The 288,358-nt window shown below is 38.0% G+C and overlaps 1 protein-coding gene across 1 annotated transcript; it reads left to right on the top strand.

Moving 5' to 3' along the window:
* The first annotated feature begins 166,919 nt into the window (after positions 1-166,919).
* Positions 166,920-286,109, top strand: LOC5571986 (transcription factor SOX-8). The gene is made up of 3 exons (XM_021855992.1): positions 166,920-167,584; positions 247,955-248,101; positions 284,052-286,109. Exons 1-3 carry the CDS (start codon positions 167,220-167,222, stop codon positions 285,391-285,393), a joined length of 1,854 nt encoding a protein of 617 aa, XP_021711684.1. The 5' UTR covers positions 166,920-167,219; the 3' UTR covers positions 285,394-286,109.
* The last annotated feature ends 2,249 nt before the right edge of the window (positions 286,110-288,358 follow it).

Here is a 288,358-nt window from a genome sequence, read left to right as displayed (position 1 = left end):
ATCTGTTTTATCCGATTCAAAGATTATGATCATTTCGAGCTGATTCATCTAAGTTATGAAGTGCGCATTTTGCTTTTATCAGGGACCTATTTTCTGTATAGGTTGAACGGAAAAAAGAATAACGTTAGGAACTGAACTATTTTTTTTGCAGAAGTCAATTGAACATATCCGTACAAAACGTGTATAAAAAATATCGTGTAATTAAGTATAATTTGTAAAATAATGTGATTTTGCAAAAGAGAAGTGAAGTGTTAAAGTTATTAGTTGTTTTCATGAACATTAATCAATTTGTATAACTTATCAATTAGTAATTTCAATCGAAAAAAAAACTCCCGTAACATTTATCAACTGTGCAAATTTCTATATAAATAATAATAAAACTTCGCTTTGGTTGTATGTGATCATTTCATCGTTTCTTCGGTGATGATACACACATTTCTACATCTTACCTCTCCTGCTTTCAAATAAAAACAAAATAATTTCAATAAAATAAAATAGAGTGAAAAATGAATGTAAGTGTGTGCAAATATTCCTAACCATGGGCGATTTTGAATTGGTGTTCCAAAAGTAGATTTTTCGTTCCAATTAATCGATTTTTTGATGTTGAAACAACATGAAATCCTAATACAAGGGATTTGATCTTATTTTGAGTCGTTGTTCTTGTAAATTTGCTTACTAGTGAAGAAATCGAATCGATTTGAATAAAATCGATACAAAGGACGAATCGAATTTTAATCGATTCAGTATTATCGATGTTTTGGTCAAATTTGACCTATCCAGCTTTTCACGCTCGCCATAAAAACAATATGCTATAAAATATTTGACAGATGCTGACTATCAGCATTGAACTGAAACTTGGAAATATATCCTCAGCATGCCTTGACGAACCGTCAAATTTCATTGTTTTTCTTTCTGTCAATCAAACGAAAATTTTGTTTGAATTTGCGGAAATAATCTTATTCATTATTGGCCCTGTCCTCTGGTTCAGAAAGGGGTATGGGCGCGTATGGCCAAATCGGTCGAGGCAGATTTTTTGTGTGAAGGATGTTCTAAAGTGCCAGAATGAAGTGTTGTGCTTGTGGGGAGCACTTGAAGATGGGATGGAAGGTCATTACTTTGCGTTCGTGCTTTACTTCTGCTTATTCAAAAAGTTATATACAATAACCAACCCTTAGCTTAACTATCTAAATTAACAGTTGCAAATACAATAATCATTCTGAGCTTACAAACATGTCTTCCTACTGGTTCCGGGGAGATAAGGGTCTGAGTCCAAGGGTCATGTCAATGCACTGTTCACCGCTTGAGCAATTCTAAAAGAATTGCTCAAGTACAGTCCATAGACTGGTTTTCTCGGGTCGTCGTTGATGCGTCATCCCCGCATTCCCTGAGTTGCCTTCTCAGGGAATCTGTTTGCAGACTTCCCCTTGTAAAAAACGAAAAAAATTGACTTTGCAATGAGTTCCGTGACGTCACGCTTCCGTTAAGTATCAAAACGACGATTAACGCTGACATTACCCACCACATTCAAACAAGAAGGCCGCCAACAGCCAGCAAGTGCCATCGGCTAGCACCGGACAAGCTGGAAGTCGCCAAGAAAAAGTTCCAGGTTATTAGCGAGTTAGGAATATGTCTCCGTTCCAGCAGCAGTTGGGCCAGCCCTCTACACTGTGTGCATAAGAAGAACGGTCAATGGAGATTCGTAGGAGATCATCGCTACCCGAACCAGGTGATTGTGCCAGTTTTCACCACACTTGATCTGGAGAGGGTGTACCATCAGATTCCGGTTGAAGAGGTGGATATTTCGAAGACGGCCGTTATAACTCCGTTCGGACTCTTCGAATTCACACGAATGCAGTCAATGCACCGTCACAATCTAAATGAATCCTACTAAAAACAAAAGAGAATGATTATTAAGCGATTAAAGCATTATCTATACAAATCGGAATTAGATTTTAGTTTGAGTGACAGAAAAGCAACGAAAATTATTTCAGTGAGATATGGGTTACTAAGGATTTATTTTCGAGTTTCAGTTCAGTGGTGATAGTCAGCTTCTGTCAAAGATTTTATAGCATGGCTAGCGTAAAAATCTGGATAATGCACATGATTGTTTTCTTTTCTATTTGCTTCAGTACATTGTGTATCCCGTAATGTTTAACGAACAAGTTAAGTGTGAAGCATACTGAATCGGTGAAATTTGTGAATTTTGTGTCGATAACCGGTGAGATCCAAACTATTCAAATCTACTTAATTCATTATTATTTCTAAATAAATGCCATGTTAAAAAAAAATAATAACATGTTTGAAAAAAAAAATATCCTTAACGCGACTGGTGGTTGCTATGAAAAAATGCCCTTAACACAATTGGTGTATGCAATGCAAAAAAAAAATGTCCTTAACGTGACTGGTGGTTGCAATTAAAAAAATATTATTGCCGCGATTGGTGGTTGCATTTGGTTTGGTATTTGGTTGTCTTTAACGCGACAGATGGTTGCAATGAATATGTTATTAACTCGACTGGTGGTCGCATACTTGTTCCTAGCAATCAATGTTATTGATATTGCTAGCGCGACTGGAGGTCGCATATTTGTTCTATGCAATGGTGGTGTATACTTACTACCGCGACTGGTGGTCGCATACTTGTTCATAGTAACTGCTATTGATGTTGTTAACTCGACTGGTGGTCGTATACTTGTTCCTAGCAAGTATTATTGATGTTGTAAGCTCGACTGGTGGTCGTATATTTGTTCTATGAAATGGTGGTGTACACTTGCTACCGCGACTGGTGGTCGGATACTTGTTCATAGTAACTGCTATTGATGTTGTTAACTCGACTGGTGGTCGTATATTTGCTCTAAGTAATGATGGTGTACACTTGCTATCGCGACTAGTGGTCACAAATTGGTTCCTAATAAAAGTGATGTTCACATGCATGCGCGACTGTATCTATAGAATAAGATATGTAAGCCCAATGATGGCTAGTAACTTAGTAGATATGTTATATCAAAACAAGTAACAACAGTCAAACAAGTCTTTGAGTGAGTATTTCCGTGATAGTACGGTGGATTGAATGTACAACAAGATGAAAGTCAAACACTGATGCTACTCTGTTGAACGCATATATGTCAGCTTATTAATAGTAATATTTTGTCCAAAATTCATCTTAGATATGTCATTTCATATAATTAGCTTGCCGTTTCTAATGTATGGAACGACATTCAACCGATCAATAATTTCAACGCCGTTCTGATTGCGTGGGTATCCTACAGCGGAAAAATGTTTCAAAGTCGCATGTACAAGTGAACAGTTGAAATATGAAACAGTATACATCGGTGAAGTTCTTAGCGATGGGAAATATACATCCTGAATTCCTGAAAGCTTTCGTGATGACGGAAACGATGTGAAAACTCATCACTTCAAACTTTTTTTTCCTGAGAAGAGGGAGGATGTGTGGTACTGAATGAACATTGTCATAGATCTTGTCTTCCAACCCTGTTATGATGGTTGACAATCAAAAGCCTGTTGAAAGAACTCCGAGAATGTAACATCGGATCGGACATCAAACGATCTAGTAGGCATGGCACAACTTCGACGCCTCACTCCTATACTAATGTCAGAATGGAATGCAAGGTTCTTCGTGGTGCTCCCGCTTGCCAACAACGATTCTGAGCTTCACAAAAAGTATTGTTATACTCATAAATTTTGAATTCTATGGCAAATTAAGCAAATTAATTTCCATACAAGCTGGAAAACTTGCATGCAAGTTGGCTGAAATAGTCAATTTTTGCATTTTCAACAGTCAATATCTCAAAAACTAGACGTGCAATGATATTTCTGAAAACGGCAATGGATTCAGCAACCCTTAATTAAGTGAATAGCGGTATTTTGGGCTGGAGACAAAAACGTGTTCCGCAGTGTAATCGACGACACGTTTGGTAGATCTTGATCTTCTTCTTCTTGGGGACAGGGAGAAAGCCTATTTCTCAGTTCTATGACACTTCCACAGTTATTGATCGAGAGTTTTCTTTGCTAAAGTTATCATTTTTTCAGTGATATATCATGTGCTCATACGTCTGGGAAAGTTTCATTACGAAAAGATTCAGGACCGACAGGGAGTCGTAAACAGACACCTGCAGCAGGGCTTTCCTTGTTTAGCCTAATGGCTCAGAACGTTACCCTTCGGCTACTTCACCTGGTCCTGACGGCGAATATTTGCTGGAGGATTTGCGGGAAATCACCACCTGGCGATCCGCTACCGGCCAATGAAATCCTGCGGTAATAATGGTAAATATAAGAAACAAAACCGATCAGAAATAAAATTATCATTAACATACTTCATTCGGACAGTTATGCCGAGAATATCGACGCCACCGAGCTAACAAGAAGGACGAAAATTTAGAGAGCAGTAACTTTGATAGATAGAGGACTGTGTAAAACGACTTTCAGCGAATCTATAGCCGCGATAAATAACAAAATTATGGTGGAATTTTCAGTGGCTCTTACGTCGACTAGGGGAACATGGGCACTATAATCAGGAATTGGTCTTCGAGGCACCAGCGAATCGGAAGTCCTCTATCTGCATCGCAGGACTGATTTCTGGAGGACAAAATTGACCAACGAGATTTTCAAAGCGAAAAAATGGTTTTAGCTCAGTTTCGATATTTCACATACCTAATATGGATTGAAAGCATGCATTTGACATGTTTGTAGTATAAATTCATTTTTCATTTATTTAGTTAACATCTAAACAGATAACACTGAATCAATAATTCCACGCCACAATACTCGGTTCCTGGCCGCATCTCTCCATCCTCGCTTCTGCCCCACGCTCGCCAAATCGATTCGCACTTGATCCGCCCACCTAGCTCGCTGCGCTCCACGCCTTCTTGTACCGACCGGATCCGAGGCGAACATCATCTTTGCTGGGTTGCTGTCCGGCATTCTTGCAACATGCCCTGCCCAGCGTATCCTTCCAACTTTGGCCACCTTCTAGATATTGGGTTCGCCGTAGAGTTGGGAGAGTTCGTGGTTCATCATTCTCCGCCACACACCGTTTTCCTGCACACCGTCGGAGATCGTCCTAAGCACCCGACGTTCTAAGACTCCAAGTGCTTGCGAGGAGGACCGAGCATCGTCCACGTTTCATGCCCGTAGAGGACTACTGGCCTTATGAGCGTTTTGTACATGGTACATTTGGTGCGGGCGTGAATCTTTTTTGACCGCAGCTTCTTCTGGAGGCCATAGTAGGCCCGACTTCCACTGATGATGAGCCTCCGTATTTCACGGCCGTCAGCAAGGATCCAAGGTAGACGAACTCGTCGACCACCTCAAACGTATCCTCCATTTTAGGAGGATTTGCCGTACAGTAAAGATCTAGTCCGTTGTCGATCGGCCGTCAACGAAGCCGGCTTGATAACTTCCAACGAACTCGTTTACTACAGATGACAGACGACGGAAGATGATCTGGGATAATACTTTGTAGGCCGCATTTAGAATGGCGATCGCTCGAAAGTTCTCACAATCTAACTTGTCGCCTTTCTTGTAGATGGGGCATATTACCCCTTCCTTCCACTCCTCCGGTAGCTGTTCTGCTTCCCAGATTGTGCGTATCAGCCGGTGCAGACAAATGGTTTCCATCCTCCGCAGTACTGACGAGGGCATTTCCTCCGTTGTCCCGTCCTTCATTGCCTGTGCTCTCAGCGCCATTCAGGTGCTCGTCAAAGTGTTGCTTCCACTTTCGATCACCTCACGCTCGTCCGTCAAAATGCTCCTATCCTTATCCCTGCACATCTCGGCTCGCGGCACGAAGCCGTTGCGGGGTGCGTTGAGCTTCTGATAGAACTTACGCGTTTCTTGAGACCGACACAGCTGTTCCATCTCCTCGCACTCCGTCTCCTCCAGGCGGCGTTTTTTTCTACCGAAAGAGGCGGGTCTGCTGTTGCCGTTTCCGTCAATAGCGTTCAACGTTCTGCCGGGTCCCTTGCTGCAGCATGACTGCCCGCACTGCATTCTTCTCATCTAAAATCTCCTGGCACTCCTCGAACCAATCGTTCCGTCGACTCCGTTCCACGTACCCGACGTTGCTCTCAGCTGCATCGTTGATGTCTGCTTTTACTGTTCTCCAGCAGTCCTCAAGAGGGGCTTCATCCAGCTCACCCTCTTCCGGTAATGCAGCCTCGAGGTGCTGCGCGTATTCCGCTGCGACATCCTGTTGCTTATGCCGCTCTAGGTCATACCGGGGCGGCCATCGGTACCGTACGTTGTTAACGACGAAGAGTTTTGGGCGCAGTTTGACCATCACCAGATAGTGGTCAGAGTCGAAGTTAGCGCCACGATAGGTCCTGACGTCGATAATGTCGGAGAAGAGCCGTCCATCAATCAGAACGTGGTCGATTTGCGATTCTGTCTGCTGTGGTGATCTCCAGGTGTATCGGTATGGAAGGCTGTGCTGCAAGTAGGTGCTACGAATAACCATATTCTTGGAGGCGGCGAAATCAATTAGTCGTAGGCCGTTTTCGTTCGTCAGCCGGTGGGCGCTGAACTTTCCAATCGTCGGTCTGAATTCCTCCTCCTCCCTCGAACTCGCGTTCGAGCTGCGCGTAAGAAGCATCTTTATCATCATCAGTGCTTCCGGAGTGAGGGCTGTGCACGTTTATTATGCTAAAGTTGAAGAACCGGCCTTTGAGCTTCAACTTGCACATTCTCTCATTGATCGGCCACGCGCCTCTGCATATCACCCATCACTAAAAAAGCTGTTCCCAGCTCATGTGTATTGCCGCAGCTCTGGTAGATGGTATGGTTACCTCTAGACGTACGCACCATTGATCCCTTCCAACACACTTCCTGCGACGCTACGATGCCGAATCCACGGTCCTTCAGCACGTCGACGAGTATGCGTGTGCTTCCGATGAAGTTGAGAGATTTACAGTTCCACGTATCGAGCTTCCAATCGCTAGTCCCTTTATGTCGCTGTGGTCTTCGCCGATTGTCCCGGTTTGTATTCTCTCGTTGATTATTCGTTGCTTGATTTTTTACGGCTGGCTTGCAGGGCCTGACACCAATCACCTAGATTTCCGGAGGACCATTCCCCCTAGATGTTCGAAGGACCATAGTGCGCAGTTTAGCCTAGAGTCCTTCTCTGGCACTCGGACGATGATCAGCCGCTCCTGACATGGGGAACAGACGCTGTTGTGAGCCGCTCCGAACATGGAGTACAGACCCTCAAGGTTTGCAGAAGCAAAAGCAAAAGCAAATTGTGGTATAAATACGGCTTCCCATATATTTTTTTCTTGACGTTCTCTCTTAGGCTGGCCAAAATCGGTGCTTTTACCCCAGCTGAATAGATTGCAAAGTAGCAAAGGTAAATTGGGACACGCACATGTGAACCATAATATACCCTCCAACAAAATCGCAAGACCGACCTCGGCATTTGTCAGGATAGGATCGGTTCAGGAAATTTTTCTCCTCCAGCGTACTCTTCGTAGAACTATGCCAAGTAGCATATACCGGAATCTGAACTCAAGGTGACAAACCTCAAATTTTCAAGAACTCAAATCTAGAGAACCAGACCGCGGTTTGAGCGCACACATTAATCGATCAAGTTTTCAGCTTTAACAGTTGTTTAATACTTCAGTTCTCTAGATTTGTGCATTACTACGAAGGCAAAGCATTCAGCACCAGAAGTTTTGCAAGACCATTGTGAGATAAGATGAAGTGAAAATGCGATCAACGAACTTACTAATAAAGAACAAAAATAATTGCATACATGAATATTCATCAGGTTGCAAGATCATAGAGATGGATATCGTGTAATGCCGTGACATCAGAGATTATTAGGACGGATTCGTTGCGCAAAGAATGAAAGAATATGGTAAGGTAAGGATAGAAGGATCGTTAGGCGGAATGGCATATAAGGTGAATCGAAGCCAAAGTTCAAATTTTCAAGAGTACGGATCTGGAGAACCAAACATTTGGTTGAGCTGAAAACCTAATCGATTGGTCACCACCAGCTAGTAAAACACAAATCATTAGACCTGGGGCCCAGATAGCCGTAGCGGTAAACGCGCAGCTATTCAGCAAGACTTAGCTGAGGGTCGTGGGTTCGAATCCCACCGTTCGAGGATCTTTTCGGGTTGGAAGTTCTCGACTTCCCAGGGTATAGAGTATCTTCGTACCTGCCGCACGATATACACATGCAAAAATGGTCATTGGCATAGTAAACTCTCAGTTAATAACTGTAGATGTGCTCATTAGAACACTAAGCTGAGAAGCAGGCTCTGTCCCAGTGGGGACGTTACGCCAGAAAGAAGAAGAAGAAGAAGAAGAAATCATTAGACCTGAAACCACTCGGTATAATATACAGTGCCAGGCCAGGACACAAGAGACTCTCCGGCAATCCCAGAGTCGGCTAGCTCCAGTACGTCTGCAAGTAATGTGGCTTTTGCACATAACGCTACAGCACGTGCACATCAACTCTATTCACAATCGTAAGTTGGAAATATTCGAGTACCGTTTTGACTCAAATTCCGAACAGACTCATATTCCGAGCACTCGGTTTTTTTGTATGGCGATTTGGTTGAAATGTTTCGTTGAAAAATGTCACCAAATAACAAGGAAATGGCAGTCAATTTCAATCCAATTTAACCGTCTCCAATATAATTAATACCACCGGAGTAGTGATGATTCTCTAGTTTGAGACCAGTAGAACTAGCTCAGATAAATATATTTGCGAAATTATTTATTTGAATACGATTTATTTGTGCTGTTTGGAATTTGAATCAAGGTGTTCGGAATATGAGACAGAATTAATACAGTGTTCGGCATTTGAATCAAAATGTTGTTCCATTCTTTTGCGTTAAAACAATACTAAAACTAATTAAACCAACTTTATTATCGGTACATCCAACAACTAACTGTTAGACTTTAGGAATATATTAAAATGAGCTCGTTTCATGCTTGTAATAACACATTTGTATCATAACATGTATTTTTTTAATGAATTTGTTGTACAAACTATGAATAGTTCGTCACTTTAAGTGTTGACATAAGCGCTTATTCATGTTTTATAAAATTTCGAGACTCAAACCTTTGAGTAGTTCGATGTTTAAGATGTCGACGCATTGATAGATAACTTTTTAAACAGAGGTTACATGAATCGCATCACTTACCAAGGTGAATCCTGATCATGTAGCTTTGAAACCCTCCCACTAACAAAACTCCTTCCCGTGGCAAACATGAAGATGCAGAAGTATACTCGGCCTTTAGTAACAATGGATGTCACACTAACATTCCTTCCCTTCCCCGATGACCGTAAGGACGTGGCCGGCGCCGTTATTGACATTACTTATTTCAGAGTCCTCGAAAATGTACATTGAAGATGATATGCTACTCCCAAGCTACATCTGTTGGTTCCCTGTACAATTTCAATGATTCTTGTCAATCACGGAGTAGCAACTACGAATTGTACGGTCATCAATGCTCATGCTCAAATTGTTTGCTAAATATGTGAGTATGTTCATGGGGGTAATGTATTTACAAATGCTTAAACACAATTGAAATTCGATTACAGTGATACCTTCATTATTCTACCCGATAACGACTCATGGAACCATACTGAAAATAATATTTCATGGTTACTATGATGGTCCCATCAAACAGCTTTCCAAATCATTTCTGTTTTATGACTCGATATTTCCTTGAGTCGATGGTCCCTTCAGATATTGACTCATGCAGGTTTGACTGTATTTTCCTTTGCATAGGAGATGTATGGAAATTGGCTCCATCTCACCCTTTCATTGGGGTCACATTGGGCCAAGCAAACTAGAATCGATACGCACTAAGAACAAATCAAGAAATCGTCTTCCACCCACGTTTTCTAGAGCTTTCCAAGAATAATTGATTTAATGGATATGAAGGTGAGATTTCAAAACAGTATTCATCCATCAGATTTTCCATGAAACCTTAGCAGAGACAATTTAAAATCGCCTTGTTGTCAATTTTTTTCATTGATTTATTAAAACCAAACTACTAGTTCCAAGAATCTTATATATTATGGTAGCTGTAGATAATTACTAGAAATACTTCACTAAAATTTGATAATAGTTTTCTCAATATTTGCCGAGATGTTTCAGATTATGCTGCGAAGATCTTTTTTATTTCTGTGAAGTTTGTGCCTTATTAAAGTCACTGTTTTTACTTTTACTTAAAAATCAACTTATTCTATTATTTATGAAAATCCATAAATTGTTGTGAAAGTTTTCAATAAAGAACAAATGAAAAATAACAAAATAAGTATGAATTTTTATCTGAATCAAGTGATATATTTTGAACATGTTTTAAGAAGTTCTAATCAGAAAGATGTACTATTTCAAACTGTTTCTTTGTAAGGTTCCAAACTGAATATAACCCAAGAAAGATTCTAAATCTAAAAGGATTCTGAGCTATATTCGGTGTGTTAGTTGGCTCAACAAAATCCTCTGCATTCAGACTTAATTCTAAGCAAAATCTTTGCAAAAATTGAAAACATATTCTGAACAAAATCATGAGAGGTTATTAACACTATAATGAGAAGATTCTGAAGAGGGCGATATTCAAAACTGAAAAGGCAATAGATGACTCTTTTTCAGTGGTGAGCAATTCCACCGAACATGACGATTTTTTTTAAATTTTATTTTCGTATTATTTGAATCGCCTGAAAATTTGCATACAGATTCTTTATGACCAAAAATGCCATTTTGCCTCTTCAGACCGCCATTTTGAACCTCGCCTTATTTTTGAGAAGGGCGTATCGGAAAATGCATAGCAAATCTTTAAAAAACTGTAACTCGAAAACGGTTTGTCCGATCGATTTGAGATCTTCTACAAAGTTGTAGGTATTGCTTAGGACTATATGGAGAAAAATATGCACGGTAAAAAAAGTTATAGATTATTTTTTATTTCAAAAACAAAATTTTAAAATCGATTTTCTCCAGAAACGCAATTTCGATTTTTTTTTTTATTTTTGGATATGTTTTAGGGGACAACTTATGTGATTTATTGCACAATGTTACAAAATGGAGGAATTATGGACAAAAAAGTTATGATTTTTTAAAAAATTACAGATTTTGAAAAAAAATCGAAGTAGAGGAAAACAATATTTTTTATGTGATTATTTGAAAGTACAGAAAAATTGCAATCGAAAAGTACTTAAGTAAATTTTTTCTAGGTTGCATCAATTTCGAGATATACTCATATTTATATAAAATTTTCAAATAAAAAAAGTAAAATCGGCCCTTTTCAAACATATTTCGTGTTTCTCCATTCCAGAAAAAAAATATTTTGATTGAGCAAATCATATCTAAATCGTTTATCGTTTGATCAAAACATTTATGCTTAAATACTGAAAAAAGAGTGCACGGTAAAAAATATAAACGATGTTTTCAAATGAAAATGTGAAGCTAATAGTTCTTAAAAACCGCAAAATTGATGTTTTTAATTTTTGGATATATTTTGCGGTTGTTGTAGGTATTGTTTAGGACTATTTGGAAAAAAATATGCACGGTAAAAAATAATGACAGATTTTTTAATAAAAAAAAATAAAATCGATTTTCTATGAAAATGCATCTGTGATTTTTATTATTTTTGGACATGTTTTAGGGGACAACTTATGTGATTTATTGCACAATGTTTCATAATGGAAGAATTTTGGACAAAAAAGTTATAATTTTATAAAATATTAGAAATTTTGAAAAAAAATATCGAAATAAAGGAAAACAATATTTTTTTATGTGTTTATTTGATAGTACAGAAAATGCATTGGAAGAGTACCTAAGTAAAATTTTTCTAGGTTGCATCAATTTCGAGATATACTCATACTTATATAAAATTTTCAAATAAAAAAAGAAAAATAGGCCTTTTTCAGACATATTTCGTGTTTCTCCATTCCGGAAAATTTTATTTTGATTTCAACAACACAAACCAAGTCAAGTCAAATACACAACACTGAAGACGGCTTTACAGTTGATGTTGAAATACGCGTATCTGTCGAAGGATACAATAGTAGAACTAAAAGGAACAGTACGTATGTACTATTCACGAAAATGTTAATTTGATAATCCATAGTTTAAAGAAATATAATTTACAGCATGATTTAAATTTTTTTACTGATAGTTTCTTATGTGAAACAAAAACAGTGGATTGCACCTTACGTTGTTGTGGTTGTTGTGAAAAATGTTCAGATTCTACTACCATTGAACGAAGCTTGTTATCAGAAATCGAAGAGAATGGCATTGACGAATTACAATTTGAACAGTGGGTCACAACCGACAGGTGTGCTATTGAAACTTTTTTAAAGCAGCCTGATGAATTTGTATCATATTTTACTCGTAAATTGGAGAAACTAATACCTCATGATTTCATCAAAAAAGAGCAGCTACATTTTTAAAAAACACAAAAAACAATTTGATAGAAGGTGAATTTGTGGTAATTTGTGATTTTTCGGAAAACTGCACATTTATTCTTCAAGATGAAGTTCAAAGCCATCATTGGAATGCTCAGCAAGCTACTTTGCATCCGTTTGTAATATATTATCGTCAAGATGGCAAAGTCAATCATTTAAGTTTTGTTGTAATTTCAGAAGATTTGCGCCACGATTCTGTATCTGTCAACTTATTCATATAAAAAATGATAGATTTTTTGCGATTGGATCACAAATTAACTGTCAACAAGATATATTTTATGTCTGACGGAGCTGCATCACAGTATAAAAATAGGAAGAACTTTTCAACTCTTTGGCAATTTCAAATCAAATATGATATAGAAGTTGAATGGCAGTTTTTTGCTACATCACATAGAAAAGGGCCATGCGATGCCATAGGAGGGACACTAAAACGTATGGCTACCAGAGCCTGTCTTGCCAAAGAACGTGAACATCCGATAAAAAATGCTAAGGAACTATCCCAGTGAACACAAACTCGTATACGATAGCGCATAAGAGTACAAATGTGGAGGCGATATACGTACATGCGCCATAAGGCTGCGTGCAAGATGTACGTATATCGCCTCCACATTTGTACTCTTATATCCCATCATAAACGATGGTGTGTTTACTGGGATATGATTGGGCTCAAAATCGGAAAGAAGAGCAGCTGACGCAAATCTTCTTTTGTTGTTCAACTACTGAGGAATATGATATCATTGCACAAGAACTTAACCAACTATTTTCAAATGCAAAAACAGTTCAAGGCACTCAGAAATATCACTCGTTTATCCCTATCTCTGAAACACAAATTGAAGTTAGACAATTATATATATATATATATATATATATATATATATATATATATATATATATATATATATATATATATATATATATATATATAAAAAGAACAAAAAAACAAAAAAAAAATACGAACTCCTTCTTCATGGTTGTACGATTTTGCCGCGATGAGAGGGCTTTATCCATTAGCCGGGCTCAGCCCTGGGGACCAAAGGTACACCGTTGTGATAGAATCACATTTTTAATGCCACGTTTAGATTTACCGTGTATATTTCGGAAGTGATGCATCTCAGCTAAATTTTACTTGAGTATTTTTCGATAGAAATTTTTCATACCGTCAAACGGGGCTTCTTTTGACATTATTTTCACACATCTCAACTTTGGGGATTTTTAGCTCTAAGAATTATGGATAGATTTCGATAGTTTTTGCATATATTTAAGTTGTATATGTATGTAACAAATGTGCAAAATATAAAGCAAATCCATCAAGGAATAAAAAAAAATGCTTGAATAGTGAAAAATATGTGTCCTTCAAAACAAAAAAGGGGCTACATTGGACACTTTTAAAAAGCAATACGATTTGACAATCAAATGATTGTTTTCGCATAAAATTTCAACTGGTTCTGTAGATTATCGTCTATCATGATGTTCTTAGGCGTTTTTCGTTGATAAACATAACTAAGAACATTATAAAGCACGACAAAATACACGTACCAATATAACACTTTCCAGCAGAACATGCTATTCATAGTTTTTGATTTCCAGTATGAAATTTCAAGTTTACTTACTGTTAAATGAAACTGTCAGCTACGAGTGCTTGATTGTTTAAGTGAATATAAAGAAATGCTGTAACTACCAAGTACTACGACGATTTTTAAGGTCTGATTAACAATAATTACCATTCGTTCTGTTTTTTAATGATATATGAATGATATGTAGAAGAATCTCTCTAATTCCTGTAACTTAAAGTAATTTTTATTTGAAGTGAAATGCATGAAGTACAAGGATCATCACATGAAAAATTATTGTTTTCCTCTATTTCGATTTTTTTTCAAAATCTGTAATTTTTTAAAAAATCATAACTTTTTTGTCCATAATTCCTCCATTTTGAAACATTGTGCAATAAATCACATAAGTTGTCCCCTAAAATATATCCAAAAATAAAAAAAAATCGAAACTGCGTTTCTGGAGAAAATCGATTTTAAAATTTTGTTTTTGAAATAAACAATAATCTATAACTTTTTTTACCGTGCATATTTTTCTCCATATAGTCCTAAGCAATACCTACAACTTTGTAGAAGATCTCATATCGATCGGACAAACCGTTTTCGAGTTACAATTTTTTTAAGATTTGCCATGCATTTTCCGATGCGCGCTTCTCAAAAATAAGGCGAGGTTCAAAATGGAGGTCTGAAAGTGCATAACGGCATTTTTGGTCATAAAGAATCTGTATGCAAATTTTCAAGCGATTCAAAAAATACAAAAATAATCGGGTTTGCGAAACGGCGTGGAACCGCTCATATACAATGAACGCCTCCTTCGTTTGAAAAAGGGGATCGAACGGAATGAAGACAAAGTTGTTCGTTGACGATTTTGGGTTGACGTTCGTCGTGCATTCTTTCGTCGATGACGAGACGACGACCTGCCAGAGTTATTATACTGGATGACGTTGTCTTTTTTATTTCGTCATCGCACTGTGACGAATCTGACGATTGCCTGCCCTTGTAACGAATTTATTTTGGATGATCAAGGCAAAAGTATGCAGTCAGAGTGGACCAAGAGCTTTTTAGCACAACAACGAAAATGATCAGCGTGCTAGATAATTCAAGAAAATGCAATACATCTCAAGTGATTTACTAGGTTTTTCGACATAGAATGATTCTTCTTCCATCCATCAATATAAATTCATGAATATAGCATAACTTGATGCATCCTATTTTGATTTGTAGCCATTTACTTTTTTTTCTGTGGTTAAATCTAAAATATATTTAAACGGTTCAAAATTGCGATTCTATGGTGGATATAATTTGGCAGTGATTATGACATATTTGACCATTAACGTCCTATTCTGGTCCACTGTGCTCAGAGATTTGAACATCACCGTTCGGTCTGGATCACCCGATTGCTTGGATTGGCAGTGGGCCAAGGAAGCGTCATGGCTTTTGTCAGCTTGGAAGTGCATTTCACAAATCCACTCAAAATTCACCCATTGCCTTGACGCGTAAAACTCGTCACCAGAACAAGCAACGAGAATGCAAGCCAATTATGCTATGTTGGTGCGGTGCGCGCCATCCTCAATAATGGCTAGCGAGGTCAGGAATGTCAATGTGAAATGCATTGCCAATCATAAGGTGGATCTCCGAGCGCGTTGACACTTCACGATATGAAGTGATTTAATCAGGTGGAGTTTTCGGCAAAAGATTCTTCAATTACTATGATATTAAAAGGAGGAACATACTACGCGACTACAATCCAAAACCATGATGAAGGTGTCTGGGTTCGATTCCTGGTTGGTCTAGGATCTTTTCGTAATGGAAATTTTCTCGACTTCCCTGGGCATAGAGTATCATCGTACCTGCCGCACGATATACGAATGCGAAATGGCTGCTTTGGCAAAGAAAGCTCTCAGTTAATAACTGTGGAAGTGCTCATAGGACACTGAGCTGAGAAGCAGGCTCTGTCCCAGTGGGAACGTAACGACAAGAAGGAGTTGAATAGGAAAAAAATACAGATTAAGAATGATTTAAGAGATTTTGCAACACTTTAAACTTGTAGGATGCCTATGAAATACACTCAACATGAAAAGAGGTTATACTGGTTTCCGTCGAAGGAAACAAGCACAATATCCGTTTCTAACGACCGTAGAAAAATGTGAAGAAGTTCGTAATAATGACTCCCATAAATATCAACAGTCTATTTTCATTCTTGCCATAAGTATCTCTTCGAATTTCTCTCCTACAGCGAACGCGTCCCCGTACCGACTACGACGACGAAGTCCCGCATTCTCTGTTCGCACAGTCAGAGTGTATGCTATAAGTGCTTTCCCAAGTCACCCGACCAGAGGCAGAGGCAAGCCAAGGCCGCAGATTGGACACTGCGGCAGATTAAGCCATCAAACAACGCGCGATATAATGCAGACAGGGATGGTAGCGACTGAGCCTGATAGGAGGAACCAAAAAAGACCAGATAGAAACCAAAATGGATGCGATCAATCATTTGAGACGCAAGTTTGATTCCTCAGAGAGCCTTTCATCGATATCTTTACGACTTTCTTCAAGATTCTTTTAAGAAATTTAATTTTTATAACCATTTTAAAATAGTGACTAAGTCTCTAGAAGGAGACCTGCTACCAGCCCTGGAAGAGTCGTTCGCGAACAGATAAGCAAAGTTTGCAAAGTGAAAAATTGAGAGTCTGCTTTACATCAACCTCCTCTAAGTAAGTACCGAGCCGAACCGAAGCAAAGTGCCGCGGGAGATCACCCGTGGTGAGAAACAATTTTCACTTGCCGCCACTCGACCACCCATTCACTCCCCCCCTCAATCCCTGTCTAATCAAGTGAGACCTCACGCGCGAAATGCTCATTCTCTCTCGCTCCTCTGTTTGAAAGCCGAGATTGCGATGGGTTTGTACCGACGACAAACAATGACAATAATGACAATGTTAATCCCCGGTTGTCGCGAAACGATTCGGTGTGGACGCCAAGTCGCTTAATTACCAACAACAGCAGAGACTGTGTTGTGCCAAACATGTTTCGATAAAGTGGCAATTTTTTTTTCTTTCAGTAACGGAAACAGAACGGAACGGAATAATCAACACGTGATTGATGGGATCGTAGCAAGCCGTAGGTGGGAGTCCCTGATGTGGTGGATACGTCGCCGGTAGACCTGTGCGCCGCCGCGCCACGCCGCCGCCGCCGCCGATTCATTTTACGTCTCGCCGACGCCGATTGACGTATCGGCGGCGCGCCATACGCCAGTCAGCGTCCCGCCGCCGAATTTGTATTTTCACGCCGATTATAATTTCAGCTCGAAAAATTTGATAGTATTTGAAAAATGGCCCAGGAAAAATTAAGGCCTTACCTTAGGAATTTTACAGGATATCGTACATATAATACGTCAAGGGATTTCTTCATGAAGGAATTGTAATACGGATAGCATCGAGAATCAGAAATTTTTCAAATAATTCCTCAATATATGTGAATTTGTTCAGAATTGTTTTCAGGATTTTTTGTACAGATTTTTTTCCAAAAATAAAGTTTAAGTAATTGTCCATAACTTTCTGTATAAGTTTCACTAGGAAGTCCTCCAAGAACATCTCCAAGGAACTTATTTCTTGAAATTAATTTTTATTGATTCTTCCAGTGACTTCTTCATAAATTGCTTCAAAAATATGTCTTCCAGGTTCTATCAGGAATTCGTAGATTTAGAAGGATTCTACCGTGTATTCTTTGAAGAACTCATCGTAGGATTGCTGCATAAGTATATTTCTGGAATACTTGAATTTTTTATTCGGATCGTCATCAAGGATTATTTTTATATTTTTTCATGAATGCTTTTAAAATCGTTCCAAAAAATATTCATGGAATTTGTCCATGCATTTCACAGAAAATATTTAAGAATACTTCCAAAAACTTTCCAAAACTTTGTTTAGATGTGAATTTGTTTATCGGCATATTGGTCCATTTTGCTCGAAGTGAGAGGGAGCATGGAGAAGAAAGCAATGAATACTAGATGGATAGGTACCGTAAGGGAACGGCGAGAGAAATTGGATTAGATGTTGAAGAGGGCATACCATATTAAACAGTATTACTTGAAACGTCACTTCCTTGTGGCTTTGTTCCCATAGGGGACGGCTTGGGTGTGTTTTGAGAATGACACTACCAAGACAGCCTTGTTTAGATGTATCTTTATAAATTTCTGTACGGAATTAACCAAAAATGCATGCATTTAACTCCTAGGTATTTCTGAAGATTGCTCCATACGTGCCTCCAGTGATACATCTAGAAATCAGTAAAAGGAATAATCAAAGGATCTCTTCAGTGATTCTGCCAAAAGTTTTCCATTATTATTTTTTTCTCAAAGAATTTTTGTGGAAAAAAGGCACCTCTTGGAATCTTCAGAAAATTGAAGAAATTCAGAAAAAAAGTTTTCTTCATTGTATTTTTACAAGGATTCTAACAAATAATTCTTTAGCGATTTCTACCAATTAAATGTTCAAGCATTCGTTAATAGTTATCTCCTCGAATACTATCTATAAATCCTTCCTCACCATTAGAGTATCCATCCCGGGACATCCTGGTTTGAGAAATTTCGGGATTTCCCGTTTCTCGGGATATAAATCATGTTATCCCGGGAATCCCGGGTTTCCCGAGATGAATGTAAAATCTGACGAAAACCATCAAATTTTACTGCAAATAAATGATTTTTTTCTCTTGCTCAAACTTTATTCGATAAAACAGAAAAACAACATGGAAGAAAAAAAATAAGTGGGTAATATAAAAAGTATTTAAGCCTTTTCACATTTCAATAAAAAATATTTGGATTGGTCTAGTTGCAAAACTCTATTAGTGCGTTTTTTACAACATGAGCAGTTTTCATAGGGTTAGACTGAGAAAGTTAATATGAAAATAAGCCTGAAGTCCTAATCTTCTATCTATATGAATAAAAACTAAGTGGTGTTTGTATGTCACGAAATGGCTTGAGAACTGGCCAATCGATTTACGTGATTCCTCCAGTTGCGTTTCTCAAGGGTTGCGACGTGAATGTGTGGAATAATAATTGCGAAAAACTCACCGGAAAAGTTGGAAAAACGAGAACATAAATTTGACATTTAGTTGCCATTGCCTACTCTAAAGCCTACTTAGCAGTTCGAACTATGCCGGGATAACTAGTTGTCAATAAATTATGATTTAAATGTTTGTCATACTTTCATTTAATTAGAGAGATTGTAAACTTCCTCAACATACCCGTTATTAGTTGAGATAAAAAAATTTGTTTAGTTACTTCATTAAAATAAGTTCATAGTAATTGATTTTTATTTCAACTATTTATCTTGAAAAATAAGAAGGTTACTTTTCAAGTAAATAAAATTTATAATTGAACCTAATGATAAAAATCATTTTAAAGTTGAAATTTCAACGAAAATACAAGTTTCATTGAAACTCCCGGGATCCCGGGAGTTTCAAAAAACTAACCGAATGCATTAAGAATATTACTATGAATTATTGTTAGAGTTCTTTTTAAAATTCCTTAGGAACTGTATTTAAGATTCCTGCAGAAATTACTTCAATGATCCGTCCAACCTACCAAATGCGTGAGAAAATATCGTTTGTGGGTACCGTGCACCCCCGCTAATTTGAACGGTATCTCATGCAAACAATCAGGGTTCATTTTTATTTTGAACATCTAGTCACCCTAGAGACGCGTTTCTGGTTACCTCTTTCACTGTTTTGTTTTGATTCTGCGTTCCGTTCCACAGCGTTCCATCTCACTTCACTCCGTTCCACGAGCTAAATGACGTTTGAACCATTTTTAATCTGAACGATGTGCAAATTAGCGGGGTACAGATTAAAAAGTGTTCAGATTAAATGTGGTCAAACCAACGGGGGTACCCGGTACCTGCATTATTCGCTTTGAACTTTGAGGGGTTTTTCTCGCACAAGTTAACTTAATGCAATAATATGCACTTCAATTCCACGCATGTTTAAGTGAAATGTGTACATAGGTTTGAAAATACCCCTTGCTAAAGTAAGTCAAAAGTGACAATATCCTGTAAAATTGCCCAAAAATGAACATTGAACCTGGAGGACTCCTAAATTACTAGGGGGAGATCCCCAGTACCGGACAGCATCCAATATCGGACACCGTCGAAAAATTGAGAAATCATGGTCATATCAAGATGGTGTTTTAGAAGAAAAGGAAGCAATTAAGGCTAAGTAGCCCGTCATTCGTTTTGGCAACAATGATGACTTTTCAGCATGCATTTCAAAGTGATAAAACTCAGTCTTGATTATTTATGTTGACTTGAAAAGGAATCATTGTACGCGCTAACATGCATAAAGTATGCTGATACCTTTTCAGCTATGTCAATGCAAAACCAACTGATTTTCTTTGATTCGAAATCGTGAGATGAATTAGCAACAATCATTAACGACGCGTACAAATTTCAATAACGGCCTACTTCGCCTTAAGTATAGAGCGGAATGGTTGCGAACAACACGTGAAATGTGTTATTTTCCATCATATATGAAACCACTTGCACACTAAGTAAAACTCAAATAAATCAAATTACTCTTCTGACTGTTGCAAAATCATTGAATTGGCAGTAAAATACTAATCCCAGAGTAAAAACATTCAATGACGTACAAATTTACAGCAAGGTATTTCCAGATCGTTTCCGGTATTGGTGCCGCCTTTTAATATTGGTCAATTTGATACTAAAATACATCATCAAAATGCTATGTCAAAATTCATATTTACATTTTCATATTTATTTCTGAACGCTACAGAAACGATAATATTTATCATAAATAGGCAACAAGGCCGTATAAAATAAATAGTTTAAAAATTAACGTAATCTGGGGTAACATTGATCAGTTTTTGGATGTTTCTTGAAAAAATAATTTGACAATGAAAATGTTGCATGTTAAATATTTTTAAAACCAGTACTGGTTTGCATCGCTCGTGACTACATACTGCATTTTGTTTTCTGCCAAAGATTCTGCCAAATTCCAGCCTCACTTCAGGAATTCCTCATTTAATTCCCCTATGCGTTTTTCGAAGGATATTTCAACACATTTATTTAATTTCTCAGGAATTTCTTCAGGGATTCCTCAGATGACTTCTGCACAAGTTCTTTCTTGGAAGTCTTTGGGTGATTTCTCCATATATACGGACTTGAATTTTTCGGGTTTTCTTGAATCAATTCGGGGATTCATCTTCTTGGCATTAACGTCCCCGCTGGGACAGAGCCGGCTACGCAGTTTAGTGTTCTTATGAGCACTTCCAAAGTCATTAACTGAGAGCTTTCTTTGCCTTATTCGCCATTTCCGCATTCGTATATCGTATGGCAGGTACGATGATACACTATACCCAGGGAAGTCAAGGAAATTTCCATTACGAAAAGATCCTGGACCGACCGGGAATCGTACCCAGACACCTTCAGCATGAATTTGTTTTGTAGCCGCGGATTCTAACCACTCGGCTAAGGGATACCATGTGGATTTTGTTTTTAAACATTCGTTTTCTTGTACCATTAGAGATTCCTAAAAAAATCAAATTGCCAATTACCCAATCCCAATGAAACCTCTCTAGTAAACAATTCATGGGTTCCTTAGAAGATTCCTTCTCACATTCCAGCGATAATTTCTCCAGGTTCTTCAATGTATCTTTTCTGAAAATATTTCTAGACATTATCTCAGTTTTTCTCCTAAGATTCATGCAAGAGTTTCTCAAACTAATATTCCTTCTCCGACAGATAATCGCCCAGACTTATCTTCAGGCATCCTCCCAGATTCCGAGTATTCTTTCAGAAATGGTTTTGAGATTATCTTAGGAAATCCATGTGAATTTTATCAGACATTGTTACAGTTAAACAAATGTAGGGCAACAATTATAATTGCTGCATTATTTGAAGAACACTCGCCCTACAGTTATAAATAGCCCACAAATATGGATCAATGTTTGATGAAATGCATATATATTCATCATTTATTTTGAGGACTGGGCAAGATACATAAATACTTACTCATTTATTTTTGTCTTAAATAACGTTGAAAAACAACTTTGCTATCAGTTATAATAGAAATTGATACATTTTTCCCGCCAAAGAAAATAAAACTTCGAAATTGTAATTTTGTATGTATAGCTTTTACCATCTAGTTCGTTCCCTACCGTGTGAGCACGCTGTTCCTAGGTTGTAATAAATTATTAGTTGAACCAAAAACATTCGTTTCTTGTTCCCATTATCCGGCCCAGTAAAGTCAATACAACGTAGGAGAAGACATCCTGGCCGCTCCAAACTGTGATTCATGACTGGCACTATGAATGAATCAAAGATATGGCGATTCTTAAAGAAACGCAAAATATAATGCAAACTCTAAAAAAAAATAATTTAAAATTCTTTCACAAAATCCTTTACAAAATTTGCACAATATAAAATTATTCATTCAGCAGCTCTACTTATAAAATATTGAGTATTAAGGTTTGGTAATAATAAAAATTTATATTTGAATATGGCCGAAGATTCATTATAAAGAAATCATGAATGCCACCTTTGATTTCTTACTAAAATGTCCAAACATTTTTAATAAACTTTTTCATAAAGAAATGGAAATCTAGTTTTTTGTTGTTTGATCCATATGAAAATTGTTTTGTTCAATTTTCCCCACGCCGATGTACGCCGCCGCCGCCGCCGAAAATGGTCAACGGCGTGACGTCGATGACGCCGCCGTCGCCGGTGCAAAAATGCCCTGACGCCACCGCCGATCGAAAATATTTCGGCGTACTGGTCTAGTCGCCGGTAGGGTAACCATGCGCCCAATGGAGACGCATGGCTGTTTGATTGAATGTGAATGTGATCGAGGCGAAATTTGATGAATGCAGTTTCAATTCATTGTTTTCAGAAACTAGGAGGCCGAATCAAAATTGGGATGAAGAAGTTGAAATGTTCCTTACCTCTTGTCCGACCGGGACCAGAGATGATGGCCCAAGTAAGAATTTCATTGCTTCCTGGATCCAGATGTTATCTTCACCTTCTTCTATGCCTTGGGAAGTTTAGAAAATTTCCAACCCGGAAAGATCATCGACCGGCGGGGTTCAAACCTACGACCCTCAGCTTTTGCTTGCTGAATAGCTGCGCGTTTACCGCTACGACTCTCTGGGTTCCCTCCATTGTTTAGATTTCTTTCAGGTGCTCCATTTGCAAAATTGGACACGCACATTCGATACAAATCCTAACAGGGCTTAAGATCGATCGGTCGCACGAGGCACTCAATCATCGATCAATAAAAAATCCAGCTGCCAAAAACCGCCATCAGATTGTCGATGATCGGATTGCAACAATTTTCCAATGGAGTAAACCTACATGTATTGGATGGTGATCCGCCCGGCGTCGTAAATTCCGGCGTCCAGATTCCATCGCCCCGATATTTATGAACCATTTTGTGTGTGGCGTTTTGGAAATAAATCTAGTCCCCCCGGTCGTATGCGTGGGAGCTCTCCCAAATGATTGAGCCGGTGATGAGAGACGGAGTTAATCTTCCCGGGGTCCATTAAATCTTTTCGATACATTCGACGACGCAAAATTTCGCAAATCTTCTGCGGGATCCATTAACTTTGTGTTTGCAAACGGTGGCCAATCAGAGCGTGAATTTAGCGAATTACGCATCTGCGAATGGAGGCAATTTAGAAGCGTTCGTTGACCAGATGATACCTACGACAGGAAAATGTGAAACTTCTATTCAGCAACTAAAGCCCAGACAAATGATGATGAACATTTATGCATTACATTAGGACTATTTTCTATTATGGCCATTCGTCCCAACTGGAACATGGCTTACTTCTCAGTCAAGTGCTCTTTTGAGCCCTTCTACAATTACAAACTGACAGCTTTCTTTGTCAATTAAGTTTTGAGTGGTGTTCAGATTTGTCGTTGAACATTGACTTCCAAAATCAGTTATTTATTAAAAAATGAGCCTTGGTAGTATTTAATATAAATGAAATTTTTTATGTTAAATGAATTCAATCTATAGATGTTACTCTTAAAGAGTCTAGATATATGACGATTTTCTCCATCGAAACGTTCCCTAAACAAAATCCCACGAATGTTTGTTTAGAAGCAATCCCCAACGAAAACAAACTCTCACGCCTCACTCAATCAATTTCCCGGCCAGAAACGATCTGCGAAACCATCACCTTGACATATTCACATCTCGCTCGAAGATTGTTTGTTTTTCTCTGGACCTCGCGCGAGTCGACGATGGCCGGAAAAGCAAACATTCTCCCCCATTCAGGGTAGGTAGCGACTGAGTGGCTTCAAAATAAGAGACCTCATGCCTGAACGAAGAGTCCAAACAGAAACAAAGAAAACAGAAAAAAGAAATGGGGTAGATGTTCCGATAGTGGCGGTACTAAGCACAGTTCAACTTCATTTAAACCCTCAAAATTCGAGAAGCACAAGTAATGTACATATTTATTGTTGTAACAGGAAGTAACGAGCATTCACTAAATGAGAAAATTGATTTTATCGCAGTTACCATCGGCATTTCAGTGAAAAATAATGGACCGATGCATGAGTTCACTATTTGACGTTTGAGCGGTGCCGTGTTATTTACGTGACCATGGCAACGAGTGAATTCGGCACCGCTCAAACGTCAAATTAGTGAACTGGTGCATCGATCCATTGGTACACTGTTCCTTTAGTTGAGGTAAATTTTTAATTTGTGTTCCTCTAGTTGCGGTATCCGTTGTTTTCTTATGGGATCCTCCATTATAGGAACACTTTACCGCAACTATTGGTACAAGTGAGCAAAGTTTAGGAATTTTTGTTGGTATTACATCAATTTTGAAGCAATTTGAACGATGTTTTCAGATCTTTCGTGTATCAAATAGCCAATACGTTGATTGGCGGTGTCGGATCAGTGGCTAATTCAATTAAAACAGTGTGAATGGCACTACACTACCGCAACTATAGAAACACCCACAACTAATGGATCACTTATCCTAGTGACGACTTCCTGCGGAAGAAAAGTAGAGCCGTTGCTCCCGAGATGAAGTAGCCCAGGGCTGAACATGTAGTTAATAAAGGTAGACATAAAGATGTTCCTGAAAGTATTCTAGAAGAAACAGTTTTGAAGCATTTCCTCTTAATAATACATTTCCTTTAAGAATACAGCGTAACAAAAAATACATTTTTGCGTGTCTCAAGGATTAAATTATGTGTCTCTGGTAGATTTGGGGTCGCCGAATCTGACGCCGTCCTCAGAAATGTTCCTGCACGTCACAATTTTTAGCTACAGGTCGCCAAAGCTGACAAACACTGATTTTATTGATATTCACATGAAATTTAAACTATGATTTATCAAACTTTTGTGTGATCTAATTCAGCAAGTATGCAGAATAGGACAAAAACTTTCATTTCAGGTATAATTTTGTTGGAATTGCAGGATAAAATTTAGATTAAATCGATTTTTTCAACATGCTTTGGTCTCCATACAACACTCTTCGTTTCTATTAAATGGGATTATGTTTATTTCCGTACAAAGTGGGCCGAAGGGTCCCAGATTTTCATGAAACTTTTTCCACAGGCAGGGCTCATCAATATATGAATAAAAAAAATTGAGAAGAATTCAGGGTCGCTTGTTTTCCCGGAAAACTCAGATTTTTTTTGTTTTCCTCTGACACTACTTACTTTGAAAAATCATAACTCAAGAAAGAAGCATCGTAGAAACAAAGTTTTTTTTTATGAAAATGAAAGCAAAATTTCTCAGTAAAAAAAATAACTGGAAACATTTTTCTACAAAATTTTCCACCGTCGAGAAAATTCGTAAAGGAAAGCCGGAAAAACTATGTTCCAATTAGTGGAAAACTTTCATAAATATATTTTTGAGAAGGTAATTTCATAAGCTTTAATCGCTTAATTTTTGAAATGTACTTTTTTTCGTTTTTGAGTTATGGCCATTTTGTGGAAAATGACCATATAAGCCTTTTCTTTGTAAACCCATATTTCAATCGAAGCATCGTAAAAACAAAGATGTTTTTATCAAAGCAATTGCAAATTTTCTAAAACATCTGAAAAAAAGATATGGGATTGGTTTTAATGAAGTATAAGTCGGAATGGATGATATTTTTCATGAGAAATTACACCGCTAAGAAAAACTGAAAAAAACTGTCTCTGCCTCAATGTTTCATTACACTGAAAAGGGATTCTTTCTTTTCTATGGAACAAATAAGATTATTTTATTTTTTTTAAATTTTATTTATTCAATTATTCAGTATATAACTTACATTTTCATCTTAATACTATCTATTTTTTCAACCGGGAAGATTTCTTTGGTTGCTAACACCAGAAGATTTTCGTTTCTTTGTATTATTAAGAACAAAGCATGCTGTATTTTCTTGATTTTCATGTGCATCTGAGAATTCACTAGCAAAAATGCTTCGTTCGTCTTTTGGTATAAATGAATGATATTTTTTTGTTCCAGGAATTGGAACAAGGTTAGAAAATCTTTCCTGAATAGTCATTTTCAGTAGCATAGATAAATTCCCAATCTATTTTAAATTGGTCTTTCACCTTTTGCGACACAGCCCAGTCGAAAAATTGTTTGGCGTTATTAATTTCTGCTGACTTTCGAATACTAGCATCTCAAGCCATTCGCTTAATGTCAAATTTCAAAAATGTATGCAACCATGAACATGATTTTAAAATTAAAGCAGAATGGCACTTTTTCCCAACCTCACATTGAAAAGGTCCTTGTGATGGTATCGGTGGCAACATTAAGCGAATGGCTAGAGATGCTAGTATTTGAAATTCCGCAGAAATTAATAAAGCCAAACAATTTTTCTGAAAAATTACTTCAGGAAAGATTTTCTAACCTTGTTCCATTTCCTGGAACAAAAAAATATCATTCATTCATACCAAAAGACGAACGAAGCATTTTTGCTAGTGAATACTCAGATGCACTTGAAAACCAAGAAAATACAGCATGCTTTGTTCTTAATAATACAAAGAAACGAAAATCTTCTGGTGTTAGCAACCAAAGACAATCTTCTCGGTTGAAAAAATAGATAGTATTAAGATGAAAATGTAAGTTGTATACTGAATAATTGAATAAATAAAATTAAAAAAAAAAAATAATGATCTTATTTGTTTCATAGAAAAGAAAGAATCCCTTTTCAGTGTAATGAAAAATTGAGGCAGAAACAGTTTTATTCAGTTTTTCTTAGCGGTGTAATTTTTAATGAAAAATATCATCCATTCCGACTTATACTTCATTAAAACCAATCCCATATCTTTTTTTCAGATGTTTTAGAAAATTTGCAATTGCTTTGATAAAAAAATCTTTGTTTTTCCGATGCTTCGATTGAAATATGGGTTTACAAAGAAAAGGCTTATATGGTCATTTTCCACAAAATTGCCCATAACTCAAAAACGAAAAAATAAGTACATTTCAAAAATTTCAGCGATTAAAGCTTATGAAATTACCTTCTCAAAAATATATTTTTGAAAGTTTTCCACTAATTGGAACATAGGTTTTCCGGCTTTTCTTTACGAATTTTCTCAACGTGGAAAATTTTGTAGAAAACTGTTTCCAGTTAATTTTTTTTTCATTTCTGAGAAATTTTGCTTTCATTTTCATAAAAAAAAACTTTGTTTCTATGATGCTTCTTTCTTGAGTTATGATTTTTCAAAGTATATGCTCAAAATGGCACATTTGCACATTTTTCACAAAATTGGCCATAACTCAAAAACGAAAAAATAATACATTTCAAAAATTTCAGCGATTAAAGCTTATTAAATTATCTTCTCAAATTGAAAATTTTCCACGAGTTGTTTTTCCGCATAGTTTTTCTGGCTTTTCTTTACGAATTTTCTCAACGGTGAAAAATTTTGTGGAAAACTTTTTCCAGTTAATTTTTTTTTTATTCCTGAGAAAATTTGCTTTCATTTTCATAAAAAAAAAACTTTGTTTCTATGATGCTTCATTCTTGAGTTATGTTTTTTTTTTCAAAATAAGTAGTGTCAGGGGAAAACAAAAAATTTCCAACTGAGTTTTCCGGAAAAATAGGCGACCCTGAATTTTTTTTCAATTTTTTTATTCATATATTGATGAGCCCTGCCTGTGGAAAAACTTTCATGAAAATCTGAGACCTTTCGGTCCAAACCCGTACGGAAATAAAAAAAAATCCCCATATGGCAAAATACAATACTTTTCTAAATTGCCATAAGCTCACTTTTGAGCTTCAAAAGTATTATGAACATTTCTGATAAGTATTGTTATACATATGAAGTTTGAATTATGTGGCAAATTAAGCAAATAAATCACCATACAAGCTGGCAAACTTACATGCAAACCCTGCGCGATGCATACACTGCAATGTGTAGAGGTCGCTGTTTTGCTTATTTTATTCCAGGCTTTCGTAACCGGTAGCCCACGGAACCACAGGGGTTGAAAAGACTCCCTAATGGGAACGCAGTGCCGTTTCACTTACAGTGTGGAACACGTTTTTCTCTAAAGCACCAAAATACTGCTACCTACTTACTTAATTAAGGGTTGCTGAATCCATTGCCGTTTTCAAAAATATCATGGCACGTCTAGTTTTGAGATATTGGCTGATGAAAACACAACATTTGAATATTTCATGCAACTTGCGGGCAAGTTTTCCAGCTTGTATGGCAATTTAGAGTAAAGTGGGGCAAAAGTTCGAGTGGGGTAAGAGTTTCTTTTTAAGATTTCTAGCTCAATTCAAAACAAATCTTATAAATGTCATGGTGGTTCGAATGCTATTCAAGTAAGAGACTTTCAATCCAAATATCATAAAAATCGATTGAGATTTGGAAAAGTTATGGCTATTTGTTGTTTTTCGACGTGAATATTGTAATTTTTGGTCAAACTTTCGTTGCATGGAATTAATTGAAGATAAAATATTTTTCAATATTTTATGTAAGGGCGTTTCTAGGCCTATCATAAGGTTGCTTTGAGGTGTATTAGTTTTTGCATAAATGCTTGAAAACAATTTTTGGCTCATAGTGGGGCAAAAGTTCGACCTATGTATAAAACCACGGACAAATTTGCAAATTGCCTAAAATCCATATATTATCTTCAAATTTAGTTAAATTAGTCTGATCGTGTGAAAACTGTCACCAAAATTTTACATTTCTACTTAGTTTTGCGAAAAAATGCTATTTTTGAGTATATTACAATTAACCCGGTTTTGGGTAATTCTTTGATGAAAATTTAGTGTGTATTTTTCGTCAAACTTAAGTTTACGGCTGGTGTAAAGTATGCCTGTCATAAAAGAATCGATATTTTGTGTTTTAGCCAGCGAACTTTTGCCCCACACTAGATTCGAACTCTTGCCCCACCGGTGGGGCAAAAGTTCGAATAAGACAATCAATTTTGAAACTGTTATAACTAAAAATGGGTAAATATTTTGACACAAGTTTGTTCAGCAAAATTATAGCCAATATGTTGAAGGTTCATTTAGCATCATTAACATATTATTGATATGCTGGGTTCTTAATCAGGCTAGAATGTATACAAGTTAAGGTCTTCCAAGAACTTTTTGGAGTTTGGACATATGATTCTACATGAGTTAAAGGAGATCAATTTATCATTTCTATGTAGAAGAACGTCTCACAATACTAGACCCTAGAAGATTGTTATATTTTGAAAAAGAGTTTGTATTCTCAGATCCGAGCTCGGTAACTATGTGAGTACAACAGGAGTTCTTGTTCGTCAAAAAACTTCCTGGAATATATACAGTCGACTTTCCATAACTCGATATTCAAGGGACCATCGACTTATAGAATTATCGAGTTATAGAATGTACTGAAACGAAAAATCACAAAATCGAAGGAACAAATTTCTGTATTTCTAATGCATAAATAATCACCTAAAGATCACCAGAAAATAATATTATTTTGTTGATTGTACTTTACAAACTATTATTTGAAAACTTTTGCTCGAAATGCTCGAATAATCACATTATTTTGACTGACAATATTATTTTTATTTTCATGTTTTTCAACTTTTATTTTAACTTGCAAGTATTTTTTCATCCCCAAACAAGAATTAGACCACGTTTCCCCAAAAAAAGAAAGATTTTAAAATAGATATCGAGTTGTGGAGAGAAATTTCCCTCTCACGTGACATCGACTAGTGGAGATATCGAGTTATAGAAATATCGACTTATGCACTTGAGCACCATGTATGGAAATTTGAAGGGATCGAAAAATCCATCGGGTTATAGAGTATATCGAGTAATAGATCATCGAGTTGTGGAGAGTCGACTGTACCTGATATGTACTGGCTAAATACGATCCTTTGATGTTTGTTTTTGTTGTGCAAAGTTGGATTTAAACTTTCATTAAAGATATAAATTGAATTAAATTGCACGATTAAATTTAGATTAAATTGTTTTTATTTTTTATCTGGCTTGCATTCTCCGTACAAAATTATGTGTTACTCTTATATGACAGCATACAATACTTTTCTAAATCATCAATAAATAACTTTTCACATGATGTTTGGATTCTGTTACTAATCGAACAAATAGAGTAAGGTGGGGCAAAAGTTCGACCTTAGTGGTATAATCAAAGTTTCCAGAAAAACAATAGCAGTTAAAACAAAACAAATACCATACATTGAACCTTTTTTTTTTTTTGGAATGAGGGAAAGCCTGTAGGAGTGAAAAAAAATCTCTTCTCCTATAGGCATAAAACCCTCAAACCTATCTTTATTTAGGCCCTTACCATTAAGTATTAGGGGCCGATTCAATAATGTTATATACAATGTTTGTATTAATTTTGTTTAGCTTCTACATCTTGTCATACTTTCACGACAAGTTAGAAGTTCTAAACTCGGGGCTTGGGATGCATCGTAGGACGGTACTCTTGTCACTCCATCTTCTCAATGGATTTGTGAAGTTGCTCAGATGAGATGGTGATGATCAGCTCAATGGTATTATTGGAGGCGTCGTGCAGTTCAAAATGGTGGCTTGAGGAAAATTTGAGGAAACGGAATCGGTATGATATGTGGCTTAAGACATCCGTCAATCACTCAAGTCGCAGGTAATAGTAGTTCACTGTTAAAGACAAAAATTAGATAGGAAAGTCAATAGCTTTTAGAAATTTATATATAGGATTTAGGAAATTGGGATTGCGAGAAAACAGAGCATCGCGGACTGTTGCGTTGGGTGGTTTCCATAAAACAGGAAGGGAATCAATCAATTCTTGTCTTTTTACTTCATATTTAGAACAAACCCAAACGACGTGTTCTATATCTTCAAATCCTTCACCACAGTCACAATGATTAGTATCACTTAAACCAATACGCTTAAGGTGAGCCTTAGATCTATAATGATTCGACATTAGTCTAGAAATAACCTTAATAAAGTCCCTAGTCAGATTATAATCTTTAAACCATGATTTTTTTGATACTTTTGGTGCAAGACCGTATAAGTAACGTCCCATAGATCCTTCATCCCAAGATCTTTGCCATTCAGCAATTGCTTTCCGACGACATGTTTGAAAAAACTCCCTAAAATCAATTTTTCTTTCAAAAATTTCACCTACTATGGCACCTTTTTTGGCTAAAATATCTGCCTTTTCATTACCATTGATGAGGCAATGTGATGGTATCCATATGAAAGTGATGCTGAAAGAGCGCATTGTTAATGTATTCAATAGTTTTCTTATTTCAATAATAAAATATGTTGCATTTTGTGGTTTTATTGATTTTAAAGCTTCAATAGAGCTAAGACTGTCGGAAAATATGTAATAGCTGCCAACCGATAAACTAAGGATGATAATTAAAGCATTATATATCGCTGCCAACTCCGCAACAAATACTGAACATGGATTCTTAAGCTGATGATATATAGAAACGTTTTCATTGAAAACACCGTAACCTACACTATTATCTATGCTAGAGCCATCAGTGTAAAAACATTTGTCAGAAGAAAGTCTTCCATATTTCGATGAAAATATTAAAGGTATTATTTTGGATCTCAAGTAATCTGGAATATTATTTATTTCTTGTTTCATAGAAATGTCATATGTAACTTTATCGTTGTTTAACTGAAGGAAATTCATATTAAGCTGTTCTGAATCTATTATAGCAGGTGAAATATCTTCAGACATGTGCCAATAATAAAGTGGCATTCGTCTGGACTGTACCATTAATTGCAGAAGTTTTTCAAAGTTTGCAATGATAATAGGATTCATGATTTCACTGCGAATTAGAAACCGACTCCCAAGCTCATAGAACCTAATCATTAAAGGAGGAACACCCGCTAGGACTTCCAAACTTTTAGTATGAGTAGAATTCATAGATCCCAATGCTAAACGAAGACATCGATACTGAATCCTTTCTAAAACAAGGATATGTGTACGTGCAGCTGGATAAAAGCAAAAACTTCCATACTCTATCACAGATCGTATCGTTGTCTTGTACAACCTAATTAAGTCTTCTGGATGAGCTCCCCACCAACTTCCAGTAATGGACCTGATAAAATTTATTCTTTGCTCACACTTAGATTTTATATATTGAACATGTTTTTTCCATGTACACTTGGAATCTAACCAAATACCCAAGTATTTGTAGGATAAAGATTGATTAATTTTTTTCCCTGATAGCTGTAGTTCAAATTTTGCTGGATGATGTTTTTTAGAAAAAACAACCATTTCAGTCTTTTCTGGTGAAAATTCGATTCCTAAATCAGTTGCCCATGAAGACAAACTATCTAATGTAGCTTGAAGCGGAGCTTGCATATCTTCTCTATCTTTACCTATTACAGAAATTACACAATCATCAGCTAATTGTCTGAGAGTACATCCTTCAGCCAAGCAATTATCAATCTCACTCACATATATGTTATACAGAAGTGGACTCAGGCAAGAGCCCTGAGGCAAACCCATATAACTTACTCGGTATTCTGAGATTGAGCCACTAGAAAAATACATGTGCTTTTCCCTTAATAAATTATTCACAAAATTATTGAGTTTTGGAGAAAGTCCTTTCCTATGCAATTTTTGAGTAAGAATGCCAAGGGAAACTGAATCAAAGGCCCCTTTTATATCTAGAAATACAGAGGTCATTTGTTGTTTACTACCAAACGCTATATCAATTTCAGTTGTCAGCAAACCAAGACAATCGGTAGTCCCTTTTCCTTTACGAAAACCAAATTGTGTTTCTGAAATCAACTTATTTGATTCAGCCCAATTGTCTAAACGGTTCAGAATCATTTTTTCCATTAATTTTCGTATACATGACAACATAGAAATGGGACGATAAGAGTTGTGATCAGAAGGTGGCTTACCCGGCTTTTGGACCGCAATTACCTTGACTTTTCTCCAATCATTTGGAATAACATTATGGTCTAGGAACCAATTAAATAAATTCAATAATCTTTTTTTAGCTACATCTGGAAGATGTTTTAATAGATCAAATTTTATACCATCTTTCCCTGGAGAATTGTTCCTTCCTGATAGAAGAGCTAATGAAAACTCAATCATTGTGAACATTGGTACACTATCCTCAGAAGTATCAAAACAAATTTGGTTTTCTGAAACAATATCCGGGCAAATTTTTTTAGCAAACTTTTTGATCCATTCATGTGAATACTCTTTATCCTCATTAACTGAAGATTTATTTCTCATATTTTTAGCAGCTTTCCAAAGAGCAGTCATAGAGGTCTCATGTGATAATTCTCCGACAAACTTTCTCCAATATGATTTTTTCTTTGCTCTCACTAAATTTTTAAACTTACGTTCAAGTGAAATATATTTCTCATAAGATTGTCTCGAACGCACTTTTCGATAAACTTTAAAAGCAGCAGATTTTTCTTTTACAACAGTATTGCATTCTTTATCCCACCATGGATTTGGTATGCGATTTACTATTTTTTTATTTGGAATCGGTTTATTTTGAGCTTTAATAGCACTATCTATAATCAAATTCACAATAAAATCATATTCATCCTCTAAACATAAATCTGCCAGATTCTCAAGAGCCTCTGAAATTATCGAACTATATTTTTTCCAATCAATGTTTTTAGTTAAATCATATTCAATGTTCACATATTCCCTCATTCTTTGATTATCATTATGAATTGAAATAACGATTGGTAGATGATCACTTCCATGCGGATTGTCAATTACTATCCATGAACAATCATAAACCATTGAAGATGAACAGAATGATAAATCTAAAACAACATCCTTTTTTTGTGGACCTGCAATTCTTGTTACATTTCCTGTATTCAGAATACATAAATTGTAACAATCTAACATGTCATGGATTGGCATCGCTCTTTTCTCATCGTGGTCAGAACCCCATGCAGTACTATGACAATTAAAATCACCAACGATTACCCAAGGCGCAGGAATGGTATCAAGTATTGTTTCAAGATCATTGTAGCTAAAAGTTACTTTTGGAGGTATATAAAAGGAAACTAGAGAAAATTCCTTACCTTTCATATTCACATGACATGCTATAACTTCTATTTTGGATTTATTAGAAACACCAATTCTATAAAATGAATGACATTTCTTAATACCAATTAAAACCCCTCCGTAGCCATCGCTTCGGTCCTGTCTAATAATATTGAAATCAATCAAATCAACCGTCAATTCAGGAATCAACCATGTTTCACATAACGCAAAAATGTCACAGTTAGTTTCTGATATTAATAAATTCAATGAGTTGATATTAGCCATAACACTCCTACAATTCCATTGTAATACAGAAACGTGATCAGTCAATTGATTTGCGTATCTAGCCATCGAAATCAATTAAAGATAAAATGGGCCACTGAACAGTCATCTGTTTACCAAAGTTAGCTATCATCGGTATACATCCAAACAATAAATCTTGAATAGGTTTTGGTGCTTTTAAAATATCCAAAACCCACTGAATAATAGTTGAAAGTTTCAAAAAACCAGTGAACATAGTATTTTCTTTCTGTGATTGAAATTTTGGTTCAGTTGAGGATGTATCACGATGAGCATTACCAGAAAGTAATGGGAAGCTTTTGTTGAATTCAACAGAATTTCGAGGAACAAGATTGTATTTTTCTGGAGTATGAACTTTCTCAATCCTAGCTACTTTTTGCTTGTTCTTTGACATAACAGAGGAGGGAATATGCTTTCTACCTCTTTTGCCCTTCTGCGATGGTAAGGAATCATATTCAGTATCTGAATCAGAGTCATCATCAGAATCTGATAGTTCCAAAAACATATTTGAAACTAAGGTTTTTTTTACCAATTCCGCATAGGATCGCTTAGAACGTTCCTTGACAGAGTACTTTAGCTTTGATGAGTAATTTTGAAATTTAGGGCAATCTTTTTTATCATGAGGATTTAGACCGCACAAAACACATTTCTCTACATTTTTCTGGCAAGCATCTTCTTCATGTTGGCCCTCACACTTGAGACATTTTGCTTTATTTGAACAAAAGCTTTTTGTATGTCCAAGCTGTTTACAATTTGTGCAACTCATAACCTTTGGAACATACAATCGAACACGTAAACGTAAGATTTTGTTCATGGTAACATAGTGTGGAAGCGCAGAACCTTCAAAAGTAATTCGAAATGATCCTGATGGTACATACTGTGAGTTAGATCCATTTTTAATTACCTTCTTCAGTTGTTGACAATCTATAATTTTTACTGCGGGTATATTTGGGTTTTTGAACACACCCACAGCTTCCTTAAAATCATTTGGAGACAGGTCACTGTCACTGGTAACTACACCATCGATTTCGACAACTCTTGCTGGAACATATACACGGTATTCTAGACGAAAGCGATCATCATTGACAACAGCATTGGCCTCTTTGTAGTTTGTGAAAACTACCCTAAGTTTATCACGATTTACTTCAGTAATAAAAATCACTGAAGGATAATGTTTGATCAGATCACTGGTAACTTGTTTTACTCTTATCTTTTTGTTAACACGCCGAATGAAAACCACCCAACGTTCGCGGTTCGGATCATCTACATATTGTCGTATTCTCGGTTGTTGTGAAAAATGAACGTTCTCATTCTCAACATCGCACTGTTTAGAATGAGAATGTTGAATGGATGTTTCCTTAGATGGTTGTGTAAGGCTTGATCCGTGTTTAGATATAGTTCCAGTATGAGAGGCCATATCAACATTACCGCAGGCAATTTCTTGCTGCGGAAATGTGTCAGTAGGGATGTTACCGTCTCTCGACGAAAACATCCCTTTTGACTTTATTGAAAAGAGTTAAAAAAAAACTTTGAATAAAACGAAATGGTAAAACAGAAACTAATGAAAGAAAAAATAAATAACAATATAATGGATAATACAAGCAGGGAGGAATTTAAGGCTTTTAGATACCGCTAATAATAAAAGGAACAATGAAAAACACTTATCTGCTATTGAACAACGAAAGATGTGCCAGCCAGCAAACCGACGACTTGAAAATTTCTACAATTCCAGCTGCCACCACTTTTTTTCCTGCACGACACGGCAATTTTCTTTACCACGAAAAAATCTGCTGTCAAATCACTGCCAGAGCGAGTAAGCGCACGTCCGATCGTTACGACTACTGCGATCCCATAATAATTTAAATAATATAAATTATCTTCATACAATTCATGATTCAAATCACGCGCCAACTCAATTTACACACCCCCGATCTAGTTCGTAAATTGAGGTTACAGTGTATTTAGATAATGAGACAGAACCTCACATTGCTCAAGTTGGGAAAGACAAGTGCAGTTCCCAGTTCGAGTTAGGTGTCTTTCATGAGCATATAAAACATGGTTGAAAACACTTCAATTTTTTGTAGAAATGTTTCCAATTTTTCTACAAAAATAACAAACTTTCCTAGAGCAAACATTCTAACAAATAGTACATTTTTGATTAATTTAATGCAGGTCTTCAAAATGGTTATTTATGCTGTAAGGTCTCTAAAGTCTCTATTATAATCAAAATGGTCTCCAAAGTCACTTTTTTGTCCTAATCTGTTAACAATGAATCCTGGTGCAAAATTCTAGTGACTCCAAAAAAAAAAGCCTTTAGAGCAGCACTTCCCAACCGGGGATCCGCAGACCCCAAGGGGGGCGTGGTGATCTCTCAAGGGGTCCGCGAAGCCAAGAAACAAAATAAGTTGATTTTGATGAAAATCCAATAATTTATAAATAATAGCCATCAACTATTCAAAATCATCGAATTTTGGAAATTGACACGTTTAAGCTAAATAAAATCAATATCAACTTTGTTCACATTGCCATCAAAGCAATTATTGACGAGAAATGCTCTTTTTCAATGAGAAATGCTCGTTGTATTTCTTCTTTCGGAGCTGTTTACGGCAATTGCAAATCTAAAACTTCACGAAATTATGTTAGGCTTTGAACGCTAATTATGTATAGATTTTTATATATATTCCCACCAATTGAGCGGAAATTTATATAACACTTTACTCAAATCTAGAAAACTACTAATTGTCGACAATATACTATCGAAAATTGGGAAAATGTCGACCCCTTTCTTACGCAACCACTCACGTTGAAGCAGTTTTCCACGCTTCTTTTGTGTCCGCTTTGCACTTTTAAAGCAAACTGAATCCTGCTTCTTCGCTCATTCTTCTTTTTGCTGTCAGACTGTGCACACGGTCGGGCGATTCACTCTCGTTTTTTTTAACACGCTTCTCCGCTCTGTTTGGGACCAGCTGTACGGTTCGCCAGCATGAACTATAACTTGCTTTTCGACTCAGTATTGGTTCACTTTCATTCATTGACAGCTCAGTCGAGATGGTGTGATTCATGCTGGCGAACTGGTTTCGCTTTGCGGTGCCGTTCCGCTATCATTGCGTTTGGGCTTTAAGGGGGCAGGATCCGTCATTGATTTCGGAATTTTCAAAAGCCGTTTTTTCGTTCAAAATCATGAAAATTTACAGGAAAATGTGTTCATTGTATTCTATTCTCCAACCGAAACACAGTGAACACATTTTCATCGAATAGTTTTTAGATTTAAACAGAAAAACTGCTTTTAAAGTTTTGATGATGACGATGATTACGATGACGGAGCGTTGATCGTTAACTGCAACAAAAACTGTTTTTGTTTATCCACATAGAGATAATTCTCTGGAAACTATGATGGGGTGAAAAATAAATCATCCCCTAAGTGGAATAATTTTCGGTTATCCTCCAACGTAACTCTTGGGAAAATAGGTGTGAGAGAAAAGAGATGTTCACGTGAGGAAGCGAAAAAGCATTTCCTTGCGTGCAAAAAATCGAAGATTTTGCATTAGAACCTTAGTTTGGCACGTAAGGCTCGTTTAGAGCGATTATTCTCAATTTTGCCATTCTTATATCGTAAAGGATATTTGTGGCTACGATGGCATATCATGCCTGAAAAGTCAAAATAATCTACATTGTGAAAAAAATTTGAATTGAAATCAGAAACTATCAACATGCAACAAATAAAATGGCGTTTTAACGTCAAGCGGTCGGTCGTGTCTTGCAAACACCTCCCTCTGATTTTTAAATCTTAAACAGACTTTTGACGATATTTTTTGCATTTTCCTTTTGTGGTTTTTAAATGTTACTACCGTGCTGCATCAATACCCGGACGCTTAAGACGACATCAATGTTCGAACTACGATTTAAGTATGTTTAGTAATTATTTTCTCAATGTTTTATTATGTAACACATTCTTAAACTTCAGATCTTCAACAAAGTCTTGGAACTTTTGCAATTATTAATGATTTTTGCAAGTATATCAATAAAATATTGGAATCCATCTTGTCTTTAAATCCGGACACCTAATGCAAATGATGTTTTTAAATCCGGACACTTTTGGATCGAAATCCGGACACGTACAATTTAATATGAAATATTTGTATATCCTTTCAAGAAAACCTCACGAACTTATTTAAATATCATTCTTATATCAATCCGAAGTATGTATTTTCCCTATAAGCATATAGCATAGCATAGCATAGACTGACTGTACATGTCAATGGTTGCTACTCCGTGATTGATCGGAAATGGTAAGAATTGCACTACGATCCAAATGAATAAGGGATGGGAGTTTCCGCTTACTCTCGAAGTGCAATTTTAGCAGATCTAATATTATTGATCAATAACGGCGCCGGCCAAGTCCTTACAGTCAGTTGGGATGGGGAAGGAATGTTAGGGTGTAATGATTGTTGCTTCTAGAGACCGAGAATACCTCTGCATCTCCACAATCACCACGGGAAGGGTGTTTATTAGTGAGGGAGGAAAAGATCTGGGAGTCACCTCTGGTCGATGATGCGATCCATGGACAAGGGGGAAATATACGACTTATATTTAAAGCTAATGTTGTATTTTTGTCTCGAGAAAATTTTGGTAGAAGCTTTAAAAAATACGTCAACATCTATAATGTCGAACAATTCAAAAGATGTTTTTATTATTGACGAAAACTGAAAATTACATGTATATATGTTAAATTATATGAAACAGGAATAATGCCGACACTTGTAGTGACGAACTATACATAGTTTGTTTGAAAATTACATATGAGTATTACTGTGCATTTTGTCTCGATATGATAGAAGTTATAAAAAATACGTCAACATTCACAATGTCGAACAATTCAAAAGATAATTTTTAATAATGTCAAAAAGAGACAAATATATGTATATTGAAATTGTATAAGAAAAAAGCGTAATGCCGACACTTATAGTGACGAACCATACAAAGTTTGTTTTAAAATTACTTAAAAGTTACGCTTTCAAAAAAATATGTGTTATCACAAGCATGAAACGAACTCACCAGTTGGTAATCCATCCTCGACCGAACACAAAACTGACACTGACAGCAAAACTTCTTGGCGTCTCGAAAACAAACCGTCTTGCTTGTGCCTTCCAAATATCTACCCAGCAAGACGCTCCAAAACAGAAAAAAAAATCTTTGGAGACGAAAACACGCGCGAAACCGTGAGCCAAATCTATCGGACGACGCAAAACCGAACTATCCTGCTTGGGCTTCACGAAGCACTCATATGTATTTTCCCTATAATGTCATAAAGAACCCTATAATGTATTTTCCCTATAATGTCATAAAGAACAAAACGTAACTATTATTACTGTTTTAATTACCTGAACCGAAGCGCGAGTAGCTCGAGCCTATTTACGTATGGTTTGATTCTAATAACGAAAGATATACACGATTAATCTTAAATTGGCCCATCTTCTGATAATTCACAATGCTATTTATGTATACTTTTCAAGTCTTCTCTTATTTTATATTCCAAGGAAAAACGTTTCCACTAGTGAAAAGCAGGTCTTCCAACCGCTGTCCGGATTTAGAATCACTGATTCGTAATTCCGGACAGTCTCTTTACACTCCGTTAAATACATATTTGCATCAATTTTCACACCACTGTGTTATCGAACATTAAAAGTATCACTCTGGACTTAATTTTGTTCAAAACACTCCATATAAATATACTTCACACATTTTTCATTTAACTAAACGTTGTTCGTGGCTTGGCTCGTGCGTTCAGAGATCGTTAAACTCGAATTAAATTGAACCGCGATGGAATGACGTCCGACAGAAACAGCTAACTTATTGTTATATTTTTATGATTATTTGGAAATGTTAACTAGATTGAAATGGTAGCAAATAATCTTCAGTGTTTAAAGTGAAGAGTAAGAATAAAATTCAAACATATTAACATTTAAATAAGGCTGAAATTAATGAATATTAACAGAATGTCCGGATATTGGTACCGTCCGGATTTTGATTCACCACGGTACTTGAATCATTGAACGATGATGAATCAATATCGGAGCTTTCAACAACTTTGATAGATTCTTGGAGAGATCCTGATCCATTTTTCAAGAAACATTTCTACGATGCACAACCAAAACATGTGGTGGGCTCCTCTTATGAAACTTTATTTTATTTTTTTAAGATCCTTGGATAGTTTCAGACGCAATCCTAAATATAATGCAGTGTACGACTTTCGAACACTCCTTGGTCTTTTTTCAATTCGAGAAAAATTATATGAATTTTCACTTATTTTTGATAAGAATACCCATCAATAAAATAGTTTACATTATTTTGATAACAACATGAACAGTTTACCCCAGCAACACACATGTTATAATTGTGTATTATCAACTGATATATGACCAAAATTAGTCATATATTAGTTGATAATACACAATTATAACATGTGTGTTACTCGGGTATGTTTGCCTTTGTGACCTATGAACTCGCACAGATTTTATTTTGATAAAATAACGATTTGAACTCTGAAGAGAAATATTTCAAGGCCACAGAATGTTTGTATGATCTCAAAGGGGACCGCAACTCTGAAAAGGTTGGGAGCCAATGCTTTAGAGACTATAACGCGACTATTCCACAAATTCTTAATAATACTTTTCTCATTGTCAAATGCCAAGCAATGAATTCTCGTCTTTTCGTCAGAGATTTCTTCTGAAATATTTTCGAATACTCCTTCAGAGATTTCTCAAGGGATTTTTAGAGGTATTTCTTCAGAATTAAGTCTAGAAATCATAGAGCACTGCCTCCAGTAATCTTAAACGCTACTGAATCCGGTAATTTTCCCCGAAATTACTCTGAAGAAATTCTAGGGATTATCTCGGGATTTCCTCCAGATGTTTTTTTCACTGGTTCTTACACCATTTTTTCCAGTTCCTAGAAGTGGGAGATTCCTAACAGTTCTTAAAGGAATTCTTCCATAAAAGATTATTTCAGAGTTAAGGAAAAATATCGTCTCGTCATTTTTACATTTATTCCAGGCATTTTCAAAGGATTATATTGAAAATTCATCTACGATTACTCTCAGGAATTGCTCCAAAACATCCTTCGGGCATTATTGGATGAAATCTAAGATAAACTTTTCCAAGAATTCCTCAATAAATTCGACCTGGTATCCTAATTAAGTTTCTCCGGAAATTTGTCTCTGTATTTCTCCAGCATTTCATCAAAATATATTTGCTGCGGTTTAAACATTCGTCGAATAAAAAAATAAACAAAATTTACAAAGCTCCCTGGATGTTTCACAGCCTCATTGAAGGTTCCACATGTCCCGTAGGACATTTTTAGATAGTCTGATGTTTTTTTAGTTATCTTAGCAATAAATTAAGGTAGAACATCTTGGAATCCTAAGATGGCCGTCACAATGGCTGCCTTATGCCCCTACTCACTTTTTCACACTAAACTGGAGAAAAAATGGCAAACGTTTCTGATCTTCCCATTTTAAGCTTTCAACTAGTGCTCAAATCTAATACAAAAAAATAACTCTAGTTGGATGCTTCCTTTGCGAGATCAATGACTTTGAAGTTCAAGTGTAGTATTAGAAGTTGCATTCCAAACTGTTCAAAAGTGAACTAAATAATATTCTTGAGAAAGCCCTTTCCGAAGAATGCCATATTGGATTCTCTTTTTCATAATGATTACTTGGACTGGGGAGAATCCAAATAAATCATTTATTCAATTTTTGATCTCTTCAAGTGACTCGTAGTTTCTTGGAAGACCTTTCAAGACGACTTTGAACGAAGTTCAGTTTTGTCGTCATAAGTTAAAAAACAATTTCAAGATGGCCTTCGTGTGTGGGTTCAAAGTGGGCTTCGTAGCCGTGGGGTTAGCGGCGTCAGTCGTTTAGGCGTATTGTAGTACGGAGTGTGGGTTCGATTCCCGCCCCAGTCGGAGAAAACTTTTCGTCAAACGAAAAATTCTTCACTGGTCCACTGGTTGTTCCGTGTGTCCGTGGTCTAATGTTTGTTATGTTCAGTCTGTGCAGCCCATGGCTGAAGACTTTCTTTGCGATTTGGAAGAAGACCTTGTTTCCCCTAATGGCGTTCAAGATCTCCTGCCTAAATCCCCCAAACTCGGAAAAACTGACCACAATAGGCGGCACTCTTTGCTTCCTCACTCGAATCAAAGAGCCTGGGCTAGAGAATGTTTCGATTTGGTGTTCGAAATTTTTTTCTAGAGCATCGAACTGATTGCTCATTTCGATACAATTATTCATTTCACCCTTGGAAGAAAGTTCGCATTCCGGGGAAACGTCCTTTCTTCCATTCTTGCCACGTTTAGTGACAGTTTTAAATCCCACTTTTTTTAATAGAAGTCCCTTCTTTTTGTTTGTAGTTGCAACTATGTTTAGTGAATAAACGAAAGATGACGAGACCTCCAAGAAGTATTTGCCCAAGATGGTGCTCAAGAAGGATTACCACCGCTAGCTTTCGCCAACGGGTCCCACGAAGAATCGAAGGCACGGGTCCAAACAAGGATCATAAAGGGATCAATAGTAGAAAAAATAGTACTGAAAAGTACTGTTTTATTGCATTGGGTAGTTTTTAAAAAACTTCAAAGAGCAGAGAGCCCAGACAATCATAATGTACATGTAACGAAATCACCTTTTGCGTTATGCGATGATTATATGTGCAAAGATTCCGTATAAGATGTCGTCAAAAGGCCTTATGCGTACAAAAGTCGAGGCGATATATGTGCATAATTTATATGATAAAAATTGACATACAGTTAACTGTCCCTTACTCGATATTCCGTATCTCGATATCGATTTAGAGAACCATAGTAAAAGTTGGTTTTCATGGCAAACTTGATAATCCCTTGGAACGCAGTTGCACTGCATTTGTGTTCTGTAACTCGATACCTCCCTAACTCGATGGTCCCTTCAATATCGAATAAGGGAGAGATGCGAGTGTACAGATTTTATCACGAATTAATCTATAACCTCATACGACTTAGATTGTGATAACAAAGTTGATTTGACAGCTGCTACGGATTGATTCGTTTATACGGAACGAAGCAAAATGTGCTGATAAACTCTGAAAATAGCGTTCCATGCGATGACATTAATCAATCAAACGATTTCATTCACCATGTTGTGCGGATGTGATGCAATTCGCACAATTAAACGACTTTTACGTAAATTGTTATGCGACTTCTGGTTGTCTGGGAGAATTCGTGTACGCACAGCACGGAGGAACGATGCGCACTGGAAAGGTCTCCATTATAGAGACGTTTTAGCATTGAAATAGTGGCCAAAACCTCTATCAAGAAACTTGTTACCAGGCCTGTCTACGGAATCAATACTTTAAGGTGAAGATTAAATGAAGCCAAATCTCAAGTTTTCAAGAGCACAAATCTGAGGATCCAAACATCTGTTCAAGCTGAAAACTTAATCGATTGGTTACTAGCTGGTGGTGACCAATCGATTAAGTTTTCGGCTCAAACGGGTGTTCGGTTCTCCAAATTTGTGCTTTTGAAAATTTGAAGTTTGGCTTCGTTTAATCTTCACCTTTAAAATCTGGCATCGCTGGTTGCTGCTAGGCAAGGCGAGCCGAGTGTTATTTCTGAGGGAAACCGGAGAGCAAGGAATGCCGCAGCAGAAACCCGGCACCTCGGATGATTTACATTAATTTCTATGTTTATTACCGGGCATTAGCAGTGTATCAAAATTGCGAGCCGTGGCGACCGCGTGGAGTTTGAGACGTTAGAAAAAGTGAGGGAAACGTGAAAAATTTGCGCACCAAGCTGAGCTCACTTCAGCTCATTCCTCCGGCGGGCGATTCGTGGCTGTGCGATCTCTCCTAATGAAGGAAGCTTGAAATTCCTGGACTCGCACTTCGGGGTATATTTTTTGATCTAAATATGCGCAAAACGTAGCAATCCAGCTCAAGTCTGGGGAAAATTTCAATTGCTTGCCACCGACTGGATTAGAATCGCAGCAACCGGCGGCGACATTTCGCAAAGTGACCTTTCGCTTGGAGTTGCGCGCGTCATCCGCTGTAGACACCGATGGCCTACTGTGATGCAAGAAAACATCATTAAAATCAGGGGAAAATCGTACTTAAGTAAATAAAAGCGGAAACCCCTACTGGTTTTGCTTAGTTGCAGTGCTGCTAAGACGCGACGGTGGTTTGCTTTGATTGGATTTTGAGGGCCCACCAGAGAGTTGTGAGTGAATAGAATAGTGGGCCGCACACTACAATATACACTTCAAATATACTGCGGATTCCTGCAAATTAAAAATTTGATTTAAAACATAGAGCCGAATGAATCTCGAAATACGAACAAAATTGTATTGACCGTTATTTATATAATTCTTCCAGACCTCCAATAAAGTTCCACTAAAGATCTTGAATACGTGATGTCACCAGATATTCAAAAAAATATAACAAGAATCCTGTTCAGAAGCAACCTGCCAGAGATCTAGGAAAGAATCAACTAATATCATTGTCAGTTACATGGAAAATCACTTATGCAATGTCATATTGGACATGTAATTACTCTGAAAAGTCAATCAAGAATCTCGGAAGAAGACGTTAGACTCCGTTGGACTTGTCAAAAGTTCAATCAAAATCTTCTTTGAAAACTTCTCAGAATCGGATATCTGCTGTTCTAGACTCATTGAATAGTTTCTATTTAGATTTTAAATCAAATGCTTTCCATAGATTTCCGTAGATGTGTAGATCGGCAGAAAGTCTACAATTCCATATACAGAATGAAAAATCCATGTAAACTTCAGCGTGAAATCAGGCATATAAACAGAATATTATATTTGTAGCAAATTCGTACTATGGGTCGTGTAAAACTACATTGATATCATGCTAATTTCCGCTTCAAATCGTGAAATCCAGCGTAGACTCTAACCGATTACGTGATAATTCGCATATATTTACATGGTGTTGATGTAGTTTTGTACGATATGTAATGTACTTTTTCGAAAGTTCTGACGTTCCCTGTATGTGCCTGATTTGAAACTGAAATTGACACGAAAGGTTTGGCAACGCTGTTGGCAGGCGTGCAGTCACCTCTTGCCTACTACGATTTTTCATTCGACGGAAATGGTGTTTCTTGCGCCACTCTAAAAAAAACTCCAGCATTTTTTTTTGCCAGCAAATTGGGAAATGTTTCCATTTTAACGGTTTTACAAGTGTAAACACATTCCCGTCCCGTTTTCTTTGGTCGGCTAATTATGCGCTGGTGGCATAGCAAAGTGGGATCACAGCCTTCATCGGCTTGTCAGTCGGTTGTCAACTGCACGAATGGCGGCGGCGGCGGGGTCTTTGAAAAGGTCATTACGCGTTGCTATGAGCAACATGTTAACAGCAGTGGTAACACCGCGTAACGTACGTAAAAATCGCAACGTGACGACCAGCAAGGGGTAGGTATCGGATATCAAATGTTCATTAGTGCGAGAAGTGTCTGTCTGATGCTTCTTGCAATGGTGACTGTTCTTCTACCCGAGGCTCGTCCTGCCGTGTTTTTGGTCAGCATGTCAATGACTAACCCTAGATTGACATAGACCGATGAGTAATGTGCAGAACAAAGCTCAGCTGGTGGCAAATGTAACGTCATTATTCAGAAAGATATCTTTTAAAAATTATGCATAGATAATGGATAGAATAAGGTAATTCAGATCAAATCCACAAATTTCCTTTTACTCATTTCCCGATTTCGACTCAACTTAGATTCGAAATGGATTTAATTTAGATTCGGAATGGAACTGGAATGGAAATGGGATGGGACTGGTAACTTAGCTTGATGATCAACTCTTCAGCTTGATCATAGAGATTGAGAGATGCGTGTTTTTAATTCTAATTAACCTTATAATCCAATTTCGAACGTTCCATCTATGCACCATTTGGCAAAAATTATACCGCTCGAACATCGAACCTAAACAGCAAACCGCACAGCAGCGAACTCAATCACCAGCAAATCACCGATGGGTAACAGAGCGTCCATAAAATTGATCATAAAACTGTTGCAACTGATTGCCTCCCTGTCACGTCTTCGTCTCTCATCTACCTACCAGTCAGTGTGGCGTGTGCAAATTTCCTACCATCGAAACCGAACCCCAAGCACACGAGAATCGCAATTGTGCTTCAATAAATATTCCGAAAATATTAATTTTATGTGAAATTGACTAACCCCCATCTGTCGATCGGGTCGATCGCCAACAAAGAACGATCAAGGTCCACGAATCCAAGTGAGCCATCAGCTACACTGGGGTAAATAGTTTCAATGGTTTCATTTCAATTCCTATTCAAACGAATTTAGCTGACTTTAGGGCGGACAGATCAGTTTAATCATCAAGAATAAAAACACGTTTAGGATTTTCGCAGAATATTTTGAAATTTTGCTTTGTAGTTTCATAGGAAAGTCATCTTCTAATCACTAGTCGTTTTTTCTGAGTGTAATCACGATGGCAGGAGAAAGCAGGTGGCACGAAATAACGTACATTTAAATGTTGCCATGGGAAATCAAAAACCTAGTGGCAACTCGGCAGTTCTATGATGGAAAATTGCGTGCCTTTCTCCCGAACGGCATTTTATGAAGCGGTCCATTAAAATTTGCCCGCTTCAAAGATCAAAGTGCACCGTGAAATGAAATTGTTATGACTACTGCTCTGTTTCTTGCCGGTCTCCTATGATGATCACTCGGTGGAAAATTAAAGTGGAGTTTCGCCCAAAGGAACGCGCAACGTGCTCAGAGCTTACTGCGTTGAGTCGGTCGCGCTGTTTCTGTATAGGAAATATATTCTTCAACTATTATGGCTTCGATATTATTTTGAAATAAACGGCAGTAAATTGAATTCGGTTTAATGGGAAGCAGGTTGCTTGGAAGCTGTCGGTGGTTTGTTTACAAACACGTTGGATGTGAAAATTTGCAAGATGTTGATGCTGTGGCATCCAAATTTTGTAAGGACGTGTCTTGAATATTCTCGCTCAAACAATCAGAAATTACAGCTGAGTTGTTGCAATTTATACTTCGAAACAAAAGAGCTGACGTTAGTCTTTTGTTATTGCAAACATCGAGTGCAGAGCTACTTGAGCACTTCAATGATTCACTTTGGCATGGGGCGGCATCCACAATTTACGTAATGCTCGAGGGGGTGGAGGAAAGAGGCTCAAACGTTACGACTCCTACAAATTTTTTAAAACTTCCATACAAAAAACGTTACGGAGGAGGGGGAGGGGTCGAAAATTTTAAATTTTAGCATTACGTAATAAATGGATGCCGCCTAGGGGTTTTTCTCTGCCAGATCGTCAGAAAATTTGCGATACGCAGCTCTCTAATACGACGCATAGGGTGATGTGCTAGTATCCATCGTTTTAAGCTTTGATCAGTGAGAACCTGCAATTTTTGTAGTATTGCAGTGAATGATGCTGATGCAAACCGATGCCAAACAATTCTTTTCCAAAACGTATTTCGCATAGTACAATAAGATTTTGATAAATCTTGATCGTCTTTTTGGAAATAATGCAATGCAATTGCATCTTGCCGTATTCTCAATTCGTCGTATTAGGGGTCATGTACAAATTACGTCACGCTCCGAGGGGGGGAGGGGGTCAAGCCAAGCGTGGAAAGCCTTACAAAAAATTCAGAGGACTCATACAAAAAACGTGACAAAGGGGGGGGGGGGGGGGTCAAAAAAGTTGAAATTTAGCGTGACATACTTTGTGTACCATCCCATTGTTTTCATTTCTGTCGCAATCAGTTTTCAGATTCGTCTCACAACTAACGGCTCACTGTGATGTAGTGAGTGGTAAAAATACAACATATCAACGCTGTTATATATTGTTTTACTAGAATATATAGATCTACGGGCATCTTCCTACATTCCTTCAGCATGATGAAATCGGTTGTGCTATTTTTACCCGAATGTCGGTTCCCCGAACGCCAGTTCCCCGAATGTCAGTTCCCCGACTATCCCGTTTCCCCGAATAATCCACTTCCCCGAAAAGTTTTTGGATCTCTATATTGTCACATGTTTATACATTTCAGGGTGTTGAACGAACTGGTCATCTGATATGCGCCCTTCTTTATTTTATTAGCGGTTCTTACGAGTTTTACTGTCCTCAGTATTTTTGGCAACATGTGTATAGCCAAGAATGACCAAATACCTCCTTTTGATTGTTTATCGTTCTTTCTAATTCACCATACTGCCACTGAAAACTATTATTGCGCCTATTCGAACTGTTTCACTTTTCGGGGAAATGGGTCATTCGAGGAACTGGCGTTTGGGGAACCGATATTCGGGGAAAAGTAGCACAATCGATGAAATCGTTTAATTTCCTTAAAAATTCATTGTTTGCCATCAAAATTCAGCTCAAGCATATAAACACAATTCCTTATGACCGAACATTCATGACATTTGTTCATAGTGCAGTGAAAACAACACAATTAAAGGTATCGTGTTTTTACGTTGAGCATCGCGCACACATTGATGCGCAAAAGTTTTTTTTCTTCTCAGTACAACGGATTGAACTTTGTTTATTGTGTACTTCTTTCACTACTGGACTGCGAAGTGCGAAAATGCGAATAAATGTGTGGAATTGCATCGAATCATATTGGTGTCTTCAGAGTACTTATTCTTTGGATTGTGAAGAAGAAGTCCGCTGAAGATACCGACTCGATTTGATGCAATTGCGCACTTGTTTTTAGCGTTTTCACACTTGTAAAAACTTCTGCGATAGTCCAGTGGTGAAAGAAATACGCAATACATTCTCAATTATACGCGGTCGTTGAGGAAATTTCATAAAATTTTGTGAATTATAGATCTTTTACGGCGTGAGATTGGAATGAAATCCTTCAGTGAAGGTTTTCCCTAGTGAAAATAAGTGCCCGGCGTAATGAGTCACTTGAGGGGGCGTAAAGAAACTTGTTTCATAAAGTGGTGTGACTGTTGTCGATCGCAGTTCTTTCAAATCGTGTTCGTCTATGCGATTTCGGTGAAAAAGTGCAAAGTGGATAATTGAACTGAAGTTATTTATCGTAATGCAGTAGTTTTATTACATTTTTGGTGTACAAGTGTACGAATCATAACAGCTTTCACAAAATTACACTTGGAAAATGAATCTATGTTACAGGTAAGTTTGAATATCCGCCGTAGTGGAAAATTTAAAGTTTCACACGACGAATAATAGCGCTTACGACGAAGTAGAACGAAAGCCCATTGTGGCCAAATGTTTGCTCAGTAGCTTTCACTGCCGAAATGAATCGATATTGCCAGGAATAGGATCCGACTCCCAATCTCGAGATGTATAGCAAGTTTCTTTTTCAAATTTCCTTTCCAATTTTCTATTTTCAATTCCCTTTTGGAGCGGAATGTAAGTGAAAAGGATACGAAATGGAAGCGGAAAGTAAGTGAAAAGGATGCAAAATTATAGCGAAATAAAAACGAGTTGATTTGAAATAGAAGCAAAGCAGACGAAATCTGGTAGTGTAAGATAAATAGAAATGAAGTTAAACGAAATTTTAGAAAAAAAGATGAGAAGTGGAAGCAAAATGATAGCGAAATGAAACCGAAATAGAAGAGATATATAAAAGAGAAGTGGAAGCGAAGCAAAAGCGAAACAATGACGTAATAGAAGTGAAATAGGAGCGAAGAAGAAGTGAAATAAAAACAGTTCGAAGTTTGATCGATTTTGATGAAATTTTCAGTGGAAATGACAAATGAGTTATTTTTAATTCATGCATGCAAAATTTCGAGTTCGGTGATGGCTTTAGACTTAGATCCAAATTTTTTTGGGTACCTAGGGCATTCAAAAACGGGAATGATGTGGAAAATCAAGAAACCTTAGTCATTATTTTATAAAAATAGTGTAAAATTGATCTGTTTAGCAGAATGTATCATCTGTTTGGAGTTTGGAGAATATTCCATACAAATACGATAAAAGGTGAATTTGCAAACATAGCTCTAGGGTCATTAATGTGAAACCGGTTGTTAAACACCAAAAATGAGAACAAGGCACTATTATGGTTGGTTCCTAAGGTCAAACAGTAAAGGAAGCATATGAGTAGTTCTATGTTCAATTCTGTGAGCAAAGTCATGTTATTTAAGCCGACGCACGACAACTGCACAAGTGACCATCCCTATCGGGACTCATGACATGGCACTTTTTCTTCTTTCTGGCCTGCTTCTCAGCTTAGTGTTCTTATGAGCACTTCCACAGTTATTAACTGAGAGCTTACTGTGCCAATGACCCGAAAAGATCCTCGACCGGTGGGATTCGAACCCACGACCCTCAGCTTGGTCTTGCTGAATAGCTGCGCGTTTACCGCTACGGCTATCTGGGCCCCTAATGACATGGCAGAAGGTCCTGAATTTTGAGCCGTCCAAAGGTATCCGTGCATGATATTTTGGAAATTTCCCCTTGGGATCCCTACTAAAACCGATATCCGATGACTTAAAATGTTCCCGGAATGAGCGCGATAGTCTCCAAATTGAAACCCATAATTTTTATTATGAAATAGCCTAGGTACCTCAATAAAATCAGACCTTAGTATAAGACCAACACCGAATTCAAAATTTTTAATGCCTGAATCAATAATATAAGTCATTAGTGGTGTTCCCTGAAAATTTCATAAATATCGATAGAAAGACTACGCAGTTACAGAATTTTGCAACTTTTATGTCGGCACCCAGTACTGTAAAGGTAAACTGAGAGCTTTCTATCAGTAGATCTAGTAGATATTATAAACCTTACCATCATAATAATTTAAAATTCAAAGTGCTACCAAAAAGCTTATAAACAATGTCTTATTGAAGATCAACAGAGTCTAGTGGGGCCTTCCTTAGCCGAGTGGTTAGAATCCTTCGCTACAGAGCAATGCCATGCTGAAGGTGTCTGAGTTCGATTCCTGGTCAGTCCAAAATATTATATAAAATATTCGTAATGGAAATTTCGTTGACTTCCCTGGGCATAGAGTATCGTCGTACCTGTCACACGATAAACGAATGCGAAAATGGCAACTTTGACAAAAAATTTTGGTTGAAAATGTTTGGTTGAATTTTTTTTTCAGCAAATATTGAAAGGAGATCATGCGCTTGCAAAAAAAAGTTTAATATTGGTAGGTTCTAAAGTAATTATCATTTTAACAGCACGTCTTGCAAGAATTGATAAAACAACAATATTTAAAAAGGGTAACATTTAGCTCTACTACATAATAAAATTTAAAACAGTATAAATATAAGGAACAACTTATTTTTAAAAGAGACAAAATTTATTATAAAACCAATAGAAGATTGGACCAGCCCTGTCGTCGTAAAATTTGAGCTTCTTAGTCGTCCCCTTTTGAGAGGGACGTTGCTATAGCCCAGAGGGCGCTTCTATTCCCAGGCGTTAATGATGTCGTCTCATAAGAAATATCACAAATATTTTAATATATAGGGATCAACTGTGATGGAGGTTATGTAGCTATGGGTTTTCGACTTTCAGTCTATATAGATCATAAACGGAAAATCAAAAACCATTAGCAACATTTTGATATTTAAAATTACAAACATAGCATAGCAAAGCATAGACTAACTGTACATGTCAATGGTTGCTACTCCGTGATTGATCGGAACTGGTAAGAATTTTGATATATCAAAATTACAAACATCACAAATACTTTAATATACATTCCTAACGAACGAAAACTAATATGCATTTGCACATATTTAGTCTGTGTTCTGTTTCTATTGAAATATGGAACGAAGGGATCAAGTACATGGGCTTCAACATTGTTTAGTTGAAAAATTTGCTGATGTAAAAAGTGAATGTTATTTTGTCCTAAGTATCAATTGAATCTACCTTAACAATACCTACTGTATATGCTATGTAACGGTTCGTAGTACTCCCTCAGCAGGTTATAGAGGTTTTGTCGCGGTAAATGTAGTTTTCGTGTCATTTAAATGTTGATAATTCAGAAAAGTGTTTGTGTTGTGTGTTTCTACTTCTTGTTTGGTCACCCGATAACCACGCAGCCAGCCAAATATCTTCCATAATTGACAACCAGATGGCGTGTGCGGCATACAATATTGGTAGCATACATTGGCAGCAAAAGGAGGCCATGGATTAGGAGTGGATCCTCAACAGTCCAAAGACTGAAATCGGGCATTTGCCTAAGTATTCCCACCAGTGATAGAGGTGGGACAGTGAGTGTGGTGTATAGGGGGCACAGAACCCCGTGGTTATACCACAAACCGTGGTTATTCCCAACATTGGGCAGATTCCGGCCAGCCCTACATCAGGCCGACGAGCAGGATGCTACCAGATGATGCCTTTTGTCCAATACGCTCATCCCGTGGTCCAGGTATGGCGGCAAAGGTCGCAGGAAAGCCATGGATCGAGCAGGAACAGTGAGGACATCGGCAAAGGGGCCCCAGACGAGAAAGAGATAAGGTCAGGCTAGCGTTACACGGTAAATAATCAGCACGTTCGATTGAATAGATTGATCACTTGACTCAATTCAAAACACAAATCACCATGATTTGAAGAGTTTCTACTTTGGATTTGCTCTACTGTCTCTAGAACTAGACTCTGAAGTGAAAAGTCGTTGATTTTGAACATCATGTTTTTTGTATGAGAGCAATCATTGACAGCTCGTTGTAGAAAGTGATTGAGATCAATTCAATCCGTTTCAACAGATGCGAGTTAGTGTCGAGGTAAGATACTGGACTTGCACTCCGAAGGTTGGTGGTTCAAATCTGGGTCATGCGGAAATGTTTATTTTAACTTTTTTTTTTATTTCAAATCAAAACATGCAACGTTGAATTCAAGTGCTGTTACCTTGATTTTGTGAAGATTCAACAGTAGTGCAAATCCAAGTGCAGAACTATTGATAGCATGGTGCCTATTTTTTACCGTGTAAGAAAGTGGGTGAAGAAGAGAGAAAGGTAGATAGCGAAGCTAGAAAGCTAGAGAAGAGAATAGTGAGAGAGAGAGAAGAAGTAGTAGAAGAAGAAGAAGAATAAACAGGAGTGTGAAATGGCAACCCAAGTGTTTTCCTGAATCCGCGAAACAGCAAAGGATAAGCGTGCCGACCCTAGAGATGAGGGAGGAATACAGAGTCTCGTTAGCCGCTGGGAAGGGTAACCTTCTGTGATCCCTCCTTAAGCTGACGGTAGCTGCCGGTGATGAGCCGTGAGTAACAGTTATGGGACTATTTCCTAGAGTCATACAACTAATACAATTACGATGTGCCCTTTAAATAGAAATCTTAATCCATGAAATAAATTCAGTCTTGTAGAACCTATCACTCAGAATGAAAGGAATCATCTAGTGCCAATCTATAAACCGTTTTTGTGTCTTGTCGTTTTGTGTCAGACAAGAAAAAATGTAGACTTGACTAGAATGCGAAGAAAAGTTTTAAAGTTTAACATATATAAATTAATAGCTTACTTAGAGAAATATATGATATATTTAAAAAAAAAGAATCCAAATCATCAGTTTTCCAGAGCCGAACATCTAGAACGTTTGAACTATTCTTTTACATAAAGAAGAGGTGTTCGATTTTCAGTCGAATATATGGCTTAAATTACAAATAAAACATTGCTGTTGAAGTGATAACAATGTAGAAAAAATCAACAATTTCTCTGGATTTCAATATATTTCGCATTGGTTTTATCTTTTATAGTTTGACGTTAGATATATAAGTGAATCTTGGAATTGCCAAGTATCAATTACAGATGGTTTTCAAACTTATTTCATCAAATTTAAAAACACAAAAATGCTGCTCTTGGTGCATACTTGATTATGAAATTTATTACTATCACATGAAAATTATTGGTATGAACTGACTGCCTTAAGAACATATAAGTCGAAGATTTTTTCATTTTTAAACTATACCATATTTCATCAAACTTCGAGAGTGGTCTTGGGCTTCTTAATGATCACGTGCTTTTATCAAAGAATCTCTCGAGATAATTTAACCAACAATTTTTTTAACAATACCGAATACTAGGAATCAAGCGCATACAACTCTGTAGGCAAATGCTTTTATATAGTAATATCTATTAAATTAAGGGATTGTGGTGCTTTGCCTTAAATATTGATTTCTCAAATGCCGCTTCCTCGAACGCCAGGCCCTTGAGTGTCTGTTCTCACATCCTCATCCCGTTTCACAACTTCCCACATTTCAGGGTAGTGAACGGACCAGACATCTGGTACGCACCCTAACACTGAAAACTATTCTTGCACCTTCATGAACTGCATCACTTCTCGAAGAGACAAATCATTCGAAGAAGAACGAAGAAAAGGGTTATTCTGGGAACTGTCATTAGCGGAAACGACACCTTTCAACTCTGACAATTTTGTGACATTTTTGGAAAATCAAGGGATAATGGTCATGAAAAGTCCACCGTACCATCCAGAAAGCAATGGACAAGCGGAAAGAACTGTAAGACTGGTCAAGGAAGTACTAAAGAAGTTTTTGCTTGATCCAGAAATAAGGGTTTTAGATGTTGATGAACAAATTGCTTATTTTTTGTCCAACTATCGCAATATTTGTTTAGATAACAAAGGCCAATTTCCTTCCGAAAGTTTACTCTCTTATAAGCCAAAAACTTTGATGGACTTAATTAATCCTAAAAATAATTTTAAACAACACTTGACTAATTCGCATGACGAACCTGAATTTGCTAATGCAAAAGGTGATAAAAAGCCTGACGCATTTAATCAACTCAAAAATGGACAACTGATTTACTACAAAAACATTAACCCTACAGACATCAGAAGATGGTTACCAGCCATATTTTTAAGACAGGTTTCTGATGCTACTTTCCAGATTTCTCTTGGGGGAAGGATAGTGTTGGCTCATAAGCGTCAACTTTAACTATCATCAAACTCTCATCCAAAGGGAACCCTAATTTTCCCTCAGAGTACAACGACTCAAATGCACGATCCAGCACTCATTTTATTACCAGAAAGAAATCCAGAAGCAGCACCAATTTCGTCATCTATAGAAGCACCACTTTTGTCATCAACATCATCGAATGTTTTGTCACCGAATATGAGAAGAAGAAGTGAATTACAAGCAGGATTCAAAAGAAGACGGGAAGAAGAAGAAGAACCCGAATTCGACGAACAATCTGTTCAAGATTTCGAATTTTACGGCTATCCGGCCGATTCTTTCATTTTCTCAAGCGTAGAATCTCAGGAAAATATACAGCATGAAGAAGAGTCAGATCCACTACCAGTGGTTCCGATTCGACGTTCTAGAAGAAGAAATAAGAAACGAAGGAAAAGTGATTTTGTCTATTATTCGTAGAATCGAACAAATAAGTGAATTTTAAATTGTAAAAATGTATATTTTTTCTTTCTATTAGTTAAGCCTAAATGTGCATTCGAATGTTGAAAATTACAAAATGAATTTTGTGATAAACAAATTTTGAATTAATTAGATTATTTTCAAACTTAAGGATGGAGGAGTTGTGGTAACGCTAACAAACGCTTGAGAACTCGCTCTGAGAAAGCGAGAAAGTAGGAAGAGAGAATAGAGAATAAAGGTGATATTCAGATCTGTACCGAATAGGAGAAATATACAATGATGAGAAGTTTAGTGACAACCAACCGAACTAGACGTGTTTCTTATAAAAACTCTTTAACCCTTGAAATCGAATTCCTCCCATTTTACTAGCTACTTCACTAAATAAAGAAGGGTGCATATTAGATGGTTAGTTCGTTTACCACCCTGAAATGTATAAATGTACGACTATTATAAATGCCAATAACTTGTCGATGAAGTGGGCTAATCGGGGAAACGGGATATTCAGGGAAACGACATTCGGGGAAAAGTAGCACAACCCATAGAGGTAACTGCAGTAATCCATTTCTCTTTTCGCCAATAACTTGACCAGATCAATGTTATCGATTGCCACCCTTTTGTCAGTTGGAAACAAAACAATATCTAAAAAATATAGCTCTAAAGAACAGTCTATGTATAAAAGAACATTTATACCTATAATTATAAATATATAATATTTAGAAAAAAAAATCATAGAGAGTTTCACAACTAGGGTTAACATGTGTATTACGGCTTAAACCAGCCGACGGTGTTTTGAAAAAACCTTTAAGTTGGTAGACACAGAAGTCAATTTGAACAAATTAAGATGAACAATTGTGAAAAATAATGGAATCGTTCTGGTGGGCTTCGATCCCACGACTCCCAGTACGCTAGACTGACCACGTTAACCAACTACGCCACCGAACGGGTAACGATTCTGCAGCGCAATCGGCCAACCTGAAATCAAAGTCCGTCACGACCCCGTATTCTCCTTCACAACCCTACATCTCCATGATTGAAAGAATGGTGAAATCGTGCTAAGTATATATTAATCTTCAGTGCAAAAATTCATTTCGATAACAAAACTAAAAATAAGAATTATGGAAAGAAGGGTAATTTCTGGATAAATAATAGAATACTATTGGCAATAACTTTCCTTATATGCTTTAGTTTATTCAAGAGCATATGATTTTTGAATAAGTGTCATTTTGTATCAATTGATTCCAAAACAACCCTGATATCTTCAGAAAGATTCAATAGAAACGTAAGAACGAATGTCATTTTTAGAAATTCTTGGTTTCAGACTCATTATGCCAAACGACTATTATGCCAAACGGCCATTATGACAAACGACTTTATACCAAACATCTGCCAAATGACCTACCACCCACTAAGCTGAGAAGCAGGCTCTGTCTCAGTTTGGACATTAATGCCGAGAAAAAGAGTCAAGTACGGACATGGGCGTAGCCCGAGATAGCAGGGAGGGGCCGTTACCCCTGGCTTCCTACAAGGTAGAATATATATTTTAATTTTTGAAAGATAATCTTTGAAATTCATTTATAAGTAAATGGTGCTATGTGCGCATCGTACCTTCGTGCTGTGCGTACACGAATTCTCTCTGCTCTTGGAAGTTTTCTTAAAAACTACCTAAAGCAATAAAACAGTACTTTTCAGTGCTAAAATTTAAAACAGTACTTTTCAGTGCTATTTTTTTCTACTATTGATCCCTTTACGATCCTTGTTTAGATTCGTGCCTTCGATTTTTCGTTGGACCCGTTAGCGAAAGCTAGCGGTGGTAATCCTTCTTGGACACCGTCTTGGGAAAAAACCTCTTAGGAGGTCACGTCTTCTTCCGTTTATTAACTTAACATGGTATCAACAACAAACAAAAGGAAGGGTGAATCTCTGAATTCACAACTTCCTTCCAAAAAAGTGGGATTTAAAACTGTCACTAAACATGGCAAGAATGGAAGAAAGGACGTTTCTCCGGAATGCGAACTTTCTTCCAAGGGTGAAATGAATAATTGTATCGAAATGAGCAATCAGTTCGATGCTCTAGACAAATTTTCCGAACACCAAATCGAAGCAGCCTCTAGCCCAGGCTCTTTGATTCAAGTGAGGAAGCAAAGAGTGCCGCCTATCGTGGTCAGTTGTTACGAATTTGGGGGATTTAGGCAGGAGTGGAGTTCAACACTAGGAGAATCAAGGTTTCCATCCAAATCGTAAAGAAAGGCGACTGTCGCGTTTTGCCGGAAACTCTTAAAGATCGCGAACTTCTTCTCAAACATCTTGAAGAGAAGAAACACAATTTTTTTACTTATGACGACAAAACTTAACGCTTGTTTAAAGTCGTCTTGAAATGTCTCTCAAGTGATCATAAGTCACCTGAAGAGATCAAAAATGGAATAAATGATTTACTTGGATTTTCCCCAGTCCAAGTAATCATTATGAAAAAGAGAACCCAATCTGGCATTGTTCAGAAAGGGCTTTCTCAAGATTATTATTTAGTTCACTTTAACAAAAAAGAACTAAATGATATTAAAAGCTTTAGAAAAAGCAAAACTTGTTTTAAGAACATGCTTTTGATATTCAAACAAATTTTCAGGCAAGCCATGTTGTATGCTGTATCAATATGGTCTAGCTGTTGTAATACCAGGAAGAAAGCTCTGCAGAAATTTCGAAATAAAATTTTATAAATGATTTTCAGGCTTCCTCTCTGGTATAGTACCAATGCACTGTGTTTTATTTTTCCGTTTTCATGCGCTTTTTGAATAGCGTCCAAACCGTTGATTTTAGCGATATAGTTTGTTCGGAGAAGTTTCTTGGTATATTTAGGCGCAACTTTTGACGAAAAAAGTTTTGTGATCAATCCACCTAGCAGAGAGATAGAAACAAATATTTTCCCAAAATATTTAGATAGACATATGGTGTCTTTGGCAAAGTTGTAGAATTGGTAATTTGACACAACTTTGTCGGAGACACGATTTTTCTATTTCTTATACTTTTTGAGATATATGCCGTTGTTTGTGAATGACCCCTAAAAATCATATTTTTTATCATAACTTTTTTCCAAGATTTTTAACATTTTTGTGTTTTCTACAAAAATGTTTGTCATAGAAAAATCCGTGTTTTTGCTGAACATATCATCACCCTATCTTTTGAAGTAACAAAGTTATTCATGAATTACTCTTTTTTCAAGGGGTAGTTAAGGCCTCTATAACTGGCTTCGGCGCAAAATGGCGCAGACAACTCTTACAAATCATGAAAGTACCATATCTCCCCTTCCGGCAGTTGATAAAAACTTTTGTCTATAAACGTCTTTGCATGGGTTTTTACTATCAAACAAATAAGCCTTATTAAAACGAATTCGACTGATAATTCTTTTACTTTAAGAGATAAAGAGGTGCGATGTTCAGCAAAAAAACGTAATTTAAGATGTTAAACAACTTTGTAGAGACATAAAAAATGTTAAAAATTTAAGTAAAAAAAGTCAAAAGTTGCGCCTTAATATACCAAGAAACTTCTCTGAACAAACTATATCGCTAAAATCAACGATTTGAGCGTTAATCAAAAAGCACATGAAATCGAGAAAATAAAACACAGTGCAAGGAGTTACATAGAATATCCAATGTTGAAACACTGAAACAAATGTCAAATAAAATAATTAATTATTTCAGGCAAAAATCGTTACAATCTTCTATTGCCACGATTAATGCGTTATATGTTTAGGTTAAGTTAGGTTAAGTATATTAAAAACTTTTTTTTTCTCTTATAAGCAGGTGAAATCAACTCACCTGTAAAAAATCTGAACTGCTACGGCAAATGAAATGTAATATGTTGTTAACAAAATGTTTAATGTTAATGTTAATGGATATAAAAAAAATCCCCTACTTTATAAAATAAACCGTCCATAAAGAGTTTTGAATTGGCGGATATCGGTGCATTCCTATTCAAGAATTTGGACAGCTCCAGTGGATACGCATGGTTGTTCATAAAATATTAATGGACGGAAAACTTTCCTCATACAAAGGCTAAAGGCTCCTTCAAATCAATTTTTTTCAGCGACAGCGACGGAAAATCGTCGCGATTCCGACGTTGTGCCGCTGCAAGCACTATTATATGATACCTTCGTGGCTAGCGCACGCTAATAAAACTGTGCATGCAGCGAAACATTAGCGAAATCGCTATCGCTGCAAAAAATCGCCTTGATTTGAAGGAGCAATAGAGTGATGTGCTAGTATCCATCGTATTAAGCATTGATCAGTGGGAACTGCAATTTTTCCAGTATTGCAGTGAATGATCCTGATACAAACCGATGCCAAACAATTCTTTCTCAAAACGGCTTTAGCATTGTACAATAAGATATTGATAACTCTTGATCTCTTTTTGGAAATAATGCAAAGAAAATGCATCTTGCAGTATTCTCAATCCGTCGTATCGTTGTCATTTCTGTCGCAATCAGTTTCCAGGTTCGTCTCACAACTTATGGCTCACTGTGACATAGTGATTTGATCACTCACTATCATATCAACGCTAAAATGAAATGTTTTACTAGAATATATAGATCTACGGGCATCTCCCTCCATTCCTTCAGCATGATGGAATATACTTATTTCCTTTAAAATTGATTGTTCGTCATCAAAATTCAGCCCAAACATATGAACAAAATTCCTTTTGACCGTGCACATTGATGTGCACAAGCCTCTTTTTCTCAGTACGACGGATTGAACTTTGTTTACATTCTCAATCTTACGCGGTCGTTGAGGAAATTTCATAATATCTCGTGAATTATAGAACTTTTACGGCGTGTGATTGGAATGAAATCCTTCAGTGAAGAAGTACGAAGGTTTTCCATAGTGGAAATAAGTGCCTGGCGAAGTAAGTCACACAGGGGGGGCGGGCAGAACCTAGTATCATAAAGTGGTGTCGATCGTTAAACATTTCTCTCAAATCGTGATCGTCCATGGTGTACAAGTGTACAAACGATGGCAACTTTCACAAAAATACACTTGGAAAATGAATCTATGTAGCAGGTAAGTTGGAATATCCGCCGTTGTGGAACATTTTACGTTTCATACGACGAATAATAGCGCTTACGACGAAGTAGAACGAAACCCTAATAGATTACATGTCCCAACTCGAAACATCATCGACATCGCGACGCGCTCGAATGCGCGTGTTTGAAAATAAATGCATTGTTTCTCTTCGGCGACCACCCGCAGCTCATCCTGATGCTGCAGCGACAGAACAGTATATTTGGCGCTTTCGATTTCAACGAGATGATAAATGAAAACAAAAATATTGCTAGCTTTGGGAGCTTGACAATTGCCGTCGGCCATTCAGAAAAAAAATAGAAAGCGTGAACCAGCGCTTCTAGACTGGCATGTGTTACTCCACTGCGACGCGCCGGTACGTGCGTGGATCTTAAATTTAACTGAAAGTGGGGAGCCTCCTCCATCACCTTCTCTTCAACGTTTGACCCCTGTCCCTCCCCGCTAGCAAAACTGTCCTGTCACCCATATCGGCACTGCTATATGACTTTCTATTTTTCGCTCGATTTTAATTTCTTGTTGTCAGTTTAAATTTAGAAAATACGACATAGACTGCGATGCGATGATCCCCCTCCTCATATCGTTTTGGGGCGAGGGGGTTTCTTGCTGCATGGTGGCGCGTCCCAGCTGACGATAAATCACCACTAATATCGTTATTAAACACCGGGGGATCAGCGTAATTTTGCGATTTTATATCATTTATATACGCGGGGGGAACTTTTATATCATCAAAACGAGAACTAAGCTGTCATCGCGGGCTCGATATGAATGTGGACCTGCTGCTTCTTCTGCAGCAGTCGTCGACTTCGTCATCAGCACGAATGCTGAGGATGGATGTGAAGTATTCCTGTTAGATACTTTCTACTAACGATTACCCCTTTTGTTTTGATAATACTTCAGAAATAAAATTACTGAGAATTCGCGCATTATATTTATTTTCTTGAGAATGAAGTCACTTCAAGAAGTGGAACTCAAACCCCTTTTTCTTATTTTTATTCTTGGCATTCATCCCCACTGGGACAGAAGCTGCTTTTCAACATAGTGTTCTTATGAGCACTTCCTCAGTTATTAACTGAGAGCTTTCTTTGCCAAACTTTCCATTTTTGTTTTCGTATATCGTGTGGCAGGTACGATGATACTCTATGCCCAGGGAAATCAAGACAATTTCCACTACGAAAAGATCCTGGACCGACCGAGGATCGAACCCAGACACTAACCACTCGGCTAAGGAAGGCCCCAATGCTCTTGTTGATTATATTTTTTATTCTCGTTGATTTGAAAGGTATGATTGCTTCAGTGAAGTTTTTTGTGATAGAATTTTGCATCATTCCACAGTCGACTCTCCACATCTCGATATCTCTCCCTATGTCGATGATTTTTTCGGTCCCTTCACTCTGCATACATTTTTACTCTCCATATCTCGATATCCTTCTTATCTCGTTATATCCATAGCTCGATGTGATTTTCGTTCCCAATTTTCTCTCCGTATGTCGATATGCCCATTATCAAAGGTTACTAGACTAGATTTTAGAGATTCAAAACAATTTGCGAAGACCAAATGACATCTGTTTGTTTTTGATTTTCCTAGCAACGGGGTGATTTTCAATCTAGTATTCGTTCAAAATTTGTTCTATGTCTCGATCTGTCCCTATCTCGATGGTCCCTTCGATATCGAGATGTGGAGAGGCGACTGTAGTATAAATTTGGATAGGTGAATCCTTATTTTCATACAAAATTATGTATAGTTTTATATGATTGCATTTTTCTTGAGCTTGAAGAAAATGATACATTGAGTAACTCAACTTGATCGTAGTAAATCGATTCCAACAGATAAAACCTAGGGTGGCCTACAAAATTAGCCCATCTTTGTTTCAAACTTGGTATTCTTCAATAAAAATCTACAGGAACACGGTTGAACTCTGAAGCATCTCGCTAGGAATCAACAGGATCCCGCCCACAATTATCAGAAATTCGCTTAGGATGCTGATAGGAAATGACATATGATCAAGAGCTCATTAGAAATTCTGAGACTATGGCTTAGATTCTTAAGGTTCTACCACGATTTTGCTGAACATTTTGAAGTCTCTGATGAAAATTTTAAAAAGTCTTTTATTCCCAAGCTTGCAATCCACAAATTCCACTGGAAACTTACATATATCCTCAATATTTTGCCAGAAATACACTAGGTATAACTAGTTTCCCGCTAAAAATTTGTAAAACGTCCTACAAATCTCAGAAATTTACTTGAAATCCTTAGGTTTCCTAGAATCCCACAAGGAACTTATAAAGTCCGGTAGGAATCCCCAGATTCCACACTGTATTTTTGAGAATTCACTGAACACTTCTAGAAGCCCACTAGCAAAACCTAGGATCCCAAAAAGATTTTCCAGGATGCAGTTGAGAAACTCCTAGACCTAGCTAGGGATCACCAGGGTCTCGTAAAAAATATTTTGATTATTTTGTGTGGCTCGTCTCCTTGACTCAAATTCTTGATATGATACGGAGTTTACTCCAGCCAGAGCACCACTAGTATAGAATGTTGGATAGTCTCTTAGAAAATTACAGAATTCATACGGAATTTCTATCAAAAACTGAAAGTTGAAAATTTATTTTTAATCGGATACTTCTAAAATTTTCAGGGATCAAATAACTACATATTAGCTATGTTTTGGTATTATTTATTTATTGAATTTCCTCTCAATGCTGAATTCTCGAAAATTTCTTTTGACACTGCTCATGAAATCTTGGGCGAGGCCCATCTCTCTTACCCAATTTCTCCCAGTTTTTCTTCAAAGCTTCATCAGTTTTGAATGTTTTTCCGCTTTTCTTCATCTTCTTCTTAATTATCGACCAAAACTTTTCGATCGGACGAAGTTCTGGTGTCCTTCGGGACCACATTAACGACCTTTGCTTCATATCAAACCATCAAAGGCTTGGCGTAATGGAACGAAGAAGGAGAAAAAGCAGTAAACGATTCTGCAATCATTCCTCTCGATATATCAGCCCGTTTATGGTGCCCGTTGTAACGAGCGGCCCGCACTCGCAGATCGCCTGCCACAACAGGTACTTCATCGCGAATTTGTCCATCTCCATGCGGAATTACTCACGGGTTAGCTTCCGCGCACGCAATTTGGCCACCGTGTTTTGCTTGTCAGTTCAGTTTGGCACCTTCCTGACCTTAAAAACACGTAGCTCATACCGCTTCATGGTCTGCTAGACGAACCGCTTCGTCAAATTATCCTTTTTGGCCACGTTTTCGATTATTCTTAATGTATTGCCTTATCTTCCGCACCTTCTTTGGGTATTCTGTTTTCGGTTTTCAGCCGCTTCCAGCGTGCCGCTCGATGGTCTTCGTCTCCTTGAACATCTTCACAACGCGGGACACTGTGGAATTGTGGATTCCAAGCCTTTTTCCGATCCACGCCAAAGATTTGCTGGCGTAGCTCTTCTTGATATAATGCATCAAGAAAACTGCTTGACAGATCGCAATGAAATGTTGTACACATAAACATTAAACAATAAATAAATATTACCCAAAATTCCATTAATTTTTACCCACGTGGTAAAAAGTCACTCCCAAAACAAAGTGTCGAATTTTTTCCGAGTCCAATCTTTAGGCTCACACTACAGGAGGATGTTAAGACTATACTTTAAAACCGTTTCTTAACTTCTTAGTTTTGTATCGTACGAATAAATCTACCCTTGTTGTATACTGTAAAACATACAAAAGAGCTATTGTATAGTTTTAATGAGCTCAACTAGCGGTATTGAATCTCTTGCGACTCCCTAAAACACGGAATAAAATCAGTTCAAAGAGCTTATGGTCAAACAAATATCAGACAATAAGTTGTTTATAAATCATAACCTTTTTTAGAATTCTGAAACCATCAGTCTCCGGATAATCGAGTCCAGCCTGTAATAATCTGAGCCGGCAGACAGCTCACAATAATACAGGTTGGACTCGATTATCCGGAGACTCGAGTATCTGGCGACTCGATTATTCGGGATTCAATTATCCGGTTATTTTTTTTTCATCAGGTGATCTGTAGCTTCTTTATCGATACAGATCTATTTTTAACTTATCTATATTTACATCAACTTTCACTCTCTCCTACTCTTTTACTCTCACACCGAGCAGGTAGGAGAGAGCTCTGTTGTTGGTGAGGCTAGCTGCCTGCGAAGAGGGTCAGTTTGTCTCAGTCATCATCTGATACTGACGGAGGATGGATGTGCTCCCCAAAGCACGGTCCTCCGTGAGGCGTCTTCTGGTGGCTGGACGGTTTTTTTTGTGGAGGGGCTGGGAATCGAACCCATGACCTTCCGCTTATGAAGCGAAAGCGTAACCTCAAGGCTACAGACCCCCAGTGTATGTTTTTTGATATTCTTGTTTTTCAGTTTATATGCATAATTTTGAGATAATTTAGTATTTCAATATACAATATGAATGATTCAGAAGTTTTTGACGTAGGTAGGAAAAGGTGGGGTTGAAAAAAAGTTTTTTTGTGTATGTTGGTCAAATTGATCTTCTCAAGACCCAAAATGCTTCTAGAAATAATTTCTGGCATTGCATCATAGAAATAAAACAACTAATGAAGAGAATATTTAAATTATTTTATCGTAGATTTTAATTTTTCTTTTAGTGATTCAGCCAGTGCCAAAGGATACAAACTCTAGTGGAATCATATTTAATTCCACTAGAGTTTATGTCCTTTGACAGATACGCGTATTTCAACCTCAACTGTAAGCCCGTCTTGTACTAGACACGACACCGAAGACGGCCTTACAGTTGAGGTCGAAATACGCGTATCTGTCAAAGGATATAAACTCTAGTGGAATTAAATTATATAGTACTAAATTCGGTTGCTCATCTACTTACATTATACAGGTTTGACTGATGAAATAGATAAATAATAATGAAAAATGAAGATGGGATTTTCACCAAAGAGGGGAAGGAAAAAATATTGCCCTTCAGAAAGTATGGATGATTTGCTGCTTCATAGTGAATGACTCATTTTTTTCGAAACACTTCACATGAAACGGACAAAGTTTTGAAAATTTATCAAGATTTTAGAGAATGATTGCCAAAAACCATTTTTTGCTATAACTAACAACTTAATGTTTCAAAATTTATGATAATGGCTTAAAACTACGCTCTCACATGAAGCCTACTGAGCTTAGAACGGTTATGATTTCGTTGAGATACAGCTGTTTGAAGGGTTGTATGACATTTGCCAGAAAGCCGTTTGCCAGAATCAATTTTCCAGAATGGACCATTTGCCAGAAAACCATTTGCCAGAATGGACCATTCCCCAGAAAGACCTTTTCCCAGAAAATAAAATACTTCATAACTTTGATTTACATAGCCATACTTAGGTGTGTAAAATTATTCGAATTATTATGATTTTCAGCGAACGACATATAATTATATGGAAAATAATTGTTTCGTAAGTTTTTTTAACTATTTCTTTGATAAAATGTTTTAAACTAATTATGATACTATAGACTTATGGGGGCACATATGTAGGTATAGGGGCAAACACACAGCTATTCAGTAAGGCCAAGCTGACGGACGTGAGTTCGAATCCCGCCAGTCGAAGTTTTTTCCGAATTGGATTTTTCGATTTCCCAGGGTGCAGAGTATCTTCGTATCTGCAACGTTATACACATGCAAAAATGGTCCATTGGCAATAAAAGCTCTCAGATAATAACTGTGGAGGTGCTCGTAAAAATACTTAGCTGAGAAGTAGGCTCTGTCCCAGTTCGAACTTAACGCAAGATAAGAAAAAGAAGGTGTTACAGATTTCCGAGGTTTTCATAATTACTGAGAAATAACTGTTTTTCTTAATGTTATGATGATCATCTTTCAGACTATTTTATACAAGCTATAAGTGGTCATTTATGGGGTAGGGAGGAGGGGGCCTGCCCAAAGACCACGGTCATGTATGGACAAAAGACTACGAGGGGATATACAAACCTGAAATAAATGCCCACGTTGTTAATGGAAAACCCCTTATAGGCAACTGTATTTTCAACATTCTAATAATGATTTTCCCTTCTTTGAGTATTAAGCAGTTCTTTAGGTCTAACTAGTACAAGACCTTATCATTTTCGGGATGTGTCGATTTTTTACCTTTATGAAAGAATTTCTCTTGCTATGTGTTAACGCTCCAGAATGGATTGTAATCTTCATGGGGTTTTAATGTAACTCATTGACTATGGATTACTGAAGACGGGGAAAAGTATATTTGAAACCGGCCCTGAACGAGCCGTTTTAAAAAATCATGTCCAGCACAATTGTGCTGCTCCATCCCGAAAGGGTTATATGCTTCTTAGAAGATTTGCCCTTCTTTATATCATTGGATATTTTTCATAATTGTACTGAAAAGGTGCGTTGCTGCTTGCAGGGGATTTTTTTTATTTCCGTACGGGTTTGGGCCGAAAGGTCTCAGATTTTCATGATACTTTTTCCACAGGCAGGGCTCATCAATATATGAATAAATAAAAATTAGAAAAATTCAGGGTCGCCTATTTTCCCGGAAAACTCAGTTGGATTTTTTGTTTTCCCCTGGCACTACTGACTTTGAAAAATCATAACTCAAGAACGAAGCTTCGAAGCCGGGAAAACTATGTTCCAACTCGTGTAAGAATTTCAAAGAAATATTTTTGAGAACAGAAGTTTATAAATTTCAATCACTGAAATTTTTAAGATGTACTACATTTTAATTCCTGCGTTTGGTCAGTTTTGTGAAAAATGTCCAGATTTCTCGTACAAGTCTTTTCGTTCGAAAATCATAACTGAAGATAAAAGCGTCACAGAAACATTTTTTTTGTCAAATCGGAATCAAATTTTCTCAAAACTTTGAGATTTTTTGAAATGGAATAAGTTTCTCAGGACATTTTTCACCGTTAAGGAAAATAAATAATGATAACCCGATTAACTATTCCAGCTTACAAACAAAGTATATTTGAAAAGAGCGATCAATAAGATCCAATACTAAACATTTTTTAAATACGCTCATTTTTCATTCCTGAAACATGATCAAATATTGCCAAGATGAGCTGTTTACAAATTTATACATTTATAAGTTTATAAAGCTTATTTTCAAATTTATAAGTTTATAAACAAAACTACTTAAGAACGAAACAGCATAGAAACCAAGATTTCTTCAATCATAATGTAGGCATTTTTTCCAGGTACCTGTTAGGTAACTACAAAATTGACAGTTAAAGCAATGGGTAGAAAAAATGGCAATTAGGTATCTACCAATTCTGGTTTAAAGCGTTGAAATGGCTTGAGAATCATAAGTTTACCAAAAAACTAACAAAGAGCAGTGAGAAAGTGCAAGTGTTGTCAGCTGTATATTACTCGTTATTACCGAAGCTGTTGAAATGGACAAAGTTCAATACTACGAATACTATTCGCTATGCTGTAACCCCTTCGGACTGGACGGCCACAGATCAGCAAGGACAAATTTACGCTCAATTAGCCATGGTCTCATGATCAAGTTTCATTCGAATGGAGTTCGGTGGATTACGGAAAAGATGAAAATCTGCATGAATCTTCCCGGTTGAAAAAATAGATAGTATTAAGATAAAAATGTAAGTTCTTCTTCTTTCTGGCGTTACGTCCCAACTGGGACAAAGCCTGCTTCTCAGATTAGTGTTCTTATGAGCACTTCCACAGTTATTAACTGAGAGCTTTCTTTGCCGATTGACCATTTTTGCATGTGTATATCGTGTGGCAGGTACGAAGATACTCTATGCCTTGGGATTCGAGAAAATTTCCTTTACGAAAAGATCCTCGACCAGCGGGATTCGAACCCACGACCCTCAGCATGGTCATGCTGAATAGCTGCGCGTTTACCGCTACGGCTATCTGGGCCCCGTAAGTTATATACTGAATAATTGAATAAACAAAATAAAAAAAAATAATAATCTTATTTGTTCTATAGAAAAGAAAGAATCCCTTTTCAGTGTAATGAAAAATTGAGGCAGAAACAGTTTTTTTTTTTTCAGTTTTTCTTAGCGGTGTAATTTTTCATGAAAAATATCATCCATTCCGACTTATACTTCATTAAAACCAATCCCATATCTTTTTTTCAGATGTTTTAGAAAATTTGCAATTACTTTGATAAAAAATCTTTGTTTTTCCCATGATTCGATTGAAATATGGGTTTTCAAAGAAAAGGCTTATATGGTCATTTTCCACAAAATTGGCCATAACTCTAAAACGACAAAAAAGTACATTTCAAACATTTCAGCGATTAAAGCTTATGAAATTACCTTCTCAAAAATATGTTTTTGAAAGTTTTCCACTTATTGGAACATAGTTTTTCCGGCTTTTCTTTACGATTTTTCTCAACGGTGGAAAATTTTGTGGAAAACTGTTTCCAGTTAATATTTTTTTTTATTCCTGAGAAAATTTGCTTTCATTTTCATAAAAAAAACTTAGTTTCTACGATGCTTCTTTCTTGAGTTATGATTTTTCATAGAAAAGGCTCAAAATGGCTCATTTGCACATATTTTACAAATTGTCCATAACTCAAAAACAAAAAAAAAAAAACACCCGGATTTTTTCTCAATTTTTTTTTTGTTCATACATTGATGAGCCCTGCCTGTGGAATAAGTTTCATGAAAATCTGAGACCCTTCGGCCCACTTTGTTCGGAAATAAAAAAATCCCCATCTATTTGTTCAATGTTTATTTTAACAGTCGGTTTCACATTGGCGTCTTACATTTAGATGGCGTTAATTTTGAGAGCCCCTAAAAATCGAACTCCGCACCGAACCTCAAAAACCCTAGCTACGCCACTGCAACCGAGCGATCTGCAACTGAATTTTGACTAATATGCTGCCGTTCTACGCATATTTGTCCCGCGGCCCATAAGGTTTACATAGAACATGAAACAAGTAGGCAAGTAGAAAACCCTTGATCTACCCTGAATAACTTTGTCCACGACAACATTCTTTTAGCTTATTAAGATCTTGGGACAAAGAATGTTGGATAAAGTTTTCAGGATTACCTAGCGGATGAATTTACAGTGAGATTGTCCACCAACAGATAGCCCTTGTTCTACTGAACAGCTTTGCCGAAAACATCAATCTTCTAGCTGATAAGAATCTTGGAGTAGAGAAGATTGATGGCTTATTTTTAATAGCGCCGCCTAGCGGATAAATTTCCAATCAGACGCTTCACTGTCATATTGGTCTGCTGTACAGCTATGGCGAAGACACCAAATTTCTAGCAGATAAGGATCGTGAGATACAGATGATTGAATAAAATACATCACTAGCGCCACCTAGAGGTTGAATTCCCAATCCGATTTTTATAGCCAGATAACCCTTGATCAGCTCAACAACTTTGCTGGAGACACCAACCTTCTAGCTGATGTGGATGCTGGCATATCCATTTGAGGTCAATTTTGGATTTCTCGTGTCCACGCTTTTTCCGTTACCTAGAAAAAGAGGAGGGGACAGGGAGGATGTCTCACCCAAGGATTTTGAGACCAACTAACCGCATTTAGTTGTATGTATTTCAAATTATTTGATCTTCTTTTTCTTTTTTTTTCTGGCATTACGTCCCAACTGGGACAAAGCCTGCTTCTCAGATTAGTGTTCTTATGAGCACTTCCACAGTTATTAACTGAGAGCTTTCTTTGCCGATTGACCATTTTTGCATGTGTATATCGTGTGGCAGGTACGATTATACTCTATGCCCTGGGAATCGAGAAAATTTCCTTTACGAAAAGTTCCTCGACCAGCGGGATTCGAACCCACGACCCTCAGCATGGTCATGCTGAATAGCTGCGCGTTTACCGCTACGGCTATCTGGGCCCCTATTTTATTTGATCTTCTAGTCCCCAAATTGTGGCCATTTAAAAATTTGAGGCCATTTTATCTCGCTCACTAACCGCATTTCTCGCTGATGTGGTAAAAACTTGAAAAAAAAAAGATAAGCATTCTCCCAATTTTCTCTCCATTTGTCCGGTAGTTCGCATAGATATATGATCAAAACGCATTTTTTATTGCTATGTATTCTTCACCTAATAATAAACTCGTTGGATATGCGAACAGCACATTTGTTCTAAAATATTACATACAGCTTATCCGAATAAACATACGGTATGTCTGGTGTTCGTTCGGATAATTTAGCGTACGAAGTAGGTTGATATGACAGGTGACCAGGTGTTTACGTCAATTCATACATACAATCGTTCATCAAATATACTGTTGCTTCGGATAAAATGATGTATGCGTTTTCAGTTGACAAAAGTGACATAAGAAACTCTCTCAAATAAATTTTTAAATTTCATCCTTTAGCAAATGTACAGTATATTTGATTGAAATTGTTAACAAATTCAAAAATGCAGCTGGGAACACGAAAACGCATTTTAATAACAATGATCATGCTGGCGGTTACCTCGACCATACGAAAACGGGCAGCATTATCCCCATTTACTTGGACTCAGTGCTGGGAATGGTAATAGTAGTAGGCTTGAATTTTCGCGAAAATCACGTGGCTCTCCCAGTACAGTTGTTCAAAAACGTGAATCTCATCAAGTAGCCTATGTTGGGTGCACGAATTTTCATAATCATGAGTATCATTGAAGGCTCTAAATGTGGGAAATGCAGCGGGAAATAGAACATTTTTCTACAGTAATTCTGGGTTGCCCTTAGCAACGGGTGTTTTGCTATTTTCAAGGCTTTTTGCCTACAGCAGCGATTGGCGTGAGTTTCACTGGCTTCGCTGACTGTTATTGGCTTTGCTTGGCTACTGTAGAGTGAATTTCAAGATTTTTCCCAACCCTGCTTGGACTACAATTTCACTCATCTGGCTCACTTACACCCAGGGTTGCTCAGTAGCGTAGCTAGGGGGGTGCGGTGCGTGCGGCTCGCACTGGGCCCCGAGCTTCTAAGGGCCCCAAAATTGCAGTACGGATATCTCATAATATTAACAGTTCGACATAGCTTTGAGAAACTGGCAATTTTGAAGATCCCAATAAAAAATGAGTCTGACAAAAGACTTGGATCTGCGATGTACAGGGGCCCCTTGATTATCCCTGATTTTTAATATTTTAGAGATAGGTTCAGAGTGGGCTGAGGGCTCCGGGAGGACCGTGACTGGTGGCCCCTAAAATGTGGGGCCCACAGTCACGGTCCTACCGGGGCCCTTAGTCCACCCAAAATCTATCCCACATTTTAGGGACTTCTTCTTCTTCTTTTTCTTCTTTTTCTTCTTCTTCTTCTTCTTCTTGGCATTACGTCCTCACTGGGACAGAGCCTGCTTCTCAGCTTAGTGATCAATGAGCACTTCCACAAATAACTGAGAGCTTTCTTTGCCAAAGTTGCCATTTTCGCATTCGTATATCGTGTGGCAGGTACGATGATACATTATGCCCAGGGAAGTTAAGGAAATTTCCATTACGAAAAAAACCTGGACCGACCGGGACTCGAACTCAGACACCTTCAGCATGGCTTTGCTTTGTAGCCGCGGACGATAACCACTTGGCTACGGAAGGCCCTCACATTTTAGGGACCTCCACGAATATTTGTATTGTAAGTTATTTCCCTTGTTGTAGTTCAATCGATAGCACGCATGAGGCATACGAGTCATCTAATAGCTAAACGGGGCCCTGATGTAGATATTTAAGTAGGCTCAAAAACCTATGTTGAAGATGTTGAGTCTAATTACGGCTTTGAATTCATAATTATTTATATTTATATAATACTTCATGATTTCTGATTTCCAATCAAATCTACCCAAGTTTGTGGGCCTCTAAAAATCTCATTTTAGAAATTTGACAGATACCTTCTCAATAGTATATGCACGAGTTAAATGCTAATGGTGTACATTTTGTTCAATTTTCAATGTTTGAGATATTCTCAAAAGCATGAATTTTGTAGAATGAATAAGCCAACGACTTTAGGTCGACTATTTAGGCAGATGCAAACATTATTTTCTTGTAAATCCGAGTCCACTACGGATTGAGCGAAAAAATATTAAGGGCACAAACTAGACAAAAAATAGATAAAACACAAAAGTTAATTTTACAAGTTTTTTTTTTTATTTTAAACATTGAATGCATATTATCCCTTCAAACTCTTTTGCAGGCGTAGGAGAAGTGGTGGCAAAATGAACATGGGTGGTAATATGAACACTGAGCCTTTTTCCGAGAAAAAAACAAATTTCAATTATTTTTTATCACGCATTGACGATTTAGAGCATAAATCGAAGTGTTCAAGTTGATACGGGGGTCGATTGAAGTGAATGTATCAACAAGAACTAAGATTTTAGAAAATCAAGTTTGAAAACCAGAGCTGACGTAACTTTGAGCACGGAGGTCTTGAGGTTTTTCAGTGAGGTGAATATCGTTATGATATGATGTCAAATCAAATACCTTTATATTTATTTGGGAATAGGTTACAATCATTTATGGATATATTCTCGGGAATGCACCGAAATTTTCCAAAAATATTTATTTTGCTCAAGTTTTTTGCATGATGTTCATTTTACCACCACCAGCTGTTCATTTTACCCACATAGTGCAGGTGAAATGAACTTTTGCATCGTTTTTTGATAGCGATAAAAATATGTGAAAATTCAACTTTTTTCGTCTGAATTCGTCTCGCTACTTAAGATAACATCCCTATTTTTGATGTTGTGCGATAGTACCATTCAAATTCCACATTTTTCTGTCAGAAACAAGATGATTTCCTTAAGGTGTTCATTTTACCACCCCTTCCCCTACGAGGTTTTCCTCCTCTGTATATCCACACATAGCGGTCGTACTATTGAGCATGGATAAAAAGATCGGCCACTCCTCCGGGTTACTGGAAAATGATGGCAAGTCCCTGGAAACCGCTTGTCTTGCCGCAATTTGAGACCGTGATAACTGGAATGCATCGTCGTTGCTCGGCGGCTCTGCAAATGTAGGGTTGTGACCTGAAGTACCACCTCGGACCGGCGCTGAATGGATTCGTGTAGATTGAAATTGTATATTTGGATTGAAATATTTGGACATTTTGATAGGTGTTTGCTAGCGTTGTTCAAACTCCTGCGGTGCTGAATGCTGGTCTTGGTGACCTCACATCTGCTGGGCTGGTGGTTCATGGAACTGCTGCGCTACCTCCAGATGACATTCCTTCTCAATCCAATGAACCAATGCACGAGTTCACTATTTGACGTTTGAGCGGTGCCGTGTTATTTATGTGCCCATGGTAACGAGTGAATACGGCACGTCTTAAACGTCAAATTAGTGAACTCGTGCATCGGTCCATTCTCCACTCGTCTCCGAGAGCATTCACTACCGGAACGCCTACTTAATGGATCAATGCACGAGTTCACTAATTTGACGTTTGAGCGGTGTCGAATTCACTCGTTGCTATGGTCACGTAAATAACACGGCACCGCTCAAACGTCAGATATTGAACTCGCGCATCGGTCCATAAGCTTTCGCTCGCCAATTCATCGAGAATTTTGTACTTTCTCTCCAGAAACTCTCTGTGCTTCTCCGCTTCTAGCTGTTCGGCTGCCTGCCGTCGCTCTGCTTGATGCTGTTTGAAGGCTCGTTCTTCTTCCTGCCGCTGCAACTGTAATTTAGCGCGATTCCTAGCGGACCGCTGTGAGGAAGTACAGGACACTATCAATGATGCTTCGTCCAATCGGATGGTTGGCAACCCTGCCAGCTTCGGGACATACAACTCCTTCACAGTCCCTCTTGGAGCCGATGGTTTCAGTAACTCTGGTATACCGCTCGATGAACCCTGAATCCCGGTTGAAGAGGCTTGTTTCGGCAATGGAGTACGCTTGGATGGAAGCGCCTTGCTGGACTCTTGCTGCTCTGGATCTCCGCCAGGTGCTGCCGTTGTTCGCTAGTTCCATGTAGCCATCTTGCAATTGGCACAACTCCAACTTTGATTGGCAACTTCGTCCGTTACACCAACGCACCCATAGTGATCCCAACCGTTGCACTTGTCGCACTGCACCATGTCATCCGTATCAGGTCCTCTACATCTCCTGAAGGTGTGTCCATCGGCGGTCTTTTCCATCTCTTCCACCACCACTACCACATCATCGTTTTCCACATTATCAACCACTTCACTATTATTGGCCCTTTGCCGATCGCTCTTTCCAATCACTTTTTCTGATTTTCACCATCATCCAAAAATACCAACCGAAAATAATCCAAACTTATTCTCAAGTGACCTTGAACTCATCAGGGCATTTCTTCAAACATTTCTCCTGGTAATTTATATAAAATTATGCCATGGATTCATTATTATTTTTTGTTGAACGTATCCAGAGATTCCTTTAAGATTACGTTGAAAAAAAAAACGAGAAAATTTTCCAATTATTCATTTTGGAATTCTTCCAGGAATTTTTGCAGAAATTCTTTATTTCTTCGGAATTAGCACAAGCACCAAATCCAGAGAACTTTTTCCAGCGTTTTCATGTAGAAACTGTACAGAATATTCTAAGCAATGCCAGTAGGATTTTTCTAATATTTTTTTAAAGAAATACACTATAATATTGCTAGTAATAAGCTATCTGGCGTTCCTATGTGGTTGTAAATTCGTTAAGGGATTTTTATGCCCTCCCCTAGGACGTGTTATCTTGCCCCAATGGGTGGGCTTACCCCATTAGCACTTATATGGGAACCAATGACATGTCCAGTCGTGGTGGTATCACATCAGGATATATTTGTTTGATGCCGCGTCATCAACCATCTGGTATAGACGCATCAATCTTACGGGTGTGATCCAACAGTTATCCTGTTACCAGGCATCGGGGTAACAGCAGCCGTAGCCACGCTTTGGAGCAGATAGGTTAGATTTTGTTTAAATGGTTATAATCTTGACTAATGAGGAGAATGACTAAGGATCCATCGAGTAGAATGTGACACAAGTGTTAATTTGTTATGCTTCTCTTATTAGAATTATTATAAAAAAAACACATCTATTATGTTGTTATCATAGAACTAAAACAACTTCATTCTCGCCAAATTATAATAAATAGATAGGGCTTAGGCGCGATAAAGTTTTATTTTGTCACCGAAAAGTGGATCCGGCCAATGAAAATTTTTCATGTGGACTTTCTATTTCATTATTATTTATAGTATAGCTTCTATAACATAGAAATTCATTTACGACGATTTAAAATGAAAACACACGAGACCGAATTTGAATACGAAAAGCTGTATAAAACAAACTGATCTAAATCCTTGTTGTCCAACATGACAAAAATAATGAACGTAAAACACGCTACTTGTTCAAGTACCGTCAAACATTGACATTATTTCCAAATTCTTCAACTTTAAGGATTTGTGGCTCTAAGAATTATAGATGGATTACGATATTTTCTTGCATATATCTTAGTTATATATGTACGTAACAATTGTGCAAAATATAAAGCAAATCCATAAAGAAATAAACAAATTGCTTGAATAGCGAAAAATATGTGTCCTTCAAGACAAAAATGGGACTACTTTGGACATTTTTAGAAAGCAATACGATTTAATAATGAAATGATTATTTTCGCATATATTTTGAACTGGTTCTATAGATTAACATCTATTCTGACGTTGTTGAAGGTTTTTCGTTAATAAATATAATTAAGTAAATTGTGAAGTGCGAGAAAATACACATACCGTAATCCGGGGTAACATTGATCAGTTTTTGGGATATTTCTTAAACTGTTCATTTGAAAATGCAAATGTGGCAGGTTTTATATTTTTAAAACAAGTACTGGCACCCACCGCTCATGACTGTATACTGAATTTCAGTTTTGAAAATATTTATTTAAGTTTAAATAAATGTTTTAAGTGATTTTTTGATTTAGCTGATATGGGGTAACATTGATCACCCATGTAAACAACATTCGGTAATGTTGAAAATGTCGTTGCTTACTTAAATCATGGCCCCTGAAGCCGAATATGAACACCAAACTCTTACAAGTCATATGGTTTTTGAGTTATTTCAAAAATAAAATCACTCTGAACCGCGTAATACGCCTAAAGGTAGGCAATTTCCTAAGGAAATTCTGCATTCTTAATAGTAGTTCGGTAATGTTACTATATATATATATATAATGTTTATATATATATATATATATATATATATATATATATATATATATATATATATATATATATATATATATATATATATATATATATATATATATATATATATATATATATATATATATATATACACATATATATATACACATATATATATATATATATATATATATATATATATATATTTGATGACTATTAACTTTCCCGAAACCTTGGTTTATTTTTTTGTTGTTGTAAAATATAGAAACCAACACTTCAACATAAAATAGAAGTCGTATAATTTAGACCTTTGATCAATTATTTTTGTAAAACAACAATTTTTAACATAAAATTATCACAAACTTTTATGAAACATGACGATTTGATAGTTTTGTGACGATCCCAATAACTTTCCACGATATGTGAAAAATTCGAACAATGTTTACATAGCAAATGTTTTGTGCCATGTGAATTTGTGTTCGGAATTTTTTAATATATTTTCTTGTTTATCCTGTTATTGTTAATGTTGTTCCAAAAAATGTTCATATCTGTTTGTAGAGCATGTTTTGGTTAATAAAAGCGCTGAAGACAAAAAATAGCTTGAAATAATATTTATGCTGCAAATAAATCAAAAACACTAGTGTCCAAAGTAGTCCCGAAATCAAAAGTAGCCCCGTTTGATGGTACTAATAAACATGTTAAAAATGAGTTATTGCAATACTGACCTACGGGACTGAGGAAAAACTAGATCAATACACAAAGTTTCCGATGTTGTTGACTATAATCAGGAATGTAGTCAAACGTAATTCAATAATAACTCACTAATTCCGGTTTGATCCTAACACTTATAGCTTTCTTTTCATGAAAAACAACAACACCATCACGAGTGTGCAAGTAGTTTGTCGTATGTATCAAGATATGAATTCACATTTTGAGAAGACCTCAGAACAATAACAATAAGCCAAACATAAAACATATCGCTGACCAAACCAAACACATTTACAGTACATTTTGATTCGATACTTCTTCTCATATTTATTATCTTTCACTTGGACTCGGTACTACAAGTTGTCAACAAAGACAATCATATCTCCTAGAAAAGTATTGTATTGATTAGCATTCCAGCGCGACCTTCGGAAGATAAGACTTTTTAAAACCAAACACTTGACTCAAAATGTGGAATTGATTCATATAGTTTTATCATTTACCTCGTTTCAGACTAGTAGCATAAACGACTGAAATACTAGAGAATGCATGACACACAAGGCCCGAAAAATGACGAGGCACTTCATATAGTTCTTGTTCGCGTATAGATGGAAGCACATTTCATGTATTTCACTTCAATAACGTCCATTCGGGAAAATGAATCTTCCATCAAATGGCTATCGTTTTAATATTATTTTATATATAATTAACATTTTCTGTCCATTACGGTTACCAAAATTTATTTTATTGTATACAGTTTTCGACATTAAAATAGTATCGTACAGACTATTTTTAAAAGCTAATCCTTAATCTAAACACATTTTTGGACAAGTTAAAATCAAACAAGTGGTACACATCATTGAAACGCTGACAACAAACATCTAGAGGATTATGCTGGCCATATTGAGTCCGATGCATGGCCTGTCGGAAGAAATCTAATCTTCTAATCGATCGTCCCGGAGCGTTTATGCGCAGCCTTCCTAAGAGCTCAGAGCAATCAATATTATTGTTCAGGAGGTCAAAGATCAATAGTCGTTGTAGAAGTTCCCGTCTTTTTTGTAGAGTTGGCAATTTTATAAGTGCACATCGTTGTTCGTATGGAGGGAGATGCTGACCATCACGCCACGGAAGATGACGAAGAGCAAATCGCAGAAAACATTTCTGCACACGTTCTAGGCGAGCGATTACATGCTTAAAGATGACATCTGTGCTACAATTCGTCAACATAGACTACAGCATAGCTCTGTATGTTATTTCCAAGAAGTGCATTCATTAACAACATATATTTTCATGTCGCTTCTCCATGCGTAAACAAGAATCCAAATTGCACAGGACTAAAGGCTGACTACAAACATGACAACGGGAGGGAAACTGAAGCAAAAACAATTTCATAAAAATACTTCTGCACAATATTCAAACAAAATAGTGTTGAAGCGGGCAACATAGAATATTCCGTCTAAATATTGGAAAAAGTAGAGGTAAATTTTGCACTACGGGGTCCAGCACAGACAAAGAAGCTGTCATGCAGCTCCAGCTGAACACCCATAAAAAATGTATGTATGTTTATAAAAAAAATCATTAAGGGAGTTTTAATGAAATTGACACGTAAAATCCGAAAATTTATACCCGGGTTTTCTCAAGGATCATTCAAGAACTCCTACAGAAATCATTCTAGGAATATAGCAGGGTTTTAACCACAAATTACACTGAGGAGCCCTCTGAAAACCACTGGAAGGATTTCTTGGCGTACCGTTAGCCAAGAAATCCTGTGTTTTTCTTAAGTATTCCTTTACCACTAGCACTCTTAGATTTAATTCCTCAAATAATCCTTTTAGATACGTCCCTCATTTTTTCCAAGGAGCTCTTCATGGGTTCATCCATTACTACAATGAGCTCTTCAAGTGATAAAAGCAGTAATATTCCCAGAAACTTCTAAGCGATTCTTACAGTTTTTTCTAGTTTTTTTTTATATATTTCTACAAAACTTCTATTATAAGGAGTTTCACAAAAAAAAATCCATAAATGTCTGGAATTTTGACAGAGTTTTTTAGTTCAGAGAAGTTCCTGCATGTCTTTTTAAGGTATATTCCAAAATTTTATCTCAGGATACCTCTGTGAGTTTCGCTGAGATTCCTCATAAAATAATATTAATAATAACATCAAACATTTCATCTTGATTGTCTCCTAGTTCTGCATCAAAAACCACAAAACATTTCAATTATTTGCGCAATACTAAAATAGAGCCGTTTCATCAACTATTCTCCAATGAATTGAGATATTTTTCCACGAGCCTTCAAAGCGTTCGTCTAGTTATAACCGTAAGCAAACTACTAAATACCGTACATCATACAGAAAGTTATCCAAGAATTCCTTCAAACATCCTTTAAAACATAAATTTATAGGAACATCTGCAGCAATTTCATTTTAGATATTTTTTGATTCTACAAGACATAACATCGATAACTTCTTCCTGACGGACTTCCTGGCAAAGTCCGCGTATGGGTTAATTTTTACTAGCAAAATATATTTTGAACTTTAAATCACGTTTTTTTATATTAAACGTTTTTGACAAACGTATGTAGGTATGTGTAAGCTAAAAAGACATATTTAGCAAACCTCTGTTTGAGGGGCCCACAAATCTATCTCTGCACCGAGCCCCCTAGCTACGCCACTGGGGTTGCCACATTTGAATCTGTATATTTCACTTCAATTATCTGTATTTCTGTATCCTAGAACAAAATATCTGTATATTAAATCTGTATGCATCAAAATTGAGAAAGAAGTTAACATTATGCAAGAAATTCATTAAAATACCAACCATTTGTAACTACATTGAGGAATCGACACATCAAAGATAAAATTTAAAGGTTTTCAAAAATACAAATTTTCATTTTTCTCAGAAATCTGTATAAATCTATATAATTTTGGCCAAATTCTGTATACAGTATCGGACATATAAAATGCACCAAAGCCGTTTTCCCATACAAAATGGTCAACTTCAGAGAGCTATATCTCCGCCGTTTCTTAACCGATTTTTCTCATTTTTTCTGTGACGAACTACGAGTTATCTCAATTTTTGATAACTATTGAAAAAGTTGTGTGAAAACTATTGATTCAAAAGTTACGAATAGGTTGAATTTTGACATAAAAAATGCACCAAGACATAAAGTGATGTAGCAGAAAAACTACGCGTCGTAGCACTTTAGTGTCTTCAGCGCTTTTGTTCATTGCGTGATAAGGACCAAATGCGCAGAGGACTCCGAAAACATACGACGCATAGTTTGTCTGATACATTACTATTCGTCTTGGTGCATTTTTTATGTCAAAATTCAACCTATCTGTAACTTTTAAACCAATAAATTTCACACAACTTTTTCAATAGTTATCAAAAATTGAGGTAATTTGTAGTTCGTCACCGGAAAAATGAGAAAAATCGGTTGAGAAACGGCGGAGATATAGCTCTCTGAAGTTGACAATTTTATATGGGAAAACGGCTTTGGTGCATTTTATATGTCCGATACTGTATCTGTGTATTTCCACAAAATCTGTAATCTGTATATACAGATTCTTAGTCACAAAATATTCGAGAAAATCTATAATATACAGATAAATCTGTATATGTGGCAACCCTGCTTACACCATTTCTCGCCATTACCCTCCGTGCGTGATAAATACTCGTAAAAAGGAAAACATTCTCCCAATTCTCTCACAGCTTCCCTACACATTGTTGCAAAATCACTACCACGATCTTCGTTACAGAAATCAATCCGCTTGCTCGCTACTGCCACGCAATCCTCCCCCCCTGTACCCAGCTTGGTCAACATTCCAGCAGACATGTGGTGGTGTTGTGAACTAGCGAAAATATTGATTATTGTAGGCTCAAATTACGATCGGATTCTGTTATAAACAAAAATACAACTTTTCCCGTGTTGTTGGGACCAGTTTTACGAGCGCTGCTGCTGCTGCTCGCCTTCAAATATCAATAGCGAATTCTGATGGAGGTGCATGGTGATTATTGGAGGGAAATTGTTTTGCTAACCTTCGCATTGCAGTAGGCGAGCAACACAGCAGCGTGGCTGCCCGCTTCGACTACTCTAGACTGAGGAGAACTGGTTGAGAGGTGAGACAAAAAAGCAAGCGAAAAACCTCAAACAAAACAACGTGCAAACCTTCCCTGTGGTGTGGCGCAAAAATTGAGTGATGTGTCGGGAAAAATTTCATGAATCGCTTGCGGTATTTCAAATTTTGCCTTTCGCGCTGGCAGGTCGCTTGATTGTGTTGGTAGGGTTTCTAGCTACTTCGTCGCAAGATCCTATTCCCGTCGTATCAAACATAAAATGTTCCTATATGCCTTTTATTATGACAGCTCCGTATATGCATTTGTTTACATCGGTGTAAGACCGTTGCATACACGGGACTACTGACATTTCCGTAGAAGAACTATCGAAGTGCATCCAAATCAGCTGATTTGAAACGTCTTATGAAAAGGTCTATACACGGAGTTGAGAACGTAATAAAAATGGATACGACGGGAATAGGCGACGGTTTGTGATAATTTTATTTTATTATTTCCAATAAACGAGCCAGATTTATCAAAATCCCATTTTATTATGAGAATGCCGTCTTGTGAAAGAACTGTTTGACATCGGTTTGTATCAGAATCATTTATTGCAAAACAATGTAAACATCAGATTTCCACTGATCAAAGCTTAATACAATGGGAATTAGTTCATCACCCTACCAACGTGATACAAATCCAAGCTAGAATAATCACGCGAAAGAGGGGACGAAACGGCAAACGCGCCCAGCTCGGCAACATGACGGCTCGGAATCTTTCACATTTTAATACCTCTCAAAACACGACCGACACGGGCAGGACTTAATTAGACGACCAGTTGGCGAAACCGGTGCAACATTTTAGCGATTTCCTAACTGCCACAGCCGCCGCCATTACCCACGGGTTTTGACACTTTGCGTAGCTGTTTGAAATTTTCCATTGACTACTTACTCGAAAGTTTGCCACAACAAATTTATCGATGTCGAAGCTGAATCGCCATCATTTTGTTATAGGATATACGCGACATCATACACGCAACGCCTACTCGGACGCAAGCCCGCCCGATGACTCAAGCGACGTTGTCTCGCTCGAACATCGCAGGGACAACAAACGGTCGCCGAGGATTCATTCATCATTACACCGTTCTGTTATTTCTCGGACAAGAACAAAAAATGTTTTCAGCACGAAAATATACGGCATGAATCGGCCAGGGGAAATGTGGAGGCGTACGGTATCCGGTATGGCAGTTTCATCGTCACATACGCGGATGCCGTGAGCAATTGGTTCCACGAGCGGCGTTTCCCTGTGTAGGTACTTGGCATTTCAAGTGGCGTCTTAGAATTTTTGATAAAAGGTAAACATTGTAATAATGTTAGGCGATACATAATTTCTGTTCTTCAAACTGAATGGCGCTACATTAATACTATTTATTGCTTTCAAATAATAACACAATCGTTCAATGGTTGTTTGCTCCATACAATTTTTTTGAGACATTTTGCTTTAACCCTATGGGGTCTGATTTTTTCCAAGAACTATTATACAGTTTTTTGAACGCCTTTCAATAGTTTTGGTGCTCAAAATGCTAAACATAACAAGAAATGATGACAAATATTTTTTTTGGGAGGTGCTAGGTCTTCCAAACTGCTCTTGAGTTCATAACTTGAAGTCTATGCTTGTAATAACAACCTTGTTCATCATACAAGGTGATGAACTGTAATCTACCGTATATTCTGAACCTTCCGAGTGTTCAGCAAATATTATCAGATCATTTCGAATGTTCTAGATTATCTAACTTGTCGGGATGTTCAGTACATAAGATCTACAATGCGATGAGAGTCAGGATTTAGTGGTAATAAATTAATAACCACGAAACGAAGCACTTCCGAAACATGGTGTATTCGACAAAGTTTCTAGTCATAATTAGCGACATCTATTGGGAAGCATCCATAAATTATGTCACGTAAAAATATACTATTTTCAACCCCCCTGCTTTTCACCTTTTGTTTGAGAACAATTTGTGAAAACGTCAGTAGAGTCTAAATGCGTAAACGAGTAGAAACACGTTTTGAATATATGTGTATCGACTAATCTTCTTCTTTTTTCTTGGCATATCGTTCCCACTGGGAGGAAGCTGGCCTCTTAGCTTAGTGTTAGTTTAGCACTTTCACATTTATTACATGAGGTCTTTCTCAGCTAATGACCTTTTTGCATGGATATATCGTGTAGCAGGCATGCGCCCATATTCTGTGCCCAAGGAAGTCAAGACTCTTTCCTTTACGAAAAGATCCGCTAATCGTCATACAAACCTCGAGCTCTACTTCTTTTTTGCAATCGTGCAACACGACTATCCGTGTAAAGGCGTCACTACTGTACTGTCACAGACAAACAGACGTAACACTCTAGAGAAGCTCATGGTACATGCGTTTAACGATGAATTTGAATCCTTATAAACGAATCATTCTATTAATATTTACTCCTCTTTATTGATGTTAATCAAACCCTAGCAGCAAACCATGCGACCAGAGCCGACCCCCAGGTTCACAGATTTCGATTGGTTATGTAAGCGAAAACAACTGCTGTTACGGACTAGGCTACGACTGTAGATTTCAGGGACTGCTGCAGGGCATTGCGGATGACCCTGAATATCTCAAAAGTATTTAGCAATACCATTTGATCACACGGAAAGTTCAGTGAACCTGGTAGATTCTTCTTCTTCTTCTTCTTCTTCTTGGCGTAATTTTGTGTGTGGCAATTTCATCGTGGACACCCTTTATCTTCGTGCCTGCCACACTGTGGAAGTACTCAAAGAACACTAAGCTGAGGATCAGGCCCAGTTTAATAGTTATTGCTCAATCCCTGAAGTTTTGATGGCAATCGGATGAAAACTCGAATTATGCGAATCAATTTTGTGTGTGGCAATTTCATCGTGGACACCCTTTACTCTATGCCCAAGGCAGTCAAGAATATTTTCATTACGAAAAGATCCTGGACCGACCGGGAATCGAACATGGTCATGATGAATACCCGCGTCTTTACTGCTTCGGCTATGGGGGCCCTGGCGAAAATAAAACACTGCCACAAGTGCAGATTTGAAGTTCTGAGCTCCAGGATAGTTTGGAAAAGCTTTTGAGATTCTCAGAGGTCAATAGATTCCGTTTGAGTTGAAAATATTATTATTTGCAGCATTGCCAGATCTACGGAAATTTCCGTAGATCTACGGAATGGAGCACTTCCTACGGATCCGTAAGATAATTCTACAGAAAATGTACATTTTCTACAGAAAGCTACGGAAATTCTCATTATTCTACGGTAATTTACGGATTTTTCCAACGGAAATCTACGGAATTGCAATGCCGGGGATCTCTCCCCCCACTTATTACTTTTCGTCTACGGAATGATTTCCAAAGAAATCTGGCATCGCTGATTATTTCTAGCGCAAGCAACTACTGCTGTAAATTTCGAGAATTGAGCTTCGGGATAGTCTGAACGTCGTAGAATGTCCCAGGACATGAAAAGGCATGTGAAGCAGCGTTTTTCTTGACATAATAGGTATGTATTACCAAGTACGAACATCAATTGTATTTACAAAAGGCATTTTAAGCTACTTTTATACTAATTATTCTATTTGTCAGACTTCTGCATGTTCAGGATGTTCTAGGTTGCCAAGTAGGACATTAAGGCATACACCTAAAATTTTTCCCTGACAGGGAAGTATATTTGCATGGACTTTTCCAAAGACAGTAAATTTATTCATTGGTTCTTTTTATACAGCCATTTTCCGACTGCGGTCATAAATGACCGTGCCGGCCCCAAAGGGAAATCTTTGATCATTTTAGCGAGAAAAGTTACTGGAACTAGGGTAGACCTGAAGTTCTGAACTCCAGGGTAAATTGGAGGGCCTGGAATATCACCAACGTTCCTTGAAATAGCCAATTGGTCTGTGAGAAGGTTCAGTGAACATGGTAGATTATATAACTTCACTCAGTTTAGAAGGAAATATTACTGGAAAAATAGTAGACCTTAAGTTCTGAAGTCCTGGGGAAATTTTGAAGGATCTGCAATACCTCAATCATCCCTTGAAACAGCATATTGAGCAATTCTCGCTGAAACCAGGCCGCCATCGGCACCCATCGTTAGAATTCCAATTTTATGTCACTGATCGCTAGCTTTCGATAAAACTTAAGGGTGGTCCTTTTTGTTTTCTCAAATTGGTGGACCCCTCGTACGCCAGCTACCCGAGCAGAAGAAAATAACTACTGAATACCAAATTGAGGTATTCCATACCAGATAATTTCCAATACTTACAACCTGAATGAGGTATGAATGAGCCCTGCATAAGAGGTAAAATACCTCAAATAATACCTTCTGCATATTCTACAAATACCAAGCTGATAATTAGATCAGGTATTGCAATACCTAAATAATACTTGATGGATTTTCATATAAAAGTGAAATTTTTCAATAATAGTTCAATACCTCCAGCAGTCCTCAATACCTATCGAATACCAAAATGAAGTATTTTTAATTGTTTTAATTATTTTTTTCAAACACCATTATAATACCAAAATGAGGTATTGATAACTGTACAATACCTAATTGGGGTTTGATACCAAAATATGGTATGCATAAGTTATTGCCGAGTTATTCTTTCCTCCTCGGGTAGCTAAACAGTTTGCAAAAAAGCCCATTTTTTGATAAATCTTGGGTATTTCTTCATGTGATATGTCTCATATTTCCCTTGGAACACATACCAAACTTAATGGCATCGTATAGAGAAAGGATATAGCTTTCATTTGAAGTTAAAAAAAATCCGGCGGCCATTTTGAATTTGGCCGCCATCTTGAATTTTGTTAGAAAAATCGTTTTTTCACCATTAGCGCACCGCTCGTTTTGAATTCTGAGATCACCATCAGAAAGCTGAGGAAAAAATGCGTAAGATAGGCTACAGAAACTAGGTGTGCAATGGTATTTACCCTATGAAATGAACGATTTTCTAAAACATGTTCCACGATTTTGACGTATATGGCGAGTGCAATCAATGCAAACATCATTTTTTGTACTACAAAGATACAAGTTTTCAATAGTTGGTGTATTTTTCGAGTCAGATGAAGAATAGGAGTATTATTTAGAGTGATAAAATTTGGCGGCCATCTTGGATTTTGACGCCATCTTGATTTTGACTAGTAGAATGAATTTTTCACCTTGATAGCACTCAGCATGTCGAATTTAGAGGTTACCAATAAAAACAAGGTTACGTATACTCTTCTTCTTATTATTCTTCATTTTCCTGACGTTACGTCCCTAGTGGAACCGAGCCTGATACTCAGCTTTATTAGTTATAAATACAGGTTATTAAATAGGAATTTTCTTTCATAATACGATTTTTAATAACAGAATATTTCTTCGACATATCTTTGAATTCAGTTATTATGAATAAATAAATTTAATGAATAAAAACCGTCCAAAAACATTGATTGAAATAAACAATTTTTTTTTTACCATATGCTTTTTTTGTCATCGAATGAAGTTTATAAATTGTGCGTTGGGACATTAGTAAGTTTTGTGGTAATATCTGTAGTTTTAACGTAAAACATTTCCAAAAGTGCATTAATTTAGAATGGAAATTTTAAATTTTTAAGCAAAAAAAATCCTTGATTTTCTGAATCATAAAGTATTGTTTTTACTAACACCCAACATGCATGTGAAAAATAGCGAAATTGAAAGGTGAGAAGCAGGCTTTGTTCTAATGTGGACGTAATGCCGAAACTCAGGTGAATCATTTTGAGTTTGGAAAATCTGGTGGCCATCTTGGATTTCGACGCCATCTTAGTTTTTAGCAGTAGAATGATTTTTTACCAGCTCAGCGCTCTTCATGTTTAATTAATTAAAGATCTCCGTTGAAAAACAAACAGATTCTTTATTTCTTATCTTATTTCAGCTGTTCAACAGATTGTTCATTTCTATCAATGGTTTTAGACCAAATAAATGAAAGAATTAATGCTATGTTTCAACTCGCAGATATGCAGAACAATCATTCAGGTGGCAAATAAGCGTTAAAAAATTCTACTTGTTAATTTATTTTTGAAGCTTAGGGGCTGGCTCTATTCCAGTAGGGACGTAACGTCAGGAAAAAGAAGAACAAGAAGAATAGTAAGTGTAACGGTGGCATTAAAATTCAACATGTTGAGTGTTATCAAGGTGAAAACTCATTCTACTACTTAAAACCAAGATGGCGTCAAAATCCAAGATGGCCGCCAGATTTTTTCACTCAAAATAATACTCCTATTCTTCATCTGACTCGAAAAATACACCAACTATTGAAAACTTGTATATTTGTTGTACAAAAAATGATGTTTGCATTGATTGCACTCGCCATATACGTCAAAATCGTGGAACATGTTTTAGAAAATCGTTCATTTCATAGGGTAAATACCATTGCACACCTAGTTTCTGTAACCTATCTTACGCAATTTTTCCTCAGCTTTCTGATGGTGATCTCAGAATTCAAAACGAGCGGTGCGCTAATGGTGAAAAAACGATTTTTCTAACAAAATTCAAAATGGCCGCCGGATTTTTTTTAACTTCAAATGAAAGCTATATCCTTTCTCTATACGATGCCATTAAGTTTGGTATGTGTTCCAAGGGATATATGAGACATATCACGTGAAGAAATACCCAAGATTTATCAAAAAATGGGCTTTTTTGCAAACTGTTTAGCTAGCTGGCGTACGAGGGGTCCACCAATTTGAGAAAACAAAAAGGACCACCCTTAAGTTTTATCGAAAGCTAGCGATCAGAGACATAAAATTGGAATTCTAACGATAGGTGCCGATGGCGGCCTGGTTTCAGCGAGAATTGCTCATTGATCCATGAGAAGGTTCAGTCAATATAGTAGATTATATAACTTCACTCAGTTTAGAAAGAAAAATTACTGGAACAAGGGAAGACCTGTAGTTCTGAACTGCAGGGTAATTTGGAGGGCCTGGAATACTCCAAACGTTCCTTGAAATATCTTTTTGATTCGTGAGAAAGCTCAGTGAACATTAAATAACTTCATCGTTTAGTAAGAAAAATTACTAGAACAATTGTAGATCTGAATTTCTGAATTCCGGGGTAATCTGGGTGGCTCGAAATACCCCAAACGTTCCTTGAAACAGCTAATTGATCCGTGAGGAAATTCAGTGAACATGTTAGATTTTATAACTTCACTCAGTTTAGCGAGATAAATTACTTGAAAAAGTGCAGACCTGAAGTTCTGAACTTCAGGGTAATTTGGAGGGCCTGGAATATCCCAAACGTTCCTTGAATTAGCCTATTGATCCGTGACAAGGTTCAGTAAACTTGGTGAGTTATATATCTTTACTCAGTTTAGCAAGAAAAAATACTGGAATAAGTGTAGACCTGAAGTTCTGAACTCCAGGGTAATTTGGAGGGCCCGGAATACTCCAAACGTTCTTTAAAACATCCTATTGATACGTGCGAAAGTTCAGTGAACATGGTAGATTATAAAACTTCACCCAGTTCAGCAAGAAATACTACTGGAATAAATGAAGACATGAAATTCAGATTTCCAGGGTAATTTGGAGGGCCTGGAATACCTCAAACGTTTCTTGAAGTAGCCTTTTGATCCGTGACAAGGTTCAGTAAACATTGTAGATTATATAACTTCTCTCAGTTTAGCGAGAATAACTACTGTAACAAGTGTAGACCTGAAGTTCTGAACTCCAGGGTAATTTGGAGGGCCTGGAATATCCCAAACGTTCTTGAAATAGCTCTTGAGATTCTCAGAGGTTGGTAGATTCTATTTGAATTTGTAATGTTATTGTTTTTAACCCAAACAATTACTGTTACGGTTGTAGATTTCAAAGAGTGTGCTTCAGGACAGTTTGGATGTCCTAGAACATCCCAGGACATAGCAAAGCAAGTGAAATAGTGTTTTTGTTAAAAGAGTAATTCTGTATTATCTAGCCTGAACATCATTTATGTTCACAAACAGCATTTCACGCTTCGTATGTACTTATAGTTCAATTTTCCAAACTTCAGGATGTTCAGGATGATCTTGGTTGTCAATTAGGTCATAAAGGCATAAACTTCATATTTTTCTCTGATAAAAGAGTATATTTGGGACAACTTTGCCGAACAGTATCTACATTTGTTCATTGGTTCTTTTGGTTTTATGACCGCGCTGGCCCCAAAGGGTTAAGTTTGTTCATAAAGACTGAGCTCGATCAAAAATCAACATATGTTTGTGTAGAAATTTTATGGCATGTGTCAAATTAGATGAAATTTTGGGTGAAATTAGTTTAAAGTGTAATGTGTACCTTCTTCTTTTTCTTTCTGGCGTTACGTCCCCACTGGGACAGAGCCTGCTTCTCAGCTTAATGTTCTTATGAGCACTTCCACAGTTATTAACTGAGAGCTTACTATGCCAATGACCATTTTTGCATGTGTATATCGTGTGGTAGGTACGAAGATACTCTATGCCCTGGGAAGTCGAGAAAATTTCCAACCCGAAAAGATCCTCGACCGGTGGGATTCGAACCCACGACCCTCAGCTTGGTCTTGCTGAATAGCTGCGCGTTTACCGCTACGTAATGTGCACCTGTGTACACTGATAAACATGCACACGTTTGAAACGTAAACGTTATCAGCTGATTTGGAAGCACTTTGACAGTTCTTCTACGGAAATGATAATCCCGTGTATGGACCGCTCCTCAACCGATGTAAACAAATGCATAGACGGACCATGTCACATGAAAAGGCCTATTTGCATGACCAATGAAGTATGAGGAGTTCATTGTAATTTATTAGAAAAACAATGCATTACTTTCATCATTAATCACAATGTACGGCTTAGGAGAGAAATCAGATTCCACTAAACAATTTTTCTAGTTTTCAGCTTCGAACTTCTAATCCCGGGCTTCCCAATCTATGGATTTGCGGAGCCCGCTTGTCGCTGGAATACTTGTATGTGCCTCGAATCCATAATTTGGGGAGCAAGGGTTCTACTATCAAATTTCTTCTTTCAATCTCACGATATTCATGGCCGCATAGAAAAATACAATTTGCCTTAGTTTCCAAATAATCAGTTGCATGTAATTGATAAGGTTAAAATATCACAAACAGTTGAATTTATGTCGAACATTTTGAAACCTCAAATTCTAAGGTTGTGAACCGTTTCACCGACGCGTTTAACTTTTAGTTTAAATCTGGAATTTCGATTGTCATTTTCCCCTCAAATGGTTAAAACTAACTTTGCAATCGACCCATTTATATTTGACAGATGAATAGTGTTTCAGAACAAACTTGACAAATGATTGGCTATTCTCAAATTACCGGCAGCAGAAATTAACTTTTGATCTATCATGTTTAACCATGCTCCGGAGCAGGGTTATTTCCAACCGGAGGGGAAGTAACTATCGAACTGTCAAATTCTAACTAAAAGTGAAACGAATCTGTGAAACGGTTGAAAACTGATTTTCTTTTCGAAACACTTTTCAGTTCACTTTCTACGATGAAGGATCACGATATCGTGAGATAGAAGCATTGCAGAGGTGTTTATTTTGGCGAAATTATTAATGGAAGTTAGATAAGCTTTTATTAAGAAAATTTGAAACATATTTCTAATTGATATCGACAATAACACTTAGTCACTGAAATTGTGTAAAAAGCTACATTTAACTTATCTTTGAGAAATCGAAATGCAATAGTGTATTTGCATTGCCTGATTCGCTACCCATCACATGGTGCTTTTACATACAGTCAACTTCCAGGATACGGAACTCATATTTTCCAATTCTTGTTATAATTTTTGTAGTTTGGCGTGAATAGATGAACAGTTCAAAAAAAATTTGTTTGGACCTAAGATGAGTTGCTAAGTTTTTTTGGATGTTTTATGCCAATCGTTTAGCTCATCAGGATTTTTACTTATAGAAGTGCAAAAGAAATTGTTATTAAAGCTACCTAGCGGATATTTTAAAGTTATTTTTTCCCTGTCGGGAAACTGGCCTCGGCAGGGTTGTAGGGTCACTTCCGGTGAGCCAGGAGACAAACATGGATGAAGCTCAAAACTAGGCATGCGACTGCGCAAACTTTTTGAAATAGCCTCAGCGTTGTTGTGAGAACATGCTTCTTGCCTATATGGACACTTCGGCCATATTGCCAAACATTGGCCGGGTTCTGAGATCACTTCCGAAGATCCTGGAGATCAACATAAATAACAGTGTAACTTTTTCGCAAATCTTCACATCAATTTGTCCATCTAATCCAATTGCAAATTATATGTAATGTTTAGCTTTTCGGTAGTTGATAAATAACAGGTAAACTAGACATGGGACCGCTCAAACTTTATGACATAACCTCGTAGCGTAGCTCTATCATAGAGCCTCTATGAACATGCTTCTTGCCTTAATAGAAACTTCGCCCAGATGACCAGACAATGACCGGATTTTGAAATCACTTCCGGTAAATCAGCAATAATCATATAAAATTGGCTAAACTATACAGGCGACAACTTAAACTTTATGAAATAACCTCAGCGTTGCCGAAGAACATACTTTTTTTTTGTATTGATACTTGGGCCAGATGGACAGACAACGGTCGGGTTCTGAAGGCACTTCCAGTGATTCAGGGGACAAACATGAATAATAGGTAAAACCAGGAGACAAACATGGATGAAGCTCAAAACTAAGAATCCCACTACTCAAACTTCATGGAATAACCTCAACGTTGTTGTAAGAATATGCAGTTCTAGCGAAAACCAATGGAGCGAATGCGCCATAATCGCAACTTGTAACAACATCCGATAAACTCTTTGTGCCACGAAAAACGATGCCACTATGTCTTATCAGGCGGCCAATTATCAAAATAGTGATGTGCCCCAAATTTCAATTCTTGTTCGCCATTTCATTGTAAACATGTCTGCTAAGAAATCCCCAAAATATTAGGGCATGATTTGCATTGCACACTCAGATATGAGGTGCCAAAGTTGAGCCTATGGAGAAAAACTTGTTTTTATTAACAAAAACTATGGTTTACTCAAATGAATATAACTTTTTACACCATTTGAAAGCTTACAAAAACGGCTTCCTAGAAACAAAAAAAAAAAATTAAAAAAAAGCTTCAAAATAGTGGCTTTTATGATGCTTTTTTTTAAAGCGATTAAAAAAATCGAATAAGCTTATAGTTAACACATCGAATACTTTTTTGTCCTAAGTTGTCCCAGGCTGTGAATCATTGTAAAGCATAGATTCAGATGTCTTCAAACTCGTTCTGAATAATTTAGCTGCACAAAACCGCACGTTTTTAAGTTTCAAGGGATTAATTATTCCTTTACAATTAATATTTTTTTAGTCAGAATGATATGTTAACATTTGAAATTTGTATTTTTTAATGTTTGGAATTTGAAAAAAAAACAGTTTTTCAGACGTTCCCAAAAACATATCTTCAAAAAATCATACTATGAAAATCATCAATCAACCATACCATCACTTATAATGTAACGCATGTTGATGGAAATATTACATATCATTATCTGGGAGGGAGAAACCAATACAAAATTTATGTACGTCATAGTGGGCCGAGATTCTGCTGTCACGAACTGTCACTGTGAGCCCAGATCTTGAATAATGGACAAACTTGATAAAAGCGCGTAATTGATCAAAACAAATGTTTGCATTCCAACAAAGTTGACAACAGTCGGTTGAAAATCAATTCCTGCATCACCCAAAAGCTATGCCACGATAGTACCTTTGATGGAATATAAAGTAATGAAACACGCATCTTTTTACTGTTTTCCAATCATCAAAAATCAAAATTGAATGCACATAAAACTATGGCCCTTTTTCCAAGTTTGTTCAGAAAGATCGAAGGTACACAATGAAAGAAAACTAGCGATTTTCCCCAAGCCTGCCATGATTGTCGTTGGTGAGCGGGAGTTATCTTGCAATTTGGAAAAGTGTTGTGTCATATTTCGTGTGTAGTATCGGTGCCTCTCTCCCAGATCATTATTATCCCCTCTCTTTTTGACGTAGAAGTACGTCTCTCTTCTCTATACAGGAGTGAAATTGGAATTTCAAAACCAAGAGCGTTACGTTGGCATGAAATATTTTAAACGTTTATAACTTTTCGCTGGCTTAACGAAATTTCTTTATTAGCATCTCAATCGAAAGCCAAGACATCAAAGCTTCATGTCGTTTACTTACTGAATCCCACATACCTGTCCAAATAGTTTAATAACTGTTTTAAAAGAGAACGTTGATTTCAAGCAAATCTATAAATAGGGGTGACTAGAGAAAATTTGACGTCATTTGCTTTTCACTCTCCGATTGGCTCGCATCTCAGCAGGCGACAGATCGGCTTGTTCTGACCGGGCGTGCTTCTCAGGCACAGACATCGATAGTGAAGGACGCCCCCGTTTGTCTTGCTTCGCTCAAATCAAACTGTCGAGCGAGCGAGAGAAGATGCCGTCCGAAGCTAAAGCCATCACCGCTGCCGCCGCCTAGAAGAAGAAGAGAAGCAGTCCACAGGAGAAATTGCGGTCGAACTGTGAACACGGTCGGGCGAGTCTTTCTCGCTTTGTGGTTCACCGCTTGTTTGCTTTCACCCAGCCATCGTCATCGCCGCCGCAAATTTCATCGGCCGAGGAGCTGTTGACCCGCGCTTCAAAATTTCGACTCGTGATGAAATCATCATTGGTGGTCAAGAAGCAATCCCGTTAGGAGCAAATACCAGAAGCCCCCTGAGTTTTGCTGGTCCGAGCAGTGTTATTTATCCGTAACAACATCGAAGCTAACAAAGCCATCGGTTCTTTTCAGAGCCATCAAATTTGTGGAAAAGAGTTAAAAGAGAAATATTTCCGACTTTATTTATAACTTCTAGTATTCCTAAATCAATTTCACGGCCTCATACAAAATTTCATTTGTCGTGAATCATAAATCAACCATTTGGGATTGTACTCGCGGACGCTGCTGCAGTGCCGTCGGGTGAGTGCTCAACATTTCAAAACGATTGCAAAATAGAGTGGCTTTTCCAACAGCGCCTTTTATGTTCCATATTTTATGGGAACACTTTGATTAGGAAAATTATCCCATGTGACAAAATTGCGACATATTTAGAATGCTTTTGAAAAGACATTCTCATTGAACAATTGTAATAATTTTGGCACCCATGGATCAGGAATTTTCATAATAAAGAAAACTATTAATTATCAATAGCTCGTATTGAATATTTAGGGAATGCCAATAATTCCAACAATTCATGTTCGACCAATTTCTCACGTATTAGTATTCTCCGCAATTTTCAAGTAATTCCAAGCAAAACACATTATTGGCACATACCCATTTCCCAGATTGGTCGATCAGAAAGCGAAGAGCACAAAAGGGAGGAGCATCATCTGCTATTCCAATGTTATAAAACATGCTGCCTTCGTTGGATTCAGTTTCATTCCATTTCCGCTTTCGAGCTGGTAAGAGCTCCTCCGAACTTGCTTAGCGAGAAGTACCTCGCTGCTAGGAGCCTGCTGAGCTGTTAATCCAGAATCTGGTTTGTGAAATCGCTCAAGATTTCAAGATTGAGCTACGTTTCCAGATTTCAACTAAATCCCTGTGTACGCTACTCTGTTGCTGTTGTGTACCCAATATTAAGCTTGTTTGTCGAATAAACAGAGAACTTATTCACATCTTCTTATTCTTCTTCTTCTTGGCATTAACGTCCTCACTGGGACAGAGCCTGCTTCTCAGCTTAGTGTTCTTATGACACTTCCACAGTTATTAACTGAGAGCTTTTGTTGCCAAAGTTTCCATTTTTGCATTCGTATATCGTGTGGCAGGTACGATTATACTCTATGCCCAGGGAAGTCAAGAAAATTTCCATTACGAAAAGATCCTGGACCGACCGGGAATCGAACCCAGACACCTTCAGCATGGCTTTGCTTTGTAGCCGCGGACTCTAACCACTCGGCTAAGGAAGGCCCCAACTTATTCGCATGCATTTGCAACTTTTTCGATTTTCCATACAAAATGACCAACTTTGGTAAGTTAGATCTCAGTTATTTATGGAAATATTTTCGAATGAAACATTCACAGAACATCAGATGTAACTCGAATTTTAACATATATTTTTGAAAATTTTTCCAATCACAAGTTTATAAGTAATAACGGTTTGACTAAACTGTAATTTTCGACGAAAAATTCAAAACTTTTTATCTTAAAATCTGATAGCCTTACACAAAAACTGTCTTCAGCAAACTTATTCATCTCGTCAAAATCTACAACTTTTCTGAAGATACCATGAAGCTGTTTAGTTATGTCAATCATAAAAAATCGTCAAAAAATCACTTAAGTCAAACCGTTACTGCTTTTCAACGTGTGATTGGAAAAATCACTCAAAAACATATGTTAAAATTTAAGTTATGTCTGATATTCTGTCTAATTTCATTCAAATCTGTCCATAAATAACTGAGATATAGTTTATCAAAGTTGGTCATTTTGCATGAAAAATCAAAAGAGTTTCAGTTTTTATTTCTCAGCGAAGAATCACACCATCAACGAAAATAGCGCGAAAGCAATAACCAATCGCGTGCGAGTAGCGAACGGAGTGACGAAACAACCAAGCGAGAACCCCACCACTCGCCATCGGTGAACGGAGCTCGAGCAAATAAAACCACTGGTTGTTCTGCTCCCAGCTCATTCACAAATCGATCGGCATAACGAACGGATCAAGCAGCGGAGCAGCAAAGAAGAGTGCGTGAAAGCCACAGCAGTGTGCGAGTAGCGAACGGAACCAGAGAGCGAAAGCAACAACTGAAAATCATTCAGTGGACGGATTAGTAGTCAGCGCCAACCGGCGACCTGTTGGAAAGTAACGCCAGCAAAATATACACCATCTGCCTCTCCTTACCATTCATATTCTTGTACTTGATGAATTCAATGAAATGGTTTGGTTTGGCGATGGAGCAAAGAGTTATTAAGGATGATTTTACTTAACAAAGAGTTGTTGGTAAATATTCCAATCAATAAGAGTTGTTTTGAAAAAGTTCACTTTTATCAGAAATTTCTGCTTTACCAAAGAGTTATTAATGAAATTCCTGCAGCAAAGGGTCGAGTTTCTCCCCACGTATATTTCCAGCCAGGACCAGTCATGGAGGACAATCCATCCCGAGCATCACGGCCCCCGCTTCCAAAATTCTCGAGTACGGAAATTGGAAAATTAATACATAATGCTCATCTTGTACATCCCTTGCCAAGACATCAATTTCATATAGCCTATTTTTCAGATTAACGCAATAGACTAACATGTAGAAAAATTTCAGATCAATAGTTGCTTATTACAATTGGTCAGGAAACAGTTTATTGAACAGTATTTAAAATCTGTCGCAATTTTAATACATTTTCCAATTTAATACTCGAGAATTTAGGAAGTGTTCCCCCATTATATGATAAATCAACGATGCTGTTAGAAATACCATACAATGCTGAGTAGCATGATGTTATTACGGTCCGACGGCGCTGCAGTGGTAAATTCTCAAATTCATGTAATTATGTGGGGTAAATTATGTGAACCAAATTGTAGTATACCGCGATATTTAGATCATTATAGATAAATCAGTGAATATCATCCAATAAACTAGCAGCGAGGTACTTCTCGCTGAGCAAGTTCAGAGGAGCTCTTACCAGCTCGAAAGCGGAATTAGAATGAAACTGAATCCGACGAAGGAAGCATGTTTTATAACCTCAGAATAGCAGATGATGCTCCTCCCTTTTGTGCTCTTCGCTGATCAACCAATCTGAGAAATGGGTATGTGCCAATAATGTGTTGGGCTTAGAATTACTTGAAAATTGCGGAGAATGCTAATGCGTGAGAAATTGGTCGAACATGAATTGCTGGAAGGGTTGACATTAACTAAATATTCAATACGAGATAATGATAATCAATAGTTTTCTTTATTATGACGGTAAATTTCTGATCCATGGGTGCCAGAATTATTATAATTGTTCAATGAGAATGTCTTTTCAAAAGCATTCTTAATATGTCGCAATTTTGTTACATGTGATAATTTTGCTAATCAAAGTGTTCCCACAAAATATGGAACATCAAAGACGCTGTTGGAAATGCCACTCTATTTTACAATTGTTGTGAAATGTTGAGCACTCACCCCGACGGCACTGCAGCAGCGCCCGCGAATACAGTCACAAATTGTTGAGTCATAAATTATTTATGACAAATGAAATTTTGTATGAAGCTGTGAAATTGATTTAGGAATATAAGCAGTCATGTATAAAGTCGGATATATTTCTCTTTTAACTCTTTTCCACTAATTTGATGGCCTTGAAAAGGGCCGATGGCTTTGTTAGCTTTGATGCTCTTACAGATAAATAACACTGCGGGATGTTATCAGTTGATTGCCATGGTCAAACGGGGAATCCTCAACTCAAATGTATAAATTTGAGCAAGTTATTTGCTTAAACGACGAACCGAAAGTTTCGTGACGTGGATGGCGCACAACAGTAACAGGTAGTGGATCACCGGGCTTAAGTCAAAATCTGATGATGGCGGCGATGACGATGGCTGGGTGAACGCAAACAAGCGGTGAACCACAAAGCGAGAATGACTTGCCCGACCATGTTCACAGTTCGACCGCAAAATCTCCTGTGGACTGCTTCCTCTTCTTCTTCTTGGCGGCGGCAGCGGTGATGACTTTGGCTTCGGACGGCATCTTCTCTCGCTCGCTCGACAGTTTGATTTGAGCGAAGCAAGACAAACGGGGAGGTCCCTCGCTATCGATGTCTGTGCCTGAGAAGCACGCCCGGTCAGAGCAAGACGATCTGTTGCCTGCTGAGATGCGATCGAAGCGGAGAATTGAAAGCAACAAAAGTCTGGATGACTATGACAAAAGTCTGGATCAGCAATTGGTATATGTTGGTTTGTCGCGGGTTACTTCACTGCAAGGACTATTTTTGACAAACTCTACCAATTCTTCCCAGTTCCATCACGCAGCAATTCCAAGGGTTGACTTGAGGAATGAGCTGCAGCGCTTAGGCAATCATCGATTAGTGACGCTTTGAGACGTGAAATACTGGATCATAGTGGCCCAACCTGCATATTGATGAGTATCAATGTACAGAGCCTAAATGCTGATGCAATGGATATTGCTACAGACCAAAGCACTGGACCGTTTCAATCGATTATCACGATCGAAGCACCCGAGCCATCAAACATCTAATCTACTGGAGGAGTTTGGCGAACTACAGCTGGAGCCAGAAACCGATCACCCAACCAAGCAACACAACGAAGCCACGACCAAACAAACAAATTCAATCATCTGGCATTATTCCTGGAACACCATACACTGGTTCTCGAAACCACAGAACGACAAATGGTTCTTTTCAGGACTACCAAAATGAGTCCAAAAAGAGTTATCTTCTGAAAACTTCATCCGATCAACAACAACAACAACACAAAACTAGTACACTTACAAATTCATACACATGACAAATCAAATTATTAATCATCGTAGTTCTACGTCAACCCCGCGGTAATGTAATAGACATTACCCACCCCAATTTTTTTTCATCATTATTATCCGAACAAAGCAACCAGAGATAATCAACAGCATAATCACCATAGCAACGATAATTGTAAACATTTTTTTTGCGTTTCAAGTATTTTCCTCATAAATTGTCTGTAATAAGTTCTCATTACTCAAATAATACAGTGAATTCTGTTAACTTGTGAATATAAATATTTCAACAGAATTATTTCAACTATTAGACGTGTTTTCCTCTCCAGGTTCGCGAGATTTTGTGCGAAGATTTTCAGAGATATTTATGGTAAAATCTATCTGCTCATCATTACAAGTTTCATTTCATTCATTTAGTAGTATTTTTTCGTTATTCGTGTGCTTCATCTTTTCAAAATTATCAAGTAAGTATAAAAATGATTACAACTTTTTTTAATATAACAATGATCTAATGTGCGAAAAAACATACACACATATTAAAGTTTTACACAATGCTTGAAAGAAATTTACGTTTTGCAGAAATTTTACACAATGAAAAACAAAAATATTGTAGATCTATGGGATCACAGTGTAGAACGTACTATAAACGTTCAAAATGTATTTAAGTTCATTAGCGATAAATATCACATTAAGGAAGAGCAAAACATACATCTTCTTCGCAAAATATCGAAAATTAAAACAAGTTCCAAGCGGCGCATGATCGACGCCGAAAACATAGATCCGAAAGTTGATTCTATCGAAAAAGCATTGATCATTGCTCGAAGAACGGCGTATAATCGGCGTGACTCTAATTTTGTGAAATTAATTGGGCTTATGTTGAAAAATCAAGACTAAACGGCCAAAATGATTGTTCAATTAACCGACGCTCGAGGAGTTATGACTCCCGAAGATGCGTTGGAATATTTCAAAGATGTAGGTTTGAGTAAAGCAGGATACATAAGAACGCACAAAGAGTGCCCTACCAGATTTCCTTCGTACGATGTAATTGTTAAAGCTAAAAACTATGCACCCCTCTGGCCGAATCGATTCAAGAATTGTCTTCTAAAATACGTGTAAACATACAAAAACTTGTTAATCATACCGCTGGGAGAATATGTGAGATCATCAAAAATGAAATATCGAGTCAACTGGAATCCAATTGCTTGGAATTTGTGAATTTGACTCTATTGTGTAGTTGGGGAATGGACGGATCTACCGGACATTCGCAATATCATCAAGCATTACCTGATAGCTGTCCGGATGACTCTGATGTATTTTAAATAACTATGACTCCAATCCAGCTATATATGTCTGAAAATAAGAAACATACTATTTGGTTTAATATGATGCCACAAAGTGTCCGATTCTGCAGACCAATATGTTTAGAATTCGTAAAAGAGAGTAAAGAGCAAATACTGCATACGAAATCAGAAGCTGAGAATGAAATTTCAGAACTAAGTCCCACTAAAGTTGTGGACTTCAGATTTGTACTGAGCATGATAGATGGGAAGGTCTTGACATACATCACGGGAAATTCTTCGATGCAAAATTGTCCAATCTGTGGAGCGACACCTAATATGATGAGTGATAAGAGGAAGTTCGAAGAAGGTTACATTTCTGAAGAAAAATCATTGCATTATGGAATTTCACCGCTTCACGCTTGGTTGAGATTTTTTGGATGCCTTCTGCATATTGCCTACCGAATGGATTTTAAACAATGGCAGGTAAAGTTCGGAAACATAATATAATTTACAACTTTAATTCTTATATTTTTCTCTATGTTTAATTACAGGGCACAAAGCCACTGAAAGATATGTATTTATAAAGGAAGCAGCAAATAACGACTCAACTCTATGAACAATTCGGGATTCGCGTAGATCAGCCTAGAGCAGGTGGAGTTGCTACCAGCACCACTGGAAATGTTTGTCATCGTGCATTTGCTAACCCGAAACTTTTGGCAAGCGTTTTGAAGATCGACGAAGGACTGGTTGTAAGATTTGCGAATATTCTTATCACGATAAAATGTCAAGACCCGGTAAATCCCGAAACGTTCGATACCTATTGTAAGGAAACGTATCGGCTGTACCTAAACCTTTATGGTTGGTATGAGATTATAGCTACAGTACACAAGGTCCTTGCCCACGCAGGAGAAATAATTATACATTCACCTGCACCCAGTAGCGTAGCTAGGGGGGTGCGGTGGGTGCGGTCCGCACCGTGCCCCGAGCTCATAGGGGCCCCAAAATTGCAGTGCGGATTTCTTATAGCATTAAGTTCGACCTAGCTTGAAGGAAACTGACAATTTGTATGATTCCAAACTAAAAAAAATAGCATGATAAGCATAGGTTTTAGAGGAGATTTCAATCACGATGTACAGGGGCCCCTTGATTATCACCTATATTTAATACTTTAGGGCTAGATTTTGAGTAAGCAGAGAGGACAGGGACCGTTACTTTGCCCCCATAATGCAGGGGCCTCCACAAATATTTACTTTGTCAGTTATTTTCCTTGTTGTTGTTCAAACGATTGGGCGCATGAAAGAACTGAGCCTTCGATGTAGGCCGCGTTTTGATATACCTCATAAAGATTCTTAAGTAGGCTAGGATACCTATTTGGAAAATGTCGAGTCTAATTACGGCCTTGGGTTTATAAATATTTACTGCATGAATTATGATTTCCAAATAAATGTACCGAAGTTTGTAGGTCTCCAAAAATCTGAAGAATTTGTGAGCTTTAGGCTTGAGGTAATCAAAATTCCTTATTATTTAATCATTCACAAATACCTACCAATAACCATCTAAATGTATTCTTGGGTGACCTTAAATATTATTCATGATATTTCTGCAAAAATTCTCCAACTTTTTTTTTGTTAAACGTATTTAGAGAATCTTCCAAGGTTACGTTAAATAAAGGGGAACTTTTTTCCAAGAATTCGTTTAGAAATTCTTTTAGCAATTTTTGCAGAAATTTTCACTGGATTTCTTCAGAATCAACATTAACAACAAATCCAGGGATCTTTTTCCAGTGCTTTCATGTCAAAAATATTCTGACAATGCTGCCTGGAATTTTTCAATTAATTTCTGAAAGAACTACTTCGAGCGTAAAACCACTATTAAATAGCTAGTAATAATTTATTTGGCATTTCGATATGGACGTCAATTCATTAGGAGATTTAAAAAATATGTCACAGGGATTCCGAAAATTTCTACCCTGATTTTTTCAAGGATTTTCGAAGATTGCCTACAAGAATCGTTCTAGGAATTTATCAAGGTTTCAACCAAAAATTTCGTTGAGGAGACCTCTAAGCATTCGCTCCTGAAAACCACTGAAGGGATTTCTTAGGGTACCCTTCACCAATAACTCCACGAACAATTTATTTAATTTTCATTTATTTCTTCCTTGAATCTATTTGCATAATCTTAACTTTAAGATATACTGGAAACAGAAAATTATTCTGTTCAAATCCATTGAGTTCGAAGGGCATTTGAGCCATTTTTTCTTGCACCTTAAGACAACCCAACGCCTTTCAGTCGTATTTTACAAATATTTTAACATCGAAAGTGGGTTAAATTTGTTGCTTAAGAATATAATATTAAACAACGTAAGAGTGCACAACTTATTAATCTCGGTTGCATAGGAGCATGCCTTCAAATTGTGTACGGATAATATGCGGACACCCTGTACAATAAGTTCTTCAAGTGATAAAAGCAAAAATTTCCACAGGAAATTCTGCCTTTTTTCAATTTTTTTTTTTAAATATTCTTTCGGTTTTTCTTTTTTTATAAGAAGTTTTTTTAAATCAAGAATTTGGGGTACCTCTATGAGTTTTGCTGGGAGTTCCTCATATAATAACATCAATAATAAAATCAAACATGTTATCTTGATTGCCTACTAGATCTGCATAGAAAACCACAACAAAGATTTTTTCAGTGGTTTGCACAATACTAGAATTTGTCCAGTGATTTCACCAGATATTTACCTATGAATAGTTTCAAAATTTACAGAAGAAATCATATAGGAATAACTGTAAGCATATTACAAAATACCGTACAACATACAGAAAGGTATCCAAGAATATCTTTAAAGATCATTTTAAACAAACAGAAACATATAGAAGCTTATAGAGCAATCGCGCTACATACAATTAAATTATTTCACCGTCCTCAGCAAAACGAATCGCCGAGAATCCAACACCTCAGAAAGTGTGTTGGTCCCACAAGACGTATGAACAAAAAATATTCCTTGACCGATTTTTTTTTCCAGAAGATTATTTTTTGACCTTTTATTCACAATTTTTTACAAATATTAACGTTTTCCAAAAAATGTGTAAGGTACATGTGAATTCCCTAATAAAAGACATAATTTGGCAAACCTTTTTTCGAGGGGCCCCCAAATCTACCTCCGCACCGGGCCCCCAAAACTCTAGCTATGCCACTGCCTGCACCTCTTGGTGCGTTCGCAGAAGAAGCAGCTGAATGTCAGCATAACAATTAAAAAAAATCGAACACATCATGCTAGGAAGAGGTCAAGAGTTGACAATTTGCATGATGTGTTTATCCGCGCCACTGTCGAATCAGATCCGTTCATAAGTTCAGTTTGGATGGCTAGTAGACGTCATAAGAGGGTATCGTTGGATTACCCTGAGGAGGTAAAAAGGTTTCTTGTATTTGAGGAAACAGATACGCAAAACAATGTTTTGGGTGAGCTGCTGGATGATGTTGACGAAGTAAACGAAGATTTCGATCCCGATAATGGTTTCAATGTCGATTGAACTCAATCAATATCATTTTTAGTAATCTTTTTCATTTTTCATCTCTATTGTGATAAGTTAACACTGATCGTATCCATTGTGAATAAAATGTACCGGACTTATAATTTTTTTAATTAAATGTTGTTTAAATTGTTCAAGATAGATTTTTTCATAATTATGTTCAGAATGAAATTCCGAAGGACACTTCATAGGAAATTCTGAAGGAAATACCACAGAAAATTCAAAAGGGCACTTCTAAAGATACCGAGAAAAATTCCACAGGATATTCCGAAGCAAATTCAGGATAAATTTTCAATTTTGATGAAAATTCCGTAGAAAATTTCAAAGGAAATTTCGTAGAAAAGTCCAATAAAAGTTTTAAAAGGAATTTCGAAGGAAATCCCGATCAAAATTTTAAAGGAAACTCCAAAGAAAATTCCGTTGAAAACTCCAACGAAAAAATCCATATGAAATTCCGACGAAATTTCTATAAGGAACTTTGTTACATCTTTGAAGATTAAACGAGAACTGATTGTTAAAACTGGAATTGCCTACGTTGTCACAACCGAATCGCGTGTACTATAGCAAACAGAAGGCAACGTACTTTTGTTTCGGGAATGAAGGAGCCCAAGGCACACTTTTGTTGCCCTTCATAGTCGCCCATCAACCTATTGTCAAAAAAAAATTCAATTTCGGAAATTTCATGTGCTTTGGAGATTTTTCATGGGTCAAAAAAGCCAAACTTTGACCGCTTTGGGGATCCACTCAGGCCCGGATTTGGGGGGGTGCCAAGGGGGCAAATGCCCCGGGCCCCCCGATCTAGGGGGCCCCCTGAGAAGTGAAAAAAGTAAAAAATAGTTAAATGATTTTTTTTTATATCCTGTTTTTAAATTTAAAATACAAATCCGAAGAGATTATTAACAGTTGGGGCCCAGATAACCGTAGTAGTTAATGCGCAATTATTCAGCAATTCCAAGATGAAGCGCGTGATTTTTTTCAGGTTTCACGATTTCTAACAGAAATATTATGACATAAAATTATTTTATTTTTTAGTTTACTAGTGGTCCCGGCAAACTTCGTCTTGCCGACAAGATGTCGTTTTTCACCATGAAATGTTCCATACAAAATGATAGTTCCATTCACTCTATTTTTTCGACTTTCCCGGTGAGTGTCCTCAGCTTATTATACATACAAACACGTCGTCGAAGCTCATGATAAACAAAACGTAGAATGAATCTTTAAAATCCATTAATACGTTTCCTAGCCAACTCGTGACATACAAACACTATTTCATTTAATTTATGCAGATAGTAAATTCCATACGATATTCATTCAGATAAAAAAAATCCTTTAATAAGCTAATGGAAAACCATCAAAATTATACCAAAAATTTTAAAACTCTTCTCAGGTTAATATACAGCAAACTATCACAGCTTTCTTGGGAAATTACAGTGCTCTATGTCCTGGAATAATCAGGGTACTCGAACAACTTTTCTATCAAACGCATCTGAAATTATACTAGAAATTCGATATATTCATTCTTATCGCATTTTTTTTTTTTTTCTAAATTTTAGATTTGATTGAGAATGATTCAGTCAAAGTTCAATCTCGTCATCTATTATGTACGACTTTTCAAGTATTTTATACAGATGATCAATTTTACGCAACATTTACGAAGTTATATTCAAGTAACATTACAATTTCTTGAATTTTCCGGATATTTTATTTTCATAATACTAAAATTTCCTATGCTTAGCGGTTTTCCCTCACTTTGTATGAAGGGCCCCCGTCAAGAGCTCTGACCCGGGCCCTCCGAAGCCCAAATCCGGCCCTGGGTCCACTTAATGAAGTCCGATTGAGCTCAAATTTTGCATGGGGACTTTTTTCAATGAGACAAAACTTTTGAGCACTACCATTTTTTGAAATTCGAAAAATCGATTTTCATTGGCACCCTATTGTCCACTTGTTGGAGTTCTCAGATGCTAAACATGTGGAGAACGATTCAAAACATCTTCAAAACAAAAAAATAAAGTATAATCTTTCGAATGAGATCGGTTGAGACAGATTTGGTCATGATTTCGTACAAAGGTTGAAATTTCGATATAAAAAGATTCACAAAATTTGAAAACATCAAATTGGCCCTTTTGTTTAGCTACCATCTCATCTCTACAGGTCACATGATTTGAAAAATTGAAATAAACACCAACCGATATGAAACTTTTGAGAATTGTTATTCAATACTAGGTTTCAGATGGCAGAACCTGATGTTGTTAAGTTGAACAAAATTGACCCCAGTTTTTATTACAACTATGACAATACAACAATACAATATTTATTTGATTTTGCTCCAATTTTTCAATGTTATTTTTATGAAGTAACTTATTACTTAAATTCTAAACAACACTTTTTGTAGGAAAACATATTTTCCAGATTTTTAGCAAACTTTTTGAAACCACTTTTCGATTATCCTTGAAGAATTTAGTAGAATCCAATATCTCATGGAATATCGAAGGGTGAACTGTGGTAAAAATCACTTGGAAATTAGTCAAATAATATTGTCACATTTGTTCATATATTCAACAATACAAATTTAACTAAACCTTTCAAAAGTTCAAAGTTTTCCTTAACGATTTCTCCAAGAAATCATTGATTCTGTCAAATCTTATGCTAAGATATTTTGCTGAAAGTTTTACTAGATGTTGCTCTGTGAATTCCCTGAAATAGTTTTCATAAAAAATAATACAACTTCTTTCGCGAAGTTCATCAAAAGACTTCCAGAAACATTTCCAAAATATATCACAAATTAAGTCAGAAATTCTTCAATGTTCTGGAAAATATGCTTGAAATCTCCGGATTATACAAGAATTGCCTACAAAATATGTTTTTGAAATGTCTTTTGCCTTCGAATCTTCCGAGAAAATTTTGTAAAAACCAAGACAATTTTTGTTTCTGAGACCATAATAGCGAGAAGGAAATTTGTAGAGAAGCATTTAGCTAAAAAACTGGGTAGGGGAAGGGAATTGTTAAGTTATTTATGTAGAAGTTTGTAAGGATCTTCCTTAAAATGATTTTTTGGACACAATTTAAGTATAGAATTCAGTGAAATCCGAAAGTCAAGAAAGGAAATTTTCTAGATTGCTAGTAAAATTTTAAAAAAGATTCAAAATTCTAGAGATTATTTAAGAAATGTTATGGTTAGCTCGGGAGTCTTGACTGCCTGGTTTTTGTTACTAGTAATTTTCCACTCTGGACTTTGTAAGCTTAACTTTATGTCTTCACTGTTTCTTAATAGTTGCCAATAGAAAAAATGTGTTGAAGCTTTGCAAGATTCAGCTATCTTTAAACCTCAATAAAACCAAATTCGCCTAACCTAGTCCAAACGGCATCGATAACTCCGATTCGCTACAGGTCATTTAGCACGCTTCTCGCGATCTACCCGCGCGATCGCTTTCCCGTTCTTACTCACACTGACTGGTTGTTGTACTGCTACGCCTGCTACGTCTGCTTCGCCTCCTTCTTCTCCTGTCCCAAAATTTTCCCTATCTGCTCCTCTCTTTTTACGATCACGCGCAATTTTCCTGCTGCGGCATCTCGCTCAACACCTTCGGCGTTTTTCTTCTTTCCAAATGCAGCAGCGCACCACACTTTACTTCACTCAACTGTAGGTATCTCTTACGTACACTCTATAGAGGCCCGAATCGTCGATCAGTGAGCTCCAACTTTCCGGTGGAATTCTCTTCTTCTCCCTCTGTCTGGAGTGAGAGTGCCGAACCGCACTCGAAAGCCCCAAAGCCAAAGGAAATTCTTTAGTATCCTATTTTTAACACATCACACTTTCCGCACTACTTCCAACACGCATTGCTCCGAATAGCTGAAATCTTCGTGATGACGAGAGCTCCCTCGTGCATCGATCAATTCACCAACCCAATTGCAATTTATTCTGCGCCCAGAAATCCTTTGACACCAACGTGTTTCCAGCGCACAACATCGCTCACCGACCAATTTGTAGCCGACACAATTTATATGGGATTTTTCCTGCTCAGCTTCATTCACCACTCGGAGGAGATCCAAATATTCGGATTTCGTGTCGGTACAGTCGAGTTTCGATTATTCGATTTTCTACTGGAAACCTTCTTGTTATCATTAATCAGTGCGATGTGAACAAAATAATTCAAATGAGCTTAAACCTGTTCAACGGCGAAGCATCTGAACATTTGCGATCAGATTATCGAAACTCAACTGTTAAATATATCTATTAGGGTGTCCCACAAAAATAAATGTTTGGAAAGTTATAGTGCTCAACCCTATTAACAGAGATATGCTTATTAATTGGATTTTTGTAGACAAATCAAACAAACTAAAAAATACCGTTTACTTATTTCGCCAGATAAAATTGTACACTTACTTTTTAATATTCTCTCTTTTAATTCAATATTATTAGGCATTCGTAATTTCAAACAAATATTTGTTCTTTTTGTCTACAGTACCTTTTGAATCCTATGAAATCAGATTTAAGGCAATAACTTTAGTATTTTTTCCCGTTCAAATAACGGCTATAATATCATATTTAAACTTTAATGGGTCCATAAATGAACCCTGAAACTTTTGATTATGTTTGGCGTTCGCTTAGTCGACAAAAACACCACAGGGGTTTTAGTTTTAACACTGCACGGAACAAAATTCTGTGGTAAAAATAACTATTTTAGCTGACTACGCCCATTCTTGAAATTACCATGGAAATTCAGACCAATTTACTATGTTTATGGTACACTAGACTGGCCCACCTTAGTATGGGAGAAAAATAAAGTTGTATACCACGGGGCACCCGCCAGGATTATTCTTTAGGGTTAGAGGAAGACTCCCTGAAAGTTTCAGCTCATTTGGTCGTTCCATGAGCTGGCGCAATTGAATTGAAGTTAATATGGGATTTTCAGCTCCAACATATAGGAAACAGCACATCATCTCCTGTTTGAGTCAGGAAAATTGTTGATCGCGATCAATTGAACCCAGAATGTCAAAAACACTACTTGATACTATAGCAAACAATATTGTAGAAGGTTGTATGATGATTAAAATTGATAAAGTTGGTGTTTTAACTATCTGAAGTAGATTTGCAATATTGCTTAGTATTCCCTCAACTTAGCTGGGTGGTAGCCACTAAGCGCATCATAGCCACCTGTGACACTGGGCGAGCTGCGGCACAAGGTGCATGCACATGTGTGATTGTACGGGAGTGCTGATCTAAGCCGATCTTTCAACAACTGAAATGTTAATGAAAATGAATTTAAATCCAGATACAACCTTCGGCAACTATGTTCATTAGCGTATCAACTAGTGAATTTGTCATTCTAAGCTCAATTGAACGCGATTAACTAGTGTAGGAGACGAAACAGTGACATAGGGTCAATTTTCAATATATTTGAGACGAATATTCCATACAAACTTTGAATTGAATGCGCCAGCTGGGGGAGCAACCAAATGAGTTGAAATTTTGAGAGAGCTTTTTTCTTACCCTAAGGCACATATCTAGAGGGTGCCCCGTTGAATTTTACAACTTTTTTGTTTAAGGGCCAGTCTAATGGTACACCTCACCGCATTACTGTTTCATTTGACAGAAATAATTTACAACAATCTGATTACGACTACAGACATGGTAAAATCAAGCGCATTTCTGGTCTGCTGAAAATTTCCGGTGCGAGCGCTTAAGTTAACCCCCTAAAATGGTAGTTTTTACCGCACAATTTTTTTGTGTGTGGGGTTGTTCCTATCTGACATTTCGGAAGGGACACGGAAAACAAAATACACCCAAAATTTGAATTGAAGGCAATGGGTGTGAAAAAATCTAAAAAAAAATTTTTTTCGGACTTAAACAAACGGAAAACATTTAAAAATTGAGTAAATATATGTTTTTGGCCTAAACTTAAGCGTCCAACATAGCTCTGGTCCTCACAAGTCCCCACCTCACGCTTCCACGGGTCTAACGATGACAAAGACCGCCAGCAAAGAGTTGTGTACTTAACTAGTAGTGCAACCTGGGTACTGTTGCCCTTTTGACATCAGCTAGAGTGCAGGCGTTGTGGTGAGGAAGGTCATAAGGCACTAGGCTGCAAGAATCCTCCCAAGTGCTTGATTTGTTCCGGAAAGTCCGTGAACAACAATCATCCAACGGGAGGCTCAAGGTGCCCGACCTTCAAACGAGCCATAAACGAAAAGTCACAGTGCAGGTAACGCAGCTGAACCTGAACCACTGTGACGCAGCTCAGCAACTGCTGTATCAGTCAGTTGCTGAGTGGGGGACGGACATCGCCATCATATCGGACCCATACCGAGTACCCGCCGGCAACGGAAACTGGGTCGTGGATGGATCCGGAAAAATGGCGGCGATATGGACGACGGGTAAATACCCCGTCCAGGAGTTGGTGTCTACTACCTACGAGGGCTTCGTGATCGCCAAGGTAAACGGGGTCCTCTTCTGTAGCTGCTATGCGCCTCCGAGTTGGTCGACCGAGCGGTTCACGCAGATGCTGGACTGTATGACGACCGCGCTGACAGGGCGAAGGCCAGTAGTAATAGTGGGTGACACAGGTTGATTCTGCGTCCAAGCAGAAGAGGAGAGGCAATCAATACTGCGCAGTGGTAACAATAGACGTCAAGAACGCGTTCAACAGTGCCAGTTGGGAGGCTATCGCCGCAGCCCTACACAGAATGCGGGTTCCCGGATATCTGTTTAAAGTTCTGCAAAGTTACTTTCAGAACCGGGTACTGGTCTACGACACAATCCAGGGACGGATGTCAATTGAAGTCACGGCGGGAGTTCCACAAGGATCCATACTTGGTCCAACATTGTGGAACATGATGTACGATGGAGTGCTAACCTTGTCACTGCCGAATGGAGTCGAGATCGTCGGGTTCGCAGATGACGTCGTTCTTGCGATAACTGGTGAGACTGCGGAGGAGGTGGAGATGCTGACGGCGGAATCGCTAGACACAATCGAATCGTGGATGACTGGAGTCAAGTTGCAGTTGGCTCATCATAAAACGGAGGTGGTGCTGGTCAGCAACTGCAAGGCGGTACAGCAGTTGGAAATCAACGTCAGAGGGCACGCAATCCCATCGAAGCGCTCTCTAAAGCATCTCGGAGTAATGGTCGACGACAGGCTAAACTTCAACAGCCACGTAGACTATGCCTGCGAAAAGGCAGCGAAAGCTGCTAACACCGTAGCCAGGATCATGCCCAACATTGGAGGACCAAGAAGCAGCACGAGGCGTCTTCTAGCGACCGTATCATTGTCTATACTGAGGTATGGAGTCCCGGCTTGGGCTGCAGCGTTGGGAACCAAACGTAACCGAGATAAGCTGGCAGGTACGTTCCGGCTCATGGCTATACGAGTTGCGAGTGCCTACCGCACTATATCATCGGAGGCAGTGTGCGTTATCGCCGGAATGATCCCCATCTGCATCACTCTGGCTGAGGACATCGCATGTTACCAGCAAAGGGACATCAGGAATGTGAGGAATATCATTAGGTTGGACACAATGGCCAGGTGGCAGCAGGAGTGGGATAACTCGGAGAAAGGAAGGTGGACCCACAGGCTCATTCCTAACGTGTCGGTGTGGACGACCAGAAAACATGGAGAAGTTAACTTCTTCCTGACCCAGTTTCTGTCAGGCCATGGATGCTTCCGGAAATATCTGCACAGATTCGGACACGCAGAATCTCCACATTGTCCGGCCTGTCCAAATATCGAGGAGACACCGGAGCACGTTATATTCGACTGCCCTCGATTCAGGGATATACGAAGCGAGATGATGCCAGAAACCGCAAACGTCGTAAATCCGGACAACATCGTGCAGAACATGTGCCAGCATGAAAGCACCTGGAATGCGGTGAACAGGGGAATAACGGCGATTATGTCGTTGCTGCAAAGGAGATGGCGTGAAGACCAGAGAGCTCTGGGTCGCGATCGGAGTAGGCTAGATCCTCCGTCGGGGACTAGACCGAGTAGAGCGGGCGTAGCGTAGTATCGGTTAATAGTCGTCGGGGCGTATGCAAACCGGAAGCCATCCTCCAACCGAAATTGCAGAACCGACCCTGGCACTTGGCCAACCAACGTCGAGTCGGAGTTGGCTGAGTCCACCGCCGGAGTCCAGCTGAGTAATTCGCGAAATAGCACCGGCAAATGGTCGTCGGGGCGCCTGTGAACCGGAAGTTTCCCTCCACCGGAATTGCAGGACCGACCTCGGCATCTGCCCGGCCAGCTTCGGAGTAGGCTAAGTCCACCGCCGGGGACTAATTGAGTAGATCGCGTTGTTGCGCCGGCAAATGATCGTCGGGGCGCCTGTGAACCGGAAGCTTCCCTCCACCGGAATCGCAGGACCGACCTCGGCATCCAATTGGTCCAACCTGGAGAACTCGAGATTCGACGGATTAGCAGCAGGCGCAAAAGTTGCGCAGGGCTCTGGCGAGATGCCAGCCCCAAACACGTCGCAGCAGAGCAACGAAGCGTAGCAATGACAGAAGCGGCAGTAGAAACATGGCCCTGGCGCGATGCCAGCAGTACGAAGAGAACAAGGAAAGTACAGGAGCGTAAGATGCACGTGAGTCACACGCTGATGATGTTGCACTATTTCATTTTTATTAGGCTCAGTTGTGCATAGAAATATTCACACTTTTTGAAGGTGTAAGCAATACCGTTGGAAATGTCGGTGCCAAACAATCTACTGGTGCTATACGTACATGTCAACTTTGAGTATTTAAAATATTGTGTAAGCTTAAGTATGAACTCCTGAACTCATTTTTGATATCATACAGCATAGCAAGTATACTTGTTTTTAATTATGAATCGTGGTTTACGGCCAACCAGCCGAGTGGAAGTTTAACAACTACCGAAAAGCTAAACATTACATATACTCTGCAATTGGATTAGATGGACAAATTGATGTGAAGATTTGCGAAAAAGTTACACGTTTTCTCAGTGAGAATCGAACTCACGACTCCCCGATCTCTAGTTGGGGCGCGTTACCAATACGCTATGAGAGGACTCATGAACGCAGAAGTTAACCTGAATTCGATTTCAGCTTAATAATCACGTGGTCCTCTTTCGCAAAGTGCACCTCTTTCGGAAGAATTAGATGCCCATCCAAACACAACGCTTTCTATATATATCCAATGCCTAGCCCAAGAGCGCATTGTTTTTTAGGTATAGTAATAGCAAGTATAGTTGTTTGCTCATAAAACCGTTTATTCTAAAATAATGTGCTTATTTCAAGGAAAATTGCCTACATTTAGGCGTATTAGGCAGATTTTCAATGTTTAATTTGGCAATAAAATGATCAAAAACTTGAGTTGTAAGAATTTTGACATCATTTTCAGATTCAGGAGACCTACATTTAGTAGATGCGGACAATTATCATTCTTAAACCTGCTTTGTTATATAATGATCATTTTTGCCCCAGTGTGTCATTTCAATTTTTTGATATTTAAACTATTTTTATGATATGTTCAATATTATTTCATGAAAAGTCGATTACATAAACTGATAAAGATCAATGGAGTATTGATTTTGTCGAAATTTATTTGACAATATTTGAATTTCCAAGGGTAATACAACAAAAAATTGTAAAAAAGTGTTCAATTTTCCCCCGGATTACGGTACTGGAAAAAAAAATACATATTCGAACTGATCATAGCTTAATACGATGGATATTATACTGCTTCGCGACTAAAAATGGGTGAACCAACGTGCGAAGTTCGATTTTTGACCAACTTCGCAGCGTCGCGAGTCACTTCGCTATAGTGCGCATCTATGCCCTCCGCCGTGTGCATTATGCGCACTATTTAGAAATGACTCGCGACGCGGCGAAGTTGGTCAAAAATCGAACTTCGCACGTTGGTTCACCCATTTTTAGTCGCGAAGCAGTATATTACGTAACGAATTTTGATTCATCACAACCAACCAATTTTTGTGAAATATTTCATTAAAGTCTACATACAAAATCGAGTGTTTGGAGTGTTGACTGTAGACCAATATTCATCTAAAATGACAATTTTTCATAAATCGTTCTAGCGGAACCCCTAAATGATTATTTAGAAAGTTGATTTGTTCCACAATAATAATGCTATAAATAAGCAATTCACCATAGCATTCCAGACATCGATTTTTGTTTTTGGGACACCCTACAGTACACACACAGATCCCTCCCCGATCGCAAGCAAGCGAACACACTTTTCGGTTCAGTTTCGCCCGTTTCCACACCAACCACTTCAACTCGATCAGCAGGCAGTGCTGCGTCCCTTCCGCAGCTCGCCCTCCTTCAACGGTAGCGGCATTTCTCAATAACCAGCAACAAAAACAACACAAAAAAAACGTTCACACAATATTTCACTACTCGAACTTTTCCGCTTTTCCTTCGGATCGAAACACTCTCGAAGACGCGCACCAACAAACTGGCGATCGGGCAGGTTAACGAAAAGGAGGCCACCGGTTTTTCCATTGCTAGGGGCGCTCTCGCGCATTCACGGATTTTCTCTCACGGTGCTCGTGAAAATTGTGATCTGGGTTGCCATGCGATCGGTCTAGTGACCGGAGAATATTGCTGTTTGCATTTGAGATGCAAATCTTGTCTAAACGTCCTCCAAATGCGGTAACACAAAACAATCAAAGGACACCTAGCAACGATTACATAAATCACCGCCACCCTAGCAAGAAAAATCCATCTTTGACATCGCATTTCTTGTGAAAAATCTTACCGCGTTTGGTGTTCCCGCATTTGATATTTGCATTTCAAACGCACACAGCAATATATTTGGGCCTTGGGCGAAAATGTATTTGATGAAATATTCGCAAAACTGGCAGTCCGGTCGTTGAATATGAGAAATTTTTCGCCGACCTACATTCAGAAATTACACACACCGCAATGGTTGTGTGTGAAAATAGGTGTTAGGATAAGATTCCCATGAAAAATGTAGAAAAATCTCAATTGTTGGGGGCTGATTATTTTTTGACATATATGATAATTGAACTAACGATCAACTATATGCTTACGACAGTTGTGCTTTAACTTTACTCAATTTGGAGATATCATGGATCCGGCAGAAATCAAGACAAACATTTTATTTTAACCGTTATATTTTTGGTCCCCAATTGTTGTGACTAATATCTGAATATGTTCATGAAAATCGTAAGAATCCGGTACCACTCTTGAAATACTATTTCAAAACGCGGCGAGTTGAGGCGCGTCGTGAGTGAGCTATGCGCTGTCCGGTTTGGTGGCGGTGCGACAATACTTAAGTTTGAAATTGCCCGTAACGCGGGTAGATCACCTTTTCGAGGTGCGTTACGGAGTAAGATCTACCAAATTGTACTCTTGCTGTATCTGTTCTTGTGAATACTTATAAGTTACCGTCAAACGGGGTAACTTGCAACAATTTTTAACTTCAAAGCTATATGGATGAAAAATTTGAGGATTCAGATGAGACAAAAACCATCTGGTACCCTAATCACCACGTAAAGAATACCACGCAGAATTAATTTAGTTTTCTGGGATCAGGAGAGAAGAGAAATATGCATTTTTAATGCTACCCCTGATGTGGGGTAGCATGCAACACACAGTGCTACCTAAAGTGCACTATTAAAAACTTATCCTATATCGTGTTATTATGATCATTTCATAATTGTCTGAAGTAAGAGCATGACAATAATCAGAAACAGGCTAAACTTCTCTTAGAAAACTAAATATTATTGATTGAATTATGAGTATTGAGCCAATTTGATTGACAACTGCATTGGCATTGCATAGGGTGTCCACATGGGAAAATTTTAGCGTATCATAAGTCTTAACAGTTATTGGAGAGCCATTAATACGTTTTAGTGCAACTTTTCTACAAATACAATGGTATTTTAGGTTTTACTTCATATAACTTATTTTTTAGACATATTGAAATGAAAGCGACGTTTAACATATTGATATGTATGTCTTGAAATGTCTCTGTTTTTTGTTTTGACATAACGTTCATCATGTTTCATGCAGAGAGTTTCCAATGGCAGATCTGTAAGTTAATTTATTATGCAGATTTTCTAAATTATTCATGAAGAAAATATGACTATATCTAATAATAATACGATTTATTTAAATTTTCCAATAATTAGTATCGAACGTGTATTGAATTGATTGCGGTACAAACATTTTGATGTTACTGTACAAATATATGTTCAATTTTGTATTTTCATATGTTTTTGATGACAAACGGCAGGAAATATCAAACAATTGAGATCAAAATTGCTGTTGCAAGTTACCCCACAAAGGTAGTCAAAAACGTTTTTGAATTTTTATAGTGTTTAAGCATAAAATTATTATAACTTTTATACTGTCAATTTGTACACTACTAAGTACTGTAACTGATAACAAATGCCTCGAATGGCATATTTCTATCGGTTGTGTGGATCGTGGAACGTTTTTTAGCATTAATTTCAAACCATCCAATGTGTAATATGATTTTCACCTCCAGCAAACCAACCAAAAAAGAAACAATACCCAAAAGTGTTGCAAGTTTCACCCCTGTTGCAAGATACCCCGTTTGACGGTACGGTCGGAAGAGTATAAGAGAGTGACAAGCCACTAAGACCCACCTATTTGTCCTAGATGATGAGGAGGTCGAAGTGGAAAAATGGCTCAATCAGCATCTGAGGTTGGTTTCGACGCATGAGACAATTTCTTTCCAAGTTCAAGAGTTTATCTTTCGATATCTAGGAGGGAAACGATTCCGAATCAGTGGAGTAGCAGACCTCAAGGAATCTAAATGTCTCATGCGATGAAACCTGTTCACAGTTTCAAAAAAATGACTTTGAACCTTATAAGTAGAAGCAATAATTTGATACGCTAGAGTACCGATGCATGGTCAAAATCAGTATCATTCAACCAGCTTAGTGGCCGAACCTGATTAAGGGGCGCGCTTTTGAGAGTTCAATGGTGACAAACTGTTTTCTCCAAAAGGTATAAAGAGCGGTATCTTTTTCTAAAGAGGCTCTATGCAAAATGGTAAAGAATGATATTTGTATTAAAAACGACTACTTCATTATTTCTCAATAGTAATGGAGTAGAACGACATGCACTAAACAAAGGACACGGCCCAAGTAACCACGAAGCTATATACGAATACTCTATGTTTGCTCTATAGTGTACTATCAGATTTTGTTTTAAAGTGACATAATCTTTAAGAGCCTTATTAAGCATAATTAAAGTGGGAAAGGGCCCCACAACAACCAAATTAATGCAATACTTGGTAAAGCAGTATTAATGCACAAGCCCTACTAAAGCATTTATGGTTGTATTTTTAGGGTTCATGATGTATATTAGCTTAAAATAATGTATATTTAGGGCATGCGTTAAAAGTAAACAAGAAAATCTTTGGAAAAGTTTGAAATTGGGTTTTTCAGAAGCATGTTCATGATGTTCAGAACCAAAATAAAAATATGCTCTCGGCACTCATTTTTGAGCGGAGCAAGTTTAGCGTGAAAGTACGACCGTTTGACAGTTATCGTCCCGGCATTTTGCCGACAGCAACAATCTCTATCTTGTACTATAATATCTTTTTTTCCACTCGTAGGATTCATTTATCCACGCGCTGTTCATTCTGGTGATTCATTGCAAGGTTGCTTCTTCTCGTAAAGTCAAGCAAACACTCCACGCTAAGCCAGCTCCACGCAGCGCATGTATTAAAACTACACAGAATGAGGAAACCAATGCAGAACTGGCTGACTGAGTGAAAATTCTGAGTAGGTCGCACTCATTCTGTGAGTTGCCGACGTTTTGGCTTTCGGCTGTTCGGGATCGATGGAAACGGAACTGTAAATAGTCCAATCCAATCGCCTTCGTAGTAGTGCAATGTTGGCAAAATGTTGACAGACGCAGGAGCGCATCAGCAATAGCCACCCAACTGGCACTATTAAATGCGTTCCTTACATCCAGAGTCACTACTGCGCAGTAGCGAATACCCCTCCTCTTACGCTGGAGTGCTATCTCAGCGGTTTTCTTAACCGTCAGAATAGCGTCTACGGTGGACCTCCCTTTCCGGAAGCCGAACTGGTTGCTTGAGAGACCATTTGCACCCTCGGTGTACCTCGACAGTCTGTTGAGGATGATCTTCTCGAGCACCTTCCCTACCGTGTCAATCAAGCATATTGGTCTATACACCGACGGGTCACCGGGTGGTTTTCCCGCCTTTGGCAATAGTACCAGGTTCTGCCTCTTCCACACATCTGGAAATACTCCCTCGTCCAGGCATATCTGCATAGCAGATCTGAACATCCCGGGAGCCTCCAAGATGGCGACTTTGAGGGCCAGGTTTGGTACTCCGTCCGGACCTGGTGCCTTCCCCATACTGAGGGATTTTGCAATCCCTACAAGTTCCTCATCGGTTACCCTATTCTCATCGCCAGCCCCAATCCCCGGCTGTCCTACGAAAGGAGGCCATGGGCTAGGGTTGTGGCGCGGAAAGAGCCCCTCGATGATCCCCTCCAGCATCTCTGGAGATTGCTCTGTAGGAGCCATTGCACCTCTTTTCTTCGCCATAACGATCCTGTAGGCATCACCCCACGGGTTCGCGTTGACACTCTGACAGACTCCCTCAAAGCAGGCCTTTTTGCTTGCCCTTATCTCGGACTTCAGCGCGACTTTGGCAGCGGTGAACACCACCCGTCGTTCTTCACGATCCTCCTCAGTACGTGCTCGCTGCATCCGCCTCCTGGCCCGTAGGCAATCCCACGGTGCTCACCTGACCGTTATTATCAGAAAAAAATCTCCATCAAATCAGTGCTCACCAGACGTTTTCTATAGCTAAGCTGCATGTTTGGGCAAAATTTAAAAAAAAAAAGTTCGTAGGGCCCGTTTTGAAGTTACGCCCTTTTGATTGTATAAGTCTACTAATTCAAAGGAAATCTAAGATATTTTAACGGATTTTCATTAGCCCTGATTATCAGAAGCAATGTACTATCAATATTGGGTTCAAAGTTGGTTTGTTTGGTTATTTGTAACCTATTGGTGGTGTTTTAAATGAGAAAATAGACGAAATTTTGAGTTACGCCCTTTTTGACGTGTAATCATTGAAAATACTAATTTCAAATAGATTAATTACGCATTCTAAAACCGTTAAGCATGTTCAAATAATTTCAATGACACATTGTGCTTACATGTCGCCAAAGTGTTCCACAATTGATTAATGTTTTTCAAAGGCTCAAGTGCTGTAAGGCATTACGGAGAAAATTTTTTGTGATATTTTTTTTTTATTCAAAAATATTGTTGTAGCCCAACTAGCTACCCCATCGGTAATAAATCTTCGAGCTATTTAGTAGAATACCTATAAGTAGATGAAAAAGCCGAATTTAGTACTACAGGTATGTTCCGTTTTTATCACGTTCCGATTTTGTCACGCTTCGTTTTTGTCCGATTTCTTCAACAAATTATTCCGTTTTTATCAACACAAAAATATTGAAAATTTTTAATTTTCTGAATGTTTAGAATATAGTCTGAAGACTTATTTTGAATCAAGCCAAATGTTTTTCAAATGTCTCAGGCTTGATTTTTCGACATTATGATAGTGTTGAGCACATGTATCGTAGGTGTCAAGTCCTATACCTTTCAATGAGGGTTGCCTCCTTCTCGGCAGCTATTCCAACATAGTGTTTAAGCATGACTAGAGCTACTAGACAACATTGATACTTCCTTCAAGAGTCGAAAGATGTCCCGGCCACGTCCTTACGACAGCTGGAGATTGTAATTAGGAGTCATCCATGAAGCACGTGGAATTTATTTTCAGCCCCTCTGTGGTGTTTTGCCCATACAAATATTTTCAAATTTGTATAGACTCTAGTCATTGTCTAGACACCCCCCTCCCTTCATAAATGACCACGTTGTTTATGGATGACCCTCTAGTTAAATTGAGTACGTATTTAAAATAAATTAAGTACCTTTAGAGCTGCAGATATCCTTCTTTTTCTTACAAAACATGGCATTGAAGAATATTCGATGTAAATGTTATAGACATATTCAATCAGACAATGTTCAATTCTTTTTCAAAAAGTTACATCGAGAAAAAAGGGAAAGAGCTGAAATGATTGAAAATTTAAGAAGTTATTGATACCTGACGTTACCATACCACGTACGTTCTTATTACAAATTTATTGGGATTTTGATCTTCACTCATCTCTTCTCCACTCGGAAATCAAGAGATTTATTAAGAGTCTTATACAAACTGGCATCGGCTAATTCATGCAACTAATTTATTGAAACTATTACAAAACATTTCCGTACCAAAAAGCTTCAATGCTTTGGCAAAGATGCTTGTTGTTGAGTATGTGCACTTCTATGTTTTCGATGAACCTATTTCACATTAGTTCTACTGATTTGAACAATTACAAATAGAACTTTAGTTATGTTTTTAGTTCAAAAATACATGTTACACTGCGGAATAAATTAACCGTTTCGTGTGTCTCAAAGATCAAATTATGTATCTTCAATAAATTTTAAAATGTTGAATCTTTTTTTTTTCTAATCGTTTATTTGGTAGGCTCAATTGTTTTCTAAAAACTCTACGGAGCCGATCATCTTATAGAATAATTTGTTATTCTAAAAAAACGTACTATATACTCAATAGCGGGTCTTGCGAGCGACCTTTATTTTTGGCCCGGCACCTGTACTGGAACCAGAACCAGAACGTGAAGCCGCGAAGTCGTCCCGCCGTTGGGTTGCTTTCGATTTCAACATTGCCTCATGGATAGCTTTAGCCACCTCTCCTAGTTTTTCCATACTTTCTTTCCGCCTTCGCTCTTTTTCCGAATCAGCTCCAGTTTCGCATACGGGTTGTTCCGCTTCCAATACTTCCGTAGGTTGGTCGATGTACTCTTCTTCTTCCTCTTCTTCAAGAACTTCGATCATGTCCTCTTCCAATTGATCCGATATTGTTAATGCTTCTGCTGCACTTGTTTCACCAGACACGACGTCAGCATATGAACAAGATCCAGAATGTCCAAGTTTCATTTTCTTCTTATTGTTTCGACTTTGCCGCTGTGGGCAAGTCTTTCCGGTGTCCCAATCCTCGACACAGAAAGCAAGTGTCTTTCAGACCTTCATAAAAAATTCTCCCTTTCCGATCGCCAACATCTATTGATGGTGGAATAAGTATTCGTCTTCACATCCATGTACACTCCACGCACTCCTGTGTACATGTGATCGAGGCCAAGGTCCTTCGGAAACTTTTCACGTACAATATACTCAATCGTACCAAACTTTCCGATCACTAACGACAAACTATCGTCCGGCAGTTCAGGTGGCAAATCGAACACGCGGGCGTATTGCATATTTGCACCCGCGGTCGACATTCTCACTGCTACCGATTTATCGTTGGCATAAACGAATGGCCGTGGATCCATATTCTTGCGGAGCGATTCCTTCATAGCCTCCTTCGACTTGAATTTTATGAAAAGCGAACGGTCTTGTGCTGTTTTGTATGCGGTTTCCATTAACAATATGTCCGTCTTCAGCTGCTTAAGGAAAGTAGCTATTTCCACCCATGATGGTTGTGGGCTACCCGGTGGAAAGCGGAACTGTACGGTATTCATTACCGTTTCACTCATGCTGTTTCCACAGCACAAAAAACAACCACACGAGATGCAGCAAAAGTGAACGACCGGGAGACAAAGCGCACTTGGAAACGCTTCTGATAGTAGTGAGAAACCGAACAAGGGAGACCACAATTGTCTGCGTCCGTATTCCACGACGGCAACGATCGAACTGCCAATGTTGAATCTTATACCGAATATATGTTGCGCATATATGTTCTTTGAAAAGTATAAACAATCAATAGAAATTTTAAAAATATCGAAAATCAGGTTTTTGGTTTAAAATTTTGCTTTTGATAAGCAAGCCTCAGGGGGGGATGAAGCCGATTCTTTACTGTTGTACTTAATACAAAAACTTTTACCGGGAGACGACTGCTAATGAAAACTTTTAAGATTAGAAGGTGGTGGAATTCTCCTTAGAAACATTTCTACAACGCTGTGGACCTTTTTTCTATGGGAGGGTTGTTATGAAACGTAAACATTGGGACCGTTCACAAAAAAACATCGTGTACACTTTTTTGAAGCAACCTGGAAAGAGAAATTTGCTTACAGAGCATGACCAACTAAGTAAGCAACACATTGACATAGAAAACTTTAGAAGTGATGCATTTGCTACTGCAATAGAGCAGTTTTTCCTTAAGGGGGGCGTATTACACCTTTTTACCTTACTTTGCACACATTTGTAGAAAATGTGTACTTTTCTGTTAAAAGTGGCATTTTATACATAGATTTGTAAAATATTTTGTCTAAGTAAATTATTCCGTTTTTGTCAACTGAAAAACGCTGATTGTGTTGATAAAAACGGAACATACCTGTATACCATTTAATTCCACTAGAGTTGGTATCTTTTGACAGATACGCGTATTTCGACCTCAACAGTAAGGCCGTCTTCAGTGTCGTCTTTATGTCGAATACACGACACTGAAGACGGCCTTACAGTTGAGGTCGAAATACGCGTATCTGTCAAAAGATACAAACTCTAGTGGAATTAAATGGTATAGTACTAAATTCGGTTTTTTAATCTACTTATAGGTATTCTACTAAACAGCTCGAAGATTTATTATAAAGATTTATATGTAAACTTTTTTTTCGATCGCGAGCTTGTGAAGAAAAGACACACCAACTGCTATGACCCTTCACAAACGAAAAAAAATCATACTTTGGAAGCTACACAAAGTATTTAAAACTGACAAAGACAAACACTTAAAATTAAGCTCTGAAAAATGCTATGATTTTGAATTCCATTAAACAAAATAATAACGGATGTTCTAAACTTTGCATCGTTTTCTTCCATTTTGTATCGCTTTCTACGCCGTGAATTTTATTTTTTTTCCTCACACTGCTACCCATAACCGAAAACTCCTTCGCGTTCCAGTTCAAATTTTTGAACGAGCGATCAAGTAGGTTTGAACATTGATCAGTTCAAAAATGTAAACCCGTAGGAGCTGAAAATTGAACGCGCAAGGAATATTGATATTATGGCAGATGCATAACTTATTTCAATGCGAAAGATTTACGAAAGATATTATGGAACGTTTTACATTCCATACATTTTGAGTGAGTTGAATTTAATACAGATCGATGTAGTTTATTCGAGTTTTAAGCTTCATTGTGCATTTTGATTTGAACGGACCGTTCATGGACAGGTGCAGCATCTTGCACAAGAGTTCAATGTATGCTGCATTAGGGTGATTCAAATTTTAAAAATGTTTGAGAATCCAATCTCCCATATGCTCCTTACCATCCTTACCATAAAAATAATGTTCTGTGAAATTTTCAGCTTTCTAGGTGGTGATTTAAAGGTGGCCCAAAGATAATGTAGGTTTATATGGAAATTACTATGGAGAAATTTTGAGAAAAGTTCCAAACACGCTAGTACTGTAATGTTAGTAGAAACTTATCATCCCATATTGAAAACTCATTCTCCAAACCCTAATGAAGGATGTTGCTGAAGAAACAAATCCCTTTTGAGCTGGTTTTGTTTGGGATTTTTTGGACATGTTTGCAGGGCTATAATCCCATATTTAGCAAAATAATAGCTAACAAACTCATGAATATCTCTTCTGCTATCCGTCGGATTGAATTTCTCTCTTCATCAATATCCTTCATTAGGGTTTGAAGAATGAGTTTTTACTATGGGGTAATAAGTTTGTACTTACATTACAGTACTAGCGTGTTTGGAACATATTTCAAAATTTCTCCATAGTAATTTCCATATAAATCTACATTGTCTTTGGGCCACCTTTAAATCACCGTCTAGAAAGCTGAAAATTTCACAGAACCCAAATTTTTATGGTAAGGATGCTAAGAAACATATGGGAGATTGGATTATCAAACATTTTAAAATTTTGAACCGCCCTAATGCTGCATTCTCGCGCAAAATTGGAACGCGTACAGTTCACTTTTGGCTAGCGTTCAGTTTGAAATGCATCACTTTCGCCATGTATATTGTGCTCCAAGAACTAATTTGGTTGCATGATCAAATTAGCTCCGTAATGCCTTAAAGCACTTGAGCCTATGAAAAATAATTTGATAGTGAGAGATATTTGTGGCATGTAAGTGTATAATTGAAAACATTCGAACATGCTCAACGGTATAATAATGCCTTATTTTAGGGTTCATTCAAATATTACGTAGCGCAAATTTTGCCAATTTTAGACCCCCTCCCTCCCCCACGTAACAGCTTTTGTATGGAAAATTTTAAATTTTTGTATGGACCGTAACACTATGTAAAACCCCCTCCTTCCCTCTGTTCCGTTACGTAATATTTGAACGGTCCCCTTCAATGGTTACAATTCAAAAAGGGCGTAATTCCAAATATCGTCTACTTTCTCATTCGAAACTCTGCCAAGAGGTTACACATAACTAAACAAACCAATTTTGAACCAAATTTTGATAGTATATTGCTTCTGATGATCAGGGCCTGGGAGGGAGGCACCGATACTACACACGAAATTGGATACAATTGTTTTCCAAATTGCTTGAATAACTCTAGTTTGCCAACGACAATCAAGGCAGGCTTAGTGAAAATCGCTAGTTTTCAATTGTTGTGTGCGTTCGATCTTTCTGGACAAGCATTGAAAAAGGGCCACAGTTTTCTATGCGTTCAATTTTCAGTTTTAATGAAAACAGTAAAAAAAAGCCTCATTCCAATACGTTACATTCAATAAGAATTAACGGTGCTCACGTGACGTTACTTTTGAATATGCATAAATTTATTCAAATTCGATTTTTGATACTTTTGATGAAATGCAAAAAATGTGCTTAGGCTAATTACGCGCTTTTATCATGTTTGTCCATTGTTTAAGATCCGGGCTCACAGTGACAGCTCGTGACAGCAAAATCTCGGCTCACTGTGACGTAGAGAAATTTTGTATTGGTTTCTCCCTCCCAGATCAGGGCCAATGAAAATCCGTTTAAATATCTAAGATTTCCTTTGAATTAGTAGGGGAAGGGGTGGTAAAATGAACACCTTAAGGATATCATCTTGTTTCTGATAGTAAAACGAGGAATTTGTATAGTTTTATCGCACAAGATCAAAAACAGGGATGTTAGTTAAAGCAGGAACACGAATTCAGACCAAAATAGCTAAATTTTCGCATATTTTTATCGCTAGCAAAAAACAATTGAAATGTTCATTTTACCTGCACTATGTGGGTAAAATGAACAGCTGTTGGTGGTAAAATGAACATCATGCAAAAAACGTGAGCAAAACTAATATTTTTAACAATTTTCGCTGCAATCCCCAAAATATATCTATAAATGATTGTAACCCATCCAAAATCAAATGTAAAAGTTCCAGATTTGACATCACATCACAACGATATTCCCATCACTGAAAAACCTCAAGACCTCCGATCCAAAAGTTACGTCAGCTCCAATTTTCAAACGTGGTTTTCCAAAATCTTACTTTTCGTTGATATTTTCACTTCAATTGACCTCCGTATCAATCCAGACACTCGGATATATGCTCTAAATCGCCCGTGCGTGATAAAAATTCATTGAAATTTGTTTTTTCTCGGTAAAAGGCACGGTGTTCATTTTACCACCCCTGTTCATTTTACCACCACTTCCCCTAGACTTATGGATCAATGCACGTGTTCACTAATTTGACGTTTGAGCGGTGCCGAATTCATTCGTTGCCATGGTCACGTAAATAACACGGCACCGCTCAAACGTCAAATAGTGAACTCGTGCATCGATCCATACAATCAAAAGAGCATAACTTCATAACGGGCCCTACAATTTTTTTTAAATTTTGCCCAGGCATGCAACTAAGCTATAGAAAACGACTGGTGAGCACAGATTTGATGGAGATTTTTTTCTGATAATAATGGTCAGGGGAGCATCGTATTAAATCGTGATTAAACGTCAGATTGCTTTATTTGTCCCTGGTTTAACAGAATTTAGTACTATACTAAATTTAGTATAGTACTAAATTCGGTTTTTTAATCTACTTATAGATATTCTACTAAACAGCTCGAAGATTTATTACCTGGTTTAGCGCCATCCTTCTTTGGAGGTGCGAATAAATTGAACTCTTTATGCACCTTCTATAATTCTCCGTCTTGTATGTGGGAAGATATTTCATTCCGAAGAAAAATTAGCACAAGCATGCACGATGATCGTCGAATCGAACTCGAACAGTTATGATTTCCCATATACCGTAATCGATACATGATAATTTCTTGGAAAATTGAATTAATTTCAATGATCATTTTCGTCGAATTATCAATATTGCTTGCCTCTCGACTGCACGCAGTTTGAAATTCAATCGCGTGAATCTGACATCCATTAAAAGCCAATTGTTTACTGCAGCGATCGCAGTCTTCCTGACCATGTCGAAAACGAGAAGTGAATGTTTCCGATCGGAACATATTTTCCAGATATATACCCGACAAATACACACAAATACCGAAATCTTCGCGCAATATATCCAAACAAGCCCCAGAGTTTGTAGGAAATCGAACCAAACGGACAAAATATTGCAACAGGCCCCAAACGACAAGCAGAAGGCAGCAGCAGCAGAAAATAAAACATACAAACGAGTAAACAACTTTTGGCTGATATTAATGAATGAAAACACATTTTCCGCCTTTCCGAAAACCGATCGCGCTTTGCTTCGCCGCGCAAATACCTACTCCGGCTCTTCTGCAGGCTTCAATGCGCGATCAGCGCCCTGAAAATATGACCGAAAATCGGCGAGCGAGGATCGAGAGAGAGTGCCTGACTGTGCACGGTGGTCCGATGTAGGACCTTTATCGGTCAAAATGCCAAACTCTTTACCTTTTTCGATTTTTAAGGTTTTGACCGCCTTCCAACCACTGTGCTGCGGTTTGCTCGTGATGATGTCGTTCGTCTCTTCGCATCACGCTGCTGCTGCTCGATAACCTCGGCGAGGTTGAACCGGTGAGTCATCCAACTTGCTCACACACATTCAAACACTGACTACAGCGATCAAAGTTTATGAATGTTCTCACGAAAGGTGGTCGCTTTGCTACCAAATACCTAGTAGGTTTTTCCGGCGAAAAATGCCATTCTGCCAGCACCGCACCGGAAAGTGAATGTCGCCCGGCTGCTAATTGAGAGGCCGGTTAATCTTCTACTGGAAGTTTGTTGATTGCTACAGGCGGTGTTTTTCGCAAATGGAGACGAATTGGTTTCCGGTGATTCAGTCACAAGTATGTACATGAAAAGAATACTTTACGGCTTTTGCAGGTTGTTTATGGTTTCTGTTCGAATATTTCTTGTTGTGTCATTCAGCGTTGAAATATTTCTGAGAATAAATATTTCATGCCATAGCTGTTTCAAACGATGAAATTTTCGATAATGGAATAGCAGCTGAAGGGACCATCGACTTGTAACTAATAGGGCAGCCCCCTATCCGGCATCAATGAGACCCCCTTCTACAATTGCCTCAGGGTCGGCATATGCGCCTGATAACCCGCGACTAAGACAACACCTGAACATCCGTTTTGCGACACTTAAACCCACTTTATTTGCTTTCTTGCACAAGGTATCTTTTGACTTCCCACTTCCTTATTGGCTATCTTCTACCTTCCACTCTCTTTCTTCGTCCTTCTTCTGGTGTCGGGGCCCCTTTTCCATTCCGCAACCTCACCTCCGTCCTTCCCTCGTCGCCACTGACTCGCTCCTCTTCTCGGATGGACTGCGACCGCGACTCCTCTCACCACCACCGGCTTCCTGTTCCTCCTATTCTTCCTTCACTTTTCTCGGACAGCATCGCAACTAACAATATGGCGGTCACCGACACGGCCCAAATCACTTTCTCGCCCGTTTTTTTTTCCTTCTAAGCAATGGGGGGATAATCTGCTCAACAGACTCCGGACCGAGGTCCGGGAGTGTGGGGTTGGGGACCATTTACTACATGCAAGCAGTAAACAGGACTACACCCCCGACCCACTAAACCATTTCCATTGCCGCCAAACCCTTCGTCTCTCCGGGACCACCAAGAAGGCATTGCTTCGGAGAGGGGCTATTGCACATCGCATCCTCCAGGTTAGCTGCGTAGCCATGCAGCAACGAACATCGATGACACGCTTTGGGGGGTCGGCAGTCCGAATCGCATTAGCGATTCCCTGGATTCCTTCTGCCCAATGCTTATGATCCTTTTTCAAGGTCGCTCTTATTGCCGTCGTTATCAACCTGTTTACACGCTCAGTGTTGTTGAATTGGGGATGATAAGCGGGAGTTAGCCAATGGTTGACGCCATATGCCTTCAAGAGGTTTTTGAACACCTTGGACACACACTGTGTCCCATTGTCCGTAAGAATGATTTCCGGAACACCAAAAAGCCGGAAGATCATGTTTTCTACAAACTCTGCTAATGGTTCTGCCTTAGCCTCTCGAAAAAGTTGCACGAGCACAAACTTGCTGAAAACGTTAGTAGCAACTAGCAAACCGGTGCAACGATTTTTGCCAGATGCTGGTAGAGGCCCAATGTAGTCCAGTGTGATGAATTGTTACGGGTACTCCACCGGCTTCTGTGACCCCATTGGCGGTGTCACATTCTTGTTCCCTGCTTTGCTTGTTTGGCAACTCAAACATTCTTTGCAGAACTTGCGGATTTGCTGGTTCATCTTTGGCCAAACGTAGCGTTCCTTGAGGTCCAGATAGCCGTAGCGGTAAACGCGAAGCTATTCAGCAAGACCAAGCTGAGAGTCGTGGGTTCGAATCCCACCGGTCGAGGATCTTTTCGGATTGGAAATTTTCTCGATTTCCCAGGGCATAGAGTATCTTCGTACCTGCCACACGATATACGCCTGCAAAAATGGTCATTGGCATAGTAAGCTCTCAGTTAATAACTGTGGAAGTGCTCGTAAGAACATCTGAGAAGCAGGCTCCCAGTGGGGACGTAACGCCAGAAAGAAGAAGAAGAAGAAGAAGCGTTCCTTGATGGCAGATAAGGTTTTATCAAACCCGAAATGGGCTTTGTCATGCTCCTCTCTAATAATGGCGAGCCTCTCTGCTTCGTCTGGCAACTTCTTCCACGAAAACCGTGGATCGTTTTGACGGTTTTTACCTTTCGCGTACTTCCAGATCTTCCCGTCTATAAAAATCGACCGGGAGTGATAAAAATGTCGATGCCAATGTTCGGACACATGGAACCATTCGTGGTTGGTGAAAAGTTCGTCGAGTACGTCAGTCGATTAGAACAGTTTTTCTTGGTGAATGAAGTGCCCGATAATAAGAAAGTGCCGATGTTAGTGACAATGGCGGGTCCGAGCCTGTATTCGATTGCGTCGAGAATTTGTTCTCCGGAAGACCCGTGTGCGAAAACTTACGAGCAATTGATCGCGTTGTTGAAAAAGCACTTAGCCCCAACCGTCAATGTGGTGGCTGAGCGTTATAAATTCCGAAAGTGTGAGCAGTCTTCAAGGCAAACCATTTCGGAGTTCATCATCGATCTCAAGGCCCAATCCCAGTCGTGTGAATACAATGCATTCCTTCAAGAAGCCTTGCGTGATCAGTTCGTGGCCGGAGTGTACAATTCCAATCTTCGGACGAAGTTGCTGACGGAAGCTAACCTCACTTTCGAAAGAGCATGTGAAATCGCTCGCAGCTGGGAAGCAGCGGAACAGGAGTCAAAAGCAATGCAAGGATCATCCAAAATTGCTGCCCTCAACCGGCGGCCAGGACAGAAGTCGTTCAAGCCTGAAATGTCAAAGTTCGTCGTTCAGGAGAAGAAGAAGCAAGCCAGTGGTCCAGCGAAGAAATCATCGGAGCCCTCGAAGTCATGTTTCCGGTGTGGTAGGTCCCACAACCCAGAGTCGTGTCCAGCCAAGCAGTGGACGTGCTTCGCATGTGGCAAGGTCGGCCACGTGTCCACAATGTGTCGGTCGTCGAAGCAAAAGCCGAGCAACCAGAATCGAGTAGCAGAAATGTCGGAAGTCGTCGAAAACTGGAAGTTCAACCGGTTGTCCTCATCGAGCGAGCCTTCGGAAGATGTAGCTGCAGCGGAACGTGCCAACAGCATTTTCGTTCTTGGGGAGACTGAGTCAAGTCGAGCACGAATAGATGTGCCTGCGATTATGGAGCTAGAAATTGAGGGAGTGCCAGTGAAATTTGAAGTTGATACAGGAGCGTGTGATTCAGTGATATCGAAAAATACGTATCAAGATAAGCTTTCCAACGTCAAATTGCGACGGACTGTCAAGTGCTTTCAGTCAGTGTCGGGCCAAGACATCCGTCCAACTTTTTGTTCTTCAACCGGAGAGGAATAGGAGCATCACCCCTCTACTTGGTCGTTCGAGTCTCGATATCCTGGTTCCTGAATGGAGAAACATGGTGAGTTTCAATTTTTCTTCTATCAGTGCTATTCAACCCAGTCTTAAGTCTGAAATTCAATACAAATTTCCAAATTTGTTTTCTTGTAACTCCAACCAAGCAATTGAAGGTTTCAGTGCCGATATTGTTTTGAAGCAAAATGCTGTTCCAATTTTCCATAAACCGTACACTATTCCGTTCAAATTTCGCGAAAATGTAGATCAAGAGTTGGATCGCATGGTGGAGAGCGGAATTCTTGTTCCAGTCCGTTTCTCCACGTGGGCGAGTCCCATTGTGATCACTCCGAAAAAGGATGGCTCAATTCGTATCTGTCTAGATGGAAAAGCTACCTTGAATCGGTTCATATCCACTGAGCATTACCAGTTACCTTTGATTGATGATGTCCTCGCTAGTCTATCAAATTTCAAAGTCTTTTGCAAAATCTATTTAACTGGTGCATATTTGCAAGTTAAATTGTCCGACGCAGCGCAAGAGATGTGTACGACAAACACCCATAGAGGATTGTTTAAGTACACCCGGATGCCTTTCGGTATCAGTTCAGCACCATCTTTGTTTCAGTCCATTATCGATCAAATTTTGCTAGGAACAGTAGCCGTTCCATATTTAGACGATATTGTAGTTGGTGGCAGAACCGTTGAAGAGTGTAAAAGGAACCTCTTCCAAGTTTTAGACAAGCTAAGTCAGCACAATGTGCAAATTAATTGGTCCAAGTCAAAATTTTTCGAAACCGAAATTGAACACCTTGGTTTCAGGCTAACTGCTGATGGAAATCGACCTAGCCCTTCAAAGGTCGAAGCCATTTGTTGTGCACCTGCACCAAAAGATGTAGGTCAGTTACAGTCGTTTTTAGGTCTTTTATCATCGATTTTTTCCTAATTTGTCCACCGAGTTACGTCCGTTGTACGATCTGTTAAGAATAGATCAAGAATTCGTGTGGTCGTCCGCGTGCCAGAGAGCGTTTGAAAACAGTAAAAAGCTGTTGGTTGCTAACGATGTGTTGGAACCATATGATCCGTCGAAACCGTTGATTCTCACTACCGATGCGAGTCCGTATGGTATCGGTGCGGTTTTGTCTCACCATGTCGGTCAAATCGAAAAACCCGTGTGTTTTGCTTCGTCTACATTAACCCCCGCGCAGGTTAATTACGGTCAAATACACAAAGAAGCCTTAGCAGTTATGTTCGGTGTGTCAAAATTCCATAAGTATCTGTATGGTACGGAATTTACTCTCGTGACCGATAGCTCCGCGTTAAAACAAATTTTCAATCCGAATAAAGGTTCGTCGGCGGTTGCGGTGTCTCGATTACACCGTTGGGCAGTTACACTATCGAATTATTCGTATCGCGTTGTACATCGTCCCGAAAAAAGTATTAGCAATGCCGATGCATTGTCTCGTCTATCCTTACCCGTCGAAAATCGAATTGAGCACATGTCGGTAGCTGAACATAACCTACAAAACTACGTCGGTATCGGTGAGATTAGAACACAGCAGCATTGTGATCCTATTCTCGGTAAGGTTATTCGTTTTGTTAAAAATGGATGGCCTCGGGGTGTTGAAACCGATTTGAAACCGTTCGCGCAGATTAACACAAATTTCGAAATGGAGGAAAATTGCCTTTACTTCGAAGACCGCGTAGTGATTCCGAAGTCCCTTCAGCGACTCGTGCTCGAGAAGCTTCATGAGAATCATGATGGCGTCGTGCGAATGAAAATGATCGGCCTTACTTCTGGTGGAAAGGATTCGATAAAGATGTCGCGAATTTCGTAAAATCGTGTGTCACATGTCAGAAAACTCAAAAAGTGCCCAGAGAAGTAGTCGAGTTTAGTTGACCTCCAGCAAGTCATGCTTTTGAACGCCTTCATTTGGATTTGTTTCATTTTGAAGGTCAAACGTTTTTAATTGTCGTCGATGCATATTCGAAATTTATTGATGTTAAACTTCTGCGAAGAACGGATGCCAATAGTGTATTGGAGAAATTGGATGAAATATACACATACTTCGGTCTTCCAACTGAAGTGTGTTCAGATAATGGTCCACCATTTAATTCGTCTTTGTTTGTTGAAGCTTGCAAAGCTAACAATACCAATGTGTTGAAATCTCCTCCATACCATCCGCAGTCCAATGGATTAGCGGAGAGAGGAGTACAGACAATCAAGACTGTATTGAAGAAGTATCTGTTGGACGAGAAATTCAAACCGATGCCAATTCAGCGAAAACTTAACCGCATTCTGTTCAACTACAGAAATACTCCGTCTACCACTACCAGTAGAACACCCTCGTCTATGATGTTCTCTTACGTGCCTCGCACACTTTTGAATTCAAGTAGGTAATCCGGTTAAGTTGGACATTCGAAATGAACAAAAGAATGTGGTTAAACCTTCGTTGCGTCCCAAAAAGTTCGGCAGTTCCCTTGTATGTTCCAAAACGTATTCTCGAGGTGATAAGGTTATGTATCGGAATTGGATTCCAGCGATTGTTTTAGAGAAAATTAGTCCTCACACTTACTTGATAAACCTCAACGGGAATGTACGTATGGTTCATGCCAATCAGATCCGTGTGTCTGATCTGTCGGTCAAATTCCACCCTTCCATACCCGTAATATGTCCTATCCCTGAGTCCAAGCAGCCAACGACAGAGGTGGAGGTGCCTGGTTCCTCGACCGCGATTCAACAAAGACCGTTGAATAAGAAGAAATCTCCGAAAAAGAAGAAATCGGAAAAAAGAAAACGCAGCGATTCTACATCACCAAAACTCCGTCGTTCCAAACGTATTCGCGATAAAACTTTTAAGCGCTAGTGTGGGTTTAAGAAAGCGGATGTTTTGTCCCTTCGTGTATCGAAAGTATTTGACAGTTAGGAATTACCATTTTTTCAAGTATGATAGTTGTTTCGCGTTTTCGATATCGTTGGATTACAGTTTTTTTTGTACAGTAGAATCAGCTCTAAAGTCTCATTTAAAGCTGGGAGAAGTGTTGTGAACACTATTAGCATTGCAGAATCCATCAACTGTATACTGTGGTAAATTAGCAATAGTAGTAGTGTATAGAAATAGTCATGACCTTGAACGTAGATTATCCCGCAAACTTTCCCCACGCTCAATAGATTGTAAAACAATGCCTTTTGTTCTGCACCCTATAAAAGACTATGCGTCCCCATGTTCGGTCTCTTTTACCGATCGACCGTTGAGTAAGTATCACGATAGCCGTAATAATAAATTAGTGATTAGTGAAAGTCCAGTGTTTCATTTCTGCACGACATTACACCCGGTATTCGCCGTATTTCACCGGGTTCGCTATAATGTCCGCAGCTAGCTCTTCGTAGTCTGTATTCGGCTGAATCACCATAACCGTTTCGATCGATCTGGACAAGCAGTCGGCGGTTATGTTGTTCTTTTCTTTGCGATACTCGAGTTCGATGTCGTATGATTGGAATCGAAAGGCCCACCGGAGGAGTTTCGAATTCCCCGATTCGGCTCCGATTTTGAAAAGCCACAACAGACTTCTCGCATCCGTCACCACCTTAAATCGAGTGCCTTCCACGTAGTGCCTGAAGTTGTCTATTGCCAGCAGAACTCCGAGACACTCTTTCTCTACTGCCGAGTACTTCCGCTGGGTGCAACTGAGCTTCTTGCTGAGATATCCGATTACTCTCGTCTGTCCTTTCTGCTCCTCGACTAACGCAGCTCCTACTGCATTCTCTGAAGCATCAGACTCGATGCCAAATGGCTTGGAGAAATCCGGCTTTGCCATCGAGTCTGATGCTTCAGAGAATGCAGTAGGAGCTGCGTTAGTAAAACTTTACTAGAGATTATTAGCAAACTCGGTGGCTTAAGCGCCACTCTCAATGAGAGACAACCAGTCGTGTTCAGATTTGCCCGACGATTAGAGACTTTTCTGCCGGATTTAGGGGAACTGGGGGTAAAATGAACACCCTAAGCAATTTTCATGTTTTCTTGCTTATGAAGCTGTCAGATCCTTTTTCAATTTCTCAGAATTGAAGTAGGATGTTTATGCAATGTAACAAGCTGAAATATTGTGATGGAAATAGAACTTTATCAACATTATTATAATTTTAAAAATTTCTTTCCACAGAGTCAATGTTCCAAACATGTGGGTAAAATGAACATGTAACGGGGGTAATATGAACATACCAAGGGGGTAATATGAACACATGCTGGGGGTAAAATGAACATGTAGTGGGGGTAAAATGAACACCATTCAAATTGAGCAGGTTGTCGCATGATGCTCGGCATCTAGTACATGTTCAATGCATATCTCACGGACAATCCGGAATCGATGGAACGTTTAGACGCGACCATTTGGATGGCTGCCCATTGGAGTGATGCAAATTTTGAAATATTTGCTCCCCTATACTCAAACGATTTTAATTATGGTAAATAGCATCCTCCCAAAGTTTGAAGTGATTCGGAAGAAATTTGACTGTGCACACGCCATTTGAAGTTTATATGGAGATTACTATGGAAAACGCCAATCTTTTGTGTTCGGCCCTCTACCTCTTCGTCATAATATTTTATGGAAAAGTGAACAAACTCTACTAATGTGAAATCCTCACACCTACAACTTTGCCGAAGACCACTTTTTGATTGGACGTCAGGATAAATTGTTATTCATCATCATAAAGTTGGTTTGCATGTAGCATGCTTCACCAACTGTTCGGCAGGCAACAGTGGTGCTCCTGGCGGGAAAAATAGATCAAAGTGATCCAGGCTACTATGTTCTACAGCAAAAAAGCAGTGTTGCTCTGAAAGTAATTGAATGATCATCTCAGCATGATTTAGACTTTGTTATCAAAAATAACAAATTATCCTTACGTCCCATCGAAATGTGGTATTCGGCAAAGTTGTAGCTGGGAAGTTTTCACATGAGATGAATGTGTTCACTTTTCCATAGATTATTATGACGAGCAGTTAGAGGACTAAACACAAAAGGTTTGCCTTTTCCATAGTAATTTCCATATAAACTTCAAATAGCGTGTGCACAACCAAATTTCTTCCGAATCACTTCGAATTTTGGGAGGATCATTTTCATCATAATTGACATCGTTTAAGCATAGGGGAGCAAAAACTTCAAAATTTTCATCAGTCTACTGCCCATGTATGTCTTTGTATTTTCTCCGGAAAACTCTCGGCATCTGAAATAAAATCCGGTAGTATTCACCCTGCGATGGTGATCATATTACCCCCATCTCGAGTGGTTCATTTTACCCCCAGAGGATCAACATCTTCAAATCATGTGTTCTAAGAAATTATAAAATAAAATACTTTCAATTTCCGTCTACTTATCATAAATACTTTAAAGATATGATGTGATACGCAGTTGAATAGATTTTTGGTGGTTTTAGTCATAAAAACCTTAAATTCCAGGAGTGAAAATTTACATCATATGAGAAAACGGAGAGGCGTACTTTGTTTTTGTTTACTTTTTCAGCATTTGGCAGTTCTAGATCGCGCTAGAGTTGTCGAAATAGTTCCTTAGTCTGAAGATTATTGATGGTGCAATGTTTTGCATAGATTTATAGCATAATTACTGTAAAACACAAACCTGTTCATTTTACCCACAAGGGGACGGACCTGGTGTAGTGGTTAGAACACATGCCTCTCACGCCGAGGACCTGGGGTCGAATCCCATCCCCGAGATAGTCACTAAAAAAATTATTGTGACGACTTCCTTCGGAAGGGAAGTAAAGCCGTTGTTCCCGAGATGAACTAGCCCAGGGCTAAAAATCTCGTTAATAAAGATAGGAGAAAAAAAAAATTACCCACAGTTCCCCTACAAATGTGGGGCCCTATCTCACCTATCTCACTGGTAATTTCCCTTTATAGCTTTCATGATTAATGTTCTGGATAAGGTTTTAATTACCAGAAGTAAGGGTTGAACCGCTTTAAAACCCTCAGTAGCGCAAGTTCCGATCAATGGTGTAAGTGAAAAAAAACCTGCTCTTGAGAAAAACGGTTAAGAAACATTTCAGCAATATTTTATTCAGAATAAATTGTAAGAGAGCCATAAAGCAAACCAATCTTCTACGAATTATAATGATTTTTAGATGAAATACCACTCAATACTATGTTGGTATAAGCTTGAAAGCTGTACAATATTTTAGTACATCTATCTCGAAATCAACCAAATGCTACTTTAACTTACTTTGGGTGGGCCCCTAAATCACATTTAACAACTAAGTTGACGTTTTTTTATTGTACCCCGTTTGGCATAAAGTCGTTTGGCATAAAGCCGTTTGGCATAAAGTGGTTGTTTGGCATAATGGCCGTTTGGCATAATGGTCATTTGGCATAATGGTCGTTTGGCATAATGATTGACTTAGAATGAATATCGGCATTTTTAAAGCTGTTACCGAGATCAACACCACCACCATATTAAATTGTCATAGAAAAATCTCAGTTATTAATAAAGGGAATTTTCATAGAATATTTCGCAGCAGGTCAAGCTCTGTCCCAGTTTGAACGTAACACTTGATGACAGTTACTTGATAAAAGAAGGAAAAATTCATTTGCAAAATATTAAAAGCTCTTATCCAAAGACCTAATATTGCAGCATAATACAAAAATAGCCTATATACGAGAGCAGATTATTTTTCTTTTAAAATGTTTAAGGCTCTAACGCAAAAAAATCTTCCCACAGCATAACTAAAATGACCAACAGATTTTTATAAGCAAATGTGTGTGACAAAATCGATTCACTATAAATTTTAATTTTGGAAGTGTACGTCAAAAACACCGTCTATTATCGAAAGAAGGGAAAATTTGTGATTGAATTTTTTTTTTCAGCACATATCGAAAGGAAATCATGCGCTTGTAAAAAAAAGTTAACTATTGGCAGGTTCGAAAGCAATTATCATTCTAACAGCACGTCTTGCAAGAATTGATAAAACAACACTTTATAGAAAGGGTAACATTTAGCTTTACTACATAATAAAATTTAAAACAGTATAAATATAAAGAACAGCTTATTTTTAAAAGAAGGCAAAATTTATGATAGAACCAATAGAAGATTGGACGCAAAAAATTATTTTGGCATAATAAAACGAAGAGATATCAAAAATGGCGTTCAGAATCATCGGTACCCCGAATACTAGTTCACAGTAATAGTCTTCAGTGGATGAATAGTGAACGAGAAAGAACGATAAGCCATCAAAAGAAGGAGGTATTCTGTCATTCTAGGCTATACACATGTTGGCAAAAATGCTGAGGACGGTAAAACTCGAAAGAACCGCCAACTAAATAAAAAAGGGTGCATATTAGATGGTTAGTTCGTTCACCACCCTGAAATGTATAAATGTACGACAATTATGAATGCCAAAAATGTTTGGATGAAGTGGGCTAATCGGGGAAACGGGATATTCAGGGACCTGGAATTCGGGGAACTGGTGTTCAGGGAAACGACATTCAGGGGAAAAGTAGCACAACCCATAGAGGTAACTGCAGTAATCGATTTCTCTTTTCGCCAATAACTTGACCAGATCAATGTTATCGATTGTCGCTTTTTTGTCAGTTGTAAAACAATATCTAAAAAATATTGCTCTAAAGAACAGCCTATGTATTAAAGAAGGAGAAATTTATTTTAATTTTAAATCAACAGTCTTTAGTTAATTATAATTATAGTTACATCATATTTATAAAAAAATAAAAATCATAGAATGTTTCGCAACCAGGGTTAACATGTGTATTACAGCTTAAACTAGCCGACGGTGTTTTGAAAAAAAAAACCTGAAGTTGGTAGACACAAAAGTCAATTTGGACTAATTGAGATGTATGATTGTGAAAAAAAAGGAATCGTTCTGGTGGACTTCGATCCCACGATTCCCAGTACGCTAGACTGGGCGCGGTAACCAACTACGCCACTGAACGGGTAACGATTCTGCAGCGCAATCGGCCAACCTGAAATCAAAGTCCGTCACGACCCCATATTCTCCTTCACAACCCTACATCTCCATGATTGAAAGAAGGGTAAAATCGTGCTAAATATATATAAATCTTCAGTGCAAAAATTCATTCCAATAGCGAAAATCAAAAGAAGGATTATGGAAAAAAGGTTAATTTCTGGATAAATGATAAAATACTATTGGCAATAAGTTTCCTTAAATGCTTTAGTTTATTCAAGAGCATATGATTTTTGAATAAGTGTCATTTTATATCAATTGGTTCCAAAACAAACCTGATATCTTCAGAAAGATTCAATAGAAACGTAAGATCGAATGTCATCTTAAAAAATTCTTGGTTTCAGACTTATTATGCCAAACGACCATTATGCCAAACGACTTTATGCCAAACGGCTTTATGCCAAACGACTTTATGCCAAATGACGTACCACCGTCCTATAGGATCTGGTGAGATGCATGTATTATCATCAAAATATTTTTTAAAACCAGTACTGGTTGGATGTTTATCGAATTATGTAAAGAAAATTTAGACATAGTGCTATTATAATAGCAAAAAAAAATTAAAATTCTCGCATAACTTCTGATCTCGCCCTAAAAGCCATTGGTAACCATGTGTGTAGCTCGTTGTTTCTGAACATTTGAATGGATTTTCATACTATTTTACAACGCTATGGGGAAGAAAGGATCGTTATCTACCTGCCCGTGATGTTGGATGCTATTTCTTTCATTTGCTGAGAAACAACAAGCTACGCAAGTGGTTACCAATGGCTTTTAGGGCGTTATCTCAGAGTATGCGAGAATTTATTCTATGAAAACATTTTTTTATCCTCGATGCAAAATTGAAACTAAGTTCAGAAAACAATTCTGGAATATTTGAGGTATATTATTTGAATAATGTGTTCACATGGCCTTGACAATAGTCAATTGTTTGGAGAAAAACCTTTCAACAGTTCATCAAACATTTTCTAAAAAATCTGTTTTTAATGGTATAATTATTTTCAATGTCAAACTAAATGTAGGAAAATCAAGAGCATTTATCGGACAATCCAACATCACAGTAATTTTCATAATTGAAATCGAATTACAGCTCTCTTGGCAGACTCTACAGGTAAATACGGTAATGACCAACTTCTCCCCACTGATCAACTACACCCCGAATCACGGTTCTTCTGATCGTCATTGAAATAATTGACACAAATTGCGAATAGACATGTGCGCCGACATATTTTCAATCGGCGGCGGCGTCAAGGCATTTTTGCACCGGCGGCGGCGGGGGGAAAATTCAACAAAAAAAAAATCATATGGGTCGAACAACAAAAAACATTGTAAACCACATTCCCATTTCTTAATGGAATAGTTTTTTTTTCAAATTTTCGGTATTTTGGTAAGAAATGAATCTTCGGCTTGGTTTTTGATATTCAAATAAAAATTCATATAAAAAGATACATTACCGATACTTAATACTCAATATGTTATAATCAGAGCTGCTGAATGAATAATTTTATTTTGTGCAAATTATGTTATGGGTTTGGTAATAGAATTTTACATGAATTTCTGTATAAATTGCAAAATATTTGGCGTTTCTTTTAGAATCGCCATATCTTTGATTCATTCATAGTGCCAGTTACGAATCACAGTTTCGATCGGCCAGGATATCTTCTACTACGTTGTATTGACTTTACTGGGCCGGATAAGGGGAACAAGAAACGAATGTTTTTGGTTCTACTAATTATTTATTACAACCTAGGAACAGCGTACTCACAGCTAAGGAACGAACTAGATGGTAAAAGCTATACATACAAAATTACTATTTCGAAATTTTATTTTCTTCTACGGAAAAAATGTATCCAATTCTATTACAACTGATAGCACATCTGTATGGATTTCAAGCTTACGTATTTTAAATATTTTAACGTTATTTAAGAAAAAAAATAATGAGTAAGTATTTATGTATCTTGCCCAGTCCTCAAAATAAATTATGAATAATTAGGCTGATACAAATATTTATTTTCTTTTATGTCACCCCCTAAAAAAATCCGAAAATTTTGAAGAGGAGAAAAAAAAGATTAATCATATTTTTGACATCGGTTAGGTTGTTTTAATTTTTAAAGTAAAAACCAGGTAAAATAATGATCCAGATGACGATTGAAAAAAGTTCAACAACTATCTTTAAAAATAAAAATTTGAAAAATTACTTGTTTTTTCATTTTATTTTTTTGTTTCATATTTATTTTTACCCCCTCTCGTACCTTCCAAGTGGTCTCGGACATAAAAGAAAATAAAAATTTGTATCAGCCTTATGCATTTCATCAAACATTGATCCATATTTGTGGGCTATTTATAACTGCAGGGCGAGTGTTCTTCTTATAATAGAGCAATTAAAATTGTTGCCCTACATTGGTTTATCTGTAACAATCCCTTATAAAATTGATAGGATATTCCTAATTAAATCTCAAAACAATTACGGAAAAAATACTCGGAGAGTTGCTGATAAAATTACTGTCAGATTCTTTTAATTCTGGGAGGATGCCTGAAGATTAGCCTGGACGATTATCTGTCGGAGAAGGAATATAAGTTTAAGAAATTCTTGCATTAAGGTGAAGATGAATCGAAGCCAAACCTCAAGTTTTCAAGAGCACGGATCTGGAGAACCAAACATCCGTTTAAGCTGAAAACTTAATCAATAGGGTAATGACTGTTTATTTTGTTCTCAAACGCTAACAGTTGGCGCCAGCGGCAAAAAGTACATATAACAACCTTTCGAACATTCAGTTTCTTCCACTGGCCGCCGTGCGACGACACTGTTGTTTGTATCCCTCTCACTGATCGCGCTACGCTGGATTCTCAAATTTCTCAAACTTTCAATACAAGCGCATGGAAGAATGGTAGTCGGACAACTGTCAAAACGTATGAAAAATAATGAAAATCGTAAATTGCTTGCAATTAGGAAACTGGATCAAAAAAATAGTGATTAGAAATCAAGTTTAAAGTGAATACATAACTTTTTGTGTTTAGTTCATCTTCCGTGGTGCTTTCTTTGCTTTAGGATTTCGTTTTTACTACCATTGAAAAAGAGCCATCTATTGCCTTTTCAGTTTTGAATATCGCTTTATTAGTATTTCGTTGGAGTGGTGACCAATTGATTAAGTTTTCCTCTCAAACGGGTCATCTGTTCTCCAGATTCGTACTCTTGAAAATTTGAGATTTGGCTTCGATTCATCTTCACCTTAATCTTTGGAGAAAATCTGGAATAAAGTCTAGAAATATTTTCTGAAAAGATACATCGAAGAACCTGAAGAAATTATCGCTGGAATATAGAGGAATCTGCTAAGGAGCCCATGAATTATTTACTAGAGAGCTTTCAAAGGGAATAGTAGGAAACTTGATTTTTTGCAGGAATATCTAAAGGTACAAGAACACGAATGTTCAAAAAAAAACCCCGAAATAATTCAAATAAAAACCCGAAAAACTCTAGCCGGTATATATAGAAAAATTACCCAAAGACTTCCAAGTAGTCGAGATGGATCTACATGGGTCCGAGCCGTGTCCAAATCGGACGACACAGCAAATAAAAAAAACGTGTGCAGGAGTCATCTGAAGAATCCCTGAAGAAATTCCTGAGAAATTAAAGAAATGTGTTGAAATATCCTTTGAAAACGGCATAATTAAATGAGGAATTCTTGAAGTGACGCTGGACATAATCTATTAAAAAATCCAGAAAGAATCTTTGGCAGGATTCCTCAAGAAATATCTTAGAGACCTATTTAGAGTATCAAAAAAAAAATAGAGGAATATTTTCAGAATTAAAATAAAAAACGATATTTATGGGGGAGATCTTCCAGTTCCAGACACCTAAGCAGCTAAGCATTTCAAAAACTATTTGTTTTATGTGGTCTTTTTGCCTATTTATGACAAATATTATCATTTCTGTAGTGTACAGATAGAAATTTCGCTGTAAATTTGTACATTATTGAATGTTTTTACTCTAGGATTAGTATTTTACTGTCAATTCAATGAATTTGCAACATTCACAAGAGTAATTTGATTAAATTGAGTTTTACTTAGTGTGCAAATGGTTCATCAAAAAACCATCAAATTTCACGTGTTGTTCTCAACCTCAATTAAGGAATATTGACTTAATTCGACAAGGGTTATTTTCAAGCCTTCTATGATCAGTGTACCAGTATCCGCTCAAACCCCTGTTTCCGCTCCCTAGTGTAAAAATTGATTTTTCGTGTCAAAAAAACCAACATTTTTCGCACGAATATATTCTAGCAATATTAACAACTTTCGAATGAAGTCATCTGACATTATTTTCATTTCATAAAATAATTCTTTATATTGAAACCACATGACCTCGTGAGCGGTTATTGGATCACTAGGTATTTTGGTGTGTCCCAAAAACCACTCATGCAAAAAATTAGACAAAATTTTAAAGAAATGTCGATTTTAGTATACAGTCTTCTTTATTGCAGTAATGCATTTTTAGTCATTTCGTCACGAAATCTGTTTATCGTGAGCGGAAATAAGAACACTTAGATGCAGTATATGTGCAATATATTTTTGTGAAGTTTTGCATGTGAATATTTTTTTGTGGAAGTTTTTCAAATTCTTTTTATTTTGCTGCTGATTACCTATACTTGGAGCTACATTGTGGCATAAAAATCGTATTGATCGACACAATAGTTATTTTATAATAAACATTTGAACACATAACTTTCCTTAAATGAGCGGAATCTGGTGCACTGATGGTACACATTTTGCTAAAACATGCATTGCATTGAAGCGCTTATTATTGCATTCAGATAACTTTTGCATGAATAACCCCTCCAAATCTAAAGCGAATCATGCAGGTACCCAAAACGACATTTTCTCACACATTTGGTAGGTTTAACGGATCATTGAAGTAAGTTCTGCAGGATTCGTAAATACACTTCTTAAGGAATTCTCAAAAGAACTCCAACAATAACTTATAGATATATTCTAAAAGAATTCTTAAAGAATTCTTCTCTGAAGAAATTAGCAGCGGAATTCTAGGACTATTTACGAAGAAATCAGCAGAGCAATCTGATAATTTATTCTGGAACAACCTTTGAATGGCTTAATATAGACAAAGGTTAATACATGGTGAGGGCCGAGAAGGAATCCTAGATAGAGTTCGAAGAGATATCTGTAAACGAATGCTTGAATATTTTATTTGTAAAAATCGCTGAAGAATTATTTGTTAGAATCCGTGTAAAAACTCAAAAAATAAATCTGCATTTCTGAATTTCTTCAATTTTATGAAGATTCCATGAAATGACTTATTTCCACATATTTTTTTTTAAAGAAATTAAAGGCATCCTTTATTCAAGTCATACTTGGAAGAATCTCTTGAGAAAAAAAATATGGACAGCTTTAGGCAGAATCACTAAAGAGATCCCTTTGAGTATTCCTTTTACTGATTTCTAGTTGTAGATGTAATTCTGAACACAATCACATTTATTGAGGAAATATCAGAAGAATTTCTGATTCTCGAAGCAAACTTTATTAAAATTCCTGGAGAATACAATGAGTAGGAAGGACTCTGAAGGACTTCCCTGAAATATTAATTGGCGTGAAAATACAAAATCGGCGGCGGGACGCTGAACGGCGTATGGCACGCCGCCGAAACGACAATCGGCGTCGGCGTGAAGTAAAATGAATCGGCGGCGGCGGTGTGGCGCGGCGAATCAAACACCCCTCCAAGTGCATGGGATTAAAATGCTTGGGCATTCTCGATAGCATACCGTAAGGCGCTATCAATCCATGGGCATGGTAAGAATTCCCTACTCAGTCGAGAAGAAACGATGTCTAGTTTAATTTCTTCATACCAGAATAGGCATAAATAACTAAATAGGAGTTATTTCCGGTCACATTTTGCAATATAAAATGTTTCCGATCTTTGAGATACATTCCACCGACTCAGATTAAATAGAGTTGAATAGCTCGATAAACTAAAACCTCGATTTTCGACGTGTTTTTTTTTTTTCGTAAATTCAGTTTCCGTAACATTATACGCAGTTCGTAAATTGAATTAAAAAGATTCAAAGGGGAATGGCGTATTGAAATCATAAGCTTCGTTTAAAATTAAGCTTTATGTTTTCAACCTTTGCTGTGTAGTTTTTGACTTTGATACTGCATAACTCAGAAACTGAAGCAAGTAGCATCTTCAATTTTTTTTAATTTTTTTTATTAAGGATGTTAGTAGTAAGAATAAAATAACCAACAATAATTTGGGAAACACGGCTTTTTCGATTTATTACTTCCTCATCCCCGATAAGCTTGTAAATTCTAAGGTCAATATGCATTCCTTGAGGATCGAAGAACATCGATACCTATCCGAATATTTCGTTTACTTTTGTGAATGGTTAAGGGTCTGTGTCATTTTTAAAATACATCAAAAGATAACTTATTACATCGATAGATTTAAGGTGTTTATTCCAGGAAGGTTTTGGATGAAGTTGAACATTTGATGTTCTCACTTAGTTACTAAACAGAGATAAATTTGAATGATATAACATGTTCCTAATGACCGAATTAGGCCTATGCCTAAACTCCAAGAAATTTTTGGAAGACCTTAACTTTTAAAGAATTTATAATGTTTTAGATTCAAATGAATTAATGATAATCCTTGCATACTAGAAAAGTATAATTTATTGAAATAATAAAAATAAATTTCTTACAGGTAGACTGCGATAGACAATAGACAAAACCTCGTTTGAAGAACTAATGCAATTTACGAACTCTCGATCTAGTTCGTAAAATAAGGTTACAATGTATTTATTTTTCACGTGACTTAGAGCTACAGTAATTGATGATTCTACGGCTGACAATTTAAAGTGTTGTGGAAGAACGAGTAATGAATAGAAAGAGACGTTATGCGTATTTCGCCTTCATATATGCCACCCTCGATGCACCAATCAAGTTTTCCAGTAACACACAGTTACTGTGTTGTAATAGTCATGTTATTGGTATGTGTAAGATGATGACACCAGCATCCATAACCAATGAAAGAGAGCGCAGAGCCAATCAAGTCACAAGCTCCGCCCACTGTTTTATCCGATTGGTTAATCGCCATCCACTCTTCGTTCTCTTACAGATTCTCTTTCACACGAGAAGGTATCATTTTTTCAGCTTTTCCATCTCTTCCAGTTCTTCCAACCGATTGGCCGATGTCGTGGGTGTAGGTACTTAGTAAACCAACCGCGCGCCAAAACGAAAAACGACCTGCTGGACAAACAGAAAACCCAAAGCGGAGACCCAAATTGTGTGGGTAGGTATGTTGCCTCCTGCAGCACGTAATTCGGCAGTTTTTACACAAGTGTCTTTGGATTGCTCTGGATGTTGAACGCCAATGCCGCCGCCGCCGCCAGTAACTGTTTACCGAAGGCAAAACCGTCCGGCTCTCACTTTCCTTCCACTTGACACGAACCCGGGTCGTATTTACGTCAACGCACACGCACGGGAAAGAAGAGCTCATCAGCGGCGAGTGGGTTTGTGGAATCTGTCAATCAATTTGGTTGTTCTTTCCGTATGGTCTGGTGTATAGTTTCCCTGAGTGCTTTTATATAGCCGAGCAAACGAGTGTAGCTGAAAGTGGATTGTGCCTGCTCAGTCAAGGATGACGGATCAATTGGTGAGCTCGTTTCATGCTACTATTTCTAATCTATAAAATATGTATGACTGCACATTTATTCGTTACAATGGTGGAACGTAACTATGATTTTTCTACAAACTATGGATGGTTCGTCACTGTGGGTGTCGACACAAACTCTTATTCATGAATTATTTATGTTTAACATTTTTTTTTTCAGAACACCCCTTATTTACCTTTATTTTTGTAATTAAAAAAAAAAAAACACTTTGAATGGTTCGACACTACAAGTGTAGACTTGCGAAAGGTTCACTTTATTTAACAAACTTTGGATGGTTCGCCACTGTAAGTGTCGGCATAAGAATAAGAGTGTTCTATGATGTTCCAACCAATCGAGTTTTTTGTTTCATTTCAAATGAGTAAAATATAATAACACATGCTTTCGTCCTGACAGCTGTAGGAATGTTATATTTAGGTATTAGTTCAACAAACTTTGAATGGTTCGTCACCTCATATCACCTCATATCGTTCATATCAAATGAAAATATCATATTTACATATAAGCATGTAGGTATATATCTCACAAATCATTATTTATCAAGGTCTAATCGCTTATCAAAGTGAATCCTGTGACCCAACGATCCTTCCCATTAACAAACATCCTTTCCAGTAACCTTTGTGGAGATGCAGAGGCAAACACGGTCTCCAAATAGCAAAGGTTACACACTAACATTCCTTCCCCCAATTCCACCTGACTGCAAGGACGTGGCCGGCACCGTTGTTGACCCTGTATAAATATAGGCACTGATATATGCACATTGAAGAAGTTTATGGCCAATCCCAGCCGAACTTCTAGTTGATTCTTTGTGCATTTTCACTGACTTCGGTCAATCGCGGAATAGCAACCATTGATATGTCTAATCAGTCTAAGCTAAGCTAAGCTAAGCTTTAGAACTTATTTAAAAAAAAAAACATGCAAAATGATAGTAAAATAGTGAACATCAGACATATTGAAAACCATAGCTTTGTTTTACAGAAAACTTTTATCCTATCCTGTTATTTTTTTTTCTGGTGTGTCGCAAACAACTTGTCGGATGCACGACCCACCTAGCCATCAAAGGTGAGTCATGTATCCGACTAGTTTGAGAACCCATGCTTTGGTGCGTTGGCGGCGGTTCATCATCGTCGTTGTTATTACCCATCTCTAACGAAGCGAATGGGTAAAAGCATTGGCGAACTGGTGTCTGCGGTGGATGATGTCTGACTTCTCAACCGGGCTGATCACTTGAAGAAAATACCTTCTCGATGCGGATGAAAAAAGAAACGGGGTTGGGATCGGATTGCACTTTCACTCACATCTACCCTCATATGGTGCCCCGTAAATGGGTTAGAAGGATCAAACACTTGAAGGATGCGAAGCTGTTGTTCGTTTCGACAAGTGGGTATCGACTTACGGGAACGCAATTTGTTGCATCGCACTTGGAAAGTGTTACGTTTTTTTGAATGAGTTTTCAAGGAATGATAGTGTGAGATGACGACTAATTGTTTTTTTTTGAGCATTACTTTGATGTGGTGTTATTCAACATTAAATGTTTTTCACTCTGACAGAAAATGTACAATTCTGTTTTAATAGCCTTGGAAGAATTTTCTTGCTTAGTTCAAGTAAACACAACAATTCACTAAACTTTACTTAAAGCTCAAATTTAAATTATCGACGAATTTATGAATTACTATTGAAAATGATCTATTTTTCAGAAGCTAATAGGAATAAGCGAAATCAAAGATAAATGAACTTAATAACAGAAACAAAGTACTGTAAAGTACAATTATGAAACAGGGTGATGCAATTAAAAGGAAAAATTAGATCTGTTAATGTCTGGAAACGTAAGTTCAAAACCATGAAGCAAAAAATGTCCAAAAAAAAGCCAAAGCCGACTGAAAGATTCATAGAAGAACTTTCTAGAAATTTTTGACCTTCCAAAGGTGAAATAAACAGTTTGGAGACGAGTAATCTAGCGCTTTGTCTTCATCATTGTTCGACGCGCACGTATACAGGAATTCGACGTCACCTCAAATTACCAAGCCCGGCTTTAATTAAAAACTGAATCAGATCACTACAAAAGGCTGACAGTATGGGTACCAGTATTTTACATCTCTTAAAGGAAAAACCAAAAACTTTACCAAAGAGAGATAGAGTGGTTTGTGTTTCGATTGATGAAATGTCTCTGAAGCAAAACATAACCTATTGTGCCACTTCCATGCCCGACGCTATCATCGGATTCAGGTTCAAGTAGGTCCCGTAATCCGGGGCTATTTGATGACAGGGGTGAATTTGACTAAATTGCATTTCCTCCCTAGATTGGCATCACAGACATTCCATGTTTTCTACACGAAGAAAACAGACTACCCAAAAATTAAATTCCTTAAACTCAAATTCTAGTAAATTGCACCCACGGTTGGGTTGCTTTGACGCTCTCACAACCGCAATGTTGTCAAAAACAGAAAGATACGCACTAACCCAGCGTGAAACATCCGTGGAATAAGCCAAATGTGGGTTCTTTCGTGTTTACTTAAATTTAAGTTGTTTTAACCCACTACGAAGACTTCGAAAGCTAACAATAGGTAGAATTTTTTTGGCACTGTGTCGAACTGTTGTCAAACGAAAACTACCAACTTAAAACTAGGTTAACCAATATATTTTGAACCCCTCCCTATACAGTGATGCCACATACACAGATTTATCTGTAATTACACAGATTTTTTCCTGTTCTTGCCTACAGATATCTGTGATCACAGATCACAGATTTTTTAGATAAAAAAGATTTTTAAGATTTTAGGATATTTCACGAGTTAAGGACACGATTTTGGAAGATATAAATCAGAAATGCCCTTACTCTGTTTAGTTTTCCTCAAAAACATAAGTATTTTAATATTTTAGAATTTATTATGTACTTTTAACTTACTTTTAGAAGAATAAGTTCAAATTAAAACATGTTGATATGCCAAAAAAACAGTCAAAATACGTTTGTAAAAATATTTTTGATCTAAAAATAAAAATTTAGGGTATTTTTGCAACACAGATTTTTACCAAGATTTTTAGAGGTTGACTTAAGATAAAAAAGATTTTTTCAGCCGAAAACACAGATGAGAATCGGAAAAAATGTGGCAACACTGCCCCTATATATTTTGGACCCCCTGGGCCATTTTCCTGCAATTTCTCCAGTATAAAACGAAAGACTAACTAAATTCGCATGCCATTTGGATAGATAGGGCTGTTCCACACTTGCATTAATCGTTTGTACAAAGAAAATGTGGTTATTTCATCAGAAAATAATTACATAAAATCGGTTCATTCATGCAACCGTTACAACACGTTACACACAGAAATTGAAGCTGTCAGAATTTTTTCAAATGTAAACAAAATTTTTTTTTCTAATTTCTGGACTAAAAGCGTAGAATTTCTTCGATTCTCCATTGTCAATCGATTGATTAGACTATGGGCGAGCATATTATACAACCAGTGTCATGGAATTTGTCACCACACGATAAAAATCAGAGGGGGTTGTGTACAAGACACGACCGAATGACGTTAACTACGCCAAGTGATTTTTTGCATTTGAATTTTAGTCGATTTTCATAGTTGCAGCCTTCCTTTAGTTCAAACTCTAACATAATATCGTGACGGTCGCAACATTTTAGATTTTCAATTGACACCCAGTATATTGCCGTAAGACGTAGTTAACGTCAAAAGAAGAATGCGCGAAGAAGCAGAAATTGGTCTGCTTTTATAGTGCACTAGCCAACCCAAAGGAATCGTGGATGACAATATGAACGAGTTTGGTTGCGTAAGAAAGGGGTCGACATTTTCCCAATTTTCGACAGTGTATCGTTAAAAATCTAAAGTTTTCTTCATTTGAGTAAAATGTTGTATAAATTTCCGACCGATTGTTGGAAAAATATTGAAAACCTACTGATAAATGGCTGAGTTATTACCATTCAAAATCTTACATAATTTCGTGACGGTCGCAACATTTTAGATTTTCAATTGACACCCAGTATATTGCTGTAATACGTAGTTAACGTCAAAAAATGCCGGGGGTCCAAAATATATACTTTGAGGGTCCAAAATGTAGTGGTGTGTCTAAAATAATGAAAAACAGTGCTTCACAATTCATTTAATTCGACGTTTTTTGGATCCTACATGACCGTTTGGGTATTTTTATCTCGTAGAGAAAGTTTTACTCTACATTTTGACATGTTCTTTAACTTGGTTACGCTGTGCAATTAATAAATTGAGACAAAAAAACTAAAATCACTTCCTTACAGGGTCCAAAATACGACCGTTACCCTATGTGCCAGTTAACGCAAATTTGGGTTATCCCACTAAACACCCTTATTGAATCATTATGGTTTCGAGTATGCATTTTGCCTAAATGCTGTTTTACTGTTCTATCTTTTTCGGAGCATCATACATATAACCTTTATAATAAAAGGCTGTTGTGATGTTCTGAAACATGCTCTAGCCATACTTCATTTAGCACTCGGCGTTAATGCTATTGTAATGTTCTAATCTTTACAACCCTCAATCCTGTTGTAGTGTGTCTTGTGCTGTGAAGCATTTCAAAAGTTTCAAAACACTATGCATGAGAGAGGAATTTTATCCATAATTCTCGAATATTCAGCTGAACAGCTATTGCAGTTGTGGTGCACAGTCAAAAGACGTGCCCATCTTCAGTTAAGTTAATTCGGTGGTCATAAAAATATATGCTGACGCGAACGATGAACCAACATCTAGGTTCCACGCATTTGCGGGGAGCTCGATTAACAGTTCGATCGATCGCGATGGCAACGATCGGACCACAATTATTTTGTCACGCTGACCTCAGCATATGTGCTCCAGAACTCTTCACCCATTACTTCTAGGCAAAACCATTAATGTAGCACATACCGGTGCAACACTTTTAGGCCTATTTAAGGAATCCAGATTCATTGAATAAAAAAGTTCAATTTGGGTCTTCGAACCAAACAAGTCTTTTAATCAATGATTAAATATCACCTTCATCGGTCTAGTAGACAGTGTTCTATATCTATATATTTCGAAATCACAGTTGTAATGAAGGGACCACATTGAATAATGAAACAGGAATGCCATGGGAAGCTGTTTTAGGGGACCATCTTAGTAACCATGAAATTTTCGTATTGAAAATGCATTCATGAGACAATTCTGTTACAACGAAAATGGGTGATTTAGGGGGCTCATATTCGAATTCTTCCAAGCAGCTCGCACACTCCGTAGTGTGGGTGCGAAAACTTAATGCTGGAATTTATTCATTATTAGGTTTATCAATACTGATTTTAGCGCTCAGAATACTTCCATCACTGGCAGTGTTGGCAGCAACAATAACCGTGTAACGAAACATCAACTCATTGTTTTTAATCCCAGGTTGGAATTAACGAAACCCGTCTCTGAATCCCTTATCCAACCCCAACATGATTTGATCATCGACTAAATTCCTAAAAACGATAATGAAGATAATTTCGAGAATATTCTACGAATTTGGAAGAACAATATTCCAGAACACTCTGGATTATTCTGACTAATAGCTGCTCTGCCGTTATACGCATAATTGTCCCATGTTACTTTTAGCCCATTTTGACTTTTTGTCACCAAACAGTTTGTTTTTACGTATAGTTTTAGAAAACATTTACCAAAAATTAACTTTGTTCGGAAACTCAATGAAAAGCAAGCCAAGTCAATTTGTCCCATTGTTGAATTTCCACGCAAAACTGTCCCACTACTATATTTCTACGCATAACTGTCACACTTTACAATTCGCTGCGCTGAGCTCGAACAAAATATTCAGTTGTCAGTTTTGAATTAGCTGGTGTTTGGGAAAATCGTTTTGAACATCTTCTTACGTTGGCTTTACATCTCATGTGTAACACAACCTGTTTTATGTGTTTGTATTATCGGGATGCATTCATCATTCATGCGAGTATGACGTCAAATTTTATTAAAATTTTCAATATCAAAATATTATTTCCCATCCGTTTTTCAATGAATTTCAGTTGAGTTTTCAGGGTCAATCACAAAATTTTTCAATTTTTTTGAGCCGTCATCGATTAGAAATTCGCCGTAATTTTGGATTCAACACGAGGAGTTCTGAGATTCCCACATCAAGATACAGTAACCACTTTAATTAACTTCATGATTTAGCAAACCAGGGGCCCAGATAGCCGTAGCGGTAAACGCGCAGCTGATCATGCTGAGGGTCGTGGGTTCGAATCCCGCTGGTCGAGGATCTTTTCGTAAAGAAAATTTTCTCGATTCCCAGGGCATAGAGTATCTTCGTACCTGCCACACGATATACATATGCAAAAATGGTCAATCGGCAAAGAGAGCTCTCAGTTAATAACTGTGGAAGTGCTCATAAGAACACTAATCTGAGAAGCAGGCGGGACGTAACGCCAGAAAGAAGAAGAAGAAGATTTAGCAAACCAAGTCTAAATAAAAATAGTTCGATCGTTTTTGGATGACTTGGCCATATGCTGGGTTGTTCCGAATACCGGTTCACTGGTGGAAGTAACCAATCTGAACCTGGCTTGCAACATCAAACTTCATAAATTCACAATTCAAGGCTGAAGAAGAGTAATTCAAAGGTTCCTCGATGCCAGGTTCTTTTGGATACCCTGTTCCCCAGAGGAAGTGGCCATTATATTGGCGGTCTTGAGACCTATCTTGCGACATATCAAACTTGATGAAGTGAAGAAGTCAAAGTCAAATCAAAAGAAGAATAGGATAACCTGGCCACATACTGGGTTATTCCGCAATGTTGGCTCTTCGGTGCAAGTGTGGGCTTCGTGGCCGTGTGGTTAGTGTTACCAAGCATTTTCCGCATCGAGTCAAGGAGTGTGGGTTCGATTCCCGCTTCAGTCCGGAAAACTTTTCGTTAGAAACGTATTTTGACTGTGCCCAGTGGCGTTGTATGTTAGCCTGTTGTCTAGTGTGGTGCTTCCTTCAAAGGACATAATCGTCCACTGGAAGCATATTAACGTGTCCGTGCCTTTTAAATATGTTATTGGTTCTGAAACTTAATTTGCGATGTATCAAATATAATGATATTGCAAACAAAGTCCAAAGAAATGTCAAAATTTGTGAAGTTTTGTGTCGTGAATTTTAAATTAAATATTTACTCCGCAGAATTCGCAAATGAGTTTCTGTCATGCCTGCAGTTGGAAGAGTCTATATAGGAATTTATTACATCTTATAAACTCTCTAACTTACTCATCCCCTCTTTCTTTCACTAACTAATATATTTTTTTTCATTATCACTTATACAGAAAATTTTGCTTTCCATCCCAAACTATAAAATCGTATTTCTCCACTCCCCCAAATGTGGCTCCGTTTGGCACATGTCACTTGAGCCTGCATAAGGTGCCTTGACATAGTCTTGAGGATATGCGTCCTCTACATTCGGTACCATCTATACTTAAGAACGGTCATCTACAGCAGTATGCTTAGCTCATAATTGGTCACTACTATCAGTGGGACCTTTATCCGTAGAAATTCATCAAAAAACCCGTATTTCTAGGCATAACAGTCCAATTTCGTAGCTAAATTTACTTTATTCCCATAATACAAACTCTCGACTCTAATAAACACGCTATTCTTTATACTATTGTGAAGATTTTAATTTAATTTACCACACGAGGCCTAAATGTGTTAAAATCTTTAAACGCGTTTTTCTCGATTGCTTTTTTTGGAACATGGGACAATTATGCGTATAACGGCAGTGCTGTAGTGCTTTACAATTTGCAATTGTGAAGCTCCTACATTCATATCGACCGGTTTATTGCGCTTAAATTGCTGTTCTGGCGTTGAATGAAATATTTCGATAAAACAATTCAAACCGTTTTTGACAGACAGATAACTCTGGAATTGAACACATTTTTCTTTTGAAATCGTGAACCACTCTGGTACGTTGAAATTACTTGTTTAATTATGATTCGTGGTTTACGGCTTACCAGCCGAGTGGAAGTTTAACAACTACCAAAAAATTAAACATCATATCTATAAAATCCCAGAGTTGTCTGTCAGTAACGCTTTGAAATGTTTCATCGAAAAGTTTCATTGAGCGCTACAACAGCAATTTAAAAGCACTACAACAGTCAATTTGAATACTAGAGCATTACAACTGCTTATTTAGAGCACTACAACAACTATATGATAGAGTATTCTGGAGTTTTATGAAACATTATTCTTCCCAATTCGTAGAATATTCTCGAACTTTCACCATTGACGTTTTCGTTTTTAGAAACATGATAGATAATCAAAACCTAAACAACCCAACTTCAAGTAAATTGTAGTTCAGTCGGATTTAATTTGGGTTACGGTTGAATATTTGATTCATAACGGTGTTTGTCAATGCCAACCTAGGTACAGAGATGAATTCGACATAAGCAAAAGCCAGATAATGAGATGAATGCGCAACGGATAGGGTAGAAGTACCAATTATGGCAATAGTGGGAACAAAAAGAGATTTTTCTTATTGTTTCACTAGACTATAATGGCTTATATTCACAGGAATGATTAAACTACCGTAAAACGGGGTAACTTTGATAATACGGGTAACTTTGATAGTGCGAGACCCACAACATATTAAACGAAATAACGAAGTTTCTGTTAATCAGTTAAGCAAAACAAATGCAAAAGTGAAGAGTATTAGTATGACACTTCATGTCAAAGCTGTTTTCATTGTAATCAAGTGCATTTGAGGCTTTTTATACGAATATTAAAAATTGACACAATTTTAGCATTTTCGAAACGCTTACAAACAATCTGTTCTACGATCACTATTTGATGTAGTTTTGAATAGTTGGCCACTTATCTTTGACAGCCTAGTTATCATAGAACTTGAACACGGTCTCAAATCTCTTAGCGAATAGCATTTTCACAAACTGGGATCATTTTTGTAATCTAAGTCAGAAATTTCCATATAACGTTAAACGCCTAGAGGTATGCAATGCCCTACAAATGTTCGTTATGCATTCAATTTTGTTCGATTCATACTCCATTATCAAAGTTACCCCAAAACAGAAAACCAACTTTCGATTATATGACAAATTACATATCCATTCATAATAAATCTTTTGGAAATCTATCGACTGCAATCGATAGCTAGGATGCCAGTACCGTAAATTCGGGTGAAATTGATCAGTAGGGTGAAATTGATCACTGTGTCACACGATGTTATTTCCCTCTAATAGAGCACAGAAATCAATGCAACCTATGTAAATGAACGTTGTTCGTCTTAACTATTGTCGAATTGCATGTTGTGAAGCTTTTTGTGTTAAGGAATGTTTATTTCTATGAAAATAATAGAAAATTCCATAATCGTGTTTTGTGTGGTATTGCCAGACATCAATAAACTTATAGTTTTAAACAAGGATTTGAACATGGTGTAAACTTGAAAATTTGTAAGGATGCTGGAAATATATCCCCAAAACGAATTTTACCATAAAAATTTGTACCAATTTGGTCATTTTGTTGTAATAATTGATTTTTTTTGGATTTCAGAATATTCCTTCGGAAATTGCCTACATTTAGGTTTTTTCTACGGTATTGTTGAAAATTAATTGTTTATTATTTTCATAAATTTTGCATTGTTAAGAATTTGACAAGCATATTTGGATTCAGGAGGCCCACATTAAATAAGTTAAGTTGTTTTCAAAACTAACAATCATTGTTTTGATAGGTGATCAATTTCACCCCGAAATGGAATTCCTTGATTTTTAATTTTAGAGACGATTTTCAGCACTAAAATCACAACTGTATGACAATTTGAGTATATAAACCAATGAGGCTCACCGTTGTACTTGTTTTCCTGCATTAAGTTGTTTGCAATTGGCAACATCATGGAAAACAGACATGGAAAACAGTGAAAAGTGATCAATTTCACCCGAAATTACGGTACGACGGTCAGCCTCTTTGTCTCATGTGCCGAAATGTTTTAACAAATGTGTTTTAGTGCTAAAAATCATCCCTAAAAAATCGGGGAATCCCATTTCGGAGTGAAATTGATCACTTGTCTATGCGATTATTGTTATTTTTTTTAAACGACTCTACATAATGAATATGATCTCCCTGAATCCGAATATGCTTGCAAAATTCTTAATAATGCAATTTTTGAAAAAGTAATGAATAGTTTATTTCAATAATTGCAATGAAAAGGCAATTTTCTAAGAAAATCCCTGATATCTAACAGATTTTTTTTTTCAACCGTATGAGCTAATTGGTACGAGTTTAGAAGATGAAATCGGGCTCGGGGACATATTTTAAGCATCCTTACAAACTTTCAGGTAAATACCATGATCAAATCCTTGTTTAGAACTAGAAGTTTATGGTTGTTTGTCAATAGTACACCGTACATGATTTTTATATTTTACATTATTTTCATAGGAATAAACATTCTTTAACACAAAAAAAAACTCATTACACACAATTCGACAATATTGACGACAAACATCGTTGATTCCCTGCTGGTTGCATTGATATTTACACCTGTTATGATGTAGAGCTGGGCGTGTCAGATGATTATGGTGATATCTACGCTGCCGAGATTACTATAATGAATTGTCGGGCACTACTGGTAGTTGTAGAGGCACATTTTCCCGGATACCACGACAAAGCAGAAGAAGTTCTTTATGACGTGGAACTTCTTCGAATATCAAAAGGAGACCATGCCAATCATCGTGACAGGCATCCTCAACATCGATATGAGCAAACAAAAGAACATGGAGTTCGCGGAATTCATGGAGAAGTACCTCAAACTGGCTTCGGAACCCACTAAAACCAATCTAAGTGAATCATTCGTGGACCTAACGTACAACTGGAATTTTTGTGTGAATATTTTACAAATTTTGTATGAGCGGTAAGATCACGAGGACACCTACCCACCCCCATCAGCGTTATGACATTTGTGAATGGGCCCATAATACACAGCGTAACAAAAATGACATTTTCGCGTGTCTCAATGATCAAACTATGTGTCTCAAGTAGATTTGGGGCTGCTGAATCTGATGCCGTTCTCAGAAATGTTCCAGCACGTCACAATTTTTAGCTAAGAAGAAGGAGCGTCTGCCGTCTTTCTACACCAAGGGAATCTCTATGAAGACATGGATTACTATGTCAAACAAGGCCTGAAGGTAACCGTCCGTCGGTACACAGACGGCTACAAAATCACAGTTCCGTTAATCAAGCCATTCCGTGCGAAGGAATCGTACTTGGAGATGAAGAACATCAAATTGTTCACCCACACAAGTCTTCCACGACGACATGGAGGAGAGCCAGCTGGAGGCTGAGCTGAAGGCTGCGGGTCTTGATCCGTCAAAGATCTTCAAGTTCAGGCGCCACGATAAGAACAAGCGGTACTGCGACCAGCTGAACCTAATCCACTTCCAAGGGTTGCACCATGCAACAGCTACAAGTGGTCAGAACGTTGTTCTAGCACACCAGTTGGAACGGTCGCAGCCAGTCCACCGGGAAATGCGCAGTGTTCCAACTGCTTGAGCTTTGGCCATGGGGCCAACCACTGTCACATGCAGAGCCGCTACTCTAACTGTGGAGGCAATCATGTTCATCCAGCTGTACGGTCGAGGACCCAGAACTCTGTCAACTGCAACCAAGAGCATTCCTCAACAAGCCGCGCCTGCCCGAAGAGAGCGGGATTCATCCAGTTTCGCAAGCAAGCGAATCAACGGATGCATCACCCGAAGAGGAAGCAGGATCCCATCCCATCGATCTCGGCCTCGACTGCTTCCCGGAGTTGCCCACCACTAAATGAACACGGCTAGCCAAGAAGCAAGCGTACTCCGGCCCACCCCCTGGCTTCTGGGATAACACTCCCAGCTCCGGATCTGCGTTCCAGCAAGGTCAACCGACTGCGCCTCCATCCCCGGATGGTATGACGCAAATCATCAATCAACTGACATCTCTAGTCACCGAGATGCAAAAGATGGTCATGCAGATGATGCAATTCTTTGTCCGTTGCAACATTCACTTTGGCGAAAAAAACAACTGGAAGTCATTAACTTTCTGCAAAAACACCAAATCGACATAGAGTTTCTGACCGAAACATATCTCAAACCGGCCAAGAACATCTGCTTCCCGGAACATACCATCGTCCAACTTGATCGAGTCAACCAAGCGAATGGCGGGGCGTAGCCATCGCACTTAGGAGAAGCCACGAGTTCAAGATTTTGCCGGACTTTCGTCTTTCCAACATTGAATCTGTCGGCGTCGAGCTTGCATTCCCCGACGGCCCAGTCATCTGTATAGCCGCCTATTGCCCTGCACAGTGCAAAGATCCAGATGGCTCTTCCGTGCGCCTGAAAATCAACATCCAAAGGCTGACCCGCTGAAGTAGCAACTTCATCATCGCCGGTGATCTGAATGCCCGCCACAGCCTGTGGGGCAACATCCGGAATAACAAGAACGGCACGGCGCTGGCTGAGGACCTCCAAGCCGGCCTCTATGTCATTCTCCATCCAGACTCTTCAACGTTCTTCTCACCAGCTGGCGTAGGTTCAACGCTTGACATCATCCTCACCAACATGGCGGTTAGCTGCTCCGCCATTCGTACCTTCATCGACCAGCCACAGTTTCCCGGGATTTCACTTCACTCTTGCCGACATCGCTGTTGTAGTTTTCACCGATTTATTTCTTGATCACATGCAGGGAGGACTCGTTCCGTTCCGTGGACTGCTTCTTCTTCTAACGGGGGGATCCTTCGCTATCGATGTATGTGCCTGAGAAGCACGCCCGGTCAGAGCAAGCCGATCTGTTGCCTGCTGAGATGCGATCCAAGCGGAGAGTGAAAAAATGACGTCAACTTTTCTGTTGCACCCCTATTTATAGATTTGCTTGAAATCAACGCACTATGGGCCAGGGACGAAATCTGGCGGGACAAAATTAATAACTCGGTAACGAAGCGTTTCCGGTATTTGGTGTCTTCGGCAAAGTTTTTTGTAACAACGAGGATCATCTACTGACATAAACGGATAGTTCGTAAATCGTCCGCATAGGTGGCGCCACAATCTAACTTTTTACTGTGACGTTCTAGAGACTTGGCATGTTCGGCAAAGTTGTTCATTTTGATAAAATAAACAACTCTCTCGAAGACGTCAAAATTCCACAGCCTACTGTTTTCGAGTTATTGGCAAAATTAGAGAAAATTAGTGAAAAAACGATTTTTGTCACCGAATTCGACATTTTTCCTAAGAATCATGCCATATAATATTTTTTGCTGATAAATATATAACAAACGCAAGTACCGTAATCCGGGGTAACATTGATCAGTTTTTAGGATATTTCTTGAATATTTCATCCAAAAATGTAAATGTTGTGATTTTTATATTTTTAAAACAAGTACTGCCACCCATAGCTCGTGACTATATACTGTAGTTTGTATTTTGAAAGATTTAAACATGTTTACAAATATGTTTTAAGCGATTTTTTCATTTAACTGATATGGGGTAACATTGATCACCCATGTAAACAACGTTCGGTAATATTGAAAATGTCGTTACTTACATAAATCATGGCCCCTGAAGCCGAATATGATGTCGAAACGCTTACATCTCATTTACTTTTTGATTTATTTTAAAATTAAAAACACCTCGAACAGCGGAATACGCCTAAAGGTAGGCAATTTCCTAAGGGAATTCTACATTCTTGACAGTAATTCGTTAATGTTGCCTAATTGAACATACTTATAAAATTTTTGACAACGGAATCGTTTTTAGCGATGCCATTTTTAGTGAGAACCGTATTTTTCTTGCTGATATCGCTTGCAAAACTTATGTGAGACATGAATCTTTGGTAGTGTCATCATTTACCATTGAATTCATTGTTTCACAAACTTGGCAAATTTACGCATAAAGTTAACGCAATTTTTGCACAAATCTTAATTTCTAATAGCTTATAAGTATAAGAAAGATAAGCAACATTCATGCTTTGGAAGTGTTTCATCAATAAATGACGATACCAACTTATTACGAGATGAGTCGTTCCGATCAATGTTACCCCGCTGATCAATGATACCCCGGATTACGGTACTGGTGGAAATTTTTTAATAAAACGACGCACAAAAATTAAGAAACTATGAAAAATCTTGAAAAATAGAGCAATTTTTTAACATTAATATCTCCAAAAGCGCAACAAATCGCAAGCTCAAATTTTCAGGCAACATAGAGTAATACTTGATGAAACGGATGTCAAAATTCCAGAGAGGTATATTTTGGTGTTTTTGAGATATTTCATTTTTTACAATGATTATATTACTTCAATAAAGTTAGATTCCATGAGGAATCTGAAGGGACGATCGGCTTTAATAAAAAAAACGAGTCGTGGAACAAAAACATTCGGAAAACTGTTTAAAAAAGCCATAATAGTAATCATGAAATTCAGCTAAAGAGCAGTTCCTTGAGTTGATATCGAGTAATGTAGATGAAAGTGTAGATTAAAACTGGGTACATCATTTTGTTTCTTCAATAATTTAAATGGTACAGTAAGCCATTATAAACTTGATCATCTTCTTCTTCTTTCTGGCGTTACGTCCCTTGATCATGTATTAGTTAATTATTGTCATCATGGTTCGAGGTGAGTAATTTATTTTGTGAATGTGTTACTTTTAACACGGAAAATCAAATTTCAAAGCATATTCATGTCGATATCTCTAAATACTAAAATTTCAGAGCTCACGATCTCTTGTCTGGAGCTTGTATATTTGTTTCAAAGCGGAAAGAGCGTTGATTCTTGGATGTTTCGAAACAGAGAATACAGATCAAAGGTATCAATTTGTAGATTCCTTCGATTTTGAGAACTGTTAGGTTGTTTAACTTTAAATATGTGTTTAATCAACGGATTTTCTTAAATTTTGAGCTTCCGGAAAATTGTAACAACGAATTCGAGATGAAATCCAAAGCCAGCTTGTACTTTGAGCAGATATAATAATTTCATGAAATAATAAAATATATTTTTCCGCTAATTTTAAAATACACTTAAATATTTTCCATGATAATATTAATCGCGTAACAAAAGAAAACCGTAAAAAAAAATAAAAAAATCTCAAAAACAACAAAATATACCTCTCTGGAATTTTGACATCCGTTTCATCAAGTATTGCTCTATGGTTGCCTGAAAATTTGAGCTTGCGTTTTTTTTTTGCGCTTTTGAAGTTATTAAGGTTCAAAAATTGCTCCACTTTTCAAAATTTTTCATGATTTCTTAAGTTTTATGCGTCGTATCATTAAAATTTTTCCACCAAACCATGCGTTTGTTATATATTTATTAGCAAAAAATATTATATGACATGGTTCTTAGGAAAAATGTCAAATTCGGTGACAAAAATCGTTTTTTCACTAATTTTCTCTAATTTTACCAATAACTTGAAAACAGTAGGCTGTGGATTTTTGACGTGTTCGAGAGAGTTATTTTATCAAAATGAACAACTCTGCCGAACATGCCAAGTCTCTAGAACGTCACAGTAAAAAGTTAGATTGTGGCGCCATCTATGCGGACGATTTACAAACTATCCGTTTATGTCAATAGATAATCCTCGTTGTTACAAAAAACTTTGCCGAAGACACCAAATACCGGAAACGCTTCGTTACCGAGTTATTAATTTTGTCCCGCCAGATTGCGTCCCTGGCCCATAGTGCAACGGTCTCTTTTAAAACAGTTTAGACTATTTGGACAATAGAAATAATAAACCATAGAAGAAGAATGTCGCTGACGTCGCCGTCGGAACATCTTTTGCTGGCGGAGATAGGCGGGGCTATAAATGTCAACGCGAAAATGTATGCAGTTTGACAGTTATGTACCCGACATGTTTCTGCGCGAGAACAATGGGAACATCAGCGACATTCGTCCTCTATAGTTTTCTATCTCTATTATTTGGACAGGTATGTGGGAAAACGACGTGAACCTTGGATGCCTTGTCTTTCGATTGAGGTTGGATTGAAAGACTTGGAAGTTGGATCGATGCTTGGAGAGAGAATCGGCTTCCTCCCCAGAGGTCAGATGGACCTTCTCGTCACTGGTTAGTGGAGGGATGGGTTTGGACTGGCTTTTAAGGCTTTCGTGAGTCGCCAGAAGGACTTCGAGAAGCTAGGCATACTACGAATGTCCTTCTGGAGTGTAATACTCCTGATCTTCTCGCGATAATCTTCCGGTAGAGAACTTTCCGGCCCTGATTTTTCGTTCGTTGGAACTGGCGCCGAATGGCATTCCTGAGCGAGATAATTCGTTTTGTTTCCATATCGATATAGGCAAACTCACGTGTTACTGGCGTAGATGGGATGAACCGTTGTTCAGCTTCATCGATATATTGTGTGAGACAGCGTAGAACACTATCGATTTCGTCCGTCGTTGCCAGCGGAGAATCGTCAGGAATGCAGTCTTCGATGTAGCGACTCAGTTGTGGCCAGTTTGCTCGGTGGTAATTACGCCTCTGATACTGTTGGCATTCGAGAAGGAGGAGGTGAAAAAAGGCAGTTCCTAAGCAAAACCCCACCAAGTTTCAAAGACCGCCGCGATGAAGACGACCCCGAAGAAGCCGCCACCGCAAACCTCATCGGGCAAGGAGGATTTCAACAACTGCGCCGTCAAAATGTGTCCGCGTTCCTCGAATTCAACAGTTCGATCGGCTCTTTTCAGGACTAACAAATGTGTACTAAAGAGTTATTTGTGTAATATTTCCTAATGTGTTTACCACATACTTGCTATAATCTCATAATTCATCTCGTAGAATCATACAAAATTTGATTTATTACGAATAATCGACAATACGGTAATTTGAGTATATTTCTGCTGCAGCGCCGTTGGGAGGCAATAACAGCATAATGCTTATCTTGTACATCCCTTGCCAAGACATCAATTTCATATAGCCTATTTCCCAGAGCAGAAAGTGAAGAACGCGAAAAGGAGGAGCATCATCTGCTATTACAAGGGTGTAAAGCATACCTCCTTCGTTGAATTCGATTTCATTCTATTTTCGCTTTCGAGTTGGTAAGATCTCTGCCGAACCTGCTCGGCTCCTCACTACCAGTGCCACAGAGCTCTTGATCATCATCATGCTGCAAATCCAGCTTCCGGATTGTGAAATCGCTCTTGATTTCTGAATTGACTCGCGCATACAGAATTGGCCCTGAATGAATCGGAGCGCTAACGGTCCGTCGGGTTCGGGTTTGAAAACCCCAAGAACTTTATAACAGCATTTCGACAACATGCTCAGTGGAGTATGGTTGGAGCATAAATATAGGCGATTGTGCAGCCGATATCCGATATCATTAAGGTATCGCTAGTTTTAGAGGAACTTCTTAGAGTGCTTCTTGGACTTCAGTGGACATCCGATGAGAATTCGAGTATAACGGTGGAAGTTCTGAAATTCCAGAGGGAGTTTTAGAAGTTCGGTGAAACGAAGGGAAGTGGAAATTACAAAATTCTGGAAAATTGGTGATAACTCCATGGTTTTCTCTAGGAATCTGTTGCAATAATTGGAAATCCGGTAAAAGTTCTTGAAATATTCAATTTCTAGAAAGGATCCTAGGATGTTGTAATTTCGTAGATTTCTAAGATTATGGTGGAAATTCTGGATTTCCGTGAGATTCTGGTACTTACTTACTTATTTGGCTTTACATCAATTATCTTGATAAAGCCTCGCCAACAATATTTCGCCAATTTCCTCGGTTCATGGCCGCTTCTCTCCATCCTCGACTGTGACCCATGCTCTCCAGGTCCTGGTGTACCTGATCAATCCACCTAGCTCGCTGCGCCCCACGCCTTCTTGTTCCGACCGGATTCGTGGCGAACACCATCTTTACAGGGTTGTTGTCCGGCATTCTTGCAACATGCCCTGCCCAGCGTATCCTTCCAGCTTTAGCTACCTTCACGATACTGGGTTCGTCGTAGAGTTGAGCGAGCTCGTGGTTCATCCTTCGCCGCCACACGCCGTTCTCCTGCACGCCGCCGAAGATCGTCCTTAGCACTCGGCGTTCGAAAACCCCAAGAGCTTGCAAGTCCTCCTCGAGCATAGTCCACGCCTCATGCCCATAGAGGACTACCGGTCTTATGAGCGTTTTGTACATCGTGCATTTGGTGCGGGGGTGAATCTTTCTTGACCGCAGTTTCTTCTGGAGTCCATAGTAGGCACGACTTCCGCTGATGATGCGCCTTCGTATTTCCCGACTAACATTGTTGTCAGCCGTCAACAAGGATCCGAGGTAGACGAACTCGTCCACCACCTCAAATGTATCCCCGTCTATCGTAACACTGCTTCCTAGGCGGGTCCTGTCGCGCTCAGTTCCGCCAACCAGCATGTACTTTGTTTTCGACGCATTCACCATTAGCCTTGTTGCTTCGCGTTTCAGGCGGGTGAACAAATCTGCCACCGTTTCAAATTTTCTCCCAATTATATCCATGTCGTCCGCGAAGCAAACAAATTGTCCGGATCTCGTGAAAATCGTGCCTCGACTGTTAAGTCCGGCTCTCCGCATGACACCTTCAAGCGCAATATTGAACAACAGGCACGAAAGTCCATCGCCCTGTCGTAGTCCCCGCCGAGACTCGAACGAACTGGAGTGTTCGCCCGAGATCTTCACGCAGTTTTGCACACCGTCCATCGTTGCTCTGATCAATCTTGTGAGCTTCCCGGGAAAGCTGTTCTCGTCCGTGAGATTCTGGTATTGCATTCTTTTTGAAATAAATGATTTCTCTGGAAACTCTAAGATTCTGACTGTAATTTCTAGAATTTCGACGAACCGTATTTGTAATTCCTGGAATTCCGACGAACCGTATTTGTATTGGGATTCTGATTGGAGTCTTTAGAATTACAACTGGAATCCTTGCAAATCCGACGAGTTCTTAAGCTTACCAGTTGAATCCTTGCACAGCCGAGTGAAATCTTCGTAAATCCCACTGTCATCCATGAGAATAAGATTGGATTCCTTTAGAATTCTAATGAGATTCTTGCGAATCCGACTTACGAATCTCCAAATTCGACTAGAATCGTTGCGAATACGATTAAAATATTTGTGAATCCGACCGGAATCCTTGCGATTTCAACTAGAATCCTTATGATTCTGACTGAAATCTATGTGAATTCGAACGGAACCCTTGCAAATCCGACCGGAATCCTTGCGAATCAGACTTCATTTATAAGAATTCATAAGAATTGAACTGGAATCCTTGCGATCGACGGGAATTTCACTAGATTTCTTGTGAAACCAGCTGGAATCCTCGCATTTTTGACTGGGATACTAATGAATCCGATTGGTATTCTTGCGAATACCACTGGAATAATTTTGAATTCGACTGAAATCTTTGTAAATTCTAATCCTGGAATGCTTATGAATCCGACTGAAATACTTTCGAATCCGATCGGAATTCTTGAAAATTTGACTTTAATCCATCATAGTTAGACTGGAATCCTTGCAAATGCGACTGGAATGCTTGTAATTCCGAATGGAGTCCATGGGAATCGAACTATAATCCTTGTAAAATAATTGCAAATACGACAGAAATAATTATGAATCCAACTGGAATCCATAAAAATCCTTTTCGAATCCGACTAATATTTTTGCCAATATCACTGGAATCATTATTATAGAATTTGGAATGCAATAATAAATCCTTGTAAATTCAACTGGATTTTTTGTGAATTCGAATAGAGGCTTTGCAATTCAAGCTGGAATGCTCGCAATTTTGGCTGGACTCCTTGTAAATCCAACTAGAATTCTTGTGAATCAGATTTTTTGAATTATTGGGACTCCTACTAGAATCTTTGGGATTCCGCATGGAATCCTTGGGATTCTGACTCGATTTTTTTGGTTCCGACTGGAATCCTTGGTATTCCGCTTGGAATCCTTGGGACTCTGCCTGGAATCCTTTATTAAGATTTGCAAGAATTTAAGTCGGATTCCAGTAGAGTTCGCAAGGATTCGAGTTAGTTTTACAAGGATTCCAGTTGAATTCACAAGGATTTCATTCGGAACAACAAGGATTCCAGTCGGATTCGCAATGATTCCAGTTAGATTCGCTAATATTCCTGTCGTATATACATTGTACATCGTATCGTATATTCAAGATTGATTGTCAAATTCACAAAAATTCCTGACAAATTTGCGAGTATTCTAGTCGTATTCTCAAGGATTCACAAGTAATCCACTTAGAATCGAAAGTACTTGAGTCTGATTCGCAAGGATTATAGTGGGACTCCAGTTGAATTCGGATTTACAAAGAAATCAGTCGGATTCAGTTACGTTAATTATGTCTAGTTTGGCGATTGAGTCATCTTCAATTATAAGATTTTTTAGTTTGCAGAAATGTAGGTTATGCTGAGCTGTTAAAATTTTACGACAGAAAACATAGAAGGAAAAATTTCTAATAGAAAAATAAATACAACAATTTTTTCAAATGTTATCTATGACGTATACCGAAATACCGCATAGACAGTACTGAATTGGACCGGAATCATGCTGACATCGGTTTCAATGCTCACATTACTCTACTCCTCATCAAACGTGCTCGATCTAAGTCTAAGACGACGCGGGCGAAAGCGCTTCATAAGCAAATCGAAATTACCATACGCTACGCTCTCTCACCAGCAAATGCCTTAACCTAAGCATAGCCCGCTCCGCTCAGCCGTCTTGGATCCCGACAAGAAACAGCCCAAGCAAGGCACACTATGACCTAAAGTCGTCGTCGTCGTCGTGCTTTGCGCCTCCGCGCACTTTCAACGAATGAGCGGCATTCAGTTTAGCTCGAGACGCTGCCCGGAGATCAAGCCGTGATGCGCGCGCGCGTTTTCTAGAACCTTTGAATCGATCCGTTTGTATTTCCCCCCCAGCAAGAAAGTGTACGGGACCTGGTGGATCAGCTGCCGAGGGGCTAGACGATTGTTCTCGGGTGCGTGTTCCCTGCTGTGTGTGACGTAGTGGTGGATCGACCGGTCGATTCAGTGTGTCAAGTGCCTGTGTGAGTTCGATGTGGTTCTGGTGAATTATACAATCGAAACCAGTGTGTCCTCAGGAAGAAAGAACATGAATAGTGCCACCTCTTCTGCTGCTGCCATTCACCAGCAGGATTCGCTGACCTTGGATGACATGAAGGGGTTGGGGACAAGGCGGGACAATCTCGTCGCCAAGATGTCCAACGGGAACGGTAGCAACATGGTCAATGCAAACAGTGCCAGCAATAACAATAACAATAGCACTAGTAACAACAACAATAACAAAGTGACCAATGGAAGCAGTCAAAATAATGTGCTATTTGCTATGGCGACGGCTGCTGTGGTTTCTGAGATCGAAGACAACAAGCTCGGCGCCAACGATAAGGAGAAGCTTACGAAAGCGGTGATGAAGGTGTTCGAAGAGTACAAGTGGACTCCGCCTACTAATGTGGTCAAGTAAGTGAGCAGAGAGAGGGGGGGAAGTCGAATGATCGATTTGCGATTGGTCTGACCGGCGGCGGTCGATCAGGTGGGGTGATCTCCATTGTTTTTATTTGTTGCGATGGTTTTGTTGATTGGATTTAATTAGCGCGTTGTGGTACAGAATAACGACATTTTAGTGATAACCAACGTGATGGTGATCGCTGTTTTTTCAGCGGCTGAATTCCCGCTTTCCACGGGATGGTCCTGCATTTTGACATTTTTTTTTGGGCTAAAATGTGTCTCGCGAAACGGTCCGCATTTTACTTAAATCATTAAAATGTTCTTCGCTTTAAGATGAGTTATTGTTAATATGTTCCAGGTTGCAGCTACCATTATTTAAACATTGTTCTGGTATTAACCTTTAAATTGAAACAGTTATCCAACAACGAACATTTATAATATTATTAAACACGACAACTTATAAATAGTTGATTAGGCAACAACGGAAAATAGCATTTTTTGCAATTCTGTTGCATATCAGCTAATTTATAAATAAATTGAACCACAAAACTGCCTTCTTTTCCTATCAATAAAAACAGTGCTTCTCTTCAGCACTAATAACGGTGTCGAAAAGTATTACTTTTCATTAGTATTTTGAAAGGTGTCAAATAATTATCTAATTATCCCAATACGTCATTTATCGAATTGCTCTGAATCTCTAGTTATTAGGAGCCAACTAAGCTTCCGATTTTACATCCGTTCGAAGATCCTAATTGAATCGGATTCTGATCGTCCGATGGATACTGAATCAGAAGCTAGTTAACTGTGAGGGATTCTGAGTTGGAATTGGATCGTTTTCCGACGTAGAGGGTAGCACTTGTTGGTTCACTCTTGAAAATCCCGGAAGCTTTATGAGGCGGTTACAGCAAGCATTTCACTGTCCATATTCGCATAGTCGACGTAAGCGCCATTGACCATTGCAGCATTCTAACTACATTATTGAGCGTTTAATGGCAAATATTATGTTATGATGTCGATAGACCGTTAGTTCTAACCCTCATCCAGATACCAGCGTGTAACAAATCTTAAAATATTTGTTATTTGTCGTTCGAATATCAAAAATATCCTGAAAACGTCAGTGGCGCTTACGTCGACTATGGAAATATAGGCAGTTCAGCACAAAATATTAACTTCCATATTGTAGGAAAATTGTATGAGCGCCTTACCTTATCAGTCTTTGAAGATGCAAATCTGTGACAATAATTCCATAGCCTACTTGATTGAAGAAATCTTAATTGTTACTACCCATGTAAGCTAATGTGGATTTTCTTGGAATATGTTTATGTACTAAGAAATAATTCAACTGTAACGGCATTTTTCGTAATTGAAACAAATGTTGTGTGCAACTTGTTGCAAAACTCGAATTTCTTAGTAATCGTTTAATTTATCCAACTCGCAACTTGTTGCATAAATAACTATTTTGTAACGTAGTACGTTGCTTACCAACCTACTTTTTATCAAAAGAATGCACAACATAACGGCCTACTTTTTCCACCAACAAAAACAGTACTAAAAAGAGCTGCTGTACAGCACTGTTCCATAAAGGTGCTGAAAAGTAATATACTCTTCAGTTCAGGTTTGAGAGTTGACAAATTAATATCTGAGTACCTTCATCCAATTTTACTAGATTTCTCAATGACTACTAGCAACTAGCCTCTGATGCTACATCCGTTGGACTTCGACTCAGATGCGGGGTTTTGAGTATAAATAGGATCGATGCTCATAGAAATAATCAAATTGCAAAAAGAATTGCATGCAACATGTTTCAAAACTCATTTTTTCATAAATTGGATAAATGTACGACGTGATATAAGAATGTGCTAGCAAAAAAAAAACTGTGGGAAAACTCAGCATATCTCGTTGGATAGATGCATCAAACGTTCTGTAAAACTCTTCATTCTGCAGCTTGTTACATGAATTGCTATTAAATTCAGCATACCATTTGATAGTTTTTTTTTATAAACTCGATGTGAAAACAGTGCTCTGTATGAATTTAAATTTGAGTCACTGAACAAAATATGCCATTCAACGAATTGCTTGTTCAAATCTTCTATGGAGTTGTACATATTTAAGTCAACTACCTTTCTCAGGGATACCACTGTGACGATTCGGATCTAGGTTATGGATTTCAACATGTTATGCTCAAAAATTCATAATAAGTCAACTACACACTTGAATTTGAAAAGGGACCTAGGTAAACGGATTACCGAGAACAGTTTATGTCTCGGTAATTAACCCTCCAGCGCCCAAAAGTGAACTAAGTATGCTGTTTACTGCTGGTCAATAAATTTCCCACAGAGAACCCCATTTGAAATGACATTTCTTCTCAACTGCGTACTGAAATCAAAGAAATGTAATATTCTTAACCATTTCTGGGAATAAATTCCTGATAAATAAATTCTTTTCTTGTCAACAGCAAACCAACCTTCACTTTCGAGCCGGTAAAATCATTAATTTTTATTTCAACAGATATTCGGTAAAGTTCAATGTTAGAATTTGATGACAGATTAATGGTGCAACTGGTTCAATTTCATGATGCACTTTTGAATCGGTAATAGTAGCTTACGGAACAAGTTGCAGAATGAGAATCCTACGAGGCTTGGCGAGTAGGATAATTTCGACGAGTGCTGTAAAAATCGAGTTCTGCAACGAGATACGTACAACATTTTTTGCAATTGCGTAGAAGGTCACTTGAGTGTATCAGAAATTATATCGGAATGCATTCACCATCATTTTACAATTTCTGAAAAATTGTTGTGCAATGATTCATTACGCAACTCAAAACAGTTGCGTAATGAGAAAGCGTTGCGTAATGAATCATTACAGCACTGGTTTCAGTTGCGTAATGACTTCAGTGCAGGAAAGTAGGCCGTTTCATGACAGTTTGGCGTAATGAAAAACAGCCTATTACGTTGAGAAACTGCAAAAAATAATTAATGATTTTGCTGTTTTAATTTGATGAAAGTTTAGTCGCATAACTGAAGTGTGTTATTTCTCTCCGGTAACTGGTAATGTTTGCTCTTATCATTTGACGACAGAAGTTATGTCGGGTCAAGTCGGGTAAAAATGACCCCAATTTCCTTTTTAATCAACTGAGCTGATCTCAGTGTCAAATATAGTTCACACATGATGTCCGTAGGTGGAATTATACAAACAAACGAGTTTATTTGGAGCCAGATTTACACTAATAAGTTGGGTAAAGTTGATTGAAAAGGAAGTTTTTTTTTTTTTTTTTTTTTTTTTTATTAAGGCACTCCGTGCTCGTGGCCACTACTGTGCCGAAATCATTTGATCTGTAGCTTCTTTATCGATACAGATCTATTTTTAACTTATCTATATTTACATCAACTTTCACTCTCTCCTACTCTTTCACTCTCACACCGAGCAGGTAGGAGAGAGCTCTGCTGTTAGTGAGGCTAGCTGCCTGCGAAGAGGGTCAGTTTGTCTCAGTCACCATCTGATACTGACGGAGGATGAATGTGCTCCCCAAAGCACGCTCCTCCGTGCGGTGTCTTCTGGTGGCTGGACGGGTTTTTTTGTGGAGGGGCTGGGAATTGAATCCATGACCTTCCGCTTATGAAGCGAAAGCGTAACCTCAAAGCTACGGACCCCCCTAAAAAGGAAGTTGGGGTCATTTTTACCCGATCTAACCTAATGACCCACCAGAATAACTCTGAACTGGTGGATACAGTCGCCTCTCCCCATCTCGATATCGAAGGGACCATCGAGATAGGGAGAGATCGAGACATAGAACAATTTTTTGATGAATACTAGATTGAAAAACACTCCGTTGCTAAGAAAGTAATACACAAACAAACGTCATTTTGCGCTCCTAATTTGTTTTCAATCCCAAAATTTTGGTCTAGTAACCTTCGATATTGGTCATATCGACATACGGAGAGAAAATTGAGAACGAAAAATCAACAGAAACACATCGAGATATGGAGATATCGAGATAAGGAGGATATCGAGATATGGAGAGTGAAAATGTATACAGACTGAAGGGACTTATGAAATCATCGACATAGGGAGATATATCGAGATGTAGAACATCGAGATGTGGAGAGTCGACTGTATTTCCAAAAATTCCAATGACCGTCGAAAAAACAGACATCCAGATGATTCCATTCGAGCTAAAAAGAAGAAAATCCGTCGAGAATGGCCGAAATGGCAGCAATTTGAACTAACTTTTTTTTTCAATTTGATAGGCGGATACGGGTTAACTTTAAGCCAGGGCTTGGAATGGTAATAAAAGTAGGCTTACTGGGTGCACGAATTTTCTAAATCAATAATGTTGGAAACGCGGGAAATTGAACATTTTTCTACAGAAGTTTTTGGATGCCCTTAGCATTTTTTTCCATCAACCATTTTTGAAAATGCATATTGTGTGACAAGCACAGAGAAACTCTATACCCGGGAAGCTGAATATATTTTCATCGTGGAAAGATCCTCGGCCGGAGCATTCGAGCCCATGACCCCCGTTTGGTCTTATTGAACAGCTACGAGCTTACCGCTACTAATCGTTTATTTCGTTTATGAAGATAACCGGTAAAGTTTGCTGTTATAATTTGGGAGCAGTTTAATCGTACAACTGAAATATGTAACTTTTTGAACCGGTTCATTTTACGGATTCCTTTTTGAACTAGTGAAACATCAAAATCGGCATATACCGGAACATGTACGGTTAGTAATACTATTCCAGTAATGTTGTATATACAAAGTTGACTAGTGCACAAGGCTAAAATAGAAATTGCACTGTAGTTAGATGCTTTTTTAACGAGATTTGTGTATTCGAAGATTGTCCGACTTTTCCCCGAAAACCATTTCTCCGAATGAATTTTTCCCGAAGGATTTTCTCCCGAAATCCATTTCCCCGAATGAACTATTTTCCCGAATGTACTATTTCGCCAAAAACTTTACCAAAGACAATTTTCATTCATTTGTTCTAAATTATCGGTGTAATAGACTATATTCAACAAGTTTGATAATCGTTTCAAACGACTGATTCTCTTATGAATGATTCGAATAAAAAATGTGATATTTGGATTGGAAATCGATGACAGTATTCACTGGCATGTTTGCTTTAAAAAATATGTTGAAAAATGAAGTTTGGTATTCAAATTTTATTATGCTAAGAATCGTAATAAAATTGCATAAAACGTAGAATGAATATTCAAGAGATGAACAAATCTTATGCTAAATGTCGTTTGTCCGAACATAATTCATCTGAATGACATCTGGCTGAATTGTGAAATAAAATTTGACTGGTTGAAAACTGTTAGCAGGATTCAAAGACGTGACACAAACGAGATGCAGTGAGGACTGCATGATAACAAAGAAATAATAAATGAGTCACTAAGTGTATTTGAGGCGCATCTGACAGTTCAGCATACCGGGTTCAGGCTACCATTCAATCATTACATACGCATTAGTAATGGTTGTTTCTCCCAGCAGCTGGTGCAATTCATGGTTCATCCGCCTTCTCTACGTTCCGTCTTCCATCTGCACTCCGCCGTAGATAGTTCGCAACACCTTCCGTTCGAAAACACCATGGGCGCGTCGATCCTCTGCACGTAGGGTCCATGTTTCGTGCCCATAGAGGAGTACCAAGCGTTTTTCGGAGTCCAAGGTAGGCACGATTTCCAGCAACGATGCGTCTCTGGATTTCTCTGCTGGTGTCGTTGTCGGCGGTCACCAGTGAGCCCAAGTACACGAATTCTTCGACAACCTCGATTTCATCACCGTCAAAATGAACTCGAGGTGGGGGGCGTGCCGTGTCTTCTCTTGAGCCCCTCGCTATCATGTACTTCGTCTTCGACACATTGATGTTCAGTCCGATTCGCCTAGCTTCAGCCCTTAGTCGGGTGTACGTGTCCGCCATCGTCTCAAAGTTGCGTGCAACAATATCAATGTCGTCGTCAAAACCAAGTAACTTAACGGACTTTCAGAAAATCGTGCCACTCGATTTGCTATTCCCGCTATTCTTATCACACTCTCTAAAGCAATGTTGAACAGTAAACACGAAAGGCCATCACCTTGCCGTAACCCTCTGCGAGATTCGAAGGGACTCGAGAGTACTCGATTTGATACTCGGACTACGCACATCACTCGCTCCATCGTCGCCTTGATCAATCTTATCAGTATGTTCGGGAAACCGTATTCGTCCATAATCTGCCATAGCTGTTCTCGATCGATTGTATCATAGGCCGCATTAAAATCGACGAATAAATGATGTGTGGGTACATTGTATTCGCGGCATTTCTGCAACACCTGGCGGATGACGAATATCTGGTCCGTTGTTGCTCGTTCGCCCATAAATCCTGCCTGATATTGCCCAACGAATTCTCTAGCAATTGGTGATAGACGACGGTATAGAATTTGGGAGAGTACCTTGTAGGCGGCGCTCAAAATTGTGATCGCACGATAATTGGCACAATCCAACTTGTCGCCCTTTTTGTATATGAGACACACGACATCTTCCATCCATTCCTCCGGCAATACTTCATCCTCTTGCCAGTGCATCACCACCGTATTTTAACAACTCGCTCGGTAGTTGGTCCACTCCAGCGACTTTGTTGTTTTTCAACCGTCGAATCTTCGTTTCTACCTCTAGGAGATCTGGAGGCGGAAGTCTTTCGTCGTCCGCGCGTGCTCCCAAAGTTATTTCCGTGCCACCTCCGCTATTGGCCACATCGCCATAAAGGTGCTCGCCGTAGTGCTGTCGCAACCTTTCGACCACCTCACGTTCGTTCGTGAGAAAATTTCGTCACAGTCTCTGCACATGTCGGCTTGTGGCACAAAGCCTTTGCGCGAACTCGTAGAACTTCCATGTGTCTTTAGCGTGGAACAGCTCTTCCATCGCTTTACGATCTCGTTCTTCTTGATGGCGCTCTTTTCTTCGGAAGATCGAGTTTTGTCTGTATCGTGCCTGTTTACACCGTGCCTCGTTCGCTCTCGTGCGGTGTTGCAGCATTCTCGCCCATGCTGCATTCTTCTCATTCTTCAACTGCTCGCATTCGCCGTCGTACCAGTCGTTTCTCTGATTCGGGGCCGCTGGACCTAGTGCTGCTGTTGCGGTGCTACCTTTGGCGGATTTTATGTGCCTCCAGCCATCTTCAAGAGTGGTAGCGCCAAGCTGATCTTCCGTTGGTAGGGCCACTTCCAACTGCTGCGCGTATTGTTGGGCTACTTCTGAGTCCCGTAGCCGCTCGATGTTGAACCGCGGCGTTTGGCTTCGACGTGAGTTGGTCACCGTCGAGAGTTTTGAGCGCATACATACAGCAACTAGTGATCCGAATCTATATTCGCACTGCGGTATGTGCGAACATTGGTAATGTCAGAGAAGAATTTTCCGTCGATTAGAACGTGGTCGATTTGGTTTTCGGTTAGGTTATCGGGTGATCTCCAGGTGGACTTATGGATATCTTTGCGGGGGAAGAAGGTGCTTCAGACTACCATACCACGAGAGGCTGCAAAGTTGACGCATCGTTGGCCGTTGTCGTCAGATACGGCGTGCAGGCTGTTCCGCCCGATCACCGGTCTGTACATTTCCTCTCGTCCTACCTGTGCGTTCATGTCGTCAACAACGAGTTTCACGTCACGCGGCGAGCATCCGTCATAAATCTGCTCCAGCTACGCGTAAAACGTCTCCTTCTCGTCGTCGGGTCTCCCTTCGTGTAGGCAGTGTACGTTGATGATACTGTAGTTGAAAAAACGGCCTTTTATCCTCATCTTGTACATTCTTGCATTGATCGGCTGCTATCCGATAACACGTTGTCGCATCTTGCCCAACCCTATAAAGCCAGTTCCTAGCTCAATGCCTGCTTTTCCACACCTTCTGTCCAGTCCAACAAAGTTCCTGCAGCGCTACGATATCGAAGTTACGGGGATGTAGTTCGTCATAGATTATCCTGTCGCAACCTGCGAAACCAAGTGACTTGCAGTTCCATGTTCCAAGTTTCCAATCGTAGTCCTTAATTCGTCGCGTGGGTCTTTGCCGATTGTTCCGGGTCGTATGTTATTCGCAATAAGGTTTTTTACGGGTGACTTATTGGGCCTACGCCAACACTCCTGTCTCGCTGGAGCGCCATCGTGCCAGCTCTGTTTAACGTCCCAACTAACACTAGCGCTGTTGAGGCTACCACCTTGGATTTGGCTGTGCGCGATTCAGCATTTCTTGCTCAGCCACTGGATACCAGAATAGACGCTGTTTGAGCCGCACCTCCTAGTGAACAGACGCTCGAGACGTACCTCCTCAATCTAGCTAATGTCAGAAGGACAACAGTGCCCAGTAGAGTGATGCAAATTTTGAATTTTTGGCTCCCCTATGCTTAATAGACTTATATTATGGTAAATACAGAGCTGGTAGCAAGTCACTTTTTAGTGACTTGGTCACTTTTTTCGACCTGGTCACTAAAAAGTTACTATTTCTAACAAAAAGTCACTAAAGTCACTTTTTTCAGAAAAATGGTCACTAATGTCACTATTTTCGTGATCTGTGGGTTTATTCTACGACTGGCGTGAGGTGAGAATTGTCGGTGTCGTATACCGAGGTGACAATTCTCGACTCGAGTGAAGTGACTCGCCGTGTAAATCAAATGGAGAGTCACTTCACTCGAGTCGAGAATTGTCACCTCGGTATACGACACCGACAATTCTCACCTCACGCCAGTCGTAGAATAAACCCACTGATCATCCAGTTTATCCCCAATTTCTTAAACCTTAATGCCAGTCCAGCAATGACTTACTGGTTTTTATTATTATAAGGACTGTTCATTTTATAAAGTGGACACCTTGTGCATACTGTATCTTTTTAATTTATCAATGAAATTTCAATCTGTTTTCTGCACATCGTTCTACTAGTATTGTACAATGTTGTGATAATAAAAATTCTCCAAAATAATTAATTTTCACGCGAATATGGAACAACGATTAGAACGGTCGATTTTTTGGAGGTTATCAAAATCAATGATTGTTATAAATTGGCTGGAAAATTCAACAACTTATATTTTTTATTTTCAAAAAAGGCTTGTTTTTCGAAAGCATCATCAATCTGATGCCTGATGGAAAAAATCAAGTTATTTTTGGAACAACAATTTTACAGATATAAAAAAATCATTTTTACCCCATATTTTCTAGAGAAACTATTTTAAATTTGAAGGGAACTGATATGAGTAGAATCTTTTGATTAAAAGTACGTCCTGACGGAAGTCCTAATATAGTTTTAATATGAAAAATAACTTACGCCTTCAAAGAGTTACTTATTTAGTCCCCACGTCACATTTAAAGCACAATAGAAACACAATTGCTTTATTCTTAGAAGACCTTTCAAAGTACATTGACAATCATCAAAATTGGCAACACTGCTGTAATAAAATATATTTTATTTTCCACATATTAATTTCATAAAATGTTATTCTAAGATTACCAATTGAAATATTCGGAAAAAAAAACATTTACAATTTGCTGTAGATCGATGAATATGAGTACACGATTTTAAAAGTATGAGACTTTCTAGTAAAACTACCATAAACAGTAAAATTTGTACTTAAGACTGTGGTTTAAACGCACGATTTAGCTTTCGTTTGTACAAATATAGTTTCTTTAGTGAAACAAACTAGTTTTGAACACACTTTTTGCTTTTCTCTTTTACTGGGAGTGATAGGATGGAGTATCAACAAATTTGACCATAAATGAGTAAATCACTAAAGTTACCTAATGTCATAGAATGGTGGAATATAGTGAATTTTTTTAAAGCTATACCTTTAGTAGAATGGTAAAGGATACAAACATACAATTTGTTCATAAAAATTGAAAGTTTTGTTTTACGAAAAATAATGTTGAACTTTGACGAACAGCTTTTATTAGGAGTTTTTGGAAAAACTATTTAGCTCTTCAGCCAAAAGCATTTTCTAAGATCTTATATTTTCATAGCATTGTCGAATAATAGTTAAACGATGCACAGAAAACCGATTATGATTTTATCAATAAATAAAAAAAATATAGCATAAACAAATTGTCCACTTTATAAAATGAACAGTCCTTAATGCAAACATTTTTTAAGATCAGTGTCTAAATCAATGAAGTGTCTTAAGAGGACAAAACTGTGCTAATTTTCTGGAAGATTTCAGGTGTATACTGCACAGACATTTTTGACAGAATATCTGGAATGGAATTCTTAACTACAAATATAAGTGCAAAATTGAAGAAAAAAGCGAAAACATGGACTTTATACCATGTTTTCGTTTTTTTCTTCAATTTTGCACTTATATTTGTAGTTAAGAATTAAGAATTTCAAGTCACTTTTAGGTCATTTTCTGGTCACTATTTGGTCACTTTTTTGATCATTTTGGTCACTAAAGTCACTATTATTTTGCTGTCTGATTGCTACCAGCCCTGTAAATAGCATCCTCTTAAAGTTTGAAATGAATCGGGAAAAAATTGACTATGCACAGGCCATTTGAAGTTTATATGGAAATTACTATGGGAAACTCTATCCTTTTGTGTTCAGCTCTCTATCTCTTCGTTATAATGTTTTATGGAAAAGTGAACACAATCTTCTCATGTGAAATCCTCTCAGCTACAATTTTGACGAAGACCACATTTTGATTGGACGTCAGGATGAATTGCTATTCACAACTATGAACTGGGTTTGCATTTTGCATGCTTACCAACTGCTCGGCAGGCAACTATCAGAAAGACTGGTGTTAGTTCTTACTGATAGTGGTATTGGTGAGCGTGATCGAGTTGGATTGGGCTCAACAGCGGCTTGCAAAGCCAATGTTTACCAATGTCGATGTGCCCTTTTGAAATGTTTGTCCAGAAATTTACGTGGCACATTATTTTGAACATCTGTTATCTTAAACGCATGGATTTTATAACAAATTAATCAATTTTCATCTAGTCTTACATCATCTTGCACGTTAAATACTTTTTGGCAGCAGTATCATGAATAGCTTTCAGTATGTTAATTACATTACCATTTTTTCGGGGAAATGGTACATTCGGCAAAATAATTTTCGGAGAAATAGTTCATTCGAGAAAACGTCATTCGAGGAAATTGTATTCGGGGAAATGTCAGACAATCGTATTCAAAGTTTTGGTACATTATTGAACTTTGATTCCAAGTTGTTACACCTTAAGAAAAAAAATCAAAATCTTGTAGCAAGATTTATGGTTTAATCATCATTTTTTTAATCATGGGTAACTTAACGCTCTGGTGCGAACGGAGAGCAGTTGTCAGAATTACCAACTTTTAGTTTTTAGTTTATAATTGTGGATGAGCTTATAGAACACTATGCTGAGGGATAGACTTCCAGTGGGGACGTAATGGCAACTGGAAGAAGAGGCTGCTAAGAAGTGAACTTCTGATTGTGAATGATTTTATGGAATTTAAAGTATCGAATGGAGCTCTGAGGAACTTCAATGTTTATATCATGATATATTTAACTTATGATTAAAAATAAGATAACTGAAAAAAATTCTTTATTATTATTGATTAAAGCGTTATATTACAATGAGTATGATTAGTAATTATTGATTAACTCTTTATTTTTTGTTGTGATTAATGATTAGATATTTTGATTATTCTTAATCAATAATCATTAATCATTAATATTTATGGTATATTTGATTGTACTCCTGATATGCGTAATTTATTGAACCGTTTTATTTTACAGATTCGCTTTTGAGAGGGTATACTGTTTGATTATGATGTTTATGATAGTCAACTATGGAAAACTCGATACTGAAGGGACCATCAAGTTAGGCAGATGAGAGTTGCAGAAAATAAGATCATTGCAACTACTACTAATGGCAACTAAAACTTATTTCTAATGTAGTTCTATAACTCGATATCGAGATACGGAATACAGGTATACCTTGATTTAGTGCACATTTTGATTTCAAAATTTTCCATGAAATCGAGACAAAGTTATTTTCTCATTTTTTTGTTTTCTTTTCAGTTTAAAGTAAACAAAAATGCATCATTATCGCTGAAAAATAGGCTGGCTTTAGATAATACATTTTTGATGAAAGCAGACCGCTATTGAAGTATTGCATTCTATTACAATTTGTTTTCGCAATTCAATTAGAAAACTCAAGCTCCATCTGACATAACGGAGGCGAACTCAAATGAAAATTTATTACAATTTCGTCTTATTAATTATTTCTTATGTTAGCTTCAGGGAACCGTATAAATCGTGGTTTGACCGAGGTCAGATACCATGATATTATGATAAACGTAGATCGGACACATCGACACCCTGTTACGATATAACATTAACAGGTTTCGAGCGAAAATGAAGCGACCAGCGAAACGACACAAACGGTGACTTCTAGTTCCCATTTCACGAAAACGATTATCACACAGTTGAGATCCAGCTTAACGACACATCTATAATGCCTTCTTCTTTGTATTTTTTTTTCTTGTGCTCTGATATATTGGTATCCTGCACCACAGCTACAGCGAGCATAATCAGTAATGATTGAACATAAGTCGACACATTACCCTGACACTTCCGTCGTCGTTGTATTCTGTACAAGATCAGTGAAAAAATCCAAACTTTTCATTCACAATAACAGCGTAGTGGTGGCAAACCGTGTGAAGACTAGAAGGTTGATGAAGTTTCTACCAACACATAGAACCACAGTTTCTTCGTTATCTGTGTGAACATAGAATATTCCGCTCCTAAGTTTTCACCACCCTGTTTTACGAAATATCTGACCGAAGCGTGCTAACGAGCTATTATGAAAAAAAAAATCATTAAAGATGATTCCAAAGCACCTACCGTGGCGAGAGAGTCCGCTTCCTCATTGACCAGAATCGAGTAATGTGGAGGGTCTCAAACCAACTCAGAGTAGATGGAGTGCTCAACTTGTCTCATTGAACGAATGACCTCTTTTGAGATGAGGCTACTCGTAAAAAAAATTAGGTATGGATCAAGGAGAAAGAGGTAATCTGCTCTAATGTGTACTGTAACGTATACTTTTGTATACCAAGTCGATTTATGAAGCGTCGATGAACGTGAAAATCATGTGATCTATGCTCTTGCTTTTCATGATTTGATTCCAGTTTGCAGGTATTTTACTATAGGTAAATGTTTTTCGTAAGAATACCATCTGTAAAATAGAACTAGTTTTTACCAGTTTCCTTTGTGTATGTCGTAACGCACAAATGTCTTGATAAATCACTTGGAAAGTATCTTTGATTTAATTTATTGAGAAATACTAGAGATGTTTCTAGGAAAAAACTCTTAGAACTGGGAAAGATCTCTTAAAACGGTCTCTAATAAACTTAAAATTCTGGCCGTTGCGCGGTTGACTACCACCAAAAGTACCATGCTGATGCTGTGAACAAGTGAGTTTTTATCTGTAATTCAACAGTGCAAATATTGAAGTGTTAACGTAAACATACATCTCGAGCAATTTGAACACGAATCATTGGAAAAATTTCTGTATCTTTGGAAGAAACCGTAGAAAAACTTATAATTGAGATCCAAGAGGTACTTCTGAAGAAAAAAAATAACCTACCTAAATATTTGCAGCGGACTTGTTCAAAACTAGAATAGATTGAACATCTACTTTCAATAACAGGCATTCCCACGACCACATTTATATGGTCGCAATTAACGATTTTCTTCGCTTGTCCAGTATAAAAGTTTAATTTTCTTGGGTTCTCTTCTCCAGTTTTTTTTCTGTGTTTGGATGTTGGATTGAGGATCCTGGCCATCCGGCAGACGAATACCGGGCAGAAATTGGTACCAACGCCATTACACGTTAATCGAGCTACCACGATATACCTCCCGGATGTGCTACATAAAACCCTTAACTCAATCCTCACCATGTCCTTCCTTCCAAAAATTGTGACCATTAACCTCGAGTTGCCACGAGTATCCTGGCCCCATCCCATACTAATCTTGCTACAAAAAAGTGAATGATTTGTAAACAATAAAAAAAATGAATTTCGGCTCCGTAAAGCGTTAAACGCGATTGAGCCTCAAATAAATGAACTAGTTAAAAAAAATACCAGGCATTGCAGAATTCGCTCTCATTGGATTTTGAAGCACGATCAAAGTAAGCGAAGGAAAACATCCCATCTCTTGCGGTAAATGATCAGCAATGTATTGCAAGTTGTAACAAGTCTGATAAATAGGAGCAGCGAAAAAGAGCCCCAAAGAGAGAACGATGATAAAATCCGTTTTCCTCGCTTGTTTTCCGTTGTGGGTAGGTGTTTTACTTTGCTGGCACGAAAAACAATTACAGAGAGCGATACGTGAGAGGTTCTCTCAATTTGCTCAGGATTCAATCCCTGGATCAGACCTATAAAATCCAAGAATGATAAATTCGGAATTCTGTGATTTTCGAACAATCAGAATAGACTTAGTTGTAACAATATTGAATGTGATGGATGGCAACGAATTAGAAGTTATCTTTTATTTATTTCGTACGCCTTTGAAACATACAAAATTATTCGATTTTTGCAGTGAAACGTACATTTGGAAAAGTGTTGTCCTTATGCCTACTATGGACCCTGACTGTGTCCATGATAGGAAGTATTACAAATATGACGTTTCCTATTATGGACCATCCATTTGTTTCCCATGTTATCCGGCTCGCTGCTGACGTACCTTTTATGGTCCTAGCTGGAAATGATAATATGCTGCTAATTATGGACCCTTGAGTAAGTTTAGCTGATAAGAAATCAAATTCACCCTCTAAAGATGAAATCCATGTTAAATCTACTACCCAAGTAACATTGGAAGCTGAATAACAGATCATTCAGCTGAAGTGTTGTTTATACAGACTTTTTTCAGTTAAATAACCTAGGTATGGCGATAACTGGTACAAAAAGTTTATGAGAGCCCAATTATGACGAAACTCAGGAGGCTGTTTGTTTACATATTTTGTTTAGTGAAGTAAAAGAAGGAATGCTATTCAACGGTTAACTTCAATGACAATATGGTCCGGGAAGGCGTTATCATCATTTTTTGTGCTCAATCACTAGGATTTTTCTATCATTTATTCCAGTTCGCAATCGGCAGCTTTTAATTTTATGGTTCCGTGATGCTACCATATTTCGCGCATGCTCCTAATTCCGCTCACTGCCATTCGTTGCCACATATTAGACTATATGATTGTATGGTATGTTACTATAGCTGAAGTAGAATTATTAAAAATATCAGCCATCAAAATTTTGTAGAGAGAACTGTTTCAGCGATACTCGATTATAAATTTTCGTTCTTCTATCGCAAAACATGAACCGGGAAGGTAATGTGTTCAATAATGATGTTATGTATTGTTTATATAAACTTTCACAACATTTCGACAATTAATTTGCTTGAATCAATGCACTACACTAACACTACTACTTAACATTACATTTCTGGAAAACGCTAAAGGTAATCACTTCACTGCCCATAAACGCATAATTGTCCCATGTGAATAGGAATCCAAGCAAACATGAGACTGATATGTGTTTATGGGCAGTTCATTACTTACCAGCGTTGGATTATCAATCGCACTGGATGACATTTAAGTTCATTTCGTACAACTAAGTGCATAATTTTTACACTTTTATCGTGAATGCAAGAAACACTAATGGTTCTTTTTTTTTTATTTGACAATGATTTTCAAAACCAATTTTTAGGAGGTTTAAGCCAATTTAATGAGGCCTTCCTCAGCCGAGTGGTTTGAGTCTGCGGTTTTAAAGCAAATCCATGCTGAAGGTGTCTTTGTTCGATTCTTGGCTTCGAGCTTTTCGTTAACAGTTAATAACTGTGAAAATGTTCATTGAACAAGCTGAAAAGCAGGCTCTGTCCCAGTGGGGACGTAATACCAAGAAGAAGAAGTAGTCAATTTGATAGAAAACTGTCTAAATCATCTGTTTTGCAATTGAAGCCTTGTAACTAACATCAGCAAGTCATGCTTAAGTTTTAGAAACGTTATTACAATCTGATTTTCATCCTTACAATTGACTTATTGCATGCATACTCTAGAACAATTAAAAATAATGTAACTCAAGTAACTGAAATTACTAACAATTCCTAGGTGACTGATTTGGAAGAAGTGGGATGCATTATAAAAAAAAATTAAAAATATGGAAGCCTCTGGCGTGGATGGATTTTTTGACATCCTCATCAAGAAACTTCCAGAAATTAGCTTATCATGCTTGATTGATATATTTTAACTGTTGTTTTTTGTTGGCATATGAAACTTTGAGTAAACCTTTTGAAAAAAATATTTTAAACGGATTGATGGTTGCAACTCGTTGCAAAAATCGACTTTTTCAGCACTCGTTGTACTTATTCAAATCGGCGCAAAAAATCATCATTTTGCAAAATATTGCATTAATAACTATTTTGTATTTGAAACTGGGGTGACCCATTTCTAGGGTATCTGCATGTTGTAAATTTTTATTCCTAAATTTGCCACTTGAATTCCTTATGAGAGATAACGAATTTGGAAACAATGCGAAACAAGGTTCAAAGATACTTAGGGAAAATTATGTCTTTAAACCCACCAACAGGAATATAACGTGAACTTAATCATCACTGTAAAGATGTATAATAGGAATTAGAAAATAATCGCAATCATATCAGCATCCAATAGAATTATGTATTAATCACTCCCCATTCAACCACTTCTCGTAATCTGCACAAAAGCCCTTCATCACCATCCCAGCAAGGGACCCAAACTTGCCCAAAAAGCCAAACAAATCAAAAGCCCCAAACACTCCAATTCAACGCCGAAAAGGGGCATTGTGTGTTTAATCATCCTCGAAAAAGTGCCTTTCAGCTTCGCCGCCGCCAAAGTCCGAACTCTTCCTCAAGTGTCCCGAACAACAAATATCTAGAGCAATAGGCTAACAAACGGGGCGCTCAAGTCGATGATCAACTACAACAACAACAGCTCAACAACTTGTCCATCCGTTTGGGAATGAACACCGACAATAACATGTGTAAACACAGGCGTTTATCTCCCTTTCGTGTCGTCATCCTCCGTCCGAATGGTATGAAATCATCGATCAATGCAACGCCGGCGACGGCAGCTTCCTCCGAACGGGGTACTGAGATCCTCCTCCCCGCTTTCTGGGTTAGATTGAACCAAAGTAATTGCCGCCGCACTATGGGACAGAAACCTACATTGGTTGGCCAACATATCTCTCTTTTTATCATCGACAATTTGTCTAGGCTTAAAAATAGCTTAATTTTTATGGTATTGAATTTGGTCTTGATGGATAGCTTACAACTTATCTAGATCAATTCTTTTCATAGAAGTAATCTACAATGGTTAGACAAAAAAAAATTGAGATAGGTAAATTTGGTCAACATTCAAACATGCATAACTTTCCTAAAATAAGGTACAACTATTACTTTTTACCTTTTACCTGTTTCATAAAATGAATCGGTTCGTAACTTGTTTCGACTTGTCTAGCTAGATGAAAATGTCAGAGTTTCTCTAGCAACATTTAGAAACTTTATATATTTTGGAAATTAAACATGTGAAAAAATACCTCTTGGTTTAGGAACAGCCCCACACGGGTTCGTGGAAGGAAAAAAAAAAGTTACGTTCAAAGTGCTATGCAAATTTGAAATAAACCTCACACCTTTACAGTTTTGACCATCCAAAGTAGCTTTCTGCCTTATAGTGCGGCGGGTAAGTACTGAGATCCCCCCTCCATTTCTGGGTTAGCTTTGGTCACTGGTCATTTTCATTGTGCCGATCGTCGTTGATCAGCCGCAATGTGCCGCCAAAGTATTGGCACTCGTAGGATCAAACTAGACAACTGCACGACACCGCCAACACTGACCGCCCCGACCGACTGTCGAAGTGCGCCGTCATCGTTTGAAGGCAAGGCATTAGCGCGTGTCAGCCGAAATCAAAATATTTGTTGCTCCAATCACTTCGGAATGAAGGAGGAATTTGGTGCGCTGCGCGCGCTCTGGATGGAGTTTGAAGATGGGAATTACGGATTCGGGGTTTCGGCCAAAGAAAAACCAGTTTAGGACGAACTGCACGGCATCGGATTTACGATTTTCACATGTCTATATGAATTTTCAAATATTTACCATATGGCGGATCTAAGCAGGTGCGAAGAACGCGTAGCATACGCATCAAACGGATGACGACAACGGAGACGGCGGCGGCTACTGGAATTTCTGCATAATCCCAGTTGGCGTGAAAAGGGGTTCGTCGTGCGACTGATATCGAAGTCACCGTTGTCTGTCACCCGGACAACCACTAACTTAAACCTTGCACAGGTGGATACAGGGTACAGAGCATTTCCAGCTCAAAACACAAATTGCATAGACGCTAGCTTTTCCAAAGATGAATTTCCCAGACAACGTTTTGATGATGCTAAAATTTTAAACATTTTAACTCGAAAACTGTGAAGGACACTTGCCCATCTTTTTAATACGTTTGTACTTAAGCTACATTTTTTTTTAAATTTTCGGACGCCCCGTTCATTGTGGTCTTTTGACCAAACAAAAATTCTAAAATTAGTCAGATACCTAGTTCTTCCCTACATAGATTTATGAACTCCGTAGTTTATGGACTACTTCTTAGGAAGGTTGATCAATGCTTATAAATTATGATTATTTCAGTACACACTTGGACATCTCTAATAATATTCAAAATAGGCGAAAGTCTTTGAAAATGTGTATTTTGTTCTAACTTTCACAATTACTTGAGAACATAGAACATGATGACATAGGGAGCGACGAGGTAAGAAGGACTACCCCAAGTTCGTCATGAAAATGACATCTCTCAAAGTTTGTCTGCTTAAGTACAAGATTTATGTCCTATCGAATCAATTTTAATGATCTTTACAATATACGTCATCGACATTGAATTTGATCTAAGTTGGACCGTAGAGACATTTTTTGTACAAACACAACAAACTACCCGCCCCTGCTTTAATAGAAATGTGAATAATGCGTCAGTGCAGTGAAATATGATTGTATATATTATTCTTTATAAAAAGCCATTAAGATAAAAACTGTGGTAAGACCGTCACTTTTAATTTATTTAAAAAACACCTCTAACCACTTTATTTTTTTTTTTTTGTCAACAGGTAAAATGGTCACCCAATAAAAATATTTTCGAAAATAAGACTCACGTCGATTTGAAAACTCCCAAAACAGTACTGAAAAATTCTACTTTTCAATACTGTTATTAGTGCTGAAAAATAACACTTTTCAGCACTGTTTGTATCGATAGGAAAGTAGGCCGTAATGTCTGTCATTTCCTTGATGAAGAGTAGACCAATGTGCAATCAAATTGCAAAAATACCTATATTGATTTTTGATTAAGATATATTATTTAAATATCTTAAGCGGAAGGTCTTACCCCGTGTACCTCAAAGAAATAAAACAATTCCAACAATATTGAAAGGAAATTTCACATAGAATATAATTTAAATTTTCAATACATCATCAGTAAGTTTTTTGAATTCGTAAGAAATATTTTTTGCATGTTACCCTATTTTGTTTCAAGAGAATGAACAACACGACGGCCTACTATTCCTACTAAATGAAACAGTGCTGAAAAGCGAGACTTTTCAGCACTAATAAAGGTATTCAAAAATAGCACTTAATTAATAGGTACAGTGGGATTCCATTTTTGGCAATATTTATGTAGAGAAAAATTATGCCGACACTTGACGTGACGAACCTTTCAAAGTTTGTTGAATAAAGTGAACCTTTCGCAAGTCTACACTCGTAGTGTCGAACCATTCAAAGTTTTTTTTAATTACAAAAATAAAGGCGTTTTGAAAAAAAAAATAGACATATATCATTTATGAATCAGAGTTTATGTCGACATTCACAGTGACGAACCTTTAATAGTTTGTTGAAAAACCATATTTACGTCTCACCGTTGTAACGATTAAAGGTGTAGTCATACAAATTTTATAGATTAGAAATAGTAGCATGAAACGAGCTCACCAATTGATCCGTCATCATCAATCCACTTTCAGCTTCACTCGTTTGCTCGGCTATAAAAGCACTCAGAGAAAAAAGGCGCGCGACCCGAGAGGGAAAACAACTGACGACTGATCGGGCTTTCTTGACGCACTGCCCAGGAGCAAGCGTCAACGTCGAATGATCAAAAAGAACTAATCGAACGCGGCACTTTTTCACTTTACTCGACCGATGCGCGTCATGTTTGATCCTGCCCTCATCGCCGGCCTCCGCAGGAGCAAGCGTCAAGGTCGAAGGATCAAACACAACTCTGTAATTCCAGAACTTATTTTTTACCAAAAAATCATAATTTATCACCTTAAATATTATTACATCGTTCAATTTGTCCCACAATTCCTTACAAAATAACACTTAGAAGTATCTTTTGTTAGAAAACTGTGTGTCTTTTAGATAATTTTTTCGAAGAGTGCCTCTTTTCATTGTTGCAAAAATTTGAAAATTTCTTAGAAACGACAGAGATATGCATTGTCAAATTTGGACTTCAAACTTTTTCTGGACCCTTTGTTGTAAGCGTAAGTTTTCTCCTTTATGGTAGTAAAAGATTTGAACGTTTCCAACCGAGAATATTTTTCACAACGCTTATTGGTTCTAAAAGATCAACAAGCATTAATTTTGGTTGAATAAAATGCAACATTCATTCTATGAAGCTATCAGACAGATATCGACGACACACTTTTAGGATTTTTTTTTTGGAGTCTCACCATAGACTTTAATTTTTTTTTTGCTGAGTCTGTGTTTATTTTATGGGAACGTAACTATTGATAACAATTTCGGTATTTAAACTCAATTGTGAGATACCTTGGGTGTTAACGGGTCAATGTACGACTCGTGCCGAAATTTTCGCAACTTGTTGCTCAAATTACTATTCAAGCCTAGAAGCATTCCTCCATAAGTCCCACATATTTTTAATATTCAACTTAAGTAGGACTTAGAGAATCAAGACACGTTTACACTTTGAGAATGTTATCCCTTTACGGAAGTAAATTCACTGATTTGAATGAAGAAATAATTGTAAACTGTCAACAAATTCACTGTTTCAGAAATTTTATTCAATTCCTATGGTTGACTACTTCCTGTCATCAAAATAACAATTATAATTGATAATTGAAAAAAAAAATGGTTGGTCGAGACAGCTTTTATTTTGAGCAACGATGTGTAAGTATTTAAAATTTCAATTTCGCAATCACCTCTACATTCGCATTTTTTAACAAGATTGTCATAATCCGACGCAAACCATAATCTTTAAAATTAATACAATATCATGACTTATTCGAACGGAGGAGCAGATCAAAACGGGGTTTCAAACCCGAATGCGAAAAGACTCGAGGGCCGTGGTGACATGATTATTCCGCTTTCATGGTTTTTGTATTTTAACCGGGAATGACAGCATAAAATTGAACTTGTTTATGAGCAGAGTTGCCTAATATCAATCATATCAGCCGATGGCTGATGGTCTAAAACTATCACTATCACTTGCGAGTTATCAATATCACTTTGATTTGACAACCAACAGCAGTGATGCGACATCGCACTCTAGATCATAATCACTGCGGAATGAGTGATCACGTGGTAATTATCCATGCTATTACTATTTTTCAGTGACTAACAAATAGTTTCAACCTATCTGCAACACTGTCAAAAATATCGTACTGATAAATTGCCATTTTAACTGCTTAATTTAATGCTAAACTTAACCCATCAGTGATATCCATAGTCTATCGCCATCAATGCACTTGTGATGGAGTAGACAGCATGATATTGATATGATGTAGATTGATCCGAATTGTATCGCAGTCGGCCTGTACAAATCAGCAAATTTTAAGCATTGATAGTGACAGCGAGCAACTCTGTTTATGAGTACCGCTACGCTATGATTGTGCTTTTGTTACTAGCGCCAATAGAATTCAATCAGTTGAAAAAATCGAGCAAAATGTAAACGATTGAATAATTGTTATTGTCAGAATATCATCGTTTATATTACTTTAGTTACTGCCCGAAAACGATCATTAAGAAAAACAAAAATATTCAAGCAGTGTGTGAACCGTTGGCAGCAAAGCAGCTGATAGTATTGGTGCTGCCGCTGCTTTGTGTTTTGGTTAGCTGTCAGAATTGATAAAAAGTGCTAGAAAATGTTAACACCTGCTGTCGCTTATCTTAAAAATCGAAGATGGACTTGCCGATTTGCCGATGTACTGTGCTGCCATTCAGATTGTGTTTAGGGCTTTATGCGATTACATTTATTAGGGCGAAAGCACTGGTGTTGGCTAGCCTTAGAGAAAATTTCCATAAAAATTATTTGGGACGTTGTATTAAAAATTCAAATATGTCAAAAGCAAGCTTTCAATCCAAATTATGTATGTAAAATATCAAAACTGACCATTTTTTCGCTTTGAAAATCTCGTTGGTCAATGAAGGTCACCAGAACCAGTTTTGGCCATAGTTTTAACTTCGGTTCTTAAATTGGCCAATCGCATTGATTTCTTATGAGAGTGGCCAAATTGGGAGTACCCTGAAGAAATTAGGTGTACGGGAGTTAAGATTATAAAGGAAATGAATAGTTTCTTATGTTTTAAATCAATTCGGACGAGTAAATGAATGTAGCTCTATTAGTGGCGCGGTAAGTGGGTAGGACAGGTAGGACATGTCATACGCACAAAAAAACCTGGGTAGGACAGTCAAAGGATTGTCCTACCCATGGTTCAACACGAAGTTACATCATTTCTATAAAATTTCTACAGCCAGATGTAGATATTCATGGATAAATTGCCATCTGCATTTTTGGAAATATTACTTGACATGGGTTGCATGAAAAACTATAAAGAAATTCCTAAAGAGTCGTAGCAGCAATCCATTGATTATGATCATGTAACCTCGTGTACTGAGTATACGCATCTTAAACAAAGCTCGCTTTACATGGCACTAGCGTAGTGGTTCTCTATATTTCTCAAGGCAGTCCTTGAAGAACATTTCTGCAAAATACTCCGTGATGAATTCTTAGAGAATTGTTTGATCATATTTCCCATTATTCATAAAAATAGAGTATTTTTTTTATCTTCTCTTCTTTCTGACGTAACGTCCCAACGAGGAAACTTCTCAGCTGAGCACTTCCACAGTTATTGATTAAGAGCATTCTTTGCCAATTGACCATTTTTACGTGTGTATATCGTGTGACATATACGAAGATAATGAAATGGAAGTCGGTAAAATATTATTTTACGAAAAGATCCTGAGTCGGCGGTATTCGATCCCAAGACCCTCAGCTTGGTCTTACTGAATACCTGTGCATTTACCGCTATGGTTATCTGGGTCTTTAAGAAATAGAGCTAAAAACGCTTGCCTTATTGTTGAAGAAATTCCAGCGAAATATATGAAGGAGTTTCAGCACGATGAACTATTTATGAAAAAACTTTCAGAAAATTTACTAAGGATAATTGCAGACCCAGATAGCCGTAGCGGGAAACGCGCAGCTATTCAGCATGACCATGCTGAGGGTCGTGGGTTCGAATCCCACTGGTCGAGGATCTTTTCGTAAAGGAAATACTCTCGATTCTCAGGGCATACAAGTATCTTCGTATTTTCTCCAGGCATTTTCCAGGATTTCCACAAAATTGTCGTTCAAGATTAATTCGGGAATTCTTCCAGTTTCCTGAGAAATTTCCCAAATATTCTAATTATTTTTCCGTTTGTTTTTTTTTTTTCAGGGATATCTCCAGGAAAAAAATACGGATTTTTTTGCAGAAATTAATAGATTTTTTTTTTTTTTTTTTTTAATTTCTTTATTAGTATCATTCCAAACATTACATTCATTTCTTATATCTAGGTGTTCTGTGTTATTAGACAACACTATCATCCTAATTTGGTAAAACAAATCTAAGATTTAATTAACATTTTGTTAACAACATATTACATTTCATTTGCCGTAGCAGTTCAGATTTTTTACAGGTGAGTTGATTTCACCTGCTTATAAGAGAGAAAAAAAAGTTTTTAATATACTTAACCTAACTTAACCTAAACATATAACGCATTAATCGTGGCAATAGTAGATTGTAACGATTTTTGCCTGAAATTATTGATTATTTTATTTGACATTTGTTCCAATGTTTCAACATTGGATATCCTATGTAACTCATTGGTACTATACCAGGGAGGAAGCCTCAGAATCATTTTCAAAATTTTATTTTGAATTCTCTGCAGAGCTTTCTTCCTGGTATTACAACAGCTAGTCCATATTGGTACAGCATACAACATGGCTGGCCTGAAAATTTGTTTGAATATCAAAAGCTTGTTCTTAAGACAAAGTTTTGATTTTCTATTAATAAGGGGATAGAGACATTTTACATATTTGTTACATTTGGCTTGAATGCCCTCAATGTGATTTTTGAAAGTTAAATTCTTATCAAGCATGAGTCCTAGATACTTAACTTCATCTGACCAATTTATTGGAACCCCTCTCATCGTGACAACATGTCTACTTGAAGGTTTCAAATAAAGAGCTTTTGGTTTATGTGGGAATATTATTAGATGAGTTTTGGAAGCATTAGGAGAAATCTTCCATTTTGCAAGTATGAAGAAAAAATATCCAAACTTTTTTGCAATCGACTACAGATGACACGCAGGCTTCGTCCTTTGGCGGAGAGGCCTGTGTCATCCGCAAACAAAGATTTTTGACATCCCTGAGGTAACTCAGGTAAGTCAGATGTGAAAATATTGTATAATATTGGTCCCAAAATGCTGCCTTGAGGAACACCAGCTCTTACAGGAAGTCTTTCAGATCTGGAGTTCTGATAATTAACCTGAAGTGTACGATTTGACAGATAACTTTGAATTATTCTAACAATGTATGTTGGAAAATTAAAATTTTTCAATTTTACAATCAAACCTTCATACCAAACACTGTCGAATGCTTTTTCTATGTCTAGAAGAGCAAGACCAGTAGAGTAGCCTTCAGATTTGTTGGAACGGATCAAATTTGTTACACGTAAAAGTTGATGAGTGGTCGAATGTCCATGGCGGAATCCGAACTGTTCATTGGCAAAAATTGAATTCTCGTTGATGTGGGCCATCATTCTGTTCAAAATAACCTTTTCAAAAAGTTTACTGATGGAGGAAAGCAAACTGATTGGACGATAGCTAGAAGCTTCTGCAGGATTTTTGTCTGGTTTTAAAATTGGAACAACCTTAGCATTTTTCCATTTGTCAGGAAAATATGCTAATTGAAAACATTTGTTAAATATATCAACTAAAAATGATAAGCTACTTTCTGGAAGTTTCTTGATGAGGATGTAGAAAATTCCATCATCGCCAGGAGCTTTCATATTTTTGAATTTTTTAATAATAGTTCTCACTTCTTCCAAATCAGTCTCCCAGGCATTTTCGAAAACGTTCTCTTGATTGAGAATATTTTCGAACTCCTGAGTAGAGAGATAGATTTTTCTATATAATTTGGGATGAAAAAAAAACCCTTAAGTTACATCTGATGAATCCTGATTGAGTTCTAAAGTAACCCTTGATCAACTCCCACAAGGTTGTGTGTAAGGACTGCTTGATTATCGAGGAAATCTTGGAGAATTTCCTAAAAAAATGCTTATAGCTATCTCAAAGAAATTCCTCAAAAACTATCGACGGGATTCTCAGGAATTTTTGCATGAGAGATCTGAGGAATTATTGTTATGATTATAGAAGTGATTATCTGGTGTAGAGTTTTGAATTGAATTTTGAAATATATAGTCAGATTTTACTTGAGAAGTTACTCAAGAAATTGGCTGGAAGAAATACAGAATTAAATCTGGAATGAACTACAGCAATTCCTGTGTAAATGTGGATGAGTTATAGTTGGAAATCATATGAAATTCTAGAAAGGATAACTGAAGAAACTGGTGTAGGAATTCTTTTAGTTCTTCCAGAAAATTCCCTGAACAAAATTCTTCAAAAACTATGGAATAGACCTTTCATGGATTTTCTTGGAAACAATCTTTGAAAAATCTGCTTAAGTTACAACGGGGGCAATCCATGAAAAAGTTAGTCAACAAATGTCTGGAGGTATTACTGAGAATTACTTTCACCACTTTGTGAAAATAACTGAAGCATCGGAGTGTTCAAGGATTTCCTGTAGCAAATTCGGAATCTGAAGAGAAACTTATGGAGGAGCCCCTGAAAGTATATAAGAAGAAATCTCTAAAGAAAACGTTAGCAGAATTCCTGAAGCTGTTTCTCGAAGCATCTGAGAAAAAATTCTGAAGAACGTGTGAATAGAAAAGATTTTAGAGACCGTTTGTGTTAAAATACAGAAATCAAGAATAGAGACTTGCATAAAAAATAAGTCTCTAGAAGAAGATCTGCTACCATCTCTGCTGTAAGCTTTTAAGATATCTTGGAAATTTGGATGTTTTAATAAGACAATTGAAGAACAACACAAGAACAACTGGCTGTCGAGTTTCACAGTTTTATCAAGGTTTTGTCAAATCAGTCTAAGTGAATTGGTCCGAAAAATGATATGAATTTTGTTTAAATAATAAACAACTTAGGATGATGATGAAGGATGCTATAAATTTGAATTTTTTCTGGACTTCCTTAGACACAAAATTTTTTTCTAACGTTTGTCCTACCCATGGTTTTGCATGTGGACGCGCCTCTGTGCTCTATCATGTGAAAGGTTCCATGTTGATTGGCTATGTGAAATGGTGTATAATCCACTATGGCTACAAGTGGCGTGTGACCAAAACCGGTGCATCTACCCTACTGAACTTTTTTTTACTGACCTAAGTAACGATGGAAGATTCTCTTAACTCTCGTTCTCTTTAGATTATGACAGAGAAATACAAAAGCTTTCAGAAAGCTTTTCGCTATAATCCACAAGACAATAATTCATACGAATAGCGCCTCGGAAGATATAAATGTGGCATATATATTGATGAAAGAGTCAATAGACAAAGAGAGGTTCTCAATGTCAGAAATGTCGGTTAGAAGAAATTCAGCGATATTTCGAAATGTGACAAAACAACTTGGTATGTTCTCAAGTTTTCCTGGAAAAACTTACTGAGTTCATTAAGTTAGTCAAAAGCATTCACAATCTGGTGACGATGAGCGATATTAACTCGCATGAATAAAAATATTACAAATCTCGCATAACTTATGATCTCGCCCTAAAAGCCATTGAGAACCGAGAGTGTAGCTCGTTGTTTTTATGCAAAAGAATGGACAAATATAAACGCTGGCCTATAGAGGAGGATCTTCTTAAAGAGTCTAAATTATAAAGAGACGAAATCTGATCATATTCAAAATAAATCAGCTAGCAACTATGCCAAATCTATTACGCAGCACTGCCAATGATGAATCCCACTCTAAAAGTGAGTCACAGGTTTTATGTGTTGAGTTTTCACAGGTTTGGGTAACGAATGAAAAATTGACTGAATGTGTGGAAAACCAATGTAATGAGTAGAGCATTCTTTATGCAAAGCATGAAAATTGCAATCGACACTCAAGTATTCAGAAAATATGCTACTTCAGAAGAAGAAAAATTTTCGTGGGCTGTAACATTTTTGTGTGAGCCGTTTTCAGCTTGTGTGAAAAGTGTTTGACAAGTCTCCTGCTCGATTGGAATGACATTGACAGTAAACTTGGAATTCCAATTGGAACGTTTCGCTTCTTTGCTTATAGTTTCTTTAGATCTTCTCTGCATCGCAGCATTGTTAAATGTCGTTTCAATCCATTCGTTTTCTCAACTACACATTTGGTTACACTTCTCAAGGTTATACTTAGCTACATTTCTCAAGCTACAAACTTGGTTACCAATAATGGCGAGATCACAGATTAAGCGAGAAATAAATATGCAGTTTAAAGCAGTAAAATTTTCTCAAAAAAAAAAAAGAATCTAAGGGTATGGTTTTTAAAAAATCGACTTTATATATTGCAATTTCAGAGAAAACTTTCCGTTTTACGGTTCAACGGAAAGCTACCGCAGCTGTCATATCACTGATTTGCACTGGTAAATCATCAGTAGGCTTCAATGATAGCTTGGATACCGTCTTGATGATTGTTGTTTGTTGGTGTTCTTCATAGCGCTTTCTTTTTCAAGCATACTATGATTGAATTGTTTGCTTCAATGATAAAATGATTTCGAAGCCTGCGGTAGAACTTTGACAGCTGCGGTAGAACTCGGCGGCTACCGCAAAACGGAAAATTTTCTTAACGACCGTAATACTGCTTCGCGTTAAAAAAAACGGGTTAAACAACGTGCGAAGTTTGATTTTTGATCAACTTCGTCACGTTGCAACTCGATTCTCTATAGTGCGCATGAAGCACATGGCGGAGAGCATAGATGAGCACTATAGCGAAGTGACTCGCAACGTGGTCAAAAAACAAACATCGATCATCCATTTTTAGTCGCGAAGCAGTATATATAATCTTAAACGGATGCACTATGTTTTTCATCGCAGTGTATTTTTTATGTAGTTTATGGTATTTTTTAAAGTTTATTAGAAGACATGATTTAATCGAATGCACAAAAATCTGATGTTTGATAGACCCTTTTCAAAATGTCATCAAGAAATTTTTTACAATTTTTCGATGGGAATTCTCACATCGGAGAGCAACTGCCAAGAGTTTAATTTGCATTGAAAACAAAAATTCGGTCCGAAAATGCCATTGTTATTTGCTTTTTAAACTGGAAATAATCTACGTAGGGTTCCACAGGACCGTTGGAGATGACTCAACAAAATCCCTCGTTCGTTGCGAAGGCGGCGATGTGACTCTACTGGCTTTCCGAACCACAAGCCCCAGAGCAGAGAGAGACACACGACCACCGAATACCGAACGAAGCATCGTCGTCAATCGTCGCGCATTTTCAGCCCCCGGCAAAGGAAAGAGAAGCGCGCATAAATTTGAACCATTTAGCGACGAGGTGCTAAACGGGATAAGTGCGATGTGTGATACGACGTCGTTTATGATGGTTGACAACGGCTACCGACCGAGAGCTGAAGCTACGAATGTTTGGTCGGTTTGGTGACCTCTGCGATGGGAAGAAAACTGCCCTCGCACGCAGAACCGATTTGTTGGTGTGCGTATTACAGCTAAGGATCAAATGATTTACAATTTTGATTGATCGTAAAATTTGTTGTTTGTTTCAGATACAGATTTTGTATATATGTTTGTTCTTGATTTTTGGTTTATTGGGATATTCGATTAATAAATTTAAAATTTTCGTGTCTTTGGATTACAAAACTTCGGTATAATTATCATTTTATGTGATGTTAAACTTTTCAAGATATTGCAATGTCCAGTATGATTGTTGCAATACGGCATTGAAATGTTTTGATCAGAAGTGTATGTTTAAATTTAAAGATTTTATAATAAGTTTATTCTTGAAGTTTTTAAAGCTTCATACTTAAAATTTCTAGTTACTTGGATTTTTAAAATTATATGAATTATTGGATTTTTGGAACCGAATTTACCCTGGCCCTTTCTTTGGATTAGATTTCGATGCGATTCATTGCATTTGAGTACTTCGACAAAAAAAAAATACAACTTTGACAAAACTGGCTCTCACGTTCCAGTTATCTTGTGCAGACTTCCCGTTTTCGAAAATTCACGTCCTTCGACAGACGTCGTCTGTTTGCCTCAATTTGCATCTTAAACACACAAATTTGTTCCACATCTTCACACTTTATTGGGAACCCGCCGCCCGACCAATTATTCATCTTCCGAGTTCGCCCGAAATGACACAACGAAAACCCAGCCGGCCTTCTTGGATGCTGCCTGCGAAGGTGGTGAAGCAACACGAACAACATAAGACAAATCAACCGAATCAATACAACACAATTATTGAGGGTCCAACAAAGGCGGCTGCGGCTTGTTTGAGAGGAAATGGCCTGCTGAGTGCGTGAGCAGCATGCCAAGCGCAACGACTCAGATCTTGAAGGCGCCTTCTTCGGTTGGTTACACGATTCCGGGCTACCGGTCTTCGATGGGATTCTGTTTGAAAATCTTCCGAAAAAAAACGATCAACTCGTTGCCGCGCCTGTTCAAATGCAAATAAGAGCGCGACGACGACGACGAAAGTCTTGTCGACACTTGCCCAAACAAGATCAACAGACACGTTGAAATCGACGAGTCGGACTTGGTGCCTTAGGACGGAAGTCATTTATACGACAGGTTCCCTCAAATATATGAGATCCGTCCGACCGGCAAATATTGTTCCGAAATTACCAACCTCAATTTGGGGCTCTTATCACACATAGCACACAGGAGTGGTTTGAGTCAATCGTGGTCAAAATTATTTTCTGTCGTTAATGGTCTTCTTATGTCCTAATATTATCATTAGGGAGTCCCAGAAAAATAAAAGTCTGAAAAGTCATGATGCTTAACCCTAAAATGAAAGATATACTTGTTTATAGCATTTTTGTAGAACATATCAACTTTCTAAAAGATTGTTTGGAGGTTTTGCCCGACTAATTTATGAAAAATACACGTATTTTGACATTTTGTGCAAATGTTTCTAGAGCCTACTATTTTTCTTATATTTTCAGTGAGTATTACTGAGCATTCAAACCCTAAATAGCTCTGAAATTTCGATTTTTTATTCCAAATTAGAGAAAAATTATTCGAAAGAAATATTTATAACGAATATTGTCAGGGAGCTGAGGTACTGCTTTTGAAGTAAATGAAAATAATCATACATTTTTCAATTTATCGACATCTCCGTTGCAAAAAATACCGTGGTACAAAAAAGCGTCAACATACTGGCAATTTGATTTCCAAAATTCGTAATAATGCAAACAATGCTGTTTCAAAAAGCTCAGCTCAGCTTATTTCTGACAGAACTATTTGAAGCTATTCTACGATATTTCTTGATGAATTTCAGTATAATAATATTTCTCTAGGAAATTCGAGAGATGGACATTTTTTTTAGCTGTGATTCCATTGGAAATAAGTGTTGTGAGATTTGATCATACCTTCAAAGTAAATGCCTCCTAGAGGACAACCGTTTCTTATGCGCCAACTATTTATTCAGAAATGGATTCCAGAATGGGTTCCCGGGTCCAACTAAAATAACTTACTCAACTTTTCAAAAGTCCCTTACGGTTTCTTCAAAAAACCATCGATTCTGTCAAATCCCATACTGAGATTTTTCGCTAAGTCCCATACTAGAAATTTTACTCAAAAAACCTTCCGCATTTATTTGGAAATAGTTTTATCAATTATTGGTAGACTCCATATTCTGAGATTACGTTCTTGTGCCATTCCAGGGTGGAATTCCTAGAGGCTTTCTGGTAGAATTCTGGGGAATCCAAAAGTCAAGAAATTTCTTAAGGAATTCTACTAGATTTCAAGGTAATTTCTAAATAATATTCTGAGGGACCTTGCAAAAAATTTGTTTTATATTTTTTCATCGAAGATGGTTTAAGTATCTTGTAATCATTTGTCTCTAGAGAAAAAAGTATAAATAATTACTTATCTTTCGTTGTCCATCTATTGTTACTCCTTCCTTCGCATGACGTCTTCTAGAAAAACTTTGGACAAAAAATGTTGTTTTATACTATCAAAAGTAACAACAAAAGAAACAAAATGAAGAAGGTAAATTGTAGATCGTTTGAAAAAGGTGTGAGTGTGATTCAAAAGTGATTTCAAACGTGTTGTTAAAATAGTTGAAGGTCACGGCAAATTTGGAAAATTTGGATTTTTGTTCAGTTTCTAACGTAGATTCAGAAGAACTGAAACTTGATACCGCTAAACAAGACCATTTTACATTTCAAATATCCCAAGAAGCGATTCTAAATCCTATCAGCTCCACTTTCAATTATTTACGAGCCGACTGGAATATATATAAAACGTATGTTGACTTTAATCTTGATGTTAACATTTCTTTAGAAACTAAACTTGATATTGACAATGCTCTTGAAACTTTAACAAATTCCACTGTTGAAGCCAGAAGCAATGCAATTCCAAAATATGAAGTAAAATTTGAATCCGTGATTATAGACGATGATCTTAAACTCTTGATCCGTCTTAAAAACGTGAGGAGAAGGCAATTTCAACGCACTCGCGATCCTGCTATGAAAATTATATGGCAGGATTTGCAGAAAGAAATCAAAAAGCGTTTTGCTCAATTAAGAAACAAAAATTTTGAAAATAAAATTTCTCAATTGGACCCTGGCTCTAAGCCCTTTTGGAAATTATCTAAAATCTTGAAAAAACCTCAGAAGCCTATACCGGCATTGAAAGAGGAAAACAAATTATTACTAACTAATTGCGAAAAAGCTCAAAAACTTGCTATGCAGTTTGAAAGTGCGCACAATTTTAATTTAGGACTTACTAGTCCAATTGAAAATGAAGTTACTCAGGAGTTCGAAAATATTCTCAATCAAGAGAACGTTTTCGAAAATGCCTGGGAGACTGATTTGGAAGAAGTGAGAACTATTATTAAAAAATTCAAAAATATGAAAGCTCCTGGCGATGATGGAATTTTCTACATCCTCATCAAGAAACTTCCAGAAAGTAGCTTATCATTTCTAGTTGATATATTTAACAAATGTTTTCAATTAGCATATTTCCCTGACAAATGGAAAAATGCTAAGGTTGTTCCAATTTTAAAACCAGATAAAAATCCAGCAGAAGCTTCTAGCTATCGTCCAATCAGTTTGCTTTCCTCCATCAGTAAACTTTTTGAAAAGGTTATTTTGAACAGAATGATGGCCCACATCAACGAAAATTCAATTTTTGCCAATGAACAGTTCGGATTCCGCCATGGACATTCGACCACTCATCAACTTTTACGTGTAACAAATTTGATCCGTTCCAACAAATCTGAAGGCTATTCTACTGGTCTTGCTCTTCTAGACATAGAAAAAGCATTCGACAGTGTTTGGCATGAAGGTTTGATCGTAAAATTAAAAAACTTTAATTTTCCAACATACATTGTTAGAAAAATTCAAAGTTATCTGTCAAATCGTACACTTCAGGTTAATTATCAGAACTCCAGATCTGAAAGACTTCCTGTAAGAGCTGGTGTTCCTCAAGGCAGCATTTTGGGACCAATATTATACAATATTTTCACATCTGACTTACCTGAGTTACCTCAGGGATGTCAAAAATCTTTGTTTGCGGATGACACAGGCCTCTCCGCCAAAGGACGAAGCCTGCGTGTCATCTGTAGTCGATTGCAAAAAAGTTTGGATATTTTTTCTTCATACTTGCAAAAATGGAAGATTTCTCCTAATGCTTCCAAAACTCAACTAATAATATTCCCACATAAACCAAAAGCTCTTTATTTGAACCCTTCAAGTAGACATGTTGTCACGATGAGGGGGGTTCCAATAAATTGGTCAGATGAAGTTAAGTATCTAGGGCTCATGCTTGATAAGAATTTAACTTTCAAAAATCACATTGAGGGCATTCAAGCCAAATGTAATAAATATGTAAAATGTCTTTATCCCCTTATTAATAGAAAATCAAAAGTTTGTCTTAAGAACAAGCTTTTGATATTTAAACAAATTTTCAGGCCAGCCATGTTGTATGCTGTACCAATATGGACTAGCTGTTGTAATACCAAGAAGAAAGCTCTGCAGAGGATTCGAAACAAAATTTTGATAATGATTCTGAAGCTTCCTTTCTGGTATAGTAATGATGAGTTACATAGAATATCCAATGTTGAAACATTGGAACAAATGTCAAATAAAATAATAAATAATTTCAGGCAAAAATCGTTACAATCTTCTATTGCCACGATTAATGCGTTATATGTTTAGGTTAAGTTAGGTTAAGTATATTTAAAGCGTTTTTTTTTTCTCTTATAAGCAGGTGAAATCAACTCACCTGTAAAAAATCTGAACTGCCACGGCAAATGAAATGTAATATGTTGTTAACAAAATGTTAATAAAATCTTAAATTTGTTTTACCAAATTAGGATGATAGTGTTGTCTAATAACACAGAACACCTAGATATAAGAAATGAATGTAATGTTTGGAATGATACTAGGGTCGGTGTTCCCTTAGTGGACAGTCCCCTATAGTCGCACTAAAGGCTTTTTACGGCCGTTTTGCTTTAAACCTTTTCAAAACATTTTTTGACATAAAGGTCAGGAGCTAATTATCTAAGTACCATTGATACACAGCTTGATTTCGTTCAAAAAATGATCGAAATAATTAGTTTTGCTTAAAATTTGAGCTCCCTTGCGCCTATAGTAAACCTATTACTCCTATAGTAGCACTATTGAGAGAAACTATTTTTTATTATATGAAATAATTAATAAATTACAAACTTTTTTACATCAAACGAAAGCTTTTGATCCATACTTTGAAGAAAAAATATAAAAGATTTGTAAAAATATGGTTTTGATTAGTATTTTGCCAACGCCGTAATGCTAGTGCTACTATAGGAACAGAAATTAGAAATAGTACTACTATAGGCACATGTATTCCTATAGTGGCACACGCGATAATAAATGCAAACATTTGAGTTTTCGTAGTTTTCATATTTTTCCCACAAAACCAAGATAAAAAGCTTTCAGATGATGAAAAAATAATGACGATAGCGTTATTTTTCGATTTTATACGAATTTTTGTTCTTAGCTATGCGGCTATTGGTACATCGACCCTAATAAAAAAAAAAAAAAGGACCATTCTACCACAATAACTAAAAAAAAAATCCCTCCAAATAAGTTGGTTTGGGATTTCTGAGTAGAGAAAAATTGGTTCCTTCATCAATATGTTCACCACAGTATCATGAATTCTCAAAGTTCATGAAAAAACACATGTTTTAAGATGTTAGCTTCAATAAGAATTTCATCCGTGTTTACGGAAATCCTTGTTTATCAGAAAAGATGAAGAAAAAAGATCAAGATTTTTTTAGTAAATCCTACAAAAACTACTTATACTTTCCTATCGTCAGGAAACTTATCAAAATGTTACAGACATTTTTCAGTGAGTTCTTGAGTTTTCTGACAGGAATTTACAATTTTTTTCCAAATTCATTTATTCAACAAATTTCTACAGAAGTTTTCCAATACTTTTTTATCTATTACTCTGGATATAAATTGGATACGGATTTGGAATGATTCGCAATGTAAGTTAGAAAGAATTCTCTAAAAAATATTAAACTATTCATTGAATACCTTTTAAACCAAAAATGGAGAGTGTATAGATTTTCAGACGTCATTCGTGGAAAAATTGGAGTAATTTCAATACCTTGATGGAGTTTTTTTCTGAGAACGATGGAAATCATCATTATCCTTTAGTAAAGCTGTTGAAATATTTATTTAAAACTAGTGGTCCCGGCAAACTTCGTCTTGCCATCAAGTAGGCTGTTAGAAGATGTCAATGATACCTCCCATACAAAATGGCATATTAGTACTCTCCCGTTTTACCAAATTTCCGGAAAACTTTTCTAAACTTTTTCGTCGCACGAACACGTCGGAACTCTTCAAGAAAACAACAGTGAAAGAATTGTGTAAATCGGTTGTCCCGTTCTCAAGCCATTTCGTGACATACAAACACCATTCCATTTTTATTTATATAGACTAGTGGGCCCGGCAAACTTCGTCTTGCCTACTATCAAGTAGGCTGTTGAAAAACGCTATGGATCGTCCCATACAAAATGACAGTTCCGTATACGCTCGTTTTTCCGACTTTCCCGGTGAATATCCAGGGTTTTTTATACACACAAACACGTCGGAACACTTGACGAACAAAACGAAAGAAAAATCATTCGAATCGGTTGACCCGTTCGGAAGCCATTTCGTGACATACAAACATCACTCCATTTTTATTTATATAGATAGATACCCAACGCGATTTTGTGCTGCTAAAAAATAATGTGAAATATGTGTATGCATCTTTGGTTAATTTTTCGGAAGAATCCTAGGAAAAACAATCATATAATCCTCTTTCAAGAAATTCCTGAACAGAGAGTGTGTTTATGGAATGCGCAATTGATTTTACTAGAAATCTAAAGAAACCTTTCAATAATTTTCTGTGAACAAAAATGCAGGTGGATCTTTGGAGAACTTCTCTAAGAAATTGTTAAGAATATTTTCCAGATTGAATTATGTTCAATAGGGTCCTAAAGCCCTGTCCCAATTTTAGTGCCAAACGTTTAAGTTTAGGCCAAGAACACATGTTCACTCAACTTTTGAATGGTTTTCGTTTATTTAAGTCCAAAAAATATTTTTTTATTTGTTTGTTTTTATTTTGTCACACCCCTTCACTTAATCTCAAATTTAGCGTGTATTTTGTTTTTCGTGTCCCTTTCGAAATGTCAGATAGGAACAACCCCAGTGCTAAAACTAAAACCCCTGTGGTGTTTTTGTCGACTAAGCGAACGTCAAACATGATCAAAAGTGTCAAGGTTCATTTATGGACCCAATTTTTGAATTAAAGTTTAAATATGTTACAGGCTGTATTTGAGCGAGCAAAATTGCTAAAATAGTTGCAGTAACATGCTTAGAGCTGGGAAGCATCATTTAATGTTTTTTTTTTCTGGAAGACCTGGATATTTTTTGCTGTGAAAATTTTCAGCAGTCCTTGAACAATTCGTGATGATTTTTTTTAAGGTTTGTTGAAATATGCTGATGAGAAATTTCAGGGAGAACTTTAAAGACAAAGTTGGAACAAACGTTGGTGAACTCTCTGAAAAATTCGTTGAAAGAATCCTTGCTTGATGATCTCGAAGACAATTTCGGCGAGACTCATAGAGTTTCTTGCAATACTTCTTGAAGATATCATTAGTAATTCCAGAAAACTCTAAATAAATTACTGATGAACAACTGGATGATACTTTAAACTTACAATTGAAATTCATATGATATAAGTACGAAGAGGATCTTCCTGAACAAATGTGTACAACAATTTCAGATCAGAATAGGCCTTCTCGTTCCATGAAAAAGAACGGAAATCAATCATAAATAAATCGATGTAGGAATTTTCAGAATAATCTCTTATAACCATATGCTTAAATACCTGAAATGTTCTTGGTGAATTCTTTGGAAGCACTCTTGAAGGCATTTTTGCAGGATTATACAAATAATGAATATTTTCCTAGTGAAAATTTAAATGTACAAGTATCACTACGGGGCCCAGATAGCCGTAGCGGTAAACGCGCAGCTATTCAGCAAGACCAAGCTGAGGGTCGTGGGTTCGAATCCCACCGGTCAAGGATCTTTTCGGGTTGGAAATTTTTTCGACTTCCCAGGCATAGAGTATCTTCGTACCTGCCATACGATATACGCATGCAAAAATGGTCTTTGGCAAAGTTAGCTCTCAGTTGATAACTGTGGAAGTGCTCATAAGAACACTAAACTGAGAAGCAGGCTCTGTCCCAGTGGGGACGTAACGCCAGAAAGAAGAAGAAGTATCACTGATGTGCAGCGATATGAGACTAAATCACAAACAAATAAAACCATATTAATTACGAAATTTGTGCAAATCGTGATTATAATCTATTGATGATTGGATATTATATTTCATTATTTAAGATGTACCGGGTACCCCCGTTGGTTTGACCACATTTAATCTGAACACTTTTTAATTTGTACCCCGCTAATTTGCACATCGTTCAGATTAAAAATGGTTCAAACGTCATTTAGCTCATGGAACGAGGTAAAGTGGAATGGAACGCTGTGGATCGGAACGCAGAGTCAAAACAAAACAGTGAAAGAGGTGACCGAAAACACGTTTATAGGGTGACTAGATGTTCAAATTAAAAATGAACCCCGATGGTTTGCATGAGGTATCGTTCAAATTAACGGGGGTGTACGGAAATATAATATTTCACAGAGAAAGAATATCCAAAGAAAAAAAAGTACTAAGAGCTCTGCAAGAAATCGATAAACGGTAGTTATGTTTAGCTTAGTTAAAAAAATGATTACCACACAAATATGCCATTATGGCCACTGGCATAGTTTACTATATAACCATAATTGAATTTATCATGTTTTGCGGAGGGAGGGAGCATCAGGGCATCATTGAATTTACAACTAGACAATGAAGTGGAGTGTCAATCTGAGTCAGGAGGAAAAGTGTTTGTCGTTCGCGTCTAGTACTTTTCTCTCCAACAGTTGTAAAAGATTTGACGCGCCCTTCTCTAACAAACTTTCCGTGGAAAGCTCGACAATTGTTGCAAATTCTAATACTCAATCTGTTGGATCATATGGCTGGAAGCAGATTCTATATTTCTCGCGGGTTTCGCGTAAGTGTTTCTGCTTACGGGTACGCCACCCCCCTTTTGGCCCTTCATACAGCGGTATGTTGAATGCAGATTGGTAATAAAATTTGACCTTACTGTTGAGTGGAGCTGCATGCAGAGCAAGACTCAAGCAAGCAATTGAATGTCGTCTGACACGATGACATTTGCATAAATTTTGAATAGAATTCAGACATATCGGACCATAAACAGCATGAATAGTTTGATCTTGCTTATTATGTCATATATGGCACACATACAGTGAAAGCAGCACCTTTTACGAAAAATGACAGAAACAAACGAAACCGCAACGTTTCTTAGCGCATTTAATTGACATTATCTTTTCCAACATTCGTTTGAGCGCTCGTGTTTCGAATGTTTTAGGGAAGCGCTGTGGGTGGTAAATGACTGGACAATGCGTACCATTGGTACTTCGCGTACCTGCAGGTATAAAATAGACCCCATTTGTGGTCCTTAGCCTCTAGTCCAGTAACTCCTATCCCTACCTCCCCGTGGTGCCGCCTGGGATACGAGTAACCGTAGGGAAGATCGGGTAACCAACCCTGGTGGAACCTTGGTCGTATGCTGACAGGGAAGGGGGGCTCCTCTCTTCTGAGGGTGTAGCTTATCAGAGCGTCTATTCTCCATGTTAGGGAGGCTCAAAACAGCGTCTGTTCTCCATGTTAGGAGCGGCTGATCATCGTCCTAGTGCCAGCGTGGGACTCTAAACAGTGCTGTGCACGATGATCCTCCGGCGAGACAGGGGGTTGGTGCAGGCCTTACAAGCCAGCCGTAAAAATCATCAGTACAGAAAGCATACAATGTAAATTCGGACCGGAACAATCGGCATAGACCCAGACATCGAAAACGGACTAACGATTGGAAACTCGGATCATGGAACTGTAAGTCTCTCAATTTCTTGGGAAGTACCCGCATTCTTTCCGAATTATTGAGGGTCCGCAAGTTCGACATCGTAGCGCTGCAGGAGGTTTGCTGGAAAGGGTCGACGGTACATACGTATAGGGATGGTTATACCATCTACCAGAGCTGCGGCAATAGACATGAGCTGGGCACAGCTTTTATCGTGATGGGCGAAATGCAGAGGCGCGTGATTGGGTGGTGGCCCATCGACAACAGAATGTGCAAGTTGAGGATCAAAGGCCGTTTCTTCAATATCAGCATAATCAACGTGCACAGCCCTCACCTAGCAAGTGACGATGACGATAAGGACGCTTTCTACGCTCAGCTGGAACGTGAATACGACGGCTGCCCAAGCCATGATGTCAAAATCGTTATCGGAGATCTCAACGCTCAGGTTGGCCAGGAGGAGGAATTTAGACCGATTATAGGGAAGTTCAGCGCTCACCAGCTTACGAACGAAAACGGCCTTAGACTGATTGATTTCGCCGCCTCCAAAAACATGGCCATACGTAGTACCTACTTCCAGCACAGCCTCCCGTATCGGTACACCTGGAGATCACCCCAACAAACTGAATCGCAAATCGACCACGTTTTGATTGATGGAAGGCACTTCTCGGACATTATCGACGTCAGAACCTTCCGCGGCGCAAACATCGATTCGGACCACTACCTTGTGACGGTTAAAGTGCGCCAACGACTCTCCGTTGTGAACAACATTCGGTACCGACGCCCGCCCCGGTATAATCTGGAGCGACTCAAGCAACCCGAAGTCGCAACTGAATACGCGCAAAGCCTTGAGGCAGCGTTGCCGGAAGAGGGAGAGCTCACCGAAGCCCCTCTTGAGGACTGCTGGAGTAGTCTCAAAGCAGCCATAAACAACGCAGCGGAAGGTGCCATTGGGTTCGTGGGAGCAAATCGACGGAACGGTTGGTTCGACGAGGAGTGTCAGACGGTTTTGGACGAGAAGAATGCAGCGCGGGCGACGCTGCTGCAGCAAGGCACTCGTCAAAACGTGGAACGATACAAACAGAAGCGAAGACAGCAAACCCATCTATTCCGGGATAAAAAGCGCCGCCTGGAAGAGTTGGAGTGCGAAGAGATGGAGCAGCTGTATCGTTCTCAAGAAACACGAAAGTTCTACAAGAAACTAAATGCATCCCGCAAAGGCTTTGTGCCGCGAGCCGAAATATGCCGGGATAAGGATGGAGGTATCTTGACGGACGAACGTGAGGTGATTGAACGGTGGAAGCAGCACTACGATGAACACCTAAACGGCGCAGAGGAGGAAGATCAAGACAGCAGGAGGAATGGCTTCATCAGTACGGCGGATGAGGGAGACGTGCCAACTCCCACAATAGGTGAAGTTAAGAATGCTATCAAACAGCTCAAGAACAACAAAGCAGCTGGAAAGGATGGTATTGGAGCGGAACTTATTAAAATGAGCCCGGACAGGTTGGCCACTTCTCTGCACCGATTGATAGCCAGAATCTGGGATACAGAACAGCTACCGGAGGAGTGGAAGGAGGGAATAATATACCCAATATACAAAAAGGGTGACAAGTTAGAATGTGAGAACTATCGAGCGATCACCATTTTTAATGCAGCCTATAAAGTGCTTTCCCAGATCATCTTCCGCCGTCTATCGCCACTGGCAAGCAGATTTGTTGGAAGTTATCAAGCCGGATTTGTGGACGGGCGATCGACGACAGACCAAATCTTTATGTTGCGGCAGATCCTCCAAAAGTGTCGCGAATATCAAGTCCCTACGCACCACCTATTCATCGATTTCAAAGCGGCCTATGATACCATCGACCGCGAAGAGCTATGGAAGATTATGGACGAGAATGGATTTCCCGGAAAACTGACTAGACTGATCAAAGCAACGATGGATAGTGTACAGTGCTGTGTGAAGATATCGGGTGCATTATCGGACCCGTTTGAAACACGCAAAGGACTTCGACAAGGCGATGGTCTTTCCTGCCTCCTGTTCAATATTGCGCTAGAAGGTGTTATGAAACGGGCGGGCTTCAACATGCGGGGCACGATCTTCAATAAATCCAGCCAATTCATTTGTTTCGCTGACGACGTGGACATTGTCGGAAGAACGTTCCAGGTGGTTGCTGAACAGTATACCAAGCTGAAACGTGAAGCAGATCGGGTTGGATTGAAGGTAAATACGTCGAAGACGAAATTTCTGCTGGCTGGAAGAACCGAGCGCGATAGAGCTCGCATAGGCAGACGCGTAACGATCGACGGGGATGAGTTCGAGGTGGTGGACGAATTCGTCTACCTCGGATCATTGATAACGTCGGATAACAACTGCAGCAGAGAAATTCGAAGACGTATCATCGCCGGAAGTCGTGCTTACTATGGACTCCACAAGACCTTGCGGTCTGGTAAACTTCACTTCCGTACTAAGTGTACCATGTACAAGTCGCTTATAAGACCGGTAGTCCTCTACGGGCATGAGACGTGGACAATGCTCGAAGAGGACCTGCAGGCGCTAGGAGTTTTTGAACGACGTGTGCTTAGGACGATCTTCGGCGGAGTATGTGAGAACGGCGTATGGAGGAGAAGAATGAACCACGAGCTTGCGCAACTCTACGGTGAACCCAGTATCACGAAAGTCGCCAAAGCTGGAAGGGTACGATGGGCGGGAGACGTTGTGAGAATGCCGGACAACAATCCCGCAAAAATGGTGTTCAACTCAAATCCGGCCGGTACAAGACGAAGGGGAGCGCAACGAGCTAGGTGGTTTGACCAAGTGGAGCAGGATCTTGGAAGTGTGGGGCGATCGAGGAATTGGAGGTTAGCAGCCATGGACCGAGTTAGTTGGCGTAACATTGTGGCGCAGGTCATGTCTTGAAGGACGTAGAGCCAGCAAAAGTAAAGTAAAGTAAGGGAAGCGCTGTCGAATATCAGCGAAAACGTGTCGACTAAATCCAGACAACATCGTGCAGGACATGTGCCAGCATGGAAGCCCTTGGAATGTGGTGAACAGAGGGATAACGCAGATTATGTCATCTCTGCAAAGGACATGGCGTGAAGACCAGAGAGCTCCGGGCCGCGATCGGAGTAGGCTTGATCCTCCGTGGGGGACTAGATCGAGTAGAGCGAGCGTAGCTTAGTATCGGTAATAAGCCGTCGGGGCGCCTTTAAATTGGAAGTCATCCTCCAACCGGAATTGCAGTACCGACCCTGGCACTTGGTCGACTACCGAGTCGGAGTAGGCTGAGTCCATCGCCGGGGTCTAGCTGAGTGATTCGCGGAACAGCTTCGGTTCCGAATTGTTGTCGGGGCGCCTGTTAACCGGAAGTTTCCCTCCACCGGAATCGCAGGACCGACCTCGACAGATGTCCGACTAGCTTCGAAGTAGACTACGTCCACCGTCGGGTCTAGTTGAGTAGATCGCGGAAAAATGACGGCAAAAAGGACGTCGGAGCGCTTGTGAACCGGAAGCTTTCATCAACTGGAATCGCTGGACCGACCTCGCCATTTGCCCGGATAGAATCTGTTCATGAGATCTTCAGCAGCTGGGGAAATCTTCGCCGGAGTAGAATACATCCACCGCCGAAGACTACTCTGAGTAGTACGTAACGTAGCACCGGCTTGAGTCGTCGGAGCGCCAGTGAACCGGAAGTAATCGTCCAACCGGAATCGCTGGACCGACTTCGGCACTCCACCGCCCAGTATCAAAGCATGAAGAAGCGCGTAGCCGGACTAGGCTAGCTCCACCGTCGGGGACTAGGTCGAGTAGCATCGATCGTCACAAACCAGTTTTGGGTCATCGGGGCGCTATCCACACAACCAAAATGTACGTATAACGAAATCACCTGGAGGCTTTGTACGTGCAAAAATTCAGTTATAAGATGTTGCGAAAAGGCCTTCTACGTACAAAAGTGGAGGCGATATGCATGCATATATTATGTCATGAATCATAACATACATTGCGAATGTATATATATTCTACCGATCTAACCTGTGATCTTATGCGACTCAACTTATGATAACAAATGTTGATTTGACAGCTGCTACGGATTGATTCGACTTACTTTGTACGAGTGTACGGAACGATGCAAAATGTACAAATGAACTCAGAAAAAAATGTGTTTTATGCGAGGAAGCTCATCAATCTGACGAGTTTATCTACGGTGTTTTGCGGGTTTGATGCAATTAGTATGAATAAACGAGTTATAACGTGAACTTTCATGCGATTTCTGGTTGTCTGGGTAGTAAACCGGAAGTCATTGTCCAACCGGAATCGCTGAACCGACCTCGGCATCCAATTGGTCAACCAGGTTAGCTCGAACAGCAGCAGCGGAAAACGAGTCGTTGTAGAGCAACGAAGTGCACATGAGTGTCCAGTAGAAGTTCAACAGGGCTCTTGCGCGAGGCCAGCACAAGGGAAGTATGCGTCGTCGCACAGAAAGCTGTCCAAAACTCCGGCGAGATCCTAAACCGCCAATTGGGCAAAACGAGTAGTATCTCTGCGACTAGAAATATCGTAGTGAGCAGCGTTTTTGACGACATAAAGTTCCAACAGCGAACTAGCAGAACAGTGCATGAGCACAGCTCTCTCCCGATGAAGTTGCGTGATGTAGTTCCGGGGAAGATCGAGGCACAGGAACAGAAGGGAAAGTTTTTTAGTGGTTAAGCACTCCTAACTTGAGTCCCACACCGTGCCAACGCACAACAGGCCAGGCATTTGAAGCTTTTTTGTACCTGTAACAGCCTTTTTACACGGCCCGCGTGCTCGCATGAACCTTAAGGAACACTCAGGGTCGGCTCAATTTCTTGCCGTTAAAGAGACGTGTATAAGAGGGAAAACCACAGGAATTAATGTGATGGCACTTATGGGATAATTGCCCTATCGGCCACCTAATTCCCTAACTATATCCTACCAGGGACAGAGTACTCACGTGGTGTGGGTGTGTATGTGTATGGGTGTATTTTCGTTGGGGTCCGTACGCTGCACTCCGGTTGGCGGATCGTCGGTCAGTCTGGACTTCTGTCCTCCCTCGTGTGGCCTTGGATGGTACGTGTCTTCGGATTCCGGATCGCTTCAGGGGTATCTCGGAACCTTGGGTCGGTCTCAGGCTTCTAGCTCGGAACTCTCTCCCAAACGGGTTTGCACACGTCGTCGGCCTTGGGTTGAACTGGTTCGTGTTCGGTACAGCAGGCTTCTTGCTTCGGCTTACACAACCATCTTCGTGGTATCGTGTGGCGCCTTCCCAGTACACAAGGGGTCCGGCCTTGAAGTAGGAATCCGGAATGGTGAAAGAACACCGGGAATACAATACTTCTACAACCGGTTCTACGGTTGAGATTCTTGGTCCTTTGAGACTGTAATTCGGCCAACACTGTTCAGCCTCGTTCACACTGTCAACCAGTGCTGACATTATGTACACTCAGAAACACGGGTAGTCACAGAATGACTAAATTTCAGTAATTTATGACTATTTTCTATCTGCCTCTCTTTCATTCTGCAGGGATTTTTTTTTCCTATTTGTCAATTCGCCTGGGTTGAAGCATCGCTAAGTTTCAACCCAGGCGAAATGACATTTAGTGTAGAAATTCACACCAGAATGAAAGAGAGGCAGATAGAAAATAGTCATTAATGCTTAAACTTTAGTAATTATGTAACTATTTTAATTTCTGAGTGTATAGTGTTACCTACTGTATATAATGCCTAGGTGTATATTCAATTTAAAGGTTATGTCATCCGTCTATCTAGCTTTTGATAAGTTCTAGTTTGAACTTGGTTTTTTATTTATTCAATTGTAGAATAAGTAAAGTATTTTATATCTTAAAATCAAACATTTCCCTACTAGCTATATTATATTAATGTGGTTTTGCCCCATAAAGTTTTTCCGTATAATTAACCCTGTAGGGACCCAATGTCAAACAAGCAGTGAACGGAGTAAATCGACTGGTCACATATCCTACTATAAAAAAAACCCCATTGGGTAGATGCTACTCTCTCTATTTTTGACAACATTCGTGAGGAAGGAAGTAAAAACTGAGATATTTTGGGTTGAAAGTATAATCGGTATACTTAATTTTAGGTAAACTAAACTCAAAAAATAGGTAAGCAATTTTCAATTTGCAGATGGCAAGATAATATAAGAAAGCAGTTGGTTTAGAAACCATTTGCACAAAACGTCAAAATATGTCAATTGTTATTAAAATATCAATTTTTCTTAATTTGATCAGGTGGAATCTCAAAAAGTTGTTTTTATTAAATTGGTATATTCGACAAACTTGCTGAAAAGCATATATATCTTCATTTCAGCACTGTGGCTTTTGGGACTTTGTTTTTTTTCTGTCTATTCGAACAAAATATAGACAAACAACAATTTTGGTAAAACATCTAATGTACCTACAGTCGACTCTCCACATCTCGATGCTCTATATCTCGATATCTCTCCCTATGTCGATGATTTCTTCGGTCCCTTCATTCTGCATACATTTTCACTCTCCGTTCTCGATGTCCACTATATCTCGATATCTCCCTATCTCGATGTGTACTTGATTAATTTCCGTTCCAGTTTTCTCTCCGTATGTCGATATTTCTATTATCAAAGGTTACTAGACCCGATTTCACTGATTCAAAACAGTTCGAGAGCACGAAGTGACGTCTGCTTGTTTATTATTTTCCTGGTAACGGAGTGGTTTTCAATCTAGTATTCATTAAAAATGCGTTCTTTGTCTCGATCGCTCCCTATCTCGATGGTCCCTTCAATATCGAGATGTGGAGAGGCGACTGTATTTTTTTTTGCAGAAAACTTGATACGTTTCAAGGTTGTGTCCTGAAATAGATCATCAATTTTATGTCAAAATTCATATTTATGTTTTCAAGATTGTTGCACGTTACAAAATAAAAATATATATAGCATAAACGGATAACAAAAAAGTATAAAACAATATATTTTTAATTATAAATTTATCGGCAAATAAGTGCCTGGTATCTGGGCGTCTACTTCTTTCATATTTAGGAAATTCATAAAAGAAAAACAACATTCTGATAAGTGGTGAATTCACCATTAAATCTGATTGTATGCACATCGGAAAAGAAAGAAAACAATTATAATATAAAAAAACTTTTTCGAAACCTCATCACATTTTTCAAATCAGAAATATCGCTATTTCAAATTTGAAATTATTACCACTAATTAATTCTAGCTACTCCTCCGTGGCATCGTTCAGGCCCACTCGCCTTATTACGAGGAGAACGATTTCCCGGTACGGGGTCATGTTGACTTAGGATGCAGGTGCCGCCTTTCGGATTAATTCCGCCTTGATTGGGCAAGGGCGACCTGGATCATGAGAAATGCAAACATTTGACCTCCGAGCTTTTGTGTTTGTTGATTAGATGACTTTTGTGTGCCTCCTTTGCTTTGCGGTTTCATATTTGATATCCTAAAGCCGCAGTCAGCATAGCTCACGACTCGCAATACCGTAGGTTCGGGTGAAATTGATCAATATCAACAGTTTTGATGTGTGTTCTCTGGAATGTCACCAATGTTTTGAAACTGAATTTTGGTGTTCCTCAAGGCAGCATTTTGAGACCCATATTATACAATATTTTCACATCTGACTTACCTGAGTTACCTCAGGGATGTCAAAAACTTCGTTTGCAGATGACACAGGCCTTTCCGCCAAACGACAAAGACTGCGTGTCATCTGTAAAAGATTGCTAAAATGTTTGGATATTTGTTATTTATACTTGCAAAAATGGAAGATTTCTCCTAATGCTTCCAAAACTCAACTAATAATATTCCCACATAAACCCAAAGCTCTTTATTTGAAACCTTCAAGTAGACATGTTGTCACGATGAGAGGGGTTCCAATAAATTGGTCAGATGAAGTTATGTATCTAGGGCTCATGCTAGATAAGAATTTAACTTTCAAAAATTGAGGGCATTCAAGCCAAATGTAACAAATATGTAAAATGTGTCTATCCCCTTATTAATAGAAAATCAAAACTTTGTCTTAAGAACAAGCTTTTGATATTCAAACAAATTGTCAGGCCAGCCATGTTGTATGCTGTACCAATAAGGACTAGCTGTTGTAATACCTGGAAGAAAGCTCTGCAGAGGATTCAAAATAAAATTTTGGTAGTGATTCTGAAGCTTCCTTTCTGGTAAAGTACTAATGAGTTTCATAGAATATCCAATATTAAAACATGATACTAATAATCGAAATTTTAAAATTAAATTAAAATCGTGTGCATCAGCGACAAATTTCACCCCATTCTACGGTACCCATGACCCACAGGGGAAACATTTCAATCTATTAAACGCTAATCACCTCGCGCGCATTGCTGGATAGCCGATGATTGGAGTGACAGATAAGAGTAAAAAAAAAGAGTGACCGAGCACATGGCGGGTTAGATCAACCGCCGGTCGTCTGCTGGAAGGGTCACTTCTTGATGGATTTTTTACCATGACGGGGCAACTTTGGAGCAGGTTATGGGGCCACGAGTGGAGTTCGGATATACCTCCCGCATTGAGACTCCTACCAGACGAGTTCGATCTGGGAAGCAACACAATGGAGTCGCTCGCACAAGTTTTATATTTGCCTTAATTGGAGGATTTTTTTTCGGAATTTTTGGCACCTTTGTGGTGGGGATGATTTGAGGCTTGTTAGGAGACGTGAAATGTTTGCGGTGAAATTGATGAATTTGTTGGGAGTTCTAGAAGAATTAGTATAATAGAGGTCGTTATAAAAATAGCTATAGAAAAACCATTCATTACACTGTGACAGCATTTGCAATTATATGCACCTTAGAAACATTTTAAACCATACAACGAATGTTCATGAAAGTTTTTAACGTGTATTCTATAGAATGTTACTTTTTCCATATCAACTGTTTTACAAAATCATACAGAGGTCCGTGTTTTTTTTTGCTGCGTCGCAGGAGTGACTTCAGTCGATGATGTATTACTAACTAGTGAGCTCGTTTCATGCTTGTTATGACACAAATTTGTGTAGTTGCAATGTTGCATTTATTTAATCCAGAAACAAAATATGCATGGTTCGTCAATAAATGTTGGCATAAGCCCTCATGGGACATGGGACATACCCAATTTTTTTGTTGGATTTGTCACAGTTACTAAAATTTACTTTTGGATAGTTCGACATTAAAAATATCAACAAACTGACAGATAACTTTTAAATTGTGGCTAGATGAATCGCATCCAGATTATGTAGATTTTAAACCCTCCCACTAACAAAACTCCTTCCTGTGAAAACCATGGAGATGCAGGACTGATCTCGGTCTCTAGTAGCAGACTTGATAGAAACTCCTCTGCGATGCAAAGAGGAGGCGATTTTGCCGTTTTTCTGAGGAGAAAAAAAAAATAATTCAAAATTTTCAACATAGATCCTCAAGCGATTCGATTGAGAGTGCATAAAAATGCGAGGATTTTTTTCTGGTACTTTCTCTCTCTCTCTTGTTGCGATGCTCACTTTCTCATGTAACTCTAGGATCGCGAGTTTTCGACCATAACATGTGAACCATCTAGACACTTGCACAATGAGGCGAAAATAGTTGTAGAGGCCTTCGTTACTAAGCAGTTGTTTCACAACTTGAATACCGATGGCGAGCCGTAGCGCCGAGCAACGCATGAGACGAGTCTCCTCGGGTGCTCAACACATAGCGCGCGCTTCCAGAATTTTCGTGAGCTGCTGGCTAGCGCAGTACACTAGGATTCCGATGAGCTGACAGACGGTTTTGGTTGGAGACTCGTCAGTACATTTATGTGCTCCTGAGTAATATGTAACTCTACTTCACATTAAGAACTGAATGCCCCGTAGATCATTCGGATGTCTTGTGACTTCCAGCTTGCATGACAATTGGGTCCTAAAGCCCTGTCCCAATTTTAGTGCCAAACGCTTAAGTTTAGGCCAAAAACACATGTTTACTCAATTTTCTAATGTTTTCCGTTGGTTTAAGCCCAAAAAATATTTTTTTAGATTTTGTCACATCCTTTGGCTTAAACTCAAATTTTGGGTGTATTTTGATTTCCGTGTCCCTTACGAAATGTCAGATAGGAACAACCCCAGTGGTCGAACTAAAACCCCTGTGGTGTTTTTGTCGACTAAGCGAACGTCAAACATGATCAAAAGTGTCAAGGTTCATTTATGGACCAAATTTTTAAATTAAAGTTTAAACATGATATAGCCATTATTTGAGCGGGAAAAATTGCTAAAGTAGTTACAGTAACATGCTTTTTCGTGTTATTAAATAAAAACAAGATTTCATTGAAAATTTTAGGACCCAATTTTTAAAATTCATACTCATATGCACGAACTCTCCACATTTGAAATATCTCAAAACACTAATCTTTGGAAAAACACGACACCGAACAAATTTAAAATTAATAAACTTGTTGCGCGTTTAAGGCGATGTAGCCCGTTATTCTTTTTGGCAGCAATGATTATTTTGCTGCGAGCAATTTCAAAGTGATAAAACTCGTTCTTGATAGTTTGTATTGATATGAAAAAGTATCACTGATCGCGCCAACATACATAAAGTATGCTGATTTTTTTTCAGCTGTGTCAGTACAATAGTAATAAAAAAATAAAAAATAAAACAATATAATCATGAAGCAAATTTAACATGACTCTTTTTATTATCATAAATATCTTCAGTAGTTACGATATTTTATGTTGTTGTATCTATCGTGAGAAAACCTCGCTTTTCGCACACAGCATCAGCGTCGTGGTTCTGACTTCAGTGAATCACGCGACAACCGAAAGCCTAACCGCCCGGCTGTCGATCAATTGGTTGCTGTTAGAACTAGCATCCTGTTGTATGCGATAAGCGTAATTTTTAGACATTTCCGTTGCAAAAAAATACCGTGGTATAAAAAAGCATCAATATCCTGAAAATTCGATTCCCAAATTCGTTTTTTTTCTGAACAATGCAAGTAATGCTTTTTCAGCATAAAGCAACATATTTACTGCATTCTGATTACTCATGTTTTTAAAGGATACCCTATAACTTCAACTCCGCAAAAAATAATTGAGAAAGAAAAGCTGGCATTTTTATCAAAATATAAGGCTTAACTCTCAAGGAAATTCGGCATAGCCCAGCTTTCTTTGGATCAATGGCAAAAATTTAATCTATTGTGGAAAAATGAAATAAAATCGACAATTTCCTTCAATAAATTTGTTGTATAATCAAATTCCTCAAGGAATATTAAAGGGTGGCTTCAGACCTTTTGCAAATCTCTTAGAAATTAGTCTAATAATATTGTGGGACTTGTTCATGCTTTCAAAGCGAATTCTCCCTGGTGGACATCCATTTGTTCTATGTCCACTTTTTATTAGCAAATTTATTCCAGAATATATTCCTGGATTTGCCTTAACAATGTTACTTAATCTTTCAAAAGTTTAGTTTCCCTCACAATTCCTCCAAAAAATCATAGATTCTGTCAAATCTTAAACTAAGATATTTCGCTGAAAGTTCTTCTAGAAATTCTGCTGCTATTTTTTAAATAGTCTTCCCAAAAATTTTATTACAAATTCTTCCACGAAGTTGTTTTCAAAATAAATCACAAATTGCGTCAAAAGTACTTTTATATTCTTCTTCAATTTTGCTTCAAGTCCCGAATTATTCAAACATTGGAATGAAAATTGTTTTCGAAATGTCTTTTGCCTTGAAAAACCCCAGGAAAACTTTTGCTTCCGAAATCAGCCTAGCGGTTAAGGAATCTGTAGAGAAACATGTAGCAGGGTAACTGGGAAGAGAGAAAAGATTTATTGATATACATAAAGAAATTTGTATTGATTTTTCTTAAAACACTTCTCTAGAAATGATGCTATCAATTAATGTTAAGGTTTTCCGGTAGAATTCTAGAAAACCCAGAAGTAAAGGAAGAATAGCTTTCGATGACAATTTCTGAACAAGATTCTGATATAACTTCTTGAAAAATATGTTTAATTTGTAAATTCAACAGAGAGGTTTAAACTATCCAGCAATTTACCTCTAAAGCAATGATTATAAATTATCTTTCATTGTATCATTGCTCATCTATTGTTCCACCTACTTTAACATTTTGTTGTTTCTCCTTCCTTTGCATGATACTTTGAGGAACTTCGTACAAAAATCTTTCCATACTCCAAACAGCAACATTTTAAAGAATCTAAAAAAGGTAAATTATGAGAGTTTTGAAAAAATACAGAGCTCTCATACGTATGGTTGCTGATTTCTGAAAGTATATCAGGAATTCCTCAACAAATTTTCAAAGTAATGTAAAAGTTTTCCCTAAGATTTAAATTCATTAAAATCTTACATTACGAATTTTACCACATCTTCGGTAATGGTCTTAAAAAATGCCGTCAATATTTTCGCGTTAAACTTCTACAGAATAATTAATAATAGGCCCTTAAAATAAGGCTCACAAAAACATTGAATTTACTTACGAAGTGGAACAGGATAACAAATTGCCTTTCTTGGACTTACTTATTGTAAAGGAACATGTGAAACTTCGAGTTATGCCACTATTAATCACCCAACATGCAGCGTCTGTGGCGGACGACATCCGATCACCGAGAGCCTGCGGACTGACTGAGGCGTGTCAATGTGTTGAGGTATGCATCAACTTGGCCAGTCAGTAGCAGTTTAGACTAGTCCATATTATAGACTGGTACACACCACACATCCTCCCCCTTCTCTGTAAAAAAAAACTGGTTATGTACTAAGCTACTACTAAGTGTTAAGCGCATCTTTACTTCTCCATATTCATCTAAAGCATGTGCCTTGTAAACAACATGTTATACAATTTCTTGTTTATTTTTGCGGCAATTTCACTTTTGTCAAAGTCATTCTGATTCGTACTTTGCCGTTTCTGCAACATCTTCGCATTTTCCTTAGACAAAATTGATCCATAGTATGATCGTCGTAAACTACATGCTATTATTTTTCGTACGTAATCGCTCCAATTAGCACGCGTTGGTAGTTGAAGTTATTGAGAGCATGGACGGACCGAACTATACTCTATTCTCATACTTGCATGATCGTCTCGATCAACACGTTTTCTCAACGCATAATCGTCCCAAACTACATGCTGTTCTTGATCGTGCGTGGTCATCCCGCTTGCCGTTTTCCATTTCATCATTGCGTGGCCCGTCCCAATCAACACGCTTGCCTTTTCTTTAGACAGAATCCTCTCAAGGCATGGTCGTCCCGAACTACATGCTCTTCTTATACTTGCGTGGTCATCCCGATCCACACGCTTGTCTTTCCCTTAGACAACATCCTGTTAATGCATGGTCGTCCCGAACTACATGTCATTTTCATCGTTGCGTGGTCGTCCCGATCAACACGCTTGTCTTTTCTTTAGACAACATTCTCCCAAGGCATGGTCGTCCCGAACTACATGCTCTTCTTATACTTGCGTGGTCGTCCCGATCCACACGCTTGTCTTTCCCTTAGACAACATCTTGTTAATGCATGGTCGTCCCGAACTACATGCCATTTTCATCGTTGCGTGGTCGTCCCGATCAACACGCTTGTCTTTTCTTTAGACAACATTCTCCCAAGGCATGGTCGTCCCGAACTACATGCTCTTCTTATACTTGCGTGGTCGTCCCGATCCACACGCTTGTCTTTCCCTTAGACAACATCTTGTTAATGCATGGTCGTCCCGAACTACATGCCATTTTCATCGTTGCGTGGTCGTCCCGATCAACACGCTTGTCTTTTCTTTAGACAACATTCTCCCAAGGCATGGTCATCCCGAACTGCATGCTCTTCTCATACTTGCGTGGTCGTCCCGATCCACACGCTTGGGTTTCCCTTAGACAACATCCTGTTAATGCATGGTCGTCCCGAACTACATGCCATTTTCATCGTTGCGTGGTCGTCCCGATCAACACGCTTGTCTTTCCTTTAGACAACATTCTCCCAAGGCATGGTCGTCCCGAACTACATGCTCTTCTCATACTTGCGTGGTCGTCCCGATCCACACGCTTGTCTTTCCTTTAGACAACATCTTCTTAGCAAAACAAAATAAATGTTATGACAGTTTTCCCAGCAAACAAAGAAAAGTGTGTAAACTTCATACAAGGACTGGATTGTTATATATCCACTCAAGAATAATAATCCAAGCCTACTCCTATCCAAGCGTTACAATCGCCGCTATATGTGGATTTTAAAATGAGCGCAGAAATATATCCAATTGAAACGATCTCTATTAGAGCCAATAATCTTCGGTATGACTAGAATTGAAGTCCAAACTCTCTGCACAAAATATATTCCTATCAAGGAATGCTATCGACTGCGGTTCAAGACTGTGTGTCATAAACACCGAAACGTTGGAAGCAAGAAAAATAATGTAATCGTTTGATTGCTTTGGTGACTGCGAAGCCGAAAAATTCCCCAGTGATAGATTCCTATCTCTTTCTTCCATAACATTTGTAATATTTAGCAGCAAGATAAATAAAAGTCATAGTCTAATACAAAATCAAAACGGTGCAGAGCCTTCCAATGGGACGAAGAGCATCCAGACAACCAGAAATCGCATGAAAGTTCATGTTACAACTCGTTTATGCATACTAATGACATCAAACCCGCAAAACACCGTGGATAAACTCGTCAGTTTGATGAGTTTCCTCGCATAAAACACTTCTTTTCTGAGTTCATTTATACATTTTGTTTCGTCTCGTACACTCGTACAAAGTAAGTCGCATCAATCCGTAGCAGCTGTCAAATCAACATTTGTTATCATAAGTTAAGTCGCATAAGATCACAGGTTAGTTCGGTGGAATATTTATACTCTCGCATTATTATTCATCACATAATATATGCAGCACGCATATCGCCTCCACTTTTGTACGTAGAAGGCCTTTTCGCGACATCTTATAAGTGAAATATTGCACATACAAAGCCTCCAGGTGATTTCGTTATACGTACATTTTGGTTGTCTGGGCAGTCCTCGATATCGATCAAGGACAAATCAATGTTAAGAATTGAAAAAAAACAGCCCATCTTTAAAAGCATCACCATACTTTCCTAAACAGCCCGATACAATGAGACAATCTGACGTTCAATCACCCACTTCTCCCTAGTACTCGCACGTATATGGATCGTTGTCATATGATAACCGTGTTTGTATAAAACAAAAATCGAAAATAAATTCATTTATGCTTGTTGCTGGAAAGAGAAGATTATAACACTTACACGGAACAAAAATGAACAACCCCCATTTGAGTATTTTTAACTTAGTTTTGATTTACATTTCATTACCTTCTTCATTTGCTCCTTCTATTATTGTCAGAGAGCAATGAGTAAAAAAAACTAAAAACAGAACACTAGTTTGTCAATTCAAATTTGATTTAGGTACATATCACTGTAAGCTAGGTGAAATGATCTGCCAGTGTTCAGCGTTAACTTAAAGAAAACTTACCGATAGGTATTTTTTTTCCGCATGGCTGCAAATGAAAACAACTTTATCCCCATACACTCAAAATTATGTAAACATAGGAACTCCCCGAATTGAGTAGAATGACCTTTTCTTTTTGAGTACCTTAGATTTACCGTGCTTACGTAAGCAGGAAGGGAGCTATGAACTAATTTACAATGACGTCACGCTGCTTCTTCCGCCGGGAAGAAGTGGATAAGTCCATAGTATTCACCGTATTCACCACCACCAGAACTGCACAAAATATGAAAGATTATGTTGGTGTCCACATAACGCACACAGCGGTGCATACATTAGCACGGAAAATACACACACATCCACACCGTCAAATCATTCGGATCCGTTTAATTTTCTTCTCTGATTTTCACAACTTCACTTAACACTTTTGCATACATGCTGGGTGATTGTGGCCTATTTGATTGATTTCGATAAATCAAGCCTGGCAGGATCGCCAATGTGAAACTTCGAGTTATGCCACTATTAATCACCCAACATGCAGCGTCTGTGGCGGACGACATCCGATCACCGAGAGCCTGCGGACTGACTGAGGCGTGTCAATGTGTTGAGGTATGCATCAACTTGGCCAGTCAGTAGCAGTTTAGACTAGTCCATATTATAGACTGGTACACACCACACAGAACACTCATCACTTACATTTGAAATCTATAGAAAACCAACTAACACTCAACGTATTATTCCAAGCACATCAAATCACTCACACCAACACAAAATGTCTTCCTTCAATCACATGATGCATCGAATGCTAACAATCCCCCTCAATGAAACTGGTAGAAGAAAGGAACTTAACTACATTTTTGAAACAGGACAATTAAACGGTTACACAAGACAAACAATACAACAACTCATCGACAAAAGAACACGAGAACAATACAAACGTTCACTTACTACTCTGACACACGAACAACCAACACTCAAACATATAGCCGTCAATTACAACGATGAAACAAAAAAAGCTACGCCCAATCCTACGAAAGTTTGGTTTCGAGTTAGTTTTTACCAGTAGAAACAACCAACTCCAAACTCTCCTAGGTTCAACAAAAGACCCAATTGACAGTTTATATAAATCAGGCGTTTACCAAATTACATGCGACCACTGCAATAAAATTTACATAGGACAAACAAAACGGACTCTCAATACACGTTTTAAAAAACACGTAGCAGAAGTTACTAAAGCACACAAAGACACAGAAAAAGGACATGTACACCATTTCAAATCGAAAGTTGCAGAACATATTTACAATGAACAACATTTCCTTAACACAAAAAATATCAAACTCTTACAACATATTTCAAATCCTTGGAAGCTTGACGAAGCGAAAAGCATAGAAATTTTCAAACAAAACCACAATAAATTACTAAACAAAGATCAAGGATATGGGTACTTTTGGCTGTTTAGACTTATACCTAACCTTCACACACACACAATACATTAACACATTGATTGACCACCTGCCAAACAAGCAGGTACACAACTAAAAAAAAAAAATACCTCTTGTATACGATTACAGGTAGAATCTAGTTCTAACATACCCACACACTTTTTCTAGTATAAATAATAGATCCATGCGATGTTCTCTTCAAGTCGAGCACTCGACACTGAAGAAGTCTGTAAGTCGCAGACGAAATAGGCCTATCTGTCAAGATAAGCAACACATATTAGAGTTTAAAGGTATTTGCTCATCTTAGTGATTTTAGTATTTTTTTTTTTGCAAAAAGTGAAGTGTTAAAGTTCATTTGTAGTTTTAAACACTCTAGTAATCCCTCCTGTTTACCATCGTATCATGAAACTTCGGAGTTCAATCGTACCTAAGATTTTAGTTACAAATACTTTCAGTAAAAATTCCATCCGTTTCAACACAAATCATTTTTTACTATAAAAGACGAATTCAAAAGAATAGGAATTTTTGTAGTGAATCCGACAAGGACCACTTAAGCTTTTCTGTGAGGTACATTGCTGACTAGTTTCAGAAATTCTACGGTTCAATTCTTGCATTTTACGACAGGAATTTTGGTATTTTTTCTGAATTATATATAAGCTGCAATTATTCAAAAAAATACCAACAAAGTTCTTTCAAACCTTTTTAGTAAGTGTTTCTCTAAAATTTGGATATGGAGTGATTTGTAGAAGATTTTTTAATACTATCCCTCAAAATATTGATTTATTCCTGGAGTAGTTTTTGAACCAAAAAATGGAGAGTGGATAAGTTTTTAAACGTCATTATGGAAGAATTTTGAGATCACCTTTAGGAAAAAAAATTGGAGTAATTTCTAGAACCTAAAAGAAAAAATGATGAAACTTCTGAATATTTTTTTCTGAGATGTTCAAGAATAAATTCCAAACTCTCCGATCTGATCTGATGAAAATTTCCTCAAAAAACTCATTAAAAAACCGTTAGTGTGGCTTAAAGAAAAAAATCTGTTGAAAATAATTCTCTAAGAAATTTCTGAACAAATTACTCGGGAAATCTATAACTTAAAGCTGCGGAAGAGTTTTTGAAAAAAAAAAACAGTCCAACGTGTTCTGATAGGAACTTTATTAGAATGTTAGAATACCTTAAGCATTTCTTAGTTAGGCAATTTTTGAAAAAAAAAAATAAAAATAAAAAACATATTTTCGTCAGAGTTTTGAAGGAATGCGGGATGTTGCCCCTTTATTTCAGAGAAATCTAAAAAATAATTATCGGTAAAAAATGCACATCGATATGCGGAGAACTTCTTTGAGAAATTATGAATAACATTTTCCCAATTGATTTCTTTTCAATTGCTTATGAAATTGTTGTGGAATATTACGAGGAATCCTTAGAGTCCTTAGATACCGGAAAGAATCATCTTTTTTAGGAAGTCTGATTAATCTGTGCTGCGATTTTTTCAAACAATCCTGTAGAGAAGCTTTAGGAAGAACTTCAAAAGCATAGTTTAAAAAACTGAAGGTGGTGAGCTTCCTAGAATTTTGTGTTCATTTTTTTGGAGAATCAGTTATTCCTGTAAATCATTAACACGTTGTAAATGATCAACTGGAGGATATTTTAAACTGACAATTTATATCTCATAAGTATGAGAGGATCTTACAAGAGAAATGAATAAAATAATTTCTAAAGCATTCGCTGGTGGAATTCTTCATTAGATTTTTGAAGCAAAATAAAAAAGATTCTTCGTGAAATTTTTAGGTGGGATTAGAAAGTCTTTGACAGATTTTCCATGGCAATCGCAAGACAAACTCAGTGACTACTGGTAAAGTAATTCTTGAAGAAAGCACTGAAGAGTACGAAAATATTTCATGAACAAATTCCCGCAGGAATTCTCGAAGGAATCTCTTCAAAGCACATAGTTGTATACCTAAAAAAATGTGGAAGAATTACAAAGGACATTTCGTGTGAGTTTTTTTTTCTAGAATTCTTGAAGGATTTTTGACTGGATTTCAAAACGAATGAATCTTTTCCGCAGCACACAAATATCACTCATGTGCCACAAAATAAGATAAAATAATAAATAAATTAAACCAATACAAATCTGATAAAAATAAAATTTCTGATGATAAATTTTTGAAAACCGTGATTATTGCGACCGACATTACTTCTGTAAAACAAGTATTTGCTAGGCCCCCCCTAGGCCCCCTCCAGAAAAAAATCCTAGTTACGCCAATGATCTTAATAACTTTTACTCCATTTATAGCGATGTCTTCATTCTGATCTTTTAAAATCCGATGATGGAACAGCACCTTTGAAGTTTTCATCAAAATCGCTTTGAATACCATCTTTCACGACAACTTTCTTGAAAGGGAAATTTGTCGTAGATCGCAAACAAGTAATAAGACTTGTTACCAGCTTGGTGGTCAAATAACGAATGAATACATTTATTTGCTACGCCTATATTTATACTAAATTGATGACAGCTCTGTGATGGTTTCTCGCCTACTCGATAGTGCTCCTCCAGTCTAGCCTACTTGATTAATCTTCAACTCTCCTCCTCGAGGAACGAATCCCAGCAGCTTGTCGGAAACGCGATAACTTGATGTTCTGCAAAGGCTTGGTCATCATATCAGCTATCATTTCTTCAGTCGGAAGGTATTGGGGATCTATTACTCCTTCTTGCTTTAGTTGTCGTACAAAATGATGTTTGGTTTCCACGTGTTTCGATTTTCGATTAACGCTGGCTGCACCGATTTGCTTTATGCAGCTTTGGTTATCCTCGTGTATTTTGATGGGTAGTTTTGTAGGGATTCCAAGGTGATCGAAGAGGCGCAGGATCCAGTTCAACTCCTTACAGCTTTCTGCCAAGGCCACATACTCTGCTTCGGTGCTACTGAGAGTCACGTTGTCCTGTTTCCTCGAACACCACGAAACCATTCCTCCAGCGTATTGGAACAGGTACCCTGTGGTAAATTTTCTGTCCTTGGCATCGCCTGCCCAGTCAGCATTCACGAAGACCTCTAATGGGGATGAGCTCACGCCAAGATGTAGTTCATAATCCATTGTTTCTTTTAGATAACGTAAAATCCTCTTTGCTTCAACCCAATCGGACTGCGTTGGACAACTGGTTTTTCTTCCTAGGATTGAAACAGCCACTGCGACATCAGGACGAGTATTGATGGCCACGTACCGCAATCCTTCAATCAGGCTGGCATACTGGTTGTTAGTCGGCAGCACTGGAGTAACGCCTTCAGACGAACGAGTTACCTGGATTCCAAGGAAGTGTTGGGGATTTTTTTTATTATCGTACAAATTGGGCCGAAGGGTCTCAGATTTTCATGAACCTTTTTCACAGGGGGGGACCAATATTATACAATATTTTCACATCTGACTTACCTGAGTTACCTCAGGGATGTCAAAAATCTTTGTTTGCGGATGACACAGGCCTCTCCGCCAAAGGACGAAGCCTGCGTGTCATCTGTAGTCGATTGCAAAAAAGTTTGGATATTTTTTCTTCATACTTGCAAAAATGGAAGATTTCTCCTAATGCTTCCAAAACTCAACTAATAATATTCCCACATAAACCAAAAGCTCTTTATTTGAAACCTTCAAGTAGACATGTTGTCACGATGAGAGGGGTTCCAATAATTTGGTCAGATGAAGTTAAGTATCTAGGGCTCATGCTAGATAAGAATTTAACTTTCAAAAATCACATTGAGGGCATTCAAGCCAAATGTAATAAATATGTAAGATGTCTCTATCCCCTTATTAATAGAAAATCAAAACTTTGTTTTAAGAACATGCTTTCGATATTGAAACAAATTTTCAGGCCAGCCATGTTGTATGCTGTACCAATATGGACTAGCTGTTGCAATACCAGGAAGAAAGCTCTGCAGAGAATTCAAAATAAAATTTTGAAAATGATTTTGAGACTTCCTTCTTGGTATAGTACCAATGAGTTACATAGAATATCCAATGTTGAAACATTGGAACAAATGTCAAATAAAATAATAAATAATTTCAGGCAAAAATCGTTACAATCTTCTATTGCCACGATTAATGCGTTATATGTTTAGGTTAAGTTAGGTTAAGTATATTAAAAACCTTTTTTTTCTCTCTTATAAGCAGGTGAAATCAACTCACCTGTAAAAAAAAAACTGAACTCTTTCGGCAAATGAAATGTAATATGTTGTTAACAAAATGTTAATTAAATCTTAAATTTGTTTTACCAAATTAGGATGATAGTGTTGTCTAATAACACAGAACACCTAGATATAAGAAATGAATGTAATGTTTGGAATGATACTAATAAAGAAATTAAAAAAAAAGAGGTATTTCAGTCATGACTACCGAGGGGTACATCAATTTGACCATCCGAATGCAGTTTCTTCACTTGCTCGATAGGAAATTTCGAACGAGCATAAATTTGAACATTTTAAAAAACCTAGAGTAAATAGAGAACCAGTCTCAGCGAGAATTACTCGATTATCATTTGACAAATTTATAGTTTCCAACGTAATCTACACGTTGAAAAGCCATTACGATTTTCTTTGCTTATATGCTTGTTTCATTGAAGTCCCGATATCCAGCACTGATATTCAGCAAAGTTCAAAGATCGACACTGGAAATTGCTTCCATCTGAGAGCATCACACCAACCGATCCACTTGAGTTCGACATTGCACGACACCGACAAATCATTGACCTATCCCACAAACATCGCTCGGGGTCGCATTTGTATGGCATTAGCATCGCATCCCACTAGGCAAATCATAAAACACTTGTCGCGGTCGTCTTTGGGCGGGAGAACGCCATCCTCACTTCGTCGCTTCCTCAGTTTCAAATTTCAAGTGGCCGCACGTCATCATCGTTTCTTGCTGTGTCATATTCATTACCTACCCATTATTGTATCCCATTTGGGATCGGGACATATAGCCTACTATGATGCTCGATTATGACGTTTGACGAAAAACAACCGACGAGTTTTATAGTGTCACGACGCGTTTGGAGTTTTGAAGCATAGCAGCAATTATGCTTTTGGTCGAATATTTATTCCAGTCAGAGGTCGATAAATTATCCCGAGCCGTCACCAATCGGGATAACGGCGGTACGGAGCTGCGCAAAGTGCTGATGTAACAGGATTGCTTCGACCGGGAAATGTAAGCAAGCGACTTTGTGTGTCGAATCAAGTAGGCACTGAGTGTAATTTGGGGGAAAATTTACGACGGATTTCATACTTTATGGCAGTTTAAAGACTTCAAATTTAGTTTCGAAGCGTGATTGGGTTCAGGATTTGGACGTTGGAAATAAATGCGTCCACTATAATGTAACGTATAATTTTTCTCCTAGAGTCAGATTGTGACTGATGTTCTTCTCTGGAATTATGTTCAAACTCTAACATTTGCTACCAAGATGAAAAACTCATTATACTACCTACAATCAAGATAGAATCAAAATTCAAGATGATATATTTTTACTAAAATGATAGTCGTTTTTCACATGAATGAACCAGCTTGATACTTTGTTGTACAAAAAAAGTTTGCATTGATTGCACTCGCTATATAGGTCAAAATCGTAGAACATGATATAGAAAATCGTTCATTTCTGCTCTGCTCTGCTCTGTTCTGCTCTAAAGTCCAGAGTTTTCTGCAGGATTTTCTCAACAATATTTCCAGAGATGATGATGAAACTCAATCAAGCTTCTGGAATAAGCTTTCCAAGCTTCTGGTAGAAAGTTTTCTAGAAGAAGCTTGTCCAAGCTTCTGGGCGATGCTTTCCCAAGCTTCTGGGAGAAGATTTTCCAAGCTTCTGGGAAAAGCTTTTCAAGCTTCTGGGAAAAGCTTTTCCAAGCTTCTGGAATATGCTTTTCCAAGCTTCTGGAATAAGCTTTCTAAGCTTCTGGGAGAAGATTTTCAAAGCATGTGGGAGAAGCTTTTCCAAGCTACTGGGAAAAGCTTTTACAAGCTTCTGGGAAAAGCTTTTCCAAGCTTCTGGAAGAAGCCTTTCCATGCTTCTGGAAGAAGCTTTTCCAAGCTTCTGGAATAAGCTATTCAAGCTTCTGGGAGAAGCTTTTCTATGCTTGTGAGAGAAACTTTTCCGAAATTCTAGGAGAAATTTTTCCAAGCTTCTGGGAGAAACTTTTCCAAGCTTCTTTGAAGAAGCTTTCCTCAGCTTCTGGGAAAATCTTTTCCAAGCTTCTGGAATAATCTTTCCAAGCTTCTGGGAAAAGCTTTTCCAAGCTTCTGGGAAAAGCTTTTCCAAGCTTCTGGAGGAATGTTTTCCAGAAGAAGCTTGTCCAAGCTTCTGAGAGAAGACTTTCAAAGCATATGGGAGAAGCTATTCCAAAATACTGGGAAAAGCTTTTCCAAGCTTCTGGGAAAAGCTTTTCCAAGCTTTTGGGAAAAGCTTTTCCAAACTTGTGGGAGGGAGAAGCTTTTCCAAACTTCTGGGAGAAACTATTCCAAGCTTCTGAGAGAAGGTTTTTCAAGATTCTGGGAAAAGCTTTTCCGAGTTTCTGGGAGAAACTTTTCCAAGCTTCTGGGAAAAGCTTTTCCAAGCTTCTGGAAGAAGCTTTTCCAAGCTTCTGGAATAAGCTATTCAAGCTTCTGGGAGAAGCTTTTCTATGCTTGTGAGAGAAACTTTTCCGAAATTCTAGGAGAAATTTTTCCAAGCTTCTGGGAGAAACTTTTCCAAGCTTCTTTGAAGAAGCTTTCCTCAGCTTCTGGGAAAATCTTTTCCAAGCTTCTGGAATAATCTTTCCAAGCTTCTGGGAGAAGCTTTTCCAAGCTTCTGGAGGAATGTTTTCCAGAAGAAGCTTGTCCAAGCTTCTGAGAGAAGACTTTCAAAGCATATGGGAAAAGCTTTTCCAAGCTTCTGGGAAAAGCTTTTCCAAACTTGTGGGAGGGAGAAGCTTTTCCAAACTTCTGGGAGAAACTTTTCCAAGCTTCTGGGAGAAACTTTTCAAGCTTCTGGGAGAAGGTTTTTCAAGATTCTGGGAAAAGCTTTTCCGAGTTTCTGGGAGAAACTTTTCCAAGCTTCTGGGAAAAGCTTTTCCAAGCTTCTGGAAGAAGCTTTTCCAAGCTTCTGGAATAAGCTTTTCAAGCTTCTGGGAGAAGCTTTTCCAAGCTTCTGGGAGAAGGTTTTCCAGAAAAAGCTTCTGGGATAAGCTTTTCTATGCTTCTCAGAGAAACTTTTCCAAACTTCTAGGAGAAACTTTTCCAAGCTTCTGGGAGAAGCTTTTCCAAGCTTCTGGAATAAGCTTTTCAAGCTTCTGGAGGAAAGTTTTCCAGAATAAGCTTGTCCAAGCTTCTGAGAGAAGATTTTCAAAGCATATGGGAGAAGCTATTCCAAGCTACTGGGAAAAGCTTTTCCAAGCTTCTAGGAAAAGCTTTTCCAAACTTGTGGGAGAAGCTGTTTCAAACTTCTGGGAGAAAGTATTCCAAGCTTCTGGGAGAAGCACTTGCAAGCTTCTATGAGAAGCTTTTCCAAGCCTCTGCGAGAGTTTTTTCAGGGATTGCTCAATGAGTTTCTTCAGAAATTCCTCCAAAAGTTCCCTCATGAATTTCTCCAGGAGTACTTTCAGGAATTCATCTAGGATTTCCTGCAAGAACTTCTTCAGGTATTCGTCTAAATATTCCTCCAGGAATTCCTCCAAATATTTTTTTTCCAGGAGTTCGTTCAGGAATTCCACATGTTGCTCCACAAATTGCTCCAAGAGTTCCATTAGGTATTCCTTCAGTAGTATCTTCAAGAATTCTTCCAGAAGTATGTTGGGAAGATTTTCTAGAAGTTCCTTATGGAATTCCTACAGTTGTTCCTCCAAATATTTCTCTGAGAATTCCTTCAGGAGTTGCTTCAGGAATTTATCTAGAAGTTCCATCAGAAATTCCTCCAGGACTTCCTTCTAGGATTCCTTAAGGAGTTCTTCCAGGGATTCCCCCAGAAGTTTCACCAGAGATTTCTCCAGGAGTTGCGCTAGAGATTCCTAGAGATTACCCCAGGAGTTCCTCCGGGTATCCCTTTACGAGTTTCTCTAGGTAATTGCTCCAAATATATCTCCATGAGTTTCTCCAGTGATTCCTCTAGCAGTTCCGCTGAAAATTCCAGGAGTTTCTCCAGGTATCTCTTCGCGAGTTCATCTAGGGTTTTGCTCAGGAGTTTCTTTATGGATTTCTCTAGAAATTCAAGGATTCCTCCAGAAATTTCTTTGGGAACTCCCCCAAAAGTTCCTTTAGAAATACTTCCAAGAATTCTTTCATGGATTCGTCTTAGAATTCTTCAAGAAGTTTCTTCAGCGATTCCTCCAGAATCACCTTCATGGACATCACCAGGATTTCCTCCTGGCATTCTTTCACAAGTTTCTCCAGGGATTACTGCAGTAATTTCTCCAAGTATTCCTCCAGGAATTCCTCCATGTATTCCTTCTGGATTTCCTTCAAGGAAGGATCCAGGAGTTTCTCCACGTATTTTCTCACGAGTTCTTGTACGGAATCCTCCAAGAGTTCCTCCATGGATTTCTCCAGGGAATTTTATAGGGATTCCTCCGGAGGATTCTCCTGAGATTCCTCCAAGATTTTCTCGAAGGATTCCTCCAGAAGTTCCACTAGAGATTCCTTAGGAGTTCTTCTAGGAGCTACTGCTATTATCTATTCAGGGACTCCTTCATGAGTTTCACCAGAGACTTTCTCAGGCGTTCCTCTATGGATTCCTCCAGGAGTTCCTCTATGGATTCCTCCAGGAGTTCCTTCAGGTATTATTCCAGAAGTTTCTTCGAAAATTCCTTCAGGAGTTCTTTCAGCGATTCGTCTAAGCATTCGCCCAGAAGTTTTATCAGAAATTGCTCCTGAAGCCCCGCCAGGGACTTTATCAGGAATTATTTCAGAAATTTCTCCTCAGTTTCCTCCAGATATTCCCCAGGAAGCTTCTCCGGGGATTACTCCAGGAGTTTCTCCAGGTATTACCACAGGAGTTCCTCCGAGGGGCGCTCCAATAAATCTTTCAGATATTTCCAAATATTTCTTTAGGAATTTCTCTAAGGTGCATTTCTTGATGGAATCCTAGAAAAAAATTATGGAGGACTCTCTAACGAAAACTCTTGCTTTCTCGGAGGAAAATCTGGAAGAATTCCAGGAAATAAATTAGGAAGAATCCCTAAAGGAATGAGTGGAAAAATCCCTATACTAATAACTGAAGAACCCTAAATGGATTTGCTGTAGGAACTCCTGAAGGAATCTGGAAGAATTTATGAAGGAATCCTTGGAAATGATTCGGAAATATAAATGTGTACCTATTACTAGGAACATCTCTAGATTAATAACAGTAAGAATTTCTGTATGAATCTGTGGATGAATGCTTCGAGGAATTCCTTGTTCCTGGAATATATTGGAGGAATCCCTTGAAGAAATCTCTGAAGAACATGATGTAGGAGTTTCTGGAGGAATTTCTGTAAGAGGAAATATCTGGAGAATATCCTGGAGGTATCTTTGGAGAAATCCCAACAAGATAACCTGGAGGTGTTACTGTTTTTTTTTTGCGAAAATCCCTGGAATATTTCGTGGAAAACTTTTTTTTCTGATTCGGATTCTGCTCTGATTAGGATTCTGCTCTGATTCGGACTCTACTCTGATTCTGACTCTGCTCTGATTCTGACTCTGCTCTGGTTCTGACTCTGCTCTGATTCTGACTCTGCTCTGATTCTGAATCTGCTCTGATTCTGACTCTGCTCTGACTCTGACTCTGCTCTGGTTCTGACTATGCTCTGATTCTGACTCTGCTCTGATTCTGACTCTGCTCTGATTCTGACTCTGCTCTGATTCTGACTCTGCTCTGATTTTGACTCTGCTCTGATTCTAACTCTGCTCTGATTCTGACTCTGCTCTGATTCTAACTCTGCTCTGATTCTGATTCTGCTCTGATTCGGACTCTACTCTGATTCTGACTCTGCTCTGATTCTGACTCTGCTCTGATTCTGACTCTGCTCTGATTCTTATTCTGTTCTGATTCGGACTCTACTCTAATTCTGGCTCTGCTCTGATTCGGAATTTGCTCTGATTCTGACTCTGCTCTGACTCTGACTCTGCTCTGGTTCTGACTATGCTCTGATTCTGACTCTGCTCTGATTCTGACTCTGCTCTGATTCTGACTCTGCTCTGAATCTGACTCTGCTCTGATTCTGACTCTGCTCTGATTCTGACTCTGCTCTGATTCTGACTCTGCTCTGATTCGGACTCTGCTCTGATTCGGACTCTGCTCTGATTCTGACTCTACTCTGATTTTGACTCTGCTCTGATTCTAACTCTGCTCTGATTCTGATTCTGCTCTGATTCGGACTCTACTCTGATTCTGACTCTGCTCTGATTCTGACTCTGCTCTGATTCTGACTCTGCTCTGATTCTGACTCTGCTATGATTCTGACTCTGCTCTGATTCTGACTCTGCTCTAATTTTGACTCTGCTCTGATTCTAACTCTGCTCTGATTCTGACTCTGCTCTGATTCTAACTCTGCTCTGATTCTGATTCTGCTCTGATTCGGACTCTACTCTGATTCTGACTCTGCTCTGATTCTGACTCTGCTCTGATTCTGACTCTGCTCTGATTCTTATTCTGTTCTGATTCGGACTCTACTCTAATTCTGGCTCTGCTCTGATTCGGAATTTGCTCTGATTCCGGCTCTGCTCTGATTCTGACTCTGCTCTGATTCTGACTCTGCTCTGATTCTGACTCTGCTCTGATTCTGACTCTGCTCTGATTCTGACTCTGCTCTGATTTTGACTCTGCTCTGATTCTAACTCTGCTCTGATTCTGACTCTGCTCTGATTCTAACTCTGCTCTGATTCTGATTCTGCTCTGATTCGGACTCTACTCTGATTCTGACTCTGCTCTGATTCTGACTCTGCTCTGATTCTGACTCTGCTCTGATTCTGACTCTGCTCTGATTCTGACTCTGCTCTGATTCTGACTCTGCTCTGATTTTGACTCTGCTCTGATTCTAACTCTGCTCTGATTCTGACTCTGCTCTGATTCTAACTCTGCTCTGATTCTGATTCTGCTCTGATTCGGACTCTACTCTGATTCTGACTCTGCTCTGATTCTGACTCTGCTCTGATTCTGACTCTGCTCTGATTCTTATTCTGTTCTGATTCGGACTCTACTCTAATTCTGGCTCTGCTCTGATTCGGAATTTGCTCTGATTCCGGCTCTGCTCTGATTCTGACTCTGCTCTGATTCTGACTCTGCTCTGATTCTGACTCTGCTCTGATTCTGACTCTGCTCTGATTCTGACTCTGCTCTGATTTTGACTCTGCTCTGATTCTAACTCTGCTCTGATTCTGACTCTGCTCTGATTCTAACTCTGCTCTGATTCTGATTCTGCTCTGATTCGGACTCTACTCTGATTCTGACTCTGCTCTGATTCTGACTCTGCTCTGATTCGGACTCTACTCTGATTCTGACTCTGCTCTGATTCTGACTCTGCTCTGATTCTGACTCTGCTCTGATTCTGACTCTGCTCTGATTCTGACTCTGCTCTGATTTTGACTCTGCTCTGATTCTAACTCTGCTCTGATTCTGACTCTGCTCTGATTCTAACTCTGCTCTGATTCTGATTCTGCTCTGATTCTAACTCTGCTCTGATTCTGATTCTGCTCTGATTCGGACTCTACTCTGATTCTGACTCTGCTCTGATTCTGACTCTGCTCTGATTCTGACTCTGCTCTGATTCTGACTCTGCTCTGATTCTGACTCTGCTCTGATTCTGACTCTGCTCTGATTCTGACTCTGCTCTGATTCTGACTCTGCTCTGATTCTGACTCTGCTCTGATTCTGACTCTGCTCTGATTCGGACTCTGCTCTGATTCTGACTCTGCTCTGCTCTGCTCTGCTCTGCTCTGCTCTGCTCTGCTCTGCTCTGCAAATCCTCAAAAGTTCATATGGCCCCGAAGTCCAGAATATTCTGCAGGATTTTCTCAACAATATTTCCAGAGATGACGAATTTAAATCAAGCGAAGCAATTTGCCATGGCAACTGCAAAACACCCTGACGTTTGCCAAAACGATTAGAAGCGGACGACTGTAGCAGGCCGTCTCTCTGGGTGGGATCAGAGATCAGGTTGACAATGGCCGGCACAAGATGCCGCCGCATTTGCAGTCGGTCCCTCTGTTGCAATGCGACGACATCACACAACCGCATTCGCGTTGCATTTTAGTGCATCGGTGCTAATGAGAGCAAAAACGGCTAATGCCGGTGCTGCCGGCAGGTGCGCTTCTGCGCTGCTATGTGGTGGTGTCTGTCAATATTGACAGTTGTGTGTTGACGGTTCATTGTCAACAGGTTTGTCGACGGTTAAGTAGCCCCTAGAATCCAATTTAAATCTAGCACCGTCTCGTCACGACATTTGTTTAAAAGAATTGCGAAATGTTCTCGCCTACTGGGATCGTACAAATATACCTTTCTCAGGAGATAGATTTCACCACTCAGCGCCGGCCTAGTCGCCATAAATTGACACCCGGTGCAAAGAACTGAAATTAAGCACCCGCCAGGGTGTCTCACATATTCCGTCATTTTCACTTAATTTTTTGGACAAACAAAAGCAAATTAGCACGAAATTGTACGAGCGTCGGGTAGCCGAACAGAAGTTGTCGCGGTTATGGCCGTGCATAACCTCACAATTTACACCGAATATCTTTATCCGTTGCGAATGTGTCAAGTCAACACTGGAATGGGCCTCCGTCTGTCTCCGAAAGTTCAAACCGAACCAGCAGTGAATTTGATGCCACCTTCAATCGGATGGAACTCCGGTGGCACGCGTGGCCAACAAACGGTTGTAAAACCCGAGGAAGAAATTTGGGAGAAAATTTTGGCGTCCATAAACCCGTTTCTTCGTAAACCGGTGGGCAAAGCTCGCAACGGTAGGCAATGGTGGTGGTGCAATTGATGCTTTTCGAAGCGCCATAAACATCGTTTTTTTTCTCAACCGAGTGTAGCACCCAACGAAGGCGGTTAAAACGTGCTAACAAGAATGTCAAACGTGATTTTTATCTCTCCTATTTCGGATGCCGAATCATAGTTTTCCCACATCAATTTTGTCCTTTACCGGGCTTTCGTCAGCAGCCCCGTGTGATCTTGTCGGTTGCAGCTTTTATCACCTAATCTCTAACCAAGAGCTGGTACCGTCCCGATGACTGCAAGTGATTAAGTAGGCTTTGGCTAACCGTCGTTGCCGGTTTCGAGTTCGCGTTTCATCCACTAGGGGCGCCGTTGTTGGTCGGTATACGTGAGGCTTCTTCGCTACGATTCGACCACGGTGGTCCGCGGCGCAGATCCATCTTAATCCTGCTTCAAACGCCGACGGGAACCTCTTCAAACTGTCACTTGAGCAACGGACGGGATGGACGAACCCGTCCTGGACGGGCTTCGGCAAGTCAAGTCCAAGTGCCGCTACTTGAATTGTATCTTTTTGGATTGTGTGGTTTGACTGCACAAGTGATAGGAGCTTAATCGACCACACGGGTTCGGAAGAAAGGGAAGGGATGAGACGACAAACCTGAAGAGGAAATTATCCTAATTACGTGAATTCTGTTGGTGGGCTTCACGGTCATGCGGTTAGTGAAGGCAAACAGACGTAACGCTGGAATTATTTCCATCACGCATCAAAAAATTGCCACCTAGGGTAAGTGTTCCCTTAGTTGTGGGTGTTCCTATAGTTGCGGTAGTGCCGTTTTCACTGATTCCATTGCATTAGCCGACACTGACAATCGACGTATTGGCTTGTTGATACACGGAATAGTTGAAAAGAGCGCTCAAATTGCTTTGAACTAATGAAAAATCACTAAATTTGCCAAAACTGTTCTTGCTTGTACCAATGGTTGCGGTAAAGTGTTCCTTTAGTGGAGGATCCCATAAGAAAACAACGTATACCACAACTATAGGAACACAAATTAAAAATATACTGCAACTTAAGGAACAGTGTACCAATAATGGAGGTATTATTTTTCACTAGCGCCGCCTGGTGGCAAAATCTCGAATCTCATAACTTTTATAATGATAGCGCTTGAGCTACTGAACAACTTTGCCGGAGACGCCATATTTCTAAGTGGCTAGGATCCTATGATAATCGCAAAACAAAAGTTTGATGCTCACTAGCGCCGCCTGGTGGCAAAACTTTGAATCTAATAGCTTTTATAATGATAGTCCTTGAGCTACTGAAAACTTTGCCGAAGACGCCATCTTTCTAAGTGGTCAGGATCCTGAGCTATCTGCAAAACAAAAAAAACTATGCTCACTAGCGCCGCCTGGTGGAAAAATTTCGAATCTCATAACTTTTATAATGATAGCGCTTGAGCTACTGAACAACTTTGCCGAAGACGCCATCTTTCTAAGTGGTCAGGATCCGGAGATATCCGCAAAACAATAGTTGCATGCACACTTGTACTGCCTGGTGGCGCAATTTCACTTAAGCAGTGTTGCCAGCTACGAAAAAAATTTTGAACCCTTCATGAAAAACTGGATTACAGTTGAAATAGTATTGCTATGTTGCTAAGCATTATATTTTTCTGTTCCGCTCAAGTTTGATGGTTTTGATCTTTACTTTATTCTTCTTAAACAGTGTTACCAGCCGCACGAACATTTGTGATTCGGCCGACTGTATGGCACGCAACACTTCCTTCAACTTTGGTGAACATCGTTATGCTTAAAATTTTTTGGTATTTGCATATCACACCCCCATAAAATTGGCTCTTTTGATAACAATCGAGCAGTGTTGTCATCTATTACCAAAATATGAAATTATGAACGGCTATTTTGGAAAGTTCTCAACTCATGCTTCAACTTTGCCTAATATGTCGAATCAGTATTTCCGCATCTAGACGTTGCATTTTTCAAAAACATAATTATAACCCTGATTTTTTACGACCGATTTTTTTACGACCCCCCGATAACGGTCGTATAAAGAGGTTGGGTGCATTACGTAACCCAAAATCAATGGAAAAGAGTTATTTTGAATAAATTGCTCCAAATTAACAATGATTAAGTATACACTGAAAAATCAATTCTTCAATATAATGGCCTAAGCTTTTTAATACATGTAAAGTGATTATTTTGTATTTACACAAAATAATAGCACACAATGTCTATAATAAATTAGAATTGATATGCAACAAATAGTGTTAGCATTAATTGGAATTTTAGCAGTAGAAATCTTTAATAAGTTCGTGACGGTCTCAAGCCAGGAAATAGAAGAGGCTAACGTTATCCAACGTCAACTTGGCGGTCGTACCTTGGAAACAACCTTTTACTTTTCTAGCGCCGCTTCTAAAGTTCGCTGAAAGTTGCTTTCAACATAAAAATGTTACTTTTTTAAAGGCTAATGACAAAAATATACCTTATTTAGAAGTTTAATGTGGTCGTAAATCTGAACTTCGGTCGAATAAATGGGTCGTAAAACGAACATAACGTAAAATAGTTTGCAATGGATTAAATGTCGACAAAAAATGGCGCCCTAAGGGTCTGTTCCAATTGGGCTATTAAAATTAGTCCGAACTTAAATTTGACAGTTCGGAAATTATTCCTCTTCTGATTTTATGGTGATCTTGTGTCATGATCATCATGTTCAAGTTGATCGATTCATTGATTTGCGCAATTAGTTTGTTATGATGAAAACGATGAGCTTTGCTGTCGATTTCCATGGTATAAGGCACTGCACTGTTTGTTCCTTATGAAACACCTTTCGGCCAAAGAACTGCTTAGGACCTCCATAATTCACTTTCGCATGGGGAGTATTTTTCGGTCGACTTGTTTGAAACTCTGCAACGCATTTAAGGGGTTGTTCATTATTTACGTAGGACAATTTTAATAATTGTTTAACCCCCCCCCCCCCTCCTTCACCCATAGTATTTTTTTATAAGAAAACTAACAATATGACGCGTAAGAAATCCCAAAGAAATATTTCAAATTTTGATACACCCTCTCCCACCTGAGAGCCCTAAGAATTTTTTGAATAAACGCTCATTTGTATAGGACAAAATTCAAAATCTCGCACCAGCCCATTTTTCAGGTCCCATCTGGGTCCTATAATAACTGTGCCAAATTTCAGCTCGATCGGTGAAATTATAATTTAACGCAAACCGTTTAAAGTGTGTAATTAAAGTTTACCCGATAAAGCTGAAATTTTGTACAGTTATTATGTGACCAATGACCCGAAATAGTTTTCTAAAGTTCGTACAGAAGGTTGGTAGGTGAGTGCTTTTGATTTACAACACTAAAAAGAGACTTGCTACCAGCCCTGTAAATGTTCGTTTTGAACAACACATTTCTGTGTGATCATCCGGATTAAACAACATTTAACACCTGGGTGCTGCGAATTGAATCCCTTTTTATTTTCAAGCAAATCTTGAAACATGCTTCATGTGAAGAATTGAGTTTGTCGTATTGATCCCTCAAACGTCACTTTGAGTTCTCTGTTTATCAAATTTCGCTCTCTGATCTCTCTCTGGAGAGCTTGAATACGTCCTAGCTCGAATGACTTTCTCATTGTGGAATCGGCTAATAGTGGGTCTGCTAGAAGTCCGTGGATCTATTCCATTTTTATGTGACGGTGCCTTTGGATTACAACGCTGAGTTCGTTCAAAAGTTGCCGGAGGAGCAATTGAAAGGATCATGTCAATGGTTTTATTGTTCCGGCCTTAGCATACCCCCTCAATCAATAAGGTGGGCTAATAAGATGTATCAACTCGATTCCTAGCATCAAACCGAATAACATCGAAAACGACGATTCTGATTAATCAATTTCAGACACAGATGGCGTCAGCATCTCGAACGCTTTGATTTTAATGATTATTTGGGTGGCTAAAAGCCAAAAGGAGAAGAAATACTCAACCGACAAAATGTTGCGCATGGAGTGTCAAGTATTTATCCTTGTGTGAATATTAGGTACACTGTTGTTAAAATAAGTCTTAAATATAATTTGGACTATTAAACAATTTGTTGCAAAATAAAGAAAATAACAAAATTATATATATTTTTTATCTCTGAGATTACAATACTTTCTCAAGAGATCACATTACTCTCTCACAAGTAACATAACCACAATCTGGAATGTTTGGCTCCGACAATCAGGCTCCCGCTTGACAAGCAAATTGAGTCAGACCGCAGCACACAGTTTAACACTATACACGAAAGTGTCGTGTTCTGGGCTTCCTGATCCGGATTATGATTATGTTATCTCCAACAGGTTTCCTGTTTCCTGTTCCTTGGTTCCGATCGGTGGTATACGAAAAGTAGCCTTTTACGTCCTCTGGGACATCCCGCTGCCATACATGCACTGTTCAGGAAGCCCACCGGAATATACTAACCGATTCACTGAGCAGCAATATAGCATCCCACTTGATGTGCCGTGTCCTAAAGGCAGCTGGAAGGCCAGACCGATGACCATATACCGGTAAACACCGAAGCGGGACCAAAAATGTGATTGACATCCACATCAACAAACACGTACATACTAGCGAAATAATTTTCCATCTGTCAAAAATAAGTCTACTCGGGAGCATACTTATTTTTGACAGATCAAAATCAGAGGAGGAATAATTTCAGAACTGTCAACTTTAAGTTCGGACTAATTTTAATAGCCCAATTGGAACAGACCCTAAATCATGGTAGCAAGGCAACCATTTCTCGAAAACTTATTCAAACAGACTCAAGTCAAAAAAGTATACAAACTTACTTTATCGATTCTACGTGTTTCGCAGACGAAATTCTACACATTTTGCTCTAAACCAACTCGATTTTTCACTTTGAGAACGTTTACTTTCCGGATTTACAAAACGACGAAAGTAAGATTTTCAACTTTCGCTCCCTAACCACTACTTTCGCCGCTTCTTTGTATGGAGAGACAAAGTGACTTAACCACGAATCAAAACAAAACATTACTTGAGTCGATTTTACACTGGTACAAAAACGTCGGAAGTAACTGAATAAATCGGCTTATCATTTTGTAATAAAATTTTTGTGGGAAATAACAGGAACTCCCTTGTTTTTGAATGCGAGCTTATTGAGTGCAAAATTTAAGCAATGTACACGGCGAAAAAATGTCAAAAAGGTGATTCATTTTAAAACAGTTTTAGAAGACAGGTTGTGTTTTTTTTTAATTAATTTTCTCAAAACCCTATGGAAGTTACTTACGTCGATTTGAAAAAGTAATCGAGATTTGTTTACATCAAAAATCTCGCCCAACTGAGCATCAGGATTCCGCCTGCGTCCGAACGACGGACCTAAAATTAGGCGCATCTCACTTTCACCCATCGTATGCAATTCGCGCCGGAAAGGTGTCAAACCTGAGCCTATTTTTACGTTGTACGATAAAAATAGTCCAAGACAAGCATTCTCGATAATTAGTACTTAGTCGCATCCTCGCTAGCATGCCTAGCGACGCGAAAACTTTTATCATCATTAGGGAAGATTTAGGATTTGAACGCGCGCAAAAATCCGAGTCAGAGAAGTCAGTCGAGTGAAGTGCACTAATTAAGTGCTGAGTTCGTGTGATCGTTTGCATACACGCTGCGCTCCGATGGCTATCATCAACATTTAATTCCCAGTGAGCTGAATCCAAGCTGAATCATATCCTCCCGGTCGGAATCCGCACGGCAAATCGTCGTCATCGCAACGGTCGGCCGCATGGCCGTAGTCAGGATTCCGGTCTTGAACAACATCAAAGTCATTACTTATTACTAGTGATCCTTTATAAGAGAGATTCGCGGAAGTTGACATTTCTGTCAAAGTGTGAGCCTGGGTGCTGCGAACTAACTCAAAATGCTTGTCAAGCGGGAGCCTGATTGCCGGAGCCAAACATTAAAGATTGTGGTTAGGTTTCTCTTGAGAATGTATTGTTATCTCACGAGAAGGTATTGTTATCTCAGAGATAAAAAATATATTTGTTTTTAACCCATATAGGCCTGAGTGATAGCAAAAATACTAAAACCCTCACCGCTCCGCGAGTTCTTAGCGAATTCAAATGATTTTTGTCAGTTTACTGGCCCACATATCTAGTCTCTAGAAGTGGCCAGAGGAACTCGGAAATATTCCTGTGGCCGGAGTTATTCCGGTGGGTCACTGGGTCAAGTCGGGTAAAAAAAAGCTATATTTTGGGACATTCCAAGTTAGCTTCATTTATTTGCAATGACAATCATTTTAATTTACATAAATCATTGAGATCTGATATTCACCATTAAAACTGAAGAGTTTTGCGCCATTTAAAATATAGCGGATGTGGATTTGTTGGATACTAAACCATTGCAATTCTCGAAAAGTAGAAATTAAACATAATTGTGCACTGAAATGCATTCCCATAAGCTTGGCACAGATGTTCAGATACAAATTAGCAACTTTATCGTAAGTTTGAGGCGTCCCGGGACCCGAAAATGGTCATTTGTAGGATCAATCAAATGCAAAACTCATAGTTATCCAATTCAATCGTTTCTCAAAAGGTTTACACTGATGTAATTTTCTTGAAATTCCGTCATATAGTGGTCACATTATAGCCGATTCCAGAAATTAATTGTGACTTCAAATTTGTCTACCTCCAGGGGCACAAACGCATAGTATCCTTTTCAGCCGACCTGACCCAGTGACCCACCGGAATAACTCTGGCTACAGGAATATTTCCGCGTTTCTCTGTCCACTTCTAGAGACTAGATATGTGTGCCAGTATACTGACAAAAATCATTTGAATTCATTTAGAATTCGCTCAGCGGTGAGAGTTTTAGAATTTTTGCTTTCACTCAGGCCTATACGGGTTAATATACGATCTTCCAAATCAGAGGCTTAATCTATGAAATCTGCTGTTATCAAAAAGAGTGAGCAATGAATTAAGTAAGAGCGTTCGAGATGCTGATGCCACCGGAATCTTTGCTTTCAATGTTATTCGGTATGATGTTAGGAATCGAGTTCATACGTGATATAACGAACACCGCATTGTAATTCACAGGCACAATAACATAAAAGTTTTATATATCAACGCACTTCTCGCAGACCTGCTATTAGCCAATTTCAAGATATTTATAAACACACTTTGAGAAAGTCATGTGAGTAAGAACGCATACAAGCTCTCCAGAGAGAGATCAGAGAGCGAAATTTAATAAACAGAGAATTAAAAGTGACGTTTGAGGGACTAATACGACAAACCCAATTCTTCACAAGAAACATGTTTCAAGATTTGCTTGAAAATATAAAGGGGTTTAGTTCGCAGCACCCAGGTGTGAGCCAATCGAGCAGCGAGAGCTGTCAAAGCGTGAGCCAAACGAACATGCGTTATGTTTGTTTTGAAATTTTCTTGAGAAGTAATGTAATCCGCTTGAAATTTTTTCGGTAAAAGTTGTATTGCATAGAGTAATAAAATTTGAAATGTTTTCCTTTTTAGAATTTTCGTCAATGCGATTTAGTTGTCGATTTTTTCAGCTGTTTTAGTTTGGAAATGTAGCTCAAAAATCTATAATGAAACAAATTATACTTTTTATCAATGAGGAAGTCATGTCCGTGTTACAAAATTATTCTCGACGCCGAGCAAACTCAGCACTGCTGATCTGTTGCCAAATCATTCCACTTTACTTCCGCGTATCTCTCATATAAAGGATCACTACTTATTACAGCTAACTCTCCCTTATTCAATTTCGTATTTCAAAATCGAATGAGAGAACCAGTGTCGTAAAAATTCAGCCGAATGATACCCGATCAGTGCGAAAACGAACAAAAACAAACTCTGCTAGCAAGAAGCCAATCTGACTTCGAGTGCGAATGCGACGAGAAAGAGAGTGGGTGCAACACACGCACACATTCAGTTTCACCCACTGTTGGTGTCATTTCAAAATTCAGTTTCACCTAGAGGCACTGAAATTGAAAATTGAATATAAAAAATTACAAATGAATTTTATATTACTGGTGTAAGAAAACGGCAATATGATGCCTCCAGTTGATGAATCATGATTGTCTTTTAATAAAAAAATACAACTTTTGCAATTTGCGGATGTTTTGTGGGGTATTCTGACGGAAATGTTTTTTTTCACTAGTGAAATTGAATTTGAATGTCAGTAGTGGATGAGAATTAGTGTAGCAAAAGTAATTGAAAAACTGAATGCACGTTCTACCAGATTCGTGCATGTATTGTCAAACAAACATTCACACAAAGAAGAATTCAACGATGACGGAGCCTACTGAGGATCGGCGTTGTTGACTGTATATTGAAATATGCAGACACTGGAGAGAACTATAGAAAAAGTTGGCTTTCATGGCTACCTCGCTGGTCCCTTGGATCGCTTTTGCACTAGATATGTGTTCCACAGCTCGATTCCTCCCTAATTCGATGGTCCCTTCAATATCGAGTTATGGAGAGTTGACTATAAATTCTCAACAAAATGAAAACAAAATAAAAATCCCACATCAAAATTCATCCCAGAGAGAACGCTGTAGAAAATTATCCATTAGGTAGTTTGGATATTAATAGTTTAGAGTGTATCGTTTACACAGTATTTTTAAAGCTGTCAATTTTTAGAAAATTTAAAAAAATGGCCACCCTAACAGCAACATTGCGGATTGCGCAAGCACCTGGAAAATCTTCAACTGGATATGGGGAAATAACTCGGAATCGTTACGACGTAGCACTGAGCATCGAACTGCAGGAATCTCAATTATTTGGTCATGGATTTGGCCAGAAAGTTGAAGCTGTCCCAATTATTCGTTCAGAGAGCCAAGGACCGGAAGAGACGGCATACGTACAAACTGTAGGAAGCTCCATATCGCAACAAAGAAGCCTGATTGTTAGTTGGACTCTGAGAGTTCTTCAATAAGTTCATCATGACGCAATTTTCACTGCGGTCCCCCACTGTCCCCCTCTCTAGGTACGTCCATGGTCGGCTACGCAAAGTGCACGTGTTCGTCCGTTTGGTGGTGGGTTGCTTGGATCATACGAAATGATCCCCATTAGGAACGAATCAAGGCATACTGCGAATGAGTGAGTGGTGCCTGATAGCAGTACTCACGAGGCCAGTGCTGCCATTTGGTGATTTGGTGGATTTCATGGAAGCACCTATCGCCGAAAAGAAAGAAGCACAGATGAATGCATTTGTGGTGCCGTTACGGTTGAAGGCCGGTTCCGGTTGTCCGGAACGTATACAACAGATTCATGCGAATCTGACAAGGAGAACCCGAGCAGTAGGAAATTGCTGCAGAATATCAAAATAAGGTATTCCGTACCAGATCATTTTCAATACTTACCACCTGAATAAGGTATGAAAGTGCCATGTGTAAGAGGTAAAACACTTCAAATCTCGTATACTCTGAGATAACGCCCTAAAAGCCATTGGTAGCCACCTGTGTAGCTCGTTGTTTCTGAGCAAAAGAAGGAATAAGCATCCAAACCAACATCACGGGCAGGTAGATAATGATCCTTTCTTCCCCATAGCGTTGTTAAATAGCAATAAAATCCATTCAAATGCTCAGAAACAACGAGCTACACACATGGTTACCAATGGCTTTTAGGGCGAGATCAGAAGTTAAGCGAGAAATAATACCTCACGCATATTCTACTGAAAAACGAGGGGCTGCTTTGACATTTCTTGACAGCGGAATTTGGGCTGTTCGCGAGTCTCGTCTCAGGGAACAAGTTTTTTTCGTTCCTGCTCGGGAAGGCACACTTGTTCTTTTTGTTGTTGTTGTTGCTGCTTCAATGCTCTTATGAGATGTTTTGTTGCGATTTTGCGGGAGGAATGTGACTTTTTCATGTGGCGGACGCTGGGATCATGTCTCGTAAATAGAGCGGAATAAAGACACTTAATCTTATCTGTGGCCACTCGAAGAGGTATGTTCGTCTTTTCAACGGTCGGATGAATGGTTGATGATGCAGAGCTTTGTAATGAGCAATGGCGATTCTTCGTCAAATTCATATGTCGTATTGTGAAATTGGCATTGCGTCTTGGTTTTGGATCGATCACCCTCAAAATTATATTATGTGATTGATGGACGATCCCTTCAGCAGATTGTTTGGTACCTGACAGAGATTCGCATAGAGGAAAAGTATCAACGTCATATGCAGCCCATATTTCGCTGTCACGAAACGTCAAATACAGCCAGTCGGTTTTATGGCTGAAAGAGTGAAAAGTATTGTAATCAAAATGAATTATTATTAAAAGCCTCAGTCAGCGGAACCGTTTTTCCAAAAATGCTGATAAATCTAAACATAAGACTAGTTATTTCTCATTTTGCTACATTTGCTGGCATTAAATTTTAATCAAATTAATGCTTCGGTGTGATGCAAACGCAATATGTTTTTGCTGAGGTGTGCATGTGAGGGTTTGAATGGCTTGCGCATGATTGATGTAAACACAGAGTAGAATCAGAAAAAAAAACTCAGCAATCACAGAAAAAGAAGACCGTCTTCGTGAGTCTCGTCTCAGTTTGGTACAGTGGGGATTCGCTCGTTGGAACTCCGCTACATGGAATAACTCGATGGTTGGATGTTCGCTGGTTGGAAAATATTGCAACTAAAAAGCACTCGAATGTCAAGAGTTGATGTCAAACTGACTTTGACGTCTGAGCACCGTCGCATTGAAGTCTCCATGTATAGAACAAAAGTGCATGTATAAGTGCGAATCGTGACGATTTGCTCTCCAGGTGCGTGAGTCTGGAGCATTTTCACCAGCTGTCAGTCGTTCCAACTAACGGATCGGATTCGCTAGATGGAAGGCAGTTGTGTTCCAACCAGCGAATCCCCGCTATAGTACTTCAGCACCTTCAGAAGTGCTGTCAGCTAACAATGTTTTTGTGCCCATTATTGAACAATTGACAACCGCCTAAAATTTTCTCAGCAATTTTTCCATAGCTTTGACGTATTTAATATTACGTTACGATCCCCCAATAATGGTCGTAAACTATTTAGATCGGAGTGTACTGGCACTCGGAAGTTTGATCTGCCAGATGCGCGTAATCATTGTCATCAGGTTAGGTCAAGAAACGACTACGACTCCGCGTAAACATAAAGTTTGATACTAAACATTCGCATCGACGCTATAGCGTCGTCGGCATTCATTCTTGACAGAATCAGGTCTAGATGGAAAACATATGATCGTATCGTCGTCGTCGTCCGCCAACGACAAGACATCCAATATCGTTCGCGGAACGGCCGCGCTTTCGTATTTGATATTTAATATCAGTTTTTTCTTCACTCTTAAGTCTGATCGTCGTCATGGAGATGCACTATCCCTTCCTAAGGAGATCTTAATTATGCGCCTACTATGCCATTTGCCTCGCAACTCGTAATTGAATCCCCCCACCCCCCCCCCCTCTAGCAGTCCCATTTCGCGGAGTGATCCATCTTCGTCTACTAATGTTGATTCGTTTTTTTTTCTTTCTCGTTCCATATACTTTATTGCAGATCGCCGACAGATAAGAAGAAAAATCACATCAAACGACCGATGAACGCCTTTATGGTCTGGGCCCAGGCGGCGCGGCGGGAAATGTCCAAACAGGAGCCCAAACTGCAGAACTCCGAGATCAGCAAGGATCTGGGGAAGATGTGGAAGTAAGTTGAATTTTAATGGGTTTGCAGGTTTTTAATTTACTGAAATCACTGATCACTTGAACATGTTTTTATTGGCTAGTCGAGAATTCAATTGAATTTGGTTTTGATAAAAATATTGTCCCACTAACCCAATATCTCTTCCATGACCACTGTGGAGATGAAGAGGTATACTGGTCTTTAGTTACATGGTTGTCTTACTAACATTCCTTAAGAACGGTCGATTGCTACTTTCAACATATTACATTGAAACTACATGCGACATCAATGAGAATAGAGTCAAATTAACAGTCGTAAATAGATGTCAGAGTGACTTACGATTATAAAAAATATACTCGAAAGACGCTATAAACCCTGGCTATATAGCAAACTGAGCTATCAATCGGTCAACCAGTGTAAACAACACGCTAGTCGCGTGGACTTCTTTATCCCGAGTGTGTTTATTTGCACAGCTCAAACAACCGCCAATCGGTGAGCAGATGTGTCCAGCGGATGTGTGCCTTATTAGAGCTAGAAATGGACACACCGCGCCAAATGTCCCCGGTTTCAACACATAAGACTCGCAGAGAATCGTATCGAAAAAACCGCTCACAGCTGTCCGGCGGAAATCTGGGCCATCGTAATTTACGAAAAGTATCTCCCCCCAGTGATAAGCTTATTCCACTCCAACACAAACAAGCGACGCAAAGTTATGAATGAAAATGGTATCACCCTCTGTTTGCTCATCCCGAAAGCATGAAGTTTATAGATAAATTATGTGAACCACACCGAGCTCAAGAGGAAACTTGTTGCTGCGCTTTTCCTTATGTCTTTAGGCTATCCACGGTATGTCTAAAATAGTTATTAACGAAAAATTATCATCAGTTTTAAAAAATATGGTGTCTTGGCATCGTCTGCATGAATTTGGAAATGTTTCATCGAGCGAAATGAAAGTTAGAGTGATTTGAAGATTTAAGGTTATTTTCAAAGGATATTTCTAAAATTCAGAAAAATCTTGATCGCCGCATCATTTACTATTCAAAAACTAATTGCCGTAACGCAACACACGCGTTATGTTTTTGTTGCGCATTGCCCGGAATCATGAATCACATGCCTAAAATCATGAGTCACACATCCGTTTATGATCGACAACATAAAAAGAATTTAAAAAGCTACTGCGAGATTCGAACCAAGAACCTTCTGATTGAGAGTCCCGTATTATACCACACTACCACTTTACCATGTTGAAATAAAGGTGATCGAAAGCAGAGGTGCGTCCACATTCGAAACCATGGGTAGGACAAACATTGGCAAACAATTTTATGTCCATGGAAGTCAAGAAAAAATTTCAACCTCATGGAATCCATGGCCGTTTACAGAAAGCTACTGATTTTTCATGCCACTAGTTATTCCAAGTCTGAAAGAGCAAAGAGCATACTTTTTTTTGGTCATGGGTAAAATTTAGGCATTGAGAAAACGGACAGAGAAACTTATAAACTCGTTTTAGATACGAAAATGCGAACAATTCCAGAAGATTGAAACATTTCAAAATTCTAATTGATTTTTCCCAATTTGCTTTTCTCTCCGATAAAATCGCAAGAAAATTATAAAGATTTTAATAATACGGTTCATTTTTTACACTTATCCATAGGAAAAGCGATATGTTTTCTTCCCTAATTTTCAAAACAATTGTTTGTTGTAAACATTCTTAGAAGAAGCTTAAGTTTCTTGATAGAAAGTTCAACGTGCAGATACTCCTATAAATATTTCCCTGGAATTTCTTCAACTATTTCGGAAGCATCATAGTGGTTCTGATAAGAATTCTTTTACTAATCTGCCATTTAATATTCGATTTTTTATGAATCATGTCACAATATATCAGGAGAATTTTGGTCCTATAATCAATAATCACTTCCAGAAATTTTTAAAACAATTGGTCGGCGTTAAGTCAGAGTATGCCAAAGGACATTTTTAATACAGTAAAGACCCGATTTTGTCAGCCACTCGATGAATTTTGGGCTGACAAAATGGGAACCTGACAAAATCGGGTCATTTTATTGTGTTCGGGTCATTTTATTGTGTTCCTGTTTTTCAAATTTTTATGTGTTACATGGTTACATAGACTTTTAAGAGGGCGATGAACATTTATCAGGGGCTCCCCCTCCCTTGTATTGGTAGTATCGATTTTTAACACTTAATAAGAAGCAGTGTCATTGCCCCCTTTGGATACTCCCATGCGTGAATGACATCAAACATCATCATCAATTTGAATGTAAACATTTTAAAACATGACGATAACAATTTTTTGACAAATTTTAAATAGGCTGACAAAATTTGGTCAAAAAGCTGACACAATCGGGGGTAGACAAAATCGGGGGCAGACAAAATAGGGGGCTGAAAAAATCGGGTCAGTACTGTATTACTTTTTGCAATTTCTTATCGTAATAGGCTGTTTTTAATCAAGCCATTCTGTCATCATCATCATCATCATCATCATCATCATCAGAGTTTTCAATTTTCCCGGGATTTGACTTCCCGGGAAACGGGAAATAAAATTGTCATTTCCCGGGAATTCCCGGGATCCCGGGAAATCCTTTAAACCTGTTAATTAAGCTAATTTGATGTTCTCCAGAATCATCCTGGCCCCCCACAGAATTTTTGATGATATTAAAAATAATAATTAAAAGACAATAAATTTAACATGAAGCAACATCTTTCGAATTAGTGTACATGACTTTTGTTATTGACAAAAATCTCTTCAGTAGTTACGTTATTTTATGTAGTACAACTACAGTGAGAAAACCTCGCTTGTCTTACACAACATCGGCGTTACGGTTCTGACTTCCGTGAATTGCGTGACAATCGAAAGTTTAACCGTCCAGCTGTCCATCGATCGGTTACTGTTAGAACTAGCTTCTGATTTTATACGATATGCGCGATTTTCGACATCTCCGTAGCAAAAAATACCATGGAATAAAAAAGCGTCAATATAATGGAAGTATAATTCCCAAAATATTTTTTTTCTAAAATCCAATTAGTCCTGCATAAAGCATAAAGCAGCATATTCACTGCATACTGATTCCTCATGTTTTTCGGAGGAATGAAAATCATCTAAAGAATTCTATATATCAACTTCAACTCCTATAATGTCAGAAAAAATAATTTAAAAAATAGAATTCTAAAGGAATTTCAAAAAATATAAAGCGTGGATTATTGTCCAAACATAAGGCTTAACTTGCAAGGAATTTCGGCATTTTTTTTCAGATGAATGAAATTTGAATTGGTGTGAAAAAAATGTAACAAAATCGACCATAGTGTTTTATTCCTGCAATAAATTATTTCTTTGATTTTGCATGAATCAATTTATTGCTTAAACTACATTTTTCCAAGAAAACTTATTATTTAGTAAATAATTTGATAAATTTCCAACATATTTGTATTTTTTTTTTTTTCAAAAAAATGTCGATATACTTTATAGATTTTAATATGATGAAATTCCTCAAGGAATATTGAAAGGTGGTTTCAGAACATTTGCAAATCCCTTGGTCAAATAATATTGTGGGACTTGTTCACACTTTCAAAACGAATTCTTCCTGGTGGACATCCATTCTTCTATGTCTACCTTATATTAGCAAATTGATTCCGGAAAATGTTCCAGAATTTACTTAAAAAATATTACTTAATTTTTCCAAACTTCAGTTTTCCCACAATTCCTTAAAGAAAAACATTAATTCTGTCATATCTAATACTAAGATATTTCGCTAAATTTCTTCTGTCAATTGTTTAAAATAGTTTTCCCAAAAGAAGAGAGAAATTTGTTATATAAATTTTTCTGCTAGGTTCATCAAAAGTCATTAAGAAATATTCCCAAAGTACTTCACAAATTTCGTCAAAACATCTTCTATATTTAGGATTATTCAACAATTGGAAAGAAAATTGTTTTTGAAATGTCTCTTGCCTTCGAATTTTTAGAGGTAATTTGTCGAAAACACCAGGAAAACTTTTGCTTCCGAAATCAGCGTAGCGGTAAAGAAATCTGTAGAGAAACATGCATCAAGTAAATGGGAAGGGGGAAAAATGTATTAGGCTGTTCATAAAGAAATTTGTATTGATCGTCCTTAAAACAATTCTTTAGAAATAATTTTGCCAATCATTGGCAGAATCCATATTCTAAGTTTGAATATTTGTATGATGAGAGGGCGAAATTTAAAAATCAAGGAAGGATAGATTTCAAAGATAATTTCTAAAGAAGATTCTGATGGACCTTGTTGAGAAATTTGTTTTATTTGTAAATTCATTGGATAGGTTTTAACTATTTTGTAATTTACCTCTAGATAAAAGATTATAAATTATCTTTAATTGTACCATTGCCCATTCATTCTACCTGCTTCAACATTTTGTTGTTTCTCCTTCCTTCGCATGACGCTTTGAGGAACTTCGTACAAAAATCTTTCGATACTCCAAAAAGCAACATTTAAAAAAAGGTAAATTATAGGAATTGCTAAATTCTTATACGTAGGGTTCCTGATTCCTGAAAGTCCATCAGGGATCCTTAACAAACTTTCAAAGTAATGCAAAATTTTCTCCTAAGATATAAATTCATTATAATCTCTCATTACGATTTTTTTCACAATACATCTTTGGCCATGTTCTTAAAAGATGCCGGCAATATTTTTGCGTAAAACTTATACAATACTACAAAATAATCAATAATAGACCCTTCAAAAAAGTTTGGTGGGAATTTCTAGAGGTAGGAAAAAACGAGATCTACATAAATATGTTCACCACAATATCATCAAACTTCGGAGTTCATACAATATATTATCTTAGATTTTAGTTAGAGGAATTCGGGGCATAATGGACACATCAAGCAAATGCTTTATTTTAAGACCAAACAATGACTTTTTTTTTTCAAATCTATCCCGGCTAGCTTTCAAGTTTGATATTAGTACGACGTGCTACATTTATTCATGGTAAAAAAAATCATATCATATGTCTGAAAAGTGAGATAGAAAATTAGGTCCAAAACAAGTCTGGTAAAAATGTATCGGGGAAAAATGAACACTTGCATGAAATTCAATGATTCCAAAATATTCAATGTCTGTCAGTCGTTTCGAAATGTAAAAGGGCTCTCCCTCTATCATAAAAGCTAAAAAGAACCTTTCTGGGTTCATTATATTGCTCAAAAATTAGATTATCCCACCGCCTTGCTTATATGCCAATTTGAAACAGAGAAAAACTCAAGATTCAAAGGATAATTGAAGCAAAACATTAACTTTTTTACCGTCAAACATTTCAAATGCATTACAGATTTCATGCAGTGTATGAACTTTTGATGAAGTATACATATTCTCAGAGATTAAGGGGCTGTCAATTTTGCCCCGGGTGTTCATTATGCCCCTAATCCCCCTGCAAATACTTTCAGTAAAAGTTCCATCCATTTTAACACCAATCATTTTCTATTGTAAAAGACGAAGAAAAAAGAGCAAGATTTTTTGTAGTAAATCCTTAGTATAGGACCACTTAATCTTTTCTGTGAGATACATTGCCAACAACGACACGAATTTTTTTTAGTATTTTTTCCGATTTATTTTTTTAATGACACCTACACGTTAATGCTTCCAGTGGACGATTTTCCCTTTGAAGGAAGCACCACACTAAACAACGGATTAGCAGGTAACGCACAGTGACACAGTTGCCACGTCACGAAGCCCACCAATTTAAGCTGCAATTATTCTAAATATTACAAACAAAGTTCTTTTAAACCTTCTGTTGTATGTGTTTCTTTAGCAATCTGATATGGAGTGATTCGTAAAGGAATTTGTAAAGCAATGCCTAAAAAATATTGAGATATTCCAAGAGTAGTTTTTGTACCAAGAGTGGAGAGTGGATAAAATTTTAAATTTTATTTATGGAAGAATCCTGAGATTACCATGCGCCAAAAATTTGGAGTTATTTTCAGAACCTGAAGGAATACTTGATGGAACTTCTGGAGATTTTTTGAAGAAGTTCAGGAATCATTTGCAAAATCTTTGTAAATCTGGTGAAAAATTTCTTCAAAAAATTCCCAAATGAATTGTTAATGCGGTTTAAAGAAAAAATATCTCTCGAGAATACTTAGATAAATCTTTGGTTATGCATTATCGAAAATATATAAAAAAATATGTATATTTTGAAGAGAGTTTTGAAGGAAGGGGAAGCGTTGCTCCTTGATTTATGAGGAATCTAAAAAATAATATTAGTAAAATAATACAGATAGATCTGCGAATCATGAATCATGAATAACATTTTCTCAATTGCGTTTTTTTAAATTGCTTATGCAATTTTTGTTATTATGAGGAATCTTTACAGTAACACCTGGAAGAGTCAATCATTTTTTTTTTTTTTTGAAAGTCTGGATAATTTTTGCTGCGATTTTTTCAAACAATCCTTTAGTAACTTCAAAAACTGTTGGCGAACTCTCTGAAGAAATGATTCCTTACTTGGTGATCTTGTAGACTTTTTTGATGAGACCCCTAGAATTTTTTGAACAATTTTTTTGGAGAAATCCTTAGTAATTCCTGAACATCTTAAATAAATTATTAATGAACACAGGAGGGCACATTGAACTTGAAATTGGAATTTATATGTAATAAGTACATGGAGGACCTTCAAGCAGAAATGATTAAAAGAATTTCTAATGCATTTTCTGGCGGAATCAAGAATTTTTTTAAGCAGTTCGATAGAGATTCATCGAGAAATTGTCTGGTGAATTCAGAAAGTCTGGGAATGATTTTCCGTGGGAATCCCAGGACGAACTCAGTGAAAATGGGTAAAGGAGTTCTTGGAAAAAGCACTGAAAAGTACGAAAATAATTCATGAAGAAATTCCTGTAGGAATCTCTGTAAAGCACATTGTTGAATAACTGAAAAGTTTATGGAAAAATCACACTGGACATTCCTTGTGAGTTTTTTGCTAGAACCCTTGTAGGATTTAAATTGGATTACAAAAAAAGAATGTGTTTCGAAGCGAAAATTGAAATTTACAAATATTTCTGATGTGTTGCCAGATGAGACAAAATAACCAATGAATAAAATCAATACAAATCTGTTAAAACTACGAAATTTGTGAAAATCGCGGCCGACATTACTTCTGTAAAACAAGTATTTGCTAGGCCCCCCTAGGCCCCCTCCAAAAAAAAAATCCAAGCTACGCCAATGATGATCTTATCCTCTTCCTTGTATTTAGAGCATTCCCGAGACCTGATGGAGTGTTCTTGATTGCAGTGAAAGCAGTTTGGAGTGTTTTCATCACACTGCTCGCCTACTGTGGACTTGAAAATTCAAAGTTTGGCTTCGTTTTATAATCACCTTAACGAAAGCTCTTTAAATTCACAGTAAATTTGTCGATTGTGAATCTGATGGTTATTTGAGTAGTTTTGGAATAATATGTGATGCACCACACGAAAATATTTATCTAATATGCAAATATTCCTATAAAATGGTCACAAATCTTCATTTCCCATGACGAACAATAGAAATTCACAAAGTAAATGTTGGCATACCATATCTCTGGAATGGTGGACGTCGAATAAATTGTAAAAGGATCCTAAATTGTTTGATGAAATCTTGTTTTTTTGTTTGATACACCGAAAACATAACACTGCGGAACACGGGTTTGTCTCAAGCATCAATATACCGTTATTAACTTAATTAAGGATTGTTGAATCCATTGCCATTTTCAGAAATATCATAGCACGTCTAGTTTTTGAGATATTAGCTGTTGAAAATGCTAAATTTTACTATTTCAACTTGCATGCTAGTTTGCCAGCTTGTATGGCAATTTATTTGCTTAATTTGCCTCAGAACTTAAACTTCATGTGTATAACAATATTTATGAACAAAGTTCATAATACTTCCAGTGCTCAAAAGTTATTTTTGTTGGTTTAGAAAAGTATTGTATTTTGCCATATGAGAAGAAAAGAAAAATTTGGTATGGAGACTGTAAGCATGTTGAAAAAATCGATTATACTTAATTTTTACCGTGCAATTTCAACCAAATTATATCTGAAATAAAAGTTAAAGTCCAATTTTGCATGCTTGGTTGACCAGAACCCAAAATTTTTTGATAAATCATTGTTTAATTTTTATATAAACATCAATAAAACCAGTATTTTATGTAACTTTGACGACCTGTAGCTAAAAATTGTGACGTGCCGGAACATGTCTGAGATCGGCATCAGATTCAGCCCTAAATCTACTGGAGACAAATAATTAGTGCATATTTAGTATTTCTGACGTAAGCTCAAGCGTTTGCTAAAAAAAAAATAAACTAGTTTTATGACCCTTTTGATGGAGTTGGAAGTAAAGGGGTGTAAGTGACAAAAATCTACTTTTTGTACAATAGCTCATACTGTTGGAAAGCTTGAAAACAGTGGAATATTTCAGTACACAAAACTCAAAACCGACCGATATCACCTTCACCACTATGCGTTCAGACCTATCAACTGTTTCTCCGTTACTAACGGTTTAAGGCACACCGTGCACCCACTTGTGTGTGTACATTTCCCAGCACTGGCCGCCGGATGTTGGACATTAATGCACCAACGCATCTTGAGATAGCAAGTCGAGAAAAAGGCAGAAATCTAAATAATCCCACCCAACATAAACCAGATCGTAACCGTCAGTGACAGTGAATTATCTAGATTCTCATGGTGTATCATAATTATGCAGCCGGTCCCGTTCAAGATGATCCACATTAAAATACATCGTCGAAATGCAGTCAGTCAGTCATACATAGTTGCATAGTCGGGGTTTCGATCGGGGGACAATTGAGTCCATTCACAGGATACACAGCAGACCGGGAACGCAAGATGCAAAATTTCAATGTCGCTGCTGCATAAAGAAGCAGAGATAGGTTTGTTTGATGACCGGTCGTCCGTTTGCACTTAGATTAGGTACTCAAGATACTGCTGTTGACAGATGGTGTATTTTGGGGATGGTTTGTTCTCGGTAGATACACATTAGGCCTGTTCTCTAAGAAAAGAAAAGGTTTCTGATGTTCAAGTTCACACCCGTATCTCGACGTGCATCCTAAAAGAAAGCTCTGGTTCGAATTTCAGCTGATTAAATTAAGATTTAGAGACGCCTCAAATCCACTTTATGTATTTCAACTAAATACAAGAATCAAAATCAAGCTCAAACGTAACTAAAAATTATTTTATCACGAAGTGATATCATCCTAATTTGGTGAAACTAAATTAAGCATTTATTAATATTTTGTTAACAACATATTACATTTCATTTGCCTTGGCTGTTCTGAACATTTACAGGTGAGTTGATTTCATCTGCTTATAAGGGAAAAAATCTTTTAATAGAAAATAGTGGAAATATTATTGTAATTGCATGTATTAATTGCTGAAGATTATCTCAATATTATGTTATCATAATTGTGTTACAAATTCCTAAAAACAAAAAATTTTTTTTTTTGTTTATTTGTCTTCGCTTTTTGAACAATATGGATATGGGTCATTCCATACCAAGTGTCCACAAAAATAGTACAAATGTGTAATGATGATGATATAGGCTACCATGTATTGTAGCAAGGCTTCAACCGGTACCAATGGTCTTTGCTGACAAAACAATTTGATCAAGATTGTATGACCATTTGTATTCAATTATAGCCTGAAGAGCCAAAAACGAATGGCGGACCCGTTAGCAGAGACACTTACGCGAAACCCGCAAGAGACAAAGAATCTTCTTCCAGAAGTAAATTCCCACAAACAATCGTACAATCAAGCGCTTGCTTGCCAGAAAGACCCAATAAATGGGAAGAAGAGCCCGCCCTCTTTCCACGTAATGTTGGCAATAGGATATCCATCTCGCTTCAATCGGGTGCCCTGTTATCATCCAAATTATAATCAAATGTTCATTAACTTGAAACATACAACAACAACAAAAAATGCCGATCCGCCCTTTGGGACCACCCCCTGACATTGAAAATTTTGCAAAAATCCCATGATTTTTTTTTTCTGTTTGGAACATAAACCTCTGCGACCAATATTTGATCTATTGTAGTATATCCCGTGTCCTTTGTGTAGTGCATGTCGTTTTACTTTGTCACTATAGAGAAGTGATACAGCATTCGGTTTTCTTACAGTTGTAAATCCTAACTTGATCACAGGAAAGGATTCTAACTGAAAGGTTCCTACCCACTATGGGCGGTTTCCATACAGACTGGCGGCCAAAAATATTTTTTCCATCTCATGTCGTATTTATGAGTTTTATGATACAAATTTGATGTTTTATTTTCAAAAACAAGTTTTCGCGACTAACTTTTACATAGGGCCTATAGCGAAATATTAAACTTTGTTACTTATAATGCATATAATCCATTCATGCGATTATCGTTATGTAAACCATTATAAATATTAAAACTTACATAGAAATGATGATATGAATGATTTAGCTAAATTCAGTTATTTTCTAAATTAGTTTTTCGCTGTTTTCAAAAGAAAATGGTTAAAAATATTGGAAAAATTCAAAAAAGCCTTAAATTAAAAAAGTGCAAATTTGTGCAGCTAAATTCTTCACAATCCTTTAGTTTACATCTCAAAGTACCCTTGGAACTAAATTTAAGCCTGGGACAACTTGGGACAAAAAAGTACTCGATGTGTTAACTATAAGATTATTCGATTTTTTACCCGCTTTATAAAAAAACATCATAAAAGCCACTATTTTGAAGTTTTTTTTTATTTTTTTTATTGTTTCTAGGAAGCCATTTTTGTAAGCTTTCTAATGGTGTAAAAACATTTTACGTAAGTATTATAGAAAAAAAGTTATATTCATTTGAGTAAACCATAGTTTTTGTTAAAAAAAAACAAGTTTTTCTCCATAGGCTCAAATTTGGCACCTCATATCTGAGTGTGCAATGCAAATCATGCCCTAATATTTTGGGGATTTCTTAGCAGACATGTTTACAATGAAATGGCGAACAAGAATTTAAATTTGGGGCACATCACTTTTTTGATTATTGGCCACCTGATAAGCCATAGTGCTACCCTTCGAAGAGTGTGGTGCATGCACTCTCCACAGGCGCGCCCTTTTATCAGGCAAAATCGGATCCCTCGATAAAGCCAAGAATTTACACCGATATTGTCCATGCATCAGAATCCTTGCCCTTACTTCTTCAAACTAGAGAACGAAATAAATAAAAAATTAGAAAACAAATTGTTGAATTCGACTCATTTTTTTCCTTGTCTCAAGATCATTCTCGACAACTGGGAAAATCGAGACTTGTCACCTTCAACAAGGTTTAAAATGTAACAAGGACTAAAAGTGTTCCTTTGATTACTATAACATCCTGTTCTCTTCGTTTGAAGCAGTCCGGACTAGGGTTCACTGGTAGATCTTTACCCCATAACGCACCACGAAAAGGTGATCTACCCGCGTTATGGGTCATCCCATGATTTTACTTACATTCTTAAATTTTTATCTTCGAAAATATTAGTATTACATAAACATTACCTTTGGCGATTAAGATGGGAATTATTTTAGGAGTTAGCGTTAGCGTAGTTACCTAACAAGATGGAATTTAATTTAGGAGTCTAGAAAACAATTTTGTTTAGATACAGTGTTGTCAATAATTCAGAGTTGGGTAATACATATGGAACTTTTTCGATTTGTTATTCATAAACTGATTTGAATGGAATTTTAACAGCTCTTCAGGCATAGCATGAACTTGAACATACAGCCAAACCTCTTTTTACGCCCCTAATTGGGGGAGCGCAAAAAGAAGGAGCGTAAATTGATATTTGGGGCGTAAAAAGAATTAGATGCGTAATAAAGCTTTTCATTTTTTCTCGAGAAGTTTTGCGAAGAGGTGGGGTTAATCCGTGCTACTTCTTGAGGGTATCAATGATAGAGTTATGCAGCTAGCACGTATTGAAACACGTCTTGTTTGAGTGAATTATCAACAGGGAATGAAAAACTTATTTATTCAACATAACAAGTCAACTAGGTTACTATGTTAAACCTTGCTACGCCTATGTTGCTACGATGCTATGCTACTGAGCACGTGACCTCTCACACTCCTCCTCAACATTGGCCATCCGTACTCCAATCGCTTCTCTCAGCTGCTTCAGTTTAACTGCTCCCAAAGGCTTGGTTAACAGATCAGCTTCCATCTTCTCCGTTGGGCAATATTGGATAGTTACAATTCCGTTCTTCACAAGATCCTTCACATAGCAGTATTTAGTGTCAATATGCTTAGATTTTCGAGTGGTTCTATCTGCAACAGCAAGAGCAATACAGCTTTGATTATCTTCGTTCACACGTACTGGTAACTTCATCGACTCGCCTAGATCGTCCATCAGCTTGCGCAACCACTGCAGCTCTTGAAGACATTCTGCAAGTGCGATGTATTCCGCCTCAGTACTTGATAACGAAACGCTAGTCTGTTTGCTGCATCTCCAGTTGACAAGACCTCCTCCTAGCTTGAAAATGTAGCCGGTGTTTGACTTTCGCTCACCGATCTCTCCAGCCCAGTCTGCGTCCACGTAGCACTCCATCTCGCATGGCTCTCCTCCACCCAAGTGCAATTCATGGTCCGCTGTGCCTTTGAGATATCGAAGTATTCTTTTTGCTTCATTCCAGTCCGCTGTGGTTGGATTTGAAACTCGTCGTCCAAGGATAGAAGTTGCAATTGCCACATCAGGCCTAGTATTGACGGCGATATACAACAAACATCCGATCAGGTTCTGGAACTCTACTTGGTTCTGCATCAATTCCTCCTCCTTTTGTTGTAGAAAGCCGGTCATCATTGGAATTCTCGATGTCTTGGCATTCTCCATTCGGAATCGAGACAAAACTTTTATTATATAGCTTCTTTGATTCAATGAGTATCTTCCATTTTTCTTCCTCACTTGCAGTCCGAGGAAAAAACGTAAATCTCCCAATTCTGTTATCTTAAACTCCTCCTTAAGCGCCGCCACCAATGCTCGATACTCGGATTCCGTTCGTACAACAACGACAATGTCATCTACATAGATCAGCAAATACAAGAATCCATTCTTCGTTCGCCGCACGTAGAGGCATGGATCCGCAGTTGAACTATGGAAGCCCAATTTCTTGAACACTCCGTCGATCCTATGGTTCCATACTCTTGCAGCTTGCTTGAGTCCATACAGACTGCGTCGTAACCTGCACACGTCGTCCACATTGCTGCTCATGAAACCCGGAGGTTGCTTCATATAGATTTCCTCCTGCAGCTCTCCATACAGATAGGCTGTCTTGATGTCTACATGGCGTACCAGCATCCGGTCCCTGCTTGCTAGCGTCAAAACGGTTCGAAATGTTGCTTGCTTTATAACAGGAGCGAACACTAGATCATAATCTGTTCCGAATTTCTGCGAAAATCCTTGAGCAACTAGTCTCGCTTTATATCTTGTCACTTGACCAGTCTCATCTTGCTTCCGCTTGTAGACCCATTTACATCCTATCGCTGTCCGACCAGGAGGTAGCTTGGTAATCTCCCATGTTCCGTTCTCTCGATGTGACGTCATCTCTTCTTTCATTGCAGCCTTCCACTGAACTTGCTCAGCACCAGATACTGCTTCTGCAAACGTCTTGGGTTCAGCTAGATCCATAGCCAGGCTTACCACTTCTTGGAACCTATCAGGCGGCACTCCAATGTTCGGCCGAGTTGATCGTCGTACTACTGCTTGTTTCATCGTGTCTTCATTTAGTTGACTCTCGTCACCATCCGATAATGTTTGTTCCGCAAGCTCATAGGCTTCCTCATCATCTTCGACTTCGGGGTCTTCAAACTCATCACGATGTTCAGCTACTTCCGGCACGACGTTTTCCAAATCGATCAATTGTAGAGGAACTTCTGTTTCTTCAGTTTCACCAATTGCTGGCTTTTCCATGGAACCGTCTGGTATCTTCTTCGCTAATTCGTCCACCTCCAGGAATCTCACATCCCGGCTAATGACTATTTCTCCCGTCTTGGTGTTCAATAATCTGTACGCTTTGCTGTCGGTAGCATATCCAACAAACGTAAACTTCACTGCCTTCGATTCAAACTTCTTACGTTTTTGCTGTGGTTTCCAAGCATACACTCCGCACCCGAACACCCTCAGGTGGCTTAAATCCGGTTTTCTACCAAACCATACTTCGAATGGTGTGATGTCAGTCGCTTTCGTCGGAAGTCTGTTCTGCAAATATACTGCTGTATTAACTGCTTCCGCCCAAAACTTCCGCGGTAGTCCAGCGTCGAGCAGCATGCACAGTCCCATCTCATTCAAGCTTCTATTTTTTCGTTCCGCCACGCCGTTTTGCTGGGGTGCATACCCAGCCGTGTATTCTGCCTTGATACCTTCCGAAACGTAGAACTTCCGTAAACTGTGACTCGTGTACTCGCCCCCTCTATCCGATCGAATGGCTTTCGGTTTTCTTCCAAACTGAGTTTCAACAAAACGTACATACTCACGAATCCTGCCTTCAACTTCGGACTTCTCTTTCAAAAAGTATACCATCGTGTAACGGCTGTGGTCATCTATCATGGTGAGGTAATATCTGCAACCGCCTTGAGTTTTCGTCATCGGGCCACTCACGTCACTGTGAACGATATCCAAAATCTCCTTTGAAGTCTTCACAGCTTCCTTTGCAAATGTGGGTCGGGCCATTTTCCCTTCGATGCAGCATTCACACGTCAACTGTATACCACAATTTTTAACTTGCATACCAGATACCAAATTCTTCCGTTCGATTTCTCCAAGAACATCCGGATCTCTATGGCCAAGTCTGCGATGCCACAAGTGTTGACAGTCCTTATTGTGTTGACGATTTGCTACCATCAAGGAACGCGATTCTTCTACCGTATTTAGCCGGTACAGGCCACTAACTCGATCTGCCGTCGCAATTTCCTCACCATTGAACCACATACTGCATCGATTGGCTTCAAACATAGCACGTACACCTTTTTCCGTGAGCTTCGTGATCGACAACAGGTTTCCTTCAACGTCAGGGGCGTAGATGACCTCAGTCAGCGTAATCTTCACTTCTTTGCCTTTGCTATCGAGACACTGGATCACACAATCTCCTATTCCAGCAGTACGAATCGAGTTTCCATCTGCCCCTGTGATTTCCGGACGCGCTGAACTGTCCAAACGCTGGAACGATTTGTGATCATTCGCAAGATGGGATGTCGCGCCGGAGTCCACTATCCAGGATTTTGATGCCTGTCTACGATTTCGCACCATAAACGTAAACGCCTTATTTTGGTCATCTTCATGCACTACTTTCGCCTTTTCCTTGTAGGACCTCTTCTTGGACTTTTCGTTGGAATTCTGCTCCGCAAGATAGGCCCGGCAATCCTTCTTTCGATGATCTTGAATTCCACAGAAGTAACACGCCACAGATTTTTGCTGCTTACCTCTGCCTCCTATCTTCAAAGCTTGTTCTTCTATTCCGCCCTTCGGTTTGGACTGCTTGTCGGCTTCGTCGATGAGTTTCATCTTCACAAATTCAAGCGTCAGATCTTCTTCTTTACGAGCTTCCAAAGCCGTCGTCAAAGGGTTAAAAGATTCCGGAAGTCCTCGAAGGATAAGTGCGACTTTCAAGCATTCTTGCATCTGGAAACCGGAACTCTCCAGTCTAGAGTAGTTCTTCAGTATATCCGCAAGATAAGCTTCCATGCTCTCTCCAACACGGTAGTTTTGATTGGTGATCTGCTTCAAAAGAGTCACTTTCTGTCCAAGCGAAGTCTTACTGTGATATTCCTTCAACGCCTTCCAAGTCGATTTTGCCGTCGTTTCTGCCTCGATAATGGTGAATTGACTCTCTTCCACTGTAAGTTGAATTGTAGACAGAGCCTTTTCGTCACCATTCGTCCACGCGTCGGTTACTTCAGCCGGTGCTGTCCCTGGGTCGACAAATTTCCATAATTGCTCCCGTCTCAGCAACGCTTTCACCGCAAACGACCACGACTGATAGTTGGAACTGTTGAGCTTCGGGATTCGTCCCCACTCCATCACAGGATACAACTGCTACGCTTCTTTGATAGAGTTATGCAGCTAGCACGTATTGAAACACGTCTTGTTTGAGTGAATTATCAACAGGGAATGAAAAACTTATTTATTCAACATAACAAGTCAACTAGGTTACTATGTTAAACCTTGCTACGCCTATGTTGCTACGATGCTATGCTACTGAGCACGTGACCTCTCACAATCAATACCATTTCAAATCCAGGATGGCGACTTCCGGTTTGTGAAAATCACTTTAAACCCATGCAATATCACAACAAAAAAAAATCTTAAATTTACATGGCACGTAAACTTCTATGATAATCATGTTAAACGAGTTATAACTGAATATTCAACGATAAATAATGTAAACTATCTCATTGCATTCGAAAATGCTTGCAATCTTGAGTAACACTGAAACATTTCATGATCTTACATCCAACATTCCCCAATTTTGCATGCTTTCTTGCATCTTGAAAGTGAAATTACAAACAAGAATGCTCGGTTTACATGATTCTACGCTGAATATTCTGTCAAAAATAATACACATGGATTGATCGACGGCTTGTCATGTCATGTGCATTATTTATGATTGAATTTTCAGCGTGAAAATCATGTAAACCGAGCCATTTTGCATGCAACATTCTTCGAAAAAAGACGTTTCGCATTCAATATTAAGGATTTTGGTAACAATATTGTATATAATAGATGTGTTTATAGGTTTTATCATTGAATAATACATGAGAAATGGCTTTGCATGATTGAGGCTAAAATTACGTTACGTGTAAATCTAAGTTTGGTGTTTTTGGTTTTCTGAAACCATTAAAAACACTTGGTCCAGTATGTCTGAACACCGACCAATTGATTTTAAGTTTCAAAATTGAAAATAAATATTTTTGGCAACACTGTATCCAACAAAAAGGTCATTTCTCGAAAAATCATTCAAACAGTCTCAAGTCAGAAAGGTGAACAAACTTACTTTATCGATTCTACGTGTTTTGCCGACGAAATTCTACGCGTTCCGCTCTCACTTTTAATTCCGGATTTACAAAACGACATAAGTAAGATTTTCAACTTTCGCAACCTAACCGCTACTTTCACCACTCCGTTGTACGGAGAGACAAACTGACTTAACTACGAATCTAATCTAATCTAATCTAATCTAATCTAAGTGCTAGCACAGCCAATATTGAAAAGCATCCTGGAAATACAGAAATTAATTCCAGTATTTTCTTGTCAGCATTAATGTTTGCAGCATATCAATGATTTGATACAAACAATAAAATGGCCAGGCCCACTGTGCAGACTTGGGGTTTGAAGATAATTCAAAAATTAACGTCAATCAGGTCATTCACGAGTGAATAACATGATAGACGAAAAATGTTGAAATATTGAAAAGGAAGAAACGGGGACAACCGTACCAACCGTTCCATTTAGGGAGATAGGCAAAACCGTTGGGAGAGGAGTTGCTAAGAAAATTAATGCACACTCCATTGGTCCTATTCCTGGGATGGGAGACAGGTATTTCTCCCATGTGTCCTGGCTTTAGAGCCTAGGCTTAAGCGCCCTTACTCGCTCTCTGAAAAGAAAAAAAAACCTCCCCTTCCTCCCGTTTTGTAGCCATCTGTGATATAAACTTCTTAAATAAATTCTTCCTTTTGTTGCAATATTTAAAAATGTATCAACAACTTTGTACGAAAAATGCATGAAAATAGAGAGTGAAAAACAATTTCTAATATTAATTGTAAATTTATAACGACTGAACATTCACCAACCTTTTATCCAAAAAAATAAACCCTTCTACAATAAAATCGACAAAAATTACGATTCCGGTACAGTATATACAGTAGGAACTATCATTATATGTGACTTGTAATGCTTTGAAAACCACATCCGTAAAATGCATTACGTAAGCTAGAAGATTGTACCCCGTTTGGCATAAAGTCGTTTGGCATAAGGTCGTTTGGCATAAAGCCGTTTGGCATAAAGTCGTTTGGCATAATGGTCGTTTGGCATAATGGTCGTTTGGCATAATGGCCGTTTGGCATAATGATTGACTTAGAATGAATATCGGCATTTTCGAAGCTTTTACCGAGATCAGCACCACTGAGCCCATAGCAAGAAGAACATAAAGTATCGTTGAGTTGTTGCGATATACATATTTGAAAATAGTAAATTGGCAAAGAAAGTTCGCAGTTATTAATAAAGGGAACGCGCATATTTTGCTGCAGATCAAGCTCTGTCCCAGTTTGTACGTAACACTTGATGAAAATTACTTGGTAGAAGAAGGAATTTTTTTTTTTTTCAAAATATTAAAAGCTCTTATCCAAAGATCTATTATTGCAGCATAATGCAAAAACTAGCCTATATACGAGAGCAGATTATTGTTCGTTTAAAATGTGAAAGGCTCTAACACTACATATCTTCTCACAACATAACTCAAATGAACAACACATTTTTGAAAGGAAATATATGTGGCAAAACTTTTGAACGATTCAATATAAATTTTAATTTTGAAAGTGTACATCAACAACACTGTCTATTATCGAAAGGAGGGAAAATTTGTGATTGAAATAATATTTTTCCAGCATATGTTGAAAGGAGATCTTGTGTTTGCAAAAAAAATATGTTGAATATTTACAGGTTCCAAAGTAACTATAGTTCTAACAGCACATCTTGCAAGAATTGCGAAATATATAAAAGGTAAACATTTAGCTTGACTAAATAATATAATTTAAAACAGTATAAATATAAAGAACAGCCTATTTTTAGAAGAAGGCAAAATTTATGAAGAATCAATAGAAGATTGGACGCCAAAAACTATTGCGGCATAGTAATACGAAAAGACATCAAAAATTGCATTCAGAATCATAGCTCTTGTCCTATTTTTCCCCGAATGTCGTTTCTCTGAATGTCGGTTCCCCGAATGCCAGTTCCTAGAATGACTCGTTTCCCCGAAAAGTGATGCAGTATAAATAGGTGCTATAATAGTCTTTAGTGGCTGGAAGGTGAAAGAGTAAGAAAGATAAGCAATCAAAAGAAGCTGGTATTCTGTCTTTCTTGGCTATACACATGTTGGCAAAAATATTGATGATGGTGAAACTCGAAAGAACTGCCAATTAAATAAAGAAGGGTGCATATCAGATGGTCAGTTCGTTCACCACCCTGAAATGTTTAAAGTAACGAGAAGTATGAGTTCCACAAACTTTTCGGGGAAGTGGACTTATTGTTGAAGCGGAATATTCGAGGAACTGGTATTCGGAATACTGGCGTTCGGGGTAATGACATTCGGGGATCCGACATTACGGGAAAAGTAGCACAACCCATCAAAGTAACTGCAGTAATCGATTTCTCTTTTCGCTGATAACTTGAGCAGATCAATGTTATCAATTGTCGCCATTTTGTCAGTTGGGACCAACAAACTATCTAAAAAATAAAGAAATCTTAAAAGAACAGCCTATGTATAAAAGAAGGTAAAATTTGTTTCAATTTCAAATGAACAGTTTTTATACTTATAATTGGTTACATCATATTTAAAAAAATCTAATGTTTGAAAGAAGGGTAAATTAGTGCTAAAGATATCAAAATCTTCAGTGCAAAAAATTATTCCAATAGCGGAACTCAAAAGAAGAATTAAAATTTGAAAAAAGGGTAGTTTCTACATAAATTTTAAAATATTATTGACAATAACTTTCCTAATATGCTTTAGTTTATTGAAGAGCATATGTTTGTAGAATAAAGTGACATTTTGTATCAATTACTGTCAATTATTGACTCCAAAACAAGCCCAAATCTCATCTTAAGAAATTCTTGGTTTCAGACTCATTATGCCAAACGACTATTATGCCAAACGACCATTATGCCAAACGACCGTTATGCCAAACGACTTTATGCCAAATGACCATTATGCCAAACGACTGAGCACTGGCTGAGGGAAAGTTGTGCATTTTTAACATGGTATTCAAATGGTGAAAAAAATGTGGAAATGTCATGGTAAAATAGATGAAAAACATATATCCGAACGTAGAAAAGAGCAAAGTCGCGAGTGCAATTTAAATTTCAATTGGAAAATGTATAAAAAGTTAATAATTTAGAATTTTAAAAGGTGGACTTGATGTGAAAAAAAATATCGATGACAGCATGCGCGGGGAGAAGTGATAAGTGTTTGAGTGAACGCGGTCTCAGTAGTAGTGGTAGTGAAAGGTAGGACGGGTGGAAGTGATATGGTGTGAGAGATAAGCGTGTGGAGAATTGCTGCTTGCGAGGCTTACCCACACCAACAGACTAAAGTGATCTCTAGGAAGGGGGAAAGAGAGGCGGGTATGAGCAAGATGATGGTACGATTAGAAAACTGGGCATGTACAATGGTGTTCAATTGGAGTGTTGCATATTGATACAGTGCCCGTTTGATTTTCGCAACTTAACCGTTCGATCGTCATTTCGAGAAGCCCAGCAACCCGAATAAAAAATACAATACAAAAACAATATAACGTATTGGAACAGTACCATTCAATATATTGGAAATACAATACAGTATATTGTGAAATGACAATACAATTACAGTACAATATATTGTTTTGAACAGTTCAATGTATGGTATATGAGATTTTTGCAATATAATGAATGGGTGGTTAAGTATCGTAACAATACAATCTAGATATTTTCTCATACATAAATTTTGAAAATACAATACGATATATTGTTCATGTATTGTCTTGATTAGCAATTCGTGTATTGTTGTACAATACAAAATTGTTTTTCAATTAGTGGTGAAAAGTATAGAATTTGTATTTTGTATGGATTGTCCCCCAACTTACCGGATATTCGTGCCAAAAGTAGCAAAATAATTTTAACTTTATAGAAGTAAAGATATTTATCATGGTTGCATTCGTCGTTACAGCTAATGTCAAGTGACTTCCAAATAACTACTTATTTTTATTTTTGAATATTTTTCAGCCAACATTTCTTGCTTTCTGAACTTGTTTTGTTTAATTCTTTCGGCAAAGCAACATAGAAAAAAGCAAGAGTTGTTTTACGCGAAAATAGGAATTTGACCAAAATTGTAAGGTATAAAACCAATTAAAAACAATACAGTGTTTTGTTACAATAAATTATATTGTTTTTGAATTGTATATCCAAACAAGAATAATGTTGCTTCGACATTCAATTACAATACGCTGTATTGTATCCAATACGTTATATTGTACATTAATGGTTTATTCCATTCACTGAATGATACGTTTTTATCCGGGAAGCGGGTACAGTTTTCGCATAAGCAAAATGTTCTGGCCTTTTTTTCCGATTTTCGAGAAGATCAGCAAGTGGATACGATTTTCGTACCGCCCTATCGCAGGAGTGGGGATTTGTTTTTTCCCGGGTTTTGAACAGTTTCGTAGTAATTCGCATAAATAATACTATATAGTTAACGGTGGAATAGTTCGACGACATCGTTTTGACGACCAGCTACAAGGATAAAGAAAACCGGTGAGATCTTTTCATGATGAATTGTATTATTTGATTATATTTCCAATGTTTCATGCATTTTGGGTTGGGTGGGACCATCAGGGCACCCGATTGAAGCGAGATGGATAGGAAGAGTGAAACTGTCAACTTCCTATTGCCAACATTTCGTGGAAAAAGGGCGGGCTCTTCTTCCCATCTATTGGGTCTTTCTGACAAGCAAGGGCTTGATTGTACGACTGTTTGTGTGAACTTACTTTTGGAAGGAGATTCTTTTTCCCTTGCGGGTTTCGCGTAAGTGTCTTTGCTTACGGGTCCGCCATTCGTTTTTGGCCCTTCAGTCAGGAGTATGATTGAATACAAATAGTCATACAATCTTGGACAAATTGTTTTGTTAGAACAGGCCATTGCTACCGGTGGATACCTTGCTACAATAGATGGCAGCTTATATCATCATCATCAATGACCATTATGCCAAACGACTTTATGCCAAACGGCTTTATGCCAAACGACTTTATGCCAAATGACCTACCACCAAGCTAGAAATGTTTTTCCAATCAAATTTTTTATAGAACTTTAAAACTGTCTAAACAACGCGTTGCAACGTTGAGTTTCACTACCAGATCACCATTTCCGTCTACCATTACTAACCTTAATCTCCATCCCAGTTCACGACTGAAATGATAAACTTTATGCCATAAAACATAGACTGGAAGAGTAACTCTCGCGCGGTTTTCGAAAAGTTCAAAAGCCACTGTCCCTAATTGTGCATCGCGCTGGCTCTAAGCTCACTGCATCAAACACAAATCTTATCATCAAAGGCATTCAAGCTGTCACAAATATTGCAAACCCAACCTCGAAACAAACTCACCGGATCCAACTTTCAGCAGAATATTCCATCGTCTCAAAATCGTTCGAATGATGTGCGTGCCGACGATCCTTGGGTTATGTACGATCCTTAGTGATAGCATTGCTGCATAATCGATGGCTGGCACATCACATCCCACACTAAACAAATTTGAATTAACACGAACTACTTTCAAAATTACAAAGAATAATTGGTTTTCGAAAATAAAACTTTAAAAATCTCAGAAAATTGACGGAGCAGAAAATGTTTGCTTCCGTTTTCTGCCATCGCTTACTACGATCTCCAAACTGACTTAACCACGAATCAAAACAAAACACTACTTGAGTCGATTATACGCTGGTACAAAAACGTCGCAAGTAACTGAACAAAACGGCTTATAATTTTGTCATAAAATTTATGTGGGAAATAAAAGAAACTACCTAGTTTTTGAATGCGAGCTGATTGTATGCAAAATTTATGCGATGTACACGGCGAAAAAAAATTAAAAAGTTGATTAATTTTAAAACAGTTTTAAAAGATAGGTTGTGATTCTTCTTAATTAGTTTTCTCAATACCTTATGGAAGTGACTTACGTCGATTTGAAAAAGTAATCGAGATTTGATCGGAATACTATAAGCCATTTTATGTGACGTTTCGAATCATATGGTTTCCTTTTGTTTACCAGCTTTGAAAGTTTCTGGCGGGCCGATTTATTTACGTTTCTTCTAGCGCTACATTTGGAAGGAGCATATTCATCAATGGCGCTGGTGGCAATGAAACAAAGTTTTTGATTTTCGCATGTAAAATTTAAATCAGTAGGCAGGGAAGATATTTTTCATCTACGTTACCTGAAATTCATGTAAACCTGGTAGAAACATGCGCTGAAAGAGACGGGGACGTCATTGCCAACAAAAATGTGACCAGCACCATTCACATATCATGCTAGTTTTTTGAACAACAACAATGAGCGGCCCGCCAGAAAACGTCATTCGAACGTCTCGTAAAATGACTTATAGTGTTGCAACAAGAGTAGGAGAGGACAACGTCTTTGTTGCTGCGTGTTGATTGAAAACTGATTTACTGAAATCAGCTGAAATTTGAACCAGAGGAAACTTTTAGAATGCTATTTAAGATACGAATGTGAGCTTGAAAATCTGACAACTTTTTTAAATGTGAACAGGTCTAATACAATACATGCAACTCGAGTAATATTTGGCATAGTCGCGCCGTTTCCGATGGACAACAGTCGATTTCAAGTTCAAAAGCAGAGTCCTGAGGAACGGTTTTCAGCTGATATTTGTTCAGGGCATTATCGGCCGCGGCACCAAAAAAAGAACAACTGATAAGTTTGAACAAGTTTTTCTTCTTCTTGCCGTTACATCTCTACTAGAACAGAGCCTGCTCATCAGTTAAAGTGTCCTAAAATTAAAAGTTTTATTTTATTTTCAAATTCAAATTATTTATTGAGCATAATTATTGCAATACATAGCCGCACTGCACTTTTAAGACTTTAATAAACTCAAAGCTCCTCTAAAAGGTTTTAAAAGTACCGCGAGTGTTGTTGTTGTTGCGTTTTTACTGATTGATTTAAATCTACTATTCAAAGAAATCTATCTAGATGATCAAGTACATACTTTATCGAATTCTTCTCAAATGTTGTAATAAAATCAAAGTTTTCTTTACACTATTAGACAAATTGTTATAAATGAGAGGTCCAATGAACGAAAATCTTCTACCTATCTCAGACGCAAAATTTGAGGCAACTAGAGTAACAAATGTATTTTGGACCCCATGGACCATTTACCAACAAATTTCCAAATCATTTGAAAAGATAGGATTGTTTTAAACTTGCATCAATCGTTTGTATATTGACAATATCTTTATTTTGACTAAGATTAATTCAATTTGATCGGTTTATTCATACAGTCCAGAAAAACACATATTTTTGATCGCAGTACCGTGCACCCCCGCTAATTTGAACGGTACCTCATGTAAACCATCGGGGTTCATTTTTAATTTGAACATCTAGTCACCCTAGAATCGTGTTTCTGGTAACCTCTTCCGCTTTTTTGTTTTGATTTTGCGTTCCGTTTCACAGCGTTCCATTTCACTTTACTCCGTTCCATGAGCTAAATGACGTTTGAACCATTTTTAAACTGAACGACGTGCAAATTAGCGGGGTACAAATTAAAAAGTGTTCAGATTAAATGTGGTCAAACCAACGGGGGTACCCGGTACGCAGTTGAGAAGAAATGTCATTTCAATTTTTGTAGGAAATTTCTTGACCCGTTCAGTCAACTAGTTTTTCTTTGCGAAACAGCATACTTGGCTTTCAGGTAGAGATAAATCGAAGCCAAACCTCAAGTTTTCAAGGGCACAAATCTAGAGAAACGAACATCTATTTGAGCTGAAAACTTAATCGATTGGTCAGTCGCTGGCGGTACCCAATCGATCAAGTTTTCAGCTCAAATAGATGTGCGGTTCTCCAGATTTGTGCTTTTGAAAATTCAATGTTTTAATGTTCTGCCTACTCGAGCAAAAAGCTTAGTACAGTCACCTCTCCACATCTCGATATCGAAGGGACCATCGAAATAGGGAGAAATCGAGACAAAGAACAAATGCTTAATGGATACTTGATTGAAAAACATTCCGTTAGGGTAAAAGCACCGGTTTTGGCCAGCCTAAGAGAAATTGTCAATAGAAATTAAATGGGAAGCCGTATTTATACACAAAATTTGTCAAATGCAAGCATTCAATCCATATTATGCGTGCAAAATATCAATGGGGGTGGGACATTTCGCATAAAGACGTTTCGCATAAGGACATTTCGCATACGGACGTTTGGCATAATGGACATTTGACATAATCAGAATTATATGCCTTCTTTCAAATGCTACCTGTTCTTATATGAAACTGCTTTATACGAAACGTCCTTATGCGAAACGTCTTTATGTGAAATGGGTCACACCCATATCAAAACTGAGCTATAACAATTTTTTCGATTTGATAATCCCTTTGGTCAATATAGGCCAACGGAACCAGTTTCGGCCAGAGATTTAACTTCGGTCCTAAATTGACCAATCGCATTGATTTCTTATGAGAGTGGCCAAATTAGGAGTACCCTTCCAAATTAGGTGTATGGGAGTTAAAATTATAAGAAAAATGCATTGTTTTTCTTATGTTTTGAATCAATATGGACGAGTAAATGAATGTAGCTCTACCATGTGAATGTGATCTACTGAACACAAAAGATTTCATTCTGATTGTACATAGCCAACGGTGTATAATCCCCTATGGCCAGTGTTGTTAAATGTCAAAATTTTGGTAAAATTTAAATGCTTATAGATCCCTTGCAAGCGAAATATCGCATCAGCAAATATTGGAAACCAATAGTAATTCGGAAATGGTCACCGGGAAAAACATTTTCCGATGACTCTTGACGTTAACTACGTCTTACGGCAACTGGGTGTCAATTGAAAATCTAAAATTTTGCGACCGTCACGAAATTATGTAAGATTTTGAACGCTAATAACTCAGTCATTTATCGATAGATTTTCAATATTTTCCCACCGATCGGTCGGAAATGTATACAACAATTTTCTCGATTGGAGAAAACTATTGATTATCGACCATAAACTATTGAAAATTGGGAAAATGTCGACCCGACTTTCTTACGCAACCAATCACGTGCAAGCAGTTTCCTACGCTTCTTTTGCGTTCCGCTTTGTACTATAAAAGGTGACCGATTCCTGCTTCTTCGCTCATTCTTCTTTTTGCCATCAGACTGTGAACACGTTCGGCGAGCAAGTCTCGAGTAGAGACGTTCCTATATTTCCGATATATCGGAATATCGATACTTTGCTTTCGATATTCGATATTTTGGTATCGATATGTCCTATTCAATATATCGGTGGTATCGATATTTCCTTCCGATATATCGTAAACCAATATTTAAAGAACAATTGTTGGGTTTTCACGTAATACAATTGATTTTTAAATAATTGAAAGCAGTTCTCATACCAATTGTTACATGATTCATATAAAAAAAAACTTTATTAATGTCCAAATCTATCAAAAATGCAAATTATATTCATGGAATTGTTTGCGAACCGTAGGAAACTAATCGTTACGTAACTAAGCGATACAAGAATTTTGCGCCCTCCAAATGTATCAAATGATATTGCAATATATCGATACTTTGATTCAATATATCGGTGGTATCGATACTTCGATTCGATAAACGTATCAAATCAAATATCGATATTTCGCAATATCGGAATGTCCCTAGCCCATCGTCATCGCCACCGCAAACCTCATCGGGCGAGGAGGATTTCCACCAGTGCACAATGGTCGGAAGAAAATGAAGTTTGGCCAAAACTAGTTTATCGCCATAATCGATGAAATATGTAATCTGAATGTGTTATTTGACCTTTTTATTGTTTCTGAAGGGGTAATTCACATATTACGTGACTTTTTTTTTTAAAAAGTTAATGTTTATTAAAAGTGTTATCAAACTGGGCTGAAAGCACAAATTTTGTTTGTATTTGACCAAGTTTGATCAAAATGTGTGGGGAACAGTGGTTAAATATATTTTAAATGAACTTATATATGTAAAATATTGAACTTACATATATATAATATTTAATTATATTATATTGAATTATTCAAATAGCTCTAAAAAAATTAAACGTTTTTCGTAAGATCTAAGGATGCTTGTTGATGTGCAATGTTCGAAATGGCGGCGACATGACGCAACAAGAGTTGTTTTTTATGTTCAAAATCATCGAAATTACTGAAGTGTAATATTGAGTAGTATTTAAACTTCGAATAATTTATTTTTAAACCCTTATGCTCGAAAAAAGTGTTGAACCATAAGCTTTCAGATAATGTGTAACTTTGGAGAAATATTGCATTCCAAAGTTATAAATTTTGTAATTTATTTTATAGTCACATTTTTATTTTTTTTTTTCAATCGATTTGCTGTCATAAAAGTCATAGAAATTAAAATTTTAGTTCATATGGAGCCCGACCATTGTGCAGTGCGCCGTCAAAATGTGTCCATGTTACGCGAATTCAACAATAGGGTCCTAAAGACCTGTCCCGATTTTAGTGCCAAACGCTTAAGTTTAGGCCAAAAACACGTGTTTACTCAATTTTCTAATGTTTTCCGTTGGTTTAAGTCCTAAAAACATTTATTTCAGATTTTGTCACACCCCTTGGAATAAACTCAAAATTTTGGGTGCATTTTGTTTTCCCTGTCCCTTCCGAAATGTCAGATAGGAACAACCTCAGTGTTAAAACTAAAACCCCTGTGGTGTTTTTGTCGACTAAGCGAACGTCAAACATGATCTCAAGTGTCAAGGTTCATTTATGGACCCAATTTTCAAATTAAAGTTTAAATATGATATAGCCGTTATTTGAGCGGGAAAAAATGTTAAAGTAGTTGGAGTAACATGCCCTTTGGGGTTGTTAAATAAAAACAAGATTTTATTAAAAATTTTAGGACCCAATTCAATCGGCCCTTTTTATGACGCTTCCGAGGACGCTGCTGCCGTGCCGTTGGGATGAATGCTCAACATTTCACAACGATTGTAGAGTGGCATTTCAAACAGCGTTTTGATTTCCCGTATTTTATGGGAAAACTTCGATTACAAAAGTTAAAACATGTAACAAAATTGCACAGTCTAGTAGACGACATTGAAGGCAGCCTTACAATTGAGGTCAAAATACGCGTATCTGTCAAAGGATACACACTCTAGTGGAATTTAATGGTATAGTACTAAAATCAATTTTATAATCTATTTCAAATTGCACAATTGTAATAATTTTGGCAATTGTATAGCATAGCATATACTGTTAATGCTTATCAATAGTTAAGTATTGAATATTTAATACAAATCATTCATTTTCTCACGCAATAGCTTTTCTAAGATTTTCAAGTAATTCTCAGCCCAACACATCATTGGCACATACCCATTTCCCAGATTGGTCGATCAGAAAGAGAACAACACGAAAGGGAGGAGCATCATTTGCTATGCTAAGGTTATAAAACATGCTTTCTTCGTCGGATTCGGTTTCATTCCATTTTGGCTTTCGAGCTGGTAAGAGCTCCGAACCTGCTCAGCGAAGAGTACCTCGCTACCAGAAGCCTGCTGAGCTGTAGATTTTCAAGTTTCCAATCCAGCGTCTGGTTTGTGAAATCAGTGCGCTAACGCAAGATTTGTACAAGATGGCTGAAGAAAATCAGCCATAGCCGCCTGTAGAAGCGCTCATCGTCATCGCCACCGCAAACCTCATCGGGCGAGGAGGATTTCAGCCTGTGCGCCGTCAAAATGTGTCTGTGTTACTCGAATCTAACAATTCAATCGGCCCTTTTCAGGGCCAACAAATGTGTACTAAAGAGTTAATTGTGTAATATTTCCTAATACATACATACTTGCTATAATCACTTAATTCTTCTCGTAGCATCATACAATATCTGATATGTTATGAATAATTGCCAATATAGCGAAAATGACCACAGAAAATGACGACTTTTTCCCAAATTTCATTTTTAATTTATTTGATTTGGATGAAATTTTGCACATGCTTTCTTTATGCCCAAAAATGCCTTTTTGCATCATCGGTTCGCCATTTTGACTCAAGCCTTACTTTTGAGAAGGGCATAAGAAAAAATCCCTAATAATTTTCAAAAAATTATAACTTAGAAACGGTTTGTCCAATCAGTTTGGTGTCAAGATAGAGAAATCGTGGACAAAAAAGTTATGATTTTTTAAAAGAGGTGAATTTTTGAAACTGGTTATAATAAACTTTTTAAATGTTTTTCAACTCGATTTTATGAAAGTACGGGAAGGTATACAGGAAAATTAAGCTAACTTTTATCGTTTTAAAGACACAGCGATTTTAATACAAAACTATGATATAATTTTCAATTTTCGGTCATTTTCTAATGTTTTTCGAGGCTCATAAGCCTAGAAATGTGTTCATTGTCTGAAAGAGCAGATAATTTTTGACTAAAATGTTTGAAAAAATATTGATTTGGTAATTTTTCATGGTATGAGGCGAAATAAAAATGTGCCCTGTAAAAATGATTTGTTTGTTTTTTTAACGAAACACAACTTCAACATTCAGCATTGTGATATTTTGATATGTAATTATCAAGAAAATATGGAACAAAATGTTAAAAGTTAATAAATAACAAAATAACGAATATAAAGCAATCAATACGGGAAATGCATTTATATCAATTTAAGATAATGAAATATTTCCATTCGAAAACAAAAGCTTTATGAGTAGAGGAGTAACGTGCCCAGTTGTCTCACGCAAATATACCTGATGTTTTCTTAAAGTACAGCACGTTGGTATATTTTTGTGGTCGGACAGAAACGTACCTAATAGTTGATTCAAGTACTCATGTTGGTAGAAAATAGAGCTGATGCAGCAAAGACACAAGCAAATGATAATCAAGTGAAAAGTAAAAGATAGCTTAGAACAATGAAGTATAAAAGGGCTAGTCTAGCTAAAGAACGTGAACATCCCATCAAAAATGCCAAGGAATTATTTGATTGGGCTCAAAAGCAAAAGGAGAAGCAACTAACACAATTTGTCTTTTCTTATGCAACTACAACAGAGTATGAACATATCAAGGAGCAGCTTAATGAACAATATTAGAAAGCAATAACTATTCAGGAAACACAAAAATACCATTCATTTATTCTACTTTCCGTAGATAAAATAGAAATTAGGCAATTTTCAAACTGTAATGATAGTAAAAATTATGTAAACATCATGAAAAAGTAAGAAATCTGTATCAAAATAGGACGCTCCATCATTGTATAAGAACATGAAATAAAATGCTTTCAGAAAAAAAAATTCTTTATTTTATCAACTCGAAAAACATCCGAAAACAATCAAAAGTTGTGAATTTTCAGTGAATTTAATTTTAAAATCGCTGTATCTCGGAAACGGTAGCAATTAGCAAATTTTCTCACAAACCTTTTCTGTTGCAAATTTTGTGTACTTTCATAAAATCGAGTCAAAAAGCATTCAAAAAGTTTATTTAGACCATATTGAAAAATCAACTTTTTTTTTTAAAAAATCATAACTTTTTTGTCCATGATTTCTCCATCTTGACTCACTGTGCAAAAGACTCCATTTTTTGTCTACTTTAAAATAAAAAAAAAAAGATTTTCGAGAAAATGGATTTTTAAGCTTTATTTTCGACATAAAAAAATTACAACATTTTTTACAGTGCATATTTTTTCCAGATAGTTCCAACAATAACCTGAAACTTTGCGCAAGACACCAAACCGATCAGACGAATAGTTTCTGAGTTTTAATTTTTTGAAAACTGTTAAGGTTTTTTTTTCTTAAGCCTTCTCAAAAGTAACGCTAGGGTAAAAATGGCGAACCGATGATACAAATGGGCATTTTTGGGTATGAAGAAAGCATATGCCAAATTTCAGCCAAATAAAAAAATACAAAAGTGAACCGACATTTGAATTCAAATGGAACCGCTCCCCTATGTTGTGGGGCATACTGTCCATTTGTCATGGGGCATATTATACTGATGCTAGGGCATATTGTTCAGGCTCTTTTTGAAGTACCGTAAAACGGGGTAACTTTGATAGTTTTTTCGAAGAAAACTTGAATATTTATGCATGCTGTTTCAAATAATTTTAATTCATATTTTTAAAACAAGTACTGGTTTCCTAACTATCGATTCCAGTTGATAGATTTCCAATAGATATATTCTTAATGGATATATAATTTTTCATATAATCGAAAGTCGGTTTTCTGTTTTGGGGTAACTTTGATAATGGAGCATCACTCGAACAAAATTGAATGAATTACAGAACATTTGTAGGGCGTTGCATATCTTTAGGCGTTTAACGCTATATGGAAATTTCTAACTTAGATTACAAAAATGATCCCAGTTTGTAAAAATAGTATTCGCTAAGAGTTTTGAGACCGAATTCGAGTTCTACTATAACAAGGCTATCAAGTATAAGTGACAAATTCATTATGACTTCATCAAATAGTGATCGTAGAACAGATTGTTTGAGAGCATTTCAAAATTGCTAAAATCTTATAAATTTTCCATATTTGCATATAAATCCTCAAATGTACTTGATTCCAACGGAAATAGCTTTAACATGAAGTGTCATACTAATACTCTTTACTTTTGCATTCGTTTTGCTTAACAGATTAACAGGAACTTTGTTATTTCGTTTAGTATGTTGAGAGTCTCGCATTATCAAAGTTACCCGCATTATCAAAGTTACCCCGTTTTACGGTACGAGGTTTAGACGATTGAAAAAGATATGCTATTTTCAGTTGATTAAGTAAACTTTATGGAAAACCATGCATTTTTTAAACAGCCAGTAAGATAATAAGCCTATTGATGCGTTTTTTTTTTCATCAGAGATAGTATTTATGACAGATATATTTTCTTTTGTTTTTAAGGGGGGGGGGGGGCATATTATACCGGGTTACGTTATTTAATTAGCTTTTAAAAACAGCTGCGTAAAGCATCAAAATATTATTTTTGTCATAAAACGATCATTTTCGATAAAACGATTTGGCGGAACCTCTTATTAATTTTTTAGTTAATAAATCATATCTTTCATTCCAAGATTGGGAATTATGACTGTCCGAAAAAAAAAAAATTCTGGAACACCCTATAAATGTATATATTTGAAAAATATATGGTGGAATCGCGCTATTTCTGATGGACGGCTGTCGTTTTTAAGTTCAAAAGCATAGCCTTGAGTAACGGTTTTGAGCTGATACCTCCATCGTCGCCGATTTTTGAAATATTTACAAAAAAACAATATATATTTTCCGAAGTCTTGCGAAGCACTAAACCATTACGAGAACATGAAAATATCGTAGCATGTTCACAAAAGATGTGCCTTTTGGTAGAAGAATTTCCAATTGCTAGAGCCTAAGGAAAAATCAGTTTGATAAATTGAAATGTTATCACTTTCGATCCGATGCTTCAAATCCCGAATAGGGTTTTCTAGTATGGATGTGTACTTTACTTTAAGAACTGCAGTCAGATATTTTTCCATGATCATTGCTTCAATACTGAGAGAAAAACCTCAATACCATTCATTTTGCTCTTAAGATAGGTATTCTGAAATGAGAGGGCTCGCCGTTTAGTCGACCATGCTAAAATGATAACTACAACTACAGTACTACAAGATCATCATCCATGATCCATGCCCGGAAGGTTCTGTCATTCAATAATGTACTCAGCAGCATCGCTGCCTCCCAAGCAGTAACAATTAGCCGGAATCGCTTGTCAGTCAGTCTTCCGATGATAAGAGCCGTATTGAAACCGTTCAGTTCACAATGTTTACACATTCACCGTCGTTCTTTGACTTTTGCCATTTTTCGGTGATTGTTGTCCGCTGAAATGCGTTTAATGAGTCGTTAAATTTTGATTGAGTGAACCGAGAGGGGTCGCCGAGAGTCACATTTAAGTACGTTGCTTCCTGCCACCGTGCGTCGCGGCGTCGTTCTTTGTTATCATTGAATGTCAATAAAATAATGTAAATATAAACATTTAGAGCCCCATCCTGAGAAGTAACTTTTTTTTATAGATATAGAAGGGGAATCAGATTGTAATCGTCGCATGTTCCACCGCTGATTGGAGTGAAATCTACTTGCATAAATTCGATCAATAGAAGAGTGCACGTCACAAAAAAATATCATGCTCAATTTGACTGCTGGAATATTGTTTGCAAATTCACTGCAGGAATAGGCCTATTCACAAGACGTTTCAAATCAGCTGATCGGGAAGCTTTTTGACAGTCCCGTGTAAGCACGTTGTAAACAAATGTATAGACGGAGCTGAGCGGTTCCACAGAAAATGACGACTTTTTTCCCAAATTTCATTTTTATATTTTTTGATTTGGATGAAATTTTGCACATGCTTTCTTTATGCCCATAAATGGCTTTTTGCATCATCGGCTCGCCATTTTGACTCTAGCCTTACTTTTGAGAAGGGCCTAAGAAAAAAAATCCGTAAATAATTTTCAAAAAATTATAACTTAGAAACGGTTTGTCCGATCAGTTTGGTGCCTTCCGCAAAGTTTTAGGTTATTGTTGGGACTATCTGGAAAAAAATATACACTGTAAAAAAAATGTTGTAATTTTTTATATATCGAAAATAAAGCTTAAAAATCAATATTCTCAAAAATCGTATTTTTGATTTTTTTATATGTTTAAGTAGACAAAAAATGAAGTCTTTTGCACAGTGGGTCAAGATGGAGAAATCATAGACAAAAACGTTATGATTTTTTAAAAAAAGGTCGATTTTTCAATATGGTCTAAATAAACTTTTTGAATGCTTTTCGACCCGATTTTATGAAAGTACGCAAAATTTCCAACAAAAGAGGTATATGAGAAAATTTTGCTAATTGCTAACGAAACATTTGAAAAGTTTATTATGACCATTTTCAACAAATTCACCTTTTTTTTAAAAATCATAACTTTTTTGTCCATGATTTCTCCATCTTGACCCACCGTGCAAAAGACTTCATTTTTTGTCTACTTTAACATATAAAAAAATAAAAAAAAAAAAAATCAAAAATACTATTTTTGAGAAAATTGATTTTTAAGCTTTATTTTCGATATATAAAAATTACAACATATTTTTTACAATGTATATTTTTTTCCACATAGTCCCAACAATAACCTAAAACTTTGCGGAAGACTCCAAACTGATCGGACAAACCGTTTCTAAGTTATATTATAATGACCGAAAATTGAAAATCATATCATAATTTTGTATTAAAATCGCTGTATCTTTAAAACGGTAAAAGTTAGCCTGATTTTTCCGTATACCTTTTTTAATGTAAATTTTGCGTACTTTCATAAAATCGAGTTGAAAAATATTTAAAAAGTTTATTATTACCATTTTCAAAAATTCACATATTTTCAAAAAATCATAACTTTTTTGTCCATGATTGACCCACTGTGCAAAAGACTTCATTTTTTGTCTACTTTAACATATAAAAAAATAAAAAAAACAAAAATATGATTTTTAAGCTTTATTTTCGATATATAAAAATTTACAACATTTTTTTTACAGTGTATATTTTTTCCAGATAGTCCCAACAATAACCTAAATTTTTGCGGAAGGCACCAAACTGATCGGACAAACCGTTTCTAAGTTATAATTTTTTGAAAATTATTAAGGATTTTTTTCTTATGCCCTTCTCAAAAGTAAGGCTAGAGTCAAAATGGCGAGCCGATGATGCAAAAAGCCATTTTTGGGCATAAAGAAAGCATGTGCAAAATTTCATCCAAATTAAAAAATACAAAAGTAAACCGACATTCGAATTCAAATGGAACCGCTCAGCTGTCACATGAAAAGGCCTACTGTTGACATTTTTTATATGGAGTTTCGAGGTTATGTCAGGCGTTTAACGATCTATTAAGGAGAAATATAATCCAAATCCAAAGATGGCCGACATGTACTTTAACCTAGGACAGGACGTGACAGCTCAACTAAGACTACCCCGTTGTTTTTTAGTCGATAACCTTGACGATGCAAAAGCCAGTGCTACCAGAACCCTTTTTAGGCAAATCTTGTGAACAAATTAGAATACAAAGGCTCATATTTTGATAGTTTCTTGCATGTCTCATATATTTAATGCAATGGTAGACGCTAGCGTTTTTAAATATCAGGATTATTTTCAAAACCGACGTCATTTTTGGAGAAAATTGACACATTTTCCATTAATTTGCACTTAATTAAGTATTTTGAATTCATTTTAGCATTGTAGGAACACATGCGTTAAATTAACATCGAATATTATAAGATTTGAAACAAAAAGTTTTCATGAAAAATGTTCAAACTTTTGGTGAAAACATTATTTAATGAACTAGCAACACGGCCTGGCTAGCAACAAAGTGCCCTGTTGCAATTCAACTCAACGGTGTGAAAGTAGGCCTTTGCCAAAACGACCAATGAGGAGTGGTCTTTTTTGACAGGCAATTGGTTTCGTTTTTGTACTTCTACCTGACACGTCTTGTCTTAGACTTTAACTCGCGTTTTCAAAGGCATTAAACTTAGAAAATAATAAACCAACAAACTTATAATAACTAGCAACGAGACGTCACACTATCATCATTTTCCATCGACCACCGGTTGATTCGAATATATGGTAGGTGGTCAATAAGTATTTTGAATGCCAAAAGACAAAGTGAAAATATAATAGATCATACACACTAATTTTAATCCACGGGTAGTGCGGTTCACCTCATTCTCCCCATGGATATGTGTTATCAGCTGTGATCCCACAATAAGTGTAGCTTGGATTCCTTCGCTCAGCGAAATACCTCCCATTATTTACTCACGTGTTCTGTCCTCGGAGTTCCCTAGGTAATTCCTTCACGTTCATCAATCAACAATTGAAGAGGGGTGAACCGTATTAGCTTAAACCTTGCTTATTGCGTCCATTGCTTACCGTTCTCAGGTCAAGGCATCGGAAGTCGCTAGCAAATCCAGGTTTCCTTAATAGTAATAATTCACTTCCTGTGAGAACTTATCTTCATTAAGACTGTTCAAACTCTTATCGGTACATTTCGAAAACAGAGAACCAAACAGCTGTGCAAACATCTCAACGTATCATTCCCCCTCGTTTCAGGAATCTGGCCGCCGAAGACAAACTGCCCTTCATCGAGCAAGCGGAGAAGCTCCGGATGACGCACAAAAGCCAGCACCCGGACTACAAGTACCAACCGCGGCGGAAAAAGTCCAAAAAGTTTGGCAAGCACGGAAAGCACTGCTGTGACGAGGACTGCGAAGATTCTAACGGTTCTCCACCACCACCTCCGAAACCCCGTGCCAAAAAGGCCGCCGGTGCCGCTGCAAACAAATCGAAGGCGTCAAACCAGTCGAAGGCGGCTGCCACGACCGTGCTGAACACCAGTTACGATTTCACCAATCAGCAAACCATTATAAGAATTGCTCAGCCGACGGCCGATCTTCCGACGCCCTCGTCTTCGACTTCATCCGTCGAGCAATATCCGAGTTATTCGATGAAAACGGAAAGCGGAAACCGATTCTACGGAATTGGCCCATGTGAGATGGAGACACCTTGTAGTCCGCAGAGCCCTAGCGCAACGTCTATCCATTCCTCTACGGAAGACCATCCACTGACGCCACCAACCACGCCGTACACCGGACTGGCCAACGTCAAGTCCTTCTCACCACATTCCCGGTTGTCCAGCAACGACAGCCCCGTAGGCTACTTCAACCGCAATGACTACATCAACGGCGGAACGGCCACCGATTACCGCACTAGCGAACAGTGGAGCTACGCGGCCAACACACTTTCCGCTTCGTCTGCCTTCACATCACAGACATCCAGCAAAGACTTCTACCGCAACTTCCCGAACCAAATGCACCAGCTGCACGACTCCAACTCCATCTCATCCTACCATCTCGCTCCCGCCACGCTTCAATCCACTCTGTCCTCTTCCCCAATCCCGTCTCTCCCACCGGATTACTCCACGCTCACCTCAATCCCCAGCCAGAACTACCTGGTATCCCCCTTGGACCAGGACCAGGTCGACATCGAGCAGTACCTGGACAGCCAAGCCGTGGTCAAGAGATCCCTCACCGATTCGCTCCTCCATCACCATCATCCGCAACAGCAGTCCTCTCCATCGCCCCAAACGGCCGCGTCATCGCTGGATGTCCTCAGCTCTGATCCGACCATGGCAACCATGGCCATCGACCCTAGTGCCCAATCCTCGGTGTACTACGATTCGGTCGGGTCTTCATCGTCCCCATCGGTACCGGCGCAGCATCATTCGCCGCAGCATACGCACCATCACCACCTGGCGGCCCACCTGCACCATCCCCATCCGCATCATCTGCCGCCGGGACATCCGGGGCATCATCATCACCACCCCTCGATGGCGTCCCATCTGCCGTCGTACTACAGCAGCTGGGGCACCGGGAACTACGGGACCAATTCGTAATCTAGGCATATGGGAGGTTTTTGGAACGGAAGGGCGTTAGTCAATAGGTTTGCTTAGATCAGTAGGTTATCTCACTTTAAATGTTAAGGTTGAAGTGTTGAAAGGCTGGATGGATTATTGAAACTGACTTGTACACGAACACTTCAGAGGAATACGCATAATTTCCATTGGTTACTATTAATAAGTTGACTTCTGTTAAGGACGTTTCGCATAAAGGCTTTTGACATAATGGGTATTAGGGGCTTTCCTTACGCAAGTGGCAAAGTTTGCGGCTACGGAGTAAAACCATGCTGAAGGTGTCTGAATTCGACACATTTCTCATATGTGTCTATTCTTTTTTCGCCCTTTCTTATATGTGTGAAGCTTTATTTTTCATTACATTTGCATTTGAACTTCTGATTTCTAGGGGTTTCTCTACGTTCCTGTCCCAGATTTCTTTTATAAATTCCACCAGGGATTGATCCAAGTTTTTGAAATAGATTTCAAGGAGATTCAAAACTCATGCATAAAATCCTTCTTTTTCTGGTAATCAATAAGCATTTCTATTTTTCCTTAAGCCATTTAGAAAATCATCCAGCCTTCTGCGAAACGTTTTTATGAGGAACGTCTAAATCACAATTATTACAATTTGCCATAGGAAACATCAATAGTCTCAATTTTCATATTATCTTGAATCTCGAGCAGTGTCGTCAGATGACTCATTAAATCTTTTTTTCTATGAAATTCAAACAGCCATGTTATCGAAACCGCCAATTTATATCAAGATTACCAAATCCACTTCTTAGAATTTTCAAACCAACTCGCAACCCTAATCAAAGGAGTCGAGTGGTTGGAGTCCGCGGCTACAAAGCAAAGCCATGCTGAAGGTGTCTGGGTTCGATTCCCGGTCGGTCCAGGATCTTTTCGTAATGGAAATTTCCTAGACTTCTCAAAGCGCCACTCGATATACTAATGCGGAAATGGCAACTATGGCAAAGAAAGCTCTCAGTTAATAACTGTGGAAGTGCTCATAAGAACACTAAGCTGAGAAGCCGGCTCTATTCCAGTGAGGACGTAATGTCATAAAGAAGGAGAAGAAGAATAAGAAGCACCGTAGTCAAAATTGGTGTAAATGTTTAAATTGTGAAGAACTAGAATAATAGATTCCATAACTAGGCTAAGTTGCGCATAGGGAGATATTTTTATTTGAAAAGTTTTTCGATAAAAAATATTATTAGAATTTTCATTAGATTAGTATTCAAACCACTGTTTTTGGGGCTTTATCGACGAGCAGTAAATTAGATTTTGTCTTAAGGGGTAACATGTGAAGTTTGTAACTGCTCAAAGCGTTGTTTTTTGAGAGCTCCGTTTATTTAAACATATCGGAAATTGATTGATTGGAGTTCGTGACCGATTGGAATATAGTTTATGGCGAAGAGACCTATGCTAAATATAATTTTTATGTAACAATCTTGAATGAAACCTTAGGTTTAAGCAATAAATTATTTTGTCAGGATTTTCAATAAACAAAATTTGTAAAAGACATCACAAAGCTTTTTTAATCTTCTAAAAAGCTAACGCAGTTGGTGATCATATTGTTGATATTTTCATTCGCATATCCATCGGGCTTTTTCTAAATCTAATGTTATATCCGAACTGATGTCCATCCACAATAGTTAGAGTCTGTTAGAGTAATGATATAGAAAACAAAAGTAGGCCTTGTAAATGGTTCAAATGAAATTGCAACTAGTAGATCTTTTCAATGACTAATAAAGTGTGTGCACACCCGTGAAAAGGTTTTGATGTCACCTGCTTATAAGAGAAAAAAAAACGCTTTGAATATACTTAACCTAACTTAACCTAAACATATACAGTGCCTTACCGATTTTGGCAACAAGGCGTGATTTTTATGTTGCCAAATTGGGGATGTTGCCAAATTCGGGAATTTTTAAATGCTTATTTTTTTTAAAAAAGACACCAACACGTTAATGCTTCCAGTGGACGGTCATGTCCTTTGAAGGAAGCACCACACTAGACAACGGACTAGCATGCAACGCCCAGTGGCACAATCGGAAAATGTTCCTGACGAAAAGTTTTCGGACTGAAGCGGGAATCGAACCCAAACTTTTTGGCAGGATGCGGCTAAATGCTTGGTAACACTAACCACACGGCCACGAAGCCCACAATGTTTTTTCAATGTTTTTATCTCTAAAAGTATCAGAAAATGCATGGCAACTTTAACGAATGATGTAAACAATGTCTGGGAGCCTTCTTCAGTTCAGATTTTGACCCAAAAGTATAGACATCATGATTATATGTACCATCTGAAAAGTATACTTGCTGTACACAGTATAAGCGTAGTATTACTTTCAGTGGTCATTTGTGAGTGTTATAGAGTGCAAATGTGCAACTTTATAGCAAAACCATATTGAAAATATCAGATTTCGAATATCTTTCAAGTAGGATTTCCTGAATATAGAGTGCAATTTTGGTTACCACACGTCTTATGTAGTGAACAAAATTCTAAATTGAATAAAGTGGAAGTTCTTACCCATAACTATGCTAAAATCAATGTTATCACAATTTTAATGTAAGGTCAGGACTGAATAGAAAAAGAGTAGGTGAAAGATATCGATCAAATATGTACAGCAAGGCATCAAACATTATGGTCGTTTACTGAAATTTGGGAAATACTTTGTTGAGAGTAGCAAATGCATGATCAGAGAAATGGAAGGAATTTCTTGAAAAAAAAAAATATTAAAGAAGTATTTTGTGCTGGAATTGTTGAAGTAACATGAGGAGTAATTTTCGAATCAAATGTTGGTGAAAATTGTTGAAAGTTATGCAGCTGAAATTTTAAATTTCTAGAGTTTCTTTTCTCACAAGAATACCGTGAGATTTTATAACGATTTTTTGAAGAAACTGCATGTGAATGGCACACATGATTTTTTTTTCAAGAAATTCACCAATTTATGCTTCTGATAAA

Source organism: Aedes aegypti, chromosome 1 (assembly GCF_002204515.2).
Source record: "Aedes aegypti strain LVP_AGWG chromosome 1, AaegL5.0 Primary Assembly, whole genome shotgun sequence".
Lineage (NCBI taxonomy): Eukaryota > Metazoa > Arthropoda > Insecta > Diptera > Culicidae > Aedes > Aedes aegypti.
The sequence above is the reverse complement of the archived record's forward strand: the minus strand, read 5'-3'. Positions and strand labels throughout refer to the sequence as shown.

Excerpts from the sequence above, each read along its gene's own strand:
- LOC5571986 (XM_021855992.1), top strand. The coding sequence starts at position 167,220 with ATGAATAGTGCCACCTCTTCTGCTGCTGCCATTCACCAGCAGGATTCG. Across the intron at positions 167,585-247,954 it reads CCGCCTACTAATGTGGTCAA|ATCGCCGACAGATAAGAAGA; the intron begins GTAAGTGAGCAG and ends ACTTTATTGCAG. Across the intron at positions 248,102-284,051 it reads GATCTGGGGAAGATGTGGAA|GAATCTGGCCGCCGAAGACA; the intron begins GTAAGTTGAATT and ends CCCTCGTTTCAG.